This window comes from Daucus carota, chromosome 4, assembly GCF_001625215.2.
Source record: "Daucus carota subsp. sativus chromosome 4, DH1 v3.0, whole genome shotgun sequence".
Lineage (NCBI taxonomy): Eukaryota > Viridiplantae > Streptophyta > Magnoliopsida > Apiales > Apiaceae > Daucus > Daucus carota.
The window spans coordinates 50,838,830-51,100,889 of NC_030384.2; the positions used below are offsets into that span (position 1 = coordinate 50,838,830).

The 262,060-nt window shown below is 33.4% G+C and overlaps 28 protein-coding genes, 1 long non-coding RNA gene and 3 pseudogenes across 47 annotated transcripts; 19 read left to right on the plus strand and 13 right to left on the minus strand.

Annotated features, from left to right (window-relative positions):
- The first annotated feature begins 834 nt into the window (after window positions 1-834).
- On the plus strand, window positions 835-2,754 carry LOC108218160 (uncharacterized). Its single transcript, XR_010290996.1, has 3 exons — window positions 835-1,248; window positions 1,631-1,857; window positions 2,421-2,754. It is a non-coding gene; the product is annotated as an uncharacterized LOC108218160 (long non-coding RNA).
- A 1,004-nt stretch (window positions 2,755-3,758) lies between these two features.
- On the plus strand, window positions 3,759-4,668 carry LOC108218222 (disease resistance protein Pik-1-like). Its single transcript, XM_017391134.2, has 3 exons — window positions 3,759-3,998; window positions 4,110-4,224; window positions 4,362-4,668. The coding sequence occupies exons 1-3, from the start codon at window positions 3,990-3,992 to the stop codon at window positions 4,616-4,618; spliced, it is 381 nt and encodes a 126-aa protein (XP_017246623.1). The 5' UTR covers window positions 3,759-3,989; the 3' UTR covers window positions 4,619-4,668.
- A 1,362-nt stretch (window positions 4,669-6,030) lies between these two features.
- On the plus strand, window positions 6,031-6,772 carry LOC108216885 (disease resistance protein Pik-1-like). Its single transcript, XM_017389743.2, has 2 exons — window positions 6,031-6,208; window positions 6,310-6,772. The coding sequence occupies exons 1-2, from the start codon at window positions 6,200-6,202 to the stop codon at window positions 6,670-6,672; spliced, it is 372 nt and encodes a 123-aa protein (XP_017245232.1). The 5' UTR covers window positions 6,031-6,199; the 3' UTR covers window positions 6,673-6,772.
- A 137-nt stretch (window positions 6,773-6,909) lies between these two features.
- Window positions 6,910-8,767, minus strand: LOC108216884 (probable glycosyltransferase At5g03795). Its single transcript, XM_017389742.2, has 4 exons — window positions 8,457-8,767; window positions 8,102-8,349; window positions 7,667-8,015; window positions 6,910-7,581 (listed from the first exon to the last, which is right to left on the minus strand). The coding sequence occupies exons 1-4, from the start codon at window positions 8,688-8,690 to the stop codon at window positions 6,919-6,921; spliced, it is 1,494 nt and encodes a 497-aa protein (XP_017245231.1). The 5' UTR covers window positions 8,691-8,767; the 3' UTR covers window positions 6,910-6,918.
- Window positions 8,768-10,340: 1,573 nt separating this feature from the next.
- On the plus strand, window positions 10,341-18,975 carry LOC108219029 (uncharacterized). 2 transcript variants are annotated; one of them, XM_017392263.2, is made up of 15 exons: window positions 10,341-10,847; window positions 11,263-13,100; window positions 13,354-13,650; window positions 13,757-13,828; window positions 13,991-14,071; window positions 14,207-14,244; window positions 14,343-14,430; window positions 14,510-14,641; window positions 15,420-15,617; window positions 15,699-15,778; window positions 15,874-15,946; window positions 16,029-16,130; window positions 16,697-16,802; window positions 17,341-17,428; window positions 18,457-18,975. In XM_017392263.2, exons 1-15 carry the CDS (start codon window positions 10,487-10,489, stop codon window positions 18,641-18,643), a joined length of 3,741 nt encoding a protein of 1,246 aa, XP_017247752.1. In that variant the 5' UTR covers window positions 10,341-10,486; the 3' UTR covers window positions 18,644-18,975. The 2 variants fall into 2 exon arrangements, with proteins under 2 accessions (XP_017247752.1, XP_017247753.1); XM_017392264.2 differs by having other exon boundaries at window positions 15,426-15,617; window positions 18,457-18,793.
- Window positions 18,976-25,100: 6,125 nt separating this feature from the next.
- LOC108215719 (zinc finger protein CONSTANS-LIKE 10) lies at window positions 25,101-29,645 on the plus strand. 2 transcript variants are annotated; one of them, XM_017388271.2, is made up of 5 exons: window positions 25,101-25,347; window positions 26,120-26,857; window positions 27,720-27,938; window positions 28,404-28,705; window positions 28,963-29,645. In XM_017388271.2, exons 2-5 carry the CDS (start codon window positions 26,294-26,296, stop codon window positions 29,090-29,092), a joined length of 1,215 nt encoding a protein of 404 aa, XP_017243760.1. In that variant the 5' UTR covers window positions 25,101-25,347; window positions 26,120-26,293; the 3' UTR covers window positions 29,093-29,645. The 2 variants fall into 2 exon arrangements, with proteins under 2 accessions (XP_017243760.1, XP_017243761.1); XM_017388272.2 differs by lacking the exon at window positions 25,101-25,347 and adding an exon at window positions 25,401-25,946.
- Window positions 29,646-31,164: 1,519 nt separating this feature from the next.
- Window positions 31,165-31,617, plus strand: LOC108217838 (probable E3 ubiquitin-protein ligase XERICO). Its single transcript, XM_017390728.2, has one exon. The coding sequence runs from the start codon at window positions 31,165-31,167 to the stop codon at window positions 31,615-31,617; it is 453 nt and encodes a 150-aa protein (XP_017246217.2).
- A 289-nt stretch (window positions 31,618-31,906) lies between these two features.
- On the minus strand, window positions 31,907-34,689 carry LOC108216249 (uncharacterized). The gene is made up of 6 exons (XM_017388956.2): window positions 34,278-34,689; window positions 33,998-34,143; window positions 33,525-33,693; window positions 33,100-33,198; window positions 32,376-32,458; window positions 31,907-32,291 (listed from the first exon to the last, which is right to left on the minus strand). The coding sequence occupies exons 1-6, from the start codon at window positions 34,620-34,622 to the stop codon at window positions 32,159-32,161; spliced, it is 975 nt and encodes a 324-aa protein (XP_017244445.1). The 5' UTR covers window positions 34,623-34,689; the 3' UTR covers window positions 31,907-32,158.
- Window positions 34,690-38,413: 3,724 nt separating this feature from the next.
- Window positions 38,414-40,387, plus strand: LOC135152362 (probable E3 ubiquitin-protein ligase XERICO; annotated as a pseudogene).
- Window positions 40,388-49,554: 9,167 nt separating this feature from the next.
- Window positions 49,555-62,668, minus strand: LOC108218817 (vesicle-associated protein 1-2). 2 transcript variants are annotated; one of them, XM_017391937.2, is made up of 13 exons: window positions 62,378-62,668; window positions 62,182-62,252; window positions 62,014-62,095; window positions 61,823-61,938; window positions 61,592-61,702; window positions 61,358-61,399; window positions 59,659-59,766; window positions 59,501-59,542; window positions 58,074-58,151; window positions 55,734-55,811; window positions 52,258-52,335; window positions 50,541-50,621; window positions 49,555-49,955 (listed from the first exon to the last, which is right to left on the minus strand). In XM_017391937.2, exons 1-13 carry the CDS (start codon window positions 62,481-62,483, stop codon window positions 49,818-49,820), a joined length of 1,131 nt encoding a protein of 376 aa, XP_017247426.1. In that variant the 5' UTR covers window positions 62,484-62,668; the 3' UTR covers window positions 49,555-49,817. The 2 variants fall into 2 exon arrangements, with proteins under 2 accessions (XP_017247426.1, XP_063947485.1); XM_064091415.1 differs by having other exon boundaries at window positions 49,674-49,955; window positions 62,050-62,095; window positions 62,378-62,623.
- Window positions 62,669-65,025: 2,357 nt separating this feature from the next.
- On the minus strand, window positions 65,026-66,317 carry LOC108217552 (probable galacturonosyltransferase-like 4). The gene is given in 2 exon segments (XM_017390380.2): window positions 65,026-66,132; window positions 66,134-66,317. Coding segments are annotated over 2 exon segments (1,071 nt in total). The 5' UTR covers window positions 66,193-66,317; the 3' UTR covers window positions 65,026-65,120.
- Window positions 66,318-67,256: 939 nt separating this feature from the next.
- On the plus strand, window positions 67,257-68,014 carry LOC108219497 (signal peptidase complex-like protein DTM1). Its single transcript, XM_017392972.2, has 2 exons — window positions 67,257-67,627; window positions 67,706-68,014. Exons 1-2 carry the CDS (start codon window positions 67,287-67,289, stop codon window positions 67,797-67,799), a joined length of 435 nt encoding a protein of 144 aa, XP_017248461.1. The 5' UTR covers window positions 67,257-67,286; the 3' UTR covers window positions 67,800-68,014.
- A 752-nt stretch (window positions 68,015-68,766) lies between these two features.
- Window positions 68,767-74,250, minus strand: LOC108219496 (probable mitochondrial adenine nucleotide transporter BTL3). Of its 2 annotated transcripts, XM_064092242.1 has the most exons (5): window positions 73,719-74,249; window positions 72,456-72,759; window positions 70,977-71,444; window positions 69,225-69,333; window positions 68,963-69,097 (listed from the first exon to the last, which is right to left on the minus strand). In XM_064092242.1, exons 1-4 carry the CDS (start codon window positions 74,048-74,050, stop codon window positions 69,265-69,267), a joined length of 1,173 nt encoding a protein of 390 aa, XP_063948312.1. In that variant the 5' UTR covers window positions 74,051-74,249; the 3' UTR covers window positions 68,963-69,097; window positions 69,225-69,264. The 2 variants fall into 2 exon arrangements, with proteins under 2 accessions (XP_017248460.1, XP_063948312.1); XM_017392971.2 differs by having other exon boundaries at window positions 68,767-69,333; window positions 73,719-74,250.
- A 1,481-nt stretch (window positions 74,251-75,731) lies between these two features.
- LOC108219238 (uncharacterized) lies at window positions 75,732-79,627 on the minus strand. 4 transcript variants are annotated; one of them, XM_064091679.1, is made up of 4 exons: window positions 79,083-79,222; window positions 78,038-78,201; window positions 76,888-77,639; window positions 75,732-76,607 (listed from the first exon to the last, which is right to left on the minus strand). In XM_064091679.1, exons 3-4 carry the CDS (start codon window positions 77,538-77,540, stop codon window positions 76,109-76,111), a joined length of 1,152 nt encoding a protein of 383 aa, XP_063947749.1. In that variant the 5' UTR covers window positions 77,541-77,639; window positions 78,038-78,201; window positions 79,083-79,222; the 3' UTR covers window positions 75,732-76,108. The 4 variants fall into 4 exon arrangements, with proteins under 4 accessions (XP_063947749.1, XP_017248053.1, XP_063947748.1 ...); XM_017392564.2 differs by lacking the exon at window positions 78,038-78,201 and having other exon boundaries at window positions 79,083-79,623; XM_064091678.1 differs by lacking the exon at window positions 79,083-79,222 and having other exon boundaries at window positions 78,038-79,076.
- A 1,446-nt stretch (window positions 79,628-81,073) lies between these two features.
- LOC108216660 (uncharacterized acetyltransferase At3g50280) lies at window positions 81,074-82,745 on the plus strand. The gene has a single exon (XM_017389486.2). The coding sequence runs from the start codon at window positions 81,239-81,241 to the stop codon at window positions 82,595-82,597; it is 1,359 nt and encodes a 452-aa protein (XP_017244975.1). The 5' UTR covers window positions 81,074-81,238; the 3' UTR covers window positions 82,598-82,745.
- A 5,291-nt stretch (window positions 82,746-88,036) lies between these two features.
- LOC108217553 (kinesin-like protein KIN-5C) lies at window positions 88,037-92,386 on the minus strand (annotated as a pseudogene).
- A 4,542-nt stretch (window positions 92,387-96,928) lies between these two features.
- Window positions 96,929-98,680, plus strand: LOC108216671 (uncharacterized). The gene has a single exon (XM_017389498.2). It carries the CDS (start codon window positions 97,242-97,244, stop codon window positions 98,220-98,222), a length of 981 nt encoding a protein of 326 aa, XP_017244987.1. The 5' UTR covers window positions 96,929-97,241; the 3' UTR covers window positions 98,223-98,680.
- A 109-nt stretch (window positions 98,681-98,789) lies between these two features.
- On the minus strand, window positions 98,790-102,324 carry LOC108216518 (TPR repeat-containing thioredoxin TTL1). The gene is made up of 7 exons (XM_017389297.2): window positions 101,118-102,324; window positions 100,834-101,029; window positions 100,358-100,530; window positions 99,910-100,240; window positions 99,585-99,795; window positions 99,399-99,499; window positions 98,790-99,218 (listed from the first exon to the last, which is right to left on the minus strand). Exons 1-7 carry the CDS (start codon window positions 102,050-102,052, stop codon window positions 99,054-99,056), a joined length of 2,112 nt encoding a protein of 703 aa, XP_017244786.1. The 5' UTR covers window positions 102,053-102,324; the 3' UTR covers window positions 98,790-99,053.
- A 2,306-nt stretch (window positions 102,325-104,630) lies between these two features.
- LOC108216151 (THO complex subunit 7B-like) lies at window positions 104,631-108,141 on the plus strand. Of its 2 annotated transcripts, none has more exons than XM_017388836.2 (3): window positions 104,631-104,809; window positions 105,671-106,286; window positions 107,729-108,141. In XM_017388836.2, the coding sequence occupies exons 1-3, from the start codon at window positions 104,724-104,726 to the stop codon at window positions 107,858-107,860; spliced, it is 834 nt and encodes a 277-aa protein (XP_017244325.1). In that variant the 5' UTR covers window positions 104,631-104,723; the 3' UTR covers window positions 107,861-108,141. The 2 variants fall into 2 exon arrangements, with proteins under 2 accessions (XP_017244325.1, XP_017244327.1); XM_017388838.2 differs by having other exon boundaries at window positions 104,684-104,809; window positions 105,654-106,286.
- Window positions 108,142-109,687: 1,546 nt separating this feature from the next.
- LOC108219261 (uncharacterized) lies at window positions 109,688-123,191 on the plus strand. The gene is made up of 13 exons (XM_017392614.2): window positions 109,688-110,036; window positions 111,927-112,000; window positions 112,239-112,322; window positions 112,857-112,937; window positions 113,779-113,859; window positions 114,924-115,016; window positions 116,684-116,863; window positions 116,971-117,038; window positions 117,139-117,190; window positions 118,062-118,115; window positions 118,200-118,292; window positions 120,911-120,977; window positions 122,785-123,191. The coding sequence occupies exons 1-13, from the start codon at window positions 109,895-109,897 to the stop codon at window positions 122,874-122,876; spliced, it is 1,161 nt and encodes a 386-aa protein (XP_017248103.1). The 5' UTR covers window positions 109,688-109,894; the 3' UTR covers window positions 122,877-123,191.
- A 7,167-nt stretch (window positions 123,192-130,358) lies between these two features.
- On the plus strand, window positions 130,359-132,069 carry LOC108215806 (ethylene-responsive transcription factor ERF060). The gene has a single exon (XM_064091585.1). It carries the CDS (start codon window positions 130,807-130,809, stop codon window positions 131,857-131,859), a length of 1,053 nt encoding a protein of 350 aa, XP_063947655.1. The 5' UTR covers window positions 130,359-130,806; the 3' UTR covers window positions 131,860-132,069.
- A 5,576-nt stretch (window positions 132,070-137,645) lies between these two features.
- LOC108216572 (probable glucan 1,3-beta-glucosidase A) lies at window positions 137,646-140,472 on the plus strand. The gene is made up of 8 exons (XM_017389368.2): window positions 137,646-137,997; window positions 138,086-138,205; window positions 138,406-138,600; window positions 138,736-138,891; window positions 139,126-139,295; window positions 139,401-139,556; window positions 139,700-140,049; window positions 140,165-140,472. The coding sequence occupies exons 1-8, from the start codon at window positions 137,803-137,805 to the stop codon at window positions 140,344-140,346; spliced, it is 1,524 nt and encodes a 507-aa protein (XP_017244857.1). The 5' UTR covers window positions 137,646-137,802; the 3' UTR covers window positions 140,347-140,472.
- Window positions 140,473-143,912: 3,440 nt separating this feature from the next.
- Window positions 143,913-146,000, plus strand: LOC108216397 (pentatricopeptide repeat-containing protein At4g18520, chloroplastic). Its single transcript, XM_017389150.2, has one exon. The coding sequence runs from the start codon at window positions 143,969-143,971 to the stop codon at window positions 145,739-145,741; it is 1,773 nt and encodes a 590-aa protein (XP_017244639.1). The 5' UTR covers window positions 143,913-143,968; the 3' UTR covers window positions 145,742-146,000.
- A 3,655-nt stretch (window positions 146,001-149,655) lies between these two features.
- On the minus strand, window positions 149,656-184,470 carry LOC108218517 (translation factor GUF1 homolog, chloroplastic). 4 transcript variants are annotated; one of them, XM_017391489.2, is made up of 22 exons: window positions 184,106-184,469; window positions 183,128-183,304; window positions 180,659-180,745; window positions 176,528-176,584; window positions 175,788-175,853; window positions 175,192-175,254; window positions 173,243-173,287; window positions 172,958-173,058; window positions 172,700-172,796; window positions 171,824-171,895; window positions 169,868-170,022; window positions 169,729-169,786; window positions 163,463-163,543; window positions 163,287-163,373; window positions 161,464-161,535; window positions 161,241-161,375; window positions 161,084-161,157; window positions 159,015-159,102; window positions 157,593-157,670; window positions 151,804-151,879; window positions 151,495-151,535; window positions 149,656-150,027 (listed from the first exon to the last, which is right to left on the minus strand). In XM_017391489.2, the coding sequence occupies exons 1-22, from the start codon at window positions 184,331-184,333 to the stop codon at window positions 149,932-149,934; spliced, it is 2,034 nt and encodes a 677-aa protein (XP_017246978.1). In that variant the 5' UTR covers window positions 184,334-184,469; the 3' UTR covers window positions 149,656-149,931. The 4 variants fall into 4 exon arrangements, with proteins under 4 accessions (XP_017246978.1, XP_063948363.1, XP_063948365.1 ...); XM_064092293.1 differs by having other exon boundaries at window positions 149,817-150,027; window positions 175,764-175,853; window positions 184,106-184,470; XM_064092295.1 differs by having other exon boundaries at window positions 149,817-150,027; window positions 175,764-175,853; window positions 183,128-183,312; window positions 184,106-184,247.
- A 3,307-nt stretch (window positions 184,471-187,777) lies between these two features.
- Window positions 187,778-215,770, plus strand: LOC108218930 (myosin-2). Its single transcript, XM_017392106.2, has 25 exons — window positions 187,778-188,515; window positions 188,818-188,919; window positions 189,007-189,150; window positions 189,232-189,382; window positions 189,478-189,505; window positions 189,664-189,832; window positions 189,921-189,984; window positions 190,123-190,136; window positions 190,237-190,321; window positions 190,649-190,752; window positions 190,883-191,018; window positions 193,858-193,976; window positions 194,112-194,264; window positions 194,338-194,427; window positions 195,423-195,500; window positions 203,232-203,390; window positions 204,442-204,639; window positions 205,021-205,226; window positions 205,323-205,458; window positions 209,468-209,597; window positions 210,304-210,414; window positions 210,501-210,613; window positions 211,731-211,946; window positions 213,015-213,571; window positions 213,694-215,770. The coding sequence occupies exons 1-24, from the start codon at window positions 188,024-188,026 to the stop codon at window positions 213,495-213,497; spliced, it is 3,681 nt and encodes a 1,226-aa protein (XP_017247595.1). The 5' UTR covers window positions 187,778-188,023; the 3' UTR covers window positions 213,498-213,571; window positions 213,694-215,770.
- A 3,868-nt stretch (window positions 215,771-219,638) lies between these two features.
- Window positions 219,639-222,867, minus strand: LOC108218931 (large ribosomal subunit protein uL24c). Of its 2 annotated transcripts, none has more exons than XM_017392113.2 (4): window positions 222,680-222,867; window positions 220,555-220,593; window positions 220,157-220,387; window positions 219,639-219,942 (listed from the first exon to the last, which is right to left on the minus strand). In XM_017392113.2, the coding sequence occupies exons 1-4, from the start codon at window positions 222,776-222,778 to the stop codon at window positions 219,739-219,741; spliced, it is 573 nt and encodes a 190-aa protein (XP_017247602.1). In that variant the 5' UTR covers window positions 222,779-222,867; the 3' UTR covers window positions 219,639-219,738. The 2 variants fall into 2 exon arrangements, with proteins under 2 accessions (XP_017247602.1, XP_017247601.1); XM_017392112.2 differs by having other exon boundaries at window positions 220,555-220,596.
- Window positions 222,868-225,620: 2,753 nt separating this feature from the next.
- On the plus strand, window positions 225,621-233,317 carry LOC108218824 (kinesin-like protein KIN-14N). Of its 3 annotated transcripts, none has more exons than XM_017391944.2 (16): window positions 225,621-226,202; window positions 226,284-226,428; window positions 226,517-226,626; window positions 226,738-226,857; window positions 226,962-227,165; window positions 227,545-227,754; window positions 227,825-227,899; window positions 228,062-228,208; window positions 228,296-228,434; window positions 228,508-228,617; window positions 231,454-231,618; window positions 231,702-231,895; window positions 232,116-232,197; window positions 232,277-232,381; window positions 232,474-232,578; window positions 232,910-233,317. In XM_017391944.2, exons 1-16 carry the CDS (start codon window positions 225,906-225,908, stop codon window positions 233,090-233,092), a joined length of 2,391 nt encoding a protein of 796 aa, XP_017247433.1. In that variant the 5' UTR covers window positions 225,621-225,905; the 3' UTR covers window positions 233,093-233,317. The 3 variants fall into 3 exon arrangements, with proteins under 3 accessions (XP_017247433.1, XP_017247435.1, XP_063947540.1); XM_017391946.2 differs by having other exon boundaries at window positions 225,766-226,202; window positions 227,852-227,899; XM_064091470.1 differs by having other exon boundaries at window positions 225,766-226,202; window positions 233,011-233,256.
- On the minus strand, window positions 233,230-234,470 carry LOC108218825 (photosynthetic NDH subunit of lumenal location 3, chloroplastic). The gene is made up of 3 exons (XM_017391947.2): window positions 234,061-234,470; window positions 233,626-233,912; window positions 233,230-233,535 (listed from the first exon to the last, which is right to left on the minus strand). Exons 1-3 carry the CDS (start codon window positions 234,329-234,331, stop codon window positions 233,437-233,439), a joined length of 657 nt encoding a protein of 218 aa, XP_017247436.1. The 5' UTR covers window positions 234,332-234,470; the 3' UTR covers window positions 233,230-233,436.
- Window positions 234,471-234,655: 185 nt separating this feature from the next.
- Window positions 234,656-235,684, plus strand: LOC108217554 (uncharacterized; the record flags this gene model as incomplete). The annotated part of the gene is made up of 1 exon (XM_017390382.2): window positions 234,656-235,684. A coding segment is annotated over one exon (891 nt), but the record flags the coding sequence as incomplete, so codon positions are not given.
- Window positions 235,685-236,969: 1,285 nt separating this feature from the next.
- Window positions 236,970-242,458, minus strand: LOC108215660 (probable tetraacyldisaccharide 4'-kinase, mitochondrial). The gene is made up of 8 exons (XM_017388195.2): window positions 242,092-242,458; window positions 241,792-241,915; window positions 241,497-241,697; window positions 241,025-241,174; window positions 240,661-240,870; window positions 240,506-240,565; window positions 240,039-240,119; window positions 236,970-237,599 (listed from the first exon to the last, which is right to left on the minus strand). The coding sequence occupies exons 1-8, from the start codon at window positions 242,280-242,282 to the stop codon at window positions 237,435-237,437; spliced, it is 1,182 nt and encodes a 393-aa protein (XP_017243684.1). The 5' UTR covers window positions 242,283-242,458; the 3' UTR covers window positions 236,970-237,434.
- A 238-nt stretch (window positions 242,459-242,696) lies between these two features.
- Window positions 242,697-247,369, minus strand: LOC108219061 (uncharacterized). 5 transcript variants are annotated; one of them, XM_064092371.1, is made up of 6 exons: window positions 247,104-247,369; window positions 246,894-247,015; window positions 246,203-246,372; window positions 244,082-244,159; window positions 243,388-243,532; window positions 242,697-243,295 (listed from the first exon to the last, which is right to left on the minus strand). In XM_064092371.1, exons 1-6 carry the CDS (start codon window positions 247,198-247,200, stop codon window positions 242,903-242,905), a joined length of 1,005 nt encoding a protein of 334 aa, XP_063948441.1. In that variant the 5' UTR covers window positions 247,201-247,369; the 3' UTR covers window positions 242,697-242,902. The 5 variants fall into 5 exon arrangements, with proteins under 5 accessions (XP_063948441.1, XP_063948440.1, XP_017247801.1 ...); XM_064092370.1 differs by having other exon boundaries at window positions 246,894-247,027; XM_017392312.2 differs by having other exon boundaries at window positions 246,894-247,024; window positions 247,104-247,367.
- Window positions 247,370-252,893: 5,524 nt separating this feature from the next.
- LOC135152329 (cytochrome P450 CYP72A219-like) overlaps window positions 252,894-262,060 on the plus strand; it is a 25,025-nt pseudogene continuing 15,858 nt past the window's right edge.

A 262,060-nucleotide genomic window follows, 5' to 3' on the forward strand; every position in this document is an offset into this window, starting at 1 on the left:
AGTCAATATTCTCGGATGATGAAATGAAGCTCTTGTTTCCGTCACTACTAAACCAACCGTTGTCGCCAGAAGAAATGCTGCCTGCAGCTTTTGATATCGTTGTTTTATCTTCGCTCTGCTTCTGACATATATTTGTCCTTGCAAAACCGTCGTCAGAATCATCATGGACAATGATCAGTGTTAAAGCTGCTACGAATCGGGGTGGGCTCGGCTCTACTTGACTCGTTAAACGAGCCGAATTCGGGTAATGGTTCCGGCTCGTTTAATTAATCAGTGCAAAGATTTCTCAGACACCATTTATATAAACCCTAATAAGACGTTTATCATTTGCATAATGTCATATCGTGAATATACCCCCTTGCCACAATTTTGACTTCCATCTTTTTGAATTTTTTTTTAATGTTCCTCGGGTTGGGGTGACCAGAAGTCGTTAAGTTCAAGTGCCTGTAATATTACAAAACCCGATTTCTCTATGTTGAAGGGGGAAATATGCCTGAACACGTCTATCTACCGTCTATCTAAGTCTTTTATTCAGCTATATATTTAACACGTCTGAACTATTTGTGTGGCGGTTCGCATGTTCTAGTGACAGCAGTACACGGAACACATGGAAATGAGGTGAATAGTGTTTAACTTGCATTAATATTGCAGGAAACATTTGTGTCACGTACATACAGTCCATCTTGGAAAAAGAAAAGAGTCGCAGTACATCGTAATATGGACCCGAAAGTGGGTTTGTCACGGGGTTGATTATTCTCAAGCGTCGTGACAAACCTAGATCTCTCATCTCTCTACATATTTTTTATAGTCTAGAATATCTTGACTGTGACACTACACTCTTAACACATTTTTTTCATTTAAGTTATAAGTTGTTTGAAATATAATTCTTGAGCGGAGGCAAAGGCCAAACCAAAACTCATCTTGTGTTGATACATTATACATATAATGAAGGCAGTAGATGATTATTATGTACAAGTGGTTGCAGATACATGTAAAAACTCATCAGCCGCGAGCTTAGTTGTGGAGGGAGAATCATCATCATCATCTGTTTCACGCTCCTTCGATCATAACAGAATCAAATGTAATTCTTGGAAAACAAGATATAAGTTCTGGGCGCCCCTCACTATCATTCTCCTTCTAGCTCTCTGCTCCATGTTCACCGGCTCCGTCACCCTCCACTGGTCCACCGCTGCCGCAGCACTCCCCGACGACCTCGACTATCCTCTTCACTCCGACCTAGACATCCTCGTAATTACTTTGCAACTTCCGAATTTATTATTTACTTTTTTAACATATTATTAGTGTACTTGATCATGGTACGGTGCCAAAAACGAACGAGACTAACGTAAGACAAATTTTAATGCTAGCTTGTTGCAAGGTAATTAGTAGGCACTTAATTAGGGCATCACAATCTGGACAAGCATCATAGCGCTAAGCGCACCATCTATATATACTTGCAGCAGCATTCAAGCTTATATAGAAATTAGAATACACTACACTAGTATTCAAGTGACATATAAAAAGAGGAGACAATTGTTTGTTTCTTTAAAATAAGATTTATATTGTATGTTCTATGATTAGTGGAGCAAGTCGTGTAGTGAGTAATATTCAAGTGTGCGATCAAGTGCAGGAAGTGGAAGAGAGAGTAAAAATGGTGCGGCGTATGTGGAATGTGTATACACATAGCAACACAATTAAGTTGCCTAGATTCTGGCAACGGGCGTTTCAAGCTGCGTATGAGGATTTGACTAGTCATGTTTCTTCACTCCGAAACAATGCACTGCTGGAGATTGCTCAGATGTCCATGTTTTCTCTTCAATCTCTTCCTCAACCTGCTTTACCACTGGAAACTCAGAGGTATCCCCTCATTTTTTTAGTTATCGATCGGGAGATTATTGTTGCTATATATATAGTCTGATTATATGATGTTACCGTATAATCTATTTCACTCTTCCCCATTCCATTCCTCAGATTATAATCAGATTATTATTACAGTGGTACATGAACATGGAACGAGAAGAAAATGAAATAAAAAAAAATTACTGAAGAAAAATGTATGAAATAATACTCAGAATCAAATATGAGTGAATCTAAATATTAGCGTTTCATACAGCATGTCCATAACAATCTTATCATTCTGCGGTTGTCGTATTTATTATTTTTGTTGTATTTATTTCATCGAACTTGTCCCTCGGATCTTTTTGGTGATCAATTGCAGGGAACAGACTATCAACTGTCTGGTTTGGACAGTTTGTGTTCCTCGGAAACATATTTCTATACTGGAGCTGAAATGATGATATGATGAATACAAATACTGTATCGTATAAATCCCTGTTGAATTCCTTGTGCAGATTGTTATAGCACATTAATGTGTGATTAAAAAAAATCTGATTCAGTATTGGACTTTCTCTTATGAGCAGAAGAAAAGAAACAGTAGCAAGCAAGTTGCAGAAGCCAAGACGGCGACTACTACACGTTGGAGAATAGTACTATGTATCAGACGTTTCTCATCATTTTGCGTTCTGTTTTGATGCACTTGTGAAGATCAGTACTTGTTCCTGCTCAGCTTTTCCAAGATGGTAATCTGCAGCGCTTGCACACAGAGCAACTAATTACTTAAATCTACTCCAACGCATTATAATTTTTAGATGTTAGTGCCAGCCTTGTACTAGTATTCGTCTATATATCCTCGTCATTCTACCCTCGGCGGATCTAGAAATCTCGTGAGACGCGTATCATTCCTAGAATTTTAAACATTTCCTCACCATTATAAGGTTACAAAATTATACAATACTCTCGTTAACTACAAAATTTGACATGGAAATATTAAAAATGGACAATACAATACTTAAAAATAATCCTATCCAGCAATCCAAAATAGACGAGATACATAATTAATAAACCTGTAATTAATCAAATATAATTTATAAAATAACATCCATATCTTGTTTGAACAATATACCCTCGTTAATTAATTTGTACAAACGCAAGGAGATGTTAGATATATATATATAGAACTCAGATAATTACAAATTTATAGAAATATAAATATATAATAGTCATATATACGATAAAAATAAATGAGTTGGGCTAATACGACATAATGATGATTGGGCTGGATAAATTTTATAGGTTATCTTACCTTCTAAAATAGGTTAGATTTGATCGGCCTAAAAATACTAAAACGCGTTTCTGACCCAATTTATTGGATTTTTTTTTTTTTTTTTTTTGAAATATTATTGGATTTTTTTTCTAATCCAATTGTCATTGGTTGAAATACGGTGAGGGTATATCCATAAAATCTGCGGTAGAGCTGATTAATTAAGTAATACGTGTTGACCCAGTAGTGAGACGAAAGGGGAGAAAGGTATTTGCAGAGTAAAATGAAGTCAAGTTGACTCCATAATACTAAAGCGATTACCTACTTGAACTTTGTTGCTACTGCCCAGACAATACCAGTATATATATACGTACGTGCTTCCAGGAGGTTACTAAGATTGAAAAGTCTAACCAAGTTCGTTACACTGGCTCATGTACATGTCTTATTGTAATAAATATTTAAGCATACAGCAGTGGCGTACATTCCACTGCAATTTCATGTCTTGTTTCAACCTGTAACTTTCCTAACATTTTTTAAAATTAACGATTTGATTATTAAGTAATTTAAAATGCAGGAGGTTAACTATTTTATTTTGATTCTGACCTTATTACATGCATGCATACGTAAATACATTACATATTGAACCCCCGTGTAGTGGTAATCTATCTCCTCCTCTGCTTATCTACTAGTATTATTTATTTAAGATTTAATATGGATTACTCATCATTCACGCTCCTATAAATTCAACCCCAATACGGTTTAAAATTTTCACTCAAGACTCATCATTAAGTTGTAGAAACCACTTACAAGTCAAGAGTATCCGAGAGCCAAGATTTTCGGTGACTTCTTTCTTCGATACTTGAAGTAATCAAACAGTTCCTCCTCGAAAATGACAAAGGTGATTACCTTGTGATTTGATTATTCTAAGCCATCCATGATAATAAAAATAATAAGCCTGTCAGCTTACATGGAACATTTTGTAACTTTAATTTGTTTACGGTGATCGCAGCAAAAGGTGGTGATCAGGGTGACAACCGTGAACGCTCCCAATGGCTGCTGTTTCGTTTTCCGGAAAGGGGATGATTCTCGCACTAAAGCCCTGCAGATTGCAGCGACTACTTGCGGTATATATATCTATTCATCTTGCCATGTATACTATATCTCAAGCTGTCGTATCGATTATTCTAAATCTTAGTTTACAAGGATAGTATGTATCATCATATTTTGTTAAAAGAATCTGATGATGTCCTAATTAATACAGGGGTAGAGTCGGCAGCATTGTCGGGGGATGACAAAGATCAAATAGTGGTGACTGGAGAAGGAATAGATACAGTGGAACTTGCCAAGCTGCTGAGGAAGAAGATAGGAGGAGCTGATGTAGTGAGTGTGGGAGCAGCCAAAGCAGAAGATAAAAAGGATCAAGCCAAAGTTGTGCCCATAGTTTATGGTTCCCAACCTTATTATTATTATAATTACGCGCCTTATAATTCTTCATACCCTCTTGTATATCACAACTAGTCACAGATTGTTCTTGCCGAATACCGAATAATATATTTCTTTTTATAGAATTTCTTTTGATATATATATATATATATATATATATATATTTATTTATTTATATCCTTTCTACAATTTTCAAGTTTTCCGATTTTGAAATCTTTTTTTATTGACAACTCTAGTTAATACAATGTGAAATAAATTTAAGCATCCATCGATCAGAGCAATTTTTTTAGAAATATTCTTCAATTCTCTTTGATAGTAGACACGGTCTGACATGATGATATGTGTTGTACTCTTCTTTTCATTTTAATAATCTAATTCGTTAAATTAATATGTCCAATAATATTTGTTCTTTTCTCTGTTCAATACAATTATATACGATCCAACCTATATATATCGAGACTGAGTGGACTATATGTCAAATATGTAAGTTTTGAATATGATTAACAACATAATTGTTTCGAACGTTCGTCAATATATAATAGTATTTTTTAAAATATTTTATATTAATTGATATAATTTAAATTTATTTAATTTGATTGTAGATTTAGTTGTAATCAATTAATTTGATTAAAATTTTCAATTTATTTATTAATCAAATAGCATATAATTTCTATGCAATACTATACTACGAAGTGAAGCTGACTTATGACTAACCTTTCAGTCTGAGAAGTAAACCTATGTTTCCGGACTGGGTTCATTTTTTCTATTAATATTCTGAAACCAACGAATACAACTTGCAGCTGAGTTTCGATTCTTGACACATAATCTTAAATATATTTATTAATTATCTGCTATCTTGAAATAGTTCTGAAAATAAATTATATAAATAAAATTTTAATATGAAAGATAAATATCAGAAATAATAATATCTACTATATTAACTCGCCTAATTAAATGTGTAAAAAATAAAATATTGTATGAAAAAAAGAGAGAGCACGACTAGTTATTAGATGTCATTATAATTGTTCCACGTACAGTTGAGATAACTATATTAATATTTAGCTCAAGAAGAAACGGAAGAAAGTCTTAAAAATTTGTAATTTACTCTGTTGAATATGGATCATCTTGAGACAAGAAAACAAACTAAAAATATTGACCATTTGGGCAACTAGTCAAACCTGCGTAAAAAATGGGATAGTGATTAGCAAGACAAACGCAGACCGTTGGTACTATAATACTGTCTAATAGTCCATACCCCCTTCCTGTAAACGTAGGCTGCTTTCATATTATTTTTGTAGAAAGAAATATTTAATTTAAGTGGTGCTCGGCATATGCTTCTCGGAGAGGATACTTAAGTTGTTTCTTATTTTGTTTGACAAGTCCAAGTAGAGTTTGTTACACTTACCAAAAGTTTAATTTCAAAGAGCGTGTTTGCGTTGACGTGACGACCATAAGGTCTGGGACAAAGTTTATTAAATTCTGATCAAACATTCGCATTCATCAGACGTTTCCTATAAATACTACAACTTCATTCAATCATTAATCTCACTCATTCAATCTCTCACACACAATTACAGTAAGTCAGTAACAAGTAGTACACAAAACAGAGCCAACTGCTTCCTTTTCTGCTCCGATATTCCAACCAAAATCAACAACATGACACTGGTACGTATCACACACATATATATTGTTTTGATTTTACTAGGGTTGTGTTGTTTCAAATATGGAGTATTTATTTGTGTGTTTGAAATATTGTTTGATTGCAGCAAAAGGTGGTGATCAGGGTGTCCATGGTGGACCAAAAGAAGTCTCGCACCAAGGCCATGAAGATCGCAGCGACTGCTTTCGGGGTGCAGTCCGTCGCATTGAGCGGGGACGCAAAAGATCAAATAGAGGTCACCGGGGAAGGAATAGACACCGTAGAGCTCGCCAAATTACTGAGGAAGAAGATAGGAAGCGGAGATTTGATCAGCGTCGGACCAGCCAAGGCCGAAGACAAGAAGGATGAGAAAAAAGACGAGGCCAGTGTGGTTCCGTTGGTGTGGGGATCGCAGCCTTATTATTATAATTCCTATCCTGTGGTTTATGCTCATGATCACTATGACTCCCCTTCCTGCACTCTCATGTGATTCACCATCCAATTCACTGCTTGCTCCTTTGCTAAGCAATAAAACTATACATAATTTTTGTAATCTTTCTTTCTTGTTAATAATTATTTTCGTTTGTTTATGTTTTTGTTGCAATTACACTAGTGGTAGTATATCATCCACTTGTCTCACCTAACATTTTAAGTTTAATCCAAATTTGAATTATAGAAAAAAAGGGAAAGAATGAGGTCCAAGCGCGTATATTTCGGACCCATGATCATTTTCTGATCAACCCTGAATTTGAACATTCAACCTTCGCAGCCAAATGGAATGAACAATCATATGAAAAAAATCAAATCTTCTTGGGCTTGGATTCACCACAAAATGCCTCTGGACTTGCTTCACTCTCCTATGCATTCTCAAATACTGACTCTGAGATATACTCATCAGTATCTTTTTTATATTCCCAATGTCCTTGACTTCCACTTGAACTGAGAATTTTTTCCAGTCAAGAACATCACTCAATGGGGGAATATATCCATCCGAGATCAGTACAGGAATGCACTCCGAATATATGGCCTCCACGACTCGGGGACTGGCGACTTCATATCCGCTTGGGCACAAGCAATATCTACTAGTTTTCAGCATTGTTTCATACGACACTCCTTCTGGGAGACTGTCGTAGACCTGGACGTCATGGTCTTTATCTTTCCATTGCTCTAAAAGAAGGTACCTTATGTGTCCGTGTAAGCGGCCAGCAAAGAAAGCAAGAATCGGACGCTTTGAAGGAGAGGGACCGCCGAGAAGGCCGGTGATTTCACCACTCCTCAGATGGATCTCTGGCAGTGATACGTCTTTTTTTGGATTAAATCCTTCTGAAATGTTCGCATTACATAGAACCCTGATGGAACTATTGAACAAGTTAGGCACGTAGGAAGTTGTGTGAGGCCCCTGCAAAATGTACAATCCATCACAATTAAATTATCAATCTACTAATGTCGAAAGAGTAAAATGTGTGTGTTTTTCTCATATTTACCCAGTCATGGCAGGAAAGCATGAAATGATCAGCGCCAAGACTTCGATTCCAGAAAGGATGATTCTGAGAAATTATGTTTATGTAATCGGCAACCGTGTTTCCCACGGCATGGTATTCCTTGGCTCCTGGAATGTATAGGTACTGAACCATCATAACCACGCTAAATGGCAAGAAATATACAAGCGCCTCCTCCGGATCCTCTGTTACGAACAACCTTCCCTTTTCAATTTCGTGTATCAACCTTCCCTCGGTAGAATATATGCTTTTGCACGGCCCGTTGTGGAACATTGGCCGCTCCCCTTCTTTGTATACATATATCTTAAATACTTTTTCCATTTCCCAGTAGCTCCTAATTATACAAATCACATTCAGGTACATAATCAGGATCTTCAAGTATAAATATGAACATTCAAGTGCATGAAATATTTTATGTACCTATGAAATGCATGAGCATTTCTGTAGATGGGGCCTTGAGGTACATAATCAGGATCTTCAAGTATAGATGTTGAGTCTCTATTTCGTGCTGCCTCTTTTATGGCTTCCCGGGCTTGCACTAAACGGGCTTCCACCATCTCTAGCTTGCTATATTTCCTTATAATCTTTGTTTTGATTATGGAATCATTACTTTCATTAAGAGACAGGGTATCTGCATGCAAAATCTCTGCCCTTGTATTTTGATCATCCTGAGAAAAGTTATCACTTTGAGTTAGTAGTTGGCAAAAGGGAAGGATGTCACATATTGACATGTATTCAGCAATAAGATAAAATGGAAGCACGTTATTTAGCTTACAGTAGGAGAGTAAACTGGAGTGGGTGCCTCGAGTTGTTTGGGGAAAGAGAAATCTTCAACCTCTCCAAGTAAATTTAAAGGCTGTTGGTCAGAAACGGTGAGACTTAAAACCGAAGATTTTTTCTCCAGAGTTAACGGAGAGGAGAAAGACAGTGTAGAAACAATCACTGTTATGAAAAGCAAGGGCAGCAGAACAAGTATTGTGGCGAACCGATCCCAAAGAAATGACCACATATTTGTGTAATCTAGGTATATATACTGCACGCAATTATCTTTCTATCTCCACATTTGCTTACAATGAAAGCTGGAGAAAAGAGAAGGTGTTGTGCTAGTGTCTGAAAAGACTGATATAGGAATGTCTGGATCCATTACTTGGTGACTAATTATACCTTGCGAATAGCACAAGCCAAAAAGCTACTAGTAGTTACCACTGGATCCGCCAAAAAGGAAAAGGACAGAATTTTACTAAATCCTGAATCTCTTCTCAAATATTATTCTCTGCCAGATTATCTCTAGATAAGAACGCATTCACGTCAACTATACGGGGGGAAATGGATTTTATGTAAATGAGACGAGTCTAAAGGACAAGAATATAGATAGGATCGTATACATCTCTGAAATATAACCTCTATCGCAATGTTCAAGACAGCAATTTCGACAGATTAAGTTAAACATTCAGGCAGCAACGAATTCAGCATCAGCGTTTCAAGAGCTATTATCGTCGGGGTGTTATTACCATATAAAGATCCCCGTTTTTTATGGACGTGGATCACTTGAAAGTTGAAACTCATCAACTGTGACCATAACCTTGCTCGCTTTCAGCAATTCAGCCTCTCTGCCAGGTGACCTCAAAAGATAAAACTTAAAAACCAAAAGCAGACATTAAAAGGAAAAATAATATGTTGGCGAATAATCCATTTTCTTAACTAATAATCCATAAATAAAATACTCCATTTTCTGTTCAATAACTAATATAATAAAAATAATTATGATATTCAAACGACGTACCTTCTATTAATTTTAGAAAAAACTCATTCTTAACATTTTGTTCACAAATTAATAAATAAATAGAAATGATACTTTAAGAAGAGGTCATTTCTAATAATAAAAGTAAATTTTTAAAAAATAAAAGACAAATTCTAATATCATATCGGATACGTTCTCTAATGAAAATATTAATAAAATATATAATTTTATAAATTATGTTCTCTTTTCTTTTTACTTTTATCATCCTATCCTCGTGTAAAATATCATGAATATTAAAAACCATAATATTGATTAAGACATTGCAGTACAATACCTTCATTTTAATTTTTTTTGGATATCTCAATTTTTTTTAATCTTAATTAGCAATCGTTTTAGCCTTATTATGAATTTGAAAAAAATACTAGTAAAATAGTAAAAAGGACTAAATTTAAAAATATACTCCCTCTGTCCCTCTAATTTTTTTATTTTCACACTGCTCGACACGTATTTTAAGACGCTTATAAAACATAGTTCTATAACTTATTTTTTAAATTTTTTTTATAAAAATTTAAATATCAAAACTTTATTCAGAAGAAAAAAAGTTCAAAATAATTTATGGAATTACATTTTACGGAGTATTAGAATGCGTGCCGAGGACCGCCGCAGTGGACGGAGGGAGCAGTATTTAGAGGACTTATTTTAATCGGTTTTTCTAGTGTGTGCCCATGGGCACATGCTAAGCACCAACTCTCATGAAAATGGTTTAATTTGATTGGTGGAACTGGTGTGAATGCAGGGGGCATCAACATTTAATATTTATCCATCAAATCACTATTATTGTGTGGCGGCACCCCATAGAAAATTCGTATTTTAATTAGTACGAGAAAAGAAAAATTGATGGTAATACAAGTGATGAGCAATTCAAACAGCCATAGGTTGTGCAAATTCCCGCACAAAAAACACAATCCGTCCAGTAAAATCACAAGCAGACACACACACCCACAACCCTAAATTATACCAATCCAGCATCAATTGGATCCCCATACAGCAGCAATTGCAGTGAAATGAACTGTAACAGCGAAACCGAAGAAGAAACAATCGCCGTCAACAAAAAGCGAGCACGCCGCGTGAGCTTCGCGGAGAACACATCGGTCCACATCTTCGACCGTGACGAGGAGACCGAGAGTCCTACAGATCCCCTTGCTATTTCAACTGATGTCAATCCCACTGAATTAGGCCTTTTTAATGACGAGTTAGGGTTTCGCCGCAACTCAATTGACCCCAAGGATATTCTTCGAAATGATGATGAGGAAGAAGAAGAAGATGATGATGACGATGATGATATGGATGCACGTCCTTCGTTTTTTCGACCCATGGAGTCTCCTTCGTCGGGAAGTGGCTTTGGTTCTGCTACCTCAAATGATGGTAATTATCCCTACTCTTGCTTGTTTGTACTATTCTCTGCTTCGTGACTATATGTAATGTTAATTATTGTGGTGCTAATATCTATGGAAAGGGTGACTAATTCATTTATAGCATACCACTGATTCAGCTATTTATCTGTCTTCTTTTGCTTCCAGAAGATAATAAGATTAGTTAGGTGAGGTCAAAACTTCATGTTGTTACATTATGTTTGGAGGTTAGTTTAATGGGTGTTGCTAGGGCTATAATGACTATATGTATCTGAATGTAGTTAGATTAGTATGAATTAGGTTTAACTGTTACTTATGCATTGTTTGCACAGTGACTTTGTATTTCAGTGTATATCCTGATCACTTGATTTTTTTTTTTTGCTATGGTGTGTACTGTTTGTGTTTTAATGTTGGGTTTATTCTAGCAGAAGACAATTTTTTTGGTCCTGTATCGGCCAGCTTCATTAGACCTGGACGGCTGTCAGACTCTGCGACCTATGATGATAATCATGAAGTTACTATGGATTCGACCGCTTTTTCTATGAATTTTCGTAGCCTTGCCAAGTCTGATTCGGGAGGGGACTTACTGACTTCAACAGGGGTTCATCTTACCTTTGACGAGAAAACACCAACCCAGGACTGTATCCCCAGTAATGAAGGCAGTACTATGGTGCTGACTGTAGCTAAAAGACCAAACCCACAGTCTTCTCCACCTACTGCAAAATTGAGAAGGAACAGTGATTCAAATGATATGAGCCTTGTTGGAGAAATTTCTCGTCAATATGACTACGGCGGACTCTCTCCTGGATTAGATAAGCTCTTGGCACAGACCAGCAAGGATTTGCATGCTTCTGATGAAACTGGCTATATAGAATCGTTGAAGAACATCAAAAGTGGGATTTCACTGACTAAGGAGCATGGGCTCGCTCATAGTATTGTAGATGGTGATGAAGAATACAAAGAAATGGTGAGAAGTTCTACTTCTCATGGTGGAATTAGTCCCACTGAAGTTGTTTCTATTGAGCAAAACATCTCCGCCACTGGTTGTGGCACCCTATCTAGTCTGGAAACCAAACATCATGAATTGGGTGGGTCTACACTGCAGGTATGGAACTCCCCATTGATCAGTTCTATCAATTCTCTTTCCCCTAAGCAAAGGCAGATAGTTGACGATAGTCTTAATCTTTCTAAATCTCCATGGCACATGACTCCTAGCCTGAAACAAGCTAGTTATTTTGTGGGCAGTGATGACAGAATGCATAAAAATAGTGCATCTTCCATTCAGAAAAGCATTTCTAAACTTGAATTACTTCAAGCTTCTCCTTTTTCTGTTGCAGTAAGTGCAAAAATTAGTAGTTCAAATTTTAGACCCTTACATTACCTTCCTAGGACTCCATTAGGGAGTGCGTTGAAGAGCAAATCAACCTATGTCAAAGATGCAGATGGTGATCGGACTGAAAGTTTTATTCAGGAAAAAGGAGATCGAAAGCAGGATAAGAAGATTGAGACTCCGAAGGACATCAGATGTATTGTGCCTGCTAAAGGTCTTAGAAGTGCGCTAAAAAGTGGCAGATCTCCATATAATGTTTCTGCTGCAAACCCATATGCAGATCAGCAGAAGAAAGAATCAGGCTTAGTGACTTTGCTACCTCAGTCTTTTTGCCCTCCTGAACAAAGTGAGCAGCATGTCTTGTCATCAGATGATCCCAGTGAAGTGAAGTTGGTTACAGGTGGAACTGATGCCTCAATAATTGGGGTTACTCTTGAGTGCATGGAAGGTAAGAGAGTAATTGGTACACCACACAATTCAACATCTCCTGTGTGCAGAAAAATAGACGGGATGTCATCTACTTTGCCAAACTATCTGGGAACACAATCCCAGGAAAAATCTGACCTAAGAGGAGATGGTGCCAGTGCATGTTTTTTGGCTGCAACTGTAGATAATAAGGAACCTTTGTCACATCATGGTAGGGTGGAATCTAGCTCACCTATTGTCCATAACAATCATTGCAGAGGCTCGCCTGTAGCTGAAAACCTAAATGATGGGGACATCTATCATGCTGAAAATAATCAAGGTAATTGTGGGACCATTAAGAAATCTCCCATCCCCTTGGAACATCGAGTGTCCCACATCTTCCAATATAAAACACCTAATGGAGACTCTGAAACTGAAAGAGAACAAATCAATGCAAGGAATGATCTGGTTGATGAAGGGGAGCATGTTTCATTTTCACAAAAAAGTGCAAATGACCCATCCATCAGAAAGGTCTGTACTGTGAACCTCCCTTTAATTGTGGTTTTAGTTGCTTGAATTCACTTAAATACTACCTACTTGAAAATCGTTAGGAGGCCAGCCTTAAAATTTTTATTTTTTTTCCCGTGGGTGTGTGTGGGTGGGGGGGGGGGGGGGGGGGGGGATGCACTGTACTTGTAAATTGTAATCTTTTCCATGAATCAAGATGCTGCTTTTATGAATATATTTAGTTTTTTTTTTATGATTTACTTTATCTGGCTTTCAGAATCTGGGAACATTGTTTGCTCAAAGTCCTGGAAACGAAGAAAAAAATGTGATACACAGTGACAGTATTTATCCCATCTCAATATTAGGAAGACAATCTCCCAGTTCCAATCAAGTGACTACTGTAGTTGGAAGCTATACACGTAAAAGAAGTAACGAAGAGATAACACCTCAGGATGAAAGCACAAAGGCTAAGAAGAGTCCGAAACTCTGTATAGGTGGTTGTGATCCTGACGTTTCAAAATGCAGTGTCAGCCCAGGGTCTACAGGTGGCAATGTTCTTAAGCATTGGGTTGATGTATGTACCTTTACCATACATGAGTGCTTCATATTGCGGCAAGAATATTTTTACTCACTGTTGCAGCCTCCATTCACTTCTATGATGTAATTAATTTTAATTGCAGATTCAGTCGAAAATTTCAGAAATTACAAAGAATTTGCTTTCTCTGCCTGCTGATGAGCTCAGTTTACAATCGGTAAATCTTATTTATACTTTTGATGATTAATTTATGCTTGAAAAAGATTTTTAGATCAAAAGTAAAGCTCTATATCTGCTTTTAGAGCATATTAGCATTCTCTTTATGTCCTACATAAAAGTTCATAGCCCTTATTTCATGGATCCTCTTCATGCAATGTAGATTGATGTGCTGGAAGATATTGTAGTTGGCCTTCTGAGGAAACAAAAATATCAAATGCTTCGTGCTGACATGCAGTCTCAGGTTTGCATGAAGTCACATCGTAATTCACACGTGCTTCTTGCAAGATTCATCATAGGCTGGATATTACATTTCTAAACTTTTGGCTGCTTTTGTATTACCTGAATACTTAAACTTAGTATATTTGTTGTTCTACAGAAAACAAATCACCCTTTGAGCAATCATCATCACATAAGGTAAAGCTCATGTGTTCTTACAATGGACATAGATGATTTAAGTCTGCAAAATATCTTGTTTTAAATCAAATATACATATTGCTTCACTGCTGGTACAGAGTTGTTGAAGCTAAATCGCATTTACATAAGCTCATTGAAGAGAAGGCAAAATTGCAGCTGAAGCGTGTGAAGCGGGATATATCGCTGGTACATATTTATATGTAATCAGTTTAGGATAACAGCTATTATATGGTACACTCATATACTAATTCTCTTCCATTTTCAGAAAAAGGCTCAAATTATGAGGTCTGGAGTTCAGGAGTGTCAAATGTTGAGGTCAGATCATTCAGTACTTCATCCACAGAAAGCTTTAAATGTACAAGCTGATATCCATCCCCAACGTTTCAGTGACAGACAGGTACATGAATATAATACATAAAGGATTGTTGATATGATAATGGCAACTACACCGTGCTTCATCTTTGAGTTTGAAGTCTAACTTAATTTGTGACTTTTCTTCTATTCTTCCATCCCGCATAAAACATATTTTTGGAGATGTTCAGGAAAGGTTACACAGTTAAACAAGTTCTAGCGTAGGTTGCCGAAACTAGATATAATAAAAAAACTTCCATTAAGTTCAAAAAATATAAATAAGTAGTGTCACAATTAATTATGAGGAATAGACCACATTAGAAATATATGGCTTTCATACATACAAGTAAAAAAGAAAAATCAACTGGTAAGTTTCCAAAATTCAGCAAGTATAAAGTTAAAAAGCCTAATAACTAATTGTTTAAAATACAATGTTTTGAATTTCGTGTTGCGAGACGGATGGAGGGAGAATTGTGTTGTTTCGCATTATACTTGACTTGCAGCTTTTTTTTTATATATAGTATAATTTGTTGAATTCGTATATACAGTGAAACAAACAACTGATGTGCTTTTTAGAGTTAAACTATTATCTGTTTTGATAAAAAGTAGCTCAACACCACAGCAGGATTAGACTTTGTATTATGGGGGACCGTCAAGCACATCCGGCGCTAGAGCTAGTTTTTGTTTCAGTATCGTTGTCTTGCTTTTTATTGAATTTAAATGTAAGTGTTTGAATTTGTCATGATCAAATATGATGACCAATTTTACATGTTAATGACTTAAAAGTTAATGGTTTAATTCTTAAAAGTTAATGATCTTAATAGCTTCAGTCTTCCCAAGACAAGGTTACTGCCTTGGAGGAGGTTTTGGAAGATTTAGAGAGAAGTGTTACGAAGTTAACAGAATCATTCCTTGTGCGCTGTAAGATAAAAGAAAAACTGGATTCTGCAGAAACTGTTGTGTTGGTCAATGACTATTTGACAAAGAGAGCCTGTTGCCGGTTTTCACGCTTAGATATGCAGGTCTGTGATTATGTAATTTAATGGGGGAAATGCAATTAACTTCACTTATGATTTAAAAAGACATCCTCTTTGTCATTTTAGTTGTGGGATATTGTCCATTTGGAGAACAGGAACGGGCATAGCAATATTTTACTGAACTACCTCGGTTTCATCACGCAGAGGTGACTTTTTGAAAGGTTTATTTGTTTTTATATATAACCAGTCTTGTTTTGATCTGAATTTCAGCGGTAATACATTTTTCCCTGGTGATTCTCAGGGTAAATGTTGTGTTTCGCCCAGTTTCAATCGTTTCTGTTTCCTATGAACTTCACAATATGAACATAATCAAGGTGATAAAAGTCATATTGCTACATAACTGTTTGATGAATATTTTGGTTCTAGTACTTCATGCTATGTTTTCTTGTTTTGTAGAATTTACCAGGCGTGGATGCTCGCACTGCATTTGCATATGTCTTTGATGCTGAGCCCACAAGGAAGTATGTAAGTTCTAGAAGTGTGGCAGAGGAAACACAAGTAAGTTCACAAAAAGTTTTGTATTCCTTTATTTCCTGGACATCGTTGCTTATCTCCCCTAAAACTTGCTAGCTTAAGAGTATCTGGCTGCAATTTCCTGAACTGCTTTACTTGAGACTTGAGAGTCTCTATTTTTCTGCCATCCCTTCTAAACGGTTGAATATAGAACTTTAATATCCGACATTGTGTCTTCTCCAGCAAACAGATTACTAGCAGTTGATAGTAATATGCCAAAACCAGAGTAGAAGTCATGAATTAGAGAATTTCATTATAGGATCAGCTGTGCATGACTTGATGATTTGCTTTACCATCCTTTCCTTATGTAACACTGATTTAATACTTTAGACTTGAATGCATGGGACGCTAATTTACTTTTGCAGTTCCAAGTGTCCAAATGTCATCATTACAACCTAAAATTGTAAAGACATAGTGAAGATTGAAGTACAACACCAAGAGAATAAGTAATCAATTAATTTCTATTGACATCTTGTGTAGGATCTGAAAGAGTATATAGCTTGAACCATTATTGGATTTTTTCCACTTATTTAGCTGCTGTTTTGGTGCAGATAAGCAGCTTACTTCTAGGTAGTATGCTAGATGTGGTAGAGGAGGTACAGTTAGCTCGGTTAGAACTTCGTAATCTCATTCAGTGTACCTTCTGCTCTGAGTCAGGTAACTTCTGTACTTCTCCACTTGAAAGTTTATTTACACAGGCGTGCTCTAAATTTTGTGACACCCAGTCAGTCAACCTACAAGAAAGGATGCCTTTCGTTTGTTTCTTGCTTAGTCAACCTACGACAAAGGATGCCTTTCCTTTCCCTTCTTACCCATGTTCTTTTAAATCTCGTTTTTTGTCTTAAATAAGGAGACCTTTTTGTAAAAAAAAAAACTGCAGTAGTTAGTTTTTACTGGCTGGCACTGCCAATTAAAGTGCGAGACTCACTTATGGCCAAATGCTTAGTTAAAGTTACTTTGTCCTTCGCTAGACTTTAACGCTAAATATGAGAAACTTTGTTTTGAGATGAACTGGTTGGTTGATGGAGCATAGGAGTATGCATCGGTTGAAATATTGTAGTTATTAATTGTCCCTCCACTGTGCTAATGTGGGAGGCTGAATCTCTCGTGAATCAAAGCATAATAATCCTTCATATCTATTCTAATATTAGCTGTGTTTACATGCAATTGTAATTAACTTCCATTTTGTGTGCAGTTGAACAGCTTGATTTGCAGCTTTATTTCCTTAATCTTAAAAGTGGTAAAAGAGCAACCTTTACTTTCGACTTGTCCTGTTTAAAAAGGTAGGTAAAGCGCCTTACTTTCGAATATTGATTGTTTCTACTTTCCGCTGTTAAAATGATTATTTACCTTATGCCTATCAGATGTTCCCTCAAGATATCAGTGATTGCCTTACGTTATGGGTCTCGTGTTTTTGAGCATGTTCCTCAAGTGTGTCATATATCTATCAGCCTATTTATTCACTGCAATTAGTTATCTCTTTATATGTGCGTATGTGCCCCTTATCTTCTTGTTTCTGACTCTGGAGTTACTTTATGAGTTGGGAATGTGGTGTTAAAGTGTTTATATTTTATACCCATTTAGGGCACTCGACATGGTATGGACAGTTTGGGCCAAAAACATGCAAAATTTTAAAAATATAGCCAAGCCAACACTTGGACATGTTTCTGTGTTCGACTCTTAGTCTGGTTAACATATCTGTAATAGCTTCACAGATTATAAAGGAACTTCTAGTATCTGTAGAGTGTGGGCTATACAATGCTCAGCTAAAAGGCTTTCATATGATAAAGTCTAAGACTCCAAAATTAGTATCAGTCAAAATATAGTTTCTTGTGCTACAGTGAGTGCATTAATGCAGGACTCCTTAGTCTTCTTTGTATTACAGACATAAATATCTATCCTGAGTTTTTTTATTACCTACTACCGTCTAATATGTGGTGGGTCTGGGGAAAAACTGATTTTTTTGAGTTGAGGATCAGGGATCGATTGGTTTTTAAAGTAAACATTAGCCTATCTTTATATGTTTGTCAACATTGTGCAGTTGATGTCACCTCAACCTGATTCTGTGATCGACCGTCTTACTAACAGGAAACATGTTTGGTTTCCTCAGATTGAATAGGATGTTTGAGCAATATCAAACTATCAGATGTTATAGTACCTTTGGAGAGTTGGACAGTGGGCCGGATGTTCTAATTTTACTTTTGTTGCCTGATCTTCAATTTCTATATTATGTGTACCTCGCTCTGTTGCACTCAGTGTTGAAATGTTAAATAACATTTAATCATATAATGGTAACATTTTTCTTAAACAGGGGGGTCTATCCTTCAGAAATCATTCCCTCAATAATGAAAGCTCCAGCTGATGAGCAACAGAAGTTCTGTTCAAAGCAAATTTTAAGTGAAGTCAGAGCTGCTGTTCAGAGTCTTAGAGTTGGATATCTTAGGATTATACGAGCATGTAGGTGCATTTCCCAGGCCATCGAAGCGTCAAATAGTTAAAAGGATACAGCTCGGAGGATCACAAACCAGGAACTGACTTTTTTGGATAACGAAAACTGAAACCAACTTGTTTCTTCAATTTTTACGTGGAAGTATTCGATTGACGAATAGGAATTCGGCCACCTCAATTTTATCTGCATTGAGTTTGAATTCATATGTTTCTCTTTGCTGGTCAATCTATTTGACCTTGTCTTTTGCCAGGTATGTCATTTAAATTTCCTGGGCTTTCATGAGGTGTGATATATGTTGTAAAGTTGGCACAAATATTTGTGATAACAATGAGACCCGGATACATTGAAACTGCAATATGCATTCTGGAAGTCTTGTTATCATGTTTTGTTCTGTTATTCAATATGTTATATATATGGGTTCTGGTCGTTGACAACCAGTTGTCAGGGACAGTCTCTAACATACACTTCCAGGGGCGTCAGATCTATATTTCAAGGATCTAGATTAAATTTTTTCTTTTTTACGTATCTGTTATAATTTTCCATGGATAAAAACTTTTCCTTTCCGCGGAAATTTCCCACCGGAACATTAAATAATGTAGTTACTCATGTCACTAGTAGTTGCTATTGGTTAATATTGCACGGAAGGAGATTGATTGCTTGAGCCACTTCACTGATCACTATCAGGTGCTTAAGAAAAGATAATTTAAAAAAATCAAAATATCGGGCAGAAGTGGAAAACGTGAAATAATATGTAAAATTAAAACAAATCATTGAGCCAAACATAGTATACACGAAACTGATGTCAGCACCAAAATTAAACAAATCATTGCATATCATTTCTCATAGATGTTATGGTATCGGTTGAACATCACATGATGATGCACCCGAGTGGTGGTTAATTAACTAATTATTCAGTAAACTCGGCCCCTTATCTTAAAACACACAGATTAGGGATGGCAATCGGGTCGGATCGGGTCGGGTTTCACGAAATCCATATCCAATCCGTTATATTTCGGGTCGGATCGGGTTCGGGTTCGGATATTAAAATGTAAAATCCAAATCCAATCCGTCGGGTTTTTTCGGGTTTCGGATCGGATTCGGGTTTCAACCAGATATCTTAAAAAAAATTAAAAATAAAAAATTATAAACCTGTCTAAACTATGATAATTAAGTATTTTTTTTCAAAATTAGGATTATTCGATGGGATTCTATTTGTTTAAATTAGAATAATATAAACTTAAACCACATTAATTTTCATTATTACCAATATACGATATATATATACAATATATTATTAATGAAGTATTTGTCTTAAATAGAATCCCTTATTGCTTTAACTTAATCTATTGATATTGAGATTATTATATTACATTCATCAAAAAAATTAAATAACATATGTTATATATATAAATATAAATACACATACACACACATTCATATTAATTAAATTATTTATAATATATATATATATATATATAATATTCGGGTTTTTTTCCCGGATTTCGGGTTCGGATCGGGTTCAGATAGGATCTCGGGTTTCGGATCGGGTTTCGGATCGGTAGAGGTCATATCCATATCCAAATCCAAAAAAATTCGGGTACAAAAATCAAATCCATATCCAAATCCAAATCCAAAAAATCGGGTTCGGTATATCCAAAAAATCGGGTTTCGGATCGGGTATCCGTCGGATCGGATTATTTTGCCATCCCTAACACAGATTATCCTCGTATAAACGGGTACGTTGAATTTTGCTTGTATTGTTTTATTCCAGAGGAGTCTTTCAATAATCAATATTGGATGTATATATTAAATCACTTATATATTTAAAACAAAATTTACATAACATATATGCAAATTGAAACTTATTACTCGGCAAAACAAAAAAAATTTGGAGCCTGCATGGAATGTGTTTGATATCTTCTTCAGGAAAATATAATTATTGCATAAAAAAAGTAGTTATTAGCAGCCAATAAAAGTGTTTGTGGCATTGACAGGACATGTGCAGTTTCTCTTTCTCAACAACTGAAAGTTGGGATATTTATTTTGAGAAGCCTTTTAATAATACTCCCGCAATTATGGTGATTATAATATCTAAAAACATGTAGTATTAGTAATTCTAATATCAACATGCAGGCTGGGAAAGCAAGCACTGTTTCCCCAACTTGGTCTTAAGTATCTATCTACACTGGATATTTATCATACTAATACTATTACACGAACACTACTCCTAAATATCTGCCAGCAATTTGGTCTATGAATTGATGTCCCTAACAATTAGCCATCCATCAATCAATATACTTATATAAAGGAGAAGCGAGGGGCGTATAGGTGGCGCTTCTCACATCGCTCCGTTCTATTTTTCTAATTTTCTGGAATTTTTGGATGGAAAATATTAAAAATTAGAATTACCTTTTTTAGTTTCGGTTTCAGAATCTGATTTTATTTCAGATTATTTATGAAATATAGTAGCTTGAAAATTTTAATCTGATTTTGTTTCTATATAAAGGAGAAGCGATATAACTACCTTTTTAAATTTCGGATATATTATAAGCAAGTTTCGGATATATTGAAAGATTTTCTGGAATTTTTGGATGAAAAATATCAAAAATTAGAATTACCTTTTTTTGTTTCGATTTCAGAATCTGATTTTATTTCAGATTATTTATGAAATATAGTAGCTTGAAAATTTTAATCTGATTTTGTTTCTATATAAAAGGGAAACGATATAACTACCTTTTTTAATTTTGGATATATTAGAAGCAAATTTTGGATATATTGGAAGCAAGTTTCAAAATCTGATTTTGTTTCAAATTATTTATGGAATATAACAGTTTGAAAGTTTTAATCTGATTTTGTTTCTGATTATTTAATTATGGGAAAGAGTAGCACACAAGTCACTCCGCATGCACCTATAAATACCCCTATAGGTTGTAGAGTTTTGGATCATCTAAACACCATCTACTCTCTCTCTCAATACCACAACCCTACATCTCTCTGGTGATAGGCGCTTCTCACATCGCTCCGTTCTATTTTTCTAATTTTCTGGAATTTTTGGATGGAAAATATTAAAAATTAGAATTACCTTTTTTAGTTTCGGTTTCAGAATCTGATTTTATTTCAGATTATTTATGAAATATAGTAGCTTGAAAATTTTAATCTGATTTTGTTTCTATATAAAGGAGAAGCGATATAACTACCTTTTTAAATTTCGGATATATTAGAAGCAAGTTTCGGATATATTGGAAGATTTTCTGGAATTTTTGGATGAAAAATATCAAAAATTAGAATTACCTTTTTTCGTTTCGATTTCAGAATCTGATTTTATTTCAGATTATTTATGAAATATAGTAGCTTGAAAATTTTAATCTGATTTTGTTTCTATATAAAAGGGAAACGATATAACTACCTTTTTTAATTTTGGATATATTAGAAGCAAATTTTGGATATATTGGAAGCAAGTTTCAAAATCTGATTTTGTTTCAAATTATTTATGGAATATAACAGTTTGAAAGTTTTAATCTGATTTTGTTTCTGATTATTTAATTATGGGAAAGAGTAGCACACAAGTCACTCCGCACCTATAAATACCCCTATAGGTTGTAGAGTTTTGGATCATCTAAACACCATCTACTCTCTCTCTCAATACCACAACCCTACATCTCTCTGGTGATAGTTCTCTTGCTCGATTTCTAGCTCGGTGATGTTGTTCTTCTGCAACGATAAGTGAAGGTTGTTTATACGGTATTAAAAAATAAAGGTTGTTGCAAGCAAAGGTATAGACCGCTATGTGAGAGTCGACAAATCTAAACACGGGAGAAGAATATAGCCTTGACTTGATATTGATGGATGATATCAATAAATTAACTATTAGTAATGTATGTTTGTTGGTTATTATTTTATAATATTTGTTTTGTTAATCGGACATGTTTGTTGTTAATTTTCATATGATTTACTTTGTATACAAAAAAATATTATTCATGCATTATCTGTTTACTCCGTTCAAACAACTTTTAAGTCAAAGTTGTTTATACAATATTAAAAAATAAAGGTTGTTACACGCTATTTCATGGATTTAAGTTAGATGTTTTTGTGCACAATCAATCCAAAAACTTGGAGGAAGGTGACAATGTAAGAACATGATTACTTTTCAAAAAAAAAATAGCACAAATAAAATTAAGATTCGTCGTGTTTTAAATTGTTAATTACGTGTAGAAATTTATTTTCATTTTTTCACCATGAATTATAATCCAATTTCGCAATTTTATATATTAGTATTGGTATTACATCAAGATTTTTATAATATAAAATTTATTTTATTCTACAAATATTAAATCATGAATATACTCTTTATAAATAGCCACAAAATTATTATACTCTACGAATATTAATATTTAATCATTGATATAATTTTAATAGGCCGCCGCAACGCGCGGTTTATCAACTAGTTTCAGGTACTACGCAACCTCGGGACTAGGGACACTTCGTTATCCTTCTTGCCCAAATTTTAACATCACTTTATGATATTTTTTCTTCTCCTGCTAACTTGTTTCTAAATATCGTTCTACTCAAACTATCTGCTGAGGTTCACATGTGGACTACAAAACATGCTGCAATAGATAAGTCAAATTATTCTTAAATGAGCATTTGCATGTTTTAGATTATCTTATAAATTTTATCTTTAATTATTAAAACTGTATTCATCTTTTCTCGTGAGGTAGGCATGGTTTAAAAAAGTGTGAAAAAATAAAAGAGATGAATCTTATACATTCACATCAATCATATTAATTAAATAAAAAATTATTCTATATTATTAAAAATATATACTTCTAAATATGTGTCTTTTGATTTTTTAGCACGGTGTGTAAAGTGTTTTGATTTTAGAATTAAAAAAACTATTTTCTAATTTTTTTTGAATAAATACTACATCAATACTTTCATCAAAAAAATATATTTGAAAATAATATTTTTAGTTATATGATTAAAAAATCTTTTTTTTTTGAAGATTGATTAAGATATCTTAAAATGTGTGATAAAATATTAAAAACAAATATTCAAAAGTTGAGGGAGTATAATATGAAAGCTTTAAATTTTAGATTTAATCTGAAGTACCAACCCCGCTCTATCACAAAATTATTTTTCCTACACAAAAATAAGAAGTGAGCTGGATAGTAAATGCGCAGGAGGATATTAACGAAAAGGCGAAACAAAAGGCTAAATAAAAGGCATATGTCGTGACACGTAGGCGAAAAGGGTTTGGTCGGCGATTGAATACTCTCTACTCTCTAGCTAGCGCCTAGCAGTAGTATTTTGTTTCTCATGCCTCTCGCTATCATTAATCTCCACTTATTCAACATTATCCACCCATTTGCTTCCACACACACCAAATTCATATTTACGCATTTTGCTATTGGTAATATCATCATTATTATTTAACATACTCTCCGTCCTCTTTTTTTTATTTTCTCAATAAATTTGTATTTTATTAATTATTTTAGGTAATTGTTTTTTAAAAAATAATTTTCAAATTTACTTTAATATTATAAAGGTAAAAGGAAATAACAACTTAATATAAATATTAAATTTGGACAGTATTTTCAAGACAAAGCGAAATTGAAAACGGGGCTAAACTTAAAAGAATTTAGGAAAGGATATGTTCTTCACTTCCTTAATTATTATTGTACTCCCTCCGTCTCTTAATACTTTTCCTGTTTGCCTCCGACACGTTTGCCAACACACATGTTTAATCATTAATATCTTTGATTTCATATTAATATTAAATATAAAAATTTCACTGTATTATAATACTCATAAATACGAATCTAACAAGATCACTTATGACTATATTTGGTCCTATAAATTATGCGTAAATTAGCAATTTGTCTCATGTTATGAACAGTGCCAGCATCTCAAATGAGAAAAGAATATAGAAACAGAGGGAGTAGCGAAAAAGAATCATGAATGGGATCTATAATTTGTTAAATAGTACTCTAATTCGTTTATGTTTTTAAGGTTGTACAAGTACAAGTACTCCCTCCGTCCCTAAATACTTTTCTTGTTTCTCCTTTTCACGTTTGCCAACACACACTTTTGATCATTAATATCTTTAATTTTCTATTAGTATTAAATATAAAAATTTCACTGTATTAAAGTACTTGTAAATACGAACCCAACAAGATCACTCATGATTATATTTAGTATTATAAATTAGACGTAAATTAGTCATTTGTCTCATGTTATGAACAGTCCCGACATATCAAACGAGAAAAGCTTTTTGGGACGGAGGGAGTAGTAGTTAAATATTACAGAAATTACGTGTCCTGAATTTGTAAATCGAGTGATTTCAAAAAAGCGAAAAGTGCAATTAAATTAAATACAAGTGGGATCCAAAGAGCAAAGGAAAAAGTGAACAACTTTTTTAATTCAAGAAAGGGACAGGGACCCACCTGACACCTCACCACCACTCTCTCTCCTCTTGCACTTTTTACTACTACGAGTACCTCTTTACTAGTAGTACTCGATTAGTTTATCATCAATTATCATCATCATCTTGTTATTTCTCATCTCTCATAGTAAATCTTAAACGCCCAAAACACATCACTTCCTAAATCTCACACATCCTTGAAAAGGAGAATCTGGAAAGCTCTGATCTTTCTCTTTGTTTAATCAGTCGGGTACAAAAGGCTGCAACAAAGCTCTGTACTTCTTGTGTTACCTTGTAATCTGTGCCTCTTCTCTCACTTGTTCAATTTGGTGGTAATATTTTTATCTTCTTGTCGGAATACCTCCGTTTTATTTGCCGGATTCAGATTCTTGTTTTCTTGTTTCTTGATAATCTTTGTGTGTGACCTCAAAGCTGTTTCTTTGAATAAAAATTAGAGTTTTATTGATTATACGTGTAGCTTCATAGCTGTTTTGTTGAAATCCGCAACTTTAATTATATAAAAGTCTCTTGTTTTTGGTTGAATTTGCTGTTATCTTCTTTTTCATTGTGTGGATGAGTTCCTCTGGGCTTTCTTTTCCTTGTTTTCATTTTCATCTGTAATAATAAAAAATATTTACTGTTTTCTAAACATGACTCCTCCTATATATAGAGTATGCATGTATTGTGAAGAGAGATTCTTTAAAGCAGAATTATGCCCTCCTTTATCTCTTTCTTTTTCCCAGGTTTAGAGATTCTTTCTTCTTGTTCATGATTCTTGGGAATTTTGGACACTGAACAATGAAATATGGCTACTTTTTTGTTTGGATTTGTATTAGATAGATGCTCATATTATTTGGAGGCCACTTTTATCTCCCTTTACTCCTTTAGTATCTTTCTTGCTTTTTTCTTTAAATTATCATCATGATTAGAGGTATCATTCTTTTAAGATCTGTGACATTTGACTATACATTTTGAGTGACCTTTTTCTTGATTCTTCTATAGAATATATACTGAGTTAGTAAAGCTTATCTTGTGGTCTGTGCTCGAAATTCCTGAAATTCATATTGATCTCCTTTTATTTGTCTTTGCTTCTTATGCTTGCAGATAGACTTCTCTTACAGGGAAGTAATTTCTCAGTTGAATCTATTGCAGTTGATGAGTGTCAATTTTTCGAGGGAAGGAGCTTTGTACTAGCAAACACATGTATTGGCTGAAGAGTTGATAAATTTGCAAGTTCATTACCTTTTTTACAATTCTGATCAAGAAGTGGGTAAAGAAATGGGTTATATGTGTGACTATTGTGGGGAGCAAAGATCGATGGTGTACTGTCGATCTGATGCAGCCTGCTTATGCTTGTCCTGTGATCGTAATGTTCATTCAGCAAATGCGCTTTCACGGCGACATTCTAGGACACTGATATGTGAGAGGTGCAATTTGCAACCAGCGTTTGTTAGATGCGTAGAGGAAAACCTATCACTTTGTCAAAATTGTGATTGGACCGGGCATACCAATGCTTCTGGACATAAGAGGCAAGCAGTTAATTGCTACTCAGGCTGTCCTTCTGCTGATGAACTTTCTAGTATCTGGTCTTTTCTCTTGGAACTTCCTTTAGCTGCTGACGCTACTTGTGAGAAGGGGATAGGTTCAATGAGCATTGCTGATGACGGCCTTGCAAATGCCAGTGGCCCTTCAAGAAGAAATAATAGTCGGAATTCATCTGTTACAATGACTGATCTCGAGAATGTAAATAACTCAAATGAATGGAAGCCATCCTCAATGCCTCAAGTTGATGAAAATCTTGTAGATCAGCAGATTAAGTTCACGAAATCTATATCATCAAAGGTAACTAATGATTTTGGATGAATATATCCTGAAGAAAATAGGATATTTAATGATTTAGGCTTATGGATTGCTTGATGTTATGTTGAGTATTGAATCTTCCATATAGTTCAGCTTGTGGTAAGAATTGGTGACCGGTTAATTGGGCCTTGACTGTAAGTCCACATTTTTCAAGTGCTAGTAATATACTGATGTCCAATAGTGTGTACTTTTGAATCAGTATAAGCCTTGTCCTTTTTTCTTGTCAAGAAACTAATCCATATCTCTACATTGAAGTTTTGTAATCTCATTCAACCCATTTACTACAAAATTATGAAATTGGCTACTTTCTTACATATAGATTATAGCATTATGTGCTATCAAGTGTGTGGAACATCCATCTAATGAAGCCTTTTGCCTACTCTGATGTTCAATTTGAGATCTTATTCCTGTGATTTATTCTACTAACTCTGGGCACTGTCATATAAAGATTTATGTAATGATGCTCTATCCCAGTTGTTTAAACCCTCTACTCTTTGTTGACTAACTTTGTCCGTTACATTGTTCTTTCATACAATTGCAAATCTTCTACTATTTGTCAATACATCATAGTCCAATTAGAACCTAAAGGCTAAGGGCCTTTGTCCAACAACTATTCGAGTTGTGCCCCATGATTTATCTAGACAATAATATTGTTTCATGATCATTCCCTGTACTGCCAAACAGCATTGCTTTTTGTCTATACAAGTGCAACAGCCCTGTTGCCAATATTTTTGTACACATGTGATTTCAACTTTTTGTGTAAATATCATATGATAACACCTCGCTCCAGTCTCTATCTATGCATATGGTTTCTGTAACTCTTTTTGCCTAAATGAATATGCAGCTTGGAGCAAAAGAACTTGAGCTGTGCGAAGATGATGACTTCTACGAGGACTTTAATATGGATGAACTTGATTTGAACATTGAGAAATATGAAGAACTATTTGGTGTGGGTCATAATGATCCGCAGCATCTTTTTAATAATAATGGGATTGATAGTTTGTTTGAGATGAAGGGAATGACTGGTGCTAACTCCATTTCCCCAGGCGCATATGGTGCTGAGGTTTGTTTATTTATACAGTCTTTCACTGTTTAACATTTTATATGGCCTTATTAGTCAATAATAGAATTTATTAATCAAGTTATTGGAGATACCTAGAGGCTGTATATCGTTAGTTGACCGTCACTTTCAGATTCTTTTTCTTTTATGGTCTGATATATACCTCGGAATCCAGCTCTATAAAATCTGACAAACAAATTCCTCTTAGAACATCTAGTTGTATTTTTTAGCAAAACCTTCATTAAATCTTTTTTGGTAAACAGTTTATGGAAGTAGAGCAAAGACCTGTTGTTCATGATCGTTATTTGCATAAGTGCATGTATGTAGGGGTGTATCAAGAGAAGGCGAGATTAGGTGTCAATGGTGTTTGTAATATGCTTGTTTAACAATCTAATTCATCTCATCCTTCATTTGCTATTTTTTGAAAATACATATTCAGCTATTTATCACTCACTATTATATTTTCAGGGCTCATTGGTTGGTTTGGAAAATGTTGTGAAACCTACAGACAGCAACGCAGCTTCTGCCGATTCCATCAGGAGCTGTAAGACAGAACCAAGTGGTTGCTTTGCGAGGCAGATCTCCAATCTCTCATTTTCTGGCGTCACTGGTGAGAGCAGCGCAGGTGATTATCAAGATTGTTGCGCCTCTTCAATGCTGCTCATAGGAGAGCAACAGCCATGGTGTCCTCAGGGCTCTGAAAGTTCTTTAGCTTCTGATATCAGGAATAGTGCGGTACAGCGTTACAAGGAAAAGAAGAAGACACGCAAGTAAGACTAATCACAACATGTATTTCAAATACACACTAAGACTAATCTAACTGCCTGTGTTGCTTCTACATTTTTATGTGGTTGCATTTGCATGCAATTTAGACTTTCAGTTCTCGTCAGCAGCTCTGCTATGATGCTGAACTATCCCATATCTATATATCAACTCAATTTTTCTTGCCAGTAACATCTCCTCTAGTTACTTGTGTTTGTCTTGTTTTCACCATCTAAACATTTTTGAATTGAATGGCGCAACATAGGTTTGAGAAGAGAGTAAGGTATGCAACCCGCAAGGCAAGAGCAGATGTAAGAAAGCGTGTGAAGGGACGCTTTGTTAAGGCTGGTGAAGCTTTTGATTATGACCCTTTAAGCGAAACCCGAAGCTTCTAAAATAGTGTACTAAATGTAACATGAATGAGGAACATCTGGTCAGTTGTAAATTGGAACAATAAGGCTACTTGGAAGTTCCTTGTTCCCTGGGGCTTCATATAAAGGTAGACTTGTTATGCTGATTCTGGTGCTCATGAATTTCAAGGAAGCATCATCTTCCTCTTGCAAGCGGAAATATGGATCTTGACACAAGGAGTGATCTGGTAACTGTCGCTACTCTTAGCTGCGGTCAACGTTTTATAACTGTCTCATGGGAAAGTTAAAGCAGACAAATTTTTTCCTTTTTCTTTAATATGTAAATTTAGAAATGATGTATATCAGTAAATGGGATTGTATCGTCTGTAATATAACATGTAGGGCATGACGTGTCAATAGAAATCTTCTTGATCATCATAGTTGCACGAGACATGGCCCAATTCAGTATCAAGCTTGGAGAGTATAATCCTTGTAATATGTTGGAGTTGAAAATTTTTGCACCTGTTTATTGATACAACATACAAACCTCTGAAAACATATTCGATGCTGGATTGCATATTATCAATTTTTCATGGCATTACTAATCTTTTTCCTTTCACATGTAAAAATATTTCTCCAAAACAAAGTTGGGACTTGAGGGTGCATTTATGCGTTTATTGTTATGAACCCATTGGGGTGTGCAAATGTTAGGGGTAGGATCCAATCAAATTCTGCACATCAAAACAAACAAGCTTGTCAGAATGTAGGCTGCTTTCTACCTTCAAATTCCATGTTGTATTTATATAATTGAGATTCTTTATAAAAGCAATTGCACATACACATGTATCCAGTGTTGAATGGAATGTCACTGTCTTTCAGAAGCTTGTAGGTTCTTTTAGGTGTCCATGATACAGGCTCATCCTTTCTTGAAATCTTGTTTTAGCTGATGACACGTAAAAAATGCAGGACACTCTATATAATTGTGGTCAATGTGTTTTGTTCAACCACAGATGATATTTCTACTGAGCCCAGGGGAAGAGTTTTTTGAATGATGACACTTGTAACTTGTCCATGTTTTTCATTATTGTCCCAACTATCTATCCCACTTTCACACCGATTATATTCGTGTTCGTCCACGTCTGAATCTCGTCAAAGACAAGATATGTGCGTATAATTTTAGGGTTCAAAATTGAACAAATTGAATTAAACAAAAAGGGAAAAATCTAACTTCGTCTAGAAAGAAGTATATAATATCATAACGGACTTAAAATATTTGAATTCTGTGGGTTTCTTCTGTTTAATTTCTTTACTACCCTAGTGCTCTTTTTTTTTTTTTTTTTTTTGAAATTTACCCTAGTGCTCTTTAATTAGCATAAAGTTGAGAAAAATATTTGCTGTAAAACTTGTGGATACTAGCATATAAATTTCCACTGAATTGATAAACAATTGTTTAGATTCAACCAAGCATAAGATGAACTGGAATCATCGTCACCCAAAAGGCTCAATTATATGGTATGAAGAGAGAATGTGTGGAGTAGAAATGTAAACAGGAAAAAGAGCATAAGTTAATATACTAAATATAAGATAGAGAACATGGACAGAAGTAAATAAGAAGCTGATTGTAGTGATGGGTGGGTTCCATAACCCCACTGCTTCAATCTCTCTCTATATATTTGCTGATCCCTTTTGCAAAATTTATGCAGTAACCACTTCACCACTTGTATTGGAGCTTACACAGTAAGTACATTTCTCTTTCTTTCTTTTTTATCTGCTCTTTTTGCACTTTATTCCAGATCTTGAGTACCCCTTTGGTTTGTTTATGCTTGCATATATTTCATGTTATGAGTTATGTGTTGTTTCGTGCAATGACTAGTCTTTTGATTATGCATGTTCAGTACTTTGTTACTCTCAGCATCTGTGATATGTTTCTTCTCATTCTTCTGGACGGTTGTTAGTTATGTTTATGATTCTAAATGAGGGGTCCTGGTAGATTTTTGTGTCCAATTCTTTTTGACTACTTGACATAGGCCTCTGAATTGCTCAGCATCCTAGTTTGCTAAATATATGATCAACAACTTTTTCTTCTTATACATAGGTTTTATTGTTTTAAATCAGACATGGGTCTTTCACCTTACCCCACTCCAGTGGATGCCGGAGTGCTATGCTTAATTCTGGCAAGCACAGCCAGATCAGTCTCTACAGTGATGAAAATAGTGTGCTTTATCCTCCGTGCTCTGGGTATCGTTGTTTCTTGGGACGCATATAACACGGAGAGTCCTACAAATTTGTCTGCAAGCCGTGACAGCTGCTTGGAGACCTCCATTGAAGAATTTCGTAGCCAGATTCCTGCAATTACTTATGACTCACTGTGTTATAAGCAGCTTGAGCATGAATGTACTGTGTGCTTGACTGAATTCAAAGCAGAGGCAGTGATAAACCACTTATCTTGTGGCCATGTATTCCATAAGATTTGCCTAGAGAAGTGGTTAAACTATAGAAATCCAACCTGCCCGAATTGCAGGAAGTACATGGTTTGCTTAGAAGATGTGAAAGATACTTGCTCAATGTGATTACATTGTATAGCTTAGTGGAGTATAGAGTCGTATATGTAGCTTCTGCCATGTTTTTGTACGTATATTGTTCCCCAGCACAAAGTTATAGTTGTCCATATAAATGTAAGGTGTTGAATTTGATCTTAATGGTCATGTGACCGACAACCCTTGTTCAGCTAGCTTAATGATGATGACAAGTTTGCTACAATTTATTTTCATATATAAAAAACTTAGATAGATAGGAATTAGACCCACAGTTGAGATATTTGAGAGAACCAGGTAACATGTATCGTGCATGATGAGATGATTATCTAAACTCAATCAGCCAACTTTCTATATATATCTCATATATGTAATGATACACCACAACACCCGATTAAGCAAAAAAAAAAAAGACACAATTAATTGTTCCAATATAAATTCCTTTTAAGAATGAAATTTGTGTATCAAGAGTAACAAAAAAAACAGAAATGCTGTTCTGGTCAATAACTCAAAATTTATGGAGCTAATTAACACTGTATACAGCACAGAAGAGCATCTCAAGATTATGCAAAGTCAGTCAGTTTTCTTCTGTTGTGCTTGAGCTCAATGATATAGGCAGCGCTGACAGCGATGGTCTTAGTAGGATATATAGTGAAGGACCTAAGAATGGAATCACTGATACAGGAAGAAGCCAAATTCCTTTGTCATCCCTGCAAAAGAGATGCATATCCTTAATAATGACCTTTGTAAGAAACACTCCTTTTACGAGGACCATGAATAGTTTGTGAACTCACCACTTCCTAGCAGTCATATCATTGTAGACCCAGAATGGAGCGAATGCTGATAGCAGAGAAAAATCAATGCAAGTCAAATGGATCTGCAAGGGCAAATTAACAAATCAGAACCCAAGGTGTTTCTCCAGATTAATATTCCAATTACTTTACAAATTCACAGATGCATAATGCATAATGTCAGGTGTTAATATCTTAATGTCTATGATTAGAATACTTTGGACGAGTCTAGCATCTTGTTCTTTTGCTATATTCTAATTATTTTATAATAAACCTGCAACGATCTGTGATGAGGAACATGGTTCGGGTTCAATGAGAATCTCATGCAGAGAACAATTAAGACAAACTCAAATACCAAAAAATCCCAACAATATCTTAATTATAAAAATTAAACTATATATGGTAAAACTAAAAAAACTTTCCCGATATAAATTTAATTCTATAAGATAACTATGATAGCGTATTCTAGATTTTTTTTGCATGATGGGCTTTTAAAGTCTATAGTACTGTTCAAAACATGGTTGTAATGTTGTTCAGCAATGTGACCTTGCAATTGATTGCTTGTTTGGAAAAAGAAAAAATAATAGTAGTAGAGGTTGTCATTGTGTATGCATGACATATAATTTAGTACGGTAGTGATAATTATTAGAGCAGGGAGAAAGAAGAGCGCTGCTGACAAAAACAAACCAAAAATACACATTAACGTAGTAATATTAGAAAAACTCACAAATTTGCTCTCTCTAAAGTACTGGTAAAATTCAGTCCACACGTCTCCGCCAGCTAATCCTGCGTAAATGATTAAGCCTAATCCTGCAGCAATCGTTAGCTGATGGGTAATTAGTTTAGCTACATAAGTAATAATACATCCACGACTAAACAAGAATATGGAAGATGGATAATCCAGGCTTATGAGAGCTACTTCAAGAATACTTAATTTCAACAAATTAGTTTTTAGCATTTCATCAAACCGAGGAAACAAAGGAGTTTTAGCAACTTAGGAGTGACACTTTCTTTCTCATATACCCTGACCTCTGGTGTATACACAAGCTGAATTCTGACATCGAGCAGACAATTCACCCCATCAATACACAAGCCGAATTCTTGTGTATGCCATATAATGCAAAGGCAGAACTAAAAAGAAGAAAATCTTACCCCAGCAGTCAATTTTGATTCAAGAAAATTTAAAGGCCATCTGCTAAGCTCGGCTTCTTCAATAGGTGGAGATGGTGGTCTCCAAAGAATAAAATAGGGAAAAAGAGCATATGCACCCCCAAAACAGGAGAGTACGAGGAATGGCCAGACAGGAATTATGCTTTTTGAGCTACAGAGTAGAGAGATTTGTTAGTTCAGGCGAACATAAGTTGTCAAGCTATGATCTAGAAAAAGTAACAGGTTTATGCCTGCCTTCCCAAGTCGTGGACTTTTTGCAAAAAAAACAAAAACATGCAGGTGAGAATTGGGAAATCATCCAGCACGGGATGTCATGGCTGATGAGAAAACCTTTTGAAGATGAACATATTGTGTTTGCTACATATTTTGAAGAATCTAATTAAGCTAAACTGATTGCATTGGCAATATAGTAGGAAAACCAAATGAAAGGAGTGAAATAAGACAGAAGAAGTTACCTTCTTCCAAATGGTAGCAGCAGCATACTGTAGACTAATGGCCACAAGCCCATGATGTACCAAAGTGAAACAAGCATTTCATTCATATGAAATCCATCATCCCCTTGTAAATTAAGGAGTTTTTTCAAGAAATACATGTCCCTTGACTGAAATGTTTAAAGCCAAAGTATTTAGATAATTTTTTCTTCATCACAACCACACACACAGAGTAGTGAATGCTTAAAGTTACTAAGAAATAATGAAATTATGCAAAACAGAAGCTTGTAACATAAGAAATTACCGGGGTTTGGTTAGGTGCAAGATTGAAGATATAAAACATCAGTCCACCCCACAAGAAGAATAGCAAGACTGAAGTGGTCCAATTTCCACCAGCACCACCACTTTGAGTGTTGTCATCAATCTCATTCTCTTCTGGGTCTTGAGAGCTGTGGCAGATTTGAAGACACCGCCCCGTTTTGTTAATTGGAGGTGAACATCTCATTGCTTTGATAGGTCTCACGTTATTAATGGTGGAGGAGGAGGAGGCGGCTTTCTTGAAAATTAAAGAAATGGTTCTTGTGCAATTGGGGGTTTTGGGCGGAAAGTAGAGGAAGTTGGAGGAGACGAGGCTTCTACTCGCCAACATCTTTTGATGATATCTTTGTATCTTTACCGCTCCTCAAGTTGCTAGTCTTCCTCTACAAAACTAGCAACTCTTGTTAATCGGGTTAGACGGCGTTTTAGTCACTCAACTCACCAAAAATTTGCAATTAGGTCATCCAACTCAAAAAACTGTCAGTCACATCATTGTACTCTTAAAAATTTTCATTCAGGTCACTGACCGTTACACTCCGTTAAAAATTTGACGGCAAGCTGAGTAAGCATCGTGACTTGGCTTAAATAAATCCACCGTGGCATGTACAGTCAGCTGAAGTGGCATTTTTGTCACTCAACTGACTACAAGCTTGCAATCGGATCATCAAACTCAAAAAACTTTCATTTAAGTCACTTATCATAATATCCGTTAAAAATTGAAAAAAAAAAGAATCAAAAAACAATCATGCAGCGCCTTTTTTTTCTCTTGAAAATTTTGAAACTTATTAACAAATGAAACAGATACACACACATAAAATCAATAGTTTCACCCATAAAAACTTAATCTTTGTTTATTTCTTATCGTTGTATATATCTTGAGGTCATTTTGGAAAAACTATTATTGGCCTTAAAATATATAAATCGATAAGAGATAAACAAAGATTAAGTTTTTATAGGTGAAACTATTGATTTTATGTGTGTGTATCTGTTTCATTTGTTAATAAGTTTCGAAATTTTGAAAAGAGAAAAAAAGGTGCTGTATTATAGCTTTTAATTCTTTTTTTTTTTCAATTTTTAACGGATATTATGATAAGTGACCTAAATGAAAGTTTATTGAGTTTGATGACCCGATTGCAAGTTTGTAGTCAGTTGAGTGACCAAAATGCAACTTCAGCTGACTGTACATGCCATAGTGGATTTATTTAAACCAACTCATGATGCTTAGTCAGCATTCCGTCAAATTTTTAACGGAGTGTAACGGCCAGTGACCTGAATGAAAATTTTTAAGAGTATAATGATGTGACTGACAGTTTTTTGAGTTGGATGACTCAATTACAAGTTTCCGGTCAGTTGAGTGATCAAAATGCCATTTAACCTCTTGTTAATCTACTCCATCCGTCCTGTTTGACGAAAACTTGATTTATAATCAAGATTTTTAATGACATATATTTTAAAATTGACATTTATGATAAATTTAATAGATCGGTCAAAGTTAGACTTTTGAACATTCAAATAAGTTATATATAGTTTGTCTTCCCTCACTCGGCCAGTTATTTTGTTCTATTTTCAATTATTTTAGTAAAATAATATATCTAATTTTAAAATAAATATATTTAAATAAATGAGAAATCAACATAAAACTAACGCCAACAAATGATTTTGTTTAATAATTTCTCGTATACAGTTATTTAACTTAAAAACTAAATATAATATTTTACATGATGGTCTATTTCGGAACAAAACATATAAAAGTTAAAACAAAAGTCCCAAATAAATGGAAAATCAACATAAAACTAACGTCAACATAAAAATATATATAATATAATATTGTATATAATATCTTATAGCTAATAAATTTTAAATTACTAATAAATAATGACTTTTTAAAATAAGATAATATTTATTGTTAGATGAAATTGAATATTTAAAATATTTATAAAAATATAGTATTAAAAGATAAAAGGTCAAGCTCCCGACATATGATTGCTGGGAACCCATGACCAATCCACGTTTTTTTGGTTGAGTTCACGAATAATCAGGATTTAAAAAAATTTCTGTTTCACATATAGTGCTTAAAAATTGTTGTATTTTTTTTTATATGTACAGCGCTATAAGCACGGAACGATTCAATTGTGAATAAAAATATTATGTTTTGTTATTTTAATTTCAACAGAAGAGTTTTTGATATTTTAATTTCAGTGGCCTAATGAAATTTTTATGTACATCGCTTAAAAAATGACGTACATGTGATTTATCTTTTAAATTACTGCCTTTAATGGAATTATCTCATGGTGGATTGGTTACGGGTTCTGGGGCTGGTACCTGGACCCGAAGATAAATCGTTACAGTTACCTATCAAAAAAGGGGAAGTTGGAATCGTGATTCCAATACAAGCAAAAGGGGTTTTTTTTGCCCTAATACTGAGAGTGAGATAAGAAATTGGTGGAGCGATATGAAGGGCAAGCGCAAGGGCAAGGGCAAGCGCAAGGCAGGTGATGAGGTTGAATCAAAATCTGAATTACAAAAGTCAGGTTCCACCCCTTGTCTTTATATGTTTGCACATCTCCATCCGAGACAGTTTGGTTACGTCTTGTATAAAATCGATTATAAACATCTTCTTGATAGTGATAGTGATAGTGATAGTGATAGTGATAGTGATAGTGATAGTGATAGTGATAGTGATAGTAATAGTAATAGTAATAGTAATAGTAATATCAATGATGATGATGAGGGTATATCCACACCCTTACCCTTGATGCCTTTTCTTGTTTTCTATCCTGGCGATCTTCCTGATCGTTTCTGTTCATTGGTACACTTGGGAGACTATCTTTACTTCCTTGGCGAAAAACAATCTGATTTTTTTCAAATTGCAAAATCACTTGGCGAAAAACAATCTGATTTTTTTCAAATTGCAAAATCAGATATTCAGCATCTAGTTCCTAGTGAACATAACGTTGGCTCAGACTATTTGAAGCGCTTGGAACCTCCTATGAATTCTCATAAACATGAACCAATTGTTTTTGTTGCAAAAGGGAATCTTTACGCCATCTCTCGAATCAACCATATAGATTCCCCATTTGAAATGTTTTCACCCTCCAAAAATTCTTGGACAATCTTGAATCCCAGGCCTAGGGGACCCTATGGTCCTTTTAAATCGCACGTCCTTTTGGGTGACAATCTCTATTTTGCCACCTCCCCTCTAGATCCAGATTTTTTTGACCATGATGAATCTATATTTTCTTACAATTTAACTCATAACTTGTGGAAACTTTTAACCACTTCTTGTCGTCCTGCTTTCGAACACCCCATTCTGCCTATTGCTAACATGCTTTTTGGAGGATTTTCTCTTCCCTTTCGTGGTATTCAAAGCACTGTTGCTGCATCTCCCTACACTGTGCTTAATCATTCTGATACTGACGCAAAGGCTATGTTTATGCGACCAACATTGGCTCCTGAATCTAATTTCTGGCCTGAATTCTTTCTTCGTGACAACTACGCTTTTCCTCTCTGTAGCCCCTCGTACTACATGACTGATTTGGGACATGAAAACGTACTATGCTTCATCTCGTATGGCCAGCATCCTAGATCAGCTGACATCATGGCTTTCTTCACCTTTTTTAAGATCCCAGGTGATTTTTGGAGTGCTGATCCTGTTCTCCTTGGAAAAGAATCAAATGATCGCTGGAATTTTTGTCATTATGCAACACAAGTGGATTCAGATTCAAAGCATGCGGTAAAGAGTTATTTCAAGTCTGAGTTTATGCACCGCAAACTCTTCAAGATATCGACCGACGAGCTCCTTGTTGATTATGGCAGGCTTATCACTTGTTTTTCTTACTAGCTTATCTTGCTATGCACCATGTTTCCTTGTCTTTTATTTGAACCTGCTTTCTCTACTCTGTATATTGGATATCTTTGATTTCTTGATGGATGCTGGGAATTTGTATTTCTAAATATCTTAATAACATTTCCTTGTCATTTAATTCTACTCGCTTGCTTCTTCTACGTGAATACTTGTTGATTTTTGTTTTAGCCATGACCATCGCCTAATGTGCAATCTGTGAGTATTGTTTCTTTTTGTCCTTTTGAAGTCATGGACCTATATGTATAGCAATTATTTGCCATTTGTGTGTTGGTACATACCTATGTATGTACACATGGATACTGCTGTGCCAGTTAGCAAACCTGTTGAGAGTTTTAATCAAGGTTTCATATGAGTATCCCGTCTTACAAACTCTTGCTGGAATAATATTTTAGTGGTTATGTTAAAACCAATTAAATTGAATCTTTCTCTGTTTTTTTAACTTGAATACTAATATATTTTTTAGTGGTTATTGTTATATTGACCATCAATGGTGTAAATTATGGGTTTTCTGTGCAAACTTAAGTATTATCAGTTTCAAGTGTATGTTGTCTCATAGTAACTAACTCTGCGATGGTCTGAACAATCTGCATATATATGTGGCGTGGCGTGGCGAGAATTTATATTGAGATTAAAAAAGTTACTATGATTATTTAAGTAGAAAATAGCAGTGATATAGATTTAAAAAAGATGACATTGTAATTGGGTCTTTTCTCCTAACAACCAGACAACGCCCTGGTTTCATGAATAATCAGATATGATGAAAAACCATATACATGTACATTCAGCATTGCTTTACAGTAGTAGTTCCAGTGTAAACTGGATAAATTTCCACTAAAATAAAGACGAACATGTTATGAGTTATGTGTTGATTCGTGTAGGTGTAAATACTAGTCTTTTGATAATGCATTTTCGGTACTTTGCTTTGTGGAATTCTTACCCTCAGCATCTGTGATATGTTTATTCGTATTCTTCTAGACAGTTGTTAGTTATTTTTCTTGAAAATATGAATTTACACATTTTATCTGTAAAATGTCTTCTCTGATTCTAAACGAGGGGTCCTTGTAGATTTTTATGTCTAATTTTTTTTACTAGTTGTCATTGGCCTCTGAGTTGCTCAGAATTCTACTTTTTTTTTTTTTTTTGCTAAGCAGAATTCTACTTTGGTAGATATATGATCAGCAACTTTTTCCTGATTTGCATTTGTGGCATTTCTGTCTGTTGCCCTGTTCTTTACCGTATACAAAATATAAATTATTGCCAACATATCTTATACACAATTTTAAATGGGACATGGGTCTTTCATCTTACCCCACTCCAGTTGATGCCCGGGTGCTATGCTTAATTCTGATAAACACAGCCAAATTTGTCTCTACGGTGAAGAAATTAGTGTGCTTTATCCTTAATGCTCAAGGAATAGTCGTTTCTTGGGACAAATATAACAGTATAACACTGAGTTTCCTCCAAATGTGTCTGCAAGCTGTGATAGCTGCTTGGAGAGTTGGAAACCTCCATTGAAGAATTCCGTAGCCAGATTCTTGCAATTACTTATGACCCACTGTGTTATAAGCAGCTTGAGCATGAATGTACCCTTTGCTTGACCGAATTCAAACCAGAGGTAGTAATAAACTACTTATCTTGTGGCCGTGTTTTCCATAAAAATTGCCTAGAGAAGTGGTTAAACTATAGGAATCTACCTGCCCGAATTGCAGGAAGTACATTGTTAGCTTAGAAGATGTGAAAGATACTTGCTCAATGTGATTACATTGTGTATAGCTTAGTGGAGTATTCTGGCATGTTCTTGTACGTATATAGTTCCCCAGCAGTTTAAGTTTGTGAGGCACAAATTTATACTTGTCCATTTAAATGTAAGGTTTAAAATTTGATCTTGATGCTCATGTAACCGAGAAGGCGAGAACCCTTGTTGAGCTTAATGATGATGACAAGTTTGCTACAATTAATTTTCAAATAACAAGTTGCAGAGTGCTTCTAGATAAAATTTATATTTGAGACCCATAGTTAAGATATTTGAGACAGCTAGGTAAGATGTCTCTCTTGAACAGGTATGATGGGATGATTATATACTCAATGAGCCAACGGTCTCTATAAATCTTATATACACCACAACACCGATTTTAGCAAAAGAAAAAAAAAAAAAAAGACGACGACGATTTACAAACTATAACAGACATATCTTCAACACACAAACAATGTGAACTATACTTATAAAGGTGAAGCGAGGGACGTGTAAGTGGCGTCTCTCACATCGCTACGTTCTGATTTTTCTAATTTTCTGAAATTTTTGGATGAAAAATATCAAAAATTAGAACTATCTTTCTTATTTTCATAGGCTCTGTGCTGTTGCACTTGTTGCACTCCCTTAAAACCGGCCTTGTATACAGTGTTCTGAAAATTTGCACCATTCTTCAGTCTCTCCCAAATCTTATACCTGGCATAAAAGAACAGGCAATCAGCACCATAGCAATAATACATAAATGGAGAGAATAATTCAGTAGCAAATTCACCAAAGTCTGAAAGTCGTCCCCCTTCTTTCTTATTAAATGGAGCCGACGTTTGATGGGGCAATTTGTGACAGAGCACGTGAAACTGAAAAAATATTAGAAGCAGCTGGACGGTTTCATAGTATACAATATACATAGTAGCATAATGTGGCTGCTAAGCTGGTGCTGATGTGGAATAAAATTTTCCAACAGAAGTTGCTGTATCGGATTTATAGTAAATAATAGATTCCGGAACAACTTGGACAAAGATGTCCACTTCTCAATCTTAGTACAGAAGACCAATATTCACAAATTTTAAGAATTTTAAATTTTAATTATGCTATCGATTGCAAACTAAAAAATTCACTATTTAGTCTATGTTTGGCTTCACGGTAAACAGAGCAGAGAATACATTGATTATCAGGCAGACTTGTTTAATGAAACATTTAGGAGTAAGGAATAAAAGAAACCAGTGAAAAGATGCATATGGAACTTTAACGTCAAACCTCGCTTTCAATAAGACAATTTCCCCTTCATTCCATCAACAGCAAGGGAATAGAACTCCAAATCAGTGAAGTGTTTGTTATAAAATGGTAATATTGCATGCAGGAGGTATTCTGATGTACTCCGCACAAAGAAGCAGCCTACATAAAAAAAATTGTTGATACAAAGGAGGAAATTTGATCCAGCATTTTTTTAAAATGTATTAAGCAAATACAACTTTTCAAGCAAATGGGGAGCTACAACAAAAATAAAAGCCACTTATTCAAAACAACTGAAAGTCAAACGACATTCAGAAGTAGAAGAATATTTAGCTGGGAATGCCTTTAAGAAAGAAATTGAGTAGGATAAAGGAGATCAAGGAGTCGATAACTAGGATGAATTATGGCTTCTTCAAATTACTAACCACCTTCAACACAATCTTTACAAAACTAACCACCCAAATTTTCAATTCACAAAACTAACCATCCTAATTCATTCACACCTCGGGCGAACATGGTTAGTTGAAAAAAAATTTGTAAACCCTTGGCTCGGGCAAACATGACATAAAAACTGTTATATGTTCGCCCCATCCACGGACGGACATAACACGGGCAGACAACCAAGCTCCACTTTCACATTGTTTTTGAACTTTCCTTTTGCAAAGAAACAGCCAGCTAAACATTAAAACTAGGGTATCTTTTACCGGTCTTATAATATTAAATGAAAATAATATTATATAATATCAAATAATATTATTATCAAAGTACTATTATATATTTTGAGATTATAATATAATAATAATTTATTTTTGAAAAGCAAAAGCAAAATATAAATAATATATTTTTGACATTATAATATTTTGACATTATAATAATATATTTTGATAACATAATATATAATAATATATTTTTATATTATAAATACAATAATATATTTTGGTAATAGAATGTAGAATATAATTTTTAATAGTATATTCTGATATTATATCATAATATCAAAATATATTATTATATCATTATATATTATTATTTTGATATATTATATTATAATATAATATTATTTGATATTATATAATATTATAATATAATATTATAATATAATATTATTATAATATTATCTCGTAAAAGTAAATTACCCTTTAAAAAATCATATCGCTCTTAATTTTTCAGCTTTTTTTTTCGGTTTATACAATTTTTGAAGCTCACAAGACAACTCTCAAAATAATATTATTTGGTATTAATACATCAAATTTACATTATATTGTTATATTATATCACATTATCATATTATATTATATTATAATATTATATTATATTATTATATCATAATATAATATACTATATCAAAATAATAATATAATAATATTATGATATTATAGTATAATATTATATTTTGATAATATAATGTAATATATTAAAAATATAATGATATAATAATATATTTTGATATTATAATATTATAATCATTATATAATAATATATTGTGATATTAATGAACTGATGTCAAATAATACTCCATTCGTCCCTCTTTAGCTGTCACTTTGACTTTTTGCACGTAATTTAAAATGATTAAAAAACATACTTCCATTTATTAATTTTAAGATATAAATTATAAACTTTAATTCAAAAAAAAAAACTTTTAGAAAAATAAAAGAAAGTAGAAAATATCAGTCAACTCTGAAGTAGAACTAAAAGGGAATTTGAGGGAGAACATGAATCTTACAAAACTCAAAACTCCCGATATAATAACTCAGTGTGTTCGCCCAAACCTGGGGCGGACACACTATCATTGCCCAAGTGTGTTCGCCCGGATGTGGGGCGTTTTAAGTTTTTCTTTGCCTTCTGTGTTCGCCTGAGGGGTAAATGATTTAGGGTGGTTAGATTTGTAAAACGATCGCCTGAGGGGTAAATGATTTAGGGTGGTTAGATTTGTAAAACGAAATTTTAGATAGTTAGTTTTGTAAAGAGTGCGTTCAGGGTGGTTATAAATTTGAAGGAGCCGATGAATTATTATACAGTCTTGAAAAAGATGACTCAACTATAACTGCAGAGGGAAAAAACGGCTTTCACTGGCCTCTGTACTACCCAATTACCATCATGCCAAATGTGAAGTACCATTATATCATAATTCAGTACACAAAAAGGAGGAGACAGATATTAGTTTACCATACATCAATTGACTTACATTCAAAAAGAAGCGAAAATATGCAAATACCACAGGATACAGAAGGCAGTATTTACATATTATCTTTCTGTAGAAGGCGATTCAAGGATAAATACATATTCTATTATCACCATTTTCTCCCAGCTATCTTGAACTAAGAAGCTACTAAACCGAAACTTAAAAAAGAAAAAGACGGCTCTCCTGGTATAGCAGTTACCTGAAGGCTGAAATGGAGCAAAGAGTTATAACATTAATCGAGAAGTATTCCATAATCAAACCAGAGAACTGTTTTGAGTTTCTACTACTTCTCTGCAGAGACATGTTTTAGTTCCTTCTCCTATCCCTACACCAAGAAAATTTTATTGTTAACATATAGTTCTTACAACAAAAGTAATTTTAACTGTCGTAATATATAATTACTTAATTCTCCAGCATTTTATAATGTTATGCGTGACCCAAATGATTACACAGAACGCATTGGACATGTAACTTACAACTGCTACCAGATAAAGCATTCGAACTATATGATGCAAATCAATCTTGCTCTTATTCACTAATTTCTTATGATGTGAGATGTTACGGGTTGAGATCAAGGCATCGAGCTACAAGTTACCAGATTCTCTTGAGATTCTTTTGCTCCACTTTCCTATTTCTATTATCTATACAAATAACAGCCAAGTAATCCTACCTATATCTCTTAAGCTAGTCATCTAATTTACTGGTCTCGGTCAATAAGGAGTTTTTACAATGAACAAAAATCCCAAAGGGACTATTTGGGAGCAATCTAAAAGGTTTGGAAGCCCAACATATAAAAGACTCTGGAAATAGTTAATAATTATACTAATTATCTTGTTTGTTTCTCTACGTAAAAATACTTATCCCTAGTATTACGCTATTAGCAGAACCCCAGTCCCCCTCAGACACTCTGCATAATAGTACAAAATTCAAAACGAAATTGAAGTAAAACCTAAAGAACAATTCATACCATTTAATTAATGAGAAATAGGTGGGAAATGACAAGTCGCTCGATTGCAGATGACACAGACAAAAAAAACCCATATATATTGAGAAAGTAAAGGCTTATAGGCCATTGTCTATGAAACTTTGAGTACCTGGAAACCTTCGGTCGTCAAAAAATTTCTTATTGCAAGTGCTTCTGTTGCTTCTTGCTAAGACAAATCCAAGAGATGGTCAAGTGAGACCTTTACAGAACATTACACTTGTGCATAGTGAGCACAATCAAGCTTATTGGAATACTGAAAAATGAGTACATGTTATACTCAAGAAAAAAAGAAGCACCCTGTACAATAATATATTGGAAATTGGAAGAAAGATTTAAGAAACAAAACTCAAGTTCACTTAAGTTTCTTCATCATAAAAACTAAGCTCGACTGTATAGGCCCTGCCTAGACTGAACAAGTCTATACAGCTTTGATTTTGTTAGGCATGCTAAGCGAACATTATGTCACAGCTTAATAGGTCCATAAAAGTAAGGGTCCCATCCAAGTAAGGCACCAATAGAATGAAGAACAAAAACAAATTCTCTATCATGCACCTTTGCTATTACTTAACTCTTTACAACAGCTATTGTCTTTACCCTAGATGAAAATGTAGAAGATATGAGTAGGAACAATTTTATAGACAATGAAGTAAAAAGAACACAGACATGTCAAACAATCTACTTTTAGCTCATAATAACCGAGAATCAAGACTTGCACAGCAGAAAAGGCATTGAAATCAACAATATCAAGATAAATATATACATCGTTTTTAAGTCATTCGACTACAACCCCGTGAAATAAATTCTAGATTAAAGGCTAAAATTTCTAAAGATCGTATCCGTCATTATGGAGTTCCCTATACAGAGCCACATAAAGGCCTGGATAGACGAAATGGGTGATCAAGGTGTCAAGGAAACTCAATTGTCGAAAATTCTCATCGGATACATAACTGTCATCAATTCTGTAAGTTCTTTTTTTGAAATTGGTATTCATCCAAAAACTCTCTGTGAGGTGCCTATAACAGCTTGCAATGAATTTGACTAATAAGCCTCCCTGAATCCACTTTTCCAATGCAGCATCTCCTCCATAATTACGGCGCTGCCGAGAACTACTTTGAGTTGTTGCTGTTGTGAGACTAAAACTCGATATTTTGTTTATCAGTTCATCTTCTTTCTTTTGGTGAAAATTTCGAACTTCCTCTAAAGGAACGTGCCCACGGATCCGCTGCTCCCATGAATCTGTGTACAACTCAGCCTTGGTGCATCTGCTAATAGCTTTGTAAACCATTGCAGCAATCTCAGGAGACCGATTAGAAATCATTGTTGACAACTTGACAAATGATAACAACCTGTGCTCCCAATTTTTGAGGCAGGGATGTCCCCGACAATATGCCAATTCCCCTTTCTTGATAGCTATCCGAAAATCTTCCCATTCAACATCCAAATGATGCCCCTCCAATATATGCTTGTAAATCACAAACATAATCGCCTTGTTACGCTTAGCTGGGCTATCCGTGAGATGACGTTTTTGTTGTGGATGAGTTACTTTGTGAACAATTTTTATTTTAATTTCAGGATCATAATCTTTATGCAGCAAAGAGTTTTTGAAACGGTGCCCAGGAGGTGAAATGACAAGATAGTTCTCAAGCATATTTAAACCAAGATGCTCTTCAGAACCTAATTCTATATAAGCATCTATAACTGCTCGCACTAATTGCCTAGCATAATCACGCACAATCAATATTTCATCACCATTTTTCATAACAAATTTCTTCACCGCAGTCTTCTTACCATCAGCGCCTTTATCTTCAACACAATCTTTTAGAGTTTTATCATATTTGTGAACACTTAAACAGAAATTCGAATCATTGACATCATTAAGCGAATATTCATGCTTTGCGGTGATGATTTGAAAAACAGGAAAGTCGAGTGGTTCTTCTTACCATCAGCGCCTTTATCTTCAACACAATCTTTTAGAGTTTTATCATATTTGTGAACACTTAAACAGAAATTCGAATCATTGACATTATTCATGCTTTGCGGTGATGATTTGAAAAACAGGAAAGTCGAGTGGTTTAATAGTAAAATTACCACCAAATTTATGATTTAAAAAAGGACCTGGCTTCTGGACGGGAAACACTTCATCACCATCGGGGAACGCTTCATCAGCGTCATAAAACTTGTCTTCAGAGATTTGAGAAGAGGAGGAGCTTGACATTGTAAGGTGTTTGCAGATTGTGAGGCGGGACAGCGGTGCAGATGAAGGTTGAGTATTATGACTAGGGTTGAGTGTTTCGTTGCTTTCTGGCTTCTTGCTTCGAATAGGTAGATAAAGATTTATTTTTATTTTTTTTGAAATCGGTAGATAAATATTTTAAATACACTTCAATTTTATATTTTAAAGAATGATTACTAATACAACCTTCAACTTGATAACACTAAACTAACTTGTCTTCAAACTGGCTACATTAATTATCTTGTTGACCGGAAATTTTCTGGAATGATCGAGAAAATAAAGTTCATGAAATAAGTTTGTCAAATTGAATTTTCCTGTTGCTTTTTTTTAATTAATTATTATTTACATCAGTAATCTTATCGTATCGTTTTATCAAATAAATGTAATACTGATTATATATATAACATTTTGCTTTAACTAATATTACTCGACATTGGGTTTAGACATATCGCGGTCATTTTCTTCGACTGTATTTTCTCCAACTGTTATATTTAAGACATTATTTACTCAAATTATGAATTATGATATTCGGACCAACATCTCATATCTTTTATCATCATGAAACAATAAGAAAATGAATAACAACATAAGTAACATAATAATATATATTAATTAAATTATTGAAGTATGTCATAATTAAGAAATAATTCTCGATATTCTAATAGCATTTGATTTGGAAGAATAAATTTTTTTGTAAATTTATTTAGGTTGATAGCAACTGAAATAAAATAATGAAAGAAAATAAAATATAAAACATAATACTCCCTACGATCTTTTATGTTAGTCTCTTTAACTTTTTGCACGTATTTTGAGGTGCCAAACAATGTATATTTATATATTATTTTTCAAAATTTCTATTTTTGAATAAAAATATGTTAAACTTTTATTCAAGGAAAAAAAAATTGAAAAATAATAAGTAAAAGTATATTTTTTTATACACCTCAAATTACGTGCATAAAATCAAAGCGACTAACATAAAAAAATGAAGGGAGTAACTCAAAATCAAATAAAGAGCAAAAGTAGTTTAAATTTAAAAAGAAAAAAACATAAATAAATCGCATGTACCGTGTATTTGGAGTAAATTAGTGCAATCAATCTTAATTTAAGTGATTGAGAGAATTACGTATAATAAATACTCTGATTTAAGCCCTCATTTGATTCATTCAAGGAGTAAAACTGTAAAAATAAATTTCGTAAACTGTACAAAGTAAAAATGTAGTGTCTTTAGCAATATTTAATCGATATATTACATATAAATTTTTCTAAAACTCAAGTTATCTCACGTGTATATCATTGGTCCTGTGACTTTTATATATTATCACGTTAAGTAAAAAAAGTGAAGTGTATTTAGCAATACTCACGATATATATTACATATAAATGTTTCTAAAACTAAGTTATCACGCATGTTATATCATTAGTCTTGTGACTTTTTTTTTGATAAATGAAGCAAAAGTAGTTTAAATTTAAAAAGGAAAAAACATAAATAAATCGCATGTACTGTGTATTTGGAGTAAATTAGTGCAATCAATCTTAATTTAAGTGATTGAGAGAATTACGTATAAGCAATGCTCTGATTTAAGCCCTCATTTGATTCATTCAAGGAGTAAAATTGTAAAAATAAATTTCGTAAACTGCACAAAGTAAAAATGTAGTGTCTTTAGCAATATTTAATCGATATATATATCACATATAAATTTTTCTAAAACTCAAGTTATCACAGATGTATATCATTGGTCCTGTGACTTTTATATATTATTACGAATAATATCTCACTACGGTAAATAAAAAATGAAATGTATTTAGCAATATTCACGATATATATTACATATAAATGTTTCTAAAATTAAGTTATCACGCATGTTATATCATTAGTATTGTGATTTTTTTTTTTTGATAAATGAAGCAACACCTCGTATGAATTTTATACCAGGGAAAAAAATATACAAATAGAGGACTCCTCTAAAACAAATCCTCTAAAAACACACTCAAAGAGGCTCAAGCAACTACTCCAACAGAAATAAAAGAAGAAAAGAGAAAGAAAAGATCCAGAACAAAAAAGAGTAGCACCCTGCACAACCAAAAAAATACCACACTTGCGAAGCCCAAATCAAGCCACAAGCACTCAGCCCAAACGAAAACACCCTGGGCCCAATATTCCACAAAACCCCATCCTGGCCAGAGAAAAAAAATCACAGTTGGATAACAACAGACCCCGGCTCCATAACACCTCCAAAGCACACCAGCCTGGAACCAAAAAAAATTCACCATCACAGCTGAATTTAATTTCGACTTAAAATTAAATCTAATCAGACTAACAGCACAAAAAAACTTTAAAGCTTCAGGCCCTCGAAAACCAATAAAAGAACATATAGGCCTCCCAACCGAATCATCGCAGCAGCTCAAGAAAATATTATTACGAACAATATTTCACTACGGAAAAAAATAGTAACAAGTGAAATCAAAAATAGGCACCAGGTCTAGACCTGACAAATTTTCACACGACACGAAAACGACACGAAAATTTAGTGTTTTAATTAAGATTATCTCGGCAATCTATTATTAACAACTTCTTCTCAATTAATATATATACATATAGACACACACAATCTTACTCCAATACAAACTCAATTATCCTATGAACCAAAAATCACCAAGTACATCCCAATTTTACTATATCCACTCCACAATTGCTACCTGCACTCCAATACATTGACTTCATATTCTTTCTATTTTCCATTGCTCAAGGGCGCACTACTGACGTGACAGGACCAGTGCTGACGTGACGGGGCAGCTGATGTGGCGGTTGACACGTCAGCACTTTGCTAACGTGGCAATCTGGGTGGCCTTAGTGATAACGTGGCGTCTTGGTTGCCCTGATGATGGCGTGGCAGTCTAAGTGGTTCCTACTACTGACGTGTCGATTTGAGTGGCCCCCAATACTAACGTGGCAGCTGATGTGGCAGGGTGACGGTGTGGTTTGAGATTTAACATAATAAAAGCATTTTTCAAACCGTACTGCACTGCAATTTTCTAATGTATAAAAATATATTATTTATAATTACAAGCTTGAGAGAGTTTGGAGCAGCCACCACCCATCCAAATCTCTGCTTATATATAGAGATAGATGTTCCTAACTTGTTTAACAAATCAACTCTCCAGCTCTTAGCTGTATTTCATAACAAATCAAACTTCCTACTCTGACATACATTTCAAACCCCAAAATAAACCTATACCTAAATTATCTTCCTCTCATCTTGCAAACTTGGCAACATAGAAGTGTTATGAGAAGTCCGATGAGAGCATCAAACTTCCAAATATATGCACTAGTAGAATGCTGAGTACTGCAATAAGCAACAAATAGTAAATAGACAGTCTGCTGCCACCTTTGTTTCTTGTTAGGTCTCTCTTCAAAAGTTCCTGATCAGAAGAGCAAAATATTTCAGAAAAATATGTGAGAATAACCACATAGAATAACAAGGGGATATGAATAATATCAGAACCAAGAACAAAATACATTTCTTTTGATCTACATACATAAAATTCTTCTGGACCAAATATTTCCCCAAAACAAATCTGGAAAAAACAATATGCAAAAACCTTTCACGCCAGGAATCGAACTGTATGAATGTCACTAATATTATTCAAATTCTATGTTTTGATTTATTTTTCCTGCTTTATATCAAACATAAAAACAGGTGGATGCTTTCTCAAAGAACAAAGTGTGTTAATTCTTTCACCATAAATCCTATTCAGTTCATAAGGTTCTTGCAAGACTAGCATAGACAAATTGCGAGACGAAAAAGAGGCATAAGCTTATCTCTCAAAAACCATGAAACCGTATATTATGGTTTTTCGTCTGCAGGTAGAGCTTGGAAAAGCAAGCATCAAAGTCCAGAAGACTTAGAAATGGAACTATTCAGCATATTTTGACAAGAAATAGAAAGAACAAATCCTCAGCAACACACAACAACAAAAATAATAACAATTATTTTTGTGTCTTACCACTTCCTCTTTAAGCCTACTATTAATATCTTGGATAATGGACTGCTTCTCCTCAGTAAGCATTAACATAATATCTTTAACCTGGAAAACGCAAAAAGAACAAAAAAAATCACGAGAAGGAAAACGAATTCCTATCTTGTCTATTTCGGTAACATTGAGGGAATCACAATTTGTGGTGAAAACAAGTATAAGTAGCAAACAGAATTTACTAAGAAACGATACATAACAAGCCAGAAGGTGAAATAATAGAACTTAGGGCACACTGCAGTTGTACATTACTTGCTTCAATAAAACACAATAAATAACCAAGAAAAAAAAAGCTACTCAGAAGAGTTTAGATAGCCAATTTAGCAGCAGAGAGCTCCTTCGAGGGGGTTAATATCAGCTAACTCATTATCTAAAACTTCAAAGATTAGAACAACTAAGATGATATTTAAGATTTCAATTAAAATATTTTGTATCTAGTTCTGACAAAGTTCTGACATATTGCAGTACTTACTCTTAATGTACAAGCTAAAATGATATTTAGGATTTTGTATGCAACAAGAAATCCTATTGTTAATTTTACAATTTTTATGATTCTTCAATCTAGTAGTCCACAGTTCACATCCTCTAAACTTTTCGAAGCCCGACTGAAATCTGCAGGAGTTTTCTACCAACAGACAAAAACAGAACAATGCTATAAAGTTAGCATAATTAATGTTAGAAAACTAACAAGTGATCAACTATTATAATAATATTTAATATTTAATACATAAATAAGTAAATAAATAACCATATGCACCCTGGTTCCATAAAATGGATGGTGGCTACTTCACTGACAGCTGAGCTGCCTAAACCAACATCCATATAAAGAAACACTCAATATCAGATGTCCATTATCCACTGATTAAATCTCAATACTTGTATTTTAATCAACTAAATCAAGCTATGAACAAAGTTTACAAACAAACCAATCAATGTAGATCACGAAACATTTAGTATACAAGAAACTATTGTCGTGAATAAATGTATAATTCTGTGTTATTTTCGTTAACCTCGGCATAGTCTATCACATAACTGTACAAGGACCAAGAAAACCCCTGTGCTCGTTCTCGGGTTCAGTTTTAATTTTTCCAAATTTAAATCCTCCTTGTTATTGTAGTAAAAAGTAGTGTAACCCTCCAACCTACTGTAGGATTTCAATTCCCTTGCCAATATTTTTCTCCCCAAACGAGATAGCGTTAGTAGAATTTGTGTAGTACTAACATTGGGTAAATCTCCAAAAGAAGAATGTGTTTTTTAAATCCTGAATCCAATTCAGTTCATAGGGTTCCCCAAATGAGAGAAGATGGGTAGAATTTGACATTCAGTAAATGTCTAACCTATAGAAGAAAAAGTGCTTTTTTAATCCTAAATAACATCCAGTACATAAGATTCTTGCAAGACTAGCACATACGAACTGCGAGGGAGGGGCCAAAAAAGAAGTTGAGGGTATTCTCACACCTAATATTGTTGCAAGCGAAAGGAAAAAGTGGCAAAAGCTTATCTCTCAAGAACTATGAAACCTTATATGTTGGATTTTTTAATCTCATGGTACAGCATAAAAATTGCCAGCAGGCCCAGCGCCAAAGTCCAGAAGACATTAAAAATGAAGCTATCCAGCATATTTTATCAAGAAACTGGAAACAAATTCTCAATAACATTCAGCAACAATAATAATGATTTTAGCTCTCACCAGTTTGTCTTTAAGCTTTGCATTCTCTTGGATAATCAACAGCTTCTCGCTAGTAAACGTTGATATAAGAGCTTTAACCTGGAACACGTAAAAACACACCATGACATATTATCTAATCTTGTCTAAGACTGAGGAGCCATAATTTGTAGTGAAAACAAGTCCATAGAGCAAAACCGGAGTTTACAAAGAAACGATTCATAGCATGGTGAAAAGAACTACTAAGTAACATGTCAGGGAAGATGACTAAACGAGTTGCTCGATATATGAGATAAAAGACAAGGGCAGAGTTGTAAGATCTGGACTGAAAGTTATAAATCGAAAGAAATGTAGATAAAGATGGAAGAGAGATGATGGTGATATTCATACATGTGTGTATGCATTTGCAGCAACTGGGGGTTGGTGCAGAAGTGGGTTAAGTAGTGTACAAGGTATATGTGGTGGATATTTGGTTCGTAGTCTGTACACTAATTTAGTTTGTATTTGAGCACTTATATGTACACACACACACACACACACATAGACTAGTGATCAGTGTTATTAAAAGCGCGCATATGCGCACGCATATGCGATATGCGATGCGATGCCCACCTAAAGCGCATCGCTTCGGTGATGCGATGCGCCTTCAATGATGCGCTCGCTTTTATGCGCATCGAGCGCTTATGCGCTGTTCAAAAGCGAAAAATAAGCGCGCTTCTTTTAAAATGAGTCATTCTTAAAGGAAATGGGTTCAGAAATAACCCTGTGGACCTTATAGTAACTAACAAAAATAGATACAGACCAGATATAGATGCAAGAACAAGAGATATCGAACCAGAGACAAAAATTAAACTCATCTTCTTTTATGATTATTGCATATAGATACCCACATATATAAGATACACATATCTTGTATACAATGATATATATTTATACTTACAAGTGTTGTATATACAAATATGACTTGAGTATGATGAAGAAGACTTTGTTAAGGATCCAAATTATATTAGTAAAGATGATGATTTCCTGAATATTGATGATGAAGAAGTGGAAGAATGGACTAAGTTTGGAATTCTTTGCTACTTTGACTGTAGAAGAATTCGGTTGCTTTATCAATTAAATGTCATCTTATCTGTAAATTAACAATTTTCTGCTTATATATTATTTATATATGTATATTTATTTGTCTTCGATGAATCCGCGCATTCCGCGTTGCGCTTATGCTCTAGGGGGCCTTTGCACTTATGTGCGCATATCACACTTAATAACACTGCTAGTGATCATACAGAAACCTAACACTAAATAAAACTGGAAACCCCTTAATTTGTACCACCCACCCCACTTTCCACCTTTCCGTCTCCTGGACATCACACTGCCATAATCATCCACCGCTACTTTCATTGCCATCCACCCCCAATCACATCACACCATCTTCATATACCCTGCCTTACCGCCTACCATCTTCCTCCACCGCCCATCATCCGTTCACCACCACCGTCGTTGCTCCCCTTCGTCTTCCTTTCCAACAACCTCCCCCCTCTTTTTTCCCATTTTTCTCTACACATGGTAACTACTATGAAATCTAATTGTAAATTCCAGTACCGTCCATCATTAAAGATGGCTTGATAGGGGTAATGATATAATGGCGTATATATGTATGTAATAGCTCTGTATCAATATTTAGTGATTTTTGCAATATGAATCAGGGATTATTATAACACATATTAGTGACTTTTGGACTATCAATTGGTGATTAGAGTTTGAATTTGGCAATTATAATAATTTGTGAAAATAATGGTTTTATGTGAGGTGTTGATCAATAGTCATCATTAATAGCTCGAACCAATTATGGTAGTCAGTTAGTGATCAGAGGTGGTGGTGGTGATCGAAGATCCAGTCGTATATATCTTTTTATTTGATTATAAAAACAGAAAATCACTAAATATAATAATTATAATCATTGGTTTCTAGTTTCTAGTTTAAGTTGGTTTCTAGTGGAGTAAACCCCCCCCCCCCCCCCCCCCCCCCACACACACACACATATATGACTCATTTCTATGTTCACATCACAGTTAATTTAGTATTTGAGTTGGCAATATTTTGTAACTTGTTCTTTGGGGTTGTTTAACCAATCTGTGTGGGTAAATCACAGACGAGACACACGGAGTTTGGTAGTCTTGGGAATGTGATCATGATCATTTGTTTGTTTGTGAACATGTTCATACATTTCACTAAAATCCTTCTTGTGGATAACTAAAGAAGGAACTGTTTGCATTGTGCTTGAGCATTGTATAAAAAGCTGTTACTTATACTTAAGCATGTTTTGGCATACCTTTTATCACAAAAACAGGGACTTATTTCGGGCAATTTTTTATATTTATACAATAATTTTTAGCTTCAAATATTTAATATGTAACATTCCATATTTGCGTAAATAAGTCACTTATTTTCTGAAAAAAGTACATATTATTACAAAAAGGGTTTGCAAGGCAATAATAGATATTATAAAGTTACAAATTACAGTTGCAAATATAACGTGTTATGCCCTTTAAACTTTTGATTATAATCTTTTGTATTTGGTTCTCATAAAGCTCCGACATTTTAAATCAATTACTCTTCACATACAAGTCGGGACTTGGGATGATATCTAAGATTTTGTATTCAGCAAGGAATCCTGTTGATTAATGATTCTTGCAGTCCACAATTCATATCTTTTAAGGGTATTCCCAAATCCTGACTGGAATCTTCACGTGTTTCAAACCAAAAGCATAATTTGTAGTATTATCATTTTATTATCATCATTACAACAATAATGATAGAAAGAATAATCACATGTACACCCTTGTTCCATCAAATTCTCATTATATGCCCATTGATTAAAATCTCAACAGATGTTTTTTAATCAACCGAATCAAGATATAAGCAAAGTTTATGGATAATCAATCAACATTGATCACGATCCACTTAGTAAACAAGAAACTACATAATTCTGAGGAGTTATAGGCCAGCCATTGACCTTGACATGGTCTATCACTTAACTGTGTACTTGGGAGATGGGACTAGGTAGACCCTAGTGCTCACTCTCCCAATTTTCATTTAATAATTTTTCCAATTTTAAATACTACTTCTATTGGAGTAAAAAGGAGGGTAAACCCTCCAAGCTACAGTAGGTTTTCATTCCCTTTCTTCCCGATATTTTTCTCCCCAAACCAAATAGCATTAGCAGAAAGTAGAAATTGTGTAGTACAGACATTAGGTAAACGTCTGAAAGAAAAAGTCTCATTTCATTCTAAATGCCATTGAGTTGAAAAGGTTCTTACAAGCCTAGCATAAACGACTTATGAGGGAGGGGCCAAAAAAGAAGTCAATTCACACATGATATTATCACAAGCGAGAGGAAAAATAGGCATAAGTACAGCATAGAGAAATTGCAAGCAAAGTCCAGAAGACTTCAGAAAGGAAACTATACAACTACAATAATAATGATGTTTGGCTCTCACCACTTCATCCTGGAGCCTTTTACTCCTTGTCCGGGAGGAATTTGGATCTTTAGCAAGCATTGACATAAGATCTTTAAACTGGAACAACACAACACACACACACAAAAAAAAAAAATCTTAAAACACCAGGAGTTATTAAGTCTATGTCAGTAACACCGAGGGAACCACAATTTGTAGTGAAAACAAGTCCAAACAGAAAACTAGAATTCACTAAGAAACCATACATAACATGGTGAAACAATATTCCACCTTTAGGCACACTGTAGATTATTTTCTTCACAAATATACAATAAATAACCTGAAATAAACAGGCTACTTAGAAGAGTCTAGATGGCCAAAGCAGACATGTGCAAAAAATGGCATGCACATATTATTGATATATAAAACAAACAAAAATTTGGTCTATTTTTTAGTATAAAATTAAGCATAGTGCAGTAGAAGAAGGTTTCTTGGAGGGGGTTCATATCAACTAACTCATAATCCAAAACTTTGAATTTTAGAAAAACTAAATTGCAATATACCCCACAAGTAATAAGTCCACACCACCCTCATGTTGCACGGTCAGAGGAAGGAGAGAGATATATCTATTATATTTTTAATTTCTAGATTTGAACATTTAAAACATAACTCAACGAGACAATAAAGATTCTCATCAATAAGATTGAAAAAATACTTTATTGTTTTTTTTCTGAAGTGATTATCACAAAACAGGTTATGAATGTCAGCGACTGATATCATAAAAGTACCCAATTACAAATGCAAAGTAAGATGTGTTATGTTCAGTATAATTTTGATTATAATCTTTTGCGTCTAGCTCTCATAAAGCTCTGGCATTTTGCATCAGTTATAATAACATTAGTTAATCTTAATGTACAAGTTAGAATAAGATGATATTATATTATATTCAACAAGGAACCCTATAGTGGAGTTATGATTCTAGTAGTCCACGATTCATATCCTCCAAGGGCATTTCTATGTCCAACTGAAATCTGCAGGAGTTTTGGACCAACAGACGCATAACAAACCAGGCTATAAAGTTAGCATTACATGTGTTAGATAATTAAGAGCATCTCCAATGGCTTAGCACAAACAAAAGAGAGAGAGAGAGAGAGAGAGAGCTTCTCCAATGTGGTCTGCTAAAATATCACAAAACAATGAGTAGCTATAATAAAATTTGTTGACCCAGGAAGATGTTGTACTACCAAACCCATCAGCTAAAATCTTTGGCTAAATTTTCCAAATAGTGTTTTAGTATTATTTCAACTTATTGTAAATACTAAAAGATGAAGTGGATTTTCCTACAGTTCTTTACAGGTTCAGCATATATAGCTAATATTATGGGGTTTGCATGATTTTATCTAAGGGAAATATGAATGACCCATGGGAGAGATGTCATTTTGACTGGTTATGGAACAATTGCCACGTATCTAATTTAGCCAAGGGTTGCTATCGTTGAAGATGCTCTAACAAAGTGACCAACCACATGCACCCTTGTTCCATGAGATAGATTGTTGTGCAGCTTCACTCATAAGTTAGCCACCTAAACCAACATCGGCATATAAAAATACTCAAAATCAAAAAATGGCCATTGTCCGCTGATGAAATCTCAATATATGTTCTTTAATTAACAGAATCAAGCTAACAAAAAGCTTTACAAATAAACCAATCAGCATAGATCATGAAACATTTAGTATAAAAGAAACTATTGTGGTAAATATATGCATAATTTTGAGGATTTATTAGATCTGTCATTGATCTCTACATACAGGGCCGGCCCTAGAGATTTGAGTGCCCTAGACGAATTTTGAAAATGGTGCCCCTATTTTCAAGATTGTAAAGAAAAAATCTACATATAAATTCAAATTATACATTGGCATGATCAAAAACAATGTTTTAAAATTAATAACACAATCAATTTAAATGCATGTAAATATATAAATGAATGAATTTATCGTTATATACTACTGCATAGATTTTTTGGTGTCCCTGAGATAATGGTGCCCTAGGCGTTCGCCTTGGTCGCCTTACCCAAGGGCCGCCCTGACATAGTCTATCACATAGATGTACAGGGACAAAGGAAACCCTTGTTCTCGCTCCCAATTTCAGATCAAACTTTGTCCCCCAAATTTAAATAATTCTTCTTAGTGTTGTTAAAAGGAGTGCAACCCTCCAACCTACTGTAAGATGTCAATTCACTTACCAATAATTTTCACCCCATACGAGATAGCATTAGTAGTATTTTTGTAGTACTGACATCGGGTAAATGTCTAAAAGAAAAAGAGATCAAGGGCATTCACACATAACATTATTACAACAATTATAATAACTTGTTTCACTTACCGGTTCCATTAGAAGACCATTATTCTCTTGGATATTGGACTGCTTCTCGTTAGTAAGACTTGATATAATATTATCAGCCTGAAACAACGCAACAAAAAAGCTACTTAAAAACCAGTAGAAATATTCCAATCTTGTTTAAGGGAGCCACAATTTGTATAAAAAAACAGGTCCAAAGAGCAAAACTAGAACTTACTGAGAAACAAGTACAAGACATGGCATTGTGAAAAATATAATAACTTTAGGCATAATGCAGTTGTTCATTACTTGTTTCATAAAAATACAATACATAACTAGAAAGAAAGAGGCTTCTTGTTATATTTTAGATAGCCGAGTTACCCGATATGTGAATAACATAGAACACATGTATTATTAATATATGAAACAAACAACATTCAAGTCTCAAATTGCGCATAAAAAATAAGCATAGCACAGGCGGGATTCCTCGGAGGGGGTTCATACAAAAATATTTACGATCTATAAGTTGAAGAATAGAAAACTAAAAGGAATAGGCCCTGCAAGTAATAAGTCCATGCCAAGAAGAGTGAATACCTTATACTTCTATGAAATATTTTCAATTTATAGATTGTAACATTAAAAACATGAATCTACGATGCAATAAAGATTCTCATTATTGAGACTCGGAAAAAGAACTACATTTTCTAAAATCATTATTACAAAAAGTTAACATGACTGGTGTTAGATGATTGACACAATGACCAATCATCATAAAAAGAAGATTTAATAACCACGTGCATCATTGTTCCATGAAACATATGGTGGCTAATTCACGTTCACGGATGGTGAGCAACCTAAACCAAACTTGAAATAGAGAGAATTTATGATTGCCCTCCATCCTTGGAAGTTTAAGTCTAGCCTTAATGAGATAGCGATGTATGCATTAGATATGGGTTTTTTCTTCTTACGTAGTTATTTCGACACCTTTTGTGCGACTCTGCTTGTTCCTCATTTTAATTTAGCACATGGCCTTTAATAAATTGGTACTTCAAATAATCATTAGACAATTTGATTTCATTTTTCTTCTTCCAGTTCCCCCTTCTATGCCCTGACATTTAATTTTAAGTTAATTTACACCCTGACTTTCAGCTCAGCCTTCAAGATTAGTTGTGTGGGCTTCACATAGAAGCTAACAAAAAGATATCTATCACTTTAGAAGCATTTTATTAAAAGAGAATCTGTCATCATCTCCATTGTATCATCAACAACTTCTAGCAGCTACCTTTAATGCTAAAAAACATGATTCGGAAAACTATAAGAGATCCTCTTAAAGTAAACAACATAAACACAGGTCACGGAATTGGCAATCCATACAAAAAACAAGAAAGAAGAAACTAAGAAACTACAACCATGTTACACTTGTCACTTGGGAACAAAAAAACATGTTTGACAGATAAACCACAGAACAATACCTTGGTAGAGGCAATTTCGTGATCAGAAGATCCCCCAGAAACCTGTGAGGGTCAATGAGGAGGTTTTAGATTATATTGTAAAAGATCGATGATCACTCAAGAATGGTCAGAAGGGAAAAAAATTACTGTTTTGATATTAAACATAGTCCAGAACTCACAGAAGTATCATTTTCTGATGTCTCCTCAGAGTCTTCTGGCACAGGAGAGGCAACAGAAGCAGCTTGTGATTTGAACTCTTCGACATGATGTCCCGCCTCTTTATCAAACTAAATTATAGAAGATAAAAAACAGAACCACAAAGTTATATAACTTCCCTTTCTAAATCTCAACTGTAATTAAAAAAGTATAAATGATCCACACCAAGAAACTCCAAACTCTAATGATTCTCACCATTTCTGGAGTGATAATTTCTAGAGTTGGAATGATATCAGAAGTTAACAATTACAGCTGTAAATATAATGGGTCATGGTTTTTAACTTCTGATTACAAATCTTTTGTGCCCAGGTCTTGTAAGGCTCTAACGTTTTGCATTAATTACTCTTAACTTACAAGTCAGGATGATTTTAAAGATATTGTACTCGATAAGAAATCCTACTGTCCACAGTTCATATCCTCCAAGGGCATTCCTAAGTCCAAACAAAAATCTAAAGGAGTTTCTGACCATCAGAGGAAGAATCTCCAAACTCTAATGAAACTCGCCAGTTCCATAGTCATATCTTCTAACGTTGAGATGATATTATAAAAGTCACCAATTATAACTTTAAATATAATTTGCCATGCTCTCTAAATTATGACCATAGCCTTTGGTGCCTAGCCCCTGTTACGCTCTAGAATTTTGCATTAGTTACTTAGTTACTCTTTACTTGCAAGCTAAAATAATTTTGTGGATACTGTATTCAGTAAGGAATCCAATTATTGATTTAGGCTCCTTCAAAGGCATTCCTAAGTCCAGACCGCAACCCGGAGGGGTTTCCAACCATCAGGTGAAGATGAATACAATCTATAAAGTTAGCATCACTGGTTTAAGTTAATTAATAAAAAGACCAACGTAATCAATAAAAAATATATATTGAATAACCACATGCACCAAAAGGATGGTGACTACACCGAGAGGTGAGCTACCTAAACCAAACTTGATATAGGAGGCCTTAATGAGATAAGGATGTGTTCATTGCATGTGGGTTTTTTCTTCTTACAGAGTTAAAGGGACAAGATTTGTGTGACTGCTTGTTTCAGATTGTAATTTAGCACATGGCTTTTTACTCTCAATGATCATAGACAATTTGATATCATCTTTTTTCTTTCCCCTTCTAAACCCACATTCAATTATGGGTCACTTTACATCTACGAGGTACTTTGTTGTGTCCTCCATCTTCCTTCATTAAATATTTTTAATGCATCCAAGTAACTCTACAATATCGAACTGATTTCTTGCTCCAACTTTATTAAACATTTAGTTTATAGCGGGCACCAATATTTCCCCCCTCTCCGTGGTAGCACCATCACCTCAGCCTCTTTTCACATATGTGTATGCGAGAATGTGAGTAACAGATAGACAGATGGAGAGGGAAGGGGGTTGCCATCTAATGAGACAATTTTTAATTAGCATGAAAACCATCCTGTTCCAGGAGTGGTTGAAAAACATTCTCTTGGGATCATTAGTAGAGCTTTAAGTAACTCAGTCACTTAAATGAATTAATACAATGTTCATACCATGCAACTCAAATAGAGCTAACAACAAATCTATGTCATCCTCTTCGTACCAAAAACTAGACAGAAATAAGTGAGAAGCTAAGACCACATTACACTTGTTAACTAAAAAAAATACATATATCACATATATACCACAGAAATTACCTTAGTAGAGGTAATTTGATAATCAGAAAATCCTGCAGAAACCTGTAAGGATCAATAAGGAGAATTTAAATAATATTTTCAGAGACAGATGATCATTCAAAATTGGTCAGGAAAAAGAAAAGACAGGAGTTTGATACATACATACATACATACATACATACAAACATACATACATACATACATACATATATATATATATATATATATATATATATTTATGGTTTAAGAACTCACCGCAGCGGTATTTTCAGATGTCTCCTCCTCAGACTCTTCTGACTCAGAGCGGACATTATAATCAGGCTTTAATTTGTACTCCTCAACACGATTTCCCGCCTCATTATTGAACTTATGCAAATAGATTGGAAAAGAGAGTGACAGTAAAAACCTGACCTTTCTAACTCTCGACAGAAACAAAAAGGAATAAATTATCCAGACTAAAAATCTTCAAAGTCTAATGATTCTCACAATTTCTGGAGTGACGTCTTGTACAGTGGCACCAGCTGGCACTGCTACGCATTGGACAAGAAAATCGTCCAAGCACCGCAAAACTGAGGGTTCTTCTTTTAGAGCCTGCATTGTAACTGAAGTTTGTAGAATAGTTAGAGCTAGTCTCATAAAAGAAAAGAGCAAGCACATACAGCTTCCAAGGAAAATACCTGTTACAGTGGTTTGTGAATGCGGCAACACGATACCTTTCCTAGGCTGTACAGAGTACTTCTTTAGGTTAGTAGTCTTTACCTGCAACAGACAATACAAAAATAACAATTGGTGATACTAATAAATTTCGCAAAAAAAAAAAGCGCAAGGGCAAGGCTGGTACTAACCCTAAAAGCGACATACTCATCACTGTCATTCGACAACTGAAAGGAGGAGAGCATCGGCTTATTCAGCTCATCTGTTAAAACAATTAAACAAACATACACATAACTAAATCAATCAGTAACTTTAGATTATTAATGATGTTGTTCTTATTATTATTGTAATAACTCAATCGTACAGATAAAAATATTAGTTACTTACACATAAAATAGACCCTTTGAGGATCGATGGAGATAAGCTCATCACGATCGATAAGCTCATCGGAATACGAGTATTCAGCCAGTGGGCTGAATGGATTGGTGTTCATGGGCTAAATAAATAGAGTTAGATAGATGATGATATACAGAAATTCATAAATATAGGGATCTGGATGTATTTGTAAACAAGAAAGAACAAGAAACCAGAGAGGGATTTAACAATAATTACAATATCAACAGGTTTAGGGAGAGAATAAGGCCTGGAGAGTTTTAAAGGCGAGCAGCGAGCCGGAGTGCTGGGTCCGATGGATCCGGTTTGAGGGAATAGTTGGACTTGGTCAGGCCCAGCTACTTTTTGCTCAGCTTTCTTCCTTTTATTAATACCAGCCCGTGCAAGGTAATTTTTATTTAACTAAAATTTATTTGTCTGATAAATCTTTAAACTTATTTATAATTTGTGTCTGTATTTTTCTTTTGAATTCTATAATGTGTCCTTGTCCCCTGTAAATCATTATAAGTATGGTACTAAAATATTGCATTTTTAAAAGAATAGTTAACTTTTTGTAAATGGTTGTTAAGTCGTATTTTAATTTGTTTATCTGTTTTTAATGTTATTTCAACACTCTGTATTGCATCATCACTTCTTAGTCGATAAATCCCTAGCAATGTCACTAATTGAGAAACTTAAATTTGTAAATAAAATATAAGTGGGTAGCTACAAATCAAAATAACTTAAAGAAAGTTACAATACGAAATACTTTAAATTTCATAGTTGTCGAAATATTACTTTATAAGTTATATTACTTTAAGTGTAACATTAAATAGCAAGAAAAAACATTACTATAAAAAAAATTAAGTATCAGATATCATTGAAAAGTATAAGTTTTATCACCTAACTTATCTTTAAAAAATAATCCCGTCAACTTATAAATATGTGAATTTATATTAATCAAAGATAGTTATATATTCTATTAAAAAAGTTAACATTATAAAAAGAGTTTGTAGAAGTAAGTCTATAATATATTTTATAATATCGTTTATTACTAATATTTACTTATACTATTAATTATTTTATATTTTATAAAACTGGACTACTAATCATTGAAAAAATTCAAATCAAGAAATTAAAAAAATAATGTTATTACAACCTTGTGAAATTCCATTTGCATATAATTAAAATATTAAGGAATATATATAATTTACTAATACAAAAGAAAAACATTCTTTGTGCTAAAATATTTGGATATTATGTTTATAATAATAATCATGAGATCAACGGTAGCTCAAAAATAATATATAAATATACAATTAAGAAGGTGTTTGGTAATGAGTACGGTTAATGAGAATCGAAATCTCAATCTGATGCACAGGTATTTGGACCCTAGTTGTTGTATCGGATTTATGGTAAATAATAGATTCCAGAGGACAAAGATGTCCACTTCTAATATACTTTTATATCACATAATATATTTTTATTTAAACAAACAAACTACTAACTCGTAATATACTAATAAAATGATATTATATCTTATTTTTAACAGCAAAATATTTTAAAATTGATTTAGAATATAAATAATTGATAATTATAAAATATATAATATTGTAACATAATATAAACGATCTATGAAAATAAAGATTGTTTTCTTAGTTTCTTTAATATTATAAACGATATCCATTTTGAATAATTTAGTTAGTATAATATATAAATAGTATTAGTTTTAAGTTTTTTGTCAAATCTAATACTCTACTCTACTCTGAAAAACAATAGTAAGAATAGTTCTCATGTATTATTCTTTCACTTATAAAACTAGTGCAACAATAATTATTTTGCCCTTAATATATATTGTCTATACTTTTTATATCTTCGTCTTTAGTTAAAACTTCGCCGTTTGATCAGGACTAAGAAAGGGAAACAACGAGTTTCATTCCCTTTGTTGCTGTTTGTTTGATAAAATCTGTCATTCCCTTTCCTTTTTTTAGTTTTAGGTTTATCCAAATGCCTCATAGTCCATTCCTCACTCCCCATCAGGTATTTCTTTTCCCTTTCCTGAATTTTTTTTTATTTTCATTTATAATTTGTTTTAGAAATCATTAATATTAAAAAGTAATATGTGAAATATTTTTGAAGATCAAAAAATAAATTTTAATTTAGTTTTTACATATTAAAAATTATTTTAATATAATTTATAAGTAATGATATTTATAAAATTAATGAAATTTTTAAACAGTAAAATATATCAAATTATAAACATAAATATATTTGACTCTTGAGACCTTTTTGAATTTTTAAAAAATCAAATATAGGGAAAATCATATAATTTTTCATTTCGTTTCCGGATTAAAACCAAACAGGTAATACAATTCAACATCATTTCCTTTCATTTCTCTTCATTTCTCTTTCTGAATTCCATTCCATTTCCTTGGATCGAACCAAACGGCCCCTCATAGTAATTCCAATATCCAAGAATCTAGTCTGTACTCTGTAGTAATGTAAAATGAATTAATATCCAGCTAATGAAAAAACTCCACATGAAAAGTGTATGATCCATACACGAAAACGTGCCTAGCCTTGAACCTAGCCCTGAACCTTTTATAAACAAAACTCCCAACTATATACATCCTGGTGAAAGAATGAAATTTCTTTTAACTATTCATATTTTACAAATCTGAGATGCTTATACTGTCTCATTATGTACCATTGTGTATGGGAGCACTTGATTATCTCTGCACATGACTTCTACTTATTATCATTCTTCCAAAGCAATTCTATTCGAACGATACAGATCATATGGTGCCCATAAGTGATCAATATTGCATGGTTTCCCAGAATCGAGTCGTAGCCATGGCTTTCCCTTGCCACTCCAATGTAACAAGCTAATAGGGCCTGGATGAAGTGACCTGCAATTCCCTTTAAAGTTGTCACCGCCTAAGCCATGTTGATTCCACCTGTGATCAACTGCCTTGATATCACCAGCCAAAACAAGCAAAATCGGTGGTAAAGACCCTAAATGGTATATTCTTCTCTGTTTCTGTGTTATCATCCATTTCTCCACCTTGTTTGTGTAGCTTCCTTCCCTCCATTTATCGACATCCACCACCATCACTCCGGTGTTAAAGTAACAAGGTGTTCGGCCGTCAAAAGTTCTCGACAATATAGGGTCTGCCCAGAAATCGTCGGTGAAATAATATGTGAAGTTTGCACGGCAATATTCGGGTGCAGCAACAACCTTATCTTCCATGTCAACTTCATATAGCTTCGCGATGTCATCTACGACGATAATATCAGAATCCAGGTATATAACACGGTGCACATCTTCCGGAAGGATCTCTGATAAATATATTCTGGCATAATTCAGAGGCTGATCCAATGCCTGTCGAATCGACTTTGATATTTTGCCATCAACCCTGGTTGAATCAAAGTAATATACATTGAAGTTGAGGTAAGGAAACGTTGATCTGATGGTTTCGAAAATCGTGGACTGGAAATGGAGATATAGAAAATGGAAGAAAAGGTTTTCAGGGCATGTCGAATGTTGCAGCATTGATAACACAGCTGCCATTGTGCCTCTGATGTAATTGTCATCAAGAGTCATGACAATGTGGACATGATTATTCGGATCCCTCTGTGATGCACAAGACTCGCTGTTGCGAAATGCAGGGGCTTCCCGGAAGGCGAAGAAGCAACGATCGGAAGGTAATCGGATGTCGGTGTCATTACCCACGACACTAATCAGAATCTCGTTGGCGGCGGTGGAAGAGCAAAGACAGGAGGCCAAGGAGTAATAGTAATGGGAGGAAGGGAGAACTCCGAAAGGCCATCCTGTCACGGTAGAGGGTCTTTTTCAAGAGCTGGCTAGCTGGAATGTAATATTAGTATATCCATTTATTATTTTATCGGTTAATTAAATCGTTGATCCCTAAGGAAGAGCTTCATGGGGTTGAGATGAAACTTAGGACAACTTGTTGACTTGAATAGACTTTTAATTATTGTATCATTTATTTATTTACTGCTAATTAACCAACACATATATTACTTTTTCTCTGTTTCCATATTTTCTTGATCTTCACATTACTATATACGAGTGCCACATATGGCAATGTTTTTGTTAATACAGATTTATGGCAGTACACATGTGCAAATTCATTAATATTATGATATCATCATATATTAGGGATGTAATTCTGAGTCAGGTAGTTCGTGAGCTCATCCGGTTCAAACTCGTTTAACTGGCCTCGGTTCGACTTGAATTATAACCTATCATATGTAGAAGAGATTACAAATTAGTTGGGAAAAAAAGAGGTGCGTCTTTTTACCAGCTTCAACTCGTCCACTAGTTGAGCTTTTTCCTACGCGTGCTCAAAATCAAATATAGGCATGACACCTGACAAAAAAATATATATATAGGCGTGACAAATTTAAATGGGTGGCAAGTTAATCAATTTCATTTTTTACATATACAAGATTACAAATCAAAATATGATGGAATGGATGGTGTAAGATGTGAATCTCTTGATTCTCTCGTATAGCAAGATATCTCTGGAACATGACAATATATATATATATATAGATAGATATCTCTAGCTTATTTTAAGCTGTAAATATTTTACAAAAAATAATAAATAAATATTTTTTAATATATAGGCAAAAGGATCCTTAGGTACCATCCAAATGCTCTGAATCGTACCATTTCATGGATCATTTCATCCCTGAGTTGTTAAATTTATTATATTCAAATAAAAATATATTTTACTTATTTAAACAGAAAAAGCAATTTTAAAATAATAATGATAATGTTTGGTCAAGAAATATTGAAATGTGCGAAAAAATATAATATAAAAATAAAGTCCAACAGAGGGCAGAATGAAAATAAATGATGGAAGAGATAGAAAAAAGCAGTTGAGAAAGGGTTTTAATGCATCTCCAACTAACTGCTGCCATGGGCATTAAAAAGACAGGCAGGCAGCTAGCGGGTAGTCCCAATATATTCGTGATGGCTAACGACGCTGTTTTCCGGTCCTCACTGATATGTTTGGCAGTGGTGATATTAGGAGTTGGATTATACACACAGTCGGCGAAGAAAATGATGGGAACCTATGTGTTGGGTATGCTTGGTGTGTGTGGAATTCTGTTACCGGATTGGGATTACTTTGATCGTCCTATATCTCACTGGTGTTCTCCTATTACGCTTAAAAAAACCACTCATGATTCAGCTGCCGCACCCTCACCCTCCTCCTCCTCCTCCTCTACTACAAGGTAATAATCACTACAGTACTTTCTTAATATGATGGATTTGGTGGAGTCATTATGAATCAACTCACTGTGTCTGTGCAGGTTTAAGGTGTATCCTATCAGACTCATGATTTACGCATTAATATACACTTATGCTTTTTACAAGTGGTGGATGTGGATCTTTATATCAAACTAGTGCTGCCTTGTCATCAATATTGTGTTGTTGTAGCAATTCAGCATCTCCTTTTCTTTCAGCTCCTCCTCAGCTTGTTGTAATTTGTAAACATATACTGTAACCAAGTCACAGTATACACAAAGTTTCCGTTGATTTATCCACCATAACATAGACGACACGGTTTTTGTTGTTCCCTCTGGAATTGTAATATACAGCGCTCCCTCTGTTTTTTTTCATATGTCCCTTTTGACTTGGGCACGTATTTTTAGTTGGATTGACCGGATACTAAAAAGTATTATTTTTAATTATTTTTTTTGTGAATTAAAATTTTGATTACATAAGAAAAAAAAAATCAAAAATAATATTTTTAACTACCCGGTCAAATCACTTAAAAATGTGTGCCAAAAAATCAAACGTCATATATTAAAAAACATAGGGAGTAATATTTTACTATGTTAGAATGAATTATAATTTGTAGAGATTGTTATGGGTTCTCTGTAAATTAACTTCTATTCAACAAATTAGAATTGGAATTATAAATAGTTGCTAAAACCTTGTAATTACAAGGAAAACATATATAAATTAGTGATTTATTAGTATTATTGTTAAAGGCAAAGTAAAGGCAACGACAAAAAAGAGAAGCCCAAGCAGAATACCAAAACAAAATCCTGAAAAGGAATCGAAGAAGAGACATCGCTGAGCCGCTGACTACGGAAAAAATGATTTCATTTATATTTTATCATTATTATCTCATACTTTCTTCTTTTTTCATAAAAATTCTATGTAATTTTTCATTTCATTCATCTCTCATTCTATTCAATTCAAATGAACACGGCTCGGGAGGTAACCAACGGATCTATGGTCATATAATGCAAATAATTTATAAACATTAACTTTTTTAAACTACAAAATTTTTAAAGTCATTTAATGCAAATAATTATAAACATTAATTTTTCTTAAACTACGTCATATTTTGAAAGTGAACATGTAATTTGAAACAGATAGAGTAATTCGGACTAAATTAATGTCTTTCCTCTTTGTTTGGTCCCAATATTGTGGGGAAGACATGCATCAATTTCTGCATGTTCGGTAAAAGGGGTTTCGCAAAAGAAAGACGCGGAGAATTACAGTAAGTCTAACATAACATGGGTCTTTATAGTGAAACACTATAGTCTAGATTGGGCTGAGAAAACAGGTTGATGGTTATTATGATCATGCGGGTTCGTAGTGAAACCCTGTTTATTTGTCCTTACCATTTGCACAAGGCCCTCGAGTAACTACTACTCCGTTCCATCCAAAACTTGCAGAATACAAATTCACTGGAGATAAGAGTGCAGATTGCATTCATTCTTTTTTTTTTTTTTCTTCAGACAGTAAAAAGGAATCGCAAAAAACAAATGGTCTTGATGCCACCATTCTGTAAACTCTGCTAAACACCAATATTACCTTTCTATTAACATTCAAGTAGAGAACTGACCGGGTCTTCTTATTCCACCTTGAGAACTATTTTCATGAACTCATACATGAAGTAACTTATTGCAGCCGATGGTAATACCTGAAAGAAGTATTTAGAGTTAAGAATCTTAGGATGAATGGAATACAACTGCAATAAGGAGTTCTTAATTTAATATTTTTATAACTGAAGTACAATTAATAAAGACCAAGAGCATCTCCAACTTGGAAAACCCCTTGGCCAAAAATCTATGTAGCATGCAAATATGCAATAATTAAAGATTATAGAGATTGTGTAAGAACTTATGCACTCCAATGAGCTAAAATCTTAGTCAAACCAGTGATGTTGACTATAATTGTTGAACCTCTAAAGAATCTGTAGGAATATTCCACATCATCTATTACGCATTAAAATAATATATTATATTTATAACAACTTGAAATAATAATAACATATTATAGCCAGTTTCATCAAAGCCTACATGCTCATCAAAATTTACATAATCAATATTCTATATCATATTAACCAACGTCGTTGGAGATGCTCTATAGTAACAAATGCAGTAGCCTGTTTCTACCCAAGGTATAATTAATGCAAAAATATTCAATATAAAATAAGAAGTGCGTTGACGTAAAGACAATCATGATTCAAGAAAGAACTTGCTAAGCCAGAACATCCCTAAGAAGCTGTGCAGATAGAAATGAGCATTCCTAGCCTACATAAGAGAAGCAATATTCATGGGTAAAGCTCTTTATTCCTCAAGGACAAGGACTGTGCGAAGAAAATTATCCCAAAAGAAATCAAAATTTGGCCCAGGGAAACACTGGGGAAAAGAAGATGCCAAGTGAAAAAATGCATAACCGTAAAGAAGAAATATAACAAGATTTGCATAAGAAAATATATAAATGCTTCGAACAAATACAAGTTCAAGTTTGAATTTGTAATTTTCAATGATTCGAGAACTAAAGATAACTAAAATAGTAGCCTCATGCCTATTTTTTCTTGATATAGGACATATATATATATATATATATATATATATAGAGAGAGAGAGAGAGAGAGAGAGAGAGAGAGAGGATTGCAGGTCCACCAAGATCCTCTTTTTACATTCTTCTAACCCCCCGTCTCTTTTTTCAGGGTTCTCTTCCAAATTATCTTTAACCCTTTCTTTCTACTAACTCGCTCTGGTTATCATTTCTCTTCAAGTACCCAACTAATTTTTGTTTTAGAATTCAATCCATATATCATCTCAAATCCTAACAATCACTTTCAATCCCAGAACCCATACCTGTATCCTCCCAGGCTTACTTACCAGTTACCCAGATCTGGATATTGAATGTGCAGCAGCAGAATCAGCGGAACAAGAACCCCCCCCCCCCCCCCCCCTCCCTCTCCCCCTCTCAAGAAAAAAAACAGTAACATTTTTCGAGGACATGAAGCCGTTGGACGTTAAATGAAGACACACACACACACATTCATACATATATGTATGTATATAGCGGGATACATTTTGTTGCTGGATCTACTCTATTCTGAATCTCCCGATCTGCAATAATGACCTAGCCTAATATGCATGCAAGTCGCCTGTTACTTAATGATGGCCATAAATAGTCTTGACTCTTGATGCTTGATTAAAGGAAGAAAACCATGATAGAATATTGAAAAATGGAAAAACTAGTGCATAGCATTTAAAGAATCTAAAGACTTTCATACTGCTGCCTATGGAAGATGTAGTACCAACATACCTGTAGTAAACTGGGAACTAGTCCTGCAAAAAGTGCAGGAATACCTCCTCGCTCAACTATTTTAATGAAAGTCGCCAATGTACTCAACTTATTCTCCCTTGCTTGCAGTTGAAGATGCCTCCTCACTACTTCAAATGGATACGTAGCGACTTCTGCACAGGCACCTGATATAGCTCCGTGTAGTAGAGTTCTCACTGGTCCCAACTCCAGTTGTTCCCATATATTGAGTTCCTGCCCCTGTTGCTTCATATTCTTTATCCTTTTTCTTCCTTCAGGTGAATGCAAATAAGCTGATTTCAGCATGTCATAAACTCCATAAAAGACTGCGGCCGAGGGTGCCATACTTAAAATGGAAGGCAGCAAGCCCTTGTAAAGAGAAAAGAACCCTTCAGTTTGGACCACATGGCAGAAGGCACCGATAACACCACCCAAAGCCTCTCCTCCAGGTGCAACCAGCTTCGTCCGGATCTGAAATGTACAAGACCCAAGAGTGTATCATAATTATAATGTCACTATAAACCAAAACCAGTAGATCACTTGACTTCATGAATTGTTACTACCTATGAATATACACTATGGTGAAGACAACCTATGCATTTCTTGAAACAAAATGTAATATGTATGAAAACAAAGAAAAGCCCCAAAGTGGCAAAGACTAAGTAGGCAAGCCAGTTAGGCAACAAACACAATAATTTCTGTAGTGAAGACTCCATATGCGCACCCTATTTGGAAAATAAAATTTGCTTCTCCTTACGCCAGACATTTCCTTAAAAAAAACCCGGCATCTAATATTGTTGAGGAGCAGTACTACATATTTGTAAAATATATATATATATATATATATATATATATATATATATATATATATATATATATATATATATATATATATATAGAAAGGGTTCAAAAACAGTGAATATATAGAGACATGGAGGAGAAGTATAGGAACCAAAACAATGTGGAGTACTCCGGTGCAGAGTGTCAAAAAAAAAGATAATGATTTTATGTCAGTTGTTAAATTATCTGCTAAGCAATTTCTTGTAACAAACTATATAACAGATATCCAAAAGCAACTAACTGCTCCCTAACTATCCAATCAAATGTTATACATATCCATGCTACTGCCTCCGCTCCAGGAAAATAGACGCAGTTGAGTTTTTCTGTGCCATGTTCGTGATAATCCAAAATTCAGCACAAACTATGCCTTTACTGTAATACTGACTCGAGATGAACCTGAAATAATTAAATTGATTTATATTTTTGCAAATGTACTTCATTCATCCTCTAATGGGACTTATTTATCTACCGTAGCTATTCTGTTTTCTCTGTGTTTAATGTTTTCTCATTTATCTTGTACAATGATATGCTACTTGTTTGAGAAAGAAGAGTCATTTAGAAGAATCAATAAAGTCTCGAAACACAGGGAAGTCATGTAATAGCGGAGAACTGAGAAGGAAAATAGTATAATTTGTCACGTACGGTATCTAGTGGTAAGCATAGTACAGTAGCAGTAACCCCAGCTGCAGCACCAGAGATAAACCTCTCGATATTTGTGGTTTCGTTATTTCCGGATAATTTCAAGAGTTGCTTTCTATATGTATCATACGAACAAAAATTGATAGCTTTAAAGGGAGCTGTGCGCAAAATGTTAACTAAATTCCCCTTCCAAAAGCCTCTCAAACCTTGAGTAGCTGCAATCATTTTCACTAGCTCAAACAGTTTCTTCTGTTCACCACGAACCATATATTCAAGCTTCAATCTTTCAAGTGGAGCAACAAAAGTTCTGAAAATTTTTTAAAAGAAAATATCAGTCATGTATTAATTACAATGGAAAATATACATAGTAATAAATGGAAAAAGAAAAGCGCCCTTATGATATCCTAGTTCATAGTGGAAGGCTGGAAGCAACAAGACACTACACCAGCCCCATGATAAACATTATGAGATAAGATAACAAAGAAAAAGCACATATAATGTGTATAAGGTCATACTTGTACAACAAAAAAATTGTTAAGGCAATGGTTTTGATCTAAGGAAAAAAATGTTATTTCAGCTTTTAGTGCAGTATTTAAAGTCTGTTATACTAAGAGCTTTCTAATTTTGGAAGATAAAGTGTGTTGCAGATGTTTCAATGTACACAAAACCAGAAGTAGTTATTGTAGTAACGACAAGATGAGGAGAAACCTCCGGCTGCAGGAAATTCTTAAATTAGCAAATTAAGGGGTGTTATTAAGGTTGGGAATGGGAATCGGGAATGGAGGGTACGGGAGTGCGGGTTAATGGGAATGGTATGGTAACCCAAGGGGTGGGAAGGGTGTGATTTAACCACCTAAAAGGATCGGGGTTCCCATTCCATAGCATCAAATAACTAATCCAAACACTTGTCATGGGATTAGGGTTCCGATTCCTGGCTCATTAACCATGAACCAAACACCCCCTAAAATTCCATATATACTCGAGCACACGACAATCCAAACGAATTAGTTATGATTATGGTAACCCTAGAGCAAGTGAAATAGAAAGAAAGTCATACGAAGAAGAGGGGCAGAAGGAGCTTATAAGGGGAGGCAACATAGGGATTAAGAAGCTAAGGTAATGAATGTGGGATGGGCTTAAACATAAGAAAGCAATTAAGATAGAGGAGAGGCGAGAAGTTAGAACGTGAATCTGCATTAAAAAGAGTGGGTGAATTAAAAGCAATAAGTAAGAGAGAAATGATGCATAAAAGCAAATAGGAGAGACCTAGAAACCATGGCGGCCACAGCTCCAGCCCACAAATGCTTGGTGGTGTTGATGGCGCCGCGCTTTCCTCTAAGCCTAACAATCCGCTTCTTCCCCTCCCCGTTATCCGGCAAATTACCCCCCTTAGTGGACAGGCTCACTGACAAAAAATCGCCAAGTCGACGAGGTGGAGGAGAAGAAGAAGAATGCAGTGACTGATTGTAAGAAGGTGAAGTTCTGGAAGTGATGAATTCCACGAGTGAGGATGGAACGGCGTCGTGGAGGAATATTCCGGCGGCTATATCCGGTGGTGAGCGGAGGGAATCTTTAAAGGATATTCTGTTGGGTGACATTGCGAGTTGGACAAGTAAATATAGAGTAATAATTGGTTTCTAGTTTGTTAACGAGATGAAGATGATGAATGTCAAACAAGTAGCTGCTGCTGCTGCTTCGCTTCCATCGCCTCCCGCTGTCAGCTCACAATTCTTTTTCTATCTCATCTTCGCTCGCTGCATCCTTCCATAGTATAGTATCCCCTTTTATTTTCTTCTTCTCTTTTCACTCCTTTTCTTCCCTAAAATTATATAATTATTAGTTTCTGAGTGCTATGCTTATTTTTATCATTAAATTATTCAGACACTTGTTGTCTGTTATTTAAATTATTATAACCGGCAAAAATGGAAAACATCTTATGTTTCATATATTTTCTTTTTCTTATTTTCATATAAAATATAATAATACACAATATAACATTTATAACAGAAGAAGTAAAAGAATTTCATTTTTAAATGGATATTTCAAAAGTAATAGTCTCTTTTCTTTTTAGTATTATATCACCCTTCACTATTTTATAATAATAAATAAAAATTGTTATGTTTATTCTTGGCTATTTTATTTTAATACATCTTCCAACATATTTTTCTATTTATAACTATCATATTCTTATGTTTTTGTTTGTAAAATATATTTATTTTATAAAAATTATTATCATCATTGTGAATTTGTGATTATTTTTATTATTGATTTTATATCTTTATGATCAATTTGTGGAAAATTGTTATATGACCGACTCGTGAACAATCGTTATATTATGAATTATAATCAAAAATCAATTTTTCAAATGTCAATTTTACCAAAAATAATGCTGATCTGTCCATAAAATTATAATTTTTCATAAGTTTAATTTTGAGTCAACAACCATCAAAAATTCTAATTCAAATCAAAATTATTTGAATTAAGTATCTCATTGATATTACAGCATTCTCTAACTATAGCAAACATATATAATGGTTTCTTTTTTCCATTTCATCGTGTCGTGTATTTAGTACACAAATACGAACACGAAATGAAATTAATTCGTATACCTGAAATCCAAGAACATGGCATAAAAAAATAAAATAACATGACACGAAATATACGAAATTTTTGTGTACTTTTAAAAATACACAGACACGAATCGAATACGAAATGAAATATACAAGAAAAGTACACGACATTAAATATACACGAAATGACAAAAGTACACAAAAAAAAAGAATATTAGATTACATTTTAATATTTTAAAAAATGATATTTAATTAAATTTTATATATTATTTGATATTACATACATATATATATATGTATATGTATATTATTTATAAAAAAATATCATTACAATTAAATTATATATGATAAATCATGTTATTACTATTTATTACTCGCTCTGTTTTTTTTTATATGACGCTTTGACTTTTAGCACACACTTTTAAGTACCTTAACCGGATAGTTAAAAATATTATTTTTTAAATTTTTTTTTCTGAATAATAATATATAATCAACATTTTTATTCAAAAAATAATAATTTTAACTACCCGGTCAAAACACTTAAAAGTGTGTGCCAAAAATCAAAACGTCATATAAAAAAAAACAGGGAGTAATTATTATTAATTATCTATCACTCTGTTATTAGGAAGAATGAGTTCTATGTTTCAAAAGCATCAGCGCCAGTATTGCGGAAAAGAGGCAAATTTTAACACTATTTCAACAACAAAAAAAGAAAAAGAAGAACGTTCAATATCAAGCGACAGTAGGTGCAAACTGCAAAACACAAGTGTTTGTAAATGTGCAGTGCTTGTAATTACAAGGTTGATATACTGACAAAGAATCTCCCTTGAAGGAACAAAAATGAAAAAGAACACCAACGAAGCAGTAAACCTACGCTCAAATCTCTTAGTTTTCCGTGTCAGATCTGTCAAACCAACATCTGGATATACACTGTTCCTTATAGAGTGAATCTTTTATTTACACAGCACCATGTGTAGGCGTGAGTCAACCTGGTATATTCACTAGTATGAAATCAAAATGAAGAAAGCGGTTTAAAGGTTTACCAGTAACAGCCACAAGAACAGACCAATATTAATGTCGATACTTCTATGTTTCAAAGTTTGCAAAGGTCAACTGGCGATAGAGCAACAACTTCTCTTCGCTTTCATCAAGTGGAACAATTTGAGACACTTCCATGCCGTCTGAGTAGTGCTCTTTTGACTTGGATGATCGTACTTCAGGGTATTGTTCGCTTGAAGAGGAAGAGTCAAATTCTATTTGCTGCAATTCAGATTCTATCAGAACATCCATTTGAGCCCTCTCCCTGTCCCTTGGGTAGGTGAAATAAAGGAATGTGTAAATGAGACAGCAAAGGCCCATTGGAATTCCAATTGCTGTATATAGAGCCTTGGCCAATGATTCAGCATTCTCTCGGTCTGTTGCAATATTTTCTGACCCTTCTGGAACTGGTTCAAAACCATAAACATGCTGAGCCAGCATACCAACTATGGGAGGGGCAAATGAAGAGAGTACAGTTTCAAAAGATCGGTCCAACGCATAGATGGTAGTTCGAGATTTCTCGGGGACAATTTCTGCAAAAATTGGACTGTCCACTATTCATTAAAACAAGTCCAATTCGTAAATCGTACAGAATATGATGTTTACTATAATTTAGATCACATGTCATTGGCAAAAACTGATACACTCAAGGCTCGTAACTCCCTTCTAAACCCCCTACTTCGCTCATATATCCTAGTCAGGGCTAATCCCTCAGCCCTATGACTTCAAAGACTGATCCTACAATTCATTAAATTACTAGATTTCTAAGTAACACGGCACAATTAAACAAAATGAAGTAGAATAAACAGGCTGTCAGAGAGCCTTACTTGTTTGTAGCCGGACCATTCCAAGATATGAAAAATCCTGTAGTGAAAAAGACTAAGGTATGCAGAAAGATAGTGGATGGATTATTAGGCAAAGCCAGCAAGAGGATCGCTGCTAGAGGTATCGCTGATGCTGAACTTATTTGTGACAAAATTATTCTCCCCGAGTTCGGCAGAAGCTTTGATAGAATGTCTCCCATCCTACCTCCAAAAAGCCCTCCCAATGAACTTCCAACCACAAACATTGCTACTATAAAAGCAGTAACCTTGTGAGAGAACCCAGCAAGTTCTAACCACATTGCTGAAAATGACAGAGCTGACCAGGGAAAAGAACCAGTAACACCCTGAGCCACAATTATCTGGAATGACTGAATTTTCATAACTGATTTTGCTTCCTGAGCAAGGTCTTTCACCTCAGACCATAAGGTTTTATTTGAAATATCAGTTGTACTTGTGCTACCGCCATTAGAATAGTGTGGATCATTGGCAAAGAAGCGAACCAGAATACCGACTAAGACACTAATTATTCCAACCAAATGAAAAGAAATTCTCCAGCCAGGAATGCCCAAAAATGTAGTTGGGGCTAGCATTACTGAAAATAATCCTCCCATAATTGCGCCAAGGTTGCTTGTTAGTTGTAGCCATCCAAAAGCCATGCCACGGCTGTTGTCATCAGTGGAATCAGCTACAAGGGACTGAATTGCTGGTCCAACTATAGCAAGGCCAATCCCGTTTAAAGCTCTTGATAGAGCCACCTAATAGACAAAATATGAATAATTGATATAATAGAATCTGTCACTTAACTGCTCAAATGAAAATATAAGACAGCAATGTGTCTTTCTTCGGCTATTTAAAGGATTCTGGGCGAAAACAATTTAACCACCTAAAAAGGCAAAAGCAAGGTTCCTTTACTGTTTTGCATATACATTAGGTTTAAGGGCAACCTAAAAGCGGACACATAGACTGTACACTAACTTCATTATTTGGCATCATGTCATTGCACGAGGACATAATGACATCCTCATATATGACATTCTGAACTAAAAAAGATATCCGTTGGAAGAACTAAAAAGGTATCGTAGGTGAGTTATGACATCAGAACTGTGGGTGAGTGTATGATATAGATTAAGAGAACTAAAAAGATATCTAGTACCTGTTAAAAGGTGGAGGAAGAGGTAATAAGAAAAGTCGTGACAGGCCACAAAAGAGCGCCATAGGCAATGACAGTAAAAGGGTGAAAGACCAAGCCCAACTGGGTCTGTGTGAAGAGCTTCTCCAACCTCTTTGTAGATGCCTAGCAGCACCGACTCATCAGCTCTTTCCATGATTCCGGCAAGGTTAACCAACAGCAGTGTTAGAGTTTCAGGCTTCATATTTGTTTTGATCTTTGGCTTTTGCTAACCATGTGTACTGATATAAGTATATATGTACTTGACTTTGTAGAGTTGGCAAAAAAGGTTTGAAGCTACGAGGTCCCTTATGTTTTGATAAACACTCAAGATATGTGACGGTCTTATACAACTTTAGAGACAGTAAAGTCCATTAATTACTTGTTTTTATGTCAGTTTATCATTTTATGCTACAATTTTGATATACATAGTTAAGTGTATGTGATTTTATTATGTGCAGTAGACTTTATTCCTATGAATGTGCAATGTATCAGTCATTACAAAATTTTACTTGTGTTAAGCTTATGTGCCGAGTCCGTGCAGCGGTGTCTAATTCTGGATCCATATCCAAGAATGGTAATTATCTTAAAATAAGAATCTGACCCTTGGATCCGCACCCATAACCCGAGTCTAAATAACACAAATTGCCGTTGAGCACATAAGAGCCTGTGCATAAGAAGCAGGCAGTGCGCTGCTTTTGATGACCATTAATGTTTTGTTTTGGCAGCTTGCTTAAAAAGCTTACTCCTGTAGTTCAATTGAGCATGAAAAGGGGAGTTGTAAAGTTCGGAGAGGATAGGACATTGAGTCAAAAAGAGGTAGTCTTGAATTCCCTATATAGTGAATGGATGTAAATTTATATAAAATCCTAGCATAAACAAATAATAGTGGATCATCTCAGCAGGACTGTTATGGAAAAAATGACAATAGATGTAAAAAAGGAACAATGACAGCAACAGAAACCGAAATAGTATTGCATACATGTTGATCCAATAAATAAATTAGGTAAGATGATAAGAGGGGGAAGACCTGAAAGAAAGAAGAGGAGAAGGCAACAAGGAAAGTAGCAGCAGCCCAGAGGAAAGCACCATAAGCAATGACATGGGCTCGGTTATAGCGGAGGGAGAGATAAGCAGCGAGAGGGAAGCAAAGAGACTGGACCATTGACCTGTAAAGTGTAAGGGAGCCCAGCCCAGTTGGGTCCGTGTGGAGAGCTTCTCCCACTTCTTTGTACACTCCCGGGAGAAGCGACTCGTCGGCCCTTTCCATGATTCCGGCCAGATTAACCAGCAGCAGAGTCACCGTCTCCGCCTTCATCCTTTTTTTATTATTATTATTGATATTGCTCCTCCTCCTCCTCCTCTGGTCAACAATTCTTACTAGGCTAGACAATTCTTTAACATGTTTGACTCGGAATATATGTCAGCACACTAGATCAACAATATCTCATCGCACCGTGTGTCCTACATTAACAGTAGTTTTACACGGACTACTGGATCGCCGACAGCCTGTTTATTAAACGGCAAAATACAAAAACTTCTTTCAAAGATATGCAAGTTGCATCCATTCCAATTGTGACAACCTAAAACAGCAGCCCTTTACGTTTTTGTCAGCGTTTTTTTTAAATTATATAATCAACTTCAAATTATATGCGAGTTTTTTTTAAATTATATTATATTTTAGTTTCAGTTTCACTTATGAGTACATGGCTGAGGAATACTTATTATTCTCATCGTCTTATTTAATTCTATATATTATTAATATTTTTTTTAAAAAAATTAAATAAAATTTTAATATTTAAATTTTATCAGAAAAATAAAATGTTATAAATAAATTATTAAACTATATTTTACTAAAACATTTGTGCCGAGTCCAATATATATAACTCAGAGTGGATATTTCAGGTTGCACGTTTTTATAATTCTTGACTATTTTACTAGTTCTTGAGTCATTTTATAGATATATAAAATATTCAGTTTTGTGATCATAGTTATTGGAGTTTACAGTTTACATTTGTGTTTGTGAGGTAGGTCGACTCAATGATTTTACGGAATGCTGTTGGTATTTTGAAAATATAATTCAAATCTTGAATTTGTTTATGCTTGATTCATTTTCTTAATTTATTTTCAAAATTTTTTAATTTATTTATTTTTAATTAGTTATTTTTTTATGATGATAATTGGTGATTGATTCTTAATATTTTTTGATTGAATTTTAATTTCAAAAATGTTAATTATTCAGATTATTTGATGTTCTTGTAATTATAATTTGATTCGTGATGGGTAAGTTTTAAATATTATTGTGATTAATTGAAATGTCACTTTCATAAATATCTGATATTAATATATATGTTAAAAAAGCATTTAATGGTAAATACGAAAATTTTCATTTTGAACGAGAATGTTAACGTGAAGATATGATATATCGCTATTCAGCGAAAGAATACTGCATGAAACTTGTCTGAGTTGAAAACGGCAATGAACCCAGAATAAAACAAAAAATAAATAAATCAGAAAATGACGTGCCGCAATGATCATCTCCAGCAAACGTACATATTGAAGTTTATGGAATTACGAAGAATAAATTAGAATTGAGAATAGACATTATCACGGATATGAGATATCTATGTGTCAGAACATAAAAACACACACGTATACGTATATGTAAAAAAATATTTTGATTAAGCTGTTATAAAGTAAAATGATTTGATTGGTTGATGGAAAGATAAAATAGAAGGGGGAAAAAAAAAAAAAGAAAGATGACGGGGACTGTATTATTCATATGTGAGTAATTTAAGTTGGTCCCGGCTTTTATATCACGACTTGAATGATCACCTACTGCTATTACTCCCTCTGTCCCATTTTAACTGCCTTTTTAGAGAGATGCACACAAGATGCACACAAACCAATTTTTACATTTATGGAGGTGTTTATTTGAATGCTTTTACCTAATTACCCCTAATAAAGTCAAACTAAACCACTATTTGTATTGCATAGAAAATATAAGGTGAATTAATGAGGGGTAGAATTGAAATTCACCTACCAAATAGTTCATGAAAATAAGAAAAAATCACTTATTTTGAGACAACAACCAAATTCTAAAAAGACTGTTAAAATGGGACGGAGGGAGTATTATTACTAGACCACTGCATTTGTTTTCGTTGATCCCTAAAGAAAGAAATCATCATGGAATCTGAGAGTGTAAAGCAGATATCTGAATGCTTTATCAAAGCTTGTGATTTTCCAGAAAATTGGAAACCAACTATACAGTTGACACCATCTGATCTTGGTTTGATGTCTATTCATTACATCCAGAAGGGCCTTCTCTTTAAGAAACCCCCAGGACTCCTTTCAAATGCTCAAGAATGCTCCGCTTTTCTGGACAGGCTGAAACAAGCCCTTTCTGTTACACTCTTTCATTTCTATCCACTGGCCGCTCGCCTCGCTACCCACAAAACTCAACATCCACACTCCTATGTGGTCTATATAGACTGCATCAACAGTCCTGGAGCCAAATTTGTACACTCCAGAGTTAATTTAAGTGTATCTGATATTCTATCGCCAACTTGTGTGCCTCGTGTTGTGGAACATTTTTTCGACCATTACAAGGCTGTCAACCATGATGGTCACACCCTGTCCTTGCTGACGCTTCAGGTCACCGAGCTCACTGATGGTCTATTCATCGGGTTTTCACAAAACCACTGCGTGGCTGATGGCACCTCTTTTTGGCAATTTGTCAATGCTCTGTCCCAAGTGTTCCAGGATGAGAAAATAGCAGCTCTCAACCCACCTTATCTCGAACGTTGGTTTCCTGATGGATGTGGCCCCTTATGTAGCCTGCCTTTCACTCATCATGACCAGTTCATCAGCAGATCATACGAAGCTCCTGAGCTTGTAGGAAGAATCTTTCATTTCTCTGCCCCGGCTTTAGCAAGAATAAAATCAAAGGCAAATGCTTGTTGCAAGGACAGAGGCGTCAATGTGTCGACTTTGCAAGCCTTATCGGCTTTAGTCTGGAGATGCGTGATACGTGTTCGCGGGTTACAAAAAGATGATATGAGCAGCTGTAACACATCTGTGAATATGAGGTCACGATTACAGCCACCCCTGCCACCCAATTATTATGGGAATTGCATTCAGACAGTGGGAGCGGTGACTACAGCGGGTGAGCTGCTGGAGAATGATTTAGGCTGGGCTGCTGCACAATTAAGCGAAGCGATCGCTAAGCATGACAACAAGGCTGCGAGGGAGAAACTTATGAAATGGGTGAAAAATCCTTCCATCTACCAAATCGGGAAATTAGTGAATCCTGGGCTGGTTATGTTTGGGAGCTCGCCAAGGTTTAACATGTACGGAAATGAATTTGGAATGGGAAAAGCGTTGGCGGTTTTGAGTGGACATGATAACAAGTTTGATGGCAAGGGGACTTTGTACGAGGGCCACCAAGGCGGAGGTAGCATAGATGTGGATTTGTGCCTCACTCCTCATTCCATGATGGCTCTGGAAAGAGATGAGGAGTTCTCAGACGCTCTCCATTATTTCTGAGGATCAAATCATCTGCTGACAGACACAACTGTAACCTAATCATTGATGTGATGTATCGTTACATGTCTTCTTCACCCTTGTTACTCTATTTACTGCAATATTTATGCTACAATTTCTTATTAAATGCAAAAGGGGATCAGTTTATCAATGATCTCTGTGCTGTAAACATTTGAAGACATCACTTTTTTCACCAACAAATGCATATTCCCTCTGAATATGTGTCTCAAAAATACATATAGGACATTTATCATCTACAAATCCTCTTCCATATAGGAGTAATTATCAAATAAAGTCAACGAGGATATAAAATTTGAAAAGCATGAGTCTTCTGGATTGGAAGGTTTGAGCATACTTGATTCATGTCTATGGCTTGGAGAGCTTTTCATCGCGAGGACCCATTATATGCATTTTCTGATTTTCAGTTTTCTCATCATAAATATGTGGCGGATCTGAAAGTTCTACGCAACACATTTCCCTGTCACAAAAATATTATCAATTCATATTATCTTTATCTCTTTCTTATTTTATTATATGATCTGTTCCTACAACCGGATTGCTTTCTAAATTATATTAGCATGAATAGAAACTTGGATCAAGAGTTGAAAAGTTTTACCAGAACCATGGACCAACACTAAATTTTTATACAATAATTTGATTCATTTCCTTGATTCAAAACACAAATCACAGCTCAGTAAAATGGCCGGAGGCAGTCTTTGACATGTAATCAGTGTCGAATTTGACAGGACACAGATCAGTGACAGATGTTTAGGACGCAACCCAGAAATGATCCTCGTTGTGTAGATCGGTCTGCTGCCACAAAACTTGACTGGGTGGCTGTGCACAAGAGTACTTGTGTTGTTTTTAACGTCCGCTTATTGTTCATAAAATTCTAGTATATTTAAGACTACTTTAAGTTGGTAACAAAACAGAGGTGTTGTTTAGTTGTGCATGGGCACTGGTGTGTCCAAAGCATGGTCTGTAGTCAGTGAGGTGTTTAGGGAATCATATCTCCAGAAATAAATTTTTATTTCCAAATAGGAGTAATTAAATTTAACCCTAAATAAATAGAAACATTTTTAACAATTAATGAATGAAGAGAGACCAAATATAAAACAAAATTATCTAAACATATAAATATTTGATAAATCATATTGTCTAAAAATTTAATAATTTATGAAAGATTTTTTTTAACGTGTTCATGAACACACATTAATAATAATTTTTTATTTAAGTTATCGATTTTATGTGCTCCAATGTTATTAATATATCAACCCTACGTACACAAAAATCTTTACAAATAAAATTGAAAACATGTCTAGAAATACCTATATATTAATTAGAACATAAAGATTAAACCATATGTAACTTCTTCAAAATTTGAAATTTATTGTAAACGCCCCCATATTAGGCAAGTAATATTTATCTGGTGCAGAGTGAATAGAACCAGATTTGATTGAATAAAAGTCAAAGCACAAAATATAGGAGAGAGGACAATGATCATCAAAATATATATATATATATATATATATATATATATATATATATATATAGTCCTACTCTAATAGAAACTAAATTAGCCTTAAAAACTAAAAACCAGTTTCTGGGCAGTTTTTTACCACTATTTTTAACTACAGAAATCACTAATTTGTACATAACATATCACTAATTTATATATAACATATCTCGCGGATATAAATATATATACACACATATATGCAACGTATATGACCACCATCTTCACCCAAATCGTAACAATGGACCACTTACCACCATTACCAGACGTTTCTATGACTTGCCACCATTGTCTATCATCACCAATAGTCACATACACTTTTCTTCATAACTTACAAAATTAACGACTACTTACCATCATCATACAACTTTTCTTGCGGCTTCCTACCGCCAAGAACCTTCATACTAATGAAATTGATCATCTATAATCGATTATCAATAGTTTAGATTAGTAGGTTTTCTCAATTTTGATAATAAAATTCGTTGTTTACATACTGATAAAAATAGTGATTAGTGCAGTATAAATTAGTGATGCATGTAGTTATAAATAGTGGTAGGGAAACTAGTTTCTAGTTTTTATTTTAAGAGTGGTTTCTATTTGATCATGAGCCTATATATATATATATATATATATATATATATATATATATATATATATATATATATATATATATATAAAAGAAGATGCAGGCGTCTCTAGAATGGTTTGATTTAGTCTTCTGATTTTTCTTAAATTTCGGATAGAAAATATAGTTATAGTTCAAAAAATGGAATCAAGAATTCTGAAAGTAATACAACTCTTTTCTTATTATATTCTAAAAATGATACAATTCTTTTCTTATTTAGTATTTCCTATTGAATTCAAAAAATGATACAATTCTTTTTTCATCTAGTAATCCTAAAAATTATATTTATTCAAACTAACAATAATAAATAAAATATAATTTTTTTTAATATTTGTAAGATAATATGGATTTAGTCTTCTGATTTTTCTTAAATTTCGGATAGAAAATATAGTTATATTTCAAAAAATAAATTCAAGAATTCTGAAAGTAATACAACTCTTTTCTTATTAGATTCTAAAGATGATACAATTCTTTTCTTATTTAGTATTTCTTATTGAATTCGAAAGATGATACAATTCTTTTCTTATTTAGCAATCCTAAAAAAATAGGATTATATTTATTCAAACTAACAATAATAAATAAAATATAATTTATATTTAATATTTGTAAGATAATATGTACAATTCTTATTTTCGATAAGATATACAGAAAATGTAGTTGAATTTTATATTATAAAATTTTATTTTCGATAAGATATATAGAAGAATAATCTAATACTAGGTACGTAATCACAACTATGTTTAAAACTTATAGTCTAATTTTATTAAAAAAAATTAAATCATATATCTAACAAATAATTTTTTAAATTCTTTTCTTATAATTTTTTTAAATTTCGGATAGAAAATATAATTTTAATTTCAAAAATCAAGTTCAAGGTTTCGAAAGTTAATACAATTCTTTTATTTTTGGATTCTAAAGGTAATACAATTCTTTTCTTATTTAGGATTGTCAAGATAATAATCATTAAAAAAACTAATAGCAAAAAAATTAGAACAATAAAAGAATAATAATTATTTACTAATAAATAGGAATCATAAAATAAAAATAATTAACAAATAAAATAAGTATCATATATTGATTTTATGATAATACAAATGATTCTTGATTAGTATTGTGTTTGACGGGCACGGGAGGCGGGCCAAAATAATTTTTATCTAAATAATAATAAATTTTCTATTAGTATTATGTTTAACGGGAAAGTGGTTAAAATAATTTTTAATCTATATTATAATATATTTTTTTATTAAAACGGGACCACAGTTCAAAATATTTTTTATCCAATCATAATTTTTATTTAATTTTGTCATAAAATCATAAAAATAATAGACTAATATTGTCTTTGACGGGAGGGCGGTTCGAACTAGTTTTATCATTGGTATTGTGTTTGACAGGTTGACCACTTAAACAAATTTTTATACTAATTATAATATTTTTATTAGTGATATGTTTAGCGGGAACACGACTCAAAATAACTTTTATGCAATTATAATATTATTTCGTATCAAAATTTATAAAAAAAGATTCTTTATTAGTATTGTGTTTGAAGGGAGGGCGGCCCAAATTAATTTTTATCTAAATAATAATAAATTTTCTATTAGTATTATTATGTTTGACGGGAAAGTAGCTAAAACAATTTTTTGTCTAAATTTTCTATTAGCATAATTATGTTTGACGGGAAAGTAGCTAAAACAATTTTTTGTTCGGGCTACCAACACTAATCCAGACTCACACATCAATCGAGACCGGAAAATAAGTTTTAACAACATATCTCAACCTCAAATCCATATCAATCCGGATTAAATAGCAAATTTCAACCATTCTCAACCTTTAATCCATATCAATCCAGGTTTTCAACCCCTAATCCATGTCAATCCGGATTGGGGCAAATTTAAACCATTCTCAACCCCTAATATATCTACTATGTCCAACAATCTTGACTCCATTAAGATTTGGCGGAAAGTGGTCTTCCATTTCTGCTAGCGCTCTCACCTGAGCTAATATCGGAGCCGGAATTAGAATAGATGCATTTTTTCAGCAACTATTCACCCGGCAACTTCTTAACCAGTCATTAGCATATATGTAGAAAGCTTCTAAACCAAGTCATTAGCAAAAGGATGTCAATACTATCACTGAAAAGTGAAAACTTAAACATAGGGGTGAGCAAAACCGAATTTGTTTTTACTTTTGATAGAGATTTGTGATAATATAGAGAAGAAGATGACTAATTTTTAATGAAAAAATAGTAGTTCGAAAAAAGTGATAAATAAAAGTTTATTAAATGTTAAAATGTACCGGTAGTGCAATATACCGGTGCATTTTAATATTTGGTAATTTTTTATACGTGTTTAAATTAATAATTTCTTTTAGTATGTTGTTGATAAGATTCAAACTTTAAAACTATAATAGTATAAATAATAAAAACCTTACGATGTTCTCTATCTGTACAAAACTATGATGTCCTATGTCCAAAATTTAACGAATATTTTTGTTACCCAAAATTATAATGTCCTTTATCTGCCAAAAACTTGACGAATATTACCCTCAAGATATATGTCAAACGACAGTAATGGAAAATTAGCACGATATGTGTATTACAACTATCCATTAAATTCAAATATAAAATATGTTTTTGGGTATGTTACAGACAATGGTACGCATAGTACTATCCTTACCGGAATCTTTTTAGATTGTAGTTCACAAAGAAAGGACACATTATGTCTTCCTCAAAAAATAAATATTATTTAATAAATATGTAATAAAATACCTAAAATGAAAAAATAGAAAAATATTTATAAAATGTAATAAAATACCTAAAATGAAAAAATATGCAATGTTACTGATTATATTACTTGATAATAAGTTTCTAAAAGATTTTTTAATGATAGAGAAATCATAAAAAATTATATTGTCAACTAAAAAGTAAATAAGAAAATCATCATGTATACTTACTTTTAATATACCGGAGCATAGCATTAGAATATATAAAAATCATTAAAGTATTGCTGATTTAGATTTAAAAGTTCTATTTTCATATTTGTTGGTTTTGACGCTTCTCTAAATAAATAGTCTATGCAAACTAAATGACAAATTGAACTAAATACTAGTAACATAACCGAAAACAAAATATTCTGACATACAAAACATTAGCATCAACTTGTTTCTTACCATAAATCATACAAGAATATGTACTTGTTACACACTTATACTGACATATTTTATGATAATATAATGACAACAAAGATATATTTATCACAACAATATAAATAGAGCAACAGAGCTATAAAACTGCATTTTCAATAAGCTAATCAAGATCTAAAACCTTTCTTTCGCTTTCCTCTTGATAGTACCGCTCATTAGGCATATAAACACCATTCTTCTCACGCGAAGCATATACCTCTGTGTGGAAAGTGATTGATTAATCAACATTGGCAAATTATTATGTCAAAAATATATCTAACATATACGCTCTAACATAGTTATCCATCACTGAAAATCACAAACCAGCTTTAAGTCGGTCGATTTCACCATAAAGATCCTTAATAAGGGTTGACTTCATCATTTTCTGATTAACCTGCAATAGCGGAAAAAATTAAAGAAAAAAGAAGCAGATCCCCACACCAACTATGACATACAAATAAAGTAACAGTATTAGAGCACCACAGTTATGTCCTTTATAACAGAATCCATAACTTAAACATATGAGCCTTGAACCCCGTGATATAGATAAAATATAGAATTTACACAAGCCAACAGACAACAAACCTCAGGCTTATTCCTTATATTCTTTGCTCTGTGGGCATAATCCAGGGTACTCAAAGTCTCTTCCAGACAATGCGCAACAGGTGATACAGTGGCAATAATACATGTCTTTGTTTTTCCACCCAATGAGTCACGAAGCAAACGAGTGAGTTTGCTATCCCTGCATATAAATTTCAAATTCATATGAAGTCAAGAGTTTTATTATTTTTTTTAGAAAAAAGTAAAACAATATTGATAATATTATTTTTATCCTGTATTTTATTATAATTCATTTCTTTTTATTACATACGCAACTAACACAAAAACCAATTTCCAAACCTGTAAGGGATGTGCCCGAGATGCTCCACAAGAGCATTGATTACTCTACCTAAAGTTAGTAAACTTTTGTTAATCTCACCAGCTTCTCTAGTACGCCCCTAAACATCCAAGTTCAAACAACAATGATATATATTTTAATAAGTGATTTTGCAGCATTGGGATCAATAAATCAGATTAAAGAAAAGCAACACATGTTTGAATCTGAAATAAATGCTTGAAAATTTTCAAAGGTATACATAAAAAAGATCACTAGAAAAGCATGAAGCAAACCAAAAAATGAATTAGCTTAAAGCTAATAATTACCTCCCTTGCACCAGAACGGGAGATATTTTCGGAACCAGCCAGATCAACCAAATTCAGCTTGCCACATTTGATAAGCTCTTCACCTTCTGGAGTTGCTTCCTTGATGTGAATAGTTATCGAAAACAGGGAGTGCGAACGACTGTAATCCAAACAAAGTTTAATGAAGGAGCAAGGGTACTACTTTGTAGTAAATGCTAGTTGTAATTAAAAAAATTATAACCTTGATTGCTTGTTTAACAGTGTTTCCGCAGTTCGCCTTTTGGCAGATCCTCGTTCCAATAAAGTAAAATTTTCACTTGCACTTGTAACTATTTCCTCCTCTAGTCCTCTAACAAGCACTCCCCCCTTACCATCTTCCATGAGTAGCAGTTGCTTCTTTTGTTTCTCATCCACGGGAACTCTAGATGGCTCTTCAGGTGCTAGCAAGTCAGTGATTTCTTCATTATAAAGCTCTAGAAATGTGACTTTGACACTATATTCAGCATTTTGACCCTCTAAAGCATCAAATATCTGCTGTACAGCTCTAGGAATAACACCTGCTTCTGGAGGCAACTCTCCATTTGGTCCACGCTGTCAAGTAAATAGAGTACAAACTGTGAAACTTGAAATGGTGAAATTTCAATATCACAATGACTACCAAGAAATAATAAACAAAATACCTTTGATCTTTTACATTCACCTTTTACCAGTACCAGTTTGGCCATATGCAAAAATGGTACAGTTAAAACCCTCCATGACTTCGTTTACAATGGGAATAACTGCTTGATCATATAAATCTCTTTCGCAAGCTGTAGGACCAAAGACCTGCAAGTACACGAAATATACACGAAACGTTTCGGATCGGATACGGGTTTCAAATTAGGTACACGAAATTAATAACGGACGGATACGGGTTTCACCTTCGAGTACACGAAACACGAAAATACACGAAACGAAAGTATACGAAACCAATTAAAATTAGAACCTTAGAACCTTATTATTAACCATATAATATATCCACACATACATATAAATATATACTTTTTACACAATTATATATTAAATATATCGGGTTGGGTTCCACATAGAACCAATTAAAATTAGAACCTTAGAACCTTATTATTAACCATTAGATTGTGAAAGATTTAAAGGCTGAGATCTCACTTATGTATTATACATTTATATTCTACTTTTATTATACAGTATGTTATTTATTAGAAATAAATTATAGTTAGAGTATACATATTTAAGAAGACACAATAAATGATATTTAAAGCAGATTTGAATACTTTCTATAAATAATGTAATTACAAATATTTAGAGTTATCTACATTCCTAATATATACCGATGCAATATATTTCATCCAATAAATACTTACGGATAATATAATTTAAATTCAAATTTTTGTACACATGTTTTGAAAAAATATATCTCTGCGGGATTCGTTAACAATGAATTTTTTTAAAAACACTAAAAAAATGTGAATAATAAAATATAATATACTTATGTAGCACATTATATACTCTCTTAATTGTTGATTAAAATACTACAGCAGTATAAAATACTACTGCAGTATATTGTTTATTATTCTTTAGTGGGAATGAAAAATTAATAATATTGTTACAGTACCTTATATATTATACATGATTTAATTAGAGTATTATACGGATACTGCTACAGAACTTTTATATTTTAAAAGAATGTTCATACAAAATATTAGTATAATAAAAAATATAATTAAAATATTTAGTTAAGAAAAATATTGTTGCAGTACGTATATATTATACACGATTTTATTAGACTATTGTATTGATGCTGCTACAGAACTTTTATATTTTATAAGAGTGTTCGTACAAAATATTATTATAATGAAGAATACAATTAAAATTGTTTGTTAAGAAGAATATTGTTGCAGTACGTGGATATTATACATGATTTTATCATATTATTGTATTGATACTGCTGCAGAACTTTTATATTTTATAAGAATGTTCGTACAAAATATTAATATAATAATAAATACAATTGAAATTGTTAATTATGAAAGATAATTAAAAAATTTATTTATATTTATAGAATGAAATACAACTTGTATATTTACTATCATCATTATGATTGATATGCAATTCATAATTACTATATTTAAATGCTTGTTACATCAAGACCGTCCATTCTATCCTAATCTAATGAATATAAATAAGGTCTAAGTTCTAACTTTAATACAGGTTCTAATTTGAACCTACCCCTATCAGTAACATATATATAATAAATATCATGTACAAATATTTCGTGTACTTTCGTGTATTTCGTGTACCCCAAATGAAAACCCATATCCGACACGAAATCTATCGTGTAATTTCGTGTTCGTGTACTTTCGTGTTTCGTGTATCGAAAATCAAAATCCATATCCATTTTTTTCGTGTCGTTTCGTTTCGTGTTAGCGTGTCACGTGTCAAATTGACAGGCCTAGTTTTGGCGCTTCTCTAAACAAATAACACCTATTTTTCAAACACATTCCACCTACCAAATTAAGTACTAATTACATAATCAACCAAATTAATCTTAAAGAAAATCAATCAGAGCACAAGTCTATACATATACATATGATAAAGAAAATCGATGCATACTCAGGGGTGAGAATGTGAGATGTAATCGGCGGACAACGCAGGTGGCGGTGACGATTTGAAGGGTGATGCTGGGAAAGGAAAATTGTTATTAGGAAATTTTTTTGTCTAGTTGATCTTTCCCGACTCGATTCCCACTCTCTCTGGCCACTTCTTTTGTCACTAGTTGATTGATAAAAAACAGTGGAGATGATATGATCGATTAAACTTGGTTACTTAATTGTTTTAAAAAAACTTGGTTACTTATTTAGTTATTGCTAAGATTATAATTTATCTAAAAACAAGTGGTTAAATTAACTATAAATACAGGACATATATAATGAAAGGTAACTGATCCTGCAGGTAAATAAAGTGCATTGAATGAATTAAACCTATGTTGTGAATTCATGCTACTTAACTGCACATTATTATATATGTTTATCTCAATCACAATCCACACGCATAAATTTAAACATGATTAGCAGTTGGGTACATATATCTTTACTAAAGAATATTGTGTGTTGACTGATACTCGTGTCTATATGCATGCCAAGGTTTTATGCGCACCGCCGTGCCGCCATGCATCATAGATGTACACTTAATTGCCGGCTAATTTCTCTTTGACTTGAGACTGACCTAAAACCTGATCACCGCTGTTGACAGGATGTTTCTTCTTAATTGGGCACATTGTCATTCGATTTCTTTTCTTGAAATCGTCTCATAGGATAGGACTACTAGATAATTCTTTCTTTGTGGTTCTTATACTTTTCATGTATACGCATATAACTTTTCAGGAGGTCCTATTCAATTCTATACATTTTAAAATTTTTCTAAAATAATAAACTTTTATAATATAAAAATCCCATGCACCCACCCATGATCATCTACATCAATTTATTTTTTCAAATCTATCAATTAAATATTCATGAGTCTCACCACTTAACCTACTTTTTTTTCTCATTCCTTTACACTACTTTATACACATATCTTAACGGAGGCAGTAATACTTTTTTTTATATTATATTTATATTTATGTAGTTAATTGGATGAGGGGAAATAGATGGAGTAGTGCCACTTGTTCATCCATATGGAGCAGAGAGCGAGATAAGATATTCGAGAGTGGTCTGGCATTTTATTCAGAAGATCGGTGGGAGGATATTGCTGCGCACATATATTCCTGGGAAATCTGTACAAGACATCAAGCAACGCTATGAGCTCTAGTTGATGATGATATTTGTGAAATTGAGTCTGGTTGCGTGCCACTGCCTTCATTTACACAGGTAGCGGGTAATGAAGATATCGGTAAGAAAGGTGATGAAAAGTGAAGTGGGGGGTCATGGAGAAATGGGTAACAAAGGTGCTAATGCAAGGAAACCCGCAGGGCCGGTTTTGAAGGAGTGCAACAAGTGCAACAGCACAGGGCCCATGAAAATTTAGGGCCCCAATCTATTACTACTTCTTTCTATCTTTTGGTATACTCATGACAAATATAATATAATATTAATATCTCTTTAAGTTTTACTATTATTTTATTTAAACACTAATTTAAGTCTCTTTAATTTTTATCATTATTTTTACCATTATTTAAATATAATATAATATTAATATCTCTTTAATTTTTATCATTATTTTTACCATTATTTAAATATAATATAATATTAAAATAGCTTTAATTTTTACCATTATTTTTTACCATTATTTAAGTCATATTTAAGTCTACCTACTTAAAAAAAACAATTTTTCAGTTGTAGTAGTCTAATTTTGTTTATGATATCATATTATTTTAAATATTTTAAAATTTTGTTTTGTCATTTGGAAGGGCCTCATTTTTAAAGTCAGCACAGGGCCTCAAAAAAGTCCCAAACGGCACTGGAAACCCGAGCAGGAGCCCGTGGATTCCTTTGTCTTTTTATTTGTGTTAATCGTTTTATTCTATTCGTGTTGTTTAATTTTGATGAAGCTGCATGCAGGCGATAATTTCTTGATAAATATGGTAAAGCTGGTGATTGGCGAAGTATATCACGTGGTGACAAGAACAGCTACCCAGCCATGCACAAAAGTACTTGATCCGTTCCAGCTTGATGGACAAAGATAAGAAGAGAACAAGGATTCATGATGTTTTGCCCGACCGACGCATAAAAGTATCCGGAGCGTCGGTTCTGTCTTTAACCGACGCTAAAGAGGCGACGTGGAAAGTTGTTTTTGTACTAGTGCACCCAGGCCTAATCTCTGCTACCTAACACAAATGCTAAACCAAGTCAACAAGCTGCTGCAGCTAATTCCTGGCGTTGGAATATCGGTGAACCAAACGAGTTCTGTTTATGACATAGAAAAGCAGAGGTATTTTCTACACTTCAGTAGATCCAAAACGACTTACTTCCTCTGTAGTAGTCACAGATATTTGGCTACATTTCTTTTATCTCATTGCTTAAAATATAAGACAGAAATATATTATATTGATATCGAACACGACATATATAAACATGACGAACGCCACAGTCACACAGTGTTTGGATTACAGTTCTACCGATATACAAAAACACCAAGGTACATGAATTTAGCTTATGGTATAGATTCATAATTCAAGACCGCAAGTCGCTTTTAGCATTATTCAAACATGTTTCATTAGTTTTCATCAACATGGTAACCCATTCTGCTACAAGGGAAACTTGTTATACAGCTGAGCTAGGGCGAAGATTTTCACGTAATATTAATCATCTTTACTATACTCGAATAAAGGAAAAAACCAGGTTGATGGCGGATGAAAACTTGCTTAAGATCCCGTGGTGTATCATGGCTATCACCGGAAGAGTCCTTTAATTTCTATTCTGTTTTTTGGACCTCCCTTTATCTTGCTCTTGCTTTCTCCTTTTATAATATGATGGAGATGAGTCATCTCTCTCTTTTCAGGGGCAAGTGACAAGTATTTATGTTTGTAGAAGTAGAGTAGGTGATGAGGAAAGGTTACGATTACAGGTGGCAAGCATTCCGGAAAATTTGGGATGACTAGGTGGAAGCAAGTGATGAGGAAGTGACGTGGCTGCCGTAGGGATATGGGGTTACGGTTGGAGTTGTGAGGAGTGAGCTTCCGGAAGGAACTGTAGGGAGGTCTGCTACAGGGAGGAATGACATAAGGTATGGAGGGCTGTAAGGCATGTTGGAATGTACTTGCTATCACTTATAATAGCTTCTTTTGTTGTTCCCTGGGATTGAAGGTTGGTGCGCAGCACGCTTCGCCGCAAGGTGTAGAGACAGCTGTAGCCATAGACAGTTTTATATGCCATCACAGGTGATTAAGTGCCTGTTCGGCTATTCCCATTTCCCGCTTTTTAAATAAGAAATCGGTTTTCACTTTTTTTCACCCATCCGCGTCAAAAGCCAGCCAGAAGTACTTCTTTGCAAAATAGTTTAAATGAACGGTCCTAAATTTTACAATGAAAAATATAGTTATTCTTAAAAAGAATAGAGGTTTCATTCTTTAAGAATCTAAAAAAATATAATAAAGAACTGTCATAAAAGGAATACAGTTTTTATTTACAACAACAATTAAAAATAATAAAATTTAATAAATAGGAATCCTAAAATGAATAACATTCTTATTCCATAAAAATCGAAATAAATCAATCATAGCCAAAATATAATTTGCATTTCTAACTACATTTCTAACTATACAAGTACAAGTAGGGTAATAATAGGTAACAAATAGAAATATAATTAGTATAATAAAAGATAACAATTACATAAATGAAATATAAGTCTTATTCTAAAATTAGTATAATAAAAACTATAAATTATAGGAGGAACGTAATTTCTATAATTTTTATTTATAAAATCTTTTTTTAATTAAATTTTTTATTTATACGTATTTATATAATATACAAATTTTACTTAATCAGTATTTTGCATTAGTATTTTGCATTTATATTAAAAATTGTACTAGAATTAACACAAAACAATTATGTTAAGTTTGATTATTTTAATTACTTGAATCAAAATTATATAAAATATAAATTTTGTTTAATTTAAAATCAAGTCTTATTTTGCTGACAAACTCATCTTTACACACACACATTTGACAAGGAGGGCTCTTTGGTGTAACGGATAGGAAAATACTTGTTGTATATAATTGTATATAAAATTTTATATAAGTTTTAATTAGAATGAGTCCCCTTTATTTACATAAACAACTTCAATTAAAACCCACCACATCAATTATCACATATTTTTAAATATAAATTTTCTGTACACAATTTTATACATCTAACACTATTCTAAAAGATAATATGTTTACACAGGTGGGAGGGAACGACAACGCTTTGCTTGCAAACTTAAGCTTCCCAGGTACTCCCACTTAACACCCCTTCCAGCTGCATGTCTTTTGCATATAATACTAGCAGTTGATCATTACTGATGGGCGGGCAGCCACTGGTTTATACTTTAGATCTTTTGTGTCATTCCATTTGTATATTTAATCTAATCAGTTTTTATCATTATGTTTTTGAGCTTTGCTTTCCTTAAAATCATTACAGTAGACATAATTGATTTCTGTTTCTTCATTTATAAAACTCGTGATGGAATAGCCGAGTTTCTCTAATGAGGATATTAACTGATGACATTATACTAACTTGTGAAGGAAAACCGTTACCTTATTATTATAACTATTCATTACTGGTATGAATCACGAATGAAGTAGCATTCGCATTGTAGAGGAACGCGGGTCCTTGCTCTTGATGGAGAAGGACCAAAACTAAAGCAGAAAGGCCCAAGCATAAAGTGCTTCGTAGGCTGTCAATTGCACATCCCACCATGGCTCATTATCACATTCCTACACTTTTATTCCACCCCATTTTTCAGCTTTTCTTTTTATTCACAACCAAATTCAACGTTTCTTAATGTGTTTTTATAATACCTATTATTATTTCAGAGTTCCGTAGAAAGAAAAAATTCAACTTTAAGTAGGTGGACAGTGCAATATTTAAAATAGGTATAAAAAAAATATTTTTATTAAATGCATATGAGAAAATGGAAAAGTGGTGTGGGTGGAGAAGCAATAGGGAAAAACAAAAGTTAAGAAGGAAGGTGGTTATTTGGGAGTTATAGACAACATCCCGTGCGAAAAGAGCCTGTTTTTATATCGAACCTGAAATAAGAAATATATGTGAGTGGGTTGCATAGAGTCGCAAGTTGAAGTTATGATTGGATGATAAGACAAGGCTCGTGGAAATCAACTTTATATTTGATTCTTCACAAGCATTTTATTAAAGAAAAGCAGAATGGATGGGAGAAGAAGCTCATCGATCACATTACTTGTGACCCCATGTTCAAGGAAGAGCACCAAGAAGCTAGCCTAGCCTAGTAGTGTATTATTATTATTATTTATTTGTTTCTGCCAAACAGATGGAAAGGTGTCAGATGCAAGTTTATGTTTTATAAACAACCCAATCCCAATCCAAATCCTGCAGACATCAAACTAATAAGAGCTATATATGCAGTGAGTGAGTGTGTGAGATACAGAGACAAATATTAAATCACAAGAAATTAAGATGAAGGGAAGAGACAGAAACAAAGGAGCTCCTCCTGCTGCTGCTGATCTCTTGGTCTGTTTTCCAACTAGAAGTCATCTGAGGCTGATGCCAAAGCCCACTTGTAGCCCTTCCAGACGCTTCCTCCAGCACCAGCTTAAGAAATCATCTGCTGCAACTTCTTCTTCTATGTTACTGTTAAAAAACAAGCACATGGAATCTGATGTGTCTGAGCCCACATCTCCCAAGGTTACTTGTTCTGGACAGATCAAAGTCAGGCCTAAAACCGGGTGCAAAAATTGGCAGTCGGTGATGGAGGAGATTGAGAAGCTTCATCATCACAAGAAAACCAACAAGATCAACAAGCCAAACTGGGCCGAGGCATTAGGCTTCAAGAAAGATGTCATGCACTTCCTCACTTGTTTACGAACTATTCGCTTTGATTTCCGATGTTTTGGATCTTTTCCATCAGTCGATATTAGTAGCTCGGATGACGAGGATGAGGAGGAGGAGGAGGATGATGATAAAGATAATGCAGGCGATGATAAGTATCAACAGCATCAAGAGGAAGATGATGACAACAACTCAAAAGCCGTTTTTTCCAAATGGTTCATGGTTTTACAAGAAGAAAACCATGATACCAAACAAGGACTCACACCTAATTTTGATGATGAAGATCACCATCAATCTGCTAATGTTCCACCTCCGAATGCCTTATTGCTCATGCGTTGTCGGTCTGCTCCTGCCAAAAGCTGGCTCGAAGAAAGAGAAGAAGACAAAGCTAAAGAGGAAGAAAAAGAAGAAGTGGAAGAGGAGAAGAAAGCCAAAATGGTGAATGAGGAAGAAGTAAAAAGAAAAAAGATATTAGAAGAGAATAATTTGGTGGTTATGAAATATGACACTGATTTCTACAAATTATCCTGTGATATTGCAAAGGAAACTTGGGTTGTAGGTGGAATGAATAAAGATCAAATGTCAAGGAGTCGAAGTTGCAAGAGATGATCCCTACCGATCACAAAAGGTCGAGGATGCCAGCATCTATCTGTTAAATTTCTCAACTTGAGTTGAAATTACTGTCCATGGAAGTGGAGATTTCCCACCAGCTGAACAGGATTTAAGTAACAATTTCAACACTCTGGTCATGACTAAGCTCACATCTGTGCCAACACCTTGCTATTATTGATCTGCAGCAACTTTCTGAATTTGCTATATATGTAGTATACTATTTGCATTTATCCTCTTGGATCTGCTGCATATTGCAGTCAAACTTTTTCATTGCCTTTTTTGGAGTTTTTCTGCTTTCCCATAGAGTTGCTTTTTGAACTCTATTTGAACTTGTGTTTTTACCATGTACAGTTCAAGTTTTATCTGTTGCAAGAGAGGATATATCTTTTAATGTATCAATTGTAAATACTAGAACAACTATGTAACTGTGTGATACACAGCCTGCTTATTCATCATATACTTGCTATACATGGTAAATTGTCCACAAAAGTTTTTAACAGCTTCGTCTCCTTTTGATGTCATCGTGTAAAATTTTGATTCTAAATTTAGTTAAGGCTTAATGACTGGAATAATAAACATATTAAATATGTGTATTTTGCTATGACAAATTAGGAGACATTACAAACCATCAAAACTTCTGTACAGTTGATCTTTAATCAATACATATGAAGCCTCTTCTAATTTCTTAGTGCTGGCAGGTGAAATTACAAGTTATGAACAAATGGCACCACACTTTATCAGCTCTCCTTCAATCACTGAAAACGAAAATTTGGAGACTATAAACCATTATTGTTCTTCTTCGTCCTGAAGGTCTAATCCGCTCCTTGGTTAATTATATGGTGTACAACTGATCATCTTGACTGAACTTTCTAATGACTCAAAATTTTCACCAGATATTTCCTTTATTGTTGATCCATTCTTGTATATCTTGAAGGCTGGGACCGAGTTAACATCTTCTAATTGCATAATGTATGGGTTATCTTCTATCTCCACCTACATTTTAATTTAACGGATAACTAACACACGTTAGACAAAACAACTCAGCTCAATACTGCCTGGAGTTCCAATCTGGTGGAATGAGATAAAGTATCAGTGCTAATGTGATATAATTTTTAATTTTTTTATTTTGTAAATAAAAAATGCAGCGCTGAGTTGTTTATGACCAGATCATACCTTGAGAAAGTTGATGGATGGAAATCTTAAGCAAACCTGCTCCATTAGCTGAAACAGTTTTACGTGAGATGATTTGTTGCAGAAGAGCACTACAGACATGCCTGCATCCGTTTTAAAGAATTATTAGACTAAGATTACAAAAGAAATTTAAAATTCAAAGAAAGTTGATGAAAATTCAGTGATCACCCGGCGCAATTACAAAGCGTCTGAAATGTTCTTTGCTGGAAATCATAACAAGGTTTGAAGAAGCATTATTTTTCATGTTCCTTATGTCTTCACTTAGCTGCTTCTGAGCATGGACTTGAGCTACATACAGAGCTTTCTCTACATCTCTGTCTTTTGGATTCTCTTTGAGCATAATCTCATAATCTTGAATTGATGCCTCCCATCTTTCGAGCTGAAGATATATAATAATTATCAGTGTATATGAATAGCATGAAGTAATTCCAGCTGAAATGTTCGTTTTCATAATAATAGAACACAGTCATTTGTTTAAATATTTGATGTGCACCTTTGAGAAACAATCTGCTCTTCTTAATCTGGCCTTAGCATATGAAGGCCTTAAAGCAAGGGCTGCTGTACAATCCTCCACTGCTTTCTCGTATTCGCCCAACTTAGATAGACAAGCTGCACGATTGCATAATAATACAGAATTAAGTGCCTGATGTTGTAGTCCTTCACTGTACACTTTCAAGGCATCTGTGAATTTTGATGCTTTAAACAGCTGGTTGCCTTCTGATCGAGCTGATGCCAAGGCCAGAGCCCTCTCTGCTGTAGCTTTTGCCTCCTCGGTTGGATCAAGTTTTGCTGCACATTGAGCAGCAGCCACTGCCTCCTCAAATCTAAAACAGATGATATATTACATGTTAGCACGAAAATATAGTAATATAACACAAATTCAAGTTTAAGACTCGACTACAATAAAAATTATAATCAGCTGTATAGATTATTTCACCAACCTGCCAGCTGCCATGTAAACTTGTGCTTTGGTTGTTAACAGATCAGAACAACCAGCAGCCCCCAAAAACTGGATGCATAAATTTGTGTCGTAGTTTGGCCCTTTTTGAATTATGGTATAGGCTTCTTGGTGTTTACCGAGATTCAGCAAGGCCTCTGCTTTTAAAGCATATATCTAAAAAAATGAAATTTTTTTGACATGAGCAAATATAAGAGATCCAGATTTCTGTATATGCATAGATGATATTAACTAACTGTAAAAAGGGTATCTATTCAAATTATCTGTGAACAGAACAACTGTTTAAAATTGGGGTAACAAAAACATGCAAATATATATATATGGCATCTTGGCTATTAGAAAGTATTAGAATGCCATAATTACTCAAATATTCTATTTGTGAACAGATGCATAGGCAAAGTCTTGGACATCAATAGACCTAGAAGCAACAAAACTAGTGTGAATATACGATTTAGTTACCTGAGGAGAAGAATCTGCACCAGATGAGATTGCCAAATGGCTCTCCTCTTCTACTGATTCCCAGTCTCTTACTGTTCTGGCTTCTTTGGTCTTGGTCAGATGCATCTTAAGGGCTTCGGCTAGTGAAACTTCTATTGCATCAGCCTTGGCTCCTAATTGTTTGTAATGACTCAGTGCCTTGTCCGCGTCCCCTAATCTATAAGATGATTCCAGAAACTTATTTTTACAAATATGAAAAGTTTGACTCCAGATATGGTAGGCTCATGTGATTGTAAAATGCATACCTGAGGTAGAGTTTTGCTAATCGTTGATGAGCTCTTTGATACATTGGATAAATCCGTATAGCCACTCTACAGTCAAACACAGCCTCAATAAGACGGCCTAAACCTATCAAAGCAGCACTTTTGTTGCTATAATACGATGCTTTACTTGGATCTTGAGCAATGGCCTCTTGGTATAAAGCAATAGCCTCCTCATATCTCCCCTCTTTATAATTCTCATTTCCCATCAACTTCAACGTCTCGGAATCGAATCTGTGTTGAGCTTTAGTCTTCCCACTGGGCTTCTTCACGATGTTGCCCATAAGCATGGGAGTGTGAATCGAACGGCCTCCTTTACTCAAACTTGTTACATGGCTGTTGGCAGATGTCTTCCCTGAGGAGGCCTTAGCTCCTCCCCCTTGCTGCTTCAAGTTGCCCAAGTGGCTGGGAAGCATTCCATTGTTTGAAGAAGCACGATACAAGATTCCTCCAGTTGGTGTGGATTTCTGGCGGACAGCAATTCTCATGCTCAGCTCACTCTCCGTGAAAGTAGGTTCTTTTTTGAGCCATTTAGTGTATGGGAGTTGATCGCGGCTTGAATCTGAAGTCTTGTTTCTTGAATGCCTGGGACTAACAGAAACAGCAGGAGGAGGCTTTTGTGAGGGGGTTTTAGTATGTTTTGGAGGAGGCGGGGGCTTTGCAGCTGCTGCTATTATAGTGGAATCTAAATAAGTGGAATCCCCGGAGCTAGCTCGTCTTCGTTTGATTTTAATACTGTGGTCTCTGGAGTGCTTGATGGAGCTGGTGGAATGCCTGGCAGCGGTAGCATCTTTTATAGCAGGCAGTGGCGGTGTTGACGCTGATCGTGGCCTGACGAAGGCCTTGCGCTGAAATATAGATCCCACGAAACCACACCCTGTTTGGTTGGGTCCCAAATGCTGAGGTGTTTGATCTGCCATGACTGGGGAGGACTTGGAATAGACTACTGCTAGTATTTCTGAAGAAGAAGAAGAGTAGTCACTTTGAAGAAGGGGTTAAAGAATAAATGAATATCGTTGAAGAAAAAGGATCAAGACTTGGCTTGAATGTGAAGATTAGGCTTGGAAGTGTGCAGCAAAGAATGTGTGTATTTATATGTCCAAAGCCCCCCTAGAGTAGATGCCAAGAAACTAACTTTTTCTTCTTTTGCCGCAAAGCAATACGAGTATTTCAATAAATGATAATGGGTCACATAGTTACAATATCCATCATTTTATTTTGTCATGTTTGGGATTTGTTTCATACCATTAGTAATGCTGTATATCAGGACTGTGTTATCTACTTTATCATACATGTAGGGACCTGCATGTTTAAATTTATAATAATAATAATAATCAGCTGGTTGTAATGGGTAGATGTGGAGGCAAGTGTAATGGAAAGAGGACAAATAGTAAGAGAACGAGTCCGCTTTAAACGTACATACATTTGGAGAAGAAGCAAGGTCTGATTATCTTTATTCTCAGTCATTGCCGAGTTTATATATTCCAGGTTTTCAAGTTAGCTTCCAAAAGCTGATGTCTACAGTCGTTTCTTAATAGCAACAACACAGGAGCTAGCTGGCTGTGTATTTGTCATGACATGCACATCGGCTACCTTGTGTCCACACTCCACTAGTTGACTTGACATTGGCTACTACACTATATGACTATATAGTATATATCCATCCATCAACAAATGTGAGTATGTTATTACATCCTAATCATCCCCCTTTTTTCTTACTTTCATTCATTTGGACTCGGAAACGAATAGTGATGTGAGAATGGTTTGTGCATGTCTGTGTGAGTCTCATCTCAATATTCCTTTGTAAAAAGAAATGAGGGTGAGCTAGATATAAAAACGGGACTCATATATTAATGTAACAGGGGTCGCTGAAAGCCTGAAACTAAACCAAACCAAAAGCCAAATGGCGAATATAGTAACAAAAGTAAGCGATTGGATATCTTCAAAATTTTGGTCGGACAAGTCAATTAAAGTAAGGATTGTCGTTTGGTCAAAATCTTCAACAAAAGTATCGATTCTTTTGTTGGGTTGTCGACTTAACTACCGAGCCTGTGTTTCACCCCTCACCCACTTGTCTAAAACTAACCTATCCAATAATCCAAATTCTATTTTATTGCGTGATTCAAATATAAATTTAAATTCATTCATTATTTTTATATTTATTTTTTTATTTTAAATATTTTGAAAAAATTTAACTATTTCACCATTAATTATAATAATAACATCAGATAAAGATAAGATGTTATAAAATAAATTGAAAATGATAAAATGACACATAAAAATAAATTCAAAATACTAAATATTACATAAATATACTAATTCTCAAAATTAATATATTTTTCCCACAAATACTCAATTAATACATTTCGATGTTCAAGATGAGCATCTTTATCATTAATTATTAATTAGTCTTTATCTTCATTTGGAAAATAACGTATCGTTAAGATTTACGAATCTGGAAAAGTGTTACATAAAAAAAATCCTACTGATAAGTACTTCCTTAAATTCATATAAGTTGATTAATCTTTTTCATGAGTTTTGACTTGATAACAACACGTATTTTCTTTTAAATAAAAGAGACATATTAGACATTTAATTATAGTCTTTCTCTATTTCAATTATAAAATAAAAATGGTTGAAATTACATGAAAAATCCAAAAGACTAAAAATGGACGAAAGGAAAGAAAATGAAGGCGTTTGATTTGTAATACAGAAATAATAATGGGCAGAAGAATAATGCACATACGGGTGTGATAGTCACAATAAAGTGAGTCGGTGCCGGCTCGCTGAGATTCACAGCTCGCACGAACGCAAATTGGTTAAACACCACAAAAGGCATTTCCAATTCCTGGACGGCAGGCACTGCCAACAAGATATTAGATGCATCCACGACCGTCTCCTCATTATACATCCCCATTTGTCACATCTTATTATTCTGGATGATTATAAAGCACACTTTGATTGGGTCAAAATATGCCCATCTCAGCTTTTCATTCTCCGATTAAGAGGAAGTTATGATCATTCTCAAAAAAAAAAGAGGAAGTTATGATTTTTTTTAATAAATATCTAAGTTGTGATTTTTTTTCAAAAATATGTTGTGATTAAATGTGCGATCCCAATAACAATTGTTATACCTAAAAAATAATCGCTTTCAACCAATGTTCCGACCTAATATGCAACTCTGACTTATTTGATTTAGAATATAAAAATATAAATTTTATTTAATAATTAAATATTCTATATAAATATTATTATGTAATCTATATTTGGAAGTACAATACTGAACATGTATTATATATAGATATTAAATAAATTTTAAAATATGAATACTTACAAATTTCTATGTAAGTTATAATCTTTTCCTTTTTATTTATTTCTAATATAAATTATTTAATTATCGTTATTATTAAAGAATTTATTATTATCATTAAGATTCACAAATCACAAATGGAGTCAGGATTGTCATATTACTCATACACATACAACACTCTTCACCGTGGGCTAATTTTGTGGGCTCGTCACAAAATTCTAAAGCCCGTTTTAATTCGAAACTCCGGTGCGATTCGGCCCCTTGTGCTTGGTATTGATTCAATGTTGAGCACACACCGACCCCCGCTGGGAAAATACACACAGTGGGTGATTGGTCGCTTAGATTTCAAATTGAAGCCTCGTATCAGGTAACCCCTCCATCCAACTATGTTTATAAATCTCTGTTTCGTTCTTTCTTTTCTCTAATCTTGAAAATACTGCACTAGGTTTTTTGATGATTTCTTCGGTTTTTATTCTGCTCAATCGAGGTTAAACTTATGGAGCCCGAGCCTTGAGTAATTATTAAGGGGGTAGGTTTTAGATTAATGATGCGATAAAATTTGCCTCTCTAAGATTTAGCTTCACCTTTCTTCCAGTAAAATGTGTTTAAGTGTGATTGCTTAATTAAAATCCCTCTACCTGGACGTGTTATCACTCCATCTTCTACCCCCAAACTCCTCCTGTCTCACCAATAACTGCCGTTATTCATTTCACTCACCTTCACCTTACTTTTCTATTCAGATACGTAAGGAGTATATTTGTGGTTTATATCTAAATCCTCAGTCCCCGAGCATAAGAGAATGTAAAATGTCAAAGAACAAAGAATTTATAGTTTCTAAAAAACATATACCTCGAGTATTATGCTTAATCTAACATCTGGGTACATTTTTTACCTATCCAAATACGCTGAATTGCTGATTATGTCACAGAAGATATTCTTCTTAAATGCTTTTTTTTTTTTAGTTTACTCAAGGAAATAGTTGACACTTTACAGTCCCCAGCAGACATATGGTGATTCCATGCTTAATTCTTTTATGATAAACTACAGTCTAAATTGCATAAATGTGAGAGAATTCAGTTTCTGAGATGATGACAACTGCTGCGTATAAACTTCTTTCTTCCCTTTTTTCTACTAGCATCTCGCTTTTTTCAAAGATCAATATAACCCATCAGGATTTTAAAAAGAGCTTTAATGTTGACATATATGAGAAGAAGTATCATTATTTCAGGATTGTTTGGACAACTGGAACAGAAATGTTGAAAACCAGGAAAGTTGCCGGTAGGGGAGATGCAATATCTTCACATTACGCTTTTGGTCAACTTGAAGATGATACAATTATCAAACACAGGCTTCTCACGCGCACAACTACCACAAGGGGTGAACCTCCACTGAAAAAACTTCAGAAGAAGTTTACCTCATATGCTCTTGAGATTGAGAAAGATGCAGACAACAGCAATGATTGTGAACGGCTAGCAAAAGCCTTCTTACAGGAGCTTACAACTTTTGAACTACCACTTCTTAAGAGCAAGGCTGTTATTGATGCAAATTTAAGAGAGAAGGAGAATTTTAATGAGCTGAAGGCTGAGATAAATAGGCAAATAATACAGGCAGAGGATGATATAGAAGACTTGAAGAAACAACTAGAAGAGAGCAAGGTGGAAAGGCAGCACAAGGAGGAGTGTGAGACAATTAGGAAATTAATTGCTATGCAGCCACCAAGATCAGAGACACAAAAAGTTCTTACGGACCTTGAAAAAGAAATTGCTTTGTTGGAGGCAGAAAATATATCTGGCTCAAGGACGCTGGAGCTTCGGAAGAAACAGTTCGCTCTTCTATTGCATGTGGTATGTGCTAATATTTGAAAAACTCTAATTTTATTCTATAATTATATGTTTTATGGCGGCGTTAAAATAAGTGTTTTTACTGGTTTCTCCTTAGTAGACTAAAATATCATCAAAACATGTTCAATAAAAGAGCTCAATCTTTGAGTTGGATTGTCTTGCTGTTCTTTCAGCAAGCTACAACTTTAATATCATTCAAATATTTGATTATTTTAATTGCATACTGATGTTGATACAAATGAGTGAATATTATAAGGAGCCAATTAACAGTCAGGAACTGTTGGAAGAATGACAAAAGTAATTGCAAGACCCTGTGAAATCTAGACTTGAATGCATCAATAGTTGCAAACTATGTTGCATAAGTGTTGATCATAATATGATTTTTTTTAAGAGGATTATTAGAAGTAGGACAGGTTTAAGAGAGGGTTGAAACACGGGATAATGACCTCCTTCACAGGGAATCTGTAAAGGCAACAAATAGATCCTCGGATTTGTTCCAAAGTCATCATTTTAGAATATTCATTATCTCATAAAAATGAGTAATCTTGAAACTTGTAGAATAAGTAAAATCCTAGATGAAAGGAAACATAGCCTTTTTATTATGTCTGCATCAATCATAGGTCATGTTTGTTCAAAGACTTATAAGTCAAAAGTCACTTTTCGCTTATAATTAACCTTTTACTTATAAGTAAAAATTAACTTTTATTATGTTACCCAAACACGACCATTATCTGTGATGAAGAATTTGAATATTTAGACAATTTCCTTAATTTTCAAGGAGCTTGTTATTTCCTTCCAAATTTATTTGTGTAGGATATGCCTCACCGAATTAATCCCATTTAACACAATTGCACCCTGTATATAATTGATTAGAGAAGTTCTAGCAAGAATTAGGCTCAGGGCCGACAGAGACTCAAAATCGAGATGCTTTCCTTGGTAAATCCTGGATTGTTAATGCTGATAAATATTGAATGTCATTCATATTAAAAGATGAGTGTGAGGTGTCTATAGGAAGTAATATCAAAAGGAAGAGGATATGGAGAATAAAATCTCAGTTTAATCAGTGATATCCATCAACCTTGTTAATTAAATGTGAAACTACTGAATAATTACCTAATTAAACTTTACGGGCATCTAGAAGAATTACACTCTAAGAACTGGAGTACTGGGGGTGGTGGACTCGTCAACTTGTGTAAGAATATCTGCTGTTTAAGTTATTATATTGTGGTAAATCATGAAAAATGGAGGTACTTCGAAATGTGTTTCAGTTGGCATCTCAACTGATGAAATGTTGATTGACTTGATTCTCACCCTAATAAGTGCTTATTATATGGGTGTATATCTATCGATACGTGAATTGGACTTTGGATACATGATGATTTCCTCATTTTCATCTAGAGAACTGTTCTTTGTATCTTAGATTATTGCTGTTTCATATTGTGCAGGTGGATGAGTTACAGAACACCATAGAGGAAGAACCGAGGAGTTTGATGGAGGAGATGAGAAATGCAATGGAAGATCATAAGAATGGAATTGAGGATGCTAGTTGTGGTCCAGATGCAATGGCTGTTGACTAGCAAGGTGTCTCTGAATGATATGGTTTACATTTTGGTTGTGGTGGATGTTCAGGATAACCTGTTAGCTGGGCTTTTTCAAAAAATGTATGTATTTTTCTGACTTTAGTTTCTTGCTTCTCTATGTTTGTAAACTCTAAGCTTCTAATTTTTTTCTTTCTTTTCTAATTAAGTTTAGGTCAATTGCAAAAGTTTGTGTTTCTATTTCTGTATGTTCTAAACCATAAACCAGATGTGTAATTTTTGTGCAAGGGGTTATCATATTGATGTGTTTATGAACGTTACTACGTTAGCTTGGTGCTTGGTGCTTGGTGCTTGGTGCAATGCAACTTTGACGTTGGACTCCTTGTGTGGAACTGTTATGGGAGTATAGACTTGTACACCAAACAGTAGCTATAAATATTACTCTACCCCGTGATATATCCTCAGTGTTTTAAAAATCGATTAATTAACCGACCGACTTATCGGTTAAGCGATCTCTATATATATATAAACAAATGATAAAATAGAAATCGAATATTAAATTATTATATAAATAGTCAATTAATGCAAATTTAAAATTCGTAAAATTCGACACGTATGATATGCAAATTGATTGTTAGATGAATAGAAGGTGAAGAAAAATACGATACAATCAAATTTAAAAAAATTTATCCAACTAAAAGCTATCTAAATTGATCATCAACGATGAAGAAAAATATGGTGAAGTCACATTCCAAAAACAATTCATCAATTAAGTGAAAAATCAAATTAAAAACGTAAAAATTTTCTTGAAATCACGTGAAAGAAAAGATATTTTTTAATTATTTGTGATGATCCAAAGTACTAATACTAGATTAGATTCATCTAAAGATTTATATATTTCTAACACGAAATTTTTGGGGGGCGGGGGTGGTTTGGTTTGCAAGAAATATGTGTTTTTTTTTAGCCTTAACCTGGGGAAAAGTAGTTAGCAATTATTTGTATGTGAAAAGACAAAATTTAATTTATATATCTAGTTTGATATTTACAATCATCACCTATGAATATACAATAATTAGTATTTTAAATTATTTTGAGATTCTTTTACAAATATCTAAGTTTAGAATTTTTTGTAAAAATATTATAGTTTTTTTTAGAAATTCATAAAAATAAAATTTCACAAATAAAAACACATGTAACACTCAACAAAACAAGTATCAGAATCTAATCGGAACAAGTCCCGAGCTGTTCACTACAACCTGACTGTGAAACAAAGAACAGGTAGTTGTTTTGTTTTCAGACGGCTGAATATATAGAATATTGAAATTCATTAATCTAAAGAAAAATATTATAATGACATGTCGAATAATCGAACCTGCATTAAATCCGAAACTAGTGGTATCTCAAATGACTCCTACGTAAGAATTATTTGTAAACCAACGTTCAAAACTATCAGTTACATCTATAGCAAAAAAAAAAACTACTTATAGCAACAACTGATATATGAATAACAAATTCCCGAGAATATGACAATTTTTATAGCGAAAGATAAAAACTCATATTTCAAAACCATCAATTGCATCTATAACTGATAAATATGATTATTTTGGATAATTTATATAACTCGCATCGATTTTGAAACTTAGAGTCTCCCGTCCAAATTTGAGCTCATAATGATCCTAATAGACGTGGATTACTAGCATACATATGTATTTATTTCTCAATTTCTTAAAAATATTAATTTACATATGATTTCTGTTCTAACGATCTGTTGTTTCAAGTTTACACGGAAATTACTAAAAAAGTCGAGGAAGAATAGAGAAAAAGAAACAAAGGAAAAAGGGGGAGGCTTTAAGCCATTGGGCTAATGAAGAAGACGAGTGATAGACAAAATTAATTTGGACCCATAAAATAAGAAAGCCCAAATAAAAGTTGAAAGAAAGATGACGCGGTTGTCTCGGGGCGACTGGACTGTCTGCTTTTCTTCATTGTTGTTGTTGTTTTTAAAGTAACCAAGTTAGTTATTGCGAGAAGCAGCAAGACGAAGAGTGGTGTGGTGTGTATATATCGGGAATAATGAATAATATAGTGAATAAGATAAGGAATCTGGATGCGTATCCAAAGATCAATGAAGATTTTTACAGCCGTACTCTTTCCGGTGGTCTTATTACCCTCGCCTCTTCCGTTGTCATGCTTCTTCTATTCGTCTCGGAGCTCAGTGAGTCGATTGTAATTTTTGTTCTTTATTTCTACCTACTAGTTTGGATCTGTACGTGTTTAGCAGCTAATGTCTCTTGTCAAAGCTTCTTTTCTCTTTTTTTTTCCCGATGATGGATCATACTAGCCTCAATTATTATTCACACAAAACCCTAGGATGGGTAAACTAATTTATGGATTCCTCAACTTAATCTACCAACTAGTAACTTAAATACTAAACTCGAACAGGTTCAGAATTAAGCAAGCTGCGAATAGTAATCTTGGAGAGAAAAACAGAGATCAACTCACTTCTTGTAACAACCTTCCACTCCTGCTCAATTTTACAATTGACTTTGTACAAGATATTCCAATATTCTCTATTTCATAAGGGAATTCAATTTTGGAATTGTAATTAACAAAAATAAAGACGACAACTTGTATAAGGGACACTACAAAGTAGCCGTAGCAAACTTTCAAAGGTGTTGAACCGATGAAACCACTTGCTTTTAGTGCCGTCTTCTATGGCAAGAGAATAACTTTGGACTCTTTTAAGTCGATGGGCCTGAGTTTGAGCATGAAAAACAACTATTATTAAAAGTTTCCTTTTTCTGATAGATGATGAAGCTTATATGTTGGTTGGCGCTCTTGTGTTTGTTATCAGGCCTTATTTGTCTTTTTATCCATTTTGACAAGACATGACTTGGTGTTTGGTATGTGATCTAAGTCGACTCCATCCATGACGAAAATGTATACTTGAAGTTGCTGCAATCAATATTTAAATGAGAGATAAGGCCTCATTGCAACTTTTTTTTACAGGGCATAAATTCCTTGGAAGACTTGTTTCCATGTTAATTTTTGAATCTTATGCCATGGATTTGAAATATATATAAGTTAATCCAATTCACTGGTAGTAGATAATAATTTCAAAACAGTGTGTGTCAAGCTTTCCATGTGGAGTCCATATGTTAGAATCCTATTATATAATGTTTAGATTAAAGATCTAATGCTTGGACCCATGCCCTTGTCCGGTTCACACGCTGAAGTTTGTGTAACTAGAGTAACACTGTAATTTTTTTTCCGCTTGGTCAACTTGCCAAATTTTCTTACAAACAACAAAACACTAGGTGCTTTGTAGAAAAGTTACTAGTCTAGCAGACTCTCTGAATGGTATAAAAAATTGTGGCCAATCATGTAAATATAAAAGGCTTAAAGGAGCTAAACTAGTGAACCAGTTTGAAGAACATTTGCCCCTTTATATGTTAGAAGCTTAGTTTCAGTTCTTTTTAGTGCATTAGTGGAAGTAACTTGTCCATGAACAGTGGCCCATTCAAATTTACTTGAATCAATTTCCGGTATACATCCGTTCTAGGGAATTTTATCAGGTTATGGTTTCCATAATTTAACATAGAAACGGGCAAATGTTGTTCAAACTTGTCCATGAACAATGAATTATTCAAATTTACTTGTATCAATTTCCGGTATACATCCGTTCTAGGGAAATTTATCAGGTTATGGTTTCCACAATTTTATGTGATTTTGGTTCATTTTGATCCTACGGTTAGGACCATATTGTGGAAGCTGATGATATTTAGGAGCTTCTGGGGTTGATAGTTGTCTTAACCAACCCGCTTTGTCAAATAAAGATTTACATATATTTGGTTGCCACATATGTGGTGATTAGTATATAGTAATTTACATGTACTTATAACACTGTTATATTACAGTTTTCTTATATACTCGTATAATATAGATTGGCATACATTTGAATATTGGATATAGAAAACACATTGAATCGGAAGTGTATAGACTGCAATTTTTGTAGTTCTCTCTTTTGTCAAGTAAACGAGCCGATTATTTCCTAATCATATGTATGTTCTTATCCATTTCTTGTGTATTTATGGCTTCTGTTCAGGATTATATCTTCACGCCGTGACAGAGACAAAGCTAGTCGTAGACACCTCAAGAGGGGAGACGCTAAAAATCAATGTAATTCTTTTAATTACTATAAATGTTTGAGATTTTCTTTACCTAGATGTCAGGATAGTTTGACAGTAATCATTTATATAGTTCTCAGCCCGTATTATATTAATGTTATAGAAACTTAGGGTATATAGTTCTGTAGTTGTTACTACGCTTGCGATTTGTGCAAATTTGGTAAAAGTCTGTGCTTAATTCTGCTCTGTTTCTTAACCACTTACTGTTTGTCTAAATTTTTGATTCGCAGTTTGATGTGACTTTTCCTGCACTTCCCTGTTCCATACTCAGTCTCGATGCTATGGATATAAGTGGAGAGCAGCATCTTGATGTTGTATGTACCTGATATGAGATTTTTTCTGCATTCCATGACTCTCAGTGTTTTGAATACTTCAGTTATATACTATGGATCTGTTAAGCTCCCTGTATTATTCCATTGAAGCTGGATGTTCTCTCTCTGATATAAATATGGGGTTTTGAACGATTGTTCTATTTTACCCTAGTTTGGGAGTAAATACCAAAGTATTTCACTATTTTTTTGTATATATTTTCTGAGCTATAGCTCTTTTCTGTATGGCCGCACATTGTTATTCAAATTATCAACACAATCCTTTTCTCCCAAACTTAAAGTTTTGGCAAAGTTTGTCATCTGATATACATAAGAACTTTGTTTTATTGGAGTTATCAGTTCTTAGAACCCATAAAATCTTGATTGAGAAGATAATTTGTCAATTTGTTGTGCATGGTAAACATGGAAACCTAGAACCGATATTTAACCGAAGTTCTAAACTTTTGGTTTCTAATGTTTCTAGATTTTACCTGCAATAGACTGTGTAGGTTGACTTGTAATATTATATTGGATTTGCAGAGACATGACATATTTAAGAAAAGGATTGATGCCAGTGGAAATGTCATAGAATCAAGACAGGATGGTATTGGTGCTCCCAAGGTTGGTCACAAATAGTTTGTGTTTTTATTAATAATCATTACTCCCTCCGCCCTACTCATTTCTATACAGTTCTTTTGCATTTCTTGGCACGCATTTCAAGGCTTCTATATAATATAGTTCTATAACTTTTTTTTATTTTTTTTGTTTCTGAATAAAATTTTAAACATTAAATTTTTATTCAGAATAATTTTTAAAAATAATTTATGAAACTATATTTTATAAGAGTCTTAAAATGCGTGCCAAGTCCTCCGTCTCAAACGTATATAACTCAATGGGATGGATGGAGTAACTTGTACATTTTTAAGTAATTAAAAAGTAATATTACTAATATGATATGAAGTAGTATTATTTACTTCATTACTTGTAATCTGGTTGTTCTGAGGGACTAGCTTAAAAGAGGTGTCATGATCGTAAAAGTAAAGAGCAGCATCTCTGTTATTCTATTTATTTCGAATTTAATGAGTACTTAAAACTTTACTAATCTACATGTCATTTTTGTAATTTATTTCATTTTATAATTGTCTGGGAACAAGTGCACTACATTTTTGTGATCCTTAAAATTAGTACAAAAGAGAATAAGAGTGTGAATACATAGAAGGAAATTAAGGAAACCATAGTTCCTCATATCAATTGCAAATTGTCAAGGCATGTTACTTTATTTTGGTACAAAATTGTCACTCTTTGCAAATTACATTTTTAAACTAGTGAACCACCTATAATGGTATTTATTTGCTTGGCTATATGTCACTTGGTTATTCTTGAATTCGCTAGCTAACATGTGCTATTCTTGTTTTTTAGTTACACCTGTATTTTGTACTTATATCTTCTTTACTGTTAACAGATTGAAAATCCATTACAAAAACATGGTGGCCGTCTTGAACACAACGAGACATATTGCGGTTCATGTTATGGTGCAGAATCAGTATGTTTCTGTTTTGATTCTTCCAGTTTTTGTTAATCTTCTGATCTAAATTAGAATACCATAATATATGTGCCTTGAAGTTGTCTTGTTCCTGCGGAAAGATCACAACATTGATTATTATCCATTAAGAATGAGGCCTATGTGAACCAGGTGATAACTATCCTACAAGTTTAAAAGGCACAAGACATAACAATATATTGCATGAAAGTATTTGTCTCGAAATTTTGTGGCCCATGCTGATAGGAGCTAACATCAGAGGGACAGAGAAATTAGACTGAGAGAAATAAACACACAATTTAACTCTTGTTCTCCGTGATAATATATTCCTTAAATGTGAACCTATCACCTCTTCAAATAGAAATGCTATAATTTAAAGTGGACAGTCGGAACAAGTTCACTGATAGGATATTTTACCAATCTCGCTTATTGGTTGTGAGACCACACCATTAAAATTCGATTGTTCAACAAATGAAGGAACTATCAGGATATTTTAAATAGTCTAAGACTCTAAATTATGAGACTCTGATTCGTGTTGGACCTATAATACTTCATGGGATTTCAGAACTTTTTATATTAGTCAAACAAAGTCTATTTGGACATTTTGTGGGGCTTATAAGCATCATGCACTAAGAAATATGCATAAGCTTAAGCTATGTAGGAGTCCTAGGAATTAGTTACTGTATATTTTGTAATTATATATGCCGTTAAATAGAAGTAATTCACTATACTTCCATGACTCGTATGTACTGTATCGAGTTAGTCACTGCATCCTATAGATTTTTCTAATTGGCGGTTTTCTACGCTTTTAAATATATCTAGGAGGCTGGAGTTGATTAGCAGTGAACCAATTAATATATTATTTCATCCTCTTGAATTTCCTTGCTATTCTAAACTGCATACATGTTTGTTTGGTAGTCTGTGTAACTTTGACTACATCTAAATACAAGGAATATATTTAGTGCATATAAGTGTTGAATATGAAATAAACTAATGAATTCTATCTTTAATCGTTCTCTTTGTTTAGTTGCTGTTTACTTCTCTAATTTTGCTGATTCTTTTTGCAGTCGGATGATGATTGCTGTAACACCTGTGAAGATGTTCGTGAAGCATACAGGAAAAAGGGTTGGGCTGTGTCAAATCCAGATTTGCTTGACCAGGTCTCTCTCTCTCTCTCTCTCTCTCTCTCTCTCTCACACACACACACACACACACACACAGCATGCATGCATATGACTGTTCTTTGGCATTGATCAGTACTCCTCAAATTTGTTACCTAAGTTTTTAAATTATAATCTCAAAGGTTTAAAGTTAAAATCACCTAGGCTTAGGTATTAATCACTTATTATTGATGGTATGATCATGAAGATTTAAATATGTTTGGGACGAACCACAGTCTAGTTGAGTACTTTGTTATGTCAGACTTTTAAGAAAATTAAAATAAGGGCATTCGTACGTTCCTGCTTCATCATATAAATGTATTAACTTGTGTTCACAATACTTAATAATTAGCAATCATTGCTCTGATTGTTTACCAGTTCATTTATTTGTTGTTGTTGTTGTTGTTGTTGTTGTTGTTGTTATCATTATTATTATTATTGAGGGGGAGGGGGGGTTTAACTGTCCGTGGACTTTTAGACCCCGGCATTTTACTTGGTAAGAGTAATATATAATAGTAAATCTCTGCATTAGGACCACACTCTGATTCTCTTCTTTAACTTTCTTGATATTTTTCCCGAGGCCTGAACCTTTATTTTTTCAATCATTTTGCAAATAAAATTATGCATCAAATTTGATTAAATATATTACTAGTCAAACAAAACTTAATCCCCTATGATTCATAGAGCTAAATCCGCTACTGGTACCTTCTTTGTCAAATTATCATTTTTGGAGTTTTGTTGTATTGCAGCTTCTTAGTTACGGAAATGCTCCGTAACTGCTTTTCATTCCTGCTGTATGCTACTCTGTATTGTCATCCCCGAGTGTATAGCTATTTTATAAGTTATATCTGCCGACTGCCGTATGATTAGTAGTCTTCTGTGGGAAGTTGTCATGTTCTCATAGTTTTATCTTTGGCTTTTTGTGCATGTCTGTGTGTAACTTGTTGAAATAGAATCCATCTACAAATAGATATCTTGTATACTGTGGATAGATAACAATAAAAAGAGCAGACTTATATGTTTGATATCTCCATTTGTCTCCACATTTACCCCCCCCCCCCCCCCCCCCTCTCACGCACTCACTCCAGGACTATCACTCTCTCCCTTGTGAATGTATAGTTGATAAAAATATCTTGCAATAATGATAATAGATATTCGACGTCTAAGACTTACCTTAGAACTGCCTTGTTTCTTGGTTTCAAAAAACAACTCTGTAAATTGTCTGGTACCCTATTTTGTGGAACCATTTTACTGCAATTTGCAGTGTTTTTCCAATTATCACGAAGAACTTTAAGATATATATGTAGAAAGTGGAACATATATTTTTGTCTTTAAAGTTTGAGGCGAGAGCAACTAAAAATTGACGTGATGTAGTTCCTTTAATTTCTCCTTCATACTCACGAAATAGTTAATAAGCAGAGGATATTTGCATTGAGTCTGATGAGAGCTTTTTAGTTCCTAATTGATAAGATTAAATTAGGGATAATAGCATCATTATCAGTAATATTTTTACCAATTATTTTCAGTCTTCTTCCTGGCTCATCTCCTTGTAAGGTGATGATCACTTCTCTTTTAGTTTGGTTTTGTCAAACTTGCTGATTAATTTGGATGTTTTTATCTTCGAACCTAATATGCGAGTTTCTCTGGTTTAATATTTATTTCATCAGTGCAAAAGAGAAGGATTTTTGCAAAAGATTAAGGATGAAGAAGGTGAGGGTTGTAATATGTATGGATTTTTGGAAGTTAACAAGGTGGCTGGGAATTTTCATTTTGCACCTGGGAAAAGTTTTCAGCAATCAAATGTTCATGTGCATGATCTACAAGCTTTTCAAAAGGATAGTTTTAATGTAAGTCGTTTCTTGATACCATAAAACTTTATCGTGGATTCAAATTAGTGAATTGTCCATGTTATTTGTTCTTGAACTTTAAGTACATTATGTGCTTCATTGTGCAGATAAGTCACAAGATTAATAGATTAGCATTTGGAGATTATTTTCCTGGTGTTTTAAATCCTCTTGATGGGTATTTTTCTTCTAATTTTGTATTGTCGCATATTATATTATATTTTTTTTGGTAAGGATACTAGCTTAACTTTTAATAAAATTACCTCTACGGATCTTAGTGTGCAATGGACACAAGAACCGCCAAGTGGGATGTATCAATATTTTATCAAGGTTAGTGCCTGAATAATTCCTTAGTAGTGCCACATTCCTTTTGCCTGTATAGACTTTCGTAATTTTTGTATTTATCTTTAAATTTATGCCATTTTTTCCTAGAAAAATAAATAAATTGGGTAGTTGATATTTGCACAGCTTAAGAAGTCTCAATTTATTACCCTGCTTTCCCTGTGTAATTTTCAGTATTATATTTGGATTGTGTACTGACACACAAGAAGTTCTAGCAGAAAGAATCATGTACTTCTCTTCATGTGATTTGCATTATACATATGGTTGTTGGAAAATGAATGTGGATATCCTTATTATAATTGTCTAAGATTTTGAGAAGTTAATAAATCCTAAGATGTTACACATTACTTGATGCAAAATATGATCACCCTGTAACTGTCACATCACACGGAGTCATGAACAAATCATAATTTAGGGTTAAACTCCTTCACTTCTTAATATGAGATTTTATAGTTCAGAGATGAACCCCAATACATCACAGCATCACTTCTTGTATGTTAGATAATAGAGTATATATAGAGCCTAGTTCAAAGATAAACCCATTACAATATTACTTCTTAATTTGTTTGTATCATTATTAAGAATAGTTCAAAGCTCAACTCCATCCCCTCCTGTGTCAACTTTTGGCTCTATAATATTAACAAGTACAAATCCAATAGCTGCCATCTATAAAACTCACCACCGTTTGGTAATTATAACAACAGTGGATAGATATGCAAATTGGAACAACCCCTAGCCAAAGACAGTAGAAGGTATTTCGATCTATGTATTGTACAGAATCACGCATCTTATTATGGAATGCTCTTTAGAAACTCAGATCAGATTACAGGTTTAAAAACATGAATCATCTATTCTGCAGGTGGTACCAACAGTCTACACAGATTCTAGGGGAAGTACCATTCAGTCTAATCAGGTTTCAAGATTATGTTCGGTATTCCTCTCAATAGTTTGTGTTTGTCATATAGTTTATTCATTTATTAGCCTTTCTCTTGTGTAGTTCTCTGTGACGGAGCATTTTAGGACTGCAGATGTAGGTCGCCTACAGGCACTTCCTGGAGTTTTCTTCTTTTATGATCTCTCACCTATAAAGGTAGGTTTATTCATCTCTAAACCGTACTCCCTCAGTCCCAACCATTTCTTTATGCTTTCCTTATTTGGGATGTCCCTTCCAATTCCTTACAATTTTAAAAATAACGCACATATAAATCGTGCATTCAACACATTTGTAACTGGAGTTCAACATTGGGTGTAGAATATTAATTATCATTGTGTTGATGTGTTGAATATATTTATAGAGATGCTTAAACTATACCTCTGGGGTTTGGGTAGGGTCTAGAAAGATAAATATTGGTTATATAATACGTTTAACTTAGTTTTTACATTGAAAAATTAGTTTATATACTTCTCCAACACAATTTTAATCGATGTTCAACAAAAATATCTTAAAAAATGTTGAACACTTGAACTCAAGTTATATATGTGTTGAACAAAAAAAGTTTTTAAGTTTGTACCAGAACCCTCCCATATATATATATATATATATATATATATATATATATATATATAGGGGATGGTTCAACGAGGAACTCCCTTCAGCGAGTAACTTGGTAACTTTTGATCTGAGCCATACGATACATCTACATGCGTGTAACTGTAAACCTAACACCCAGACACCTAAGCACGCGTGTAAACACATATTCACATATACTTTTTTAATTTGATTTTATATTTCATATTAATATATATATATATTTTAATTATCATATTTTTTATGATCTATCTTTTTAATTTTTTGGGTATGCTCTTAAACTATATTACTATATTAAAATACATCAAAACTATATTCTAAACATATCCTTGTTTATTTATATATTTAATTTTACTTTTTATATTAAGCAACACTTATTTCACATATACTATTATGCATTTTTTTACAGAACATGTGTTCAGTAATTCCGATAATATTAATTTAAATTTATTTATTTTTTATAATATTAATTTATATGTTCTATATTTTATAAGACTATTTAACATTATATGTTTTATACACAAATATGTATGACATAAAAAAATTAAAAAACATATGAAAACTAAAATAGCAAAATATAAATTACAGAACAAAATAAAAAGTATAGTAAAGTCAAAAAATAACATTTACAAAATTATTTAAATCAATTACAGTACACAAAAAATAATACAGAACATAAGATTTGAAATACAGAACATATCATAAGTTTCATTTTTTTTTTACAGTGTGTCATGTATTTTTTAAAATCATCTATTTCTTAATAATTTTAACTTATATGAATCAATTACAGTACACAGAAAATAATACAGAACATAGGATTTAAAATACAGAACATATGTGTTATGTATTTTTCAAAATCATCTATGTCTTAATAGATTTAACTTTTATAATAAACATAGTTTTATATTATATTAATAATTAATCCATACACAAAAATAACTACATAACATAAATCCCTAGTGCTTAGAAGTCGTGTCCTGGTTTCTAGGGTTTGGGTGTATGCACGTGTCTCTCCCTATTTTTATGCCGTGTCCTGTTTCTGTTTTTAATCTTGACCGCTCCTTCTTTCATATATCATTGGCTCTCGTAAAGAGTTACTAAGTTACTATTTATAGTGGATCCTCAAGGAGAAGGCCCCATATATATATATATATATATATATATATATATATATATATATATATATATATATATATATATATATAAGAGAAATATACAAAGAGATCGAGAGGCTAGCCACAAACACTTTCTATAAACAATCTCAGATAGAGAGATTGTAGATAGAAAGAAGCAAGCTCACTGGCATGGGCAAAAAAACCCCAAACATAGCCTAACGACTACCAACAAAAGCAGTTAATCTATAAAGATTTACATATCTAATGTATCAGGTTAGCATATATCTGCCAAAGAAGAACAATAGTGTTGACTGGGTTGATGCTGTTAATTGATTTTAACAGAACGAGATTTTATGTGTGATTAATGAGTTAAATGAGTCATAGGTGAGTAATTTGATGCATAAAGGCCACTATAATGAGTTGTTTGATATTTAACCCCTTTTCTTTCTCTTCCCCGCTACTTTATACATTTTTCTTGATCTCCATGCCCAACCCATTTGTAAACAAATGGGGGGGACGGCGGGAGCATTTGTTAAGTGATTTAAAACTTCATTCCCTCAGTCATATATTGGTCTAATTCCATAAAAGGGCATCCAGTTAGATAAACATTTCTCCGAGACAATAGTATTGTTTAAAGTGATGTGAAACTTCACTAGAGGGTGGGCGTTTTTCCTGCCTCCGGTTTAGCCATTGAAACTTTATTATTTGCAACATAGTTATCTTATTATTTTGTTTTTTTTAAAATGCCATGTCCGTTGTAATTTCAGTTATTAGTGATTAGCTGTGGGTCTGAGTCGATATTTGTTCATTATTAGTGACATAATGAATGAAGCAAATTTTATACTTGTGATTTTTGTAAATATTTTCAGGACTTCCAAGTTTGTGTTTGTATAAATATAAACTATACTTTTTGCCTTGTATTCTCTCGTCTATCCTTTTCTCTGCTACTTCTTAGTTGTAGTTGTATATTATTTCGTCCTCATGTACTATTTTAATTTATTAAAGAACTAAAGCATAAGTATTAAGGTAATCCAGTTACTTAATAATTTTCAAAATCTTGTGCAGGTGACTTTTTCAGAAGAAAATGTTTCATTTCTGCACTTTTTGACAAATGTCTGTGCTATAGTCGGCGGTAATCTCCCTCCCTCTCTCCTTCTCTCCCCCCACCCTCTCTCCTTCTCTCTATCAAAATATAAATATTGAATACTGTTCATATATATATATATATAGGGTCCTACTCCAATAGAAACCACTAGAATAGAAACTAAAAAAAACCAATGTGATTAAGTAGAATGATGCGGGTTTTGGGACCAGGGATGAACCCCGAGATGGGCCTAGACGGGTTCTAAGTGGGGCCTAGTAGGGCCGGGTCGGGGGTCCTAGTGGGACCATGGTGGGGTCAAGGTTTGGCTCTTTAAGACTGTCTAGAGCCTGTGCAGGGCCTGTGAGGAGCCTTGGCGAGACCCTAGCGGGCCGGGGGTGGATTGAGTGGGGTGAGTGTGGGCCTTAGGTGGGTGATGACAAATAGGGGGTGAGTGATGACATATAGGAGGTGGGTGAGGTAATTTAGGTATAGTTTCTCTTGGTTTCCATTTTAGTTTTTATTTTAGTGGTTTTTATTTGAGCAGTTGCCTATTTATATATATATATATATATATATATAGGCCATCATTCCAGAGAGGGACTCCTTATATGGAGTTACATAGTGCGCCACTATAAATCATCAATTTTATTATAAATTCTGTTTTAGAATACATATAAAACGTGATTCTAATATAGAATACTATAAAATGAATTTATTTTAAGTAATTTAACACTTAAAATTTGAATAAAAAAAGTATATTTTCGAAACTGATTCTACAACAGAATAATTCTGGATGATTATTATTCTGTTATAGAATCATGTTGAGATATTGCATAATTTTAGATGATCATTGGAATAAAAAAATTGTATAACTTCGTTTTCGGTTTAATAATCAAAATTCGCAATTATATTTCATAAAAATTATAATAAAATATATATTATGTATATATTTATAATGGTGTGCTACGTAACTTCATATAAGAGGTATGCTATGGAGTGCTATATATATATATATATATATATATATATATATATATATATATATATATATATAGAGTCTTACTCTAATACAAACCTCTCTATTCTACAAACTAAAAACTATCACTAAATTCCTAAGAGCATATCACTAAATTCTCTAACAACCCCACCTTCTTCTTCTTTTTCTCCGACCTAGCCTCTGCCTCCACCCGACTTCCGCTAGCTTCACCCCGCCGCCCTGCCAAATCTGCCGCTCCCTCCACCTCCATGCCGCCCGCCCCCTCCATAACCACCATCTCTACCGCCACCTTCATTATTTATATCACCATCAAATCCAACCCACCTCCACCGCCCCTTGCACTCCACCTCCGTCTCCACCTCCACCTCGATCTTCCTCACCTCTAGTACCATCTCCACCTCCACCTCCACCTCCACCTCGATCTTCCTCACCTCTAGTACCATCTGCCCAGCTTTACTACCGATTTCAATTTTGTATCTTTGCCAAAAACTGCCGAACAGAACTAAAAACTCCTTCCAGGTCCACTACCTCCACCTTCACCTTCACCTTCACCTCCACTATCTAGTAATGGAGGAACTTTGAGAATATGCAAAGAAGCCCATTGATCACATTGTTTTACGACATTCTAGTAATTGATGACAATGTTTTGCAACATCCTAGTTTTTGGTTTCCAGAAGAATGTTCTTGAATGGAAAAAGTAAGGTGTTGAGTGGATATTTATACTGGTTTGAGTATAAGGTTTAAATCTATATAAATTTTATTGTTTAAAATTTGGCTTCTTTTAGACAGCCTTTTTGCTAATAATTTGAACTTCGGTCTTGTGGTATGCTAGATTCATCCTTTGTCGATATTGTGCAGGTGTTTTCACTGTATCAGGGATATTAGATTCTTTCATTTACCATGGTCAAAAAGCAATCAAGAAAAAGATGGAAATTGGTAAATTTAGTTGATCAACATACCTGGCATATTCGGATCTGCTCTTGGTGCCAGGAATGTTTTGTTGAAGTTTGATGTTATAATACTAGGCATGTTTTGGTTAAACTTTACAACGTTGAAATCATGGATGCAGGACACACCAGATTTTGTAAGAAACTTTTAAATTAGATTAATTTTATAGTTCAGTTACACATAATTTTTAGTTGTCCCTTTTGGGATCTGATATTAGGTGTATGCAGGACAATACTGGATATAGTAATTTTTGGTTGTACTCGGGACCATCGACTGATTAAACATAATAATGAAATTAAGCTAAAGTTTCATTGAAATTATATAAGTGTTTGTCGAATCTTTTGCAAGAGTTATTACCTAGTTACTGTATTATTATTAATGGAGTAAAAGCATACTCTAAAAAATATTTTTAAACAAAAGAAACTATATGACATACAATTAAAGGTAAATACTAAATACAGAATTAAAGGTATAATAACAGGAATAAAAGAATTATATATATGGTCCTCGCTCAAGAGAGAACTTATTTTTAAAATAGAAGAGTAAAACCAAAAGATTTTGAAATGTGTTGGCATAATTTTCGTGCACATTTAATATTAGTATAATTATAATATAATTTTTTTGAAGAAATTATAATATATTTTTAAAATACATTTTTTATATATTATTCAGAAAAATATACATTAAATCTTTATATTTACTCATAGTTGTAAACAAATTTATACATGTATATATATGACATATATAATATATGTAAGTATATACTCCTTATGTTTCTATTAAGAAAATTTAAGTTTGATAAGAAACTTCCAGCAATACCCTTATTTAATGCCTTAATTATAGGAAAATATTGGTGGGATTATATACTGAAGCAGTGAGTAATAGTCATGATATTTATAGCTAGAAGAACAAAGTCAAAGACTCTTCAGGTTTTTAGATGAGTTATTGGCATTAAGAAAACAAAATTTTGCTTTGGTTATATAAATGGACAGATAAATAGAGATAAATTTTTATTTTCAAAGTTGACAGATAAATAGTGATGGAGGAAGTATTATTTATATGAGAATATACTTATGTACTTTAAAATATATTTACATCGTCTATTTTCATGAATATAAAATGAAAATTCATATATGATATTAAATTCGCCGTGTACTTTCATGTTCATGTATTCGTGTACTGCATTTAAAATCTAAATACTAATTTTTTTTATTAATTACCCGGTGCAGACACGACGTAAATGAAGGCACATATCAAGTCAACTAGTGGTGAGATTTAAGCCTAAAGAAAAGCTGAACAAAATATGCAAACTATTGTGACACTTCTATTAATAAATATCGAGTGTGTGTATATATTCATTCTGTTCCTAATTTTTCTCCCATCAAAATTTATCTATTATTTAATTATAAAATTTAAGTTATATGCAAGGTCGGGGTCACAGTTCTCACATGTAAAATGAAAGCAAGTGGGAAAGAGGGAACACTAAGAACGAAGCAACATTGACCCCCGAGTATTATTGGAGTGCGTGAGAGAGACAAGTGGTGTGATTTAGAATTGTTTTAGCAAACTTGTTCATGTGCCTTTATTCCCATGCGTAAGCAATACTCCCTCCGTCCCTTTTTACTTGTCCCTTTTGAAAAAATAACGCATCTTAAGAAAATGTTAGATGGATATCTTGTTTTCATACATATCCCTAATAAATGTAATGAATTAGATAGAGTTGTGTATATATATATGCTAGTCAAACATTGGAAGTTGTTACATTTTGAAAAAACATACAAAAAGTTGCTTTGAAAAGAGAGGTGGACAAGTAATTTGGGACAAATTTTTTTTTTCAAAAGAGACATGTAAAAGGGGACGGAGGGAGTATGCCTCAATTAGTCGTACAAGGGATCTTCTCAGATCTTCAACTACTTTCTTTTCATTTTCAAACTTACTTTTCACTCTAATGCAATCTTCGACTGTGAAAATGAATTTTGGTTCCTGAATTATCTTTCATTTCAATCGCTTGATCTAAATTTCTGTTTACTTCAGATATTAATATCTTATTTTTTAATATATTTTTATATTATTATTTCAATTTTTAATTTAAAATTTCACATTAATATTAAACTTAATAAATTTATTAAATTAGAAAATAAAAACATTAACATTTTTACTTAATTAACAAAAAATACAATGATTTAAGGGGAATTACCTTGTATATTATTTTTTCAATCTTATTTTCAAAAATACTACATTTGAAAACTGAAACTTGAAATCATGAATTCAGTTGCATATATGGTTGTATTCAGTTGCATATGGTTGCATTCAGTTGATTCTATTGTAATCTAATGGCCCCGCCTGAGGCACATCATACATGCGTGGTAACTTACAGTTTTCAGTTGCATTTAATTGCATATGAGGTTGTAGTTACATGTAATTATTATAAGTACTTAAAAAATATTAAATATAATTTATTACTATTTAATAATTATATTATTATATAATCAATCAATTAACTAAATATATAAAAGATAAAATGTTAATATTTTATTATTAAAAGATTTTGGCCGGTGAATAGTGTCGGCCTAAATTTAGGTCAACATTGTTCACCGGCTTGAATTTGGACCGAAATTTAAGCCAGAATCGGTCCAAATTTGACCACGGTTAGATTTACCCTAAGAGTAACCGTAAATGTCAAGTACCTGATATTCTGATCTCACAAATTTACATTTTAGTAAAAATTGGTCGTTCATATATACCATCTTTTTAATTTTTTTACATTATTTTTCATATGCTAGCCTCCCTTACATTCATCTGTATATTAATGAGTGTATTAAATTGAGATTTTAAAGCATTTTTTCATTTATGAAATCCGAGAGTATTCGATTAAGGATTGTTTGAAATCCATTAAAATCTTAGGATATTTAATTAGGATTTCAAATTATGCTATAAAATCTGCTGGTATTTAATTAGAATTTTAAATTATGCTTTAAAATATGATGATATTCAATTGAGATTGTTTAAAATCCATTAAAATCTGATGGTATTCAAATGCTGATGGATTTTTTTGAAAAAGATGATGAACACAGAGCAAATATCTATAAATATACCATTGTCAATTACAACATCGCTTATTTATTTCATCTTGGATATGAAGACATGCGTGTTAATTTGTTTTATGTTTGTTCGACTCGATCATTTTTGTAAATGCCGTATGACTGTTATTCATTAAATTATCTCATTCTAAAAAAAAAAAAAGCTTGTCTAAGTGTGTGAGTCCATGAGCACATGCTAAGTACTATTAAATTTATGAATTTGGTGTTTTTTAATTGGTGTGGTTTTTTAATTGGTGTGGTTGTTATGAATGTAGAGGATCTATCATTATTATAATTTAAGCTAATTAAAACAAGTTAAACTTATCAATTTTTGTGTTTATTGTGTGCCGATGGACACATCATATAAAAACTCATATATCAAATATGAACATTACAAAAATATAATAAACACCGTTATTGGAGATTTTAATTGAAAAATATAATAAATAATTTAGGAAGGTGAGAAGGGAAAGCGTCCAGACTCACACGGGCTGTCATTTTTCCTATGGAGTTTTCTTTCCGCGTAACGTAACAATCAAATGTTACAAAATCTCCAACTACTTGCACTTTCGTGACAATCTTCCCGACTCATGTGCGATTCCAACCATTTTGTTTTACGTATGAAAAAATTTAAAAATATGTATAAAATAGTTTAAAAGAGAAAATAAAATGAATAAAATTAAGGGATCCATCAATATTTAATGTATAAAATAGTTATAGAGTAGTAAAAATAGTGTCAAAAGAGGAAAAAAAGTAAAAAATTGATGGGAACCATCCATTATTTTTTGTAAGGTTTAAAATGTAAAAAATTGAATGAGACATAGGGGCTATCTCTATTCATGTGCTTAGATATTTTATTTTGATATTTATAATTTAATAATAATATAATAAAATTATATTTTAAAATGATTTTTATATCGTTTTATGAAATCAAATTTAAAAAAGTAATCACTTGAGAATGAAAATTTTCAAATTCTTATATTCTTACTTATAAAATAAGTTTTCTCAAACAACATTTTTATCTTTTTTTGTTAACAAATGAAAGGTTAAAGTTAAAACTAAAAAATCACTAAACTTATGTTTGATACTAATATTATATAAATCATTTAATTTTCTTATACAACTGAATCTTTCTTGAATATGATTAAAATCATACTGTCTTCTAAACCAAATAAAACCAGTAGGAGATGGTTTCATTTCGCTTGATTTATAATTTTTTTATTTGAGTTGGTTTAAAATCTAAAAATCGTATTGATTCAAAAAGACGATGAATGAAGATCGAAGCGAGCATGAACTGAACAACCTTGGTATCTAATAGGAATATAGGATGATAGCAACGAACAAATGAAGAAGGTGCGGTATAATAGTCTTCTAGCAAAATTAATCAACAAGTGTGAACACGAACGGTCAACAGTCTTCCACAGTTCCATGTGAAGTTTATTACAGACAGATGCCCGTGGGTGAAGCATAAGTGCCGCTTATTATTCTACGTTGTCCTCTCGTGTATTTAGACCCCACTTTCACAATTACTCCCTCCGTCCCTTTTTACATGTCCACTTTGAAAAAAAAATTTGTCCCAAATTACTTGTCCACTTCTCTTTTCAAAGCAACTTTTTGTATGTTTTTTCAAAATGTAACAATTTCCAATGTTTGACTAGCATATATATATACACAACTCTATCTAATTCATTACATTTATTAGGGAGATGTATGAAAACAAGATATCCAACTAACATTTTCTTAAGATGCGTTATTTTTCCAAAAGGGACAAGTAAAAGGGGACGGAGGGAGTACGACAGAGCATCCTATTTTTAATTTTCATCACTCCTTCCATTACCAGCTATCGCCAAGGTAAGATTTTAAACCGTTCACTAAAACATTATTAGTTGAACTCACTGAACTCAATTCCACACTTTACCATTCTTCCCGGAAAATCCGGTTTTCTAGGTATCGCTCGAGGGGATAGTTTGTCTGAACTTGAATATCATGACTCTGAAAATAGGGGGTCTAGTGTAAAACTTCTAAAGCTCTAATATATTTTAGATAATATAATTATACATAATAACACCATTGGAGTGAAACTAGAATCTTGGCTATAATTTCACATGATTTTATACAGAGTTGTAAACGAATCAAACTCGGATGAACTCTTACCGAATTTGTGTTCGGTAAGCTTATCGGACGAGCTTACCGAACTCGAACACGAACCGAGCGAACTTATCGAACAGTTCGGTTCGTTTACGGCTCTAATTTTATATATACTATATTATAACCAACAAATATACATAACACCCTTAAATACTCTAAAAAATTAATACTTTAGTGTTATTAGGTATAATCATTAGCTATATTCAAAATATTATTTTTTATTTAAATATTAAATAATTAAAATTAAATAATTTTGTGCTATATTAGAGAAAACAAAATAACATATTTAATGATAATGTTATAACTTTTTTATATTTATTTCAACAGTTTAAAGTGAATGTTATAAAATAAAAAAATTGTTATAATTAAAACACATCTTATTATATTAGAATTTCATAAATTTACTATAAAATAATATTACATAATATTATAATTTTATAAATTAAAAATATAAATAGTTATTTATACATATAATAATTATGGAAATATTTGTAATTTACTATAAAATAATAATATCTATTTGTCTTAATTAAAAACACATGTTATTAAATTAGAATTTTACTAATTTAGTTAACAATAAAATAATATTTTTACACTTAATAATATTACACAATATTATAACTTTTATAAATTAAAAATATCAATTGTACATTTATACATATAATAATTATGAAAATATTTGTATATTATAATATTATGTGTTTAAAAGATATTTATGTTAAATATTCAAAAACGATTTATTTTTGTACATTACATGTCAAAAATAAAATACGAATCTAGTATAAAGTTTAGTCTATAGAATTAGGATTACACAAGCTGAAAATGACGCGAACAAGTTTAGATAATAGGATCAACAGACACGTTCTACGTGTCTTTTTCGTTGTCCAAAATTTTTTAGGCTTATATTTTGACAGTTAAATATCATATTTTTATTCCAGCTCATAATTTAAGATTTATTGATCCTTATATTGATTAATCTTATTTTAAACAAAATATTATTTATTTATTGCAGCTTAATACCAGAGTCTTCAATAATAACTTATTAATTAATGACTCCAAATCCTACAAATGTTTACCCAACTGTATCATGAATATTATATTTCTGTATGGTTAATAAATTCAATCTTGAACTCTTAAATGTAAAATATTTTTTATTAAATTTTACAATACTATATTTGACGATGATAATTTATTTATTTTAAATTTTACCATCATCATATGTTCAATCATATACTATTAAGCACGGTGCTGTGAGCTGATTATAATAGCAGCAGTAGTAACAATAACAATAATAAGAGCAAGGCCAACACTATGCTAAGAGGTTCCCTAAAAATATTATAAAATAATATGTCTTAGTGATTTAGCACAAGATTTAGCACATGAGCTCCAATAGTACTCCCTATATCCATTCCCTATTATTATAAGAGCAAGTCCAATAGGTTTGCTAAATCAAGTCTTAAATCCAAAAATAGGGAATATGGGATAAAATTGCACTCCAACACTATGCTAGTGATGTGCTAAATCACTAGCACAAGCTTCCCTTTCCCTATTTTTAGAATATGCTAGCCACTCCTAAACTATTTTTATCATTAAAATATTCATTTCTCTCTCTTCTCCACATCATTTCCCTCTCTCCTCCACACCAAAGTTGTTTAAATTTAATATTATTATAATAATAGGGAATGAATATAGGGAGTACTATTGGAGCTCATGTGCTAAATCTTGTGCTAAATCACTAAGACATATTATTTTATAATATTTTTAGGGAACCCCTTAGCATAGTGTTGGACTTGCTCTAATAATATTAAAAAAGAGGGAAAGAGGAAAAAAAAGAGAGAGAAATGATGTGGAGGAGAGAGGGAAATGAATATTTTAATGATAAAAATAGTTTAGAAGTGGCTAACATATTCTAAAAATAGGGAAGGGAAAGCTTGTGCTAGTGATTTAGCACATCACTAGCATAGTGTTGGAGTGCAATTTTATCCCATATTCCCTATTTTTGGATTTAAGCACATCACTAGCATAGTGTTGGAGTGCAATTTTATCCCATATTCCCTATTTTTGGATTTAAGACTTGATTTAGCACACCTATTGGACTTGCTCTAAGACTTGATTTAGCACACCTATGGGACTTGCTCTAATATAGAATAATCATATAGAAAAGATAAAAAAGGTATTACAATGGACAAGTGGGCGAAAGCAGTGGGCTGCGTTTGCCTATATAAACTCAGACCCGTTTCTTGCATAACTAAAAAAGTGAGCGGAGAGACACATACCACACACACTTGCACAATAGAGTGTTTTTTTTCCTTCTCCTTTAGTCCTCTGTATTTTATAATTTGTAGCTGTCATTTTTACGTTTTGTTTTTCCTCTCCCCCCTCTGACTCCCCCGCTTCTGTGTATCCCTTTCTGTTAATCATCCGTCTTTGGTATATTCACATATATAACTATGAGCTTTGTTGAAGACCGAAGCTTCATGAAAGAAGGTGAGGTGCTGAGGTTCACTTGTTTATACATGTTTTGTTTGTGTACAAGTTAATAATTTTTAGGCTTTTGTTGATGATTCAGCTAAAAGGGTTGTTTTTATTCCCTAAAAGTTGATTTAATTGTAGGAGTTTGTAAAGGAAGGGGTTGCTTATTTGAAACCTCTTTGTTAAGGAAATTCAAAAATCTCAAAACCCCTTTATTATTTGTTAAGGGGACATGGGAGAAGCCATGGATTTGGGGGATGGTTGTTATACTGGTAATTACAATAACAATAGTAAAGGTAATAGTAGTGATAATACTTGTTGTTATCAAGGCGGTGAATTAATGGAAGCACTTGAACCTTTTATCAAGAGTCCTTCCCCTGTAGCGGAAGCAGCAGCAGGACCTCCTCCTGCTTCATTTTATTCTTCTTTGACTTGTTCATCTTCTTCTTCTCCCTCTTTCCCTTACCGGAGTTGTCCTATGCCAGTGACAGCAGCAGCAGCAGCAGCACCATATTATTATTATTATGACACATACAACTCTCAGTCTCTATCTTTCTCTCCTCCTGCTGCGGCTGCGGCTGCTACTAATTTGTACCCCTCCTCCTCCTCCTCTTCCACAAATATTCTTGGATCAGGTGATGAGTTTGGGTCACATGCAAGTTGTATCGGACTGAACCAGCTGAGCCCATCACAGATCCACCAAATCCAGGACCAAATCAATCAGCAATATCAACAGCAGCAGCTTCAGTGGCCACCCCAGCGTCAGCGGACACTTAATTTCCACGACCCCAACCCCACTCCCGTCGCCCCACCCAAACCCGGAAAGCTATACAGGGGAGTTCGACAAAGGCACTGGGGGAAATGGGTCGCTGAGATCCGATTACCCAAGAACCGGACCCGCCTCTGGCTGGGTACATTCGATACAGCCCAAGAAGCCGCTCTGGCATACGACATGGCCGCTTACAAGCTCAGGGGAGACTCGGCTCGCCTCAACTTCTCACACTTGTCCGGAAACTTCGGAGACTACAAGCCGCTTCATGCAGCTGTCGAAGCCAAGCTTCAAGCCATATGTCAGACTTTGGCGGACGGAAACAACAACAAGAAGCAGCAGCCGTCTAAGACAAAAAAACTTGATGTTAAGCTGGAGGGAAGCTCCGATACGAATTCGGATGGACCCGAATTTGGGCAAGATGATGAGACGGCTTGGGAATTGGGCTCAGCCCAAAACTTCATGCTACAAAAATATCCATCTTATGAAATCGACTGGGCTTCTATTGAGGAGTAGCCCTGTCATCTTTATTTACTTTTTCTTGTTTTATTTACTTTAGCTAGCGCAAGCCCGTGGTCTGCAGTGAACTTTTTGGCAATTGCAGAGGCGGCTTATATATACTCGTATTTTCTTGGTGTGTCCAAGTTGGTCAGCTCATTTTTTTGCTAGACCAATGTAATTTGTATTATTATGTCAATCAAGTTATTTTACTCCTAGTCATCTTAATACCGGCGTTAAGGTTATAATGCGGGGGTTTGGGTGCACTACTTCCAGGCTTAAAAGTAGCATAAGCGCACTTCTGCTTTTTGATGCATGTTTGGCCAATTGATTGAAGTATTTAATTATGGTGAAAAGAGCTCACAGAAAAAGCTACAAAAGGTAGTTTCTTCTGAGCCTCAGCTTCTTGCTTCTTTCCATGATTCCTGTTCCCGCGGCAGAAGTATGCTCGGTTGAAGCTGGATTTAGTAAATGAACGTGCACTGTGACCATATATCACAGAAAATCTCATGTACAAGCTAATTAATTCGATGCATAATAAATCTTATATTTATTATAATATTATTTAGTTATTAATTTTTTATTTTAATGCAGAATTTAAAATTTTGTATTGGTAAAATGTGTCATGTATTAATAATAAAAGGTCTTATATTATTATAATTTATTTTTTAAAAAAAAACAAATTACTATTATATTATAAAATTATGAAACTATACCAACTTATAAGTTAAGTTATCCAAACACTTAAAATCTTATAAGTCATGGTATCCAAACACTTATAATAGCTTATAAGTCCAAACCAACTTCTCATTTTTAATCCACTTCTTTATTTTAAGCAAGAAGTCACTTTTTTTAAATTCAGCCAAACAGCCCCAATATGTAAAATTAAAAATGGATTATAAATTCCAATTATGCTTTCTATATTACTTCTCTGCATTATATTTTATTCATGTGGTTTCATTATAATAAAGATCCAAATTCAAAAGTTAACAGTCAAGTTGTGGCTCCTACTAAAACATAGGAGAGAGAATTAGGTTTTTTTTTTTCGCTAAGCAGAGAATTGGTTCTCTGAGGAGCGCTCTTGGTTCTCTGTTATGCATGATTTTTTATATTTTTTTCATTGAAGAGTTTGAAATTTGAATATAGACTTTTTATTTTTTTTAAATATAATTTCAAAAAAAAAAAACAAGCATGAAGAGCTCGTTAAACATGCCTCTTATTACTTTTAATATATATCTTGATACCCTTAATTTTTTAATAACGATAATATTTACTTCTCTCCCGTTATTGTTATTTTTTCTAATTCTATCTTCAAATAAAAATAAAATATAGATAAATAATAATAATAATGAATTATAATTTTGAAGTTTTCATGCTATTTGATGTATTAACTTATTAAGAGATATATATTTTATTATTTTGTTTAAGAATGATTTAAGAGCGTGCATATAAGAGATACTACGTAATTCGGGTATAAATGTTACGTAATTTAAGGCAGAAAAGAGATAGTTTTTAATTACTAGTTTTCGAATTTTTTTAAAGTAAAAATTAAATTAAAAATTTGTATGCATAAAAGGAAAATTCAAAGGATATTAAGCGGATGGGTATTTTCATATATTTTTAAATTATGTGCATATATAATGGGAAGGTGAGAACGACCGTAGTGTTTTGACGTATGCGCACAAGCAGGGATGGGGCAAAATATAACAGAGAGGGAAAGAAAGAAAGAGTGACAAAAAAATTGCTATAAAAACAGCCACCTCCTGGATTAACATAAAGCAGCTCAACCATGGGGACAAACAAACAATTTCATAAAAATGAGACTAGAAATATATACATACTGAGAAGGTCAGTGGGGGCAAGTATCTCCACTGCCCCCCTCTAAATACGTCCTTGCGCACAGGTAGCGAAAGAAATGTTAAAAATGATATTCCATCAAAGATATGGCAGCAAAAGAAAGGAGGAGGATCTGCAGCGGAAACAGATGTTATTCGAAAGAAAGGCAGAAATGAGTTAACAGAAGATCAGATAAAGGAAAGGCAAAAATGTCCTCGGGCAATGCGGTTGAATAAAGAATATTTGTAATCTTTTTTTGAATGGTCCCTAACACGTAATAATCGTATCTGCATGGATTCTGATTCCTTTCTTTGCCATGTCGTATCAACACCATATTCACACAAAGCTTACCCGAATCCTTTCTTTCACTTTCGGTCCCTGCCCTTGGGGATTTCTTGTCTTTAAACTTCCTCCAAGCTGCTAACCAAATGATTAAGGTATATCAGATAAATAAGTAAAATCAGAAAAAGGAAGGAGCAGTCGCCAAAGTGCAGGGGAGAAAGACACCAAAGAGTACATGATCATGTAAAAGGTTGGGAATATAAGTTTAACTCGCTCAATTCGGACAGCAAGGTTCTTCTAGTGAAGGCTGACGCCGGACTCTCCTGCACTTTCAGTCCTAGGTATTTTTGATAACTTGAGATATATCCTTAAGACCTCAACTACAGTCAATCATATTGGTGACATAGTAATTTTCGATCGGAAGAGAGGAAGTAAATTTGCATTTCAAATCTTCAACACTAGAAACGTTCATTCAGTCAATACATCTATAAATATTGAGCTACAATAAAATAAGGGACCCAGTTGACATATATGCAACAAGAATATAAGGTGTTTTGCGGCATTATTTCATGTTTTCTGTTCACATAAACAACATTTATATCTTTTTCTTTATAATTAACTTTTAAACTGTTTTCAGGTTTTGTAATTTCTGAAAACTGTTTCTAGAAGCATGACCAAACACCGCATTGTTTTTTGAGGTTTGTCTTGACTATGTAAAGCATATGCCCTGTTGGTAGCTCCAAGCTAATAAGCTGAAATAATGAAATGACACCAGGTATGCGTTTTTCCCTGCTTATGTTTTGGTTAAGAAAAATAGTTTGAAACATATATTTCAACCTTCCTGGAAGTAAGCTTTTCATATCTAAACAGGGAGATGGGTATCATGCATGAATACGAGGAATCAAAATATTTTTTTATTTCATTTCATTTATATTTATACAATTATATATATATATTTTTATACAAAACTAAATCAATAACTCAAATATCTAACATAATATAAATTAAAATAATATTTTTAATTAATCAAAATTAATTATTCAAAAATACTCCCTCCATCCCAAATTAGATGAGCTAGTTGATTTTGGGCACGTAACTTGAGGTGCATTGACCGTCTAGTTCCCAAATTTATTTTTTAATTTTTCTTTTGTAAACGAAAATTTCATATTTAAATTTTTATTTGCAAAAATAAAATTTTAAAAATAAGTAATGTAGCTATGCGGTCAATGAACGTGCCCAAAATCAACGAACTCGTCTAATTTGGGATGGAGGAAGTATTTTAAATCAAATATATTTGTTCCATCATTCAATTAAATATATGATATCAGAATTAATACCTAATCCCATCCCATGTCAGGCTAAGCTGATTTCAACACCCTAACCTCTCTCGAAACTAATGATCCTAACTTGAAGTACTCTACAACTAGAACCGCCCCTTCTGCGAAGTTAATTTGTCAAGACATGTAACAATAGACCTCAACGAATTCCCATTTCATTCCGGACAGAAGTTAGAGGCTGGTTTTGTTATACAAATACATTACAAGGTTATTTAAGGTATTACCAAATTCCTATACTAATACAGTTAAAGAGGTCAGAGGTTGTTCAAAATGTCAACTACTTAAAGTCGTTCAAAAATCAAAGAACGAAGATCACAGAAATAAGCGGTTGTTCAAAATTTTCAACTATCCTCCCAGCCTCTCAGAGACCTAGCACCTCTTCTTGACTTCTTCTCTTTCGCACTCCTAAGACATCCTAGCACAACACATACATGCATACTACACACAATTTGGTCATGCTTTAAGAATATGTGCGGTAAGGCCTAAGAGCAAGTCCAACAGTGTCCTAGCAAATGCCTTATAAATATTATAAAATATAGTGTCCTAGTGATTTAGGACATCATCTCAATGTATCAACTCAACAACATGCCCCATTATTGTGCCTTATTATTAAAATAATAATATATATTGGAATTGTTATTGGAAAGAAATGAGAAGGAGGGAGGAGAGAGATGTAGTGGAATGGTAAAAAGCTATTTTTTATTGATAGAGCATACAAAATGGTGCCTCAAAAATAAGGCACTTGTTACATGTCCTAGTTTTTTAGGGCAACACTAGGACATTGTTGGAGCATTGATTTGCTTCACATGCCTTAAATTTTGATTTAGGACATCAATATAGGGCACTCTTGGACTTGCTCTAATGCCGTGTTCACTGGTCATAATAAAACGAGGAAGGAATAACTAAAAATTATAAACAAATTTTTGTGTGAGAACAAATATTATATGAGACAAATAGTGAATAAAAATTGGGTTTTATATTAAACTGGCCATCCGTTTTGTCAAAATATCTCACCTGGCCCATCATTCTCATCGGCGACTCATTTAAGCCACTATAAATCAAATATATATCATTTTACCCGGATCACTATTTATACCTTTTTACTTAATCATTAATCAAAAATTAACCGTTTGTCTTTTTATTACAAAACCACTTCGAGTAATTTCATAATTGTCTCTAGTATTTATCAAAATAATTTAGAAATTTCTAAAACAACATAGCTATGCAGTTAAAAAAATATATAGCTATAAATATATATTTATTTGATCACTCTAGCTATGTTGCATTAAAAATTCTCAAACTATTTTTGATAAATACTAGAGACAATTGTGAAAGTACTCGAAGTTGTTTTATAGTAAAAAGACAAACGGTTGATTTTTGATAAATGATTAAGTAAAGATGATGAATAGTAGTATGGGTAAAATAATATATATTTGGTTTATAGTGGCTGAAACGAGTCCCTGTTGAGATGGGTGGGTCAAATGAGACATTTTGACTTAACGGGTGACCAATTTGATATAAACCCATAAACATGATGAAGTCTGATTTTTTTATGATAAGAATCATAAGATAATGATGAAAAAATGAAATTGAGCATTTCTTTCAACATACGTGGGTTCTATGTAAGTGAAGTGAAATCCAAAAATATCCATCAGAATTCGAATACCATCAAGTTTTAATGAATTTTAAATAATATTTTCAATTGAATATATCAGATTTTTAAGCATAATTTATAATCACGATCGAATGCCACCAGATTTTGTAACATAATTTAAAATTTTAGTTACATATTTGGAGATTATGCTACATTTTCTAAAATCCAAGTTGAATATACCTGGATTTAATAAATGAAAAAAATATTTTAAAATCTAAATTAAATACATTCCTAAAATGATTATCCCCTCCGTTTTTTATTATTTAACATTTTGACTTGCACACACTTTTAAGTACTTTGACCGGGTAATTAAAAATATTATTTTTTAATTTATTTTTTCTGAATAAAAATATATAATCAAAATTTTAATTCACCTAAAAAATTAATCAAAAATAATATTTTTAACTAACCGGTCAAAACACTTAAAAATGTTTGTTAAAAGTCAAATAATAAATAATTGATAAGACATACTACATAATAATTACTGTATCCTCTAATTAAATTGTTTATTAGATTTGTCATTCAGCCACCCTGAACATAGATTCGGAATCCTCCATGATCATTAATCAAATGAAGGAGTAGAATACTGGATTCTGACGTGTGCAATTGGACAAGACAATGAGTGTTGTATCCATTTCATCGTAAAAAATAACTAACTAGTTGATTTGATTTGTATTTGTGGTGCAAAGTTGAATAACTCTGGCCTAACTAATTACTAAATTTGAGAAGGTCAAAGTAAAACATCTACTTTATATAGTATATACAAATCAGCATGTCATGTTCAAAAGAGTTCCACTCCATATTGTTTCGATCGCTTATATATACAGCACATGAAATTGAAGAGGTTTACAAATGGCGTTAATAATAATGTTGTCAAGGAGACAAGTGGTTTGCATTCTTATCATTTGTTGTAGTGTGTTTCATAATACGTACGGGAGGAGTGATCCAAGTTTCCGTGTTAAAGCCGTCAACCTTGGTGGTTGGCTCCTTACTGAAGGCTGGATTAAGCCTTCTTTGTTCGATGGTATTGTCAACAGAGATTTCATGGTCAGTATTTTCTGCTTTTGAATATAAATTTACAATTCAAACGATCTCGTGTTTTCTAATTTCTTAAATGGAACGCATCCATGTCTAGGATGGAGCTGGTCTTCAATTTAAATCCGTGACAGTTGGGAAATATTTAAGTGCTGAACTTGGTGGTGGAAATATTATTGTAGCAAACAGAACGAGTGCTTCTGGCTGGGAAACTTTTGCGGTAGGTAGCCTATTTTACAAATTTCGTCTTCTTTAATCCTACTTGGGAAGCCAACAACATTTCAATGATTGAGCCTGCTGAAATCAGTAAAGAGAGAACTAATCAGTGTATCTGGAGTCAATTTTAGTGTCATTGATCACACACAATACACTTATCTAGATACTAGTATTAGTATTTTATATGGATACATTGATGCCCAGGTTTGGAGGATAAATGAGACTAGTTATCAGCTGAGAGTGTTCAACAAGCAGTTCGTGGGAGTGGACACAGATGCAAACAATGTTGTATCGGCGACTACAGTTGTACCTGGTGATTCCCAGACTTTCCAAATTGTGAGAAATTCAGATGATGCAAATCGTGTCAAGATCAAGGCTCCTAATGGCTTCTTTTTGCAGGTTGCGTGCTATTAGTTTTCTACTTTTATTTTCCCATTCTGGACTCGCAGACTTAAAAAGCAAAACTTTACCTAGAAAATTCTCAAGGTAAAAAGATGGATTGATGCATGATTTTAATATTTTGGATGCTTACAGGTAAGAAGAGAGGAGATTGTGACAGCGGATTATGATGGAGAGAGCGGATGGGGAGATAGTAATCCTTCGGTTTTTGTGGTCAATTCTATAAGAGGAGGACAAGGTGAATTTCAAGTCACTAATGGTTATGGTCCTAGAGCTGCTCAAGTCATGAAAGTAAGCTATACTCACTAGTATATTCAACCATAACAACATGCTCGCCTTGTTTCCGTATTTGTTTGGATATATTCGTATGCTACTCATTCCTTGATCAATTTCAATTATTTTGACTATTATCTTTTTGCAAATCCTATCTCAGACTTGCATTGGCCACCCTACTCTTCGTATGTTCCCACCACATTCCATTTAATCATATTGTAAATGGATTATTAACACCTGAGTAATCACCAGGAGCACTGGACCACTTTCATAACAGAAGAAGACTTCAAATTCATATCAGAAAATGGATTGAATGCCGTAAGAATTCCTGTGGGGTGGTGGATCGCCAGTGATCCAACACCGCCTAAGCCATACATTGGTGGATCCTTAGCAGCATTAGACAATGCTTTCATGTGGGCAAAGTATGTTACTTTCTTCTACACCCACAACTCCATCTAACTAGCTTTCTTAAGTCAACATAGCCGGTCAAGCAACCCGTATGCTTAATCCTTGTCTTTCTGCCACAGAAAATATAGATTGTTGGTTATAGTTGATCTACATGCTGCACCAGGCTCACAAAATGGCAATGAACACAGCGCCTCACGTGATGGTTCTCTGGAATGGGGAAAAACCGAGTCCACTATTCAACAGACTCTGGATGTTATCGATTTTTTATCTGCTAGGTAACATCCAAGAGCCTTTCATTCTGCTTTCTTTTTTATAAGACAAATGAACACTTTAACTTTATTAACAAGTAAGAAAAGAAATCTAAGATGATTTAAGTTTTGTATACATATGAATTTTCCAATTCACACATGCATATTAGGTATGCAAAAGATCCAAGCTTTTATGCAATTGAACTGCTGAATGAGCCTACAGCACCAGGGGTGTCCCTAGATACTGTGACCAAGTATTACCGTGATGGTCATCAAGTGGTTCGCAAGCACTCGTCGACCACTTTTGTGATCATGTGTAACAGATTGTCGGCAGATAATACTGAGCTCCTGTCTTTAGGCAGCAGTCTAGACAGAGTGGTCATTGACGTGCATTACTACAACCTCTATGCTGATTATTTTGATAGAATGACAGTGCAACAACATATTGATTATGTTAACAACAACAGATCGGCTGAATTGAGCACGGTCACCACATCAAATGGACCTCTTACTTTAGTTGGTATGTGTTGTCTACCGAAAACCCATACAAATACAAACTTTAACTGTGGATGGGTTCGTTTTCATGTATTCATATGTTGAAACATGATCAGTCTAAAAGATTTTTGAATATACAGGGGAATGGGTGAATGAATGGGGAGTGAGCGGAGCAACGAAAGAGGATTACCAAAGGTTTGGCAGTGCACAACTAGCTTTATACGGGCGTGCAACATTTGGGTGGGCTTACTGGACTTACAAAAATGTGAATCAACATTGGAGTTTGGAGTGGATGATCAAGAATGGTTACATAAAGATATAGTTGGACTAAATTTTGTACATTCATCTCCAATTGGAGACCATATAAACCTGTTTATTGCTCGAGGCGTTCTCCTTGATATTTCAATCGATATTGCTGGACAAAAGCTCATCTCTTTTGACGAGTAAAGATTCATTATGGCTGACAAGATCATTGTAGATAATAACTAGTGTTAATCAAGCATACATACATTGAAACAAGGGAGATACTACTGCTAATCAAGATCTAAACCAGTATTTTTTAAGTGCGATTTACACAATTACAAATTCAAAATCTCCCTCCCTTTAGTTATATATGCTTATAAAGTCGGCTTGTTTGGTTTGTATGTACTTCCAAGGTTAAAAATAAAATGTGAGCTGAAACCAAATTTGATAGTTGCCGGCACTTGACATGGACCGTGGACGGTAACAAACAGACAATACATGAATACTACTACATTGGAAATAATTTTGGCGTGCCGCCTCAAAATAAACAACCAATTAATGTGCGGTAGATAGTATAAATGACTACTAGGTCCTAATACTAGTGCAAAGCCCTGTATATCAATATGTGTTTTAAGATCAAGAGAGAGCTTACAAAAGCAGCACGGAAGAAAAAGAGGAGGAGGATTGAAAAGCAAGGTACAAAGGACAAGGAAGAGGAAGAGAAGAGGAAGAAGAATGAGATGAAAGTGAGGAGAGAAGAATTGGAAAGGAAAGACAAGGAAGCGAAGAAAAGAAGAGAAGAAAAAGACAAGAAGAAGAAAAGGGATGAGAAGGAGCGAGAGAGAAAGCAGCAGGTTGAAGAGGAGGTGAAAAGGAAGAAAGAGAAAGAGAAGAAGAAACGAGAGGAAGATGCACGGAAGAAAGAACAGAGAAAGAAAAAGTGATCAAGTGTAGGAGCATTTGGCGTTTAGCACTGCGACAGCAACAACTTCTGTTCTTTTTTTGTTTTTTCAATAGAAATATATAAATGAAATGGTAAAATTATTTGGAATGGGAAAAAATAAATAATACTCTACACCGCCCACACTGGGGGTGTTGCAAGTTAGTTCCTCTGTCTAGGCATGAGCATTAGGGGTGAACACGGGTCGGGTTGGCCGAGTTAGTGGCAAAACTTCAACCCAACCCAATATAATCGGTTTATAAAAATTCGAACCCGTTAACCCTCAAAAATATTTTCAACCCAACCCTATTATTCATACGTCGGGTAGGGTCGGGTTGGGTCGGGTTAATCGGGTTATTCTACGAGTGTAGCGCTTGAGGAAACCCAAGTTCAGCTGTAATATCTGTTTAAAGCATATAGTTTGCCAGCAGTGATCCTAATCTATGTTACCATGACTATGTTCAGTTGTTCACTATTAAGTCATGTTAATGTTACTTCATTGCAATACAAATGGAGATTCCCTGTTAATACAAAATGAGTGTGCATGGAATCTAATTTACTTGGCTTTCTAATATCTTACAGTTCCTGCTGCCATAAATATTTATTAACTATTTTCTCAAACTTATAAGTCAAGAAAAAATAAAGCTCAACCCAACTAAAATATAAACGATTATGCAAACAATCTGAACAATAAAACACAAGCAACAAGATATAAACTAAGCAGACATAGTCACACTATTATAAATTTATTATCTTTAAACGGGTTGGGTCGGGTTGGGTGGGGGTTAATTATTTAAAAAACCTAACCCAACCCAATTTAGTCGGGTTATAAAAAATCGAACCCAATTATTTTTCGGTTTGGAACGGTTCGGTTTGGTCGGCCGAAATAAGGGGCGGGTTGGGTCGGTTTTGCGGGTTAAACGGTTTTTTGTTCACCCCTAATGAGCATGGTGCGGTTCGGTGCGGTTTTGACTAAAAACCGCACCGTAACCATATTAATTCGGTTTTTAAAATCCAAAACCAAAACCAAACCATATACAAATGGTGCGGTTCGGTTTTTTCGGTTTTTTGAATTCGGTTTCGGTTTTAAATAGTGAGGCTTCGGTTTCAAAACCAAATATATAAACTCTTTTTAATATATTTGTTAAATGTCTTATGGATATACAAATATTGATATAATTTAACATAATTCAAAGATATAAAATAAAGTGTGCATGAGCGATGGCAATATCACAGCACCACAACCTCACAAGCATCTCAAATAAATTATATGGTTACCGAAATAACCTGTGCAGCACTTGCCTCATTCTGTTCATTTTGTTGGACCATATAAACTCAAATGCTGACACAGAAAAGCATGATAAAGAAGAAAAACGCCCCATAGCATATTAGACAATTATAAACGCCCCATAGCATATTAGACAATTATAAGATAGTCTATAAAACTAAACTAAAATATTAATATACATAATTTTAAATATATATATATATATATATATATATAATTAATTTTATTCGGTTCGGTTTGGTTTCTATTCGATTTTTAAAAATTTAAAACCAAACCGCAACCATATTAGTGGTTCGGTTTCTATTCGGTTCGGTTATTAAGTGGTTCGGTTTTTAAGAGCATCTCCAATGTGAGGTGCCAACCAAAGTTGCTAAACATGCTTATTCATCAAAAATATCAATATTTTATTTTCTCTTTCTTTTAAGTTACTTTTGGCACCCCTCTTATCAATATTCACTTCAATGGTTGGCAACTAAATTTGTCAAAAATACTTTAATTTTGTTTATCTAAAATTAGATAGGATATTATAGGTTTTTATGACAATAAATGAATTTTTCCCATTTTGGTAGGTTGCCAAAGGGTGCCAAAAATTGGCAACTTTGCTTGGCACCCCTATCACTCCAATGGGTAGCCAAAAAGATTGTTATGCCGTGTCATGCCACATGGCATTTTGGCACCTCTCTTGGCACCCTCATTGGAGATGCTCTAACGGTGCGGTTTCATCCGGTTTTTTATGGTTTCGGTTTCGGTTTCGGTTTTTGGTTCGGTTTTGCTCATCCCTACCTCTGTCTAGTGATATATGATTTCTTTTTAAATTTTTGAATAGTCAAATTAATTATATTTTAGTTGAAATTTATGTACAATAAATAATTAGAAAAATTAACAAAAATTACGGAATTGACGGAACTTTTTTTAAGTGTTTCCGAATGTTTTTTAACACTTTAAGTTATTTCTACTTTTTATGTTAGTGTTTCTTTTGGGTTGTTTTAAGTCGGGAAGTCAGAAATGCTAATTTATTTCGAACTATTTTAATGATTTGCATTTTATTATGAAGTTTTCAAATTTTTAATATATGATATTTTTTTATTAATAAAATTTGTTGTGTTTTAATAATTTAATTTTTATAATTATTAGACACTAATTGATTTATAAATAAATTTATTTAAACAATTTTAATAACTTATAATTCCGGTTTATTTATCACTTATAATCTTTTTTTTTACTCTATGAAACGATCTTGCTTATTTTGGAAGTTGCTTTCTATTTTAAGAAATAATAAGTTTGTATTTTTTACTATTTCCTTCTTTCTTTTTATTGATCACATTTCTATTTTTATTAATTAAATTGATTAATTTTTAATCAAAAATTATAAAAGAGTAATTAATAATTGGTCTCGTAAACTCTGAGGAAAGTTATATAAAGATTGACAGCAGCAGAGCTGTGTAGTATTGTTTGTTGCTGTTAATCGGTGCGATGTTGTCGGCGACGTTGTGGGTCATCCCACAGATAGTGTCTTCTTTCCCTCCCAAGTATCCGCAAAATAAGCAGCAGCCTACAAGACAACACCTGCTCAGACTAAGCAATTCTCCAAACTTTCAGTTGCCATGCCATTCACTCACACACCCCCATCTTCCTCCTCATCCTCCACCCATGGACCCCACCTGTCTTGCTCTCCAGCTTCAGTCCTCCTCTACTCTTCAACATGTTCATATCATTCACTCCATCATTACTAGGCGCTTCATTCATTCTACTTTCCTCTTTAATAACTTGATTTCTGCTTATATTAGATTCGCCCAACTCATTTCTGCCCGGAATCTGTTTGATTCTATGTCTAAACCAAATGTTGTTTCTTGGACGGCTCTTCTTAATGCCTACATTACTTTCGGCTTGGATTACCAAGCCTTTAGCTTCTTGGCAGCTCTTTTTCATTCCGGTATTCTCCCCAATGCTAACACCTATGTTTGTATCCTCAATTTCTCTACTCGCACTTTGGATTTTCGGCTTGGCCAACAGATTCATGCTCGGATTCTTAAACAATGCTCTACTAATTTGATTCTTGATACCGCTGTTTTGTATTTCTATGCACAATGTGGTGACCTGGGAGATATGTTTCGTGCATTTCAACGCATCAAACACAGGGATGTAGTCAGCTGGACAACTATCATCTCCGCTTGCTCACAACGCCAGTTGGGCCAGGAGGCTTTTGCCATGTTTTTGCAAATGTTAAACCAAGGATTCGCTCCAAACGAGTTTACGTTGTCTAGTCTTCTCAAGGCTTGTGGGGATGAGCAGGCATTGGGATTTGGAAGACAGCTACACGGGGCTGTTGTTAAACAGATATGTAAAAATGATGTTTTTATTCATACTTCACTGCTTGATATGTATGCAAAATGTGGGGAGATCGTGCATTCCAGGACAGTTTTCAACTGCATGACAAAGAGGAATACAGTTAGTTGGACGTCCATGATAGCAGGCTATGCTCGGAATGGGTTTGGTGAAGAGGCTATTCATCTCTTTCGAGTGATGAGAAGGCGAAAAATATCTGCTAACAAGTTGACCATGGTCAGTATCCTAAAAGCATGCGGCCTTGCTAGGGATTTAGTTACTGGAAAGGAAATGCATGCACAGATAGTGAAGAATTGTATTCACGGTAACATCTACTTGGGAAGCACTCTTGTCTGGCTATACTGTAGATGTGGAGAGTACACTACTGCATATCACGTACTTGAAGGCTTGCCTCTCAAAGATGTTGTTTCCTGGACTGCGATGATATCTGGATGTGCTCGCCCAGGCCACGAGGATGAGGCCCTTAGATTTTTGAAAGAAATGTTAGGGGAAGGTGTAGAACCTAATTCTTTCACATATTCATCAGCTTTGAAAGCATGTGCAAAACAGAAAAACATCTGGCAAGGAAGATTGCTTCACTCTTCAATTAACAAGACCCCTGCTTTGTCTGATGTTTTCGTGAGCAGCTCTTTGATTAATATGTATGCCAAATGCGGATGTGTTTCTGAAGCAACCCAAATTTTTGACAGCATGCCGGAAAGGAATTTGATATCTTGGAAGGCTATAATATTATGTTATGCAAAGAATGGGTTTTGTGGAGAAGCTTTGAGGTTTATGTACAGAATGCAAGTAGAAGGTATAGAGGTGGATGATTACATACTCTCAACTGTTCTGACTACATGCGGAGATTTTGGTTGGAGCAAGGAAACTTCTCTAGAAAATTGTTTGCTTGCGAATTAAACTCTCAGACAAGTTGGATCATGACACAATGCAAATGTCCGTTTTTACTACATACTCTCAAACAATATGCACAGAATGTTGTTAGGTCATATAAACTACTTCGCTACAATAGTTAGAATTGAGAATTTTGCACGTTGGAGCCGCAATGTTGATAATTTTAGCTCCAATATATATCGCAGAAAATTGGGATTATAAATAAGCAATAATAAGCTTATCTTAAAAAAAAAAAGAGCAATAATAAACCAAGATTTTCTTTTAAGCAATGAATATAGATTATTAAGGATGGTTTAGTGGTGTGACAATATGTTTATAATTTTATTTTTAAAATCAAAAGACATTTGATTTACTCCAAACGTTATTATGGGCAGTTGGGCACTATCTAAACAACCAAGGGGTCATTTGTCTTGCTGCTTCTTACGCCATTTGAGTTTAGGATTTGGACTCCAAATCTCCCAATTTAGCAAAAACAGCTTCTATTATCACTTTCTAAAAAAATTGTCCAAAATATTATTTCAAAACACAATTTCATGTCATGTTTATGATATTGGATAAAAAATTAACTTGATATTGTTTCTCCCTTAGAAAATTAAAACACAACACGAAATTACGTTTTAAATGATATTTGAAGTTATTTTTTCAAAAAATAACATTGATGCCCATTTATCTTAAATAATGCATGGAGCCTTTTCTCTTGGATTCGGGCTGGGTCTATATTATTTCTTACTAGTTTATAAACCGTACTTCACAGCGTTATCATAATATTCTTCTAAATAAACGCATGAATAATTTAATATGTCATATTGTATATAGATTATTTAGAATAATATATTACATATTTTGATCGTCATACGAATAAATCACATGATTTAATGTATTCATATATTTTTAGCAGATAATTATATCCTTATGTAATATAATACGAAATTTGAGAATATAATTGAATTTGAATAAATTAAACGCGTACACAATATATTATATCTCGAACCTAGAAAAGATAATTTTGAATTTTTCTTCCAATTTATCGAACTAAAATTTAATTTTTATTTTCAACATTTATAATTCAAAAATTCCAAAACATTAGAAAAATATAACGAAACTCTCCCAACACCTCTCGTTTCTCCTTTATCCTTACACTAAGTGTATAAAGCCGCGCTTTGCGCGGCGTTATAATTTTTTTTATAAATTTTGATACGAATTAATACTATAATTGTATAAAAATTATTTTGAATCATGTTCCCGTCAAACATATCATTAAAAAAAATATTATAATTAATATAAAAATTTGTTTAAGTGGCCCTCCTGTCAAACACAATACTAATAAAAAAATTATTTGAGCCGCCCTCCCATCAAAGACAATATTAATCAATAATTATTATAATTATGATAAAATTAAATATAATAATATAGATAAAAATTAGTTTGAGTCACTCTCTTGTCAAGCACAATACTAATAACAAAATAATACAATATATATATATATATATATATATATATATATATATATATATTAGTTTGAGTCGCCCTACCATCAACTACAGTACTAATAAAAATTATTATAATTATGATAAAGTCAAAGATTATAATTGGATAAAAATTATTTTAAGATGTGGCCCCATTTTAATAAAAAAAAAATATTATAACTTAGATAAAAATTATTTTAGTCGTTTTCCCATCACACATAATACTAATAGAAAATTTATTATTATTCAGATAAAAATTAATCTGGGCCGCCCTCCCCTCAAACACAATACTAATCAAGAATCTTTTTTATAAATTTTGAGAAGAATTAATGCTATAATTGCATAAAAGTTATTTTGAGTCATGTTCCCGTTAAACATATCATTAATAAAATTAAAAAAAAATTGTTTGACCCGCCCTCCCATCAAAGACAATATTAATCAATAATTATTATAATTATGATAAAATTAAATATAATAATATAAGTAAACATTAGTTTGAGCCGCTCTCTTGTCAAACAAAATACTAATAACAAAACATTATAATATAGACATTAGATTGAGTCGCCTACCATGAAACACAATACTAATTATAATTATCATAATTATGATAAAGCTAAAGATTATAGTTGGATAAAATTATTTTAAATTGTGATCCAGTTTTAATAAAAATATATATATTATAACTTAGATCAGAAATTATTTTAGCCGTTTTCCCGTCAAACATGATACTATTATAAAATTTATTATTATTTAGATAAAAATTAATTTAGGCCACCTCCCATGACCGTCAAACCCAATACTAATCGAGAATCATTAACATTATCATAAAAGTAATATATAATTGCTGTTTTATATATCCTATTTTATTTGTTAATTATTTTTATTTTATGATTCCTATTTATTAGTTAAAAATTATCATTCTTTTATGGTTCTCATTTTTTTTCTATTAGTTCTTTTAATGATTATTATCTTTACAATCCTTTATTATCTATTCAAAATTTAAGAAAATTATAACACTAAATCGAAAAAAAATAAATTTTATGATTCAAACATATCGTGTTCCCTTAAACACAGTTTTGATTACGGACCTAGTATTAGATTATTCTTCTATATATCTTATCAAAAATAAAATTTTATAATATATAATTCACCTACATCTTCTATATATCTTATCGAAAATAAGAATTGTACATATTGCCTTACAGATCTTAAATATAAATTGTATTTTATCTATTATTGTTAGTTTGAATAAATATAATCCTATTTCTTCTAGGATTACTAAATAAGAAAAGAATTGTATCATTTTTAGAATTCAATAAGAAATACCAAATAAGAAAAGAATTGTATCATCTTTAGAATTCGATAAGAAAAGAATTGTATTACTTTTAGAATTTTTGAACCTGATTTTTTGAATTATAACTATATTTTCTCTCCGAAATTTAAGAAAAATTAGAAGACTGCATCGAACAATTCTAGAGACGCCCGCATCTTCCTTTATATATATATATATTGATTGATCAATGATTTGTGCCGAGTGGGTAACATAATTAGCAGGCTAACACGAGTCTTGAAGAATGTACCTTCTGTATCTTTATCATTAACGAATTAACGAGAGAATCACTTATTATTATTCTTAACCTTGGATCACTTATATGTGATGCTAAGTTCATGATTGGAGTATATTTTCTGCGCTCTGTTTCTCTTTATTGTTTTTTACTTTTTAGGAACATTTGAGTTTGAGACTGCTCATGTATCGTAGAGACAACTAAATCAAGTTCTCTTTTATAAATACTAGCTATATTCTTTTCCGGTATTTGAATTTGTCGACTCCAACATAGCAATCTATAACTACCTTTACTTGCAACAACCTTTATTGTTTTAATACTGTATAAACAGCCTTCACTTATCGTTGCAGAAGAACGGCACCACCGAGTTAGAAATCGAGCAAGAGAACCATCACCAGAGAGGAGTAGGGTTGTGGGATTGAGAGAGAAGAGGTTGCGTTTAGAGGATCCAAAACTCTACAATCTATATAGGGGTATTTATAGGTGCAGAGAGACTTGTGTGCTACTCTTTCCCATAATTAAATAATCTGAAACAAAATCAGATTAAAACTTTCAAGCTACTATATTCCATAAATAATCTGAAACAAAATCAGATTCAGAAACTTGCTTCTAATATACCCAAACTAAAAAAAGGTAGTTCTAATTTTTGATATTTTGCATCAAAAAATTTCAGAAAATTAGAAAAATAGAACGGAGCGAGGTGAGAGGCGCCACCTACACGCCCCTCGCTTCTCCTTTATATAAGTATATTGATTTTTCATTCGTATTCCAAAATTTTAATATATTAAAGGAAGTCTAAAACAATATTAAACACAAACCTAAATCTCATGAAAAAAAAAATAAACTTTTCAATACTTATCAGACCCTAGAAATTATATATACACAAACATAAGAAAGACCGAATAGAACTTGATATTTAAAGAATACCGGTGAGACTCTGTAATTTGTAAACTCCTGTTAACAGGTCATGCTGAGTGATAAGTGAGATCACAACTACACGTTGCCTTGTTACCAGCCCTGCGCATCTAGGGTTGAGGCTGACTTTCTACAGCATAGAAGAAAAAAATGTATTGCAACTGTTGCAAAGAATATCCGCTATTCTACAAAATAGTTTTGATCTGTGGTCAGTAATATTGAATCTCCCGTCACCTTACATGCTAGACATTTATAAAACTTCCTTCTCAAGTTTTAATACAGCCATAAATGCTTCTTGAGGTACATCAACTTTACCAATTGCCTTCATTCTTTTCTTTCCTTCGGCCTGAAACAAGTACTTAAAAAATATATGAGAATCTTTATTACATATATAGCCCTTGTTTGTTTAGCATAAGCAGAAGCTGCTTCTGGACTTCTGCTTTTCTTGACCTGTTTGTGTAATTAAGTAGAAGCACTTTTAAGAAGTTAAGAATACTAGTTTCTCTCTCACAGCTTCAACTTCTAATCCAAACATTTTATTAACTTATTTGCTTATCAATTCTAATCCAATCTATGCTTTAAGCAAGAAGTCACTTTTTTTAGGTTTGCCCAAACGGACCCATAGTCTTGTAGAGAACCATTTAATTTTATTTTTAAATTAATCATACTTATGCATAAAATTTGATTCTAATATAGATACTAATCATATATAACATGTGCATATAATTTAACACATACTCCCTCCGTCCAACAGATAGCTTACGTACACTGTTTGCACGTATTTTGAGGCTCTTATAAAGTATAGTTATATAATGTTTTTTAAAAAATTTCTTTTTTTTGAATAAAAATTTAAACGTCAAACTTTTTTTTAGGAATTTTTTAATATATATATATATTATGCAAGTATACTTTATACGAGCCTTAAAATGCGTGTCAAAAAGTAACGTAAAGAACCTGGTGGGATGGAGGGAGTACTATTTAAGTAAACTTTTGATTTTTAAATTTGGTTCTATTGTAGAAACCACTTTGGCCGAAAATGGTTCTGCTGTAGAACCAATTTAAATATTATAATTAATTTTCAACATTTTTTTAAAAAAAAATGGTGAAACTTTATTTTATGATTTACTAATTACTAGCCTTAAATCCGTGCGAAGCACGGACGATTATGGCCCTGTTTAGGAATTAGCGGTTAGCTGTTAGCGGATTGAATTAGATGTTTTGACTAGCGGATTGAATTAGATGTTTTGACTAGCGGATTAGATTAGCGGTTTCTCGTAAAACTGTTGGGTAAATAGCTGATTGATTAGCTTTTTCTGACACAAACCAAAACCTCTGATCCAAAAAGCTCCTCAAAGTAGCTTTTTCAAAATTAGCTTTTTGGACCCAAACCTCTATTCCAATCCGCTAACTACCAAACACTAAAATTAGCGGATTCTAGTGGTCAAACCTCTAAACCACCTCAAACCTCTAATTTTTGCCCAAACCTCTAACTTCCAAACAGGGCCTATATAGTTCGAAATTTATTATTTGTAATTTAACTTTTGACATCATTTTGTTAGTATTTTAATATTAATGAATTTTGTTAGTGACGTAAAGAACCTGCTTGGTCCAAAGGAGTGTGTGTGTGTGTGTGTGTGTGTGTGTACAAAAGAATTTATTACTAGTGACTTAGTTATAAATTTAATATGCCATAAGCTGTTTTAAATAAAATTGCACGCATGTAACACATAATCAAATAACATTAACAAATATGTGGTGCCACTTTGTTATAAGCATTGATAATATTAACCGACTTGGGAACAAAAAACATCACCTGTTTCTTAAGCAATTTCTTTTTCCTAGAAATGTCACCACCTACATAAATGAACACAAACAACATGATATTTTGCATGTTATGTAAGGTGAAAATTGTTAAAATTTTGATGGCAGTAGCCTCAATATTTATACCAAGTCAAATCGGATGTGCTAAATGATTCCAAAGAAGATATGGACAAAAAAAATATTTGATAAGTGGATGCAAGCATTTATGTTGGATCAAAAAACATTCATGAATGCCAGGAATGGGGGGGGGAATGGGGGTAGATTGTGACGGCAGTTTATTATGCTAGTCTGCAACTCTCACCATAGCATTTCGCCAGGACATCTTTCCTGATAGCAGATAAAGTTTCGCTGGCAATCACTTTTGTACCTAGGCAAGCCTGTAAAAAAATGGCATGCTTGTAAAAATTATAAAGAGAACTACCATTGCAACTACAGAGAGAACCAAGCAAGTCTCTGCACCAAACGGATTACTACTCTTTTCACGTTCACAGTAAAATGTTCAAGTAGTTAGTACTGGTTTTGGTACTATTCATTCTTAGGGTCATTGCAGAAACAATCTTTCTACTTAAAGAGTATAGGAAACTCTGTGTGCATCTTACGCTTCCTAGACTCCACGAGTGTAATACACTGGGCAGGTCTGGTTTGCTTTGTCTCAAATATTCTTGTCGTCCATTCGTTTTTTTTAATGATCACCTTTCTCTATACAGAGAATACTGGGGTAGGATTTTTTAAGGCTTTTCCTTTATTTTTCACTAGTGGGTTCTCGTGGCATACGAATATTAGCCCAAAGCCTTTTCCCTTTTCCCTCCCCCTTTTTCTGATATATAAAAAGATCATCTGTTTTTTTTATAGTTTCTAATCCAGTAATAATTTCTAATCATGAATATAGCTAATTAATATTATTCTGAGGTGGTACTCATTTTTCTATTGACATTATAACCAATCGATGTAATTTTACATTTCAAGATAATTGAAAGATTTATTTAATAAAGAGGGGATGGGTTTCATGAATATTTAATTGAATCTTCTTCTTTAAACTAATCTCTGACTTATTAACAAATGGTTTTTATAGACATAATGAAACACATGAACTTGCATGCACGATGGAATATAATTCGGTTTCTCAAGAAAGTGACATCAACTTCAATCGTCATTTTGCTTGTAAGAAGCAACCAAATCCATTCACCCCTTCCCACCTCCTAATCTTTATATGTATAATTTACTGGATTCATCTGTTCTGATGTGAAAACATGTTAATATAATTTAAGGTAATAAGCAATTACAGTCACTAATCTAGAAGAACTTGCTATTAGTCCCTGGTCTGTATGAGTAGATACACTGGGTATCAAATTTCAACACAATAACTTCCTATATTTTACACTTTACACCTAAAGAAAACAAAAGATAGAAGTAAGTACATAACTAGTCTGATTACATTCAGATTTCAAGCAGCATCTGGCCAAATTCCATTATGAAGTACATAAACATATAATAATGGCTTATAATCTAGTTGCATCAAATGCATTACTACTTTTTTCATGTTCATGGTAAAAAATTTGACTAGTTATTACCTTTCTTGGTACTATTTAAGCCTAGGATCATTGGGGAAAAAACCTCTCTACTCAAAAGTAGAGGAAGGTCTGTATGCATCATATCTTCCTTCCCAGACTCTAAGTCGGCCTTTCTTAATGGAGAGCTCCAAGAAGAAGTTCACGTGGAGCAGCCTCAAGGGTACATCAAAAAAGGCCAAGAAAAGAAAGTTTATCGCCATAATAAAGCCTGGTAAGGTCTGAAGCAAGCGCCACATGATTGGAATGCTACGACTGATGGCTATTTTCGTAAAAAAGGTTTCCAGAGAAGCAAAAGTGAGTCGTCCTCGTATGTTAAAAAATCTGGTATGCATGATTTTCTCATTGTATGTTTATATGTGGATGACTTGATCTATATGGGAACTAATGTTAAATTAGTGGAAGATTTTAAGAGGTCAATGAAAGAAGAATTCAAAATGACTGATCTAGGCCTTATGAAATACTTTTTTGGTATCCAAGTGAAGCAATCTTCTTGTGAAATAACTTTATGTCAGGAGAAGTATATTGAGATTTGTTGAGGAGATTTCATATGGAAAATTGCAGGCCGATGGATACTCCTATGGCTTCAAATCTGAAACTACAACTTGATGATGGTGCAACAAAGATTGATGTAAGGAGATATCGAATTCTTGTGGGATCGCTTATTTATCAAACAAATACAGGGCCATATATAGTTTATCCAGTTAGCCTAGTATCAAGATTTATGCAAGAACCAAGCAGCTTGCATTACTCAGCAGCGAAACGCATTCTTCGTTACTTGAAGGGTACTAAGAATCATTGCCTGAATGCACAAAAGACGAAAATAACAAGCTGATTGGTTATACTGACAGCGAATGGGCTGATTCTATTGATGACCGCAGAAGCACTTCAGGTTACATATTTTTCTTGGGAACAAAGTCTATCTCGTGGTCATCCAGAAAACAGAAAACTGTTGCACTTTCTTCTGCAGAGGCAGAATATGTCTCAGCTTCAGATGCAGCATGCGAAGCAATTTGGCTCAGGAGAATACTTAATGATGGGGAACAAGTTGAGAAAGGCCGACTACTATATTGTGTGACAACATGTCAGCAATTGCAATGACTAAAAATCTTGTCTTTCATAGCCGCACCAAACATATTGATCTATGTCATCACTTTATTCGAGATCTGGTGCAAGATGGAGAAGTTTTGCTAAAGTTCATCAACACAAATGAGAAAGTTGCTAATATCTTCACAAAAATCAGTCTCAAGCGAGAAATTTACAAAATTCAAAAGCAGTTTAGGAATTACAAATTAAGAGGGGGTGTTAAAAATAAGCTAATTTGTAATTCTCATGAATTATGTCTAAGAGTCATAAGTACTGAGTCAAATATTCAATGTAGGCAATGAAAAGTCTCCTGTTCCTATTCATGAACCATAATAAAGATAAAAACTCATATTCTTCTCAGTCTTGCTATATAAAGACCTGAGATACATCGGTTGTAAGTAAGCAACCAAGTAAGAATATCAACAAAAATCCTTCTGCCTTTCTTCTTTTATAAATTCCGATCCCAACATTAATAATATCTAATCATGAATATTGCTAATAAATATCATTTTCAGGTCGTAGTTATTTTTCAATTGACTCTAAACCATTCAATGTAATTTCTTACATTCCAAAATAATTGAAGGTTGACTGAAGTAATATAGGATGAATTTCATAAACATCTTTAATTGATAGAGTATATTTCATATATACTTTTATGTGATTTTATTCCCATAATCTGTAAATAATAGGGTATTAACTAATTATATTTTAGTGTTTCATGGCAGGAAATACATTTTAGTGTTTAATGGAAGGAAAATAAATATTTCTAATTTTGGAATAAATTGAGCTTATTTGGACTTGATTAGATAAAAATTCAGAATTTATAGGTGGCAAGTCAGAAGTGGCACAACACTTAAATTCCAACTGGAGCTGCCCGTAAACAGGCCTGAACAGCTGACTACGAATTGTTTTTAATCCAACTTGTTTTAGGAATTTGGATTTGTTTTCAAGGAAATCATTAGAATCACTTTTAATTAATAGGTTATGTATTGGATATTTATAGTGACTCTAGAGAATAGAGAGAAACACTTTGAAAGGGAGACTAAACAGAGGATCAAAGGGATTCATCCAGCATTTGAAAGGAGTTTTTAAAGTGTATTCTTCTACTCTCTTGACTCTTGTAATCATGTTTTGGTTTACTCATACATATATTGTTTGTTTATTTAATTATATATAACTAATCCGTGGATTGGGTAGTATGCTTTTATTTAATATGTTGGTTATAGTAATTCTTATTACTTTTGCTAATCTAACATTGAGTTCTCATCACAACTAGAGCAGTCGTGAATCTTTGATTGTATTCATAGGAATTATAATGAATCGGGAGAAGATCTGTAATGGTGGTACATGATATGATAGACGCAATTTAATTATTGAAACAAGAGATTAATATGCAAGTGTTAAAACTATAAATTCTTGGGTCTTAATAGCTTATCATTTCCTGCGAATGATAATCATTAAAATACTCAATAACATTAATCGACTTCTCTAAACTAATCTTCGACTTACGAAAAAATGGTTCATAGATAGAACGGAATACATAAACTTGCATGTACAAGGGCATATAATTCGGTTTCTCATGGGACTGACATGAGCTTGCATCATGTTGCTTCTAAGAAGCCAACAATTACTATGAAAGATGTTAATATAATTTAAGGTAATAAGTAATTATTGTCACTAATCTAAAAAACTTACTAACAGTCTGCTGCTCTGCATGAGTGATAAAATATATTTTTATATAAATTTTATATGATATTATTCTCATACTTAAATGTATGTTGCATTGTTTGGATTTTATTTAATAGATTTTCATGTTTTATTGTAGGGCATAAAGAATTCGAAGTTGAGAAGGATTTGAAGAAAAATAGCTATATTGGAGCTAAATTACGTGGAAATTCAGATTTATTGGGCAATACACGATTTCTACACTGTTTGGGCCATATCTTGAGTTCCGGTTGTCGGATTTGGACGATCTTATAGCCCACGCGAAGTCCTCTGAATTGTATTTAATTCAGAGACAGCCCAAGAAGCAAAATTCAACGGGAAAAGCCTGTAAATTGAACAGAAAATACAACTACGAATTTTGACTAAAAACTCTACGTGGTTTTGGAATTCTATTTGTATTTTAGTTAAAACCATTATATAATTATATTTAGATAGAAGGGATCAGATTTTTATGATCAATACATACGATTAGATTAGGATTAGGGTATGAGACAGAAGGAAGAGAGATCATGACTTTTCTTGATGTGACAACATTAAAGGTTGAAGGTTTTATTATCTAAATCTCTTCTCTTTCTTGTTAGTTTAATTATGTCTTTCGATTTTTTTATTGTTTTTCTACTATTATGGCTTATAGCCTTACAATTTGAGTATCTGTTCTAAGATATACTCGAGTTGAGCTAGAGTCGAACCCAAGACCTGGGTCAACAGAGGATAAACCCTTAACCACTTAGGCTATCCAATTGTGCTCGTCTTTCGATTATCCTAGTTGTTTTAGTTATTTAATTATTAACGAGTAGTAAATTCTAGGGTTTAAGGGAAAGTCAAGTTTGTACTATGATGTTGACATGATTTTCAAAGTGATTTGATTGATTGTGGTAATTCTAATTGATTATGTTTCAATATTAATTTGTGTAATCAGCTCATATCATGAATTAAATCTATGCAAATAGGAGTATGATTGAGAGACACACCACAAGACGCACACATACATTTAACATAATTGAATTTGAGCGCGAGATAATCATTATATTTTTGAGAACGTTAATACTCAAGAGAGATTAACATTGCTTTAATTGCCCAATTAATTGAATTACTAAAGTGATTATATGTGTAATCATATTCCGAGACTGTTGATACTTGAGAGAGATTAAAATACCCTTGTTACTTGATGTTTACAATTGTTTTAGATGTGAAGCCAGTTATTGTGTAAGCATGGTGGACCTGATTGCCCTAGGTTTTTAGTATATTATTTTAGTTTCTATTTGATAAGCGTAATTTAGTTTTAATTTTAGTTAATTAAATATTTAATCACAATCATTTCTCCTGAAATAATTGATTGCAACCGAGTAAAAAATTGACTGTCTCCTTGATGATACGACCCGCATTTGCTGGTCTACATAACAATATAAAACAAAAGATGACATGAAGTTACATAAGTAATCTCATTCCTTTCAAGCAGCATGTGGCCAAATTCCATAATTAATACAAGTATACAACTATTTGAAAAGGGCTTTCAATATAGTCCAACCAACAAAATAATGAAAAAGATTTCATCTATCAATCAAGCAGCAAGAGAGTGCATGATCATAACAAATTAGTTCTAGAGGCAACAGAACCAATATAAGATTCATAACTTCTGAAGGGGGTTAGATAGACAATAGAAACTATTTAATTTTTAGGATATTATCAATAAAGAGAAAGGACTCCATACTTGGATAGGTACTTTGAACATTTGTCTTGGTATAAGTTCCTTAAGTTTTTGAGTCAAAGCTCTGCCCACAGAATATGCCTGAAAATAAGCAGCAGACAAATCCTCAATGCTCAATTTCATGGAACTTACTTGCAGTTCAAACACAGCAACAATAACGTCACCCATATGAGCGATTGCAAGCTCCTATGATCAAAAACACATCCATTTCACTTCCCTACTGTTGTCTGCTACATTTACTTTTAAATTCGTGCCACTACAATGCTTATTTAAGAGTCACATTAGAACTCAAAGAATAGAATTAATTATTTCTTGTCCCAACTTAATCTTTTTATAATCTTTTATTCACACATTTTTCCACTCCACCATCACGATATATAATTAGAGATGCACAAAATACATAGACATGCATAGACATACATACATACATACATACATATATATAGCAATATAGGGTCCAACTCCAATACAAACTAATGCGATTAAGTAGAATGGTAAGAGTTTTGGGACAAGGGATGGACCCCGAGATGGGCCTAAACAGGGTCTAAGTGGGTCGGGGTGGGGCCTAGTGAGACCATGGTGGGGCCAAATTTTCGCTCTTAAGGCTGTCTGGAGCCTGTCTAGAGCCTTGGCGAGGCTCTAGAGGGTCCGGGGTGGATTGAGTGGAGGCGGTGGTGGGTCCTAGGTGGGTGATAACATATAGGGGGTGGGTGATGACATATGGGGGGTGGGTGATGTCGCTTAGGTATAGCTTCTCTTGGTTTGTATTTTATTTCTTATTTTAGTGGTTTGTATTTGAACAATTGTCTATATATAAAGGGTCTTACTTTATTACAAACTTTTTTAGAGCACAAACTACAAACTAAATAAAAAATTCTCTAAATCACATCGAAATATAGCACATATGGTATGCAAATTGATCGTTGGGAGATGAAGAAAAATACAATAAAGTCATATTTCAGAATAACTTTACCGATTGACGGGAAAATTCAAATTAAAAACAAAGGAGATATTCTGAGATCATGTGTGGGAGGGTGTATATTAGTTGTGTGTAATGACTTCTAAGGGACATTGGATTAGATTCATTGAAAGGCTTATATTAAGGTTTGTAGTTTGTACACTAAGTTTGAATTTGAGCACTTGCCTATATATATATATATATATATATATATATATTTACACACACTAACAATGCAATGGAAACTTTTAATAGATAATTTGACCACAAATGTACAACATAACATCCAAGACAAAAAGTAAATTTTAGAGGGACCACAACATATACTAAGTTTCCATCTCACATGATTTTGTAACTTTTATCTTCAATTTTTAATTTAAGAACATGACAATAATGTTGTACAAAACTCTTATTTACATGGATTTTGTGGAAGATAGGAACCTCAACTAAAACCATTCTAATTGTACCTTGTCCTTGTGGACGATGGTAGCCAAAGGTTCTACCCCGTCTCCATTGATAAGTATATCCAGCTTTGTCAAGTCACTTTCTCTGTACCTACATATCACAATTAGATAAGATAAAAATCAACTTAAGTATTGTCAATTCTCAACAAATATTGGTATGCTTTATGTATACATATAAGCAAGCAAGCAGCTTCAACTTGTATTATATATCGTACTACAATTTAACACAATCGCCAAAAAATAAATTTGAAATTCTATATCAAATTAAATTTCTTTAGGTACAAAATTAAATAATTCTGATTGAATTCTGTGATCCTCGAACATAATTACAAAGAAATGACACGGGTTAGAGAATATACAAAAATGAGCAACATAATAGGATTATGCAATGTAGGCTATTTCTTATTCTGGCAGATAACAAGCATGTACCATATATCAATTTTTCTTACAATATAAATTTTATAATAGCGTAGCTTCATAAGGAAATATTAAATATATTTGTAACATATGCTGAATGTGTCGTGTGTTATGGTATCAAGTCCTATTTATACTCGTTCTTCCGGTGTTCTTTCCCTATTTCATTTATTTAGGAGGGTGTTTGGGCTTGCTTAAAGACAAACTAATATGGGTTTTAAGATAAAATCTTCATGTTTGGCAACTCGCTTGATGTACATAAAGTTGTAATAACCCCATTTGTGAATAATGGCCCTGGCCTACTTTATTTTCAACTTATCTTAACAATTGTATAGTTCAGTTTTCAAAATATGGTTGCTTTGAGCAGGAACAGGTGTCCGGTAAGATGATCGTGAAGGGGTCTAAAGTGGAACATCTCTTTCCTTTACTCCCGTCACTCTCTCCAATGTCACATTATGTTTCTTGTAATGTCATTAAATGTAATAATCAAGTATGGCATAAACGGTATAGACACCCTCATTCCCATGTCATTGGCAGGGACGGCTTTACATTCAGAGGTTTGGCGGTAGTTGCCCCCACTGGCATCAAAATTTTAATATATTTTATGTTTTTATTTTCTGTTGTTATACTTTCAATAACCCCATGATTAATACATGCTGTCTGTAATCAGTTGATTTTGGGTTCAAAACTTCAAATTCCAGTAATTTTGCTTTAATATATTATATATTGCTTACTAAAAACTTATATATATCTAATTAATTAACTCAAATCACTCTTCGTTAAGTGAAAATATGGCCTTTAAAAAAAATCTTAATATGATTTTTGCCCCCACTTAACTAGATTCCTGGATCCGTCCCTGGTCATTGGTATCTATCTTACTTAAATCGAGTTTGCCTGGAAATAAAGTTTCAAATTCTTCAAATAAAGATATTGTTGATTGTGCATCCTTTAAACTTGGTAAAAGTGTAACTCTTTCTTTTCCATTGCATAAATCTCACACCACTAAACTTTTGACCTCATATATACTGATGTATAGGGTATCTAACCTGTAATTTCTCATTAGAGGTACAAATATTTTGTAACCTTTATACACAATGTCATTCGTTTTACTTGAGTATATTTTCTTCAATCTAAAAGCGAGATCTTGCATGTGTTTAAAATCTTATGGAGTAACTGAAACACAATTTTCTGCGAAAATTAGAATATTGCAATCTGATTCGGAGGTAAAATCACTATTTCCCACCTTAAACAATGAATCTCCCTACCTTCTTTTGTTTAAAAGGCACCAAATTAGGTGCGTGTACATCTTATCCTCCACAAACCAGGTACTCCCACGGGGGTATCTTCAATTAGGTTTCATTAACAGGTAAGACGCGAAAAGAGTAAACCTATGGCCTTAGCAGAGCCCTGATAATACAATTTCCCTAAGTCTTCTTGGAGTATTAAACTCATACTCCATCGCAACAAATAATTTTAGAAGTCAGATGACAAGTGTTATAGTATTCCCTTGATAACACTGGTGCATTTTAAATTAGGGTCGCATACGATGAAGGATCCCCTCTCAACTTATATATATATAAAAAAAATGAGTCCCCTAAAATAAGAATAACAATGTGTACAGTTGTACAATTATCACTAAATGGAGGATATTGATTTACCCGATAAAAGAGTACTCCATGCTAGCGTAACCCTTGCTTCTTGATTTCAGCTGATCAAAAAATTCACCTACCATCTATAAAAATTATATTCCAGACACCCAAGTTAGTTGCTTCTCTGCAGCATATGACTGAAAATAGAGAAGCCAGAAGTAAGTACCTCCGCTAATGGTAGTTCATAGGCTAAAGATGCTCTATTTTCAGTAATAAATTTCATCTCTTTAAACACTCCTCTTCGATCTTGAGAAAGCTCCATAAGTGGGCCAATGTAGTCTTTTGGGGTTAGCATCTCAATCTGTATATTTTTGGCAAATTAAGTCACTGGAAGTAAAATTCACTTGCCTTGGTATAACATAAAGTGACAAGCATATTAATGAAGACACCTTAACATATGGTTCTTCAATCGACCTCCTTTTCCCTGGTTCAGGAAGTGCAGATGGATTTGAACACTCAACCTAGATCACCGAACAATATGTTGATGAAATTAAACAACATATCTCACATTTGAAATATAAACAGGATCAAAAAGCTAACGAGTTCAATATCTTACTAAGATTTGGAGCAGGAAGCAGGAGTAATAATGTTTATGGGATGTTGAGAGTTCGAACCTTGTCGAAGGCGGGTGTGTGAGTGTGTTTAATTATTAAATATATAACTAAACTACTCATCAGGATTGAAACCACAACACAGTGAAGTTTACAATCACTCTTCTTCTTTTTTTGCTAAATAAAGTTCAAAATCGCTTCAAGCATAAGTAGCAAAAACTCATTCAGAAAGCCAAAAAGATGCACTATCCTGATGCAATCTTTATGCAAATGTGAAATCAAACACCTTTAATCTTGATATACGTAATGCTAAATATATCTCTAGCTCTTGTATATAATCCTCAAAAGTTGCTTCGATTATATATATATATAGAGAGAGAGAGAGTTAAGTTCTATGGAGTACATAAAAACATTAGAGTATTGGAGTACAAATCATAAATTTTTAGTTTAATCATAAATAATATCTCCGATTATCCAGATTTATATATAATTTATCATTTATATGCAGTATTAAACATAATTATCAATTAATCATTAATATCTTTCAACTTTAACAAGTACTAAGATTGTTGTTCTGCTTATAAGTTATATTACGGAACATAATGTCCTACGATTTATAAAAGTAACTGTTCTATCTTTTGATTACAATGTTTATGTTGTAGAACATAATCTGCAAGTTGTCGGATCTTTACAATTATTGTAGAACCAAAAAAATTAAGATTCAAATGAGTAGATTATATTTTATCAAATCTTGTACTCCAATACTCCAATATTTTTTGCACTCCATAGAACTTGACTCTATATATATATATCTGTGTGTGTGTGTGTGTGTGTGCGCGCATACATATATATATATATATGTATATATATATATATATATATAGTGGTTCTATGGTTCTATTTTAAGGACTGGTTCTCTCTTGAGCGCGGCCCATATATATATATATATATATGGATATATTCTTTTAGGGTTAAATTTCAAATTTTGCAGTGGATCCCCCAGTTTGAATTACCACAGCTCCATGCTTGTGTATCTAAATCTCCATATACACATATATACATATATATATATATATATATAGGGTTACTCCAGTGAGAACTTAAAATGAGAACCGTGAGAACTTCCTTAATTTATCATATTTTGACTAATCTAAACATCAAACTAGTGGGTACCCAATATAAAAAATGTATATAAAACTAGTCTCTCCCTAGCTAGTCGATAAAAAAAAATCAAAAAAAAAGTCCACTGCCACGTCATCAATGAATTTTTTTTATTTTTTTTTCCGGCTAGCTAGGTGGAGACCTTAATGATATACATTTTTTGTGAAGGTTCCCCTGGCGGGGCCCTTCAAATGAATGAGATTTTGATAAATTAAAAAAGTTCTCACGGTTCTCATTTTAAGAAAGTTCTCATTTGAGCAAGTGCCTATATATATATATATATATATATATATATATATATATATATCCATGCGTTATAAGTTGGAAACAGCAGGTAAAATTAATGAAAGAGCAGAAAAAAAAATCTTATATAATTTAATGCAAATTTAAAGAACTTTCAGAGCTTCAGCAGAGCAATCATAAGTAATTTAACACTGTAACTTACTCCAATTAAGAATACAATTCAAGTTCAAGAATTTATTTGAGGACGAGAAAATTACAGTATCACCATTTACACAATGTACTCGATACACCACGCTTGGTGCAGTAGTTATGAGTGTCAAATTGTATTCACGTTCTAGCCTTTCCTGTTAAATAGATATCCATAATTATTAGAAGAACGAATATCATAGAACTCTACAAATAATCACATGGAGACATAAGAACTGGTCCAGACCTGAACAATTTCCATATGGAGTAGACCAAGAAACCCGCATCTAAAACCAAAACCCATGGCACTTGAAGTCTCAGGCTCAAACTAAAATGTTAAGGTTCAGAAATAGATAAAAAGTAAAAAATGTTAAGATTATGACTTGAAACATGATGTTACTGCAAAATTCTTTTTCTTCCTACATGTAAATACATGTAAGTGTGCCATTTGTTTCCCTAACATAATTATGGTACACACATGTATTCAAAAAATTAATATACAGACGACAAACAACTTTAGCTCACCCCGAGCCTTAGCATTCAGTTTTGTGACCATATTTCACAATTTTTCTATGTAGTCATTAGTCATCCAGTTTTGATCCTACGAAAAATACGTTCTAATCTCATGTACCAAAGTAGACTCTAGATATATGAATATGCACTTCTTGGTCAGCTCTCGTAAAAGAGAGGGGACAAGCACTGTAATTCCTTTTACAAGAAAAAAATTTCCAAAAATATCATGTATCATATACAGAAGATAAAAGTACATATAGTTTTCCGTCAAGATGTCAATCAGAACCTAAAATATTGATGGACTTAAAAATCCAAACCAAAATATGGTATTACTACGTGGCACTTATTGTTTACAAAATTTATTATAGAATATTAAAATTATTGCCAACGTAATAACATATAGGGTCACAGACAGAGAACAATTAAAGGAATCTTAATTTATATAACTAGATATATAAGACTTGTATAGACTTTTCATATGCATGCTATTAAAATATCTCCTCTGTTGTGGCACATTGACGGATGCTAAAACTGCATCAAAATTAATCGAGAAATGCAACCTCCTACAGCCTAATTCTAATTTATCTCACTTCATCTCTGGCCGACTTGTTAATGCTAGTCCAGTCTCTAGTTCTAGTCTACATACAATGATGTCCACCGATGACAACACCATGCTGCTTTCTATGTTCACCCATAACTGATGGACACAGGTAATGATTAAAATCCAGTCCTTTTTGCTGCAACATTTTGTAAATAAAACATACTTGGGAAGTTCCATGACTACTTAAGCTACAGATAAAAATCTCTCACATGTACAGTTAGATGAATCGATGTATGTCAATATAATTATCATTACAGTATAATGTAGCTGTTATTTAGTAGTTGTATATAGCTGCTATTTACTAGCTGTAAATCAGTGATTTGTGCAGTTGTATTAGGCTTGACTTAGGCTAATAATTGGGGATTCTGTAGGCTGATTTCCAGGCAGATATAGTGAGATCTGCTTGCTGATTTTTAGCGCTAATTAGCTCTGCTGTACCTATAAATACAGGAGCTTGTTTGTATAACAAATCATCGGAGAAATATAAGCTTTTTCTCATATCTTTGTCATGGTATCAGAGCTGGTTATTTGAAAATCTGCTCTTGTACTTCTTGTCCACCTTAATAATCAGTGTTTTTTTTTAGTCATCTTTCTTGGAATTCATCTCTTGGTTCTTGTTTTTTTTCGAATCATGTCATTGGAGCAATCTAACAACTTTCTTGTTCGTTTTAATGGGAAGAACTACTCTGCTTGGTCTTTCCAATTTGAGATTCTTGTCAAGGGAAAAGAATTATGGGGCTTTGTTGATGGAACGGAATCTGCACCTGACTCCAAAGAAAAGGAGAAACTTGCGAAATGGAAGGTGAAGGATGCTCAGATAATGTCTTGGATTCTCGGGAGCATGGAACCGTCTATGATTCTCAATCTCAGGCCTTACAAGTCTTCTAAAGATATGTGGGGTTACTTGAAGAAAGTTTACAATCAAAGCAACGCCGCCCGACGTTTTCAATTAGAGCTTGAGTTGGGACAACTAAGTCAGGGAAGCATGACAATTCAAGAGTTTTATTCTTCTTTTGAGAATTTGTGGAATGAATACACTGATATTGTGTATGAGAGTGTTTCTGCTGAAGGACTAGTTGCTGTCCAAAGTGTACACGAGACGAGCAAACGTGATCAGTTTTTAATGAAATTGCGGGGAGATTTTGAACCAGTCAGGTCCAACCTCATGAATAGAAATCCAGTTCCTTCAATCGATACTTGCATAGGTGAGCTTTTTCGAGAAGAACAACGGCTCATGACACAAACTTTCATCGATCAGAAATCACAGAATTCTTCTCCAATTCCTGTTGCATATGTTGCCCAAGGAAAGCATAGAGGTGGAAGAGATATGAGTAATATCCAATGCTACAGTTGCAAAGGATTTGGACATGTTGCTACTAATTGCACTAAAAAATTCTGCAATTATTGCAAGAAAGCTGGGCATACTATTAAAGATTGTCCAATCCGGCCTCCGAAGAAATCTGAGACTGCTTACAATGTCTCAGTTGGATCCTCAAATGCTCCGAACTTTGGTCAGTCCTCTGTTACTCCTGAAATGATCCAGCAGATGATAGTTAATGCATTTTCAACTTTAGGAATTTCAGGTAACAAAAATTCTGCCCATAAGCCTTGGTATTTTGATTCCGCTGCTTCAAATCACATGACTAGCACAACAGTACCCCTAAATAATGTTCAAAAGTATAAAGGGGATCTTCATATTCAAACTGCTGATGGTAACTCTTTACCTATTACTGCTGTTGGTGATATTTCAACCTCTCTGAATACAGTTTTTGTGTCCCCAAAGTTGTCTACTAATCTTATATCTGTTGGCCAGTTAGTTGATAACAATTGCACCGTTCAATTTTCAAATTCTGGTTGTTTTGTGCAGGATCAAGTGTCAGGGAAGATGATCGCGAAGGGGCCTAAAGTGGGACGTCTCTTTCCTTTACTCCCATCACCTTCTCTAGTGTCAAATTATGTCTCTTGTAATGCCGTTGATTGTAATAATCAAGTGTGGCATAAGCGGTTAGGACATCCAAATTCTCATGTTCTTAGTATTTTACTTAAATCTGGTTTGCTTGGGAATAAAGTTTCGAATTCTTCAAATACAGACAATATTCATTGTGCATCTTGCAAACTTGGTAAAAGCAAAACACTTCCTTTTCCATCACGTAAATCTCACACCACCAAAGCTTTTGAACTTGTGCATACAGATGTATGGGGTATTTCACCAGTGGTATCTCATCAACATTACAAGTATTTTGTAACTTTTATAGACGATTTCTCTCGTTATACTTGGGTATATTTCCTTCGATATAAAAGCGAGGTCTTTAAAGCATTTCAAACTTTCCATGCTTTAATCGAGACACAATTTTCTGCAAAAATCAGAATTTTGCAATCTGATTCGGGTGGTGAATATACATCAAATGAATTTCAATCTTTCCTTCAAAATCATGGAATCATATCACAACGATCTTGTCCATCAACTCCACAACAAAATGGTGTGGCCGAGAGAAAGAATCGTCATCTTCTTGATGTCGTTCGAACTCTCCTCATCGAGTCTTGTGTTCCATCTCATTTTTGGTGTGAAGCCCTGTCTACTGCTGTTTATTTGATAAACAGATTACCATCTCCCACCTTAAACAATGAATCTCCCTACCTCCGTTTATATGAAGATGCACCAGATTATTCTGATCTTCATATTTTCGGATGTGTTTGTTTTGTTCTTCTTCAGCCACATGAAAGGAACAAACTTACTGCACAATCTGTCAAGTGTGCTTTTTTAGGATACGGTGGTACCCAAAAAGGTTTTCTTTGCTATGATCCTAATACTCGTCGTATTCGTGTGTCTAGAAATGTAATTTTCTTTGAAAATCAGTCATTTTTTTGCACACAAATGACTTCACAACTCCCATCGATAGCTATATTGCCTCATTTTCCCGAGTCATCAGCCCCATCACAAAGATTTAAACCAGGTCATGTTTATCATAGACGCACATCTCCCACTATGGCTCCTGCGACTCTTTCGGACGCACCTGATCCTGTTCTACCGAGTTCCAATGATCCACCTCCTGTTCGGAGAAGCTCTAGAAATTCAAAACCTCCCGACAGGTATGGTTATACAAATCCAGTAGCCATGTCCACTACTTTATCTCCCATCTCTATTCCCACTTGTTATAAACAGGCTATGGAACATGAGTGTTGGCAACAAGCAATGGAAACAGAACTTCAAGCTCTTGCAGAAAATCATACTTGGGACGTTGTTTCCTTGCCTCCAAATGTTAAGCCAATTGGTAGCAAGTGGGTTTATAGTATGAAACTCAAGTCTGATGGCTCATTAGATCGATACAAAGCTCGGCTGGTTGCACTTGGCAATAAACAAGAATATGGTATCAACTATGAAGAGACATTTGCACCAGTTGCTAAAATGACCACTGTAAGAACCATTCTTGCTGTTGCTTCCTCTAAATCTTGGCCTTTACATCAGATGGATGTCAAAAATGCTTTTTTGAATGGGGATCTTAAAGAAGAAATTTACATGAAACTTCCACATGGCATGGCATGGATAGCTCCAAATAAAGTTTGCAGGTTAAGGCGCACTTTGTATGGGTTGAGGCAGTCTCCTAGAGAATGGTTTGATAAGTTTCGCCATACTCTCATCAACTTCTCTTTTACACAAAGCCAATATGATTCATCTCTCTTCTTTCATAAGACACAAGAAGGTATGGTCTTTCTTCTGGTCTATGTCGATGATATAATCATCACAGGCAGTGACACTGTGCTCATATCAAAACTCAAGAATATGTTGCATAGTACATTTCAAATGAAGGATCTTGGGGATCTTAAGTATTTTTTGGGTCTAGAAGTTCATTCTCGAGATCAAGGTATATTCTTAAATCAGCATAAATATGTCAGAGATCTTATTGAGTTGGCTGGTTTAAAGGAGGCTACTGCTGTTGATACACCAATGGAAGTGAATGTTAAATATCGAAAAGATGAAGGGGAGCTTTTGCCTAATCCTTATTTATATAGACAATTGGTTGGTAGCCTCATCTATCTAACAATTACTAGGCCTGATATCTCATATGCTGTCCATATAGTTAGCAGATTTATGCAATCACCTCGGCATCTTCATCTTGTTGCAGTGAAGCGTATTATTCGATATTTAATTGGGTCACCTACGCGTGGTCTATTCTTTCCAAAAAATTCTGATCTTCATTTGACAGCATATAGTGATGCTGATTGGGCTGGATGTCCGGATACTAGAAGATCTACAACTGGATGGTGTACTTTTCTTGGAGATGCATTGATCTCTTGGAAGTGTAAAAAGCAAGATCATGTCTCAAAATCTTCCACGGAGGCTGAATATAGAGCCATGTCTGCAGCTTGTGCTGAAATTGTTTGGTTACGTGGCCTTCTTTCCGAGCTTGGAGCTTCTCAAATTAATCCTACTCCACTCCATGCTGATAACAAAAGTGCCATTCAGATAGCTTCCAATCCAGTATTTCATGAACGAACAAAACACATCGAAGTTGATTGTCATTATATCAGAGATGCATTTACTCGTGGTGTTATTGAACTTCCTCATGTTAGTACTAATCTTCAAACAGCTGATGTGTTTACAAAAGCTTTGACACGTCAACGGCACAAGTTTCTTAATGGCAAATTGATGCTACTAGATTTACCAGCATCAATTTGAGGGGGGGTGTCAATATAATTATCATTACAGTATAATGTAGCTGTTATTTAGTAGTTGTATATAGCTGCTATTTACTAGCTGTAAATCAGTGATTTGTGCAGTTGTATTAGGCTTGACTTAGGCTAATAATTGGGGATTCTGTAGGCTGATTTCCAGGCAGATATAGTGAGATCTGCTTGCTGATTTTTAGCGCTAATTAGCTCTGCTGTACCTATAAATACAGGAGCTTGTTTGTATAACAAATCATCGGAGAAATATAAGCTTTTTCTCATATCTTTGTCAGACCGAGGTGCAAGGTCTGCCATTTTCTATATGCTCATCAAAGGGCACCAAAACAAATCTCATCATATGCTTTTTCAGGTCAGAAAACCATATGTATAGCCTTTATTTTTTTAATATCATAAAAATAATCTAGAAAAATAAATTAACTTGCACTGCAATATTGTAAGAGTTTATAAATTTTAGTGTTTCGTAAAGAAGTTTGGCAAATTACAGAATCCATAGCGGCTCAAGACCGGAATAATGACCATAATGTTGTCAAAACCACGGTTTACTTAAGAAAATATTGCTACTAACAGCATTTTAACCAAAAGCTTCTATCACCGAGTTGGTTTATATCTTATATTTACAACATTGAAATATTGGATTTCAGCACTTAAACAAGTACATCAAATTCCTTTAAAACAATAATATGTATCCATTAGTGCATAATGTACATTACCTTTAGTGCGGCATCATTAAGTTGTAGCTTCTCCAAGGCATCACGTAACTCCGAGAATCTATAACATAGATCATTATCACAACTTGAAACTATATTCTGAATTAATCAGGAGATAAAAGTGCAAGAATTAGAAGTATACTGATCAGAATCAATAGGAAACAAGCCGCAGAACACCATCGGAGTAGACTCCTTGTATCCAGGAAGTGATTGCTCTGCCTTTCTATTGTAACTAGTAATAGTGTCGCCCACTCTCGCATCTGCTACTGATCTTATAGAAGCTGAAAGGTAACCTACCTGCAATGATAAATTGAAACACAGGATATCCTGAGATGGAAATTAGCATCTAACAGCTGTTGGGAGATTAATTTATCTGAGTAAAGAAAAAATATATTTCTAGACCAGAAAAGCAACAAAAGTAATATAGGTAATTAAAAAGGGGTTTTATATAACAGTAACATGCATCACACAGATAGCAGAATTGAAAGGAAGCGGAATAGCTGGTTAACCTATCTTGCACTAGCAGACACTAATCGTGCGCATATAAGAGATACTCTTAAGTTTAATATGTCCAATAGGTAAATGGAGTTTTTTGTCTACACCACCATTTTAGTAATTTAAATCATCGTGTTTCGGTGGTTATGCACATCTGATCTTAATGTTCTATGTCAAGTGCAATTTAGCTATTGAACCCTACGGTCAAATTAAAGTTCCGACTCCAACATTATAAACTCTAAGATCCAAAATTTATTTTCACAGGATTTATTTATGTATAAACATACACAATAATAACATAAAGATTCGAACAGTTTTAGAAAACTTTTGCTTGGTTGTATCAGCACAAACCACATCTTATGAGTCAATCCTCTTAAATTAATAAACTGCAAATGTGCACAGAACTTCCTTTCAAATTACATACATAAGAGCCAAGTCTTGTGACTAAAAAGTTGAAGCAGAGTTAACGTATTTAGTATGCAAGTGAAAAGCTAAATATGAACGACGCCATGCAGCAGGGACGAAGCTACATAGGGGCCAGAAGGGGCCATGGCCCCCCCTAGGGTTTCCATAGTATTATAATTTTTATTATATAATTTTGAAAAAAAATTGTATTTTATCTATATATTTATAGAAATATAAAAATTTGGCCCCCCTCAAAAAATATTTGTTCGCTTCTAAGAAATATTTAACATTGTAAAATAAAGTTTTAATTCTTAGATTTTGCTAATTTATTGTATTAGACCAAATTTAAAAATAAAAATAAACAAAAATATGCATATATATACAATTATACTATTTAAAAAAATCGTAAAATGTGATATGTGATAAATATAAATGATTCTTTTTTAAAAATAAGAATTTTTGGTGGAGGTGTTATCCAAGAAACTTATACCTCACTTCACTTCTTCATTTTCATAGAATAGCTAATCCTTGCATTATCAATTTATTATTTCATATTAATATTGATCTACTCATCTTCAATTTAAATTTCATCATCCGTAATATTTTTACTTATTTAAATTATAACTTGTCATCTTCTAAATAAGCATAATATTTTTTTTGTAAGTATAATAAACATTTTTTTTTTGAAAAGGAGTAAGTATAATAAACATAATATTTAGTTTCTGAGATATTGTCAAAATACAATTTCATTTAATGTGTGTTACATGCTAATTAAAGATTACTGTATAACTTAGAGTTATTATGATGAGTTTTCGGACCATTTTATACTTAAATATATTTAAAGAGAAATAGCTAAATATTTTTGTTGACACAATTATAAATTTGATTTCCTGATTTAAAAGAATGTAAAGCTGTACTATAATTTTTTTACTAATATTTTTGTATTTATTTTATAATGAATATTTTACGGTGCTGATGAAAAATTTTACTGTATCGAAGAAATATTTTTTGGCCCCCCTTACAGATGTTTGCTGGCTTCGTCCCTGCCATGCAGGCAACCGACTAAAGACATGATTCAGAAGCACAAACCACTAGATACATTTAGAAGATGATAGTTTTCAGAGCTTAACTTAAAAATATATATATCGCTATATCTGTCAATAGAGAGTATATGTACAAGCAAAGGGGACACATCTACCTCACCAGCATATAATTCATCTACTTGCAACTGATTGGGAGACAACACTCCAATTTCATCAGCATAATAATCCTGCACTTTAGAATTTTATAAATCCGATCCAGTAATATATTGTCATGTAAAATTGTATAACACAAAAATAATGTTGAATAGAAATTTTGACTAACAAAAATTAGAAAGGTGACATGCATGTTGAGTTTCTTCTCGGGTTCTCAGGAATTTATTAACTCCTATACTTCTTGATCAGCAATTCAATTTTCATTGGTGTTCGTCAATTTCAGTTCCCACATTACATAAAGGAGTACAATCATTACAGATCCTGGCATGGTAACTAAGATGCCTTGCTCACTCCACCATGGGTGGTGTTCTTTGTACCCATTCCCTTTCTCAAACCAAGGCATCCAGCTCCATGCAGACATACCTTAAATGCTAAGTTGCGACATAAATTGTAGACAACTAGATTATGTAGGCATGTATCTGTCATGTAACAAACAGGGTTCAGACACCAATTTGTGACAGTTTGCTCCTAGTAGTGCAAAAAAAGTTCCAACAGGTAAAGTTTGGTTTTTCTTTACAGATGATTTTAATTTTTTGTTTGTTCCTATTAATGATATATCTCTAAATCCTCCCTCCAGACCATACATCATTACATATATGACTACTTAACATTCAGCTAATGAGTTGAAAATCTGTTTACTGCATACTATCAATAATATATATAAAAGTTTTAGCGACTTTACATGTCTGTGTACTAGCTTCATATTTCTCTAATGTATGCTAAAATCACAGTCAAATAGAACATCATGCTTAATAAAAAGCATATGATTCTCTGAGCACGGTTTGTCTTAGACAGTGAAACAACAAAAACATGGTTACCTTTTTACTGGCCATAAACACAATTCTGTCACCTTTCTTTATAGTACCATCGATGACTCGAAAATATGCAATAACACCCCTATATGCATCATAGTAACTACAAATATACAAATAAAACAAGGTTATTGTTATGCAATATTAGGTGAAGATAGCACTTGCACAGTCCAACTTCACGACAGCACAACATAAGCATCAATGACATTGAAAAATGAAGTGTATGCTAATTGCTAAGTGGCCTATGGTACACATGACATATACCTATCGAAAATCAGAGCCCTTAAAGGTCTTTTTGCAGAATCAAGAGGCGGAGGTATCCTTTCAACAATTGCATTCAGAATTTCAGCTATACCTATTCCCTCCTGACAATCGATAATAAACAGAAACTGTCAGGTAAAAATTAACCATACAATTAAAGAACGGTGATTATGCCAAAATAATCAAATTAAAACTCATATAGAAGAACTAATTAATTTTTCTAGCAAAAGAAATCATGCGTACAAGAATGTGTTCATTAAAAAGTAAAAAAAAACATTTGAAGCTAACCTTTGCTGAGCAACGAATTGCATTACTACAATCTAATCCAACAACCTGCACATACCCAGCCACATTGGAATCAGATTAACAAAAATAGGCATCAAACACAGAACCCTACACCATGTCTATAAAACTAAATGTAGCAATGCAAAGGTTCGATAAGAAAAACAGCTGTCCTTCATGCACAAGTTCAAATAAACTCTTATGCATTAATCAGCCACAAATTTTAGACATAAAGTAATCTCTAATTCTGTCAAGGTTATAAGCTAACTTATTTGGGTATATATGAAACAAGCTATGAGTGATACAAGAAAATATGACTTCCAGAACATGTTTCTTTGGAAATAATATATATAATCAAATGTGTACACTACTTGTCATTTAGCTTTAGTCACGAAACTCATGTTTTTGTCTGCAAAGATAAAGAGTGAAATGGGTTGACCAACTATATCCTTCTTCTTCTAAAGTACATATTTATTGTATGCATTAATGCTAGGATTCTAACGTTAACTATTTCAATGTAAGTATCATGTATATAACTTAGTGTCTAAGGCGGATCAATGTTCTCGAGAAATTTACGAATATTTATATTGATATATACTATGTATGTACAGAGATCAACTTTAACTACTTATCAACACTCATCCTTATTACAACTGTATTGCCCCTTTTTTAAAACAAGTGGAAGGGGAAGGGGGCAGACACGGACTAAGGATGGGAAATCACCACAGAACTCATAACATTTTCGCACTGAAGGCAAGGTCCCACCACTGGATTCAGGAAATCTCCGATTTTAAATTAATTTTCTTGTGGGTGATTAAATTTTACTACATAATGACATTTCGATGAAACTTTTAGCAAGAAACTTTAGATTCAAATTATTGTATTCCTAAATAGAGAAAAGTAAGAATCAGAGGTTTTTTCTATCATCACTTACTGTATCCGTGTATAGGGAATCAGGAGGATATTAATTACAACACAATTTATGCAAAAACATAAGCACATATTTGCAACAAAGAGGAGTAAAATAACTTTCATAAAAAAACAATGTTAACTAGAGGAAATAGAAAAATACTATAATTTGATAAGAGAAGTAAGATAACATCCACAAGCTGCAGCTTCCAAACATAACTTTAAATGTAATGTTAAAAAAAAAATATTAAATGAACATATAAAATAAAGAAAATATTCTCAGTTTCCCTCTATTCTTTAGCCAAACAATAAAAACAACAATTTCAAATGAAACTATCCTAATTTTAGATAGTTGACATATTTCTACCGATAACACGCTATATTAGCTTCAATACTTTCTCTGTTGGAAGCTGCAGCAAAAATAATTATTTTACGTAATTATTGGAGAACGAAGATCACTTGCCACTTTGCACAGCAGTTCCAAAAATATAATTTTGTGCTAAACTGTATGTAGCTGTAAAATTTAAAATCCAATCTTTGGCTCGAGCAGCAGTATCAACGACAACTGTGCACCGCATATCGTAACCAGGAAGACTGCTACAGTGCTACTAGATCAATTCATATACCTTATGCAGCCACAAGCAGTTCTTGCATGAACATTTATGGATTATGTAGTAGTCAGAGTGGTATAAAATCTATCACAACGTAAGCCATTCAAGTAGACGTGCCAAAATGTTGTGAAAGTGAGAAAAATGTTTATCGATACAACAAAAAAGTCAATATAAACATAGAGTTCCTTCACATACATGCAAAATCGAACTTCAAAAAAATTACTCAAAACAATCATATGACTTCATGCACATTTAGACCCATACACCAAGTTCAGTTTTCAATCGCCACAGATTTTCTCAGTTGAAAACTAGCCAAACACAAGTACATTTGACTTGTTACTCTACAATATACATAACTAGTTTTCTCAAGCATATCCAAAGCATAAGCACAATATTAAACAATAAGAACTAGAATTTCATGTGTTGTGAACCAACCTCTTCAATCTCCCTAGCAACTCGATCTGGTTCAGCACCTGGAAGATCTATTTTGTTTAAAACCTGCAGCCACCATTGGTTTATTCTTTATATATAGTTTTTTTATCAAAACTAGATAACAAAGAAAAACTTATTGCTCGAAAAATCTGCACATAGCTATGCTCACTAGACACATATAGGACAAGAAGAAAAATCTTAATATTTATTAATTTTCTAAGAGATGTATTACACTCTATTTTATTCTACAAAAACAGGACACCAGTTTGAAGTGTTTAAGATTGGCTATATTGGGTTGTGTAGTCCACTATCTTCTAGATTTTTGCTGATCCTAAGAATTATAAACATACCGCTGCAAAAGGAGTCAATATTGCAAAGATTGCCTATTTTCATATAAATTATTGTTAGAGTAGTTTAACTTGAGTCAGGAGATAATCATAATTTTGGTAGCCAAACACCAAGTAATAAACTAGTGATGGTACTTCTACCAGAACTTATGCTAATTAGTAAGGCTCCCAACATGATAGCAACCGCAAAAGGTAGAGATACACATGTCACTGAGTGCAGGTGTGAACCATAATATAAGGCAGCCCACATACTGGAATTATTTCAAGGTTGTTCTCCAACGCCAAATATACATTTGCCAATGTCTGAGCTTCTACTCCCTGTTACATAAGGGTTTATACAATCATTTTATTGAAAAAAAAAAACACAGAGATAAGACAAACACACCAATCCAAAAAAAACATCTTCTACGAGACAAAAGGTGTGAAGAGGTAAGCATTACAGTAAGGGGCCGTTTTGTTGCCATTAATATCAGGAAAGAAAAACAAATGGGCCCACTTCTTTAGTTGATCTTTGATTTATAAAATTTGCCATTTCATTAAACCCTTTTAGTTTTGAATTTACCCAATATATCTCATAATCCATTCTCCACCCCATTTTTTCTTTCCCTTTCTTTATTCATTTCCTTTTTCAATTATAATGTATATCTTGAACCATTAAAAAATAGATTGACATGTAAATTATTTTTAGAAATTAAAAAAAAAGGCAAATAAATATATTCATGAAGAATCCGATAAAAGCTTATCATATTCCTTTTCGTTCCATTTCTGAATCAAAAACCAAACAGCTAAAACAATTCAAGATCATTAAATTCCTTTTTCCACGTTTTTCTATCAGAATTCCATTCTGTTTCTCGGCACAAACCAAACGGCCCCTAAAAATTTATAGGGTGGTCTTATTTTTAACCTTCAGTTTTGTTTACTCATTCTTAGTAATTACGAATTATTCTTAACTATCTTTTATTTTAACCAATATCTACTAAAGGAGAAATTACCTGAGAGGCGTCTACAACAAGAAGAGCTCCCTCGCATGCAGCAAGAGATCGAGAAACCTTTAATACAATTGAAATGTGAACATGTCAATACCAATTTAGACCGTCCACAAATAACGACATAAAAACTAATTAACTTTTACCAAACAAAGGCTAGATGTCCTTTTAGTGATGGGCAGTACACATGGAACCGAATTTTGGTCAAAATATGTATATAATCTTTTATATCTAACAATTAATATTGAATAAAAAAATTTGCAGGAGTCATGCTTAAAGTCAAATATTTTACAATGAAAAGACCAAAAACAAATTTACACATTAAAAGAGTGCACAATAATATAATACAAATGCTAGAACATGTACATGTTTTGGCTTTTTAAAATTGTGAAAGAATTGTTCTCACTAATCCTACAACAGAGCATCTTCGTAAAATTTGACCCTATAAAATAATTAGATATATCTTTTCTATTAAAATACTATCATATTAATATGGGTTGGTTTCCTTGGAGTCCTAACATAAAGAGTTTGTGGAGCAGTTATTCCTACCGATGTTTATAAAAAAAAAAATTAAAACATAGCATATATAGTTTATTAAATATTACTAACTATTAAGTACTAAAAAATTTATAGTATTATCAATAATACTACTTTATCATTGATGTTGCAATGTTTCTACAAATTATTTAAAAACTATAAATAAATATAATTAATGAAGTAATCCTTTTTAATACTTAGCATGTTTCTTAGGTGAGTTATATCATTTCTAAGTTTTTGAGTTATATAATAAAGGTAGTTATGTGTTTTCCAACACTTATCCACAACTTTAGGAGGCATTTCGTCTTGACATAAAAAGTCGGAAAATGAAGTGGAAAAACATTATTAATTATTTAACCACCTTTCATTTTATTAGATTCTACATAATCAAATATTTCAATACATCCTAAAAGTGAGAAAAAAAATTAATCACTTGAAGTGTTAAGTGTTACTATTGTATGTCATTATCTACTTTACAAATATATACTAATATAATTTTTTTTTTAAATATAAATGTTTAATTGTGTACCTAATAAGTGCCTCTCAAAGGTTTTGTTTGTAATCATAAAGTACAAAATGATTGGACAATATATAACCATGTAAAAGAATGATTTATATAATTAGTACGTTGATGAATACTTGAAATCAAATTTTTTCGTGTTCATGCGTCCATAATGGTTAATTAAAGGCAATGATGCATTCTAGCAGAGACGAGGCTACATGGGCCAGAGGGGGGGCATGGCCCCTGTAGGGTTGCCATAATATTAAAATATGTATTATATAATTTTTTAAAAATTTTTATTTTATTTATATGTGTGTGTGTGTGTAAATAGAAAATTTTGGCCCCACTAAAATTATATTTGTCCGCCCTTAAAAAATATTTAACCCTGTAAAATAAAAAATTTAATTCTTAAATTTCTCTTATTAATAAATTAGAGAAAATATTAAAAAAAATCAAAAAATATGCATATATACTCTTCTTATCCCAGAAGCTTGTACCTCTTTTCTTCATTTTTGTATAATATAACTAGTCCTCATACATTATAAGTTTCTTAATTAATGGTAATATTGACCTACTCAGATCGTCAATTCAAAATGTTACTTGTTTAGAAACTACAACTTATCTTCTTAAAAAGCAAAAATATATAGTTTTTGAGAGATTCTTGAAATATTGCTTACTCCTGTTCAAAATACAACTTCATTTAACGTGTGTTACTTGATGATTTTCCTGACCATGCTTATTTATATTGAAAGAAATATAGATGAACATAATAGTACTGACGCAATTATATATTTGATTTCGTGATTTGAGAGAACGCATAGCTCTGCTATAAATTTTTTACTAGTACTTTTGTATTTATTCTAATGAATAATTAACTATGTCGCTGAAAATGTTTTGGCCCCCCTATAGATGTTTGTCGGCTTCGTCCCTTCATTCTAGTGGATATAATCTATATTATGTAAGTCAATAAGTAGTTGAAATACGTTAACTAAATTTTAGCAACACGATTTAAATGATGGTTGTAAACTTATTTCCAAAAATCTATGTAAATAGCTTTGTTAAAAGCTTCTTAATTTTATTAAAATAATTTATAAAAATCATAACAAAGTTAATTTATTATTACAATAATTATAATAATATATTTTATGACAACTATTGCTTGATTATATATTACAAGAAATTCAATATATTGTGGTTAAGGAAGTATTAATAGTTCAAAAAAAAAAAGATCCCATGTCAAATATAATTTTATTGGTTTTTGAATGGATTAATATTAATCCGGAGAAACACATGTTCACTCGTATCAAAAAAGAAGTTAAGAACGAAAGGATGAATTGCTAGATATAATGTTAGTGGATAAATATCATTTGATTTTAAGAACATAATGTTGGAAGTTATTCAATTTATGAACTCAATATCTACACAATAAACTTCACTTCATATACATTCAAAATATAATATACTTTATAAAGTTATAAAACTAATCAATTTCAAACATATACATTAATAAAAACAACAGGATTACGATATATTTTCATATTGAAATAAATTAATAGGCTAACTTCTACCAAAATATATTTAAAATAACGTGTTGACGACAATTAGATAGCTTTTTCTATTGCTATTGAGGTAAAATTACACTTAAATTTAATTCTATAATATTTTTAATTTTTAACCGCACGTTGAAATTGGTGACAAACTTTACCTAATGTTGTTGTTTGGTGGCTGAAATATTCAAATGCACAAGGTGGCTGCTCATGCCGAGCACTTTCTTAAAAAAAAAGGGTATCAAATAAATGGTCCATTATTATCATTTAGTCACACTTCATCGGGTAGCATATAGAACATTAGTTGGTCTCACGTTTTTAACTTATAAAAGCATCCTCAGGCCCTCCTCTCCCCCTTTTCTTGATAGACTTGGCTTGTGTTGTCTCGTTAATTTACGTTTCAATTTAATTTCATCGGGTAGCATATAGAACATTAGTTGGTCTCACGTTTTTAACTTATAAAAGCATCCTCAGGCCCTCCTCTCCCCCTTTTCTTGATAGACTTGGCTTGTGTTGTCTCGTTAATTTACGTTTCAATTTAATTTCAAGTATAAATTAATCATTCTAAAACCCAAATATGAACCCTAAAACATTGTTAATGTTAAATACGTTTCAATTATTACTTTATTAAATTGGTTCCTCGGTTTTAGGGCCCCACGGCCCTAAAGCCTCGAATTAATTAGGTTTTAGGCTCGAGGGTTTAGGTCCTAAACCCTAACCGTCGAACAATTTAATTTCAAGTATATATTAATCATTCTAAAACCCAAATATGAACCCTAAAATATTAACGACCGTTAATTTACGTTCCACTTATTATTTATTATGGGTTACCAAAATTATATTTAAAAAGGAAAAAAGAAAAAAAAAAGTATGCAACGCAACATGATGTTGCGTCTGAGTCTGTTGTTCAGAGACGTAAGACGATTTAACATCTCTTTGTGATAGTGAGGACCATCTTTTTGGGTTATGTTATTTGGTGCATTTTTACTCTAAATTATGATATTATGGGCCATTATTCAAAAAAGAAAAAGAGAAACAATATGTAACCACCATTTTTTTAGTGATTAACCACTTTTTAAGATCGCAAAGGCCACCAAATTGCAATTTGAAATTCCAAACCCACAAGAGTGCTACATTTGTGTAAAGAGATCACCCATCAATCACCACTATCAATTTACTTATTGTTAAACGTGAATGGCATGATTAGAATATATGATATAAAATATATGTAATTATTTAGTGTAAACTTGAAACGTTGCAAGTATTTTTAAATCATATGCAATCATAGATGTGACAACCTAACAATCAAACAAAGGGCAATGGGCAAAGAAACATCACAAGGGACCCTTATTGAATACTTCATAAATCCCTTGTTTCTTATATTTATTCAAGACAACTAGTTTTCTCTTGGAGTAAAGTATTCTAGACTATATTTGTATAAATTTGTGTTGTTATTTCATTGACTATGTTTCATTTCAGTTGCTATGATATAACGGAAGAAACCTTAACACTGCACATACTCGTTACTCCTTATAAGGCATTTTAATGTACCTCGTAAGAGAAGTCAACATGGCCTGGAGTATCAATCAAATTCAGACAATATGGCTCATTATTATACAGAAAACGCATTCGAGCAGCCTGCAACAACCATATTATCAATAAGAAGATAATTATAACATATTAAAATCAAATCTAAGAGCAATAGGCAATTTTTTTCAATAGAAAGATAATTATATCAGGTATGAGCAGTCACACAAGTAACTTGAGCTAGAGAGTCCCCCTATGTAGTGTAACTTAATTAATAAGGTAGGCTGCTTATCAACTTGACCTTACCCATAGAACTTAGCCCTAGCTCCAACATTTAAGTTTGAATCAGTGAAAAAGGTCTCTAACTAAAAACAAACGGCTGAAAAGCACGATGTGGCTTAACTGCTATTGGCTTTGTAAGCCTTTGTTTTAGTGGATTCTGACGCTTCAGTCTCTTATTCTATTTTAAAATTATATTAGAATTCATATTGAAAATTACGTCAAACAAATAATTAAACATCTATGAACAATGGTCATCGATTACATTTACACTTCACTATTGCCAATATCACTTCCAAAACATTTAGATGTGACATACGATATACAATACATTAAACTACGACTATGTATATAGATACCTCTCTTGGTTACAAAATGATAAGGGTTAATAGATACGAAGTATACTCACAAATCAGATCTTTCAAGGGACAGTGGTCAACATTGCCAACTTGGTTGCATTTGAATTTATGAACTTTAATTATTTCATTTTCGATATAGACATGGATTTTTTACTAATACTTTCTCATTCCATATCATTCTCCTCACCTTAAAAAAAACCTCGCGAGTTATATAAAATTCGAGAATAAACAGACTGAGATGTCTGTTATGGCAGCAATTCCCGGTATCTTGTTCTCTCCTCGAAAATCAATAACCTCCAACATGATGTTGTCGGTCTCCTTTCCGCGACATCTTCAAGTTCAGACACCTCATTTATGCCTTCGTTGTTAGTATGCAAAAAAATATCCTTGGGAGACTCAACAATCTGATTTTTAAATCAATGAATTGTTTTAAACAGTTATAAGTTCGAGCAATCAATTTTCAACAATCATAACACACTCATTCTGTAATTTACTTTCCTATGGTATTAATTAGGTTCTCCTGAAACTTTTTCTCCACACCATTGCACCACTAAGTCATCAACAATACCAGGTAAATCTTAATTCAACAATTACATTGTCGATTGTCATCGTAATATTGAAATCTCTTCCATTTTGGCCAGAGAGGAGCGATAGATGGTGTTAAATGAAAATGAATATTAGTCATGATTCATGAATGCTGCCCGATGAACAGTGACTTCTTCCTCTGCAAAACCCTAGATCTCCCAACAATTACGTAAATTGATGTAAAAACCTAAGCTTTTGACACGAATTTGACTCAGGACTCTAATGAAGAACAAGAAAATGATAAAATTAATGGATATAGCAGCTAACGAATTGTGACTTGTTCGGCAAAACCCTAGATCTCCCAACGATTAAGTAAATTGATGTAGAAATCAAAGCTCGGAAAAACCAATTTGATTTTTAACAAAAATCAATCAAATAATAAGTTTTATGGATTAACTGCTGAAAACTCACAAGTCCTAAGGTGATCCAACTGCAAAGTAACCACTACCCTGGGAATTCTCAGCCGTGAAGAGAACAACATGCATAAATAGTGACCCATAACGAAAGAAAATAATCTCAAGTAGATAATTAATCAAAGTCTTCTTGTAATGAAAATTACATTTGCTTATATAGGAGTATTGTTATTATCATTGTCTACAACACTGTTGATCACCCCTTAACTTGAATATTGTTCGCAGAGGTGCTATTCACTAAACAATATAAAACAACTTCACTTTTTTTGAAAATTTTAAATATGTAAAGAATTGAGAGAAACATCCTTAAAAAAATGGAAAAGAAATGCGAGAGACAGAGGGATTCAGCCAAAAATCAGCCTATGTTGGTAATAGGCCTGACTACTGGTCAGCCTTGTAGTATTTCCCAACCGATTTTATAGATAGCATGGAAGAGTCATGTTTTTCTCATGGTAAATAAGTATATTGGTTCATAATGCTCATGCATCACAACCTTAAAATTTTTTCGAATACGAAATAGAAATGAACTTTGGCTTCGAGGTTGTGATTTGAACCAGGTTATCACCCTGAGTATGGTAACAATCATGGATGATTTGTAACATAATAATTTGATGTAAGGAACAAGAGTCTAAATAACACTATATTATCATAGCGAGCAACCCAAGAAGGCAAGAACTATCATTACCGAACAGCAAAATAACTAATCCTAACGAGTAAACAATACTATTTCATCATTTTGACATTCTTTTTTGGATAAATAGCATTTGACTCTGTAATAACACTGATATAACTTCGACTCTATTTAAAAGAAAAATTGAAAAATTAGCTGCAATAATATTTGTTGGTCAGAGATCAACCTGTAGTTTGATGGTTATACCCCTCTCCCTCTCCAGATCCATGTTATCAAGAAATTGTTCCTTCATGTCACGCGTATGAACAGTCCCTGATGTTTGGAGTAATTTATCTGCTAGTGTTGATTTCCCATGGTCAATGTGTGCAATAATGCAGAAATTCCTAATGTTTGATATGGGAACCTGTGCAGCTATCAAAAAAATGTCAATATTTGATGAAATTACTACATTATGTACTATTAGCGAGAAGAATGATAAACATGTATTACATATATTATTGCTTCATCAGGTATTTCCTTGACATCCAAGTTCTAAATTGTTTTATCGCTCTTACTAAGCAGTTGAAAGAAAAATCAAATAATATGGAGGTTTGAGTATTAGGAGTTGGAGAAAATGTTGGTGAAATCGGTTATTACCCTGATTTTTCTGATGATGACTGTTAAAGGCAGATTATAACTTGACAGAAAATGATATCTCTATACAAACAATAGTGTATGATCTACCTTGTTTTCAGGAACAGATTAGTATTCAACAGATTCATCATGCAGATACCTTTTTCTGTTTCACAGGATATGTTTTCAAATTCATGATAAAAAAATACTAGTATTAATATCCGTTCAGTTGGAAGTGTAAATTGCAGAGCATCTCAACGTCCTCTTAGCTCCAATTTTTTTGATAAAAATATGTATATATACCGCGAGATATTAATGGATTTTAAACAATTCCAATTGAATACCTTCGGATTTCATGAATAAAAAATCCTTTAAAATCTCAATTGAATACTCACCGTTTGCCATGGAACAATGTCATGTTTCATATCTATCTATATAAAACTCAATTTAATTTGTAGTCATGTGAAGTATTTGTAATTGATGTTGTGATGAGAGAGAGAGAGAGAGAGAGAGAGAGAGAGAGAGAGAGAGAGAGAGAGAGAGAGAGAGAGAGAGAGAGAGAGAGAGAGAGAGAGAGAGAGAGAGAGAGAACCTTCAATAAGCGGTCTTTCCCAGCAAGGGAGATTTGTTCAAAGCTGGTTGTGGTGCTTTTGGATTGAAAATCGGTGGCTTGGCAGGCTACGCGGAACCTGGGGCGACACCGCCATACAAAATTGGTTGTCGAAAATCTACTGGCACTAGAAGTATTATTGCTGCAGATTAATAAGGGGTTTTGTGCTGAAAGAGGAGAAGATAAGAGAGCGACCACGGTGGTGGCCATTTTCGACCAAGTTAATTTATTTTTAGCTGGTCGTGGGTTTTCAACCGCAAGTGAGGTGAGGATCAGGTTGCAACTTTGAAGAAGCGAGGGAGGAAGGAGGGAAAAGTTAATCCCGTCACTATATTTTCGGTCCGGTTCAGATTTTATAACCAGGGCCGAAATGGTAAAAGTCCTGTATACTACTCCCTCCGTCCCTTGAGATGTATACATGGGGCGGGGACGCGGCACAGACTTTAATACTCCTGTAAAATGTAGTTGTGTAATTTATTTTTGAAATTTTCTTTTTTTGAATTAAAATTTGGATGTTATATTTTTATTCTAGAAAAAGAAAATCTCAAAAATAAGTTACGGAACTATATTTTATAAGAACATTGAAATGCGTGTCGAACAGTTGAAAAGAAACGTATACAATTAAATGGGATAGAGGGAGTAACATCCAAAAAAATGGATATTTCAATTAGTTGATTAATAATATTTTTATGACATGTATTCTTTATATTCTTTATTCTTTGTTATCATATTAAAATAATAAATTATATTTATAATAAATTTAATTAATAAAGATATATCTTAACAAGTATAGTGGCCTTCGATCCGAATTTTAAATTATATTTAAATACATTGTTATGGATCAAAAATCGAAGGGTGAACTTCGTGTTTTTTGACTGATCTCGTGAGTCGGACCTCAGACGGGTCCTTACGAGATGCCTATGTATCTTCAGCGGGGTGAAGAATCAAGTCAAAAAACGTAGTTCTAGTTTGGAGGGGTAGAGCCCTTTATATAGATGTCTCAGGGTTAGAGACTGATTGGAAGTAGGGTCCCTGGTGTTAGAGACCTTATATAAGTAGGTGTTTGAGTAAGAGATAGGATAGTACTGATCCCTGATCCTTATCTTGAGCTGCTGGAGGTTATCTAGGATTCTAGATTGTTATCCATGAAATTCGGAATTCTTGTAGGACTCTCGGAGTCTTGGACTCATCAGTTAGATTCCTAGTAGGACTATGATTCGAGTTCTGGGCCTTGGCCGGGCTGGGGGCTCGAGCCTTGAGATTGGACAGCCTACGTTTCTCAAACGTGGATGCCCAGCGGGCTTTTTATGAACTCAATCTGCTAGTTACGAATTCTGGGTGTTAAACCCAGAACCCGGGCCATATATTCAGGCCTTTCATCACACCCGGGTTCAAAATAACCCAATAATTTTTAGGACTAATTTCAGACCCATATCATATATGATATTATTTAATTGAAGTTATTTAAATTTATTAAAATACAATAATATTTAAATGGTGATATTTCTTAACCTCATAAAATGATGAAATTGTGAAATTGTTAAAGTGCGTTTTTCTAAGGATAATGTTAGAGGTAACAAATTAGGCTGAATACCAAGGAGTTAATGATATGACGTTGCGGCTTATATTTAACTATTCAAGAGAGGAGATGAATGACTCTTTATGTCACAATTTTCACAAGTGATGCAAAAAAAACAAAATTGAGAGAAATATCTCAAATATCATTTATCAACATTGGATAATCAAACGTTTTGATTTTTTTGAAAGAAAGTGATAAACCATGTTTCGTTTGGGACTGAAAATCACATGAAAGTTTCAAAATGATAGGTCATGTAGCCTTAACAAGAGAAAGAGGATAAACTGACATGATCTAACATTTTGATTGTAAAGTGGTAGATAGCGGTCATTTTTCTACTTGGTGATATTTGAGGATTTTTTTCGGAAACTACGTGAAGCTCAACACCCTAATTAAGAAGCGAAGCGAGACTCACAACGATTTTTATATATTTTTTAATAAAATTCACGAACAAATGAATATCATATGAAGTGTTATAAAAAACATGAATAAGACTTAGTTGGTAGAAGCACTATCAAGAAATTATCGAATGATCAGAATGATTAATTGGATCGGAATTAATTTAATATTATTTAATTATTATATATATATATATATATATTATAGATTATAATTTTATATAATCAAAATAGCAAGTATTTATGTGTCACATATAAAACACACACACACACACACATATACCCCTATATACATATATATAATATTTAAAAAATATATCAGCACAAACAAAAAAATATATAATTTTAAGTATTTTGCATAATTACATGGCATAATTTGATAAAAAAGTGTATATCATACATAATTATATTTTAAATTATATTTTTTCATAATCGATAAACTTATAATTGAATAATTTTGATGTTTTTAATTTTAAAATAATTTTAATTTTTTTTATAAAATTGAAATTGAGGAATTTAATAAAATTCAAATTTTAAATTTTTTAGTAATTGACCTTTTTTTGACCGATTTTTTCAAAAAATGACTTTTTATCCAACTAACGATTCGATACGTTTTCCGCGCGAACAACGATTGGTCGGCGATTAATCCCGATTTTAGAACACTGATCATATCATATAAAATGGTTAAAATAATATATTACCGCTTTGAACATTATTATGAATAATTGATTTATTCTATTTTATACAATTTTAAAAAGATTTAGTAAATAATTTTACGAGTTGTTCTTATGTAACATAACATAAAAATTAAGAATGCATTCGAATTTGAATAAACGAGACTCGTACATATATTGGGCGATTGATATTTAGAATAAAATATTAAATATCACATGTAATTTACATATTAAGCATCACATGTAATTTAACTTAAAAAGGCTTTTTTTTTTACGATGATTCAGTTTATTTTTTTCCGGAAACCTGTATGATGATGAATCAATAATCATTGATTTGCATGTTAATAGATAAATATAAATATAAATATATATATATATAGGCTCATGATCAAATAGAAACCACTCTTAAAATAAAAACTAGAAACCAGTTTCCCTACCACTATTTATAACTACGGGTATCACTAATTTATACTGCACTAATCACTGTTTTTATACAGTATGTAAACAGCGATTTTTATTATCAAAATTGATAAAATCCACTTATCTAAATTATTGATAATCGATTATAGATGATTAATTTCATCCGTAGGAAGGTTCTTGGTAATAGGAAGCCGCAAGAGAAGTTGTATGATGATGGTAAGTAGTCGTTAGTTTTGTAAGTTATGATTAAGAAAGTGTATGTGACTATTGGTGATGATAGACAATGGTGGCAAGTCATAGAAATGTTTGGTAATGGTGGTAAGAGGTCCATTATTGTGATTTGGGTGAAGATGATGGTCATATAAATTGCATATATGTGTATATATATATTTATATTCGCGAGATATGGTATATATAAATTAGTGATATGTTATGTACAAATTAGTGATTTCTGTAGTTAAAAATAGTGATAAAAAACTGTCCAGAAACTGGTTTTTAGGCTAATTTGGTTTCTATTGGAGTAGGACCCTATATATATATATATATATCCGGTTGAATTTGGAATTGTAACTTCCATCGGCTTCGGTTTCCAAGCCATTTTGGCTAGTGTACATGTATACCCGTACATATAGACGCTGAAATGATTAGGGCAGAAGGGTCTGTTTGTTGCTAAAGTAAAGGGACATTGGGTACGTTATATTTGATCAAAATTTGTATTGGTGGGTGCATTCGTGATGAGAAATTAGGGTTGAGTTTGGGGACAATTGGATCAAAATCTTGTCCTAAATCTCATGGCATAAAAAATTGGATAATAATATTAATAATAATAATAATGTCGTCGTCGTGGTCGGGTGGTAATCATAGTCATAATCAAGATGATCAACGTAGTAGGCTGGAGGAAATGCTCGAGTCCCTCCAGCAAAGGGAGGAGAGTGAGAAGGCCAAGGACTTGCCACCAGCACTGCCGTCCCGCCCAACATCTAGGGCTCGCCGCCCATCTTCTAAACACCCCCCTCCCCGTACTAAATTTGATATATCAGACTCTACAATTTTTACTACCACTCCTCCTAGTCGTAGTGTTAAAAAAAAGGTAGAGGTTAAAAGAAGACCAAGAGATGGTAGTTTTGGTGGCAAAAAACCCAAGGAAGCCGGTCCTGACGAATCTCCTTATGTTTCTTTGTCTTTGGAAAATATTGATTTTCAGCAGTCTGTCATAGACAAGGATAATAACAACCCCCACCCCCCCACGGCTTCACACTCCTCTTCTTTGCCTAGGTTCAGAGAGTCTGAGTTAAATGACAATCTCGGTTATTTCATTAAAAAGGTACATTCACTCTGCATTTCTATCTATTAAATAATATATTCGTTTCCATTCTTCGTTGATATTTAGCTTGAGAACTGTCATACGGTCATAACTGCATCTTCTTCTAATTGTAGTCAATTTTGTTGAAGTTTTACAAACTAAATATTTTCTTGACCCGAAGAATCCCAATTTAACGTGCCTTATGTTTAATTATTATCTCATGTTGCTTTTGCTTAGAGGTTCAAGGCACCGGATATTCTATCCATACTTTGTCTTGCAACGAATTAATTTGTGCACTTAATACTGAAGTTACCATGTTTTAGAAACTGCGAGTTTGGTGTCAACTGCAAAATGGACAATGGGAATCAGGGCAGATACAATCAACTTCTGCAGAAACAGCGTCTGTGCTGCTTGGGAACGGAAGTGTGAGTTCATGCATGCCGTCTTTATAGCTTGTTACACACACGAAGCTATTAAGTTAATGTGTTCTCCCTTACTTGGTATCTCTGTAGGTGGTGACAGTGGGTACAAGAGAACTGTTACCTGCAAATCCTGACATCCTTGAGGGTGTAGATGATCTAATACAACTCAGCTATTTGAATGAGCCGTCAGTTCTTCATAACCTTCAATGCAGATATGCACATGATACGATTTATGTACGCGCCAGTAAGGATGTTCTTCTGACAGATAATCTGATTCTAGTTCTGTGATCTAATGCTTCCGTATTCTTCTTATAGAGTAAGGCTGGACCTGTTCTAATTGCAATTAATCCCTTTAAGAAGGTCAAACTGTACGGTCATGATTATGTCGTAGCTTACAGGCAGAAGCTTCTGGAGAACCCTCATGTTTATGCCATAGCTGATACTGCCTATAGTGAGATGATGCGAGGTCAGTCAAAGCAAGTCGCAATGACTTTCGGAATTGGTTCATTGCTTTTTATCTTTACTCTTACTTTTTTTTTTTGGTTGTGGTGCCACTCACAGATGAAATTAATCAATCTTTAATAATAAGGTAGGTGGTCCATGACTGGAAGCTTCCTCTTGTCACTCCATTAGTGTTGCTCTTGAATTTTTATTTTTAATATATGTTCACTTCTATATCTGAACTTGTAGTGATTCTTGCTATCGTGTCAATGATAAATAAACATATGTTATCTATTTGTCCTATAGCGGTGAAAGTGGAGCTGGGAAAACAGAAACAGCAAAAGTTGCTATGCAATACCTGGGTGCTCTTGGTGGTGGTAGTGGTGGTATAGAGCGTGAAATCCTTCAAACAAGCAACATATTAGAAGCATTTGGTAATGCAAAAACTTCTAGAAATGACAACTCCAGTCGATTTGTGAGTTCACTTCGACCATTTCTCTTTCTTATGCCCCCCGAATCTGTGATCTTGTATGTACATCTTAATTTACTCTGACTCAACGCAGGGGAAACTAATTGAGATTTATTTTGGTGCTGCGGGGAAGATATGCGGTGCTAAAATTCAGACCTGTAAGTTTTACTCTCAGAATTGCCATCATTAGGTTCAAAATCTTCTTATGTTACTCTTTGCTACAAATATATGACTTAAGTAATTTTTATAATGTTCACATGTGCACTCAAATATCAATACCTATGCTAACGGGATAGTTCTTCTTGAAAAGGCAAGTCATTTCAGTGAATTAGATTAATATATTACTTCCCACTATTCATCTCAAATAACTCCATAAGTGATAATATGTATTTAGAGCATCTTTTCTGCAGTCGAGAGTAGTTCAGCTGGCACATGGGGAGAGGTCTTATCATATCTTCTATGAGCTTTGTGCGGGGGCATCATCTGTTCTCAGAGGTGGTTTTATATTTTCATTATTTCAAAGATAAAATATTAGCTAGGTGCATGTGGGCAATGAAGGAGAAGCCTAGCACCTGGATAGTACTTGTGATGTCTTTTCTATATATATCGAGTGTACAAGTGATAACCTGTTTGTAACATTCCAAATTTGAAATACATAGTTACCAGCAAGTTCATTCTAAGCTCTAAATTATCAGCAGATCTATTTTTTCATTGATACTTAGCAGTGTAATAATTAGTATGAAAATTAAAAACAATAAACAAACTATAATGATTAAAAATTAGCATTGTAACCATTGACATGATTTTAGTATTTTTTAACAGAGAAGCTAAACCTGAAAGCTGCAAGTCAGTACAAATATCTTAATCAGAGCAGTTGCTTGGCAATTCACAATATCGATGATGCTCAGAAATTTGCACAACTTATGGTAATTACATTATAATTGCCAGACTTGTCATTTCTGGATATTACTTGCTTCTTCATCTTACACTTGGTACACAGAATTGGTGAATCATATATCACAGATTCTGTTATTTTATTGCTCAAAATATCACCAGGAAGCCTTAAATACAATTCATATGTCTGAAGAAGATCAAGGGCATGCCTTCGAAATGCTTGCTGCAGTATTATGGATGGGAAACATATCATTTCAAGTTGACAGTGAGAATTATGTGGAGGTTTTGGATGATGAAGGTAATTTCTCTATTCTTGGTTATGTCATGGTACCAGCACAATGATGTGTTTCTGTGACAAGTTTTTGCAGTCTATGCAGTGTTAGTCTTTCTTCTTTATTTTCCTTTTCTCCTCTCACCTAACATTAATGTAAATTATTCTTTAAATAAAATGCACTGATAATTATATTATTTGTATTATTATTATTATTATTATTATTATTATTATTATTATTATTATTATTATTATTATTATTATTATTATTATTATTATTATTATTATTATTATTATTATCATTATTGTTATTGTTATTATTATTATTATTATTATTATTATTATTATTATTATTATTATTATCATTATTATTACTCATTATTTATTAGGGTAAAGTTCTATGGAGACCACTTTATTTGGAGACCGTGGAGACCACTTATATTCTGCAAGTAAAATATATCATAAAAACAGTACAAAACTCATAATTTTGCAAATCAAAATATTGCAGAATACATTATTTTGTGAAGAAATATCACCAATTCATTAAAATTATTGATGAACATCTATGTTTAATAAGTAGAATGTGTATGTTCTGCAAATTGAACAAATGTTCTGCAAACTAAACATATTCCGCAGGATAAAATATTATATAATATTCTACATGCAAAACATACATGATATTCAAGATTTTAAATGATATAATGATTTTTGTACAACATGATTTGCAAAATTATAAGTTTTTCAATATTTTTATGCATATTTTACTTGCAGAACATAAACGGTCTCCACGGTCTCCAAAAAAAGTGGTCTCCATAGAACTTTACTCATTATTTATTATTATTATTATTATTATTATTATTATTATTATTATTATTATTATTATTATTATTACTACTACTACTACTATTATTATTATGATGATGATGATGATGATTATGATTATTATATTTTCTAATTATTTGATAAAAAATTATGTGTATTCTCCGCAGTGGCGGATGCAGAGAGTAATGTACAAGGGGGCACAAACTTTTTTTACCAACTTCTTAACATCAGGAGACGTAGTATATCTATTACAAAAACTTCGCGACATTGAGTAATAAAAAACGTTTTCTCCTTGATCATAAACCTGCGCGGTTTTTAAACCAAGAAATTCTAAACTTTTGAATTTTTACTTTGGTAAACAATAAAATTAACTTGTATACATGTAGCAAATATGCTCATCGTTCTTCTTTCCCTTGTTTATCCAATGTCAAGCGAAATGTGATTTAAAGAAACTACTTGTTCCTTCTTCAATCATCCTCATCTATCATCTATGATCTTTTAGAGGGAGAAATCAGCATATGTAATAATATAATACACACCATTTTTTTAATTGTGGGGGCACGGGACCCCAGGGGTCCCTTAGTGTATCCGCCACTGATCCTCCGTATCTGTCTCCAAAATTTGTTAAGTGTCCTCGTGTTCCAAATCTTTGAGAAGTACCGAGTCAGATACTTAGATACGTGTTGTGGCTGATGCTTTGTACTCGAGTCAATATAACATCAGTCACGACAGGTTGGATCTACTTAAAGTACGAATTTTAAGAAAATTATAGGAATTTTAGATGACTTGGCACTACTGTATTATTGAATTTTTAACACCCCTCAAGTTTTATAATTAAAAGTAGTTACTTTCGCAAATAACATGTAATAAATATGCACACACATACATATAGTTTGCGACAGATCAAGGCCAAATTTTATGCTGATAAAATGCATCCATAAGCTAGTATTCAGATGTCGAGAAATCTGGTAAAATGGTACTTGACAAAAAGCAAAAGTATAACCTATAACATCAACCTTCCTGCTAAGCGGTTTCCAATTATGACGCTCCTATACTGATAGTTGGATGCTCAGTGTTTTAAAATAGTTTCAGAATTCCATAAACTAAGGGTCCAGAATGTTCTAGTCCTAGACTCATGTTCAATTTATGAAACAAAGAGCCTCCAAAATTATCTATGTATCTAATTTATTATGAATTCTAGGAAGAGTCAAGATATATTTGTCTATATATATAAAGGCTGGAGTCTGGACTACCAGCATATATCAGAAAAGAGAATAAATCAAATCTTATCTAAAAATTTTCCTTTGCCTAAATTGTTTGAGTTCTGTAACCAACACATAGGAGTAATCAATTTTTTTCTTTTGAATATCTCAAGGATGTAAAATTGCCATCAGACCCGCTGCCCATTTTTTAAAAGTCCCTTTGTGTTGGATACAAATCTTCAAAGTTCAAAAGCTACAATTTTTTTTTATGAAAAAGTAATCAAGAAAAATATTCTTCAGTTTTGTTCCCATCAATAGTCCTACAATTCACCTCGAAGTCACTCCCTTAATAAATAAAATAAGTTTTGTAAACAAGATGTATTATTTCTTAAGTCACTTATTAATCTCCTAACTAAATAATGGAATTATGTTTGATGCACGAAAATTGTAACTTAAAGTATGCTTACAAGAATTTAAAGTTAAAAAAATAAAGCCCAAAGAAATCTCATTAAGTTCGGCCCCAGGGACTTAATTTCAGCTCTCAGGGCCCTTGGGCCTAAACTCATGTACTTCAATTTTCACTACTTGCACTCTTTCATCAAAATTCCTTATCCAATTCTTCTTTCCTCGCTACGTATTTACCAACTCAATATGTACCATCCTTCCAAGTCAAACAATTGTTAATAAAACCAATAAAGGGGTAATCTATCACAGAACAAGGAAAACTGAGTCAGATAGAATAAAAAAGCATGTATAATTTTAACTTGTATCCTAATTGATGTTTATCTTTTGCAAGTGCTTCGATTTTGTCATTGATTTAACATATTGCCCTTGTATTGCAGCATGCGAGAGGGCTTCTAGCTTGCTAGGGTGCGATTCGCAGGACCTCATGTCAGCTTTATCAACCCGTAAAATCCAAGCTGGGAAGGATACTGTTGCTAAAAAATTGACACTGCAGCAGGTACATTAAGTTCTTTAAGGGATATTGTCTCCTTTAACTTGTAAGTGCATTTCCGACACCTGCAATTACACGCTATTAAAGGCATTTGTTAACCAAATCATATAAGACATAATAAACTTCTCATGTATCCTGTAGGCAATTGATACAAGAGATGCGTTGGCAAAATTTGTATATGCAAGTTTGTTTGATTGGCTTGTAGAGGAAATCAACAAGTCACTTGGAAAGGGTAAACAACAAACTGGGAGATCCATAAGTATCTTAGATATTTATGGATTTGAGTCATTCAAGGTAGATCATTCATCTGCTTGTTGATCGTTTATAGCATTCCACTCCTATGTGATGGTATAATTTTTCATTTCAGAAAAACAGCTTTGAACAATTTTGTATAAACTACGCAAATGAGAGATTGCAGCAGCACTTTAATCGCCATCTATTTAAGCTTCAGCAAGAGGTGAGGGCAATCTTATATTCAGTTCTAAAATTAGCTGGCAATGGGTATTGCTCATGTCTACATAGAAGTAAAGAATAAATATCATTGCTGGAAAATTCAACCCATTTAAATATCTAATGAGTTTGTTATGCAGACCAAAACATGATTAAATTAGTATGTTATTATTTCATATTATTATCTATAAAAGTTTATATATAATTTAGGACTGAGATATTTTGTAATATACATGCGTTAATATTCTTGAGATCAGTTTTCCCTTGCCTAAATAGTTTAGGGTCAACATTGTCTATCTTAACAGCGCAGTTATAATTTAATGAACAAATGTGTATTATTACTTTCTAAGAGCAAGTCCAATGCATAACTTTAATCGGTTGTATACCTATAATCTAGATATAAGTTTGCAAAATCACCACTCCAATGCATAACTATACTTGGTCTTATAAATGCATAAATGGATAGTTGGTCTTATATTTAGGACTAAAGATAGCTATAGTCATCCTTTCTACATCATCCAACCAACTAAACCTCATGGAGTTTAATGAAAAGTTAATAAAATTTGAATGTAGTTGGTCCTGTTTGAGAACTATGCATTGGAGCACTAGTTGTATTTTAAGACCAAACTACTTTTTAGCCTCAAATTATAGCAATGCCTATAGTCGTTTTTAACTTTAGCATTGGACTTGCTCTAAGAAGAGGCACCAGAAACCTTTCAACTAAAGCATTAATGTTACTTTTAGTATCAAGAGTCAAGATTGTTTGGGGCATTCCATGCCGAAAGTCCATATACGGTACTTGCTATCAAGTTAAAATCATGTTTTAATACATCTCATGACTGTTCATTTAGCTTTATTTCAGTTTTAATAGCGATTCTCCTTGTTTTTTTGCATCGCTGCATTGGTATCAGAATAATTTATAAGTAGATATCCAAGTGTTAAAAGTCTAAGTGATTCTAATGTTTGTACTGTATTATGCTAACTTCGTAGTCCTGCTTTCAGGAGTATGAGTTGGACGGAATTGATTGGACAAAAGTAGAATTTGTAGACAACCAAGAGTGCTTGGATCTATTTGAGAAGGTACTTTAAGCTTTGGGTATTATGTTCTTCACAGACTATCAATTCTTTTACCAAATAATATCAAATAATGGGAAACACCTAAGAATCCGAATCTATTGATCAATCACAATTATACTTATTATCAATTATGGAGACAAGCATACACTATGAAACTTATTATCTATAATGTATCAAACTTCATGGAGAAAGCATAGGCTATGAAACATAAGTTTTGTAAAGATACATTTCAAAATCAATGTGTCAACTAATATTTGTCAAAATTAAACACCAAGACAAATAACGAGAATCAACTCATGCAGAGAAACAAATATCAAAAGTAATTAATTAACTTCATCTTCGTCCTAGGCTAATAGATTTAGCTAGACATCTGTACTATACTATTACGAGTGAAATGGGGATAACTTGTTGGTTACTACAATGTCAATTTGAATAAAACTCTATTTAAAATTAATTAATTAGTTGTATTGTCCTTGAATTCTACCAACACTCACTCCAATTCATGCTACAACTTTAAAACGATTTCCCACACCAACCAACCATCCTAAACTATTATAACCAAAACAGGGTATAATTGGCTAGTGAGATTAGTAGATACAATATCTATAACGAATAAAGCTCCCTTTTAAAAAGATATCTTATACCATCTAATTTTAAACATACAAGTATTTGTTTAAAATGAAACATAATTTAAAATACAAGTATTTCTTTTAATAAAATATTTCTTGCATATTAAATAACTAGATGACTTATACTTCAAAAAAAATTGAAATATAAGTTCAATAAATTAATACAAGAAAAATATTTATTAAATTATATTCGTATAATAATAATTTTTTGTAAATTTTAAATAAAAATTCAAAATCTATCTAATATTTAGTTACGAATGACCGTAAATCTCTTGAAGGAAATTAAAATTGATATACAAATATAATATATTTAGTAATAAAATATATTTCTAACTTTATTGAATTTAAGTAACATCTTAGGAGATTAATATCTAAACTTTCAACTCTCTTCATGAGAAATAATATAACTCTTGTAATGCATGACAATCTAAATAACTTTTTAAAAAATTTTATACAATTCATCATCTTTTCAAATCTTAGTTACTTTATAACTGAGATATTGATAATTAATTATAAAAAACATTTCAATTCTTGAAGATATAATACTTCAAAAGAATTTAAACTGGAAATTAGTCTATAAAATTAACTTTTCTTATTATAATTATTTTGCATTACAAATAATCAAAACTGTTTAGAAGAAAATTATATTCAAAATAAAAAGAGAATATATTTAGTATTAAAATTACTAATATATTTAATTCAGAAATTAAAAAATATAATTTTTTCTTACTAAAATATGGAAGAATATATAACTCAAAGAATTCATAATCACCAATTTTTTCTAGCAAAGTCATGCAAATATTTATTACAATTTTTTCGAAGTTTTAACACGTTTGAACAAATTATATATTATAAATAATATATTTTACATTGTGACTAAATTGATAAATATAATTTCGATCATAATATATTAAACTAAATCAAATCAAAATTTGAGCACGATTGGATAGCCCAAGTGGTGGGTTTATCCTCTGTTGTCCCGGGAGACCCGGGTTCGACTCTGGCTCATCCGAAAAGTATTAGAACAGATACTAATTTGTAAGGCATATAAGCCTGCATTGTCAAAAAAAAATCAAATCAAAATTTTATCATATGTAAAATAAATTAACATCAATTTATATGTTAGTCCGTCGTTCGTGTAACGAAGAGTGTCCTTGTGTAAAGAAGAGCACATTATCAAACACGAACACCGTTTCATTATATACATATAATTTGAGATACAATGGATATAAGTTTCCTAATACGAGAACGACCTAAAATGGAATAACACAAATTGAAGCAAGTTAAGTGAAAGTACATGAGGGTTTGAGTAACAATGATTAAGAACGGGAAACAAAATTAAAGGGTTAGAAATTTGAGGGAGAGAATGATCAATCAACCATAGTGCTATGTAATTAGGATTCCTAAAAACAGACTCAAAATTTACATTTTTTAAACATCAACAACCACATTCGACAAAATGTGAGTTATTTTAATTACTTCAGTTTCTTGATAATTTTGAAATTATTGTTAGAAATTTGAACTGATTTTATAAATTTGTAAAATTTCAGTAAAATCTGACATATTTTTACATAGATTTTAATTTATATGTTAGCTCATGCTTTGCACAAGTTAAAAGCTAGTAATTATAATAAACAAGACACAAAAATAACAGAGAAGATATTAACTTGTAGAGAAGCTACTTGAATCAAATTCATTAATAAATATATACAGTAAATCACTAACATGCATGCACTAAGGTTTGTAAAAAAGAAGTTATGGAATAAATTAATTTCATGGACATTAACATCTAGTAGTGACTTCTAGTCGTAACTTGATTGGTGGCAAGGAAGAGTTGCACTGCCGGAATTAAAAAAAATAAAATTGCTGAATATAAAAGTGTTTAAATAAAATTGTTGAACGACAGATTTAACAGACTCCTACTTATAAAATAACAGGGTGTCAAATGCAAGAGAGGTGGCCTCTATTTATAAGGGAAAAATTAAGAGGTTTGGGCTGTTTGATTACAAGATGGATTCTAAAATTTTCCTTCCATTCTTTTTTGCTTCTATGACAAGTATTCAATTTTTCCTCTTTCTTTACCTCCAAGGTTTCCGCACCTCCTTCCTTGTCTTTTCCTTTTGCTGCTCTTATTCTTGTTTTATTTAATTTTCTACAAAACAATTAAGTGATAGAGTTACAAAAACAAACAAATAATAGTTATTTTATAATATATAATTACATGCTTATCAATAAAAACTGAATAATATTAATATTATAAAGATATACTATAATATATATACTATAAGGGTAAATTTGTTAATAGACGTTGTGAATAAATCAGCAAGATTTGCGGCGGATCTTTTTTCAACATTTTCCCGAAAATCTAATTCACACATAATTTCATCTATTTTGAAATTCCATGACAACATCAAGAATCTATGCTTGATATCAGCGATCTCCAAAATCAGATGCAAGGAATGTAGAACTTTCAAAATTGAGTTGCAGGACTTTCACAATTCAGTCGTAGAACTTTCCAAGTTCACATGCAAAACTTCAAAGAGAATTACCATGTGATTAATATAATAGGAATAACTACATTTTGCATGTACTTATGTATTTTGCGCTACATGTTCCTGCTCATGAACTTTCAATTTGAGTTGCAGAACTCCAATGAACTTTAATATAATAGAATAAATATTTTCAATGTAAACTGACAAAATTGAAAAAGAGCAAAAAACAACTATATAATTAGAAAAATATGATATTTGAGAGATTTACATGGTAAAAGAGTGTGAAGGACAACTGACTACTGAACCATGATCCAGAATGAAGATCTCTTTTGTTACGAGGAGTCGGTACATAGTTATATACAAATACAAATTAGTATATAATGTAATAGACTTTGTTATGTGATGGATTGATATGGATCTAATTTAAATATTTTTATAATTCCATTATTTTCCTTGTGATTGATGTGTATATATATTGTGTTGAAAGTCATTGATTAGATTTGATTGCTCAGTTTTATCTTTCATTGTATTTTCTACTTGAAACTGTATTTTGTGCTCTTTGATGTGGAGAAAGGATCGAAGTAATAATCTGAGTGGTAAGATTCATTATAATTTATTTTGTGTTTAGCTATCAGTATTACAATCTATGGTAGTACTTTCATAAAAAAGATTGTAACCTTTTTTCAGTTATTAAAGTTTGGTACAAGATTAGTATTAGGAAGTAGGTATCAATTAAAAATTATTACCTATTTTTAGGATCTCACTCATTTCCAGAAACCCTCAAATCATCATTATAATTCTAATTTAAGTTAGTATGAGTTTATATAAAAATTTTGTTTTTGTAGTGATTCCATGTGTAGATAGGTATTTATATCCTATATTCATATTTTAGACATCATTCTTTAGTTGTTTTAAGGCTGGGTGATGGCATTTATGTGTGGCACTACCTTTCTTATGCATGATTTAATATGAGAATCATGGTAACCTCGTGAGAACCACTTATATATGTGTTTCTTATGCATTATTTATATGTTGTGTTTTGAAAATCTCTTATTAAAGTTTTTGTGGAACTGAAATATTTTTAAATCAAAGAGAATTACAACAATAATAACAAATTTGCAGAACAAGACATAAAAAATACAAAAGTCTACAGGTTTCCTATGCTACAGCAGTTTCTAGTGTAATATAATAATTTATAAACTGTGTGATAAATGGATTATCTGTATTAATACTTATTTAGATCTATATGTGTTATTTACTTTTTGCACGTCGTCTGCCTACCTTTTTGTTGGGTTCCGAGGCATAAAACGCAGCGGATATACGTAAATAGAACGAAAATTTCGAAACCCAAGAACAGGATCCATGTATAATTATGGGCAGATTATGGAGATAACGAATCATACCTTTCAAAAACTAAACTTTCACGAACTCAACGGACAACGGAGATCCTAGCTATCACGCTTTGTGTCTACCTCTCGGAAAACACCTCTATGGTATCCACACGAGCACCGATGGATTGGACGTACCAGCCTCCTTCTCGACGATTGGAGCTGCCTTGCCTCTCTTTGCTGCTAGGGTTTTTCTCACAAAAACGTTATGACCTCCTTCACCATCATTATGTATTTATAATGACTGATGAGAAGGCCCGTAACAGCAAAGCCCAACCCTAGTAGGTATAGGATTAAATAATAAAACGAATTTCTATTATTTAATTAATAAATAAGTCATACTTAATTATTATGGGCAAAAGCATTCCCTTTAATTCGAATTTATATTAAATTAACTTATTCCATTATGTGCTCTATTTGTGTGACCCTATAGGCTATCATTTAATTGGCAATAATTTTATTCTCTAATAAAATTATAAACAATGAGCGGTATCTACTATCTAGTAATACATCATTGTTACCCAATTAAACAATAATTAAATCGCGATTAGATAAAACCTTTCGTGAATACTCCCTCCATCCCATTTTAAGTGTCCACTTTGCAAATTTCACACCTATTAAGAAACAATTAATGTAATGTTTAGATCATTATCTTCCACAACTAATCACCTTAGTTTTCATACATTTTAATTATGCACCTCATTTATTACTCTCTATTGGACCTTTCTTCACTTCAAATTACACTATACATTCATACTCCCTCCAAATACATTTATGATGGGCTTGTTGGTTGTATTTAATTCTATATTGGAAATTGTATAAAATTTACATGGATTAAAGAGTATGACACATATTTTGGGATATTTTTTTTTGGCAAAGTGGACACTTAAAATGGGATGGAGGGAGTAGTGTTTTTCGTGTAATATGATCCTTTTAACCATACATATTATAGATTAAACTAGAGGCATGTATTTAGTCATCCTCTTCAATATTTAATCCGGGTTTACTTGATCCATGAGTAGACTATCAAGACAAATCATTATTTGAGCATGGCCATGCATTTATAGTCTCACTCAATCAAGAGGCCAATAATATCTCTCCTATTTATAGGAGGGTTAAATCCTTTATCTATCATTCATATTTCTCATACAAATCATGATATAACCGATGTCCACTTTTATCATCACTCGGTCAAAGGTGACTTTTAATGTAGTCAAAGTATATTAATCCTCGTATAGAAATATAATGATTTCAAGTCAAAGGATCATTACACCATTATCACTGTGAGTCTTTCTTATGACTTTATTAAACATGAAGAATCTCACTGTGGGTCTGTCCAGTACCATGTACTCTCACATGTACCTATGTATTGACTTTAGTATCCCCATACTTATAACCAATGAAATGTGGTTATCTTGTCAAACAACATACTAGTCTATCTATGTATTATTATTGTCCTATATAATAATACTCGACTAGGGACCTTTAAGAATATGATATATTATATAATCTCATGTTCAAGTCATGTACTTAAACTATATAATGTGTATCATGATTCTAAGGACATTTATTATGCTAACAAAATATCGCAGTAATTTAGATCAGAATAAATACATTTATTGAATGAACAACTGACATAAAAGTTTAAAAGAACAATGTATTGCCTCTAGGGCACCTACACTAACACTTTTAGCTCAATAAACTGCTTGCTCGCGGAGAGATATATTTCTTTTTTTTTCCTTATTTGTTCAATCCAACTTTTACTCCTACTTTTCCTCTTTATAATTTATAAGACGCATTACTACCGACCTTTGCAATATTTTCGACATGGTAATTGTGTGTAATTATAAGTATTATGGTTAAAGTCCGAAATTTCTAATAAACTTTATGTTATAACTATTTTTGGAATCTTCACCTCTCTTTTATTGTAATAGAATATATTTTTGTATTTTCTTGTAAGTAATTATCTGAATCCTCAACCCTTTAATAAAAAAGAAACATGTTGGATTTTGTGGTTGCTAAGATTAGAACCCTAAACCTCTCGAGTTTATAAAATAAAGGTTTTTTTCCTTCTAATATGTCCCAATCTAAAAAGTGGTTTATAAATATATTCGATTTATAATTGTAATTATTAATATGTCCCAATTTCAGAACTTTACTGAACTTTAAAGTTAATCATGGTTAATTTTACAATTCTATGATTAAATGGCATATATAACCAGAGTAGGACATTATATCAATCCCATGAGCCCACGGAGTTCATATATTGGATAATTAGAGGTAATATATTTTAAATCTCCTTAAAACCAAATTGTACTGGAGTGTGAATTGCTAAATGATGTAATCTTTGTAGGACTTTTACTTGCATCATAGTTGGTATTCTTAGACAGTCAAACAAAACTCTCAACTGGCTAGCCTTAGATTGGCAGAGATGGAACAAGAAATTACTATTAAGATTAGTGTTGTAGACAGGAACTGTTTGAGTTTGAGGTTGCCAGGGTAAGATTGTGAAAGAAGAATTGACCACAGTACGCAAAGATTATTATTGAAGCAAAACCGGCAGTGATACACTGAGATTGAGCCTCATTATGTAGACAATAGACATTCCCCTTGGCTCTGCTGAAAATATTAATTCCTCTTCCTCCAACAGCAATATGTGGCTGTCCACTAGTCCATGTACAAATATTTTCTAAATTCTTGGATGTTGTGTGATCCCAGAGAATCCCATTTGAAGCGGATACTTTAATCATCAAGAAGCATAGTTTGTAATTTTAGATTAGAATCAGAAAATTGTAATACACAACATATGCATGGTTTATTTTCTTTTTCTCTGTGTTATATTTAAGGGGCATTTAGGTCATGATTAACATTTATATATCATAAATACAATTTAATCATATTTATTTAAGTTGCATGTTGGTTAACTTTTAACCACAGGACATATTAATATTTATTCAAATAGAAAAGGAATAGAAACATAAATGATATGTTAACTTGGGATATAACATACAATTCCCTAATATAAATGATAATTATTAATATTTTGTTAACGAGGTTCGTTCCCTAGATCTTTGGATACGATACTTCTATGCTCATTTATATACTGGATATAATTGTATATCAAATGTTTCATGGTGGATTGAATATTCTGCAACTGCCTCTTCTGAAACACATAGATATTCTGAACATGTACTTACAGTTTGCTTCAACTTCTTGCACTCGCAGAAGCCCATTGGATTAATTTCTCTGTTGGACGAGGAATCAAATTTCCCAAATGGTAGTGATCTGACATTTGCCAATAAGCTGAAGCAACATTTGAGTGATAATCCTTGCTTTAAAGAAGAAAGAGGTGGCGCTTTCAGTATTCGCCACTATGCTGGAGAGGTTAGTTGAAGTACTCTTACTTACAATTTCACTCTCAGGAATGCTTCAGTAAGGTTTCGTACAAAGCCAGAGAGTAATATATTTAATTTATCATTTGATATATCTTAAAATAAAATCTCCCTTAACATAAGGAAGAAGAGGAATTTAGTCTATGTATATAACATCCCACCTTATCTAATCGATGTGTGATGTTACAAACACCCCTCTGATAGGGTCGACGTCGACGTCCTCGTCGAGCCCACAATCAAACATACAGAACCCGGTCCAAAAGTGCTAGCAAATCGGTATACGTTAGTTGTTTGCTTGTGCTTATAAAGGCTACAAAAATTCTTTATCAAATCGATATGGGATGTTGCAGTGTACATATTCTTAATAGGAACAGAGTTTCTTAAAAAGTATTATGCCTTTGTTGCTGAAACACAGTTTTTATGTTTTCCAAAAAGCTTAATTAACAAAAAAGACTATATTTACTCTTGAATTGTAGTTGTAGAAACTACAGTGTCTATTTGTGTTGTTTTCTTCTTCTTTCCTTTTCAAAAAAGTGTTTTAATTTTTATAAGGTTTGCAATTTTTTTGCATGTTTATTTGTGGACACTATTAGGAGCAACTATGAAATACTTTCCCTTGCATAATTCTTACATGGTTTTGCAACTTTTTAGAAGTATATAATATGTGTTTGATATAAATTATTGTATACCAAATTATGCATCATGCACCTTCTCATTTAGGCCAAGACTGTTCATGCTGATCGTTTCTTCTAGCCAACTATCAGGTAGACACTTATCTTCCATCTCATTTCTGCACTTTTTTCTGACATAGCACATACATTTGAAACAAACCTAAGCATCGCCCATGGACTTTCTAACGTCCGTTTGATTATGATCAGACTCAATATATGACTTGACATACGATTCACACCGTGGAAAAAACTGTCAGAATAATATGACATTAAACCATTGTATTTAATATTCCTTGTCTACAAAAATCTCACAATATGATCTTTATAGGTGTATATTGATCTTGTCTTTGAGAAGCTATTGCGTTTTTGCAGGTTCTGTATAACACTACTGGTTTTTTGGAGAAGAACAGAGATCCATTGTACCCTGATACTATCCAGCTACTTTCATCATGCGGTAGCCAGCTTCCTCACTTGTTTGCCTCCAGCGTGCAGAACCAAGCTCGAAAACCATTAAGTCATGGCTTGGGTGCATCAGAGTTACATAAAAGAAGTGTTGGGACAAAGTTCAAAGTAAGAAGGTTTCATCGTTCTGTCACTATGAACTGATGCTAAATGTTTTTTAATGCATAGTTCTACCGAAATTTAGGTTCTTTAGTATTGTGTAAAGTAATCTATATATTACACGAAAATTTTTACCTGCACAGAAAGATTTCCATTAGATCTGTTTATCAGACCTTTTTGGTTTTCTTCTACATATTTAAGCCCTTTAATGTGAAATATACAAGACCATTAATTTCAAGGAACAGTAAATAAATTAGCAAGGAATGAAAGGAATATTGCATAGTGATGTAAAGATGATTAGACATTTTTAATATAGTAGTTCAATAGATTTGTTGAATTTCTGTTGCAAAAAGTGGAGTAAGATCTTCAATCAATTTTTCTTTCTTGTAGGGCCAATTGTTTAAATTGATGCAGCAGTTGGAGAATTCCACACCTCACTTTATCCGCTGTATTAAACCAAATTCTAAACAGCTTCCTGGCATATATGAAAAGCATCTTGTTTTAGAGCAACTTCGAAGCTGTGGAGTACTGGAGGTAGTCAGGATATCAAGATCTGGATATCCTACTCGAATAACACATCAAGAATTCGCTGAAAGGTGAAGTATAAATCCGCCGTGTTATATATTGTTTTCCTCTTTTTTTATAATTTTTCAACTTTTAATGAATGCTTATAATACTTGAACAACCTTAAGGTATGGCTTCCTTCTTTCCGAGTTTGGTGTCTCTCAGGATCCACTAAGTATATCAGCCTCCGTTCTACAGCAGTATGGTGTACAACCTGGAATGTATCAAGTTGGTTATACAAAGTTATATTTCCGAGTAGGACAGGTGAGTTTTATATGTATGCGAGATGCTTTAACTGTTTCTTATGTTCTGTGGCAAAATTGGTAGTCACGTGTGGCATCACCATTGGAAAAAGTCTTGCTAAAATCTGTTTCCTATATGATATTAAAAATCGAAATCTGATACAGTAGCCTCATTTCAAACACAAATCATCTGCTGTCTAGTATGACAAATGTAATATTGAAATAATCTCTACTCATTATTAATAAGCGAAGGCCCCTTTAAGTGGAACGTGCGCAGTTCTAAGTGGAAGTGCATATTTATATAACTACTGCTAGAATCTAGAATTTGGTGTATTAGATCTTATAGTATAATTACTTTAAGAACTCTTAGTCTCTTACAACTACTATTACTCCAAGAATTCTATATTATTAATTAATCATGCTAATTAGTACTAAAATTTGGTTATCAAATTTCGTTTGCTCGTATAAATTAATATATGTATAATATCAATACAAATATTACATTATCAACAATAGTCCTTTAAGAACTCATATTATTCCGATTTTTGTTTCTCATGCTATGCTCTAACTTGGTTATCCTTATTTGTTTGTAATTTTAATAAAGTTATTACATCTTCCAGAGCAAGTCCATTAAGAGCTACTACCTCTCCTTTTATAATTGTTTCAAAACACTCTGTTATTCATCAATAAATATTTAACAACAAAACAAATCACGACAAAAATGATGATGATGATGATGATGATGATGATAATGATAATATATTGATTAGTAATAACTGAAATTCTTATAGTGAACCACGTAATAGTACCAAATTTTGAATTTCACACACATACACATATGAATTTAATATTTTGAACTTTTTGATATTTAAAAATTATAATATTTAATATCAGTTCAAATTACTCTATTTGGAATTGTAGCACTTGCACTATAGAGATACAATAAAAGAAGTTACAACATTAAATAATATTTAAATATTTATATTGATACTTTAATTGTGCGAATAAACGAGTAACACGTGTGTTTTTGTATTTGATGTTCATATATAGTTCGAGTAATTTCTTAAACTCTAAATTAAATTTTTTTAATATAGATAAAAATATATTATTATATTTGATTTAATTTATGTATTGCCGACAACTATAAACTATTCATATTTGACTGTAATAACACTAGAAAAATAATTATTAATATTATGATAAGAACTTTAAATTGATTTAAATTATTTATTTATACTTTTTGGAATATACTGTTATTAGTATTTAATAAAATCTGTGAAAAAATTATTAAAATAAATAAGTTCAAAACTACGATCTTTTAATTTTTTTACAAAAATACAATTCTGGAGTCAACCACCAATGCAACCCAAAATAACCTCCAATAATTTCGCATTTTAAGGAATAAAGTTGCATTGGGCTGCAAAGCGTATAAAAAAAAGTTGGAACTAAATGATTTTAGTTGCATACTGTATTTTCGCAAATATATCTAAAAGATTGTAAAATCGCAAAAAAGCCCCGAAAAAAGAGACTTTAAGATAATTTTTCTAATTTATTTTCTTTCTAACAGTTAATAATATTACAAATATAATATAAGTGTTATACATGTATCCAAAATGCAACGAGATGGATGTTTGTTGTCCCCACCATTCTTGTTAATTCAATTACTAACAAAGTTTCAAGGAAGATTGACAGAACATGATTCGCTGTTAGTTTTCGTGTGTCACACCATTGGTGTATATGAAGCCTCAGACGTTAATTAGAAGTATTCCTACTTCCTGAGTTCCTGTCCATTATTTTCATATTGCATTTGCCACATTGGTCAGAAGTCAGAACCGTCTTAATATTATTATTTAATGCTGGCTTACAGGAAAAAGTACGGCTTAATTTAAAAGGTCTCTTTGATAGTATTTAATTTTTATATATTTATAATAATTTTTAAGAATTTTAAAATACAATATAATATAATTATCATGATTTTATATTTATTGATATATTTAAAATTAATATTTATATATTATTGAGGAATCGAACTTTAGATAGTTGTATTTTTTTTTTTTGGTATTATATCTAACAGTTCACAATTATTTCAGTTTAAAATTTTTAGAGAATATGATATGGAAAAAATAACCAAACCTTCCCAAAAAATGGATTGGTTTGGATTCGGAAGAGAGAGATTCTCTTAATTTCTTATTTCCTGTTAGAGAAATCTCGAGTGCCGGGTAAAAAGTATAAGAAACCAATTTTTGACTTTTTTACAGGACAAAATTTGATTTTTCCTATAGGATATACTCCCTCCGTCCCCCTCATTTGTTTACATTGGGGAACGGCGGTGCGGCACGCATTCTAATGCTCTCATAAAATGTAGTTTGATAAATTATTTTGAACTTTTTTTTCTTCCGAATAAAAATTTGATGTTTATATTTTTATACAAAAAAGAAAAAAATTAAAAATAAGTTATAAAACTATGTATAAAACTATGTTTTATATGCGCGTTAAAATGTGTGTCGAGCAGTGTAAAAAAACTGTAAAGAAATGTGACTCGAAAAAGTGTTTTTGGTATCTTATAGTTTATATGCAGAAATCTAGCAGTAGATGCGGAGATTCGACTAAAAAACAAAGTTATAATCAAGGATGTAGTGATAGAACAGAGAGTTGAGAGAGGGAACAGAATGAACTTGCGGAAGAAGATAGTGTAGAGAGAGAAAATCAGTTACAACTAGAGAGAGAAAGAGAATTGTTAGAAACTAGTTCCATTCTCTTAGGTTGTCAAGATCAGAGTATTACTACTATTAGTAGTAATAGCTATTAGTAATAGTCAGGGAAGTAGAGTCAGGGGTAATTGTGTAATTTTCTAGTCTGTTTTATCAGCTGTGCTAGTATGTGTCTATAAATAGACAATGTGTGCTGTAAATTGATGGTATGCATATTATGAAATACAACTTCCCCAAGTCTCTCTCTCTCTCTCTTCTCTAACTGCTTTTCCCTCTCTTTCTCTCTCTAAACTCTGCCTCTCTTTCCTGTTCTGATCTCTCTCCCTCTCAACTCTCTCTCAATTCACCTCTATCTAGCTATATTCTACTGTTTTGTTGCTTGATTTCCTGTCATTTCAGGTCATAAACTCAGAAAACACCAAAAATAGGCAAAAACAAGTTTGTAGGCATGACATAGGTTGTGTTCACTTGGATGGAATGGAATGGAGGGAGAATGAAATGAATTTGTACTCCAACATGGTGTTGATTAGAGAAAATGTTTATAATTTTCATTCCTCAAGTCATTCCATTGCTACTATTTTAACTAGAATTCTAAACCACATGTTTTGGAAGGAATGCTCATTCCATTTCTACATCATGTTTCCTTACAATCTTTATCACAAAAAATTTAAACTCATTCATATTTAGTCACTATTATCTCATACTTTCTTCTTTCTCCATAAAATTTCTATATTATTTTTCATTCCATTCTCCCTTCATTCCATTCCATCCAAGTAAACATAGCCTTATAGAATGTTCAACAACCTCTGAAACTACTACATGGCAGCTATCTATAGCCTTCCAAACTCTTATAAGCCAGATGAGCTCTAAGTACTCTTAATGACACTTCATACTACATCATACCACGAGCTACATAATTCTACTGTTATTAGTATGGCTGATACCTAACATGAAATTAGCACTCTTTGCCCGATGTTAATTTTGCATATAGTTATAGGCCATGCGAATTCCTAAATGATAAGATACTAATTAAGCTCAACTGGAACTAGCTCCATACACCAAGTAAATCTTAATAATGAGGTGGTACATAAAATCAGAAAAGAAAAGAGTTGGTCACTGGTAGTACTTAATTAACATCAAGCTATATACTAGCATCAACTATATAATGAAAATCTACATTAGTTTTGGTTTGCTCGATCTTATCATCAAAATAAATTCCTCAAAACTTACATGTCCAAAGTACATTACGTTCTGAGTGAGATTACGTACAGCAGTATCTTAAATTATTCCATACTGGTTATGTGCTATCTGGCCTGACAGATTGCTGCATTAGAGGAAACTAGGAAACAAGTTTTGCTAGGTACCCTTAAGGTGCAGAAATGCTTTCGTGGTCATCAGGCTCGTCGTTGCTTCATGGAACTGAAGAAAGGGGTGATAACATTGCAATCATGTAAGAAATGAATTTTCTCTTTGAATTGATATTGTTATATGTAGATTCCGTTACTTTTTTTTTTTACGGTTAAAATGCACAAAACAATAAATTATCAGCTATATATTTGTATATAGTTCATAGAAGTTGCTTCGCGTTGTTACTCACTAATTAACTTCTCATCTCTTATAATCAATGTTCCAAATAGCTAGTAAATTAGACGATCATATAGCTAGGGTACAAAGCTAGTACTATAATAATATTAATATGTTCATATATATATTTATGTATGTATGTATACGCTATTTACATTGTATGTATGTTCATAACATGCTGCTAATATATATAGCCCTATTTTTAAATAAAAATTTGAAATTGAACAATCCTACAAGGCACAATTCTTGGTGCAATTATTGTAGAGACCCGAGGTCTTTCGTAAATTCAGACGGATGACTAATATTGTGTAATTGTGGGACTATCAAATTTTAGATGTATAGCACTAGTTATCAAATTAAAAGTGAAAATAGAATATGTGTAGCATTGCCAATTAGGCTCAAGTGGGTTTAGGTAATGAATCAAAAATTTTGATTGTAAAATTGTTGAGGAGGTAATGAAATTTGTTTCTGGTGATATCTTCTATACAGTAACACCTGAACTCTTTCACCACTTCCCAATATATAGAACGAATAATGCACTCGAGAATTTATGAAAGCCAGATTTCCTGCAGTTGTCCGTGCTGAAATTGTAAGAAGGGAGTACAGTATTATGATAAATTTGAGGCAGCAGGTCGCAAAAAGACTTGATGATCAATCGATTGCTGCTCTTCGAGTGCAATCTGGTAATCTTTTATGTTACAATTTCTGTTGTCTTATCATGATATTGTACTTGTTATATATATAGTTAAAGTTATTGTTGATATTTCAGTAATACGTGGCTGGCTGGTCCGAAAGCATTTAAACCGTTTGCAGAATTTGAAAAAACTGGATTATGACAGTTTAAGTAAAGGCAAACAGGAGTCTAGGATTTCTAAAGTAAAGGTACATTCATTTGATACATGATTGAATAATTTTTCTGCATCTTTTGGGCTGTTATAGTAATTTGGTAGCATATATATTTTTCTTTGATGAAATTAACTTATTTCCATGCTTAACAAATTTTTGCACCATGACTTTGTAATTGAGAAATGTCTTTAATAGTTTGAATGCAGTTGGCAAAAAAAAAAAACTTTGTTTCGCCAATTTTTCAAATGCTACATTACAAAGTTCTTTTTTTGCTATTTTTTCAAATGCTACATACATGACACCGTTGGCAGAACAAGGATTTTGGTTTGGAGGCCAAAATCCAATTGCCAAGTAAAACAGTCAGTTTTGTTGTAATTACTTGTGATTTATTTATTTCAAAATGGAAGGGCCTTAACCTTGGTATGGAAGTTGTGCATGAATGTAATGGTCATAACTTCCCTAATCTAAAATTGTAAAATTGAGAATCAGGGAGTCATTAAATTTAAAAACCAAAAGATCAACAAAATTTAACTAAATATATAGTTTTTGATAAAAAGAACAAATAGTGCAATAAATTATCAAATTTAAAACTGGTTGGCAAGCAAAAAATATAAACAGTATAACCAAACATAGAAAGGACATATATATAGACAGTAACTGTAAATTTGGACTAATAAAATTATGTATAAAGAACACAAAAACCAAATAAAATAACAAAACTAAATGGATGGTAAAAAATAGTACAAATCTGTATGTTTGACCAAGGTTTGATGAAAAAGGAAAGAACTAAGTTATTAGCTTTAAAGATTGATACCATAAACACTGATACAAATAAATCTCTGACTGGTCAGGTCAGTAGTTTGCGCTTTCCTCTTTAAATAAAGAAAGATATTTCATAGTGCATAATCATGTACTGTATATGTATTGGAAATGTAGTACCAATGGACACTTTTGTTTTTGTTTTCTGTGCATCAATTTAATTATGAGATCAGGTAATAGTGTAGAATGAGTTTTCAACAAGATAAGCAATTAAATTCTGACATGATGAATTGTTTAAATATAGAAGGTATAAATCATATACAGTTTTCTTCTTCATAAAACATGTACATTACAGAGAATTTTAACGAATACTCTACTTCCCTTGCTGCTTTAGCAGGACATGCCACAACAGAGTAACCAAAATTTGCCTTGGGCTGTGGAAGTGCTTCAAAAGCGAGTTTTTAAGGCAGAAGCAGGCCTTCGGAAAAAGGAACAGGAAAACACAGCACTCATGGAAAAAGTGAAGAAGTACGAAGTGCAATGGGTGGAATATGAAGCTAAGATAAAATCAATGGAGGAAATGTGGCAGAAGCAGACAACATCTCTGCAAGTAAGTATGAATGCTCTACTATGCATAAGGTTTTGTGTATGTGCAAATGAATAAATGACGTGCCAAACATTCCAACGCGTTCATGCAAAATAAATTGTGAATGTGAAAGACTGACAGTCAATGGTTGATTCGGAATGATGTAACAGTCTGCAAATTGTTGTACCAGTAGTACAGTCACTAACACTAGATTTACATTGTAGATTTTGGCATCTAGGATTTAATTGATTAACTAATTAATTTACACTAGATTCCCCCAGTATTTGTCATCTATGTTACTCGGACTCGGGTACGGAGTGTCGGACACAACATATATCCGAGTGTTGGATTTGGGAACTTTGAAAATTGGGGACATGGGGACACTGCCCTATTTTTGGACATGGGTACGGGGACACATCGTAGTATACTAATAAACAAGTATGGAGAGTTAGATATCTTAACAAAAAGTAACAATATAACTCAAATTAGACATGACTTTGTAGGGGATTTTGCAAATTAAATGTCTTCTCTACTTTAATCTCATTCTTGTTTCTTTCTTTTTTATCACATATTTCTTTTAATTGCAAGTTTGACTCATATTTGATTTTCAAATTAGTGTCCCCATTTAAGTCAAAGGATCTGACACAAAATAAGTGTCGTGTCCAAGTGTCCGGCACGGGTATGACAACCTAAATAGAACAGTCTAAGTAACATAGTTTGTCATTTGTTAGAAGAAAACAGAAAACCCTGCTGGGTCCTACTCATGCCTTTTATATTGATTAGCATGACAACTTTTTGGCTTGATTTACAGAGAACCTTTGCTCCTGTATATAATTCTTAAGAAAGCCACAATGGCAATTGCACTTGATCCTCAAGCTGGTATATGGACCACATTGTTTCTGCCTGCATAATTATCTTGATCAGAGAAGTTAATCGACCTTTTTTTATGGGCTTAATGTTGCTTTGATTGCATAATTTGTCCTGCTATGTCAACCTAGTGTTAAAATTGAATTTCCTAGTAAATTACTGGAAGTGTTCCCTGTACACATAATTTACAGCATTCTCTTATGGAAATCTATATGACAAACACAGATGAGCCTTGATGCAGTAAAAAAGAGTCTTCTTTCTGACAATGCTTCTGATCAACCTGGAAGACGAGATGGTTCACCGTTACAACTTTGTTCCGATTCGGAAGATACATCATTGGAAACTCAGACTCCAAGTGGAAGCACTCCGACCAAATCCAGGAACCCTGTTTTGGGGACTGAACCAACACACCAGTACGTAAATGCAATTAGCAAACTGGTCAAAGAATTTGAGGAACGGTCAAAGAACTTTGATGATGAGGCCCAAGCTATTAATGAGGTCAATTCAAGGCAATCGACCTCAACAAATCCTGATGAAGAGCTCCGAGCCCTGAAACAGAAATTTGATACTTGGAAGAAAGAATACAATGCTCGGTTGCGGGAGACCAAGGGAAAGCTTCATAAGCATCCTGAAGTTGAAAGACACCACCACCACCACCACCACCACCACCACAAATGGTGGCTAGTGCGAAGTAAAAAGTTTAAATAGAAGGGGTACAACAGAAGCAGTTGCTGAGCTGCGTGTGGACAGAGCAGAGCTAAATCTGTGAAGGAGAACTACATGTGAGAATACTGAAGCTTTGGATCTTTGCATTCGAGCTACAGCATGTTTTTCTTTCAATTTGTATCAGCATGTTTTAGAAGCGCAACCTTAGTTGAATGACTGATCAAGTTTTTATGTACAGAAACTTCTGTTAACAGGCGGAAGGAAAAGTTCGATGGCCTATGATGGTGAAAAGGGAACAAAAGAGTGTATGCTTCTGCTTTCTTCTTTTGTGGAGTTGTTCTCCAGAGCTATGAAAATACTAAGGAAGCAGTTGCTCAGTAATTACTGTGGAAAGGTGGTAGAGAAATGTACATATCCCCTCTCCTTCTCTGTACTTGCGTCATATAATTGAAATATAGACTAAATTGCAAAGCGTGTACTTGTAGTATTGGCTTTGTGCAATTTGTATACCTAAACTAAGGTAAGTAAGTTAGAGAAATGTACATATCCCCTCTCCTTCTCTGTACTTGCGTCATATAATTGAAATAGGGTTATATATCAAACAGACTACCCATACCGTCAAAATATTTCACTTTAGCCATCCATCTCATCGGAGACCCGTTTAAGCCACTATAAATCAAATATATATTATTTTACCCACTTCACTATTCATACCTCTTTACTTAATCATTTATAAAAAATCAACCGTTTGTTTTTTTACTACAAAACCACTTCGAGTACCCTCGTAATTGTCTCTAGTATTTATCAAAAATAATTTGGGAATTAATAAAGCAAGATAGCTATGTATTTAAAAAAATATTTAGTTATAAATATATATTTATGTGATCACCCTAATTATGTTTCTTTAGAAAATTTTAAATTATTTTGATAAATACCAGAGACAATTACGGAGGTACTCGAAGTGGTTTTGTAGTAAAAAAACAAACGGTTGATTTTTGATAAATGATTAGGTAAAGAGCTATGAATAGTGATGCGGGTAAAATGATATATATTTGGTTTATAGTAGCTTAAACGAGTCTCCGATGAGATGGGTGGCTAAAGTGAGATATTTTGACGTTATGGGTGGTCAGTTTAATATAGACTAAATTGCAAAGCGTGTACTTGTAGTATTGGCTTTGTGCAATTTGTATACCTAAACTAAGGTAAGTAGCAGAAAGCATGTTGAACTAAGGGAAGCAGTGCAAGGTGTGTGCTGCCGATAGTTTTTGATTAATGTGTCAGTTTTTGTCCTCTGCACAGTACATAGAAACAGCAACTTTGCACCAATTTTGTCCCTCCATCTCTCTGCCATCACCAACTCCGTCTTCACTCCATCATCACCACCTCCGTCCTTTCTCTTTCCCTCCCCTGATCTTTTTTCGACGATCTCTCTCTCTCTCTTAATCTCGTGAACGATTAGACTCTGTCATGGATTATAATGTTGTTAAAGTTTTGATATACCCGTTGACATATTTATAAATATTGATGATTTCTGTTGTATAAATTAGTGATATGCGCTCCAGAAATTAGTGATATTCTCTTTAGAATTTAGTGATTTGTGTTGCGAAACTTGGTGAAAACTCCCAGCAACTGGGGAAAATCTGCAGATTTGTTCTTGTACATGATTCTGGTGGTGATGGAGGTGGTGGAGATGGTGGCGGTGGAGATGAATGTGGTGGACATGGAAGGAATTAATGGAGTAACAATTTCAGCAGATTCAATAGGGTGCTCCGTTTGGTAAATAGACAGAATTAAGTCTTTAAAATTGGTAGTAATGCGGGGAAGATGATGGAGGTGAGGACGATGGTGGTGGAGGTGACGCAGCTGGAGGTGGTGGAGGAGAAGGTGGAGGTGGGTTGGATTCATTGATTGTAGATACAGTAGAGGTGAACATGGAGGGGTGACGGACATGGAGGGGCGGCGGGCATAGAGAGGCGGCAGACATGAATGGGGCGGCGGCATAAAGTTGCTGGAAGTGAAGGTGGAGGCAGGCTGGGTTGGAGGAGAAGGTGGGGTTGTGGGAGAATTTAGTGATATTCTCTTTAGAATTTAGTGATATTTCAGGTGAGTTTTTAGTTTGTTGAATAAAGAGGTTCGTAGTGGGATAGTATTCTATATAAATTAAATAACTACTAACTTATTACATAAGTAAATAGCGACGGACCGAACAAACTTTTTTTATATTTTGATTTTAATAGTACTAACTTATATCTCGTGTAAAAGTGCAGAACGTGTAACTTTTAATATATTTATTTTCGATTCAATTTTATTTTTATGATAACCTTTAATATTTATTATAATCAGGTGATCTGCATGTATACAGGTATGTGCACGTTGCACACATAAACCAAAACAAGCACTTTGCATGCAAATTTCAAAAACTCTATGAGCTATATATGTTGATGCCTGATGGTGTGCAAAATTGTCGTTGCTATCTACAGAGGACAAGAAACTAACGGAGTTAATCAAAAACTAACACCAGAACACACCTTGCACTGCTTGACTGCTTCTGTTAGTTCACCTTGTTTTTTGCTACTTATCTTATTTAGGTATATAAACCGCACAAAACTCATATTACAGGTGCACGCTTTGTAATTTAGAATTGAATATTCAAGCAAGACTGATTAGTGCGTCGATATTGAACTGTATATGTAACATATATGATATAACATCTATGGAACAACACTAAGTGTATATCAATACTATCTATTCTAAACTATAATAAGCCAACATGAGTATAATTTGTAGTCGTACAAATTTTTGGTATAGTTATGTCTTAGTTATATTTTTTTGGTTTGGTACTCTCCCTCTGAAACTATAATTCTATAACATGTATAGCTCTATAACTCTTACATTATTAAACAGTTTCATATACTAAAAACACTCATCATAATACATCATCATATAATATTTCAGAAAAAAATTATAATGATGTTAAAAATAAAGTTATAAATATACAATTTTGAATATCTTTTTTTTTTTAAAACAAGATACTTCGTATAATTCTTTTTAACTCTAATCCGTTACACGACAAATATAGTATATATCTACATATTAATAACAACAAAATATTTATAAATAGATAATAAATTATAAAAGCTGAATTTTTGTGAGAAAATATAATTAGTTAGTTAATATAATTCAATTAAAACTCAATTCATTAATACAAAAATATTAATAAAATAATATATATTAAAATTAAAACCGAAACATTAAAACTTTGGTCAGTCGGTACTTGTGCCAAAATATGGGCCTATCTATATAATTAATCTATTTTTTTTTTTTTAAATTTTGGGCCCAAATACAAGTCTATCTATATAATCAATTATTCTTTTTAACTAAAAGTTTGGTCGTTCGGTACTTTGGCCAAAATATGGGTCTATCTATATAACTAATCTATTTCTTTAATTTTGGGCTGAAATATAAGCCTATCTATATAATCAATTATTCTTTTTAACTAAAATATGTTATCATTTTTACTATTAAAGCCAAAATATTGAAAGTTTGCTCGGTCGGTACTTTGTCCGAAATACGAACTTATAGCTAATTCTTATTTTTAACTTTGAGCCGAAATAAAGGCTAATCTATATAACCAGCTATTCTTTTTACTAAAATATGTTATCTTTTTTACTATTAAAGCCGAAATATTGAAACTTTGGTCGCTCAGTACTTGAGCCGAAATACGGGTCTATCTAAGTAACTAATTATTCTTTTCAACTTTGGGCCGAAATACAGGCCTATCTATATAAACAAATATCTTTTTAACTAAAATATGTTCTCTTCTTTATATTTTCTAACTAAAAAATTCAATCTTCTAGATGAACATCGAGAAATACAGTAATTACCTTTTTAACTAAAACACATTATCTTTTTAATATTTTCTAACTAAAAAAAATCGATTTTCTACAATTAACACAAGCAATATGTATATGTATGTGTGTGTGTGTGTGTATAATGTTATTAATATATAGCATTAATAAATAAATGGTGACATTTTTCGACCAAAATATATTAACGTTATTTTTAAATACTCTAATGGTCTCAATTTAATATAATATTACAAATCTATACTATATTATCTATTACGGTCGATCAAGTTTAATAAACCGTTTCATATTCGATCCATGGACCTCCTTAATTTATAACAAATTATAATATATATTTTTTATTGTCTATTAAATCAAAACATTAAAAATTAGGTTAGTATTATGATCAATATTTGAGTTTACGCTTCCCTTTAACTTATAATATGTTTTATACTATATTATTAACTATTAATAACTAAATATTAAAATACTAATTGGGTTGTTTCTATATGGGTTTATGAGTCTCCTTAAATTATACTCCATTCGTTCTAAAACATCTGCCTAAAATAACATCGAGCAATATAGTAATGAATTTTTTAACTAAAACATATTATAAAATGAATTAAATTTATAATATATACGATAAAATAACAAATATATTAACCGCCCGTGCATTGCACGGGTTATAAGCTAGTATATATAGAGATAGGGGCTAGTGATCAAAATACAAACTAAAAATCTGTTTCAAAATCACTATTTACATGAATCACTAATTTATACTGAGAAAATCTACTTATATTAACTATTAGTTGTCAATTATTAATAATCAATTATGATAATAGGAGGTCCATGATGATATAATTTCTTGAATGAAAGAAAATGTGTACATCCAGATATTGTATATTCCAATCTTGATATAATACAACCGTTTTATAACAAAAAAAATAAATAACATCGTAAATATTGCTAATGAATTTTGAAACCAATGAATTTATGCCTTTTCTAGACAAATGTTTTCATTTCGTTGATTCCATCATAAACTGGTAACTACCTCATGTATGTCACATTACTCAAAGAAAAACTCTCAAGTCATTTTCTTTAATCTCAACAGATTTATAGAATGGGTACATGGATTAAACTTCTATGATATTTTTTAGATTCAGGATGCTTCTTATTGACGATATAAACTACTGAACATTATTGTTAAACACAACTTTTGTGTTAGAAATTATGTTTTTTATTCTATTATGTTTTTTATCAATAACTATTTAACATGTGTCAAAAGATTAATACAAATATAAACTATATTCAAATATAAATATATAATGTAATTTTAATATTTTACTCTATAAATATGACTATCATCTTTTCTTAAATTCACCATAATTTGTCTCAATTATATTGCAAAGTACAAAATTCCTCGAATATTGTATAGCTCGATTGTTAACAAATTGAATTACGATTGGAGGTTTTCGTGGATTGAGGGGTGAGTGTTGAGTGAGTGTCAATCCAATATTCCAAGCCACACATAGGAAATATGAAGAAGATTTATCTTGACTTGGCCACGACCAGAGCGGACAATATCATATTAATGCGGAGTTAAAGTGTGTTGCGCAGCCCAATATATACTTGTCTAGAATATAACATATTATTATTTTTGGAAAAAGAAAATCTTTCTTATTCTCTATCTTGTTGAATCTCTTCTAGCGTTCTAATGTGAATGATGTTAATAATTAATATAGACATTATTATTTATTTTTATTTCATAGATCGCAACTCGCTTTCTTTCCTAATTCTCTATTTTGTTGAATCTCTTATAGCGTCTAATCTGATGCGATGCGAGATTAATTATTAGATATTGTTATTTTTTATTTCATGAATTAATTTGGTAAATGAAACCTATATAAAATCTCGAGTTCCTTGTCGCTTTTATTCAAAAAAGGAAAAGAAAAAAGATAGCAATATAGATTCGTGACCCAGATTGTGTCAACACTCCAACAACATCCGTGCATGGGTCCGAAGCATTCAGTTTGCATAACAATCATCGTAGTAACTGACTGCTGCAGGGAGCATTGAGATTCATTCTTGTTGCATATTGCAATTTTCTGAGTAGTTGGGAAAAATGGCAAGGGGACTCTTCCACACACTAGCTCCGGCAATTATTCTAGTGGTATAATGATACGTGCTCTAATTGTGAAATCTTGTCGCCATATGTTCAACAGATTCTACATGAATAGAAATTTACTGATTAGGAATAACTGGAACTGGACAACCCCCTTTTCAATCTGGTACTCAAATCGAAAATGAGAAGGATCGACAATCCAAACAGAAAAGCGACTATAGCAAAAGTGATACTGACATACTGATAAGGTAGAAAATGAATCGTAATGTTAAATTAAACGCAATAATACATTACAAATGAATGATGAGTGAAACTATCAAGCAGCAGCCACAAGTTCTTCTGTCTTCTCTTTTTCCTTAACCACTCTCTTCCACTCTTCTGCACTGTCTATAATCTCCCCAGTTTTTATTAGGTAACGAACCCGCTTTCCATTCTCAAGGATTTTGTGACCAACTCGGCTTGCAACCTCCTTTTGTTTTGAATAGAGCATCACATTTGAGCTGTGGATAGGTGCTTCCACCTGGAAAGAATAGTAATGATGAAATATGATAATTTAGTACATCATGAACCCTGCTGCCGTAAAGATGAGCTTCTACTTGATGTAATTATCTTTGTGCCAATTTAACTGATAGAAGAAGATGTCCAAATAGATAAGAAATAGATATCTCTAAATGTTTAATACCAAAATTAGATGCTTTGGAAGAGTTTAGAAACATAGCCACATAGGAAACAACCTTTAGTATCTGCCCTGGTTCACCTTCTTCCCTGCTCTTCATATGCTTGGTTTTCATATTAATTTCTTTCACCACAATACTGCTGTTATGCTTAAATATCTTGCTAACTTCACCAATTTTTCCCTTGTCACGTCCAGATATTACTTTTACAGTATCTCCAAGCTTAACGTGCATTTTTTGTAGAATTGGAAGACTGTTCGGCTTGCACTTCTTCCGCTCCCATCGCTTTAGCTGGAAAAAAAAATGATATATACCAACAACTTAAAATTAAGCACCTTATGTACTTGGCTCATGCCTTTCTTAAAATGGTTTTCAAAGCTTATGGTCATGATCGTCTAGCATCCACAAGTTAATATAGGGTTATATATCTTTGGGTATAAGTAAATAGACCAATTTACCTTCATTACTATGGGACATGGTTGTTCAACAAGTTTGACCTGCTATAACCACATGAAAACTTTGTTGTATTAGAGACATAATAGTCATCAGTATGCAACAATGCCAATGAAGTAACTTTAATCTCAGAAAAACAAAGACTTTACATGAAAAACACTAAAGGAGCACACATCAAAACACGGACTCAATTTATTCTCTTTCATTTTTAACAAGAAACTTCAGTGCACATATTATAACTATTACATAGGTATTTATATATACTATTATATGATTTTATTTTCATAATTTTAGTATTTTATAAATAATCGGGATATTACTAATTGATTTTAAGTGTCTAATGGCAGGAAAATAAATATTCCTAAAGTTGGATTAGATGGAGCTTATTTGAGTTTAATCAGATAGAAATTCGGATTTTATGGATAGCCTACATAGCAAATCTTGTCTGGGCCACTATTGGAGTTCTAGACATCAGAATTGGATGATTCAATAGCCCACGCGAAGATAATGGAATTCTCTATAAGTTCAAGGTGATCCAGTACTTTAATTCCAACTGAAGCAGCCCAGAAACAGGCCTGAAAGTCAGCCTACGAATTTCAGCATCAGAATCCAACTCGTTTTAGGATATTACTTTATTTTCTTGTAAATCATTAAAACTCCTATATATTAAGATTTTGATAGAGATTATTAGAGACAACTTGTATCATATAGAATAATATAGAGATAGCCTTGCTGGAGAGAGAAGGGAAAAAAGCACTTGTAAGAGATATTGGAAAAAAGAGTGAAGGGATTCATATGGACTTCAAGTATTTCATCAAGTTTTATTCTTCGTACTTAAATTCTTATACTCATGGTTGATGGTATAAATATATATTTATTTCATCTTATCATGAGTAGCTAATCCCTTAATCCAAGAGTTAGGTAGTATTCATTGGCTTATTATGTTTATTTAGTTCGATAGTGTGTTCTCTTGATTTGTTAATCTGTCAATAGAGCGCTTTATACAATTAGAAGAGTAACTAACTTTTAATTATAACAAATTGAGAGAGGAGTTATAATTCTAGCACATGATATGATGAACACAATTTGAGTATTAGATCATGAGATTGATATGAGAATAATGAGACTTAAAATTATAGGTTCTTAACAATTTACAATTGTACTTTGATTGGCGATGGGAGTGACTTTTAGGGGATAATTGTAGGCATTATAATCTACCTTGGGAGAGGATTTTATAAATATTAGAAGGACTGTTTTTAGCAAACAAGAGATACAAATTAGACTTTCATGATAGCCATTGAAGAACTCTGATTCTTGGGTTGTTTTCTCTCGTATTTATTATAAATCTTTTATTATTTTATTCATCATATTAACTAGTTGATAGATAAAGCTCATCGATATATTTTCCACATTTCTGAATTGTAAGAGATAAAAGACTTGAACTTGATGTGGATATCAGTCCTTCCCTATGAACGATACTCTCAAAAATACTCAACCTCATAGTTCTAAAATCTCAAATCTCTTGTTTGGTTTCAATCAAGTTAACACCTATCCTACAGATTATTACTATTACAATCAGGTTTCAGGTTTCTTGATTTCTTTTCAATATCTTCTTGTTTCTTTCTTGATTTAGGCCCACAAACTTGATTTCTTTTTCTTTTTCTTAATATCTTTTTTCACTTGTCTCCTATTCTTGATCTATCTGAATTTCTGTTTTGATTTCTTTCTTTTAAATTTTCATAAATCAAGAAATTAAGTTCTGTGGGCAGAATTGAAGACAAATCAAGAAAGAAACAAGAAGATAGGTAAAAGAAATCAAGAAATTTGAAACCCTGATAATCAATCTTTTTCAAATTAGAGTCTTTTTCAATCTTGTTAAGGAAAAGAGTAGCAATCAATTTCTTCTCGAGAACCTGAATAAATTATATGTTTCTTTCAAATGTACACACACTAAATGTACCACAACAGCTTTGAGCTAATATAAAAACCCACGATGATTAACTAAAATAAGTGTTCTTGCAAAATCAATATTACACCAAATATTTATACTACTGATCAGTTACAAATATAAACATATGTTAGAAAAAGCAAAGAGATGATAATAACAGAAATCTAGAAAATGAAGCATACCTTAGGTGGGGAAAGGGGAGAAAAGCGAGTGCCTAAGAAGGAATTAGATGAGAGAGAAAGAGTAGTGAAAGAACACTGAAGGTTAGCTATTGCTGCCATTTCTTTCAAGCTTTCGTTTCTTTGTTAGTGATAGGAGAAACTATAAAGATAAAAGACACGACCTTTACCTTATCTCTGGGTTCGTAATTTGTATACCCGGCCCAAACTCAAGATTCTTTATTTGTTTATCCGTCCCGTTCTTTTTTTTAGGATTTTTTCACAAATATTCAAATTTAAAATGTTTTTCTAAATTTATTGTAGTTTCCTGAAAAATTATAAAAATAAAATATTTCAAATAAATTTGTAAATATATTAATTTGGGAAAAAAATTATAAGAATACGGAGGTTACATTTACAATCATTTAAAAACTATTATTTTTTGTTTTTTTGCCAAAATTACTATTATTCTTTGTTTTAAAAATATTAAATTGTAATTAAAAATTTCTTTTTTTGACAAGAAGGTGGAATAAGTGTAACATAAGTCAGTCAAAAATTTGTTCGTAAAAAATCATAGTGATATCGATAATATCTCTTAAATTGAAATTTCCACTAGATTTTGATAAATTCAAATTTGATCGAGCTCTGTTGAGCTCATCTAATATGTCTATTTTGTTGATTGAAAATAAAAATTAATGAAATGATAATCAAAAATTTTACATTAATTTTTTTATTAGGACAGTCGAAATGTCCAGTTGGACATACATCACATCTCTCTCCCTCCCACCATCAAGATTTTCTAAAATTAAGACGAATTAATTCAATTCATCAATCAATTCACTATCTTCGTCTCTGTCACAAGTTATGCTCATCTTGGAAATCTCTCATAAGTTTTACTCATCTTGTAAAATATAATAAATCCTATGTGAATAAAGTCATAGATTAAGGTTTGTCTCGGCTTATTTTTACATTATATATCATCAATTTCTACATTTTAATATATTGTACGAATGGACATATAAGTCGAGTTTTTTTTGGAAACTATACATCTTACCCTCTCCAAATTCTACGATAAACAGATCTACCATGCAAGTTTGGTTTATTGGGAAAAGACACACAGATTCGATGTTATATAAAAAGAATCGAAAACGATGTATTAGAATGGTTAAGATTCCGTCACCTCTTGATAGTTATGAAATTTTAGTTTAAAGAAAAGACTCAAATCATTTCAATCCACTCAATGACGGAATATTTCATGACATAAATAAATCTTATATTTAGAAAAGTATGGGCCAAGATATCATTAACATATAGTCATATACTACTGGCCTATAATCCGTGCGAAACACGAGCGGGTATATAATTCGTAATTTATTATTAAAATTTTAACATCATTTTATTATATTTTAGTATTAATGAGTTGAATTTTAATTTAATTATATTATATTAACAACTGATTATACATTTTGGTGAAAATTTAGCTTTTACATTTTATTATCTATTTATAAATATTTTCTGTTATTAATATGTGATGATTATTTATTCAATTAATTTTAAATCAGATTTTTTCATATTTTGTATATTGTCATATGTATGAGAAAAGATATTTGTTATGTAACAGATTAGAGTTGGAAGGAGTTATATAATGAGTTGTTTGTATTGAAATAGAATACGTTAGAGTTAAAAAAGTCATAATTTTATTTTTAACATCATTATAATTTTTTATAAGATATTATACGATAATGTATTATAATGAGCATTTTTAGTATTTTAAATTGTTTAATAATGTAAGAGTAATAGACCTCTATAACTTGTAGTTTTAGAGGGAGAGTACAAAGCAAAAAATATAACTCAAAAATTAAATTATAAATTATACTCATATTGACTTATTATAATATAATAATACAGATATCACACACTACTTATCTTACACTACTCTTTACAATATCCCACATTTTACCCTCTCGACGTAGAATCACAATTTTATTGTCACCCTCTTTATATATTCATTATTTGCATGTAAGTGAAGGATTAGCATTGCTGCAGCAACACGTTTGGCATAAAGTACATGTATTAATTAATTAATAAATGTATAAAAGTGAAAGTTTTTCTTTTTAATACGAAAGTAAATGCCGTTAAACCATAGAAGATTAACTTAGAAGGGAGGCAAATCTGGTGACAACTGCGCAGGGCACCAATAAAAGAATAGATGTCACAACTAACTCGTACCGATAATTAGCGAAATAAAAACTTGTAAAACTGTTGGCGAGATGAGAACATTACGATGAAATGGAAATTAATAATCTACTCATAAAAGCAATGAAAAAAGAAAATTAAGAGTTTTCAAAAATGAAGTAAAGAAAGAGAATAATTAAATTTTTACTGTTGGAGTGATTTTTATTTCAAATTTCTTTTAACATAAGTTAAAACCTAATTTAACTAATCTTTTGAACTTCTAGATTATTTAATTCTTAATCCGTTTTTTTTTCTTTCATATTTACTTCTTTTATATACTGAATCAAAATATATTAGAGTGATATATTTAATTTTTATTTAAAAAATGTTTGTAGGGAAAATATAAATTAGATATATATTTATTAAAAACACGAAACAAAAGTTAATCTGATTTATTAAATAACGATGAATCAATGATTAAGACCATCTCCAATCATAATTTTATAAATAAAGCAACTTCATCTTCATTTTCACCTTTTTCACTTTATATCTTTATTCCATCTCCAACCATTACTTCATTTTATAAATAAAGCAATTTGTGCTTTATCTTTAAGTTCAACTTCATATATAGAGTAGGATAGTGCATGATTGGAGATGGATTATTCTATTTATAAAGTTAAAAGTGAAGAAATATGAAGTTTAGAGTGATGGTTGGAGATGCCCTAATCATCTGTCAAAAAGAAATCCCCCAATTTGCATAAGTCATAACAATTCTAGGTAAATCATTTCCACGAATCTAGTCGACTGTAGAATAGATTTGAATAACGGGATATAAACACAAAGTGAGAGTGAGAGAGTAAGGGGTTAAGTAGTTACAAATGGAGGTGGCTACTTAGATACAGACAACAAGACGCCTCTTGTTCCATGAAATACACTAGACTAGATGTATTTTAATGTGCAAAAGTATATACGGAATCATCGTCGTCACTGTCATCTTCATATCTGCCTGCCTGCATATTAAAGCAACGGCTCCGATTCCATAGCTTTGATTGCAATCCACCGCAAATATATTATTATGGCTTCAAAAAATGACAACAGACCCATTTCAAACAATGCCAGTACTAGGTCCGATGAAGAAGGGTTTGTAAACAGAAGGAGACATTCGATCGGCGGGGGTTCGAAGATGGCGGGGCCCGCTCATGGTATCAGAAACAATAGACAAGTTTTTTCAGTTGTAAATGGGGGCGCCCAAGATCTAGCTGCGACCAATGGTAGTAATGCCGGCTCCGATTACGGCGGTGACTTCACCAAAGACGAGGTTGATGCGTTACTCAACGAGAAGATGAAAACCAAAAACAAATTCAATCTCAAGGTTGTTCTTTTTGGATCTCATCTTTTGCTTTTCTTGCCTAGCTCACTTTGCTTTATATTTTTCTTCTATTTCGTCGTATAGGAAAAATGCGATCAGATGATGGAGTATATTAAGAAGCTTAGGCGTTGTATTAGATCATTCCAACAACTTGAAGGAAATTATCTCTTTGAGCAGGACAGGCTAAATAATTTGTTGGAATTAGCACACAACAAGTTCACTGATATGGGTACATTACTATTTTTCTTTTGCTTCTAATTTTCCTGCTCCTGTTTATATGCCATTTATCACAATTAACTAGTGCCCCATATTCACAGAGTTGCTAATGAATTCCAAGGAGGAAGAATTCAATTCAATCATTGTGGGATTGAGAAAAAATCACATGTCATTACAGGAGAAAGTTTTCGAGGAGGAATCAAATAAGCTGGTATAACTTGAAAACAAGTAGTAATATTATACTTCGATTGGATTACTATAATGCATCATCACTCACTATATTGTTGTATGTAAAGTCTAATTGGTTGATAGTAATTCTCAGGCTGCATTGGAAACTCTGAACAAAGAGAAAATGGAGAGGGCTTCTGCGGAGAGGTTGCAAACTTCACTATCAGAAGAGCTTGCAAGGGCTCAAAGAGAGAACTCAAGTGTAGCTCAGAAGGTGTACCGATTACTGTGCTTATGAATTTAATGTGATTCAGTAGTTGTCATGCAATATTATTTAATAAAAGTGCATTAACATTATTTATCTTTTGTACACTGCAGATTATTTCGCTGACCGATATGTACAAGAGACTGCAGGAGTACAATACCAGTTTGCAAGATTATAACAGTAAACTGCAGAAAGAACTTGCTACTACTAATGAGACCCTTAAGCAGGCAGAGAAAGAAAAATCTATTGTAGTGGAGAACCTGAGCAACTTGAGAAGCCAGTACAATTCTTTGCAGGATCAGCTTACTTCGTCCAGAGTGAGTTCCTTTCTCCCTTGATCAACTCCCACCCAAAAATGAGAACTTATTCTTCTCAGGGATCTTGTCTAGTTATCCTTTTCCTGTAAAATGTCTGCAAATCTACTCAAACTAATTGTACATGCTTGTTTTGAGTGATAATGTTCATCATTTCAACAAAATTGTTAATTTTAACAGAATATCTACACTAAACTAGTTCGGACCATGGTTATCAATCTTTCAAGGTTTTGAAAAAATGAATACAGTCATTTTATGTATCATAAGCCACAGTGCTTTCGCATTATATGACATTGACTAAAACTGAACCTTACTCTCTTGATGTTTCCCATTTTGTAATCTCTCTAAAAAATATTATCTATGCACATGCATATTTTTGCAGGCTTCTCAAGACGAGACAATGAAACAAAATGAAGCAATAATCAATGAAATTGGGTGTTTGAGAGGAGATCTGCAGAAAACTAGGATTGATCGGGACCAGCTAGAATCAGAACTGGAGGCTGTAAAAAACGAACATGTGAAATACAAAGAATGTGCCAAAAAATCATTTGCTGAGTTGGAAATATTAAAATTGAAGTCAAATGAACTTGAGGTTTGTGTTTTCAGTTTCCTTATGCTTTTGGTGTTTATTTTAAATTAAAAAGTAATATATTTTGTCACAGGTCAAATGTTCATCTGATAATGATCAGATCAGAAAATTAGAGGACCATCTTGCTGCTGCTGAGAAGAAACTGCAGGTTTTTTGATATTGGGCTACTTGCTTTTCTGCTTTAACTTACCTTATATCCAGTGAACAAACATATAACTTAAAAAGTAATTTTTTGGCAGTTAATAACTTGTATTTTTTCTGAAGTCCTTGATAAAAGTAATATGTTTTCTGTATACACACACATCTGCAGATGTCTGATATGTCCGCAATGGAAACTAGAATGGGATTTGAAGATCAAAAGAAAATGATTCTTGAGCTACAAAGTCGTCTAGCCACTTCAGAATTAAAAATTGTAGATGGAGAAAAACTTCGTAAGAAGTTGCATAATACCATATTGGTAATATTATTCTTCTGTTTTTTTCTTTCATTACTTCTTTCACTGAGTAAATAAATAACCACAAGAATGTATTATGTGCAATGACAGGAGTTAAAAGGGAATATTAGAGTTTTTTGTAGGGTGCGACCCTTGTTGACCGAGGATGGCATTGTAACAGAAGAAAACATTGTTACTTATCCTACAACAACAGAAGCACTTGGTCGGGGAATTGACTTGATTCAACATGGTATAGAACAATGTTGTAAGCTGTTATTAGAACAATGTTGGTCATTTAAAATAATGTCTGCCATTGTGAACAGGACAAAAGCATTCTTTTACATATGACAAAGTGTTCATGCCGGAAGCCTCACAAGATGAAGTGTTTATTGAAATATCACAGCTTGTGCAAAGTGCTCTAGATGGCTATAAGGTGATAGAATGTTTACTTTAAGTTAAATAACAAGTTTTTATATTGAATTCATCAGAGAAACTTTCTCTACCTAATCAGCTCGTTTTTGATTTAGCCGAAGAAGGGGAACAAAACAAGTCATATTTGGATTGTGTCATTGTGCAAATCTTATATTAAGTGTAAATATTAAGATTCTTTGATATAGAACCAACTCTAACCACAGGTGTGGGGACCAAGCATGCATATGTGTTATGTGACACATAAAGATACGTGCATAAAATCAAAGGGACTACTAATTTGGAACAGAGGGATGAATATATCTATATATATTGCTATGTATATATGCCATTGCTAAAAAAAGAACACCCTTAAAAGAACAAAGAACACTTTAAAATCGAATATAGAATCTCATCTAAAACTTGAATAAATTCTAATTTTAAGCTAATTAACATTTTATTATGAATAATAATAGTATCTAATATGTTGTTTGACAATAAATATGGATTAAAAATAACATGTGTCTATGTAAACTTAATCGTGCAAAAAATATATATGATTCTAATCTGTATTCTGTTATGGTTTTCTATAATATTTCATGTTAATCATTTGGTTGAAATTGGATGTTAGATTTCATATATTAGGTTTAATTGGTGTTTATAATCTTAACAAATCATTTTTATGGAAAATAATATGATAGTGTTCTGTGTTGTCCTTTTTTTAAAGTGTTATATATATATATATATATATATATATATATATATATAGTGGAGTTTTGGAGTCCATTATTCAAAATTAGATAAATATAATCTAATAGTTTCAACTTTAATATTTTTTGTTCTACAATAGTTTTAACATTTGACAACCTGAAGATATGTTCCACAACGTAATCAACAAGTGTAACAATTACTTTTATAAATGTTCGACAGTAAACTTAAAAGCAAAACAATTATCTTAATGATTATTAAAGTTAAAGGATGTTAATGATAAAGTGATAATGTTGTTTCAGATTACTTATAAACAATAAATTATATAAACTTTGTTAATCAAAGATATTATTTATGATTAAATTAAAAAATTATGACCGATACTCCAAAACTCCAACTTAAATATGAACTCTACGGAACCTAACACTCTCTCTCTCTCTCTCTCTCTCTCTCTCTCTCTCTCTCTCACACACACACACACACACACACACATATCCACACACACACACACTATAGGACCTTATACCAATACAAACCTTCTTAAAAAACAAACTACAAACTAAAATTATTATTTTTTTAAAACTAAAATTATTATTATTTTAAATTACATCGAAATATAGCACATACTGGTTTGCAAATTGATCATCGGGAGATGAAGAAAAATACAGTGAAGTCGGATTTCAAAAAAAGTTCATCGATTGATGGGAAAAATCAAATTAAGAATGAGGGGATTATGTGGAATCATGTGTGAGAGGGTGTATTTTAACTGTGTGTGGCGACTTTTAGGGGGCCATTAGATTAGGTTAATCTAAGGTTACAGATTAAGTTTGTAGTTGGTACTCTAATTTGGTATGTATATGTGCAATTGCCTGTGTGTGTAGGTAAATGATCAAATGGAAACCAAATAATAAATAAAAACTAGAAACTCCTTATACTAAACCCATCCATCCAGCTACCTCGTGGATATCATACGATTATTCTCTTCCATCCCGCCATTTCACTTCACTGCCATTCACCATCTCATCCCGTACATCACACTGCCTGCTTCATCCACCTCGACTGACCTCCTTCCAACGCCCATCATTCATTGCCCATCATTTCCCCTCTCTTTTGTCCATTTTTCTCTGAACATAGTTACTACTGTTATTAATGATTGTGAACTCTAGAACCATCCTTCATTAAAGATGGCTACGAGGGTGAGGGAGATGGAGAAAATATAGTGAAGTCGGATTAGATAGATCCAAGGGCTTTGATTACTTTTTAGTAACTATTTTAATTGTGGTTTCTATTTAACCCACTTTTTTTTGTCTCAGCAGCCTCTAGTGGTCTAGTGGACAAGAAAAGCAGTAGCCTCTTAATATTGTTTCCTTGTTACCTTTCTTCTTCTAGATCTGACTTGTCTAATTTTTTTTACCTAATGAGCCGTGAACAGGTGAACAATAATTCCAACAATGAACAGTAAATGCCATGGTTAACAGTAACTTTGGTAGTAAATAGAGAACTCGGCTAACGGCACGTTTGCTTCTTTTTTTCCTTCCCAAAATCCAAAATCTCCAAACAAGTAAAAAATTGGTGGGAAAACAACTCTTGATTAGGTCTGTCAATGGATCAGATCAAACATGATCCATATCTTGATCTGTTTAATTTTACCGGATTTGGATCGGATTTTAACCAGATTTTGTAGTTAATGATCCATATCCTGATCCGTAGTATCACGGATTTTCGGATCGGAGCTATATTTAAACAAAAAAAAAAGTCTTCACCTATAAAAAAATATGTTGAAATCACTCATAATAACAATTTATTAAATTAAAATGATAAAATACAAAAACACATTACAAGTCTTTAATGATATTAGACTATTAGTGATATGTGTTGTAGAATTTAGTGATATATTGGGTGGGTTTTTGGTTTGTAGAATAAGGGGGTTTGTAGTGGAATAAGACTCTCTCTATATATAAGTCGGATCGGACTTTTTCCAGATCTGATCATATTAAATACATATCCTATATTCATCGGATAGGATTTTTTCGGATCAGATTTTATTTTAGATGATTCATATATTCTCCGTCAACTCTTGGATCGGACTGGATATCCGATCCATTGACAGCCCTATAACTACTCACTAATTAGGTTAATCTTCTCATGCCCAGGTTTGTATATTTGCTTATGGTCAAACGGGTTCCGGTAAGACCTATACAATGATGGGCAAGTCAGGAAGTTCATCAAATAAAGAAGGACTTATTCCCCGATCATTGCAACAGATATTTGAGACTAAACAGTCACTTGAGCAGCAAGGATGGAAATATGATATGCAGGTAAACGAGGAAGATTTAAATCTTGTTCAACATTTGATTGTTGATTATTATGCATTTACAACTTATGTTAAACCTACCTTTAGGTATCTATGTTGGAAATCTACAATGAAACTATACGTGACTTGTTGTCAACAAATCGATCATCTGTTGATATGTCAAAACAATACATTATAAAGCATGATACAAGTGGCAATACGCATGTCTCGGATTTGACTATCATAGATGTTCGTAGTAGTAGAGAGGTTTCATTTCTTTTGGATCGAGCAGCACAGAGCAGGTATGTACTACTACTCACTCTCAATTTACAAGTACAAAGAATCTTCAATCTCCCTCTTTAGTGCAAAGAGACTTTTTCATATTAAGCTTCAATTTTTATTGAACAAAAAACAGTCATTTTCTTTAATTACATACCTATTTTCGTAAAATATCAACCTAATTAGCTTCGAGTAAGGCATAAATATTTTGATATATAAATGTTAAAATTTACTTTTCTTTAGGTCTGTCGGAAAAACTCAAATGAATGAACAATCTTCAAGAAGTCATTTTGTCTTCACTCTACGGATAACTGGTGTCAATGAGGTACATATTTACTTGTTTGTATAAAAGATTGTTTAGTCAGTTGGTCTGGATCTGGTAAAAAAATTCTTACTATCTTCAGAGTACGGCACAACAAGTACAAGGTGTCCTAAATTTGGTTGACCTTGCTGGTAGTGAACGTCTCTCTAGAAGTGGCTCTACTGGAGATCGGCTGAAAGAAACACAGGTCGATTCTTATATCTATGAGACTTTTGTTCATTGTTATCATATAATTGTCAATGCATCATGACTAAAGAGCTATTACCAACTCATTATCAGGCTATTAACAAGAGTTTATCGTCTTTAAGTGATGTCATATTTGCCCTTGCAAAGAAGGAGGAGCACATACCATATAGAAACTCAAAGCTTACTTACCTTCTCCAGGTAAATGCTTTAAAATAAATTTGCATGGCATCATTTGTTTCAATATAATTTCCCCCTCCTAGATACAAACAAGAAAGTTTTTTAGTTGATAGATTCTTCGAGCTTCTCATGTTTTTGAAGGAAATATCAATAGAATATGGATCAGTAAAGGGCAGCTATGGGTTCAATTGGACTATTAAAGAATTTTGTTAACTAGTATGAAGACTTTTCGTTTCCAGTTCCCTCCAACTTATATGAGAGATCATTTTATTTAGATATATACCTGCACCAAAAAAGTTTTTTTTTTCTTTCCCAACTTAAGATGTATTTAATCCAATTGCTGTTTAATCAGCCTTGCCTAGGTGGGGAATCAAAGACTTTGATGGTTGTCAATGTTTCTCCTGATCAATCCTCGGTGGCTGAATCACTCTGTTCTTTACGTTTTGCTGCCAGAGTCAATGCTTGTGAAATTGGCATTCCTCGGCGCCAAACAAACATGCGAGCTTCAGATCATCATCGCTTGAGTTATGGCTAAGCAGGGATGATGTTAATGGAGAAATCTGCATGCTGTGTATGCACATGGAGTGTAGGGATTAACCTAGAATCAATTGCATATCTAACATAATCTGCCTCTATTATTGTATAGAAGATCTGGCATTTAGTTTGTACGAGTGAAAAATAAAATGCTTATATTTTTCATTTAATATGTGTTTAAAAGGAAATGTAGTTTAAGAAATCAATTCTTCAATTCTAGTGTTCATGTGGATTGACACAGCCTTTGCACATGTTTACAAAACGATAATGCATAATTGGAACTGATACTAACATTTTACTCAACAAATCACATATTGCCCAAGTCAAATATGATTCTGTGCATGTTTATGCCATTCTAGTCATCACGTCATGAAGAATTGCCGTCGTGTCTTGGTAGTAGGATTCTGTCTGTTCAAGGTTGTGCTCCTTCACCGCACCTTCAAGCTGTGCAAAAAAGAAGAGAAAGAGGTTATGTCTGTGGATTAGAAATGTGCTTGAACTTTGTCAAATATTGGCGATTATTTTGTTTTATACCTTTTCAAAGCTATCAAATAATCTGTTGGCCAGATCAGTGAGTGGCTTCTTGTCATTATCTGAAGCAGCTGAGATGAGTTTGTCAAAATCATAGTACATGAAGGTGGATTTTAGGCGCAAATACTTCCTCACATAATTGAAAGCATCTTTTCCTATCAAATCTCCCATGGCCAAGAGATCAAATGCATACTTGTATATCCTGTACTGCCTGCCTTTTGTACCAGTATCTGCTATGTAGAGTCCATTTTTAAGGAATGACCGAGTCCCCGTCTCCTCATTTCCGATCTCTGCAAACATATCAAATTCTTTATACCTCACACAACAACGATAAAATTTAAGCTACACGATGACCGTATATGAAATTAACAATATATTGTCTTCCTCGAAAAGTTGTTTATGGCTTACAAATGATATTGCTGAGAAAGTTAGGCTTACTATTGCTAACGGAGGGTATTGGTAAGGGGCCATTAAGCCAGAAACCATTATCGTCCGCAAGAGATTTACCAATACCAGAAGTTCCAACAAGTGCTATTGAAGCAAAACTTATTGACATCCTTCTTGTTGTTTTGATGGTGTCTTGTTGAATTTCCTGAAATTTGTTGCCGGGACAGCTCATTTCTGCCGGCATCCTCCAGGGCTTTGCGGATTTAGGAAGCTTTGGAGTCGCTGGTAAAAGTTCCAACAATCTGTTTACATGAGCTGCCATTGCCTTGGTTGGGAACGGTTGAGGAAGAAAGTTGTAAATTATCTTTTGTTTCTGTTGCAATAGCCCACTCTGAAGGGTGTTTATTAGCCTTTACTACGGACCACACAAATGACATCCGAAGAAATCCTCTTGTGTTCTTATCTTATCTCTGTACATCTATACATGCTAGCACTATTTATCTGCCTCTCTTTTCGACTCACTCCCTTAAGTTGCTCAACAATGCCTTCTGATTTCCATACTCTGCCTTACCAAGCAATTAAAATCTCTAGCCACTCAATTAGGTTCCAATTAACAGCTCCCACCCTGTCTTTTACATTCCTCTAACATCAGTATCATCATCATCAACTATCCTATCTCTCCACCTCTCTATCAAAACCTATTTCTCACAAATCCAAAATTTATCCACTACTCGTTGCCTTTTCTTTATCTCCCCCAAAATCTAAAGAAGAAGCCATACTCCAAGCCAAAACTTCCCTCTCTACCGCCTTAGATAAGCCTCTAAACAATGCGAAACTGGCTGGAAAATTCAAGAAACTGAAGCAACCCAAATTCCGGGTTGAGATTCCGGTGGTGGATGATGAATCTCCAGATTGCCTCTCCACACTGGCTCTCCAAATATTTGGAGACATGCCGGTTAAAAGAAAAGGCTCTGCTATCAAGATTCTAGTTCTTTGGCCCAACTCCACTTTAAAGGAAGCTGGCATCAAGTCTTTTGCATCATACTCAGAAAACACAGTTGAGCACATGAATATTGAATCTTCCAATAACAGGAATTTAGGGTCTAATGACATTGCAGTATTTGTGGCGCCAGAAACTTCACAACTAGCAGTCATAAAAGCAATTACCGACAGTTTTTATCCTAGGCCAGTCACAATCTTCAACCCAAGATGGGAGTTCGATGAAGAAGCTACCTTAGGTGAACTGAGAGGATTTGTGTCGTCATTTGAGGTTGTCTATTCATTCACTGGTTTGGAAGTAAGAGGGATTTTTAGCAGGAGAAAAGGGGTGATATTTAGAACTGGGCTGCCTACTGCCGAGGAATGGAGTGTATGGGTAGAAGAAGGAGATCTAAAACTGGTTTCAAGATTCAAGGCAAGGCCTTCCCTTGTTGAAGTCGAAAATGTTTTGTATAATTTAATGGCTATCAATTCCCCTATTACAAAGTCGGCCAAATTTCTCAGGGATATGGTATCAAGTGTAACTGGCAAAAAATAATTCTCTGCAAAGACAGTCACGTATTATCTACTCCCTCCGTCCCAATGAATTGTATACAGTTTTCTTTTTGGGACGTCCCACCAATTGTATACATACCAAAAGTAGTAACTTTTATAATATAAAATAACATTACACCAACTCCTTTCTTCCACTATCTCCATTCTATAATAATATAAACGCTATTACACCCACTACTTTCCTCCACTATCTCCATTCTATAATAATATAAACATTATTACACCCACTACTTTCCTTCACTATCTCAAATCTGTTATTAAATATAAATGGGTCCCACCACTATACTCACTTTTCATCTAACTTTACTCATTTTTTACATTTTTTTTTGGTCTCTGTGTCCCAGCCATTTGTATACAAATGACTGGGACTGAGGGAGTAGTATTTATCAGTAATACGGCAGTTGATAGTGTCTACTGCTGCATACCTGTAAAACGCGCATACTCCCTCTGTCCTAGCAAAGCATTTCGAGACTCCAGTAAAATATTATGAGAATCCTGTTAAATATAGATTGATAAATTATTTTGAATTTTTTTTCTGAATAAATATTTATTCTCTAAAATTTTATATAAAAAGAAAATTTTCAAATTTTTTTATAAAACTATGTTTCATATGCACCTTAAAATATGTGTCAAGCAATGCAAAAAAAAAAACTTAAAAAAATGAATATTTTTTTAAAAATCTTTTTTCTTGTGTCCTAGCAACGCATTTCGAGACTCCAGTAAAATATTGAGAGAATCCTGTTAAATATAGATTGATAAATTATTTTGAATTTTTTTTCTGAATAAATATTTATTCTCTAAAATTTTATATAAAAAGAAAATTTTCAATTTTTTTTTATAAAACTATGTTTCATATGCACCTTAAAATATGTGTCAAGCAATGCAAAAAAAAAACCGTAAAGAAATGAATATATTTTTAAAATTTTTTTTTCCCTGTGTCCTAGCAACGCATTTCGAGACTCCAGTAAAATATTGAGAGAATCCTGTTAAATATAGATTGATAAATTATTTTGAATTTTTTTCTTCTGAATAAATATTTATTCTCTAAAATTTTATATAAAAAGAAAATTTTCAAATTTTTTTTATAAAACTATGTTTCATATGCACCTTAAAATATGTGTCAAGCAATGCAAAAAAAAAACGTAAAGAAATGAATATTTTTTTAAAAATCTTTTTTCCTGCATAAAAATTTGACGTTTAAACTTTTATTTAAATAAAATAATTTCGAAAATGTTATTGAACTAAAATTTATTGAACCTCAAAATGCATGCAAATAGTTAACCACCGCATCAGCAATTCAACAATTGTAGTGTCACTTAATAATTTTCTTTCCAGATGTTTTGATGACAGCAATTGGTTGGACAAAACATATACACTTCACCTTTTGGAAGAACAAGTTTCGCAGATACAGAAATTAATGGTAACAAAGAAAAATTATGTAACATGGTAATATATACTAGTACATAACTACATACGTAGCACATAATCTACGTTAATATTATATATAGTCATTAGTTTTTTACTACATAATACATATAATATTAAAAAAATACAAGATACATTATTACCTATATAATCTTATAAACAACAAGTTTCCTTTAGTAATTAAAAGGAACTAGTAGTTGCAAAAGAGAGTGCTATAGACGATCACTGGTGCCTTTTCAGTTGTTTTCCGATGAAGACTGCAATTGCTTTCAATCCTAGACAAAACCATGGCCTCGTAATGGTAGCCCAAGGGAATGTCTTTTAGAAAGTTAGATACCAACCTTCATCTATTTCAACCCATGATATAGATATATCAAGAGTTATGGAGAGGAGTCATATCAGAATCTTTGTGACTTCAGTGCACAAGTCCAATGTCTTTTAAGGCCTTACCATGCTCTTTCCAAATTAAAAGCTTTCAGAAACCACTTCATATACTTCTTAAAATGCTCATCTGTACAACCACCACGGGATACAATCTGCAGCTTCGAACAGAGAACCAGAACCTCAAAAGGGTCCAACTCTCCAAACATATTGGGATCTCGATCATAATCCTGAACATGAAAATTTTGAAACAAAGGATGATAGCAAGGAAAATGATGTGCACAAAGGTATACATTTGCATAGATGGTATATTACAAAGTTATACTCCCATACATCAGGGGATGGGGGACGCGACACGCATGTCTTTTCGATTTATATCATTAATTTAATTTTACATAAATATTTATGTATTATATATAACTAGTTGAGAAGCCGCGCGTTGCGGCGGCCTATAAAAATTATATTAATGATTTAATATTAATATTTGTAGAATAAAATAATTTTGTGGCTGTCTATAAAAGTATAATAATGATTCAAAATTAATATTTATCGGATAAAATAAATTTTATATTATTAAAATATTGATGTAATACCAATAATAGTAATATATAAAATTACAAAACTGGACTATAATTCATGGTGAAAAAATGAAAATAAATTTATAAATGTAATTAACAACTAAAGTACGACGAATCTTAATTTTATTTGCGTTTTTTTTGAAAAGTAATCATGTTCACCTTCCTCCAATTTTTTTGGATTGATTGTGCACAAAAACATCTAACTACCCTTGCTTGTAACAATCTTTATTTTTTAATAGTGTATAAATAACCTTCACTTAAAAGTTGCTTGAACGGAGCAAACGGATAATGCATGAATAATTTTTTCCCGTATACAAAGTAAATCATATAAAAATTAACAACAAACATGTCCGATGAACAAAACAAATATTATAAAAGAATAATCAACAAACATACATCGCTAATAGTTAATTTATTGATATCACCCATCAATATCATGTCAAGACTATATTCTTTTCTTATGTTTGGATTTGTCGACTCCCACATAGCGGTCTATAACTACCTTTACTTGCAACAACTTTTATTTTTTTAATACTGTATAAACAGCCTTCACTTATTGTTGCAGAAGAGCAGCACCACCGAGTTAGAAATCGAGCAATAGAATTATCACCAGAAAGAGGTAGGGTTGTGGTATTGAGAGAGAGGAGGTTGTGTTTTTAATGATCTAAAATCATACAATCTGTAGGGGTATTTATAGGTGCAGAGAGACTTGTGTGCTACTCTTTCCCATAATTAAATAATCTGAAACAAAATCAGATTAAAATTTTCAAGCTATTATATTTCATAAATAATCTGAAACAAAATCAGATTCTGACACTTGCTTCTAATATACCCAAAACTAAAAAAGGTAGTTTTAATTTTTGATATTTTTCATCCAAAAATTCCAGAAAATTAGAAAAATAGAACGGAGCGATGCGAGAGGCGCCACATACACGCCCCTCGCTTCTCCTTTATATAAGTATATTGATTGTGTTAATAAGGCTTACTATGTCATTACTTTAGTCAACATCATTTTCTTCAAAAACTCCAATTATGGCTTTTCCAATTCTTGGTCATATTATTGAATTGGAACCAGTAATATCTAGTCCATTGAAGAAGATGAGAGATGTGAGTAGTTAAAAGAAAAGGTTGGAGGTAGACAAATACAGGAAGATGGGAAAGAGGAGAACAAAGAAAAATAACCGTCTTGATAATTAAAATAAAGTTACAATATGACCTCTTATTAGTTTAGGTCAGATGTAGTCAAGTTTAGGTTTTGACTATGGTAATTATCAATTAGGTCACCTATTTCGTTCGAATATATCAAGCGGGTCACTGACAAATTCTTGGTCTCGTTTGCATCACTAATTTAAAAAAGTTACATTTTGTTAATTTAAAAAAAAATTAAATATGTAAAAAGTTGAATATTGAAGTTTTTCTAAGTATATCCCATCTTTCTTAGTACTTTGTTTTTTCTAACCAAACATGTACTTGTGTTCCTTTTTCAATTAAATTCAACCTCTATTCGTGTCAATTTCTTTGATCTATTTTTTGAACTTAAAGCATCTCCAAGAGACTCTTAAATGAGCTCTTAAATTGAAATTTGAGGAGGGAGAAAGAAATTTTTGCTCCAAGAGACTCTTAGTAGCTCTTCATATCACTAAGAGCTTCTTGTTTCTCTCTCCTCTCTCCTCAAAGTTAAGAGCCACTACAAAAATCTTAACTTATTTTTTACAGTAAAATATCCATTCCTTCCAATTACATTTGATTTTGTGTCATATACAAGTCCAAACAAGAATAAAATATTAACTTGAGAACAAGTATAAAGAATATTGTTGGAGTTGAGACTCTTAAATTTGTATTCACCTCAAATCCCAATCAAATTCATGTCATATAATTTAACAAAAAACATTTATTTTGACCTAACTTTGCAAAAATTAATCAAGATGTAATTTAATTTGAAATGAGTAGTGCAAATGAGACCAAAAATATGTCGGTGATTTCATTAACAAGTGGCCTAATTGATAAATAACTCATTTTGTATATATGTGAACAAACGCTAAACTCTGATGGATTGAAGTTACACTTTGCCGTTATTAAATATCAACTAACCTTTTCCGTAACAATTACAATAGGCTCGGAACCGAACTTCACAACAAGTTCTTGTAGTCGCAGCATGATCTTCTCGACATCCTACATTAATATGCAACAAAGGAGAATATGCTTACAATATTGAAGTTTGAACTGCACTATATAAAGTAACAAAAAAGTATAGATGCATGCGATAACATAAAATTCTCTTGTATCTAGTGAGTCTGAACTCTAAATCAACTTCTGAACTACGAGCATAGACACATGAGATGATACAAAATTCTCTTGTATCTACTGAGTGTGAACTCTAAATCAACTTTTATTTGTTGCAGTAAAATTCAAGCAACAAAAATACAAGCACCTATATACCAAAACTAACTAATTGAAGATTCACTCGTGTCTTAATGATAAATAAAACAGAAATATACAACTCAGACCTACCATACAAAACTTAATTGAGTTTTAGGCTATAGAGACTGGTGACGTACCTCTCTTTGAAATACGTGATGGTCACTGAAGTCCATCCTATCAACACATCTTGGTCTTACCTGCCATTGAAAGACTTATACCTATATTTCAAACTAAAAAAAATACTACACAACTGCTTGTATCAATGTTTACAATCACAGATGCAATAAGATACCTTCTCAACACTTCGGGCAAATGAATTAGCACAACCAATAGCAGATACACATAAAATAGTCCGGTTATGTATAGCCAACAAAGGTAGTTCACAAGAAACTTTTCCCACGGCAAATAAGTGTGAAGGAGTCATTTTAGCATAGTATATTGAAACAGCTTTATTGTTTTCACGAATTGTTGATTCGATGACCTTAATTTCCTGCTCCAACATCTGCAAATATACATGATGCTCTTATAAGGTTCATTGTCTCCTTTGGTGCAATATGCTAATGCACGTACACATTTAATTGTAATAAGCCAAGGAGCGTTCATTTTTATAGAATTTCAAGCAAATCACTTGTTTTGACAAAAGGAGCAAAACATACCAAGTCTGCGTGATGAATGACAACTATATTAGCTCGCTTCAGTGCAGTCAACGGCTCCCGTAAGGGACCAAGGGGAAGTAAATTACGATTACCCCATGGCATCATCCCGTTTACCATTACAATATCCACATCCCGACACAAATGTAGATGCTGCTTAAAAGTATATACAAGTGACAAGTCCATAAGTACAGCTTACAAGTTATGATCCCAATCATTTCCATAACTTAAAATATGAATCAGTAGTTAAAATTAATGCTAAGAGACACAGATAGCAGTTAAAACCATCTTTTCTTTACAATAGAATATTTTGTGATTATAATCTGGTTTATATTAGTTCATCGAAGAAAAAGAATTAATTATATAAATCTGTATCAGAAACAAATCTGGTATACTATCATACTACAAAAAATTATATATGGAAGAATTAAATAGTTAAAAGAAAAGGAGTCGGAAAATGATCAAAGAATTTAACCTGCATCCCATCATCTAGAATCACAACTTGTATTGTGCTTGAATCCAGAAAACTTCCTCCAATCTGTTCAGAACAAAGTCTCTTGTGGCGTTTAAGAAAAGGGGCAGCAACGGCTGCCCGATTTGCACCTACACCTATCCTTGCTGAGGTACCATTAAAATGCCTTTGAAGCATTTTAGCTTCATCAGCGCAACCATAACCCTGTCAGCCAAAACTATTATAAATAATAAGTCCTTCTACGGGAAAGGTAATAAGTAGGAAAATGAAATGGAAAGAACAAGGAATAGGTAAAAACCCTAGTGAGAATGAGAGGTGAAACTCCAGAATGAAGCAACCATTTAGCTATGAACTCGACCATGGGAGTCTTCCCATTACCTCCCCAACTGAGATTCCCAACACTAATAACCGGCACAGGCAACCTTGGGCATAATTAAATTTAGGACAAAAAATATTTAAAACTATGAAACAGATATAAGGTGTAAAACTTAGGGATCAGGTCCAATTTTAGAGCATATCGTACACCAATTAGCCATATACCTTTCCACAGAACCCGAAACCGTAAAAGCAAATAAATATATGATTATGAAGTAAGTACCGGTGGTTAGGTAGGAAACGTGAGCGATAGAGGTGGCGGCGGAAGGAGAGAATGATTTTGTAGAGAGTGGAAGTCAGGGAGAGGATTGGGATGAGAGAGAGTTGGATAGCGGAGAGCTTGGAAAGTCCTCCTCCTTTCCAACTCAATGGTGTATAGGCTATCTCATTCACCATTTTCCGCAATCTTTCCATTCACGGTCGGATTAGTTTAGATGGACGTGGATGCTTGATTGATTAATAATTATTTTGATGCCGGTGTGAATCACTGATATTAGGCCTTATGCACTCATGTTTTGTATCGTAAAACCCTGAAAACCATTGACACAAGACCAAGTAAAAATAAAACTACAATAATATTAATACAAGTATCATTGAGTTCTTAACATGTCACACTGAACTAGAATTGAAAAATAATTGGTTCTTGATATTCAATTATTCATATTTCAATAGGATACCACAGGTAAAATAGAACTCCCTCCGTCCCGGTGATTAATATACGTTCCATAATACTTTTATTTTTTTTCGAATAAAACTTGTACTCGGGAAAAAAATTTAGAAAAAATATTATGAAAACTATATTTGGAAGGAGTCTTAAAACAGAAGGAGTATTATAATAACATAAGTATTATTAATTTTTTAACGTGTCACACACTAGGATCGAGAAACAGTTGGTTCTTAATATGTTGTACCGAACTACGTTCAAGAAACAGTTACAGACAGCCAAAATGTTCAATCTTTCATATACACAGAGAAGCTCATATTGTTTACATTTTTAACAAGGCTCTATTTATGCACACATGCAAGTTACATTTCTAGTTCCAAGTCTGTTGAGTTTTACTTGCCAGAGCAATTGCTTTTGCGTCAGTGCTCACTGCAACCCAATCTCTCTCTGCGCGTCTTTTATGCTGCCTCGCATTTTTGGCTCGTTTTGGTGCCAATCGAGCATCTCTCTCGGCAAAAGCAAGTCTAAATCTTTCTGCTATTGGCAACGCATTAGAATTAACAACAGATGAAGATGTTGCAATTTTAACGCTCCATGTCCCTGCATCAATATCTTTGAGTATGAAATCATCAAGCACTGTTCCCATCAATGCTTCACATGGAACATACACCCCTCTATAGCCAAAGGGTGAAGACTTCGGATTTACTATAATGCGTGGGCATTCACTCGATAAAGTATCCAATGAATCTTTATCTATTTTCGGCTGTTAAGACGAAAATAAATATTTTAAGCAACAAAAGAATTTCTCACAAAATTATACAAGAAATATGAATTGCAAAGATCAGAACATCATACCCAAACAAGCCAGCGAAGTGAATATGCACCTTGACCAATCTCGGCAGTAACAAGTTCCTCCCAAGACTCTCCTTCAACGTTATCTAGGGTAGGTTTCAAGATCCCCAAACAGCAACGAGCAGTAAGCTCACTCCGCAGGCACCCTCTGCACAGTTACTATAGGTTCATAGCCTGATATCAAGATTAACAATCATACCTTATCAAATCTGTACCCTTATTAAACCCAGTATTTTAGGCCACTTATAACAGGAAGTGGATGGGTGGCGGTGGCCTTTGAAACACAAAGTTTAGTCAGGATTAGTGTGAACTAGAGTTCACAGTCCATTGATTCATTCTGAAATGGAACAATGTTATAGAAGATGTACAGATCTATAGCCCTGGGCCTTGTATGCAGATCAGAAATAGTATATAATGTTTACATGAATATTAGCGGAAGCCAGTTTCATCTGTTCTAAGTTGGAGTAGGAACTTTCTGCTCTAATAGATACAAAAACATTAAGTTAGGAGGATATCAGTTGTAGTGTCATGCACTCCGTTTACAATCCTGTAATACTAAACCTTCAACAGCGCAACTCAGCATCCCCTAAATGTTAAAATTCAACAAAAACCAAGAGCAAGGTAGTTCTATAAATTTGGCATTGGAACTAATATTTTTCACAGGTTCCTGAATTATTTCTTATTTAAAGAAGCTTACCCCCATCTTAAAATTTGTAATGAATCACAATGCTGCAGAATCTGAGAAACACCAATTGATGAGATTTTGCTACATCGGCTGCACAAAAGTATTCTATGAAACAACATGACTTGAAGTGACAATAGGTAACATTTTGAAAGTAATTGAGCACAAGGTAATAATATTAGTGATTAATTAGCATCAAGTTGTAGCATAAAAATACAATTCAGATTAACATAAAGAGAAGAAACAAGTCCACAATTTCACAAATAATTTCTTTTTAAAACATATAAGATTCTGCGTAGAGTGTTGTCACTTGTTTATCAATAATGTGCCAAAGCTCAAGAGGTCTTCCAGTAAGGTGTGTGGTCACTCCTTATCCTTTATGAAGAAAATGAACTTTGACTTGTTAGGACTGTTATAAGGATGCCTGAATTTTAGTAGTGGAATTAGCAAGGGCAGTTTAGTCGATTACTGTAGTATAGCACTTGCGCTATAAATACCAGCTCATACTATAATTCTGTTAACTTTTAAAGCATTATGAGAAAATGGAAATGTTTTCCCTTCCTCCTTCCCTCTCCAAATTCTCTGCATTTTCTCTCTCTATAACAACTTTTTCTCTCTAATCTTCATCTCTTTTGCTTAGATTACTCAAAATCTCTCAATTCCTATCTGTTATTAGCCTTAATCTAGCGATAATTCTCTTTTTTCTAATTCTTTTGTTGATCATAGCTTAAACATACACAAAATCTCAAAACATTCATAAAACAGATAATACAAAGTGCACTTCTTAACAAATTGGTATGAGAGCTTCAGTTTATGATCAGACGCTGCTTCGTATGTGTTGTGCATCTAAAACCGAGTCCAGCGAGCCTACCAATCTAATTGATCGCATAAATAATCTCAGAGATAAATTCAGTTCAGGTGTTCTGTTCTTCACTGTAACTCTTAGATCTGTTACTGTATTGTTAGAATTAGCTATAATCCAAGTCATTTATAAGTGATTACAGGTTTTTTCTGTTTAAATTGGACTCAAGTACAATTTAAGTGGATTTGTACTCCCTCTGTTTTTTAATATTTGACGCTTTGACTTTTGGCACACATCTTTAGGTAAGTTGACCGGATAGTAAAATTTATTATTTTTGATTGATTTTTTTTTTGTGAATTAAATTTTTGATTATATATTTTTGTTCAGAAAAAGAAAATTTGAAAAATAATATTTTAAACTACTCGGTCAAAACACTTAAAAGTACGTGCCCAAAGTCAAAGCGTCAAATATTAAAAAACGGAGGTAGTAGTTCTTTTTGGTGAATCGGAGGTTAGGCAGGAATTCAAGATTGTTATCATTACGAGATCTTTGAGGTGCCAGGCAAGAAAAAATCTTAAGTGGCTGGAATATATCCGGAAGGGATAGCCAAGAGTTGGTATAGGTGATGAATTCTGGAGTGACAACATTAGAATGGGAGGATTTTTGTACTCGATTCCTGGCCAGGTTTGGTATAAGAGCAGGATTCATATATGAAATTTTAAAAATCTGAAACAGCAGGCCTCAATATGACAGTATTGTCAACAATTGGAGGTTTCTATAGAGCAGTTTAGGGTGGAACTACCACAGCCAACTGAAGAATACTATGTTAACAGTTTTGTTAGTGGATTGCAAGAAGAGGTGTCAGTCCATGCGATAGAGGAAATTCATAACAACAAGACATTTACTTTTAACCGCAAAAGACGCAAAGAATTTTCTATATTTCTTAGCCCTTATACCACGACTAACGTCTAAATCGGTATATATCAGCCGCGGAAAAAAGACAATCAACCTTCCAATATATACTGTTATACACTTCTATTACGGTACACGGATCAATAGGTATCCATCTCATACCTATTGGCATTCACGTTTAAAAACCTTTGCGTATAATCGTTCCTTCCTCAAAATTTCCAAAGTTATTCTCAAATATTCTACACGCTCTTCTTCTGTCAGATTATATCCAAAAAGATAAGAGGCAGTATTTTTTTAATAAAATGGCCAGAAGATAAAATAAAACTTTGGAAAATAGCTAAGAATAGAACCACGTAACAAGCCTCCAGTATATACAGTCTTATCTCTTAAGCTACTAAACCTATTTAACTCACAATATATACCTTATATCAGCTGCTCGTAGACATTTAAATCTCTTCGCTACTACTGATATTCCATAATCAGACACATCTGAATCAGATACATCAAGGATATCCCATGAACTCTCAGCCAGTGCCATCATCACATTATCATCCAGTAACCTTCTTCTTCTTGCAATCGCTGCTATTGTTATCTAGCACATGCCAATAGAAGAAAATGCAGGAAAAAGGCCTTAAATCAAATGACTAAAGAAGACCTGAATCTCTTAAATTTTTTTATAAACTTATAAAGCTCAGTCTCTGCTCATTTAGTATTTACTAAAATTCAAGAACAATTGAGACTGTTGAAATTCAAGAGATAATGACCGTGAGCTGAAAGTTAGAGAAGAAACAATTAGAGGGTTCAAGAATGTGTATTGCCCTACAGCAAGGATGTGTATGGAAAACTAATTTGTTTTGTTGCTTGTATTGAAATTGATAACTATTACTATCTCAATATAATAGATGATGGTATGAATCCTGTATAATGACAATAACGTTATATTTACATCACTTTCAACTTTTAAGGCCTCGTTCGGATTATACTTTTTTCAAATCTGTTTAATTAGTGAAAAAATAGTCCTCCTAGATGTGTGTGGGTGTGTGTGTTTGTGTTTGTTGGATCACCATTCTGCAAATCATCACGATAATGTGAACCAATCAGTCAATTACTAACCTTAACATGAGAGGGTAACTTAAAAGCAATTTGGGGCAAGTCGTCGATGATATCTTCCAAATGACTTCCAATTACTTGAATGCATAAAGTAACCAAAGTTGGAACAGGTTTTCGCTTCTCAACTGTTAATACTGCTTAATCAATTCAAATCACTGATTAGATAAACAATATTTTCACTATCATAAACATTTTAGAGAGATCTGTACTTACTGGGCGATTGGATAGTATGGGCACTGGTAGACTTATTGGAATTAGGGTTCAAATTAAGCTTCTGGAACGACGTCTGCAGAGCTTTCCCTTTATCCATTCAGTAAGACAAGAGCGCAAAAGAATAGATCAGTATAGGCGTATTCCTATTCGTTCTACAATTGAAACGCCCCGTCAACAAGGACGTAACTAGCCCACCTTGCCCCAAATGATGTTCAAAGATGAAAACAAATCAAAAAATCGCCTTCAGAGCGTCCAGAGACTCCAAACCCGGGCCGAAATTATATCATGGACTGGACTGAAATAATTCCGTCCGGACCGACCCAAAAGAACCAAAATTTTAAAATAAAAATAAAAATTAAATTATAAATAAAATTAAATTTTATGAATTATGTAAAAAAAATAATATTTATCAATCACCAACACTTCATCAAAGATATATTTAATAACATTTACAAATTATATATTATTATTACAGTATATAAGATATTTATTATATAAATATAAACATATATTATATATTGTTTGGACAATTCCGTTAGGACCGAAATATATTCTTTTAAGGACCGAACTGAATTTGCACGGTTCGGTTCGATTTTGCTCACTCCTAATCCTTTATTTTAATAAAATCAGTCTACGACATTATACACTTAACCGATAAGAAAATATTCATTTTTCAACTTTGATTCTATGAAATTTTGATCATGATATTAATCATATATAAATTAATCAATACAATTTTTTATTATATGATATGATTAATCATTTCATTTCATTATATACTTATAACTCATCTAATTAGACTATTTTTCATTGTTTAATTAGAACTCATCTAATTAGTTACTAATAAAATTTTAGATTCGCTTTAAGTAATTTAAAATTTAATTTATTTTATTTAGTTAATTCATACACATATACAGTTAACCAATCAGTTTCGGGGTTGGGGTTTTAGGTTTAAGTTTTGGGGTTTTGTGGTTCGGGGGATTTGGTGTTTGGGTTTTAGGGTTGGGGTTTTGGCTTTTGGGCTTTTGAGGGCTTTGGGGATTTCGGTGTTTGGTGTTACTGAGTTTGGGGTTAGGGGTTTAGGTTTGTGGTTTGGGGGTTAGGGGTTCTAGGCGGGGTTTTGGTGGTTTTGGTGTTTGGGGTTCACGGTTTAGGATTTGGGATTCGGGATTTTGTGGTTCGGAGTTCCTAGTTGGGATTGGGGGTTTGGGGTTCGGGGATTGGGGGTTTGGGGTTTCCAGAGTGGTGGTGGTTAGGGTTTAGGGTTGGGGTAACATATATAAAATTTGGGTTAATTCTCAAGTGGATCACCTTTTTTAATCAAATATATTTAGAGGATCGTCAACAATTTTTTGGTCTCGTCTGCATCAGTTATTTAAAGTAAAGTTATATTTTATTAATTTTAAAATTTTCATAAATGGAAAAAAAATTGACTATTGAATTTTTTTAAAAAAAATATGTATAAACCATATTTCTGAATACTTTAATTTTTCTAACTAAACATATACTCGTCTTCCTTTCAAAATTGAATTCAACCTCTATTTCTACAAATTTATCTAATCTAATATAAACTTTTAAATTTTTTATTATTTTATCGACACATTTTAGGGTTCGGGGTCCAGGGTCAGGGGTCCGAAGTCTGGGGTTTGGGGTTCTGGGAGTTTTGGGTTTTGGGTTTGTGGTTTGGGGTTTTGGAGTTTTGGGTTGTGGGTTTTGGGATTTTGGGGTTCGGTGTTCGGGGTTCAGGGGTTCGGTGTTCGGGGTTCAGGGTTCCGGGTTCAGGGTGCTGGGTTCAAGGTTCAGGGTGCCGGGTTTAGGGTTTAGGGTTCAGGGTTCCGGGGTCCGGGGTCCGGGGTTTCCGGGTTCGGGGGTTCAGGGTTTTGAAGGGCTTTCAAAAAATTCCTTAAAACTTTCCAAGTCTCTCTCAACACCAACATTTGGAAGATAATGACATGGGTTTAGGGTTTATGGTTTAGGGTTTTGAAGGGTTTTCAAAAAATTCCTTAAAACTTTTCAAGTCTCTCTCAAGACCAACATTTGGAAGATTATGACATGGGTGGTAGTGTTGGTAGGATTGTGTGGGCAGAGATGTGGTAGTATAGGTGGAGGGATAGGAGAGAGATTTGGGGGGGTTCGGGGTTTGGGGTTTGGTGTTTTGGGGTTAGGTTAGGGTTATGATTATATTTAGTTTCGAAAGTAAAATAACCATAACCCTAGCCTAACCCTACCTTTTGAAATGCGAAGTACTAGAGTGAGGGTTATGGTTATGTTTAGTTTTAGGATTAGGTTATGTTTAGTTTTAGAGTTAGGTTAGGGTTATGGTTATGTTTAGTTTCAAAAGTAAAATAACCATAACCCTAGCCTAACCCTAGCTTTTGAAATGCGAAGTACTAGAGTGAGGGTTATGGTTATGTTTAGTTTTAGGATTAGTTTATGTTTAGTGTTAGGGTTAGGTTAGGGTTATGGTTATGTCTAGTTTCAAAAGTAAAATAACCATAACCCAAGCCTAACCCTAGCTTTTGAAATGCGAAGTACTAGAGTGAGGGTTATGTTTAGTTTTAGGGTTAGGTTATGTTTAGTTTTAGGGTTAGGTTAGGGTTATGGTTATGTTTAGTTTCAAAAGTAAAATAACCATAACCCTAGCCTAACCCTAGCTTTTGAAATGCGAAGTACTAGAGTGAGGGTTATGGTTATGTTTAGTTTTAGGATTAGGTTATGTTTAGTTTTAGGGTTAGGTTAGGGTTATGGTTATGTTTAGTTTCAAATGTAAAATAACCATAACCCTAGCCTAACCCTAACTTTTGAAATGGGAAGTACTTGAGTGAGAGTTATGGTTACGTTTAGTTTTAGGATTAGGTTATTTTTAGTTTTAGGGTTAGGTTAGGGTTATGTTTATGTTTAGTTTTAGGATTAGGTTATTTTTAGTTTTAGGGTTAGATTAGGGTTATGGTTATGTTTAGTTTCAAAAGTAAAATAACCATAACCCTAGCCTAACCCTAGCTTTTGAAATGCGAAGTACTAGAGTAAGGGTTATGGTTATGTTTAGTTTTAGGATTAGTTTATGTTTGGTGTTAGGGTTAGGTTAGGGTTATGGTTATGCTTAGTTTCAAAAGTAAAATAACCATAACCCAAGCCTAACCCTAGCTTTTGAAATGCGAAGTACTAGAGTGAGGGTTATGGTTATGTTTAGTTTTAGGATTAGGTTATGTTTAGTTTTAGGGTTAGGTTAGGGTTATGGTTATGTTTAGTTTCAAAAGTAAAATAACCATAACCCTAGCCTAACCCTAGCTTTTAAAATGCGAAGTACTAGAGTGAGGGTTATGGTTATGTTTAGTTTTAGGATTAGGTTATGTTTAGTTTTAGGGTTAGGTTAGGGTTATGGTTATGTTTAGTTTCAAATGTAAAATAACCATAACCCTAGCCTAACCCTAACTTTTGAAATGGGAAGTACTTGAGTGAGGGTTATGGTTACGTTTAGTTTTAGGATTAGGTTATTTTTAGTTTTAGGGTTAGGTTAGGGTTATGTTTATGTTTAGTTTTAGGATTAGGTTATTTTTAGTTTTAAGGTTAGATTAGGGTTATGGTTATGTTTAGTTTCAAAAGTAAAATAACCATAACCCTAACCTAACCCTAACTTTTGAAATACGAAGTACTAGAGTGAGGGTTATGGTTTAGGGTTTAGGGTTGAGGGTTCAGGGTTCAGGGTTCGGGGTTCGAGGTTTAGGGTTTAGGGTTTAAATTTTGAGTCCGAAACCATATGGATATTTTCACATATTTAGGTCCGTATCGATATTAGAATTAGAACCGAACCAAATTTCGTGAATTCCGGACCCGAAACGGAGCAGATATGCCAGAACGAGGTTTTCGGCGAGTTCTCATGGGGTACCCATATTTCGTTCAAATTTTGAGTCCGAAAACCATTTGGATATTTTCACATATTTATGTCCGTGTCGATGTTAAAATTAGAAACGAACCAAATTTCGCGAATTCCGGACCCGAAATGGAGAAAATTTGCCAGAACGAGGTTTTCGGCGAGTTCTCATGGGGTACCCATATTTCGTTTAAATTTTGAGTCTGAAAACTGATAAGTGGTATTTATACACACTTATAGGCCTTCATTTCCGCTTAAATTGGTTGGTTGTACTTAAGTGTTTAGTGTCTTTTGATGTGTTTTTATTGTTTTTCTGTGCAGGTCACGAGTTGAGGTGATGAAGTGATTTTCTATCATTTTAGGTTGGTTTTTGGTGCATTATTTGCAAGAATAGAGAATTGTGGATTCATCACGACTTGGGATTTTGTGGGTACATCTTCTGCAAACCCTCACGAGAGCACACTCGTCCACTAGAGCTATCTAGGGGTTTAAAGGGCTTGTTGCATATGCTAAATGCAACCGTGATCACCTACGGAAGTGGTACTAGGAGCGAGGAAGGACGTGCACGCGAGGACGAGCTGAAAAATAAGGAATCAGAGCTGCCCGCGCTAACTTGTAGCGCGCCCGCGCTACAGTCTGCAACACTAGCGCGCCCGCGCTAGTGTAGCGCGGTGGCGCCCCACAGAAACTTCCCGGGCCGATTTTTACAGCTTTTCTGATGGATTTTCGCAGCGGTCGAGGCCCGGTTGACTTAGTCAATGCATTTTTATTTCTCGTGTGTAAAAACCCTAGCGGTAGAGTAGTAGTTGGAAGAATAGAGAATAATATCGTAGTTTTCAGTTTAATCATTCAAGCACAATATCAGTTGTATTGGATCGTTCTTCGCGCGGAAGTGACAGTTTCGAGCGAGATCGTGAACTTCAATCTGTAACGTGTGATCTTTATTATTAATTCAAGCATTTTTGTTCTATTTAATTCTTGTCTTTTATTTATCATGTTTTCATTAGAAACCATGATGTCGATTAGTTCGATTATGAACTAACCGCCTTCATGGGATTCTAATGGATTTATCGATGTAGTCTAGTAACGAATATTTATTGCTTGATTGTGTGACGTACGTTGATTTCTTTGCATGAGCCGTGCTTATTCTTCTTAGGAGCGTAGCTAACTTCTAAGTTGTTTGTTAATTCTTTCTGAAGCGAGAGTGGATGATTGAATTTAGAACTATGCCATGTAAACATAGGATTATGTGAATGAAACATAATTTGTGGTAAACTTGAACTATTTTTATCACCCTGTGTAATCACGATAGACGACTTGTTATTAAACCTCTCTGCTTACACTACCGCTATAGAAATATAGGGTCTGAGCTTTGTTGGTGTCCATGAGATTTCTATCTTAATTGTGGATTTTGAGTGGTATGATATGTATGCAACGAGAGTTGGCATGTATTACTTTCGTGTTGTCTGATTAAGATCAACAGTCGCATGTTAATCAGTAATTTCAATTCTAGATGAATTCGATAATGAAGTTAGAATCCCATGTGTTTTCCTATTCTGAATTTGATTAGTAATTTTAGTTATTAGTATAAAAGAAAACCAATCCTTGTTAATTGTCTTAGCAGTGATAATTGATCATACATTGTTGCATAGGTGCGTATTCTTAATTCACCAGTCTCTGTGGGAACGAACAAATATATTACTTGTGATCACGTGCGCTTGCGTGTAGATTTCACCGAACAAGTTTTTGGCGCCGCTGCCGGGGACTCGGTGTTAATTAATTAGTTTATGTACTTGTCATCAGTGTGCATTAAAATTCACTGACTAGGATTCTATTCTCTTCTCACTTTTCTTCTTTTCTTTATTTCAGGTAATTGGATCGCGTTTATGCAAACACGTTCTCAAACCCGTAAGGAAGCAATGGATTCATCTTCTTCTTCTGATTCTGAACCAATGAATTATGCAAGGACAGCAGTTGGTGTGGCAGCACGTGAATTTTCTCGTTTGAACATCAATGATAATAAGGCTGACATAATTGAGCCAGCGATATCAGCCAGTGGCATTCGCATCAAGCCATCAATCATTCTCAAGCTGCAAGATACTATTCAATTTGGGGGGTCAGTTCTTGAGGACCCAAACCTGCATCTCAGGAATTTCGAGAAATTCATTACTGCTTTGGATTTTAATATCGGACCTAAGGATCTGGTGAAGCTGAGACTCTTCCCATTCACGCTACGTGATGTAGCAAGATCGTGGTTTATCTCTCTCTCGGCAAACACTACTAATAGCTGGAACAAGTTGGAGAAAATATTCTGTACAAGGTTTTATCCTCTAATTAAAGTATCAGCTCTCAAAAACACTGAAGGTAAATTCTCTCAATTCTCGGGAGAATATCTTTGTCTAGCTTGGGACCGATTCAAGAAGATTCTCGAAAATCTCAATGAAGATGACATGCCTCCTGGAATGGCAATTCATTACTTCTACAGAGGTCTTAATAGTCAATGTAGAGCAGTGTTAGACGTTGCAGCTGGAGGAACTCTTTGGAGCAAGAGCTTTGATGATGCTTACGAGCTGATAGAGAACCTGGCCGCTGCTGAGCACAGAGACCTAAAGTGGAAAATTCCAAAAGAGGAAGAATCAGAGGAAGATGAAGCGGTCGAAGTCACTCAGGAAATCCAGATGACTAACTGGCACAGAATTAGAGCTCACTCAAACTCAATTCCTAATGCATGTGGAGACACTTGTCCTCTACTCTCTAGCAGTGCGAGTAACCAATCCATAATTCAAACATCTGCTGATTCAACATTGAATGAAGCACAGTACCGAAGGATAATCAGGCGTATTGACGCAGTGGAAGAACGAATTGGTCGTTTTGCTGATATATTAACAGACTCTCTTGCTGAAGCATTCTTGGCACTAGATGTTAATATTACTTGGGATTCGTTTGGTTATGGAACGAGGTATCCTCCACAGGATACTTCGTCGGAATCGGATTAATTCTGGACTTCACGTCGAGCTAACGACGTTAAACAAGCGCTTCGTGGGAGGCAACCCACGCATTGGAACCACATTGTACCATTGTAAACCTCAAAAACACAAAAATCGAAAAAATTCAGCCTCCGGTGTCAGACACTAGCGCGCCCGCGCTAGTGTCAGCGCGCCCGCGCTAAGTTGCACAGCGCGCCCGCGCTATACTTAGCGCGGCCGCGCTACTGACTGCCGAGTCAGCCGAATTTTCACTCAAAAATTATTTTTTTTCGTTTTAAAAAGCCCACAATCCTAATTTTGCATGCCTAGCCCGAAATACATCCCATAAAACCCTAACTCAACTCTTCAATCCTTATATAAACACAAAACCCATCTCCAAATCCCATTATAATTCTTTAAACCCTAATATATATACACATCCATACACACAACCTTCATCCAATCTCTCAAACCCACTACACACAAACCTCTTGCAACTCTAAATCTCTACCAATGGCACCCAAAAGAGCCCGAAGATCACAAGGAACAAGCACCCAAGCCCCTACATCTAGCGATTCTTCCTCGATGGGTGAGGTTGAGTTCACTTCTGATGGAGCACGAACCGAGTTTCAACGGCTTATGAATAAGTCGTTAGTCAAGGAGAGGGGATTCTTACCCACGGCGGAAGATGGTGAGCTTTTGAACATGGTTCAAGAGCGGGGTTGGGAGTCTTTTTGCGAGGCTCCGGAGGCGGTTCCCTTGGCTATTATTCGAGAGTTTTATGCTAATGCCAAGGAGAATCGCAATGGATTCACGGTGGTGCGGGGAATCCGGGTGGATTATAGTGCGGATGCAATCCGTAGAGTCATTGGGGGGCGTGCCAAGCGCCGTAATGAAGAAGATTGGGTTGTTGAGAGGATTGGGCGTGCCAAACGCCGGTTTGATGATGATCCGATTGATCTTGAGCGGTTGGTGTATGACATGTGTGTACCGGACACGCATTGGAAGATGACTGCACCTCCCTTGCCGGCACATGTTTCTTTTCCTGCAGCCGCTTTGAACCGGTATGCGAAGGCGTGGAATGCCTTCATATGTGCTAATATCATGCCATCTTCTCATGGGCATGAGGTGACAGTGGATAGAGCGATTCTGCTCTTTGGGATTGTCTCAGGCAAGTATATTGATCTGGGACATGTTATTCATCAGGGGATGCTGAGGTTCTTACGGGGAGGAACCACTGGTGCTATTCCATATGGCACAATTGTTACGAAGCTCTGTCGATCAAGCGGTGTTCGTTGGCCAGCCAACGAGCAACTACAGTTGCCGGGAACACCTATTGATCATTCGGCGATCAGTCGGATGACGGAGTGGGATGGAGGAGTTCCCCACCCTCGAGGCCTCGGGTACATATATGATGAGGTGCCAGGGGGACGTCCAGCATTTGTGAGGAGGGAGCAGCCTAGAGCTTCTGGAGCTGGTACTTCACAGACGGAGAGGAGCTCCGAACCGATGGGAGATGCTCATTATCGCCGCCTAGCGAGACGGATGGATACCATGCATGACATCCACCAGAGGTTTGCTTTTGACTTGACACAGGCTCTAGGTAGTGTTTTCCAGGCACAGGGGGTCACAGTTCAGTGGCCAGTATTCGGAGCAGGGATGCAGTATCCTCCACCTGATTCACCTCCAGCAGAGGAGGGGGAGGACTCGGACTCCGAGTAGGTATGTGGGTGCTCTAGCCTTGTTATCACTTTCAATGGGGACATTGAAAATTTTAAGTTTGGGGGTGGTAATCTAAGGAAGAGCATATTATTATGTAGTTTATTATTGCATGTGTTAGTTAGTTCATGTAGTTCACGTTTTTTTTTTTATTTTGCTTTGATTATTTATCACGTTTTTCTATTTTTTGTCATAGTTAGTATCACGAGCATTTGCATGAATTATGAAGTTAAGCCAAGTTAATTGCCTATGATGAGTTATGTGCTTAGTTCTTGATTAGTAATTTCAATTGCAATGCTAGGTTAGTACTTGGAAATTGCTTGTGTTGGAAATTGTACTTCACATATGTTCTTGAGATAGGATTTAGACGAAATTCCATGAATTCTAGGATTGAGTTGGACACCCTTCAGCTTAGGGCTGTAAATCTTAAGTTTGGGGGAACTGAGGAGTAGATATGCCTTTCTAAAAGAAAAAAAAAAAATAAATAAATAGAAAAGAAAAGAAAAAAAATTAGTAGTAATAAATTCACTAGAAAAATAAGTGGTATAATTAACTAGGTTGAGCTCATTAGTACTCGAGTAATTAAGTCTGAGGGGACTTTGTGCCTAACAACCTAAAGCCCTCGTGGTTTGGGATTGTTGACCCAACACTCGCTACATGGGTACTAGTGCATAAATCTTTAGGGATCTCAACCATTGCACGGTTAAATAAACCACTAAAATAGAGTGAATAATTGGTGTGTGAAGTCTTGTGGTGTTCGTAACGCATTTACACTGCGAAGCGCTCTGACCTTAGACCGAGCGATTAATCACCAATAAAAAGCAAAAAAATATAAGGAATAAAATAGAAGGGTGTGGACATTCTTTGGGACCTTGGCTTTTAGTTGGACTTGAGTGACGGGGTGTTAGTTTTAAACTTTTACGATTCTTGATTGGGATTCTGTGGGAGTAGTAGTTTTTGTCTTGTCTCAATAAAAGAGCATGCTTGCACACATTGGCACTCCACACTTGTAAATAGAAGAGTAATTGACTTGGTAGCGAGAGAAGTGAAATTTGAGAACATTAGCACAATCTGAGGTATTATAATTGACAAGGCGATTACTTCATAGTTCACTCATTTATCACGTAGTTGCATTCATGCATTGCATTGTATTATTGTTAGTGTCTTTGACGCTTGAGGACAAGCATCAGTTTAAGTTTGGGGGTGTGATAAGTGGTATTTATACACACTTATAGGCCTTCATTTCCGCTTAAATTGGTTGGTTGTACTTAAGTGTTTAGTGTCTTTTGATGTGTTTTTATTGTTTTTCTGTGCAGGTCACGAGTTGAGGTGATGAAGTGATTTTCTATCATTTTAGGTTGGTTTTTGGTGCATTATTTGCAAGAATAGAGAATTGTGGATTCATCACGACTTGGGATTTTGTGGGTACATCTTCTGCAAACCCTCACGAGAGCACACTCGTCCACTAGAGCTATCTAGGGGTTTAAAGGGCTTGTTGCATATGCTAAATGCAACCGTGATCACCTACGGAAGTGGTACTAGGAGCGAGGAAGGACGTGCACGCGAGGACGAGCTGAAAAATAAGGAATCAGAGCTGCCATCACAGACAGTAGCGCGCCCGCGCTAACTTGTAGCGCGCCCGCGCTACAGTCTGCAACACTAGCGCGCCCGCGCTAGTGTAGCGCGGTGGCGCCCCACAGAAACTTCCCGGGCCGATTTTTACAGCTTTTCTGATGGATTTTCGCAGCGGTCGAGGCCCGGTTGACTTAGTCAATGCATTTTTATTTCTCGTGTGTAAAAACCCTAGCGGTAGAGTAGTAGTTGGAAGAATAGAGAATAATATCGTAGTTTTCAGTTTAATCATTCAAGCACAATATCAGTTGTATTGGATCGTTCTTCGCGCGGAAGTGACAGTTTCGAGCGAGATCGTGAACTTCAATCTGTAACGTGTGATCTTTATTATTAATTCAAGCATTTTTGTTCTATTTAATTCTTGTCTTTTATTTATCATGTTTTCATTAGAAACCATGATGTCGATTAGTTCGATTATGAACTAACCGCCTTCATGGGATTCTAATGGATTTATCGATGTAGTCTAGTAACGAATATTTATTGCTTGATTGTGTGACGTACGTTGATTTCTTTGCATGAGCCGTGCTTATTCTTCTTAGGAGCGTAGCTAACTTCTAAGTTGTTTGTTAATTCTTTCTGAAGCGAGAGTGGATGATTGAATTTAGAACTATGCCATGTAAACATAGGATTATGTGAATGAAACATAATTTGTGGTAAACTTGAACTATTTTTATCACCCTGTGTAATCACGATAGACGACTTGTTATTAAACCTCTCTGCTTACACTACCGCTATAGAAATATAGGGTCTGAGCTTTGTTGGTGTCCATGAGATTTCTATCTTAATTGTGGATTTTGAGTGGTATGATATGTGTGCAACGAGAGTTGGCATGTATTACTTTCGTGTTGTCTGATTAGGATCAACAGTCGCATGTTAATCAGTAATTTCAATTCTAGATGAATTCGATAATGAAGTTAGAATCCCATGTGTTTTCCTATTCTGAATTTGATTAGTAATTTTAGTTATTAGTATAAAAGAAAACCAATCCTTGTTAATTGTCTTAGCAGTGATAATTGATCATACATTGTTGCATATGTATATTTCGTTCAAATTGGCTAAAACGAGGTTTTCGACGAGTTCTCATGGGGTACCCAAATTTCGTTCAAATTTTGAGTCCGAAAACCATATGTATATTTTCACATATTTAGGTCCATATCGATATTAGAATTAGAACCGAGCCAAATTTCTCGAATTCCGGACCCGAAACGGAGCAGATTTGCCAGAACGTGGTTTTCGGCGAGTTCTCATGGGGTACCCAAATTTCGTTCAAATTTTGAGTCCGAAAACCATATCGATATTTTCGCATATTTAGGTCCGTATCGATATTTAAATTAGACCCGTACCAAATTTTGCGAATTTCGGACCCGAAATGGAACAAATTTGCTAGAAAGAGGTTTTCGACGAGTTCTCATGAGGCACCCAAATTTTGTTCAAATTTTGAGTCCGAAAACTATATGGATATTTTCACATATTTAGGTCTGTATCGATATTAGAATTAGAACCGAACCAAATTTCGTGAATTCCGGACCCGAAACGGAGCAGATATGCCAGAAGGAGCTTTTCGGCGAGTTCTCATGGGGTACCCAAATTTCCTTCAAATTTTGAGTCCGAAAACCATATGGATATTTTCACATATTTATGTCCGTGTCGATGTTAGAATTAGAAACGAACCAAATTTCGCGAATTCCGGACCCGAAATGGAGAAAATTTGCCAGAACGAATTTTTCGGCGAGTGCTCCTAGGGTACCCAAATTTCGTTCAAATTTTGAGTCCGAAAACCATATGGATATTTTCACATATTTAGGTCCGTATCGATATTTGCATTAGACCTGAACCAAATTTCTCGAATTCCGGACCCGAAACGGAGCAGATTTGCCAGAACGTGGTTTTCGGCGAGTTCTCATGGGGTACCCAATGTTCATGAATGGTTCCGAATATTACAAAGATTTTCATCTTTGGACCGTTGGGGACGGAGTTACGTCGATGGTTTGTACAAGTATTTTTGTTTCACTAATTACTACTATTCCAGATACGTCATGGTACGGGATTATTTGGACTACAAAATCAAACCAGATTGTACAAGTATTTAGGTCCGTATCGATATTAGAATTAGAACCGAACCAAATTTCGCGAATTCTGGACCGGAAACGGAGCAGATTTCCCAGAATGAGGTTTTCGGCGAGTTCTCATAGGGTACCCAAATTTTGTTCAAATTTTGAGTCCGAAAACCATATGGATATTTTCATATATTTAGGTCCGTATCGATATTAGAATAAGAACCGAACCAAATTTCGTGAATTCCGGACCCGAAATGGAGCATATATGCCAGAACGAGCTTTTCGGCGAGTTCTCACGGGGTACCCAAATTTCATCCAAATTTTGAGTCCGAAGGGTGTAGGGTTCAGGGTTGAGGGTTCAGGGTTAAGAGTTCAGGGTTGAGGGTTGAGGGTTCAGGGTTCGGGGTTCGGGGTTCGGGGTTCGGTGTTCGGGGCTCGGTGTTCGGGGCTCGGTGTTCGGGGCTCGGTGTTCGGGGTTCGGGGTTTAGGGTTTAGGGTTGAGGGTTCGGTCGCACTAAATTCATATATCCATAGGAACTCATTTATGTAAAAATATCAAATATATCTGCCCGGTGATATTTTCTAGAAATTCCCGTGTACTAACCCCTTTGAGAATTCGTCAAAAAATCGAAATTCATTATATCTGCTCCGATCCAGTCCCGACTGCCCAAATATGGTCCTGACCAAATTCATATATCCATAGGGACCTATTTATGTGGAAATATCAAAAGAAACTTTCCAGGGATATTTTCAAAAAATTCCCGTGTACTAACCCATTTGAGAATTCATTCAAACCTCGAACTTGATTATATCAGCTATGATTCAGTCCCGACTGCCCCAAATATGGTCGGACTAAATTCATATATCCATAGGAACTTATTTATGTAAAAATATCAAATATATCTGTCTGGTGATATTTTCTAGAAATTCCCGTGACCTAATTCCTTTGGGAATTCGTCAAAAACTCGAACTTCATTATATCTGCTACGATTCAGTCCCGACGGCCCCAAATATGGTCATGACCAAATTCATATATCCATAGGGATCCATTTATGTGAAAATATCAAAAGAAACTTCTCGGTGAAATTTTCATGAAATTCCCGTGTACTAATCCCTTTGAGAATTCGTCAAAAACTCGAACTTCATTATATCAGCTACGATTTAGTCCCGACTGCCCCAAATATGGTCGGACCAAATTCATATATTAATAAACACTCATTTATGTGAAAATATCAAAAAAATCTGCCCGGTGATATTTTCAAGAAATTCCCGTGTACTTATCCCTTTGAGAATTCGTCAAAAACTCGAACTTCATTATATCTGCTACGATTTAGTCCCGACTGCCCCAAATATGGTCATGACCAAATTCATATATCCATAGGGACCCATTTATATGAAAATATCAAAACAAACTTTCGGGTGAAATTTTCATGAAATTCCCGTGTACTAACCCCTTTCAGAATTCGTCAAAAACTCGAACTTCGTTATATCTGCTCCGATTCAGTCCCGATTGCCCCAAATATAGTCGTGACCAAATTCATATATCCATAGGAACCCAGTTATGTGAAAATATCAAAAGAAACTTCCCGGTGAAATTTTCATGGAATTCCCGTGTACTAACCCCTTTGAGAATTTGTCAAAAACTCGAACGTCGTTATATCTGCTCCGATTCAGTCCCGAGTGCCCCAAATATGGTCGTGACCAAATTCATATATCCATAGGAACCCATCAATGTGAAAATATCAAAAGAAACTTCCCGATGAAATTTTTCATGAAATTCCCGTGTACTAACCCCTTTTTGAATTCGTCAAAAACTCGAACTTCATTATATCTGCTTCGATTCAGTCCCGACTACCCCAAATATGGTCGTGACCAAATTCATATATCCATAGGGATCTATTTATGTGGAAATATCAAAAGAAACTGCCCATGGATATTTTCAAGAAATTCCCGTGTACTAACCCCTTTGGGAATTCGTTAAAAACTCGAACTTCATTATATCAGCTACGATTCAATCCCGACTGCCCCAAATATGGTCGGACCAAATTCATATATCCATAGGAACTCATTTATGTGAAAATATCAAAAATATCTGCCCGGTGATATTTTCGAGAAATTCCCGTGTAAAAACCCCTTTGAAAATTCGTCAAAAACTCGAACTTCATTATATCTGCTACGATTCAGTCCCGACTGCCCCAAATATGGTCATGACCAAATTCATATATCAATAGGGATCCATTTATGTGAAAATATTAAAAGAAACTTCCCGGTGAAATTTTCATGAAATTCCCGTGTACTAACTCCTTTGAGAATTCGTCAAAAATTCGAACTTCGTTATATCTTCTCCGATTCAGTCCCGATTGCCCCAAATATAGTCGTGACCAAATTCATATATCCATAGGATCCCATTTATGTGAAAATATCAGAAGAAACTTCTCGGTGAAATTTTCATGAAATTCCCGTGTACAAACCCCTTTGACAATTCGTCAAAAACTCGAACTTCGTTATATCTGCTCCAATTCAGTCCCGATTGACCCGTATATGGTCGTGACCAAATTCATATATCCATAGGGACCCATTTATGTGGAAATATCAAAAGAAACTGCCCGGGGATATTTCCAAGAAATTTTAATTTATAAATAATAAATTAAAATTTTCAATTAAATAAAATTTGAAATTATGATTTATTTGTAAGTCAGAACTATTGTAAAA

What these genes read in the sequence shown, in the direction of transcription:
- LOC108218222 (XM_017391134.2), top strand. An exon ending in GATTGCAGCGACTACTTGCG is followed by an intron (nt 4,225 to 4,361) that starts GTATATATATCT and finishes TAATTAATACAG; the next exon opens with GGGTAGAGTCGGCAGCATTG.
- LOC108216884 (XM_017389742.2), bottom strand. Translation starts at nt 8,690, where the DNA reads ATGTGGTCATTTCTTTGGGATCGGTTCGCCACAATACTTGTTCTGCTG. An exon ending in CTCCAGTTTACTCTCCTACT is followed by an intron (nt 8,350 to 8,456) that starts GTAAGCTAAATA and finishes AACTTTTCTCAG; the next exon opens with GATGATCAAAATACAAGGGC. An exon ending in AATGCTCATGCATTTCATAG is followed by an intron (nt 8,016 to 8,101) that starts GTACATAAAATA and finishes TTGTATAATTAG; the next exon opens with GAGCTACTGGGAAATGGAAA.
- LOC108219029 (XM_017392263.2), top strand. Translation starts at nt 10,487, where the DNA reads ATGAACTGTAACAGCGAAACCGAAGAAGAAACAATCGCCGTCAACAAA. An exon ending in TTCTGCTACCTCAAATGATG is followed by an intron (nt 10,848 to 11,262) that starts GTAATTATCCCT and finishes TTATTCTAGCAG; the next exon opens with AAGACAATTTTTTTGGTCCT. An exon ending in GTGCTGACATGCAGTCTCAG is followed by an intron (nt 14,072 to 14,206) that starts GTTTGCATGAAG and finishes GTTGTTCTACAG; the next exon opens with AAAACAAATCACCCTTTGAG.
- LOC108215719 (XM_017388271.2), top strand. Translation starts at nt 26,294, where the DNA reads ATGGGTTATATGTGTGACTATTGTGGGGAGCAAAGATCGATGGTGTAC. An exon ending in CGAAATCTATATCATCAAAG is followed by an intron (nt 26,858 to 27,719) that starts GTAACTAATGAT and finishes ATGAATATGCAG; the next exon opens with CTTGGAGCAAAAGAACTTGA. An exon ending in GAAAAGAAGAAGACACGCAA is followed by an intron (nt 28,706 to 28,962) that starts GTAAGACTAATC and finishes GGCGCAACATAG; the next exon opens with GTTTGAGAAGAGAGTAAGGT.
- LOC108217838 (XM_017390728.2), top strand. Translation starts at nt 31,165, where the DNA reads ATGGGTCTTTCACCTTACCCCACTCCAGTGGATGCCGGAGTGCTATGC.
- LOC108216249 (XM_017388956.2), bottom strand. Translation starts at nt 34,622, where the DNA reads ATGTTGGCGAGTAGAAGCCTCGTCTCCTCCAACTTCCTCTACTTTCCG. An exon ending in ACTTTAGAGAGAGCAAATTT is followed by an intron (nt 32,459 to 33,099) that starts GTGAGTTTTTCT and finishes TTGCCCTTGCAG; the next exon opens with ATCCATTTGACTTGCATTGA. An exon ending in GATATGACTGCTAGGAAGTG is followed by an intron (nt 32,292 to 32,375) that starts GTGAGTTCACAA and finishes TCTCTTTTGCAG; the next exon opens with GGATGACAAAGGAATTTGGC.
- LOC108218817 (XM_017391937.2), bottom strand. Translation starts at nt 62,483, where the DNA reads ATGAACACCAATCCATTCAGCCCACTGGCTGAATACTCGTATTCCGAT. An exon ending in ATCAAATTACCTCTACTAAG is followed by an intron (nt 59,767 to 61,357) that starts GTAATTTCTGTG and finishes TCTATAATTTAG; the next exon opens with TTTGATAAAGAGGCGGGACA. An exon ending in ATGGTCTTCTAATGGAACCG is followed by an intron (nt 55,812 to 58,073) that starts GTAAGTGAAACA and finishes GTGTTGTTCCAG; the next exon opens with TTTAAAGATCTTATGTCAAT.
- LOC108219497 (XM_017392972.2), top strand. Translation starts at nt 67,287, where the DNA reads ATGCATCTCCAACTAACTGCTGCCATGGGCATTAAAAAGACAGGCAGG. An exon ending in TCCTCCTCCTCTACTACAAG is followed by an intron (nt 67,628 to 67,705) that starts GTAATAATCACT and finishes GTGTCTGTGCAG; the next exon opens with GTTTAAGGTGTATCCTATCA.
- LOC108219496 (XM_017392971.2), bottom strand. Translation starts at nt 74,050, where the DNA reads ATGTCACCCAACAGAATATCCTTTAAAGATTCCCTCCGCTCACCACCG. An exon ending in TATGCTTACCACTAGATACC is followed by an intron (nt 71,445 to 72,455) that starts GTACGTGACAAA and finishes TGTACATTTCAG; the next exon opens with ATCCGGACGAAGCTGGTTGC. An exon ending in TAGTTCCCAGTTTACTACAG is followed by an intron (nt 69,334 to 70,976) that starts GTATGTTGGTAC and finishes TACTTCTTTCAG; the next exon opens with GTATTACCATCGGCTGCAAT.
- LOC108219238 (XM_017392564.2), bottom strand. Translation starts at nt 79,370, where the DNA reads ATGAAGGCGGAGACGGTGACTCTGCTGCTGGTTAATCTGGCCGGAATC. An exon ending in TCTCCTCTTCTTTCTTTCAG is followed by an intron (nt 77,640 to 79,082) that starts GTCTTCCCCCTC and finishes TTTGTCTATTAG; the next exon opens with GTGGCTCTATCAAGAGCTTT. An exon ending in AATGGTCCGGCTACAAACAA is followed by an intron (nt 76,608 to 76,887) that starts GTAAGGCTCTCT and finishes AATAGTGGACAG; the next exon opens with TCCAATTTTTGCAGAAATTG.
- LOC108216660 (XM_017389486.2), top strand. Translation starts at nt 81,239, where the DNA reads ATGGAATCTGAGAGTGTAAAGCAGATATCTGAATGCTTTATCAAAGCT.
- LOC108216671 (XM_017389498.2), top strand. Translation starts at nt 97,242, where the DNA reads ATGAAGGGAAGAGACAGAAACAAAGGAGCTCCTCCTGCTGCTGCTGAT.
- LOC108216518 (XM_017389297.2), bottom strand. Translation starts at nt 102,052, where the DNA reads ATGGCAGATCAAACACCTCAGCATTTGGGACCCAACCAAACAGGGTGT. An exon ending in GAGCAGATTGTTTCTCAAAG is followed by an intron (nt 99,796 to 99,909) that starts GTGCACATCAAA and finishes ATATATCTTCAG; the next exon opens with CTCGAAAGATGGGAGGCATC. An exon ending in ACGCTTTGTAATTGCGCCGG is followed by an intron (nt 99,500 to 99,584) that starts GTGATCACTGAA and finishes AAACGGATGCAG; the next exon opens with GCATGTCTGTAGTGCTCTTC.
- LOC108216151 (XM_017388836.2), top strand. Translation starts at nt 104,724, where the DNA reads ATGTTGAGCACACACCGACCCCCGCTGGGAAAATACACACAGTGGGTG. An exon ending in AAATTGAAGCCTCGTATCAG is followed by an intron (nt 104,810 to 105,670) that starts GTAACCCCTCCA and finishes TCATTATTTCAG; the next exon opens with GATTGTTTGGACAACTGGAA. An exon ending in TCGCTCTTCTATTGCATGTG is followed by an intron (nt 106,287 to 107,728) that starts GTATGTGCTAAT and finishes CATATTGTGCAG; the next exon opens with GTGGATGAGTTACAGAACAC.
- LOC108219261 (XM_017392614.2), top strand. Translation starts at nt 109,895, where the DNA reads ATGAATAATATAGTGAATAAGATAAGGAATCTGGATGCGTATCCAAAG. An exon ending in GGGAGACGCTAAAAATCAAT is followed by an intron (nt 112,001 to 112,238) that starts GTAATTCTTTTA and finishes TTTGATTCGCAG; the next exon opens with TTTGATGTGACTTTTCCTGC. An exon ending in ATGATCTCTCACCTATAAAG is followed by an intron (nt 118,293 to 120,910) that starts GTAGGTTTATTC and finishes AATCTTGTGCAG; the next exon opens with GTGACTTTTTCAGAAGAAAA.
- LOC108215806 (XM_064091585.1), top strand. Translation starts at nt 130,807, where the DNA reads ATGGGAGAAGCCATGGATTTGGGGGATGGTTGTTATACTGGTAATTAC.
- LOC108216572 (XM_017389368.2), top strand. Translation starts at nt 137,803, where the DNA reads ATGGCGTTAATAATAATGTTGTCAAGGAGACAAGTGGTTTGCATTCTT. An exon ending in CTGGCTGGGAAACTTTTGCG is followed by an intron (nt 138,206 to 138,405) that starts GTAGGTAGCCTA and finishes ATTGATGCCCAG; the next exon opens with GTTTGGAGGATAAATGAGAC. An exon ending in CTAATGGCTTCTTTTTGCAG is followed by an intron (nt 138,601 to 138,735) that starts GTTGCGTGCTAT and finishes GGATGCTTACAG; the next exon opens with GTAAGAAGAGAGGAGATTGT.
- LOC108216397 (XM_017389150.2), top strand. Translation starts at nt 143,969, where the DNA reads ATGTTGTCGGCGACGTTGTGGGTCATCCCACAGATAGTGTCTTCTTTC.
- LOC108218517 (XM_064092293.1), bottom strand. Translation starts at nt 184,333, where the DNA reads ATGGCCACCACCGTGGTCGCTCTCTTATCTTCTCCTCTTTCAGCACAA. An exon ending in GTATAACCATCAAACTACAG is followed by an intron (nt 180,746 to 183,127) that starts GTTGATCTCTGA and finishes TGGTTGTTGCAG; the next exon opens with GCTGCTCGAATGCGTTTTCT. An exon ending in TTGAAGAACCATATGTTAAG is followed by an intron (nt 161,376 to 161,463) that starts GTGTCTTCATTA and finishes AAAAATATACAG; the next exon opens with ATTGAGATGCTAACCCCAAA.
- LOC108218930 (XM_017392106.2), top strand. Translation starts at nt 188,024, where the DNA reads ATGTCGTCGTCGTGGTCGGGTGGTAATCATAGTCATAATCAAGATGAT. An exon ending in CATCAAGAATTCGCTGAAAG is followed by an intron (nt 205,227 to 205,322) that starts GTGAAGTATAAA and finishes AACAACCTTAAG; the next exon opens with GTATGGCTTCCTTCTTTCCG. An exon ending in TATATTTCCGAGTAGGACAG is followed by an intron (nt 205,459 to 209,467) that starts GTGAGTTTTATA and finishes CTGGCCTGACAG; the next exon opens with ATTGCTGCATTAGAGGAAAC.
- LOC108218931 (XM_017392112.2), bottom strand. Translation starts at nt 222,778, where the DNA reads ATGGCAGCAATAGCTAACCTTCAGTGTTCTTTCACTACTCTTTCTCTC. An exon ending in CATGTCCCATAGTAATGAAG is followed by an intron (nt 220,388 to 220,554) that starts GTAAATTGGTCT and finishes TTTTTTTTCCAG; the next exon opens with CTAAAGCGATGGGAGCGGAA. An exon ending in AACCAGGGCAGATACTAAAG is followed by an intron (nt 219,943 to 220,156) that starts GTTGTTTCCTAT and finishes TATTCTTTCCAG; the next exon opens with GTGGAAGCACCTATCCACAG.
- LOC108218824 (XM_017391944.2), top strand. Translation starts at nt 225,906, where the DNA reads ATGGCTTCAAAAAATGACAACAGACCCATTTCAAACAATGCCAGTACT. An exon ending in AATTGACTTGATTCAACATG is followed by an intron (nt 228,435 to 228,507) that starts GTATAGAACAAT and finishes CATTGTGAACAG; the next exon opens with GACAAAAGCATTCTTTTACA. An exon ending in GTGCTCTAGATGGCTATAAG is followed by an intron (nt 228,618 to 231,453) that starts GTGATAGAATGT and finishes TCTCATGCCCAG; the next exon opens with GTTTGTATATTTGCTTATGG.
- LOC108218825 (XM_017391947.2), bottom strand. Translation starts at nt 234,331, where the DNA reads ATGGCAGCTCATGTAAACAGATTGTTGGAACTTTTACCAGCGACTCCA. An exon ending in AATACCCTCCGTTAGCAATA is followed by an intron (nt 233,913 to 234,060) that starts GTAAGCCTAACT and finishes ATATGTTTGCAG; the next exon opens with AGATCGGAAATGAGGAGACG. An exon ending in TATTTGATAGCTTTGAAAAG is followed by an intron (nt 233,536 to 233,625) that starts GTATAAAACAAA and finishes TTTTTTGCACAG; the next exon opens with CTTGAAGGTGCGGTGAAGGA.
- LOC108215660 (XM_017388195.2), bottom strand. Translation starts at nt 242,282, where the DNA reads ATGGAAAGATTGCGGAAAATGGTGAATGAGATAGCCTATACACCATTG. An exon ending in TTCTAGATGATGGGATGCAG is followed by an intron (nt 241,175 to 241,496) that starts GTTAAATTCTTT and finishes ACTTTTAAGCAG; the next exon opens with CATCTACATTTGTGTCGGGA. An exon ending in TTGCCCGAAGTGTTGAGAAG is followed by an intron (nt 240,566 to 240,660) that starts GTATCTTATTGC and finishes TTTCAATGGCAG; the next exon opens with GTAAGACCAAGATGTGTTGA.
- LOC108219061 (XM_064092370.1), bottom strand. Translation starts at nt 247,200, where the DNA reads ATGGATAAAGGGAAAGCTCTGCAGACGTCGTTCCAGAAGCTTAATTTG. An exon ending in TTACAAATTTTAAGATGGGG is followed by an intron (nt 243,533 to 244,081) that starts GTAAGCTTCTTT and finishes GTAACTGTGCAG; the next exon opens with AGGGTGCCTGCGGAGTGAGC. An exon ending in CACTTCGCTGGCTTGTTTGG is followed by an intron (nt 243,296 to 243,387) that starts GTATGATGTTCT and finishes TCGTCTTAACAG; the next exon opens with CCGAAAATAGATAAAGATTC.